At 49.2% G+C, this 219,279-nt stretch overlaps 12 protein-coding genes and 1 long non-coding RNA gene across 36 annotated transcripts; 5 read left to right on the top strand and 8 right to left on the bottom strand.

Annotated features, from left to right (window-relative positions):
- Positions 1-502: 502 nt before the first annotated feature.
- Positions 503-25,128, bottom strand: CDC27 (cell division cycle 27). 6 transcript variants are annotated; one of them, XM_058857711.1, is made up of 19 exons: positions 24,936-25,128; positions 19,643-19,718; positions 16,305-16,452; positions 15,210-15,335; positions 14,539-14,636; positions 13,866-14,020; positions 13,530-13,744; positions 12,943-13,057; positions 10,864-10,997; positions 10,645-10,744; positions 10,207-10,414; positions 9,114-9,286; positions 7,689-7,841; positions 6,209-6,417; positions 5,300-5,417; positions 4,945-5,073; positions 4,139-4,213; positions 3,076-3,256; positions 503-1,828 (listed from the first exon to the last, which is right to left on the bottom strand). In XM_058857711.1, the coding sequence occupies exons 1-19, from the start codon at positions 24,960-24,962 to the stop codon at positions 1,746-1,748; spliced, it is 2,523 nt and encodes an 840-aa protein (XP_058713694.1). In that variant the 5' UTR covers positions 24,963-25,128; the 3' UTR covers positions 503-1,745. The 6 variants fall into 6 exon arrangements, with proteins under 6 accessions (XP_058713694.1, XP_058713695.1, XP_058713696.1 ...); XM_058857712.1 differs by having other exon boundaries at positions 9,114-9,283; XM_058857713.1 differs by having other exon boundaries at positions 10,864-10,979; positions 24,936-25,127.
- A 436-nt stretch (positions 25,129-25,564) lies between these two features.
- On the top strand, positions 25,565-30,610 carry LOC131588801 (uncharacterized). Of its 2 annotated transcripts, XR_009279642.1 has the most exons (4): positions 25,565-25,701; positions 26,751-26,901; positions 29,221-29,444; positions 30,477-30,610. It is a non-coding gene; the product is annotated as an uncharacterized LOC131588801 (long non-coding RNA). The 2 variants fall into 2 exon arrangements; XR_009279643.1 differs by lacking the exon at positions 26,751-26,901 and having other exon boundaries at positions 25,572-25,701.
- On the bottom strand, positions 29,332-33,211 carry LOC131588798 (myosin light chain, embryonic). 3 transcript variants are annotated; one of them, XM_058857791.1, is made up of 6 exons: positions 33,082-33,211; positions 32,242-32,269; positions 31,546-31,695; positions 30,826-30,999; positions 30,328-30,405; positions 29,332-29,575 (listed from the first exon to the last, which is right to left on the bottom strand). In XM_058857791.1, exons 1-6 carry the CDS (start codon positions 33,166-33,168, stop codon positions 29,547-29,549), a joined length of 546 nt encoding a protein of 181 aa, XP_058713774.1. In that variant the 5' UTR covers positions 33,169-33,211; the 3' UTR covers positions 29,332-29,546. The 3 variants fall into 3 exon arrangements, with proteins under 3 accessions (XP_058713774.1, XP_058713773.1, XP_058713772.1); XM_058857790.1 differs by lacking the exon at positions 29,332-29,575 and having other exon boundaries at positions 29,900-30,405; XM_058857789.1 differs by lacking the exons at positions 29,332-29,575; positions 30,328-30,405 and having other exon boundaries at positions 30,670-30,999.
- A 2,760-nt stretch (positions 33,212-35,971) lies between these two features.
- On the top strand, positions 35,972-44,380 carry LOC131588779 (parathyroid hormone/parathyroid hormone-related peptide receptor-like). Its single transcript, XM_058857756.1, has 13 exons — positions 35,972-36,109; positions 37,143-37,248; positions 37,645-37,755; positions 37,873-37,997; positions 38,172-38,266; positions 38,617-38,794; positions 39,154-39,307; positions 39,458-39,518; positions 40,060-40,126; positions 40,414-40,508; positions 40,774-40,915; positions 41,008-41,049; positions 41,299-44,380. Exons 1-13 carry the CDS (start codon positions 36,035-36,037, stop codon positions 41,611-41,613), a joined length of 1,566 nt encoding a protein of 521 aa, XP_058713739.1. The 5' UTR covers positions 35,972-36,034; the 3' UTR covers positions 41,614-44,380.
- DDX42 (DEAD-box helicase 42) lies at positions 43,671-59,509 on the bottom strand. Of its 3 annotated transcripts, none has more exons than XM_058857705.1 (18): positions 59,371-59,509; positions 57,339-57,575; positions 56,582-56,732; positions 55,940-56,001; positions 54,882-54,918; positions 53,294-53,443; positions 52,963-53,067; positions 52,294-52,413; positions 51,721-51,897; positions 51,097-51,225; positions 50,778-50,877; positions 50,528-50,575; positions 49,958-50,055; positions 48,810-49,086; positions 48,107-48,333; positions 47,146-47,256; positions 46,567-46,668; positions 43,671-46,060 (listed from the first exon to the last, which is right to left on the bottom strand). In XM_058857705.1, the coding sequence occupies exons 2-18, from the start codon at positions 57,557-57,559 to the stop codon at positions 44,990-44,992; spliced, it is 3,186 nt and encodes a 1,061-aa protein (XP_058713688.1). In that variant the 5' UTR covers positions 57,560-57,575; positions 59,371-59,509; the 3' UTR covers positions 43,671-44,989. The 3 variants fall into 3 exon arrangements, with proteins under 3 accessions (XP_058713688.1, XP_058713687.1, XP_058713689.1); XM_058857704.1 differs by lacking the exon at positions 59,371-59,509 and adding an exon at positions 58,894-59,341; XM_058857706.1 differs by lacking the exons at positions 54,882-54,918; positions 57,339-57,575; positions 59,371-59,509 and having other exon boundaries at positions 56,582-56,655.
- On the top strand, positions 59,428-70,040 carry CCDC47 (coiled-coil domain containing 47). 3 transcript variants are annotated; one of them, XM_058857759.1, is made up of 13 exons: positions 59,428-59,585; positions 61,847-62,112; positions 62,230-62,337; positions 63,181-63,355; positions 63,538-63,659; positions 64,208-64,273; positions 65,019-65,120; positions 65,938-66,048; positions 66,354-66,439; positions 67,160-67,218; positions 67,730-67,839; positions 68,005-68,172; positions 68,451-70,040. In XM_058857759.1, the coding sequence occupies exons 1-13, from the start codon at positions 59,492-59,494 to the stop codon at positions 68,529-68,531; spliced, it is 1,548 nt and encodes a 515-aa protein (XP_058713742.1). In that variant the 5' UTR covers positions 59,428-59,491; the 3' UTR covers positions 68,532-70,040. The 3 variants fall into 3 exon arrangements, with proteins under 3 accessions (XP_058713742.1, XP_058713744.1, XP_058713743.1); XM_058857761.1 differs by lacking the exon at positions 59,428-59,585 and adding an exon at positions 59,822-60,115; XM_058857760.1 differs by lacking the exon at positions 59,428-59,585 and adding an exon at positions 60,964-61,139.
- Positions 70,041-71,091: 1,051 nt separating this feature from the next.
- On the top strand, positions 71,092-81,742 carry STRADA (STE20 related adaptor alpha). Of its 4 annotated transcripts, none has more exons than XM_058857769.1 (13): positions 71,092-71,140; positions 71,432-71,487; positions 72,724-72,781; positions 73,173-73,201; positions 76,333-76,435; positions 76,926-77,047; positions 77,164-77,272; positions 77,388-77,511; positions 77,958-78,129; positions 78,706-78,810; positions 78,957-79,198; positions 79,867-79,909; positions 80,305-81,742. In XM_058857769.1, the coding sequence occupies exons 2-13, from the start codon at positions 71,476-71,478 to the stop codon at positions 80,455-80,457; spliced, it is 1,272 nt and encodes a 423-aa protein (XP_058713752.1). In that variant the 5' UTR covers positions 71,092-71,140; positions 71,432-71,475; the 3' UTR covers positions 80,458-81,742. The 4 variants fall into 4 exon arrangements, with proteins under 4 accessions (XP_058713752.1, XP_058713750.1, XP_058713754.1 ...); XM_058857767.1 differs by having other exon boundaries at positions 71,432-71,511; XM_058857771.1 differs by lacking the exons at positions 71,092-71,140; positions 73,173-73,201 and having other exon boundaries at positions 71,426-71,487.
- A 126-nt stretch (positions 81,743-81,868) lies between these two features.
- On the bottom strand, positions 81,869-87,796 carry LOC131588791 (E3 ubiquitin-protein ligase RNF113A-like). Its single transcript, XM_058857782.1, has 10 exons — positions 87,675-87,796; positions 87,340-87,428; positions 87,115-87,219; positions 86,065-86,172; positions 85,679-85,788; positions 85,383-85,489; positions 84,771-84,860; positions 84,055-84,148; positions 83,135-83,241; positions 81,869-82,698 (listed from the first exon to the last, which is right to left on the bottom strand). Exons 1-10 carry the CDS (start codon positions 87,775-87,777, stop codon positions 82,619-82,621), a joined length of 993 nt encoding a protein of 330 aa, XP_058713765.1. The 5' UTR covers positions 87,778-87,796; the 3' UTR covers positions 81,869-82,618.
- Positions 87,797-88,943: 1,147 nt separating this feature from the next.
- LIMD2 (LIM domain containing 2) lies at positions 88,944-99,750 on the top strand. 7 transcript variants are annotated; one of them, XM_058857799.1, is made up of 5 exons: positions 88,944-89,127; positions 96,205-96,357; positions 97,026-97,123; positions 97,979-98,023; positions 98,445-98,537. In XM_058857799.1, the coding sequence occupies exons 1-5, from the start codon at positions 89,119-89,121 to the stop codon at positions 98,455-98,457; spliced, it is 318 nt and encodes a 105-aa protein (XP_058713782.1). In that variant the 5' UTR covers positions 88,944-89,118; the 3' UTR covers positions 98,458-98,537. The 7 variants fall into 7 exon arrangements, with proteins under 7 accessions (XP_058713782.1, XP_058713775.1, XP_058713778.1 ...); XM_058857792.1 differs by lacking the exon at positions 97,026-97,123 and adding an exon at positions 99,046-99,750 and having other exon boundaries at positions 88,992-89,127; positions 98,445-98,584; XM_058857795.1 differs by lacking the exon at positions 97,026-97,123 and adding an exon at positions 99,046-99,750 and having other exon boundaries at positions 88,994-89,127; positions 96,205-96,361; positions 98,445-98,584.
- A 1,694-nt stretch (positions 99,751-101,444) lies between these two features.
- MAP3K3 (mitogen-activated protein kinase kinase kinase 3) lies at positions 101,445-135,515 on the bottom strand. Of its 2 annotated transcripts, XR_009279639.1 has the most exons (18): positions 135,233-135,515; positions 128,728-128,849; positions 128,182-128,271; positions 126,274-126,314; positions 123,210-123,309; positions 122,495-122,608; positions 119,427-119,547; positions 116,006-116,139; positions 115,109-115,170; positions 114,624-114,691; positions 114,301-114,393; positions 113,255-113,446; positions 111,524-111,672; positions 109,640-109,771; positions 108,896-109,025; positions 108,018-108,195; positions 104,709-105,499; positions 101,445-103,495 (listed from the first exon to the last, which is right to left on the bottom strand). XR_009279639.1 is itself a non-coding variant. In XM_058857750.1 (17 exons), exons 1-17 carry the CDS (start codon positions 135,234-135,236, stop codon positions 105,271-105,273), a joined length of 1,959 nt encoding a protein of 652 aa, XP_058713733.1. In that variant the 5' UTR covers positions 135,237-135,515; the 3' UTR covers positions 101,445-105,270. The 2 variants fall into 2 exon arrangements, 1 of the variants encoding a protein (XP_058713733.1); XM_058857750.1 differs by having other exon boundaries at positions 101,445-105,499.
- A 4,840-nt stretch (positions 135,516-140,355) lies between these two features.
- DCAF7 (DDB1 and CUL4 associated factor 7) lies at positions 140,356-157,052 on the bottom strand. Its single transcript, XM_058857780.1, has 7 exons — positions 156,520-157,052; positions 150,078-150,236; positions 149,657-149,768; positions 148,509-148,627; positions 147,760-147,969; positions 147,066-147,183; positions 140,356-146,554 (listed from the first exon to the last, which is right to left on the bottom strand). Exons 1-7 carry the CDS (start codon positions 156,655-156,657, stop codon positions 146,382-146,384), a joined length of 1,029 nt encoding a protein of 342 aa, XP_058713763.1. The 5' UTR covers positions 156,658-157,052; the 3' UTR covers positions 140,356-146,381.
- Positions 157,053-157,462: 410 nt separating this feature from the next.
- Positions 157,463-190,369, bottom strand: KCNH6 (potassium voltage-gated channel subfamily H member 6). Of its 2 annotated transcripts, XM_058857697.1 has the most exons (16): positions 190,081-190,369; positions 186,725-186,955; positions 178,504-178,659; positions 175,764-175,873; positions 173,704-174,016; positions 171,988-172,199; positions 167,363-167,791; positions 166,238-166,637; positions 165,816-166,015; positions 163,532-163,784; positions 162,893-163,086; positions 162,059-162,158; positions 161,518-161,805; positions 161,062-161,242; positions 159,471-159,669; positions 157,463-159,113 (listed from the first exon to the last, which is right to left on the bottom strand). In XM_058857697.1, exons 1-16 carry the CDS (start codon positions 190,154-190,156, stop codon positions 158,826-158,828), a joined length of 3,630 nt encoding a protein of 1,209 aa, XP_058713680.1. In that variant the 5' UTR covers positions 190,157-190,369; the 3' UTR covers positions 157,463-158,825. The 2 variants fall into 2 exon arrangements, with proteins under 2 accessions (XP_058713680.1, XP_058713681.1); XM_058857698.1 differs by lacking the exons at positions 173,704-174,016; positions 175,764-175,873 and having other exon boundaries at positions 157,804-159,113.
- Positions 190,370-197,126: 6,757 nt separating this feature from the next.
- On the bottom strand, positions 197,127-214,464 carry ACE (angiotensin I converting enzyme). The gene is made up of 25 exons (XM_058858098.1): positions 213,805-214,464; positions 210,302-210,469; positions 208,925-209,012; positions 208,545-208,688; positions 208,113-208,304; positions 207,871-207,968; positions 207,174-207,346; positions 206,664-206,887; positions 205,114-205,258; positions 204,720-204,818; positions 204,411-204,533; positions 203,725-203,936; positions 203,125-203,261; positions 202,680-202,838; positions 202,184-202,271; positions 201,837-201,980; positions 201,415-201,606; positions 200,972-201,069; positions 200,519-200,691; positions 199,860-200,083; positions 199,482-199,626; positions 199,180-199,278; positions 198,665-198,787; positions 198,015-198,202; positions 197,127-197,755 (listed from the first exon to the last, which is right to left on the bottom strand). The coding sequence occupies exons 1-25, from the start codon at positions 214,375-214,377 to the stop codon at positions 197,568-197,570; spliced, it is 4,197 nt and encodes a 1,398-aa protein (XP_058714081.1). The 5' UTR covers positions 214,378-214,464; the 3' UTR covers positions 197,127-197,567.
- Positions 214,465-219,279: the final 4,815 nt, after the last annotated feature.

Below are 219,279 nucleotides of genomic sequence, written 5' to 3'. Positions count from 1 at the left end.
TGTCTTCCCCAGGGAAGGCTCTCCAGGAAGGGGGAATCACCCTGGAATCCCAGGAATCTGTGTGAGATCCTTGATCCAGCCCAGATGTGCCACCATCAGCCATCAGTAAATCCACCAGCCTTCCAGACCCAGCTGCTCAAAATGCAGGGCAGAGGCACAAAACCCATTTAACCTCTTTGGATTCCTCAGATTTCAGAGGGTTTTTTCACCCTATGAGGGGAATTGAAACCTATTTTTCACTGCCCATCCTCCTACTTCAAAAAACCCCACTGAACCACAGAATTCTGCTCTTGCTCAGAACTTGGGGATGATTTTTAAAAGATAAAGGTGTCCATGTGGCTCTTGACCAGAGAGAAACTGGGACAGAAGAGGTGCCAAGTAGACAAGACAAAATTCAAAAGAAATTGAAGTGTAAAGGAAACTAAGAGACACCTAAAAACCAATGGATTAAAAAAAAAAAAACCAACAAAAATAACAATTAAGACTGATCACAACAAATACATTGCTATGAAATTTGTATCATTCCCAATTTATTAGGCATAAATTGCTCTTTAAAACTGCTTGTATCATACACTTTCTTTATCATCACTGCACAAAGGGCACCAATTGCTGCTGCAGAATGCTACAGAGAGCAGTTTGGACTCACTAACGTGGCACAGCTTTCTCCTCTCAGAAACAGACCCTGGAGGAAAGGAAAGTGTTCCTAGAACGGGAAACTGAAAGAACAGCTTAAAAAAATAAGGAAAAAAGACAGATAATTGCACATTTTTGCATCCTGCTTGGACCACACTTTACAAAATGGTTTTCAAAGTGATACCAGACTGCAGATACTGATCTGAGACAATTATTCGATGCATTTGACTAAGGTTCTGATTGTATTAAGGCTTCCAGTCTTCCCACTCTCACAGGATTAAGGGTTTGATGTTTCACATTACACTTGTATCTACATTTCTCTCTTGATTTTTCCCTTTATTAATTTTTATTCTTCAAAGGGGAAGAACAAGTCAAGGGGTGCATGAAAAACAAAGCAAGGTGGTGCTGACAGAAATACAAAGTAAACACTGACCTTTCCAAAACCGGGTGAATAAATTAACTCATGGTTAGAACATGAAAGCATTTGATGAAAGCTCTGATCCTGCAATGCAATTCTCCTGCAGCTGCACTCTGGGCAGGGACAGGGGTGTTTCACGTGGCCTGACACACGCCCAGTCCTGGTTGCTCACTGGAGACACTGCAGCTTTAAGGTCATTGACACTCCCTGGCATTTAAGTTACACTACAATATGCAAAAGTCTTGAACAGCCTGTTTGTCAACACTGTCCTTGGAGAACTTGGAAATGAGGTTCAGCACTCTGCTTACCAAGAAAGACCCAAACTAAGACACATTTCTGGAGAAAGAACAAGACACCTCCTCATTAGTACTATCCCCACATCTACTGGCTTCCATACAGCAAACCACAAGTCTGTCTTCCATGATATTTTTTTCCAGCAAGGGGGAGTCCAAAACCAGCATTTTCTCCTCAGTCACTGCTGTAAGTGTGTAAGAGCCAACTAGTCAGACTCAGCAGCAGCTGGATACTGCAGTGCCATGAACTCTGCTAAGTTCAGGTCTGAGGTGCACTCGTGGTGTCAGTGGAGAACAACGACAGTGCTGGCTCAGAGATGTAGAACCCAGGATGCCAAGGAAGGGGAGAACACGACAGTACCAGTCACACACACTCAAGCTCAGACACTGGCTCTTGGAGGTTAAAATTCATCGCTTTCCACGGCGTGGAGCTGCGTGTCATCCGCATCTGTCATGCTGCTCTCCTGGGACTCGTCTGTGCCCACTGTGGAGGGAAAAGAGACCCTGGGCTCACGGGGCTGTCCCACTGCAAAGCCTCCCCCACTGCCCAGCCCAGCCAAGACAGGGCAGCCAAAGCATTAAAAAAATAATTCCATTCCCCCCACCAGGTTACCTTAAATTACTTTAATTTTTCCCATGTACCCTGAAAGGATCATTCAGCTGAGGCTGTGGAACCCTTCCACACTTTCTCTGCACAGCCAGGGAACCTGAACCGTGACACAGCCCAACACTTAATTTGTTTATGCTTATTGGACAGATTAAGCTGTTGGTTTATTTTTCTTTTTTCAATTTTTTTTTCTTGTTTGGTTGGTCTTTGGGGTTTTTTCTGTACTGCTCAAGTGTTGCTCAGCAGTTCCAGTCTCTGTCTCCATCTCCTGGTCAGAACAGGCTCAGCCCAAGGAGCCGGGGCTTGAAATTACCCCACTTACAACAGCAGGGAGAGAAAAACTCTGGATACCTCCAGAAGTGCAGTGCAGACTAAAGTTCCCATATTAAAAAGCACACAGGACCAATAAAAACCAATGTGATATACAGTTGTCACCACTTCCCTATTCTTCAGTTGAGAATCTGGAATTGCAGGACACAGCATTTGTCTAATAAGAATCCAAATCCTGCTGTATTTCCTTCTTTGCAGGAAGAGAATTAAATTGCTTATTAGCATTTATTTTCTATCTCCATTTCAGCCCGCAGATGGATCAATATTTATGACTATGCATGTTTTTATGGAATTTAAGATCATAATCAAAAGCTGAGAGAAGAAAAACCAGGGCTGTTCCTTTCTGTAATTTACTCCCCATAGTGTTTCATTTTCCCTTGATCCAAATCAAACTGCCTCCATGACCCCCATCAAAAGCCACCCTTTATGTTCAGCACACCAAGTACTTTAATCCAATATCCAGTTTAACTTCTGAGAAAGCATCTACAGACAACTTCAGTTGCCATTCATTTACCCTGAAATTATGATGGAATACTTACAGCAGCCCTGGGAATGTCTTGCTCTCCTGGGATACTCCTAAAGCCACCCATGATTTGCATAAATTTAGAGTTACCACGATCTCTGTCCTACTAAAGGAATCTAAAGGAATTTCACAACCCTTTATGCCATGCTTTCTGTAGGGAAAATGAATCAATTCTGAGTGAAGGGCCTCCAGAGTTATTACTCACTGGTCAGAAATGTTTCACTTCTTAAAGCTAGCACTGCTGCCCCAGCTGAGTGCCCGGAGCACAGACCTGACTCGTAGGGGTAACATTCACTGATCTGCTCCTCGCGCGTGATGGGCTCCTCATCGTCGGGCAGGTAACGCTTGTCAATGGCCTCCTTGATCTGGTTGTTGGCTCCTTTGGGATCCAGGTCCATTGCCCAGGAGAAATTCATTAGGGCCAGATGTGTCTGACCCAGCTTTTTATAAACCTAAAAAAGCAGAAAAGGCTATATTTACATGAAGCTGCTACTTGAAAAGGTTTGGGCAAGGAATGTTCCAAGTCACCGTTCAGTGATGCTTTAGGGAAAGCAACAGAGGGGGGATAAAAAAATTTATTATGTGAGCCCCAAGGGAAATAAATTTGTGTAGAAAGAGCAAATGTTCCTATTTAAAAATAAAAAATTAAACCAGCAGCTAAGAGATTCTTTATCATTAAGAGCAGATGAGGAAGTTACTGATCTGTGTGGAGCATTTGAACAGTGAAAATACTTCAGTTTGTCAAGACCTACCCACTCATGTCAGTTCAGAGGTCCAGCTACTCCTGGACAAATAACACATTTCAGCACGAATCCTTTTCTCTCTCTCCAGTTTAAACAAAATAAAGAAATCTCGCTGATAGAGAGCTCTCCTGCACTGTGGTAGAGGGAAGTGTCTTGATGCTTCCAAGTGACCAGACACCCCCCAGCAGAAAGTTGCAGAAGTTATTTAAAGCTCATCAGCAGAGGAGGTGGTGGGAAGGATTTCTGTCATCAGATCACTTCTCTGGCATTTCACACAAGAAAGGCTGGAATGTAGCTGCTTATTCAGTATTTCTGACACAATGCTTGAGAATGCGATTCAGTATTTTAATAGTTTTATGTGCAAATAACCAGCTCTGCTGAGGGATGGACCATCATCCCCAGCTCTTTAACTGTCCTTTCCATTTAAAAGCTGGCACATAATACAGCTGTGAGCACTAAGCCTTATTTAAAGCTTTGGGAATTTTTACAATACTGCTCCAAGTGGAAGCGTCTTGGTGACAGGCATCAAATTTTCTCATTAAGCAGCCAAGGAAGCCAAAGAACTTATGATCACAATGAAGTTTTACCTACCTTTCCTATTAAAAAGTAAACAAGAGACTCTTTGGGAACAATCTGTTTCAGTTCTTCAAGTTCTTGTAAAGCCGACTGAAAGGTTGGAAAGAGTGTTTATATTAGGCATTTGAAACCAAACACTTTTAGTGAAACTTCTACTTTACTTTTAAACTAGTTCTTGATGCTGGAGCTGTTTACTCTGCAGTGACAGTCACCTGGCATCATTAAGAAGTTCAACTGAAAAATATTTAGTCTGCAGTTTGAAATAAAAAAAACTTTTAAGTAAAATTTTCCCTCTCAGTGTGCACACACATTTCTGAGGCAAGTTTCAAAACAGCCTTGGCTTGTCCTCTGGAGCCAAAAAACACTGGCCAGAGGAAAAGCCTCTGGATAAACACTGTGGGAAGATCTTCTCTTATTCTAAACAGGGGTCAGATCAGAAGGGGATCAGCCCAAAACTGCTTCACTTCTGACTTTTCACTCCACAATACAACCTTGGAAACAGCTGGCTCTCATTGCTGTAATTGGATATGGGGCACTTGGCTGAGTTTTTTTAGTAATTTAATATAAACTCATGATAGTGGGTCAGACTAAAATAATAATTTTAAAAGCAACACCTTTTGGCCCCAGATTTTATTACAATCAAAACACTTAACACACCACCCTGGTGACGGTGGCACTTGCCAAAGCAAATGCTGCCCATGTCCCAGGCTCTTCCTGCAAGCCCTGGTGCTTCCCAGGGTGACCTGAAAACATTCAGCTCCCGAGGCATCCCCACTCCCAGCTACAGGAATGTCAAGGCTGCCACAAGCACCAAGACTGACCTTGTACTTCTCATTTGCAAATAACACCGAGGCTCTATGGAATTTGCATAGTGGGTTCTTGGGGTCAATGTTGATCGCTTTGTTCAAAGTGTCCAAAGCCTTCTCAGATTTTTTCAGTGCATGTTGGACCTGGCAGACAAAGAGAGAACAATTCCAAAAAGGGAAAAATAAAAGCTCATCTGCTGGGCAAGGACAAACCCTTTAGACTGTGTTTACTTACAATCTGCTCCTTTAGAAAAGGATTTGGCAATTCTAGACCAAGTCTGAACAAGCTTCTTCACAGGAAGAGGAATCCTCCTCACCTCCTCTCCACACCAGCCCCTTCTCCCCACCCAAGTTAAGTGTGTGTACTTACTACTCCGATGTGACACAGCAGGACTGAGCTCTGAGGGTTGATATCAAGTGCTTTCTGGAAATGCATTTCTGCCAGACTGAATTTCTCCTGTTTGTAATAAATCATTCCCAACCCGTACCTGCAGCAGAGAAACAATTCTGCTAAGCAGCACTGGATTTTAACCAAATTACTTTCTGTCAGTGAGCGTGACATGGAAGGAATGGTTTGAAGCTTTGCCAACCCCATCTAGGGTGGGAAGGGATTTCCTGGGGGACGAATCTGTCTAAAAGTTCTTTCTTTTCTTTATCCATTGGGTAGCTGAAGGACTGACGTGTGATACTCAGGAAGACTGGCTAAGTAACTGCTAAATAAAAAGCACACAAAAGTTATTAACACTGAGTGACTCACACTCACAGATCTAACTTCTACTGCTTTATATATTAGAAAGCTGTAAGAAACTAAGTGTGTTTTAAGGTATGAAGAAGCTGAGATCTCATCTCTGCAGCTGCAACTAAGGAAACATAATGCACAAAGAATGCTGCCCAGCAGAACAAAATAGCTGGGTTAATACAGCCTAAACAATCCATGAAAACAAAAAAAATATTCCATTTTTTTGCCTTCCTTGTGAAAGTAGCCACCCCATCTTCTGCAGGAATGGCTTTGCTCTCTTCTAGGATGGAAGAGGGGTAGGTAGATGGTGGCTGTCCCATCCCTGCAAGTGTCCCTGGCCAGGCTGGACAGGGCTTGGAGCAACCTGGGGTGGTGGAATGTGTCCCTGCCCATGGCAGGGGGTGGGGCTGGATGGGCTGTAAGGTCCCTTCCACACAAACTGTGACTTCATGAAATTATAGCAGTGGCAGCATCCAGGAGATGTTCCTCCAGAAGGAATTTTGCACCACATGGAGCAGCAGGGGACAGAGCCAAACTTACCAGGCATTGTAGTGCCGGGAATTGACTCTGATGGCGTTTCTAAAACAGGCCAAAGCTTTGTCCAGTTCTTCTGTCAACACAAACTCGTGGCCCAGCAGGGTGTAGGCATAGGCATAGTTTGGATCCACCTGGATGGCCCTCTGGAAGAACTTGATGGCAATGTCGTGCTCCCTTTGCAAGCTGAAGCAGTTTCCTGCAGCACACCAGGCCTGGAACAACAGCAGGGCAGGAGCAGAACCCCTTTTTACAGCTCTGAGTTTGACTAAGTTTGATCTGAACACATTTAGCTGTATTGCTTTAGATAACTATAAATAACTTACTCCTAGATTCAAAAGTAAAAACAGGAATAAATCAACAGTTAGTTGGGGCTCATTCCTGTGAGGCAAGCAGGGCTAAATACACCTTCCAAAATAAATAAACAAATAAGCAAGCTGAAATATAGAAATGGAGAATCCATGCACACCCAACAAGTCTGCACCAATTAGATCCTCTTATGACTTATGACTAAAGCTTTTGAAGCTGTTGAAAAGGCCAGAAATAAAACATCTTTGATATTTAAGAATGACAAAGGTGGGGATGGTACTTTATTTCTTCAGCTCCCTCTGACAAATCTGGAAATCTATAGAGGAAGAATTTTAGCAACAACCTCCTCTTTCCCTGCTGCTCAGCACCCACCACGACTGTAAATACCACAGCCCAGGGTTCCTCACTTCCCCAAATTTTTAGCATCACTGTCAAAGCACATAACTATTTTCCACTCCTTGGATTAGAATCTGCATTTCCCTTTATCCTGACTAATCTTACTACAAACACCAACTGCTTCACTGGGTTTGAGTCTTCCACTCTTAGACAAACTAACAGGACAATATGAATTGGATTTCCTCCTCCACCAAAAAGATTTCCAATATCCTCTATAGTTTTCTCAATTCTTAAGAGCACATTTATCAATTCACATCTTTTATTTTTACTGTGGCATTCATTGAAAGATTTCTGGGTTTTGGCACATCGTGACTACATTACCACACACCCTGCAGATTAATGGACTTTGGTACTAAAATGTGCAACATCATGTCTGCAAATAAATTCTAGAACAAATATTTTAAGTGCCAGTGAATTAACTACAGCAATTAAAAGGTACAGGAAAAAGATATTCCTTATCCCTGCACACTGGCAGCAGCAGAAGTGACTGACTAACCTATGATCTTCCTGGCTGAATCATGCCAAGGCAAATTTAAATAACCATTAACAGATAAAAGGTTTCAACTTGTTCCACATTAAGTTGATATTCAAAGTTTAAGGAGCCATTTCAGGCATCAGCAGTTCAACAGACAACCCTGCCACCTCCCTCTCCAGTTTTGCCATGTTCAGGTGTATTCCCACTGGAGAGTACACTGGATTAGAGCTCAAAGCTCTGTTCTGAATCATTGATTTTACCATGTACAGCTCCCCTCTTCTCATTCAAGCCCACAGCATTTTATACCTCTGGTGAGTTTTTATCCATGTCTGTCAAATCCTTAGAAAGAACTGAAAGGGCAACATCTTTCTGCAGGTGCCAGAGTGTGGTTGAATAGATTTCCATGCCTTCTACTCTGTAGTTTTCAATCCTCCTCACTTCTGAAAATATTCTTTCAGCCTGAGAACAGAAATGAAACTTAAAATAAAATTCCACCCACTAAGGCAGAGCACAGAGGCCAAGGTCCAAAGCTTCATGTCCAGCCTGAGCATCCTCTTTGCTTTTTAAGTGTTCCACAGAGCTGCAGGTCCTGGAACTTTCCTTTCAAGGGAAGGAAGTGACTGTATCCCAGGATACTTATGCCAGCAGGAATGCAGCCAGCTCTCCCTCCTGCTGACTCAGCTGCATTCCTGTTTCTATCCATGCTTGAGCAAGGCAAAAACATCCTCCACAAAATCAGAAAGAGTGCAACAGACTTTCATAGGCCTGTTATGATTGTGAACCATCCCAACAAAGAGTGCCAGGATAAGGGGCAGTGGTTTTACACTGCCAGAGGGCAGGGTTAGATGGGATATTGGGCAGGAATTGTTCCTGGCAGGGTGGGCAGGCCCTGGCACAGGGTGCCCAGAGCAGCTGGGGCTGTCCCTGGATCCCTGGCAGTGCCCAAGGCCAGGCTGGACATTGGGGCTGGAGCAGCCTGGGACAGTAGGAGGTGTCCCTGCCATGGAAGGGGTGGGAATGGGTGAGCTTTAAGGTCTCTTTCAACCCAAACCATCCTGGAATTCTGTGATTAAAATCTGTACCCTCACCTTTCTAAATAATCTGTGAAAGCACCCAGCATGTTCCATCTCAAAACAATCTTGTGCACAGCTCAAAACTCCTTTGTCTCCTGCACACATTCTGCCAAGGAGTATTTTAAAAACTTAGCAAACGGGCACATCAGGACAACAGTGCCAAGGAGAGGCAAACTGTGGGATTACCCTTAACTGCTCACTTCTGATTCTGGAGCAGTTTGGCAGGACCTCAGCTGTGCCAATGCTTCATTTGTGAGGCTGGAAGGGAAACTGGGTCACTGATGTGACCAGAATTAACTCCAATGGAGAGAAGGTTTTTGGTTTAGAGCTCAAACTATTGAGTGATCTATTCTAAAACAGTGCAGTGCAAATAATTCCATCAGCACAGCAGGAGGCAGAGACAGGACACACAAGGAGGAGACCCCAACAGTTGGATACAAGAGGAAATAACATGAAGAAAAAAGTTTGAGAAAAGCTCAATTAAAAAGCTCTAATGAACCAGATTCAAGATCTAAATCCATTCCAGGTGTAACTTTTATATTTACCCATTTACCCCAACTGCAGACTTCTCATAGATTTTTCAAGAGATCTGAAGGTTTTGTGTAAAACTGCCAAAGCAAAGAGAGAAGAAAGAGGAAGGCCTGGCCCCAGGTCCTACCTGCATGTATTCTGCCAGCTCAAAGTAAGCTCTCCCAATTTGGCACAGCACCCAGCCTGTGTTGTAGTGGTGGGATGGCAAATGGCTCAAAATATTGATGGCTTCTTTGCAGTTGTACGAGCACAAGGCTAAATAACCTTTCCCCATGTCCCGGAGAAGGCTCATCAAACCTTCTAGGAGAAAAACACAATAAATAAAAGTGGGGAACAAAAGGGAAAAAAGACAGCTGAGATTTATTTACTTGGAAGTGCTAATCCCAAAAGCTCTCCCTTGTGAACTGCTCCTGAATTCACCTATGGAAACCTTTCAGGAGTTTCCAAACAAAGTTTATACACTCTTAACATGATACACTTAATTAACATGAGCATGATATTCTGAATATCGGCCTCTGTAAGGTAAGCCAAAAAATAATGAGTCCTTAAACTCTGGGGCTCAGGACAAGTGGAGTTCTGCATTTCCAGCAGCTCTTCAAACATTTCTCTAGGTCTGAGCTGTTTCCACAAGCCTGGTAGCCATGGATACATCCTCTTGCTGCCTGGAAACATTACTGAGCCAAAAGAGGGGAATTCAGCATTTTGTCTGAATAAATACTTGTTTTTAAACAAATGGGAAATATCAAGGGAGAACAGACTACATAAAGCTCCTGTTTGAGGGGAGATGACTGGGTTATGAGTAACTCCTTTGAATCAGTTTCCAAGGAAAATAATACTGTCATAAATGACATACTTTAAAATTTTCAAGTTATACTTTATAACAACATAACGCTTATAATAACATTACTTGTTCTATTATCATAATTAATACATTGCATAATAATTTATAATACTTGATATATCAATACTTTGAAAATACTTTAATCATTAATAAGGACCAGAGCTTGCAAGATGTATCTGCTGATAATTACCACTCTCAATATTTCTTCACATGTTTCTAAGTTAACAAGAAGATGCTGAATTAAATCAGTTTTTATCTATTATACAAAGGTGAGAGCTGCAGGCTAAATGAAATGGGAAAGAAGGAAATACTGAAGCAACATTAAAACCCAGATAGATCAGATTTTACTCTATTACAGTCCAACAGTGCTCAAACAGACCTGCTGCTGCCTTCTGTAGTGTGAAAGCTTGGATTTGTGGTGCAACAGCGGAAATTTTCCCTTCTGAAATGATGGAAGAGTCCAGTTTGGTAATTTCCAAACTGTCATTTAAGTTTGGTTGAGTTATTCCTCCCTTATTTGTTTTACTTTTTGTTTTTCTGTTTGGAATCTTAGGTGGAAACTTCATTTTTAATTTTTTGCTATTTTCCTGTGAATAAGAAAAGTGAGAGTTACATATAAAAAGAGTATTTTAAATTCAGAAATCTAAACTTGAGAGTGAATTGTGTAAAACCATGTGTAGCAACCATGCCCAGCCACGCCCTGCTCACTGCAGGATCTGCTCTTAAACTGCTGAAACTGCTACGAATATGTGGAAAATAGCAATTGGCACAGTGGCATGGGTAAAGGCAGGGATTTGCAGCTCTGGGAGGTTTGTACCTTGGTTGTAGAACTATCACTGGTGAATAGGCGAGAGCTTCGTCGAGGCAGCGCGTTGGGTGGAGCAGCAATGGTTGGGCTCAATACCTGAGGTGTTGTACTGAAAACAGAAATTTAAGAGTTACACATTGGAAAGCAAGCTTCTTTGCTCCACTTTTAGTAGTAATAGCTTTTAGCTTTGTTTTAAACAAAAATGCTCCAGAACTATAATTTTTTTACCTTGTCTGTGGACCAGAGCTCTGTGTTTGTGCAACAAGAATTGGAGTGACTTCCCGGCTATTCCCACTCTGGGAGAAGACAGATTTTGTTCCAGCCTGGCTGATCCTGCTGACAGTCTGCACAACACAGAGTTTCTACAGGTTTGTTATTAAGTCACTCAGGAGTTTCCATCTCTGCTGCACCAAACCCAGCCCACTCCACCCACCAAACACTGCACAAGGAGAAACACAATTGTTTTAATGAAGGTGAAGGTTCCCCCATGCCAAGGGGAAGCCATCAAAAGTGTTTCTCCTTCTTCCTCTTAACAACACCAAGTCTACAAAGCTTATGCACATTATTTGAAGATATGGAATCTCCATCTAGTGGCAAGAAGAGATATATGTTAAAGTGCTTGTGCAAGAACAAAAGGGAATTAAAAGACATTGTATTTAAAGGCTTTTTCCTGCAGAAAGTTGTAAATATATATGTATAGAGAGAGAGAGAAAGAAAAAGATTCTTAAATTATCCTATTACAATCTCTTTCAGAAACCATTCACAAACTGCACAGCACCGCAGACTGTTTTCAGAACTGATCCTCCTCTTCCTATCTTTTTAAAAAAAGCTTCAAAAAATTATCTTCCTGCCCACTCCAGGGACACCAACGTTCAACTCAGTGACGGCAGTTTGGAAGAGACACTGGAAAGGGACAAGTGGATCAACACCAGCACAAGCAATGCCATTTTGTGCATTATCCAACCTTTAAAGCTCCGTCCTTCCCTTCCTTTCCCAGATTCTGTTACCAGAGGATGGTTCAGGTGGCCAGCAAGGAAACTTGCCCACTCAGACAGGAAGCCTTTGGATTCATCCTAGTGCTCCATTCACTTATGTAAGTGTTGCCTAGGAAACTGCCTCTGTTCAGCCACAGCTCCACCAAACCTTGTCTGACACAGAACTGGAAGAGCAAAGTGGAACTGGCACAGTCACTATTTGCACTGGACAAAGCATGAACCAGAATTTGTTTATTAAAATGTATTAAATATTTGTGTTTTGGTAGTGGCACAGCTCCATCTCAGCAGGGATTAAGTGTGGAGTAGTGAAATTTACACCTCAGTGCTGTTGTGTCACACTCAGCAAAGCAACAAAACAGCAGCAAATCCCACTTGATTTCCCAAAGCTTTTCAGCTCTCAGAAGAGCTGCACCTTACTAACTTCATTTCCATTTTCAGATTCATGGAAATTTACCTTCCTGTATGTGCAGAGTCCACCACAAGCCATTGTTTTCAATAGGTCCTGAGCAAGTACAGGATGGGAATTGGATCAGCCAAGCAAAGCACATTCCTAACTGACCACTTTAGTACAGTTCCCACCTTTCCCTTTCAGAATTTGCAAGGGGAGCATCAAGATTTGTCCAGAGCAAACGCGGCAGCTCAAGTTCTACTTTTTGAGGGATCCAACACTACTTCAAAATACTGCCCCCTACAAAACACCAACATCCCTCATGCAACTTGTAGATTTACTAAAAATACAGGGAAAAATCCTCAGGTTTTTGTTTTTAGAAAGGAACAAATAGTTCTTCAACTGTCACCAACATTCCACCTCTCATTTATCACTATGGTAACTACAGCAGTTTCTTCCTGAGTAAAACGGACAATTTTTAGTTTCCCCTACCCAAGCCTTTGCTGAGTAAAACAGCACCATTCTCTCAGTCCTTCACAAACCAGCAGCAGGATTTTTATTACTCTGGTCTGTAAACTACAATTCAAAAACTACTTGCGAAAGATCAGTAGCTTCAGCTCTCTTGGGGCTTCAGAAAATACATTAAATAAATAAAACAAGAAGTCCAAGTCTTCACACTCTACCCTGCAAACTGAAATGTTTGAATCTGCTGTTGTTTGGAAGCTCCACTGCTTGCACAAACTGTCTGTGATGGGAGGTGGACAGAACACAGATCTTCCCTCGGTTAGTCCAGCAACTACAGCCTGGGCATCTGGGGCGGAAAACTTAGCTCACGTTTTTTTCTCTGTATTATGGATTCTTCTTTAAAGTGCACTGCAGCGTCAGGCTCTCAGAAGAGCAGCTGAGCTCCAGAACACAAGGTACCTTCTTTGAAGGTGCTCCAGTGGATGGCACATCAATTACAGAGGAGGAATTGGTGTAGTTCTGTAAATAGGATCCATCTCCAGGGCTCGGGGTTTCTAGTGGCAAAATTCCAAAGCTGAGAACAAATCAGAGAGGAAGGGTCAGTGTCTGAATGTTAGGCCTGGAGAGCTGGTCTGATGCAGGGGTTAAAACAGAGAGCCAGGTCATGGAATATCCTGAGCTGGAAGGGACCCACAGGATCATCAGGAGTTGTACTTCAAGAAAAGCTCTTTACAGCAGCCTTTCATAATGAAATTTATTCCAGAGCAGTTGCATATTCCTTCAGAGATTTTTTTCAAGTGAGAACATGACAATAAGCAATATTGTCAATCAGCCATTCCTCTCCAAATAACTGCTTGTTTAAAAACCAGAAGAGATCAACAGTAGGAGCAAGAGCAGCTGCTGAAGCTGTCTGGGTTTCCCTGTAGAGCAGTGTTCACAAACTCCACCACCACATGTGTCAGAGTGCTGTGCAGCACCAGCCCTCCTGCTCCAAACACCCGCAGCGGCTCAGCCCTGGGCACAGCTTGGCCATCCCAAGGACTTACCTTGGAGTTAGTGGGCTCAAAGTTGCAGGTCCCCCCAGCAAACTCCGTCCAGTTTTTGGTTTATTTTGAGCCTGTTTGGACAATATGGCAGTTCCTGACCCCAGAGGGACAGAATCCGAGGAAATCACGGCCGAGTCAATGTAAGACATGGAAGAATCCGAATTCAAGGAGGAATACTTTGAATTGGAGGATTCTAGGTTGATTCTGTTCAACTCCTGAAGAATAAAAGGCAGCTCTTAGGTACTTAGGGTATAGTTTAATTAACACTTTTCAGTTAAGCTGGAAAAAAGAACCGATTTTAGCAAACGATTTTACAATGATTCGAGCAAAACTCACAATTGTGTCCTGGGGTGTCTCCATGAGGACACTCTCAGGCTGTCTGTGGGATATGTTATGATTAGACACCAACGTTGTGCAAGTGTTGGGCAGACAGCTGCTGAAGTTCTGTAAGGATGTTAATTTAAATGTTTGGTCAGGGTCTGGCTTTTCACCTGTAACAGTGGAAGGAGATTAAATAGTTATTCCTGAGTCTATACACTGAATATTCAGTCTGAATCAAGAACAAGGGACAGAGGATTTGGGAAGTGTTTTAAAACATTTCCTAGAATCATAGAACATTTGGGATGTGTTGGAAGGGACCTTAACGAACATCTCACTCCAGCCCTCTGCAATAAGCAGGGACACCCTTCACTAGACCAGGTCACTCTGAGCCCTTTGGACTAAAATGGAAGTGTTCTTCCATTCTTCACCTACAAAACCATGGACAATCAATATCTTTAATAATTTTAATTTATTGTTTGTTCAAGCTATTCTCAGAAACAGTTTCTAAGTGTCTACTAAATGTAGGCTGGAAAGCACATTTGGATTGTTAGATCTAAAAATGTATAAATAATAAGAACAGAAGAAAATAAGACAAATTTTAAACAATGGCAAAGTATTTTTAAGTTAATTGTTGCTCACAAAAATCTCTCCAATGAATTATGTGAGTAAAACAGCTCTGCAGACTCACCTATTTCACATAGTGATTCAAAAGGGGACCAGAGGAAAGGATTTAAACTAAGGCTCTTTTGGTAACATTCTGATCCTTTGGCAAGCCGGTCTGTCTTGCTGCAAAAAGAAACAGTTCACAGGGAAACTTCAGAACAGTACTTTTGTTCAAGAGACTTTTCCAGAAGAGGAGTTGAAAAACAAAAACACGTTGAGAGGCATAGAAACATTTCTCATTTTTCAAGCCTGAGAAAAATTTCGTTCTTTTGAAGTTACTTAACATATTTAGACACAGTTGTCAAAAAAAGTTACATAAGCACTACAATAGCTTGAGAATTTTCATTTCTAGGAAGATGCAGTTCTTTGCAACAGCTTGCTTCTTTTTTGCCAACAGTAACCTGATTGCCAGCCTTCCAGCCATCTTAAGTATTGATGGTTAATATTTTAATCAGACTCTTGGACTGCATTCTTATCCACCTGGGAAAGAGGAATTTGTGTTTTCAATCTCTGGGTGAAAACTAAACCATTCTTGCATTTCCAAATCAGACTGAGTCCACAACTATCTGCCGGAATAATGGTGTAACCCAGAGAGAAGCGTCTCCTGTAATGACCAAGGATATGTTTGGCTAAACCTGGGCTTGGTCAAGTAAAAACCTTCCAACTTTACTGGACAAAATGAAAAAGCAACCTTACCAGTAGACATGTCCCAGTAAGGAGAGTGTAAAGCATGCAGAGTCACCAAACTCCATAACAATGTCATCATGGCTTTTCTGTTTATTCAACACTCCACCAGACAAGATCTGCTCTCCTTCTGCAAGCCTTTTTAAAAAACAAGAGGTTTAAAGGGGTTACAAGGCTCACAGTACTGGAAGTCCAGTGTTTTCACCCTGCTGCAAACAAAAACAGAAATCCACTGTCAGTGTTCACAGGTTTTAAACCAAAAACCAGTTCCTGCAAATGAAGGTTAAGTAACCAATGGATTCCTCTACCACAGGGAGCTTCAGGACTCTGCAGTCAAACAGCTCTACTGGGAGGGAAGAGAAACAAAACAAACCCAGAGGCACAAAGTGGCATGACTTTTCCAAAAGTGATCAATCCTAGGATAAAGGACAAGATAATCTTCAAGATCTTTGAAGGTGCTTCACCTAAACTAAAGCAGTGCTTAATTTGGCTTTGTTTCCCAAAGAAATACAATCTGCAAGGCCGAGTTAAGAGCCAGTATCAGGATATGGCAGAGATTTTGGAGCCTTTCCTCCTTGCCAGAAGGGCTCAAAAGGAGAACAAAGGCTCAGTTTGTACCTTCTCCACCTGCAGGAGCAGCACTGCTCACACAGAATGAGCCACTGGCTGTCAGGCTTCAAAATTACTTTATACAACTGCTGGGGTGGGAGGCATTTTTCAGGCATCAGAGTCCAAACACCTGGTCTGAACAAACAAACCACCTTTTCTTGAGACCACTTGAAATTTTACTTGTAGGTGTATGCTTCTATCAGCACAGACCATCCTCACAAGAAAATAATAAGCAGAGCTGTATAAATGAGCTCACATTCTCTCTACACAGCTTGGCAATTCCTGTCTAAGTTACTCAACATCTTTTAGAGGTTTTTGTAACACGGGTTAATGCTCATTAGATCATATGTGAAAACAAAATAAATTGAACTTATAATCTTTTGTGCTGAGAGACCAATGAATTTTTAGTTTATACAAGATGACATGTCCCAGGGAGAAATCCAAGCAAAAACATAAATCCATTTGTAACCCTGGACAGAACACGAAGGATTTACTTACTTGCTGAGGTCCACACAACATTTTGCAAGCAGGTATTTACACTGTGGGGTGGTACAGCTGTGTCCCTTTAGGAGCCTGTAAGCTTTGTAGGCCTTTCCTGAGCGGTAGTAACACGTTGCCAGTAAAAACAGTGCTTCTTCTGAGTGTACTGGAAAACCAAATCATCAGTTAGATGTTAATCATCCTCGTACAAAGAATTCTGGGGCAGGGAGTAAAAGCCAACTATGGACAAGGTGGAAAAAAAATGGGTATGGTACTAGAAATTACTTCCTGAATGAAGTCTTCTTCATCTGTTGGTGATTACCAGAGTTCCAATACCATTCCCTTGGCTAGTCAGCTCAACTCTTAACATCTACAGGTGTAAAGGAACTTTGATCCTTCTGGCTACCCAACCTGAATAAGTGATGAGCCAGTTTGTACTTAGAACAGCAGCAAGCCGAGCAAAGCAGCCAGGCCAGAGCTACTTTAACAACGTGTCGGCCACACCAAGACTGACTTGGCTCAGTGTCACCACACCTGCCACCAACACTCTGCACCACTTTAAGGAGTGCATAAACACTGGCACAACAATGGCTGCTACAAGTACAACAGCCTCCAGAAGGAAGATCTATTCCAGCCCAAGTAGCCAGTTTTAATCCCAATTTCAAGTGGTCTTTTTCCATTTACAATTTTTTTTCTGTTCTTGTTCTAAAGCATTCAATGTTTTACCTTCACATCTCTCAGCAGAGATTTTCTGATTTTAATGACTATTAAAGTTGGTCAGTTACTGGTCTTCACCAACACTGAATCCTGATCTTTTTGCTGCCCACTCTCATTTCACTGGGAATGTGGCCTAACAGCATCATTCAGATGCTTTGGCTGCTTTATGTTGGGAACTAGCAATAGGGACAAGCTCTCCTACAGCCTGAACAGGGCTTGGGGCAGCCTGGGACACTGGCAGGTGTCACTGCCCATGGCAGGGGTGGAACTGGATGGGCTTCTTCCAACACAAACCACTCTGGGATTTTGTGATTCCATAAATCCTTTTCCCAAGCTGAGATCTCATAAGTTTCTAAATTCCGGGTGAAGTAGTCAAGCATCAGGAAAAGTCATCTCTATTTAAACAGAGAACAAGAGGGATCAGGGCAGAAACACTTCCTTATGGCACAGACTGGAACTATTTAGATTTGATGTTTGCTTCCACATTTTCTTCCACTGCAATGAATTACATACCACACTGAGGACGTTCTACTCAAAGACCTTGACTTGGCATCCAGGCTTGAGACTGAGGTCAGACCCTCTTGTGATTACACCATGAAGGACAGAATTAACCCCTGAAGCAACTTTAATCCTTTCTGTAAACTCACAGATTTTGTACATCCATGGTGACTTAACTCACTCTCTGTACTTCTCCAAATGCTACACTTGTATCACCCTCACACAATGATATTTTAAATCAAAAGCTGTGTATGAACATGAGCAACTTCAAACAATTAATAACCCACATTACCTTTTAACTTTTCAGAAGACATTATCCTGCAAATGGAATTCAGCATTAAACAAACAATTTTGATGTTTGTTCACCCACCCATAGGGAAATCTTTAGAAAAATCAATATGAGCACTATATAAAAACCTCTTTGGGAATCTGCCCAAATCCTCTGCTTCACTGAAAACTGACTATTTTAAGTTTTTGTCATCACCTGGACAGTGACAATGGAAACAGAAGACCCAAACAGAGGACATTTTATTAGCCTTATCCTAAAAACACCAGAAGACCTTTTGAAAATTCAAGTTAAATCAATTTTTATCCAGTACTTTAGCAGACTTTGAGAGCTCTGGGAAATGACCAAGCCACAGATGTCCCATCAAGGACAGGAACTGCAGGTAGACTTAAAAGAAGTTCTTCTCTGGGTGAAATCACTCCTGCCAACATGGAGCCACTGCATTCAAGTTCTGCAGCTTCCACTCTGCAGAGTAACCACTTATTTTAACCAGGAGCCAGATGTTTTGTTAGCAGTTAATTGCTTGCACCAAATGTCAGTATTCACGCTGCTTTCTCTCAGCACTGCTGGCCACTGAAAAAGGCTGTTTGAAGTACTCTTGCAGAGAATTATTCTGTAAAGATGTGCCTCTGTCAAGTCAGGTCTTTTTCTCCTGGCTGCTGCAAAAAGTGGATTCTCTTTGTTCCTAAATCCTTGGCAACTACCTTCAATCTACCATTTCCCTGCACCTCACAGTGTGTTGTGTTCAGGGGAGCTCTGTCATCCCTAAAATACTATTTTCTTCATGAACACCTGGATTACCAGGTTACATAACATTCTACACAACATTACTCATTTCAGCACCAGATCAAACACCTCAGATTCCATTTGTAACCCTGACACAAGGAAAAAGAAGCCTTTATTTCTCAAAACTTAGGTTTGTGCTTCCATTGTTAAGAACTGCATTGCGGGCATGGCAGGCAAAATACTTCATTACAAAACAGAGCGTGAAATAGCTTATACAGTTTAATTCAAACTATAAGCTCAGGTTGTTTAGCATGAGAAATGGTATGGTGCTTGTATTTTAGCATAAAGATTGAGGTGTTTTTTGTGTTAGTGATTAGAGAACAATACCTTTCAAAATAGAGAAGGAAAGCTGACCACAAGTAACAAGGAGAAAGAAGTACAGAAGAACAGAAAGCTTCTCTGAGGTGATGGAGAAAAGGTTAAAGAAATAAAAGGTGCTAGAACACACCAACAAAGTGTTTAAAGGACCCAGAGGAAGTACAGATTTGTGTTACTGCTGCCTGCTCACTATCCAAGATACCCCAGCCCTGACAGCTTTACAATGAAGTAACAATTAGCAGGGATTCAGCAGGAGATACCTCTTCCATATGTTCTGATTCTCATTGTCTCAATTTCACAGTGCTTTTCTCTCACCATCACAAGACTTTATTTGAGCCAATCAACATATCTGAGCAGCATTATTAGCAAAGACAGCTTTCAATGTCAAGCCAATTTGCAGAATTTGTGTGCTGCATCTATCCTCAAGTGCCCTTGGAAGACATGCAATGCTTGAGGGTTACTAAAAAACCCCAACATTCTCCTATTTGATACCATAAACCAGATCACTGTAAACACTACATTTAAACACACAAATCTGAGTTTAATTTTGAGGAGATTTTACCGTAAAATAACACTGCTGCTGTTACATGATTTGATTTTCCAACCTAATTGCAAGGCATTCCTCTGCTTTCCCCAAGCAGAAAGCTAAACATTATCAGAACAGCAGGAAAACAAAGCAGGAGCAGAGGCTCAAATATCCCAAATTAAAATTGAAAAAAAAGCATCAGCTTTATAATTCCAAAGTACACACCTTCTGCATATAACCTTTCTGCGAGGAACACGGCATCGCGGTACGCGTAGTGGTTCAGTGCTTGCCAGATAGCAGCCTGCAAAGCAAGAAAATCACCTTCATTTAGTGGGGATGCTTTCAAAATTAAAAAAGCCCATTACCTCTTACTGTCAAAAGGCAAAGTTCAGCTTGGTTTTATAGAGGGGAGGATGAACATGCCAGCCAAGTTGTATTTGTTTCAGCTATTAGTAATGAGGCTTAAAAAAACCCCACCAAACTCTGCACTGAAGTAATGAATCAACCTTAGAGTGTTTCTCACTCGTTACCAGACACATCCATCCAAACCCCTCAGAAATTACTGAGTTTTAGCCTGGTGCACAACTTAGCAGGAATTACTGCAAACTACCACCAAACGACAACACCTTCAGTAAAGATAAAAACAAAATCCAACCCCAACTGGTCAGAGGATCCCATTAAAGCATCTCCCCAAGATGCCAAAGCAAAACCCAACAGGCCCAGAAACCTCTCAGTGTTCAAGATGAGACTGGTGCTGATTAAACATCTCAGTAAAAATGATCTTCCCTGAAGAGGCATCAGTGTTCCCTTAAGGGCCAAGGTGAACAGGATCCACTGCTTTTTGTGCAGCTTTTTGTGGGGCCTTCAGGCACCTCTTCACTGCCACCAGCTGTGAAGCAGCACCCAAGAATAAATGCAATGCAACTGAAACGGACAACCTGTATTCTACAGCCTCAGATGAACACAACCTACTTCTGATTCTGCTCACACACACTTGGCCAAATCCTGCTCCTGGGTACTGTTTACTTTTTCATGAACACCAAGTCTGGGTTTGTGACAACCAATATTTGTGCAGACTGGAAGGATGGCACAACTCCAGAGGAATAAACATGCACACAGGAGTGCAACCTGCACACCACCAAAGCAGGTGTCATTTACTTGCACTGCTGTCACCAGTAGCTGACAAACAAGAGCTGTCCAGGGCTGGGATAAGAGGGTTTCACACACACTGCTCGGCCAACTTTCTTCAGATCACATTAAAAGTTGTCTGTTATCTGAAAAAGAAGGCTGGGATTTGAAAAATCATTTAAGACCTGTTCAGCCTTTCTTCCCCACCTACTCCAAGGGTGCTGTGCATGCTCATCAGACTGTGTGCTCCAAGGTGGGCAGGGCTGGGATCAGGACAGCAGTTCCTTCCCATCTAGGGTCTTTGTTTCAGTTCCAAAGTCCTTTTTCATCAGCAGCAAAGAGCCATTTTGCAGTAGTTTTGCTGTTACTGATCCCAAATGAGATCTGAATTTAGGAGTTCAAGGCACTGTGATCTAGAATTTCTCTAATACTCATCAGCAACTAAAGAAAAATAGAATTTGCATCTAAAGCCCATGAGACACACCAAAACTAAAAGAAATCTTCCACAGGAAAGCAATACTGCCCTGCAGAGCTATTCCCAGTGGAAAAGGCAAGCACCAGTTTAATCTAAAAAAAATAAAAAATCCTAACATCACCGAGTTACATGTACCATATGCTACTTCTTCCAACACAAACTTGACAAACACAGGGTGTGAAAACTGTGCAAGTTCTCTTCACGGGAAGCCCACACAGCCGTCATGAACAGAACACACCAGAGCTCCCAAGTACTACAGGGAATATTATACACAAATCTCTACAGAGAGCCTGTTTTCTCCTATCAGTAGATCCCAAGAACACACTTAAGAAGTCAACAGGTGCTTTTAAGCTTGTGTGAAAGTATTTGGATGTATTTAAAAGTGAATTCTCTTCATTTGATCATTGCAATACAAACACACTATTGTTTCTCTCTGGTTGTATTTCATATTTCAGATAACTGAGCGTCAGAGCCTCCTGAAGTGATTACTCCCTGCTGCCTTGAAAGGCTCCCAGGCTGAAGGTGGCTCCACACCCCACAGACAGAGCAGGACAAACAGGGAGATAGAAGGTCAGGGTTACAATCTTTTAAGCCATCCTGAAGCCAGAGCAACCCAAGGTCTCCCATTTTTCTTGCTCCCAAAAGCAGCTCTTCCTTCACCAAGTCACAAGTGACTTTTAGATGAATCCAGCCAAGTTGTGGCAGGTTAAAAAGCCTGGCTTTGCAGGGCTGTAACTCAGCCAGCTTGCAAAACAAAGGTGTGGGGGTGGGAGTGGGAAAATCAGGATCACCTGACTGCTCAAACAAGAGCAAGTTGCCAGGAACAATCCTGCCAAAGGCTAAGACGAGACACGAGGGATTTGGGGCTGTGTCACAGCCACTTTGTAAGAGTTACACTACACACTGGCTCAAATGACTATCTTTGTGGAGCAGAGTCCCAGTGAAAGCAAGAAACGGGCTAGTAGAATCTCTGTTCTGTAGCAATTATCAGATTGCAGCCCAAAACGTGCCTCCTGCCCTGAACTGACCCATGCTGGCAACTGGATCCTCACACACACTCTCCTAAAAGCAGGAAAAGGAAAAAAAGGTAGCAGGGAATCAGCCATACCTATGCAGCAACAATTTTCCATGAGAACAGATGTCTAAACCATGACTGTGCCTGACGAAAGAGGATTTCTTGCCCACCGTTTGGGACAGGAACGTTAATCTCAATATAGCACAGTAGTTCAGTTTGTTCTAGAAGAAGCACAATGCACGTGCACAGCACTAGTGGCACACAACTGCTTAACCACACCAGAAGAGTCTTCTCAGCCCTGTTCTCAGGGCTGCATCACAGGAAGGAGAAATGTTGGAAGTGTTTCCACATTTTATTCAAGTGTGCTTGTAGAGACAATGAACCTCCAGGTCCTAATCACCCTTTTGAAAAATAATTAATTTGAAATGCAAAATGAACAGGGAATTCCAAAACTACCATACACAGCCCTGCAGCAAGGCATCTTCAGAGAGGAGAGCAGGAAAATAAAATCAAGGTTCAGACAGGTCCATCTTCTACCCAGAAAATCCTGTGCATTGTCCAAGTGTCACTTCATATCTAAGCCAAACAGCTCTTAAGAGATGTTCTCTTCTGACAGTTATACAGCCTTGGAAATTATTTTCCAAGCTGTTTAGCCTATATTGCCATGCTAAGCAGATTCTGCCATGATTTCAGTCTTCAGGGTGGGCAGGGAGGAGGAGAGCTCTGGGATGGGCTGTGCTGCATTCCCCAGTTACACAAACTCTGCCCGCTGAACAAGCACACGTTGGTCCTGCAGTTTGCAGCCAAGTTCAAGCACCATTCCAGTGAGTCACAGCAGATGATCACCTTGAACAGCTGAATTCCAAGCAAAGTGCTCATTTTCTTTCCAAGATGTTTTTCAGAAGTATTTGGAAGGCATCCAGCCTGTTTCTCAGCACATGGGACTCGGAGTTTTATGTTGGAGCTGAAGGGTTTTAAATTGACCGTATCAGGAAGTATAGCACAGGGCTATAAACTCTGGCACTTTGTTCAACTTAAAAGAATTTTAAAAGTTAGCAAAAAACTAACCAGTGGCCAGGATGTCTTCTGGGACATGAATTTCATTTAAAGCACAAGACATATGAGACTACATACAAACACAAATTCTGTTATTTATCTGTCACACTGTGACAAATAAGTAACACTGAGCTGTGAGAATGTAAGGATGACAGTTTTTTTCCTGGAATGCTGAGCCCTGTAGGTATCTGAAAGATTGGGAGAGAACAGACAAACAGGAAAAATTCCTGCAATGACAAAAATGAGTACTGTCACCTTTCCCAATAATTTCATTTAAGAAAATGATAAAAACAGAGCTAAGTACGTAGACTTCAGCTAAACTGGGAATTCAAAAATGCAATGGACTTTACCCAGTCACAAAGAAGTCCTAAACTTACCAGCACTCCTGTAAGCAAGAACAGCAGTAAACTGAAAGCAGCAGAATTACTGCTAAAGGGATGATCTGTCATTTAAAAACAGACTCTAAATAGATATAGTCAATCTAAATAGATACATTCAACATAGCAAAGCCCCATCAAAACATCCAAGCCTGGAAGAGGTTAAGAACGGAGAACAGCATTAGAGAGATCTTTACCTTGCTGAAACTCTACACATTTCTCTCAGGGAGCTCTCAGAAGAGCAGATATTTCCACTTGGTCAGTCTAGTTAGCACAGCACAGGAAACATTTGGTATTGTTTCCTGTCAGCTTCACTCATTCACACTGCAGCAAGCATTCTTGCTTCCTTTTCTATTGTAATCCCATGTTTTCCTAGAATACCCAAGTGGTGCAAAACAACCAGCCCAGCTCCAAAGCTAACACCAATGCAGGATGGCCTCTGCAGGAGATGGACCAAGTGGCCAAAAGCATTTCCAGCACTGCGCTGACCCTTGCTCTCAGAGGCGATGAAGAGAGCGGTGACATCAAGGACACAAACCCTGGTCTACAAGAATGCCCTCACAGCCACCATCTTCCATAGACAGGGTCAAGTCAGCAGCATGGCTTTCCACAGGAGCCTCTCTTCCCCTTCCACCTTTTCATTAGAAAGAAAAGAGTCAAAAACAAGAATTCTCACTATGTTCATTACAGAACACAATCGTGCTCTAACAAGACACTTCTGCCAGGAACCTCTCACTGTAAGTAGAAAAAAAGCCAAAACATCCTGTTAAAATGATAGAAATACATTTTAAAAAAAGAATGGGAACATGAGTAAGACGACTGATTGATGAAGATGACGAGTAGTTAGAAAATGGGCATACAGGAACTGCAGAAAGAAAAAGCAGCTCTTAATTCCGTGAATCACGACTTTTGGATGGGAAGGCTGAGCACAAGAACAGGAAATCCATCAGAGCAACTGCAGTGAGACTGAAACACGAGAGAAAAACGAAAATTACATTATTTTCTCTCCTAGGTCTCCCATCAATCCGAAGGAAACAACTCTTTGGGAAGAAGGAACGTCCTTCACTCGCACCACACGGAAGGATCCGAGCACGCTGCGAGCATTTAAACACGACACGGCAACAAACGCAGAAAGGTGAGCGAAGTATCAACAGGTCTCCCGGGGGATCCGCGGGGGGACCTTTCCTGGGAGCCGGATCGGTTGAGGAGCTGCGGGGAGCCCGACACCCCTCAGGGGCCCGGGGAGCAGAGGGGCGAGCGCGGCCGGCCCGGGGATGGGGACGGCAGGCTGGAAGGGGAAGCCCGGCGGGCTCCGGCGGGAGGGAGGGCGGAGGAGCTGAAGGTCCTGTGGGCCCACCGGCTGAGGGGCGGCCGGGAGCGCCCCGGAGCCCCGGCCCCAGAGCGGGCGGGGCGGCCTAACCCGGGCCGGGCCGGGCTTTGGGGCCTGAGCCGCCCGGGGGTCGGTACCTGGACGGGTTCCTGCAGCACCGTCATCCTGCTTTCCCCGGCCTCCGCCTCCTGGTCGCCGAGCCCGAGCGGGGTGGCCCCGGTCCCGGCCCGGCTCAGAGCGAGTCACGGCGGGGCCCGGCCCGGCCGCGGCTCATTTGAACCCGCACCGACCGTTACCGGAGCGAGCGAGGCCGGCGGGCGCCGAATCCGCCCGAACCGGCGGCGGAAATACCCGAACCGTCCGCCGGAAATAGCCGAAGGCGCAGGCGGAAAGAGCCGAACGTCGACGGAAAACAGCTGGGAAAGCCGCGCTCGGAAGCCGGGAGGAAACTACTCGGCGCCGGAGGTGGCCGAACTGGGGCGGAGGTGGCCGAGCAGAAACGGAGATAACCGAGATGGAACGGAGCCGTACGAGCTAGGACGGAGATGTCCGAGCAGAGACGGAGATGGACGAATGTGAGGCGACTGGTGAACCTCCGTCAGGGCCTGTGGCTGGTCCCTCAGAGAGCCTTTGCTCTCGAAGTTCTACCCATGGAATGCAGAACTTGTACTTTGTGCCACAGAACGGACTCTGAGGATCCCCAGCTCTGTCGGGATCCGCCGCGTTTTTCGGGGTGCTGTTCCAAGGACTCCCTCCTGTCATCACCAGCGCATCCTGAGCCAGCCCGGCCGCCTGCGCTGCGTTTGGCTGGTGGTTCCCGTGTCCCCGTTCCCAGCATCGGGCTCAGCACGGCCCAGGTCCTGTCCCCGTCACTGAGGGGTCCATGCTGATGGTGCTCTCCAGGTAGGTTCAGCCACGATATCACAAAATCGCAGGATCATGTGGGTTGAAAAAGACCTCCCAGATCATCGAGTCATCAACCTGTGACTGATTGCTGCCTTGTCAATAGACAGAGCACTGAGTGCCACGTCCAGTTGTTCCTTGGACACCTCCAGGGACAGGGTCTCCACCAGCTCCCTGGGCAGCCCCTGCCAATGTTTAACAACCCATTCTGTGAAGAAACTCCTGGTGATGTCCTCATATCCAGGATTAAAACTGGCAGACCGGGGTATAAATACAAGGCAGGCCAATTAAAGCTTGGATGTGGTTGAAAGTGTGATATCTGGCACATATTTTGCTTTTTTTACAAAATAATGGAATAAAGATGCACAAGTAAACCTCAATTTATTAAAAATACTGACCTATCAATAGACACCTGCAGCTAGCAGAAGCCTTCCTTCTCCAAATCCTTCTGTGGGCTTGCTGAATCAGCCGTAGGAGCACCCCGCTGCACACACACCTACACACAGACTGTGCTCCATCCTGCTCTGTTCAGGGCTTTGCGCTTGCACTCAGGCCCAAAGGTCAGATCCTGATGTGCTGCTGAGCACACGTCAGCAGGGGCTGTATCTTTAGGTGAGAATCGAAGCTCTGTGTGGAGTGGGAGAGCTCAGCCTGCCTCCTTCCCCACTTCCTCTGCATTTCTGAAAAGTGTAGTTACAAATTTGTTATTGGCAGCAAATCTGCAGGTGTTTGCTTTCACGGTGTGAGCAGGCAAAGCTTTCTTCAATCCTTCACCTGACACAACCCCTGGGATGGATACCTGGCTTCCTAATCAGGTTGATCCAAGTCATTTTGCCAGATAGGAGGGTAACGTGGCAGTGAAGTGTGTCCTCCCCTGAAGGCCTTTGGCCTCGCTGATGTTGATGATGGTGGTGTGTATATATGGTGTGAGGCTCCAAGCAGCCTTTCAAGGAGCACAGTCCATGTTCACCCTCCTCCTGATCTCATGCACTGCAGATAACTCCTCCTGGGGATGAAAGCTGGCTCCTTCTGTCTCTCCCATTCCCCAGGGCACAGAACTCCTGACATCCAGACCTTCTTTGGTATGAGAGTCTGTCTTATCACAGCCCGAGGAGATACAGGCTCTCTGGAGCATGGGGGCTCCTTGTACCTCTTCTCAGAGTCTCCTGGAATTCATGTAAAACATCCAAACTGTAAAAGGTCAGTGTTTGCTGCTGTATTTGGAGATCTGGATTTACAGAGACTCAGTCCTATGGTGCAGTTCTGCCTGTGGGGTCGCTCACTGGCACCCACAGATGCTTTTATAAATGTCCATGGGACTAAAGCCGCTTTCTCTGTGGAATCCTCAACTTTCCCAGCGGAGAAGGGGAGCAGCCTTGCCAGGGGAAGAGGCATGGAAGCACAAGCAGAGGTACAGACAGACATACTGTGCCTGTTCAAGTGCTTCGTTCCAACCTGCTTTGCTACAAACCAGCTCTGCTTTATCCTAAAGAGACACTACAGATCCCCCAAAGTAAAGTGTGCCTGGTTCTTCCCCCAAGGGGCCTTCAAGAGCTGGACTTTTCACATAGAAAACTATTTTCCTGTACTTCTGTTGTTTCCCACTGCTTGCTTTCTGTCTGTCTCTTTGAAGGTCTCACTTTGGTTTTAATTTAGTGTTACTCCTTTCAGCATTGAAGATGGGGGCTCAAACAAAAGGCCTGTGTTCTGCACAGAGGAGTCAAAGTGCAGCCTCTTGGCTTGAAGGGCAGGGATATCACAGCTCTTGCAGGAATATCACAGCTAGCAGAGATATCAAGGCTAGTAGGGATATCATGGCTTCAGTAGGAGTGTCAAGGCTAGCAGGAATATCACGGCTGTAGCAGGAATGTCATGGCTAGAGCAGGGATATCATGGCTCCAGGGTCCCCAGTCCCTGCTGAGGATTTCCTCTGTGAGTTGAGGCAGGTCCCCACCTTTCCTCTGCTCCATTCCTCTCTGCTACAGCACGTTCTGCTGCAGGAGTTGGTGCCACATCAGTGACAAGGACAAACGTGACCCCAGAGCAAGTGTGCAGCAAGCAGGGTCCCTTCTGACCCTGTCGCCACAGCCCTCTAGGAGGTTAAAGCACAGATAGTACATTAAAAACACGAGGTGCTCAGATCCTGCCCAATGGAAGCTGTAGGAATAGCAGAGAGAGGAGCTCAAATCTAATCTTGCATCTATAAACAGCTTATGTTGCTTTTTATGAGCAGTTGAATCAAACAGTGGGGATTGAAAGCAGCTGTTACTCAGTCATTGCACAGGAACGAGCGAGTGGCAGCTGAAGTCAACACATCGGAGCAAAAATGCCTTCAATTTCTAGTCAAAGTCAGAGTGAGGACATTGGAAGAAGGAATAAATCAAAGGAAAGCGCTTTCTGCTCCCAGGTGTTCTGCTCATGGGAAGGCTGAGTTACATGTCATGAATTATTCACCGCTTGTAGTGATGCTCTGAAGATTGCTTTGCAGGTAGGAAGAGGGAGAGAGTCACCAGCTTGTATCACACAAGCTGGAACGCAGCATCTGCCTGGAGAAGAATGGCTCCATCCCAGGCAGGACACTGCCCACACCCCAGGGACACCCCACACCGTGAGGGTGGACCTGGCCCAGAACTACCGAGGGGTCTCCTCCACCCACCCCGTCAATAGGTAGTCCCCAGCCAAAGCAAACAAACAGTGTAAGGGAGGAAGGAATGAAATGTAGTTAGACAAATGTCACAGGGAAAAGCTGGAAAGAGTAATTAGGTGCAGGTATGTCATTGAACACCAGGCTCAGGTACACACACGTGGTGACCAACGCTTTGCGACAGCTTAGGCAAAACATGCCAGGGAAGGGACATGGATGGGGGAGTCTCGCTCTTCATGGTGCTCAGGTGGGTCCAAGCATTTCTGAGAGCCTTGGAGACAAGAGGGAGAGGACTGAATGCAAAGAATCTTTGGGATGAGAGTATTCAGAGTACTTCTCAGATGAACCCAAACTGTCAAGAGCTGTAATTCAACACCATTTTAAAGAGTTTTATATGCAAATAGTTATGTGAAGAATTAAATCTCCTGGCAGCTTTTGCCACCCAACCATCTATATTGCTGAGCTGATGAACAGGAACTGGAAAGAAATGGATTAAAAAGAAGATAAAAAGGATGCTGAACATTCAAAGTTCAGACTTCTGTCTGTCTGCATTTTAACCTTCTGATGTTTAAAGAGATTTTGGGAGGGGAGAGATTTTTAAATGTTTAATTTGTGTATTTAGCAATGTCTGAAGGTAATTTTTACTTTTTTTTTCCTGGCCTCCTGCCTTTTACATAGCTGAGGGGCAGTGAGGGGTAGGAGAAATATTTAAAAGAGTAAATAGATAATGAAGTCATAAGAAATTGACAGGGGAAGCTGGGGCCAGGCAGCAGTTTGGATTTTTTTTTTTTTTTTTCAATTGAATAGATTTTAGAGGAATAATTCACCTTCAAAGAAACCTCATCCCCTTAACAATGTTTCTCTGTTTTCCTCAGGCAGATCTCAAGGAACACAAAGAAGGTTAACAAATATCCGTGGAAAATTTTTCTTTCCGAGCAGAGACTCCACACAATTACTCAGACTACAAATGACCATCATAGGGGTGATGATGTCCTGATAAATTTTAATTGGCAGGAGTTACAAATGAAATTCCTTATCATCAACATAACTTTTGCGCCTTCAGAGCTGGGATTATTCCTGTGGCATTAATCCACTGCAGGTTTGTGTTTTGGCTTCTCTGCCCCTGGCTGTTACTTGCAGGATTTCCAATCTTGGAGTGAGCAGCAGGAGACGCCACTGAACTCACCTGAAGTTTCTCATTTTAGCCAGACATGATGTGCTTGACAAAAGCTGAGGAGAAATGAGAGTGTGAGGGATCAGGACATGCTGTGAACTGGGGAAGGCAGGGGCAGGTGGTGAGGCAGCAGGGGGGACCCCTAGCCTGGACACCCCAGGGATGAAGGGGATGCTCTGCCAGGACTAATGTTCCTCTTTCTGTTCCCATTTTTTGCATGCCATCCCCAACCTGGTCACAGTGATGCCAACCCTTGGAGATGAGCTGGTACCATTACCCCCATTTTTCTGAGACCAAGGGAAATGGGTCCCCTCTTTTCCTCACTGCTCTCCAATTTTAGGGGTTCCTGAATTTAATTTTAATTCCTCATATTCCAGATTTTCACCCTCTTGGAGCAGCGAGCGATCCAGGTCTCCAAATGTTCCCAATTAGCCTCTGCTGGGAAAGATGCTGGCTTTGTTTATTTTCAATAGCTTGCAACAAAACAGTGCCAAAACTGTAGATAAAACAGCCCTGAACTCCTTGGAAACATGCTGTCTTCAGCTGCTTTTCCTGGAAATCACTGGCACAACCACCTTGCTCCCACCCCAGCTGACATGTCTCAGTGCTTTTTTGGAAAGGCTTTGTTTTGGAGGGTGGTCCACACCTCCCTTCCAGTGATCGTGAATGTCACAGAATCATGGAATCATTAAGGTTAGAAAAGACCATTAAGATCATCAAGTTCAACCAGAGCCCTTGCGGAGGATGCATTTTGCGCTCTAAGACAGCTGTGTCTGAGATGGCCCCAATGGGAATCTCCTGCTCCTACCTTCATAGTTGATACAGCCATTGGCATCTTCCTGCCCTGCCATGAGCTGCTCCACCTCGCTTTCTGTCATCTTCTCTCCTGGAAGAGGAGGATAGAGAGGTGAGGGGAAGGGTTTTCAGCCTGCCAGGACCTTCCTGTTCTTCTTCCAGATAACCAAAGTCACCAGAGGGAGGAGAAGGGGATTAAAGAAGAGCTGTGTGCCGCTACTGAGGAATGCTGGTGGGAGATGGCAGGGAGAGGACCACACTGGAACTGTTGTCTGATAACTGAGGATGTTCTGGAGTCTCCATCTTGCCTGGGTCGTGCATGAAGCTGTGGCATGAGATGGAAATGACCACACATTCAGGACTACTGACTCCTAAAAGAGCGTGTGAGCAGCAGAGTGAAAAGGGCCTCTGCAATATGTGAGACCAGCCAGCCACCCGAGCCACTTGCCCAGAAAGAGCCCGGGGCCCATGCCTTGCTCCCCCCCGAGGCCAGGCCCAGGGCCAGCCGTACCCAGTGTGACCAGCACATGGCGCAGCTCTGCCCCCATCACCATCCCGTTGCCCTCCTTGTCGAACACACGCAGCCCTTCCACAAAGTCCTCAAAGGTGCCGTGCTCCTTGTTGCGGGTGAAGTGCTGCAGGATGGGGAGGAAGGTCTCAAAGTCCAGCATCTTTGTGTTCATTTCTGGAAGGGGAGGAGATGGGGTCAGAGATTAACCTCATGGGCTTGAATTCAGTCTCTGGGGGCCTCCTGATTAACTCTCTTGGTCTCTTTTCATTGGAGCGCCGGGGAGAAGCCCCACGAGGAGACAGAACTATTATATTAGACTTGAGATTGGAAGATCCATATGAGGAATATGAGCGAAGTATCAAACTGCACAGAGACCCCTGACATCAGCCCAAAACTAAACCATCGGGTGGGTTGTCTGTCACCACAATAATGTGGTTGCACTGGGACTGGTCTTGTTATACCAGTTTGCACCAGTTCAGGATAAAGTCTGCTGAGCATCACTTTCCACCATTCATAGTGTGAGGATTGCCTATCCATGTCATCCTCCATGGTATGGGGAAGGGGAGTGAAGGAATTACATGGGAATTAAGCCCTGTCTGCATAATTTCCTTCCCAGTTCCTTCACCTTGCAGGGTTCTTCCTACAGGGAATGTAACCCTCTACTTGCTGCCAGGGAGCACAGAAATTTCTTGTCCCACCCTGTCCCCAGTTTGCTGTCACCTTCTGGTTTGGGCTTGCCCAGCACCTTGAGGACCTCTGCGTTGGTGGGGTTGTGGCCGAGCGCTCGGAGGACGTCCCCGCACTGTCCGTAGCTGATCTGCATCGTCCCCGCAGGCGTCCGGTCAAACAGCCCGAAGGCTTCTCTGAACTCTGCAGGGAAGAAGAGCCCGGAGTGGTCCCATTCCCACCCCAGGGAAGCACATCATGCCTGGCAGCAGGGAAGGGATGGCCACGTGCATGTTGTGCCCTCTGAAGGCATTGCAGCCCTGAGTGAGCTTGTGCAATGCGGGCTGAGGTTTGCTGGACTCCTTGCATGAGTCACTTGGCTGCTTGAGCAGGTTTTGTCACCTCTGCAGAACTGGCTGGGTGACCTCCTGGATCCCTGCACTCTCAGCAGCTGGCTTTGCTGCAGGACATCCCTACTTATCCCCTTTTCCACTCTCTCCACTCTGGGGCTGTCCCTGTGTTGCCAGAGGCTATTCCTCCTACCAGAAGCCCTGACTTTGACCCCAGCTGCATCTTGCACTATGAATGAAAAATACCTTTTCCCTGACAGGCTCTGGATCCTGCTGGCCTTTCCCCCAAGAGGGGATTTGTGTGGTGCCTCGGCTCTTGTGTCCGTGGTGAAAAACTACCTGGTAAAAGGATTCCCCATTTCTAAAGCCGTCTCTGAGAGAAGCTGAACTCAGCACTTACCTTCAATCTGCTCTGCCGTGAATTCAATCTGTAAAGAGAAGGAGGCAGAGCTGGGCATGAGATGTGGGCTACTGCTGGGGGGAGCAAAGGAACTCTCCCCTCTGGACCTCTCCCTCCCCAGGCTTGGGGCAGGGGGCCATATCCATGCTGTGTCCCACGTCTATGCCATGTCTCCCACTGCTTCTGCCCTCGCTGTGGAGCTGAGGTCCCTGTGGAGAGCACAGCTGGCAGCAGCAGGGTGGGCAGGCAGGACGGATGCTCAGACCACAGTCAGGACTATTTTGGGTAGCAAGGATGTTATTTTAGGGTCTGATCCCAAGTTCAAGTGATTAAACAGCCTCCATGCTGAGCCTGCTCTTAATAACTCTCCTGCCACAGCTCTGGCTTAAAAATGTGAGTAACCTGAGGAATGATGGAAAAAGCGAGTTCCTGTTGTGGAGCCGCTGGATAAAGGATGCTCTTATGTGGAGGAGGCAATGCAGGCAACAAAATACTTTAGGATGGAGACAGTGGGTGGCAGAGAAGCTTTTTATTGCTGCTGGGGCCCCGACACGGGGTCTCAGCAGGAGCTGGGGTTCGACTCTGCAGCCGCAGCTCTGGGAGCGGCGTCCTGGTGCCTTCCAGTGAGTGCTGGGCAGGGCTGGGTGGGGAAGACCGAGGCATCTCCCCATCGAGGACAGCATCACTCCCAGCCTACTGCATCCACACAATCGGATAATTTTCCCCTCCCGAGGCTGGCTTCCAGCCTGACTAATGCCATTTGTAGAGCGCTTTGCATCGCCTGTGCCTGGCAGATGACAGGCACGGAGAAACACGGTGACATCCTCATTCCTCACTCACCTTCACGCTCTTGGGATCGAAGGCAGGCTCAGAGCCTGGAGCTGCTTTGGCTGCTTCCTTCTTCGGGTCGGGTTTCTTGAGCGGCATCGCGCTGGGATTTGCGGAGGTGCGGGATGAGTCCTGCCGCCCAGCGAGGGAAGCAAACGGAGGGATGAAAGGCAAAGGCTGCTCCTTCCCTTATATACGGAGCCCAGTGCTCACCCTGGAGGGGCAGGCCAGCTGCTGGAGCAACTGCTACTTACTATAAAAGGAAGAAAACTCAAACGAGAGGGGCCCCAATTTGACAATTGCCCATTGTCATCGGCTCCTGGCTCCACGGAGCCACCGGCCGCCCCCCCCCAGCTGCAAAAGGGGGGACATGTCCCCCTCCAGCACCTGCACCGGGTGGGCTGCATGGGGGCTGCTTGCTAAACGATCACTGAAACCTAAACATGAATGGCCACGGGGGCCAGGCAAGAAAATAGCAACAGCATGGCTGATAAACCTGCCCCAATACCCGTGGTGAAATGCGCCTGCTTGCAGGCAGGCTGCGAGGGCCAGCGCTGCAGAGCCCTTTTAAGACTAGGATTTATGAAGTGCTGCTTCAAAGGAGCTCAGAACTCCCTGAACATCCCCGCCTTCTGCTCAGGGTCTGCTTGCTCCCTGTCTCTCCCCAGGGGTGAGCTTGTGCCCTGGAAAAGACGAATGTAGGTGCTCACCTCCCTCTGTGTGGCTAATGAGGAAATGGAAATGATGGGCAAAGCCACAACTGAATTCATCAGCACAAATCTTTCCCAGCTTCGCACCATCCGTCCAAAGCACCTCCAAAATCTGCAGGGCAGATGGGATCTCCTTTTGGCTCCTTTCCAGGTGCTGGGCAGGTTCTGGTGGGAGATGCTCCGGCTCTCACCCTCCTCTCCCAACTGTTTGAAGACTCACAAAGGCACAGAACTCATTGAAGTTCAGCATCCCAGAGAATGGGGCTTGAGGGTTTTTCTGAGACATTCTAAACCATCAACTTAAACAAGATGTGTGGGGCACCAGGGCAAAGGAGGGGTTATGGAGGTCATTCAGGAGGAGGGAGCAGTCACAAACTGCTGGGAATTCTCTGTGTGCCATCATCTCATTGCTAGTGGGTACTGGGGAGCTGAGGGGGCTGGATGGGTGTCATTTGCAATCATTGCTTTCTGAAGCTCTCTAGAGTATAAAAAGTAATTTAGCAAAAAACCTCAACATGTTTTGCTAAGTGTGAACTCAGAGCCTGGGTCAGGTTTCACCTGGGAAATCAAGAGAATCAAATTGCCCCTGAGCTGCCTCCCCCTCAGCATCCATCTGACTTCAAAATAACCTCACCTTAACCCCATCTTCACTCCCCAGCAGCTTCTGGGTCAGAAATCAGACCCAGCAGAGCCTTCAGAAAACATTCGTGGTGCAGTTTGACTGTTTATCCCTTGGTTGTGCTCTGTGCCTGTGCAGCATCCCCAGGAGCCGCTGGCAGAGCTGGTGTCACACCCACACCACGGGCCGGGCAGTGGAGGCAGCTGCAGACTCCCCAGTCTCCTGATTTTCAGCTGATGGCCACTGTGGGGCTCGTTTTGCTGTCTGATTCCATCAGCAGGATCAGCAGCCCCTCCTGAGGCCTGTCCTTGAGATTTGTGGTGCTCCCTTGGCCTTCCCTCACTGCAGGAGCCCAGCAGGACTCTGACCCTTGTCACGCAGTTTCAGGGGCTCATGGCTGGGACCAGAATGAGCTGCCTTGCTGGGAAATCCCCAAGGAAGGCTCCGGGGGCTCTGCTGTTCTGTGCAGGAATGGGGCACTTACAGAGGCAACAAGGGCTGTGTCTGGACATGGATTATACGGGCCAAGGGAGGGGCCCAGGCTGGGAGCTGCTGTTCCAGGGATTTGGCACTGGGCTGTTGAATTCCAGCCTCATCCCACTAATCACAACCTGCCTGAGGAAAGAGGGCTCCCCTCTTGGTGCCCCATTTCCCAGGGGGATGTTCGGGCTGCTGGGGGTCACAAGGTGTTGGAACTGGCTGGGTGGTGGGAGCAAGCTCGGCATCAGCATGACCCTGAAAGGCAGGGGACAGCCCTGGGGCCATGCCAGGGGGATGCAGGTGACAAGGGATGGTGACAGCTGCAGTGGGACCAGTTCTGACCTGATGTCCAGTGGTGATGTGGGACCCCATCTGTGTGGCTGCTCCCTCCGCCCCCTGCCCCGGGATGGAGCCTCCAGCCCCTCTCCCGAGGAGACTGAATGCAGACGTGCCCTGAGGTCACTGTGGGTGCCTGGGAGAGCAGGACAGATCCCAGCCCCCAGAGAAGGAAGAGTTAAACTGGCATCTGCTGGAAAGACACCCCATCACAGGAGCATCAGCTCAAGGTGCTGCTCACGTGCTTGCACTCTCTGCCTCCCTGCCTCCACCTCACCAGGATTTTCCCCACCTTCCTCTGGCTCCTTGGGACCAGTCTGGGGCTAGAAGGGACTTAGGAGCATGGGGACAATGGGGGAATGCTGTCACAGCTGAAAAATGAGCCACCAGGCACTGAGAGAAGTTTCTGAAAAGAGAAGAGGAATCTGCCTTGAATGAAGAGGATTTTAGCACCTTGGGCTAAGCCAATAAACCTCTGCCATCCCCATCTGAACGGGAATTGTTTGCTCACGCTCCCGGAGCTGCTTAAAGCAGGCAAGACACAAAGAGAATAGGATCAAGCATGGTGGGGGGAGAAACCCCCCTGCCCGGAGAGCCTGTGAGGAGATCCCAATAGGGATCCCACAGGGACAGGGGACTCACCCAGCCCTGATCTCCCAGAGACGGGCTGTGCCCACTGCCACCTCACCTCAACGGGGTGAGCAGGAAGCCAGGAAGGTGCTCGCAGAAGATGATGTGTCCTGCTGAACACAGCAGCCCTCTCCAGCACTGGCAGCGGTTCTGGTCCCTGAAGACCCCATCCGAGTGACACAGTGGCACCATGGAGGCATCTGGCCCTGTGGCAGGTATCATGGTGACTCTCTGCTGCTGCCTCCTGAGCTCGGCGTGGGCTCTGGTAAGTCTGCGTGGCCCCGGGGCTGCTCCGGTCCCTCTCATGGCTTTAATGTTGTGCCACTGGCCCGGGCAGGGCTGCCTGTGCTCCCGACTCACGTCCTGCTCTGTGGAGCTGCTGGGCAGGAGAGAGCATCTCCACTCCTGCTAAAAGCTTTCCAACAGTCACTGAGGCACTGCAGTGTGATGGCTTTTCCATTTCTTGGACACATCCAGGGCGGGATTCAGTGCCTCAGAGGTGCTGGGGGAACAGAGCAGGCAGTGCAGAAGGGTTGGAGGGATGCGGTGAGGCAGAGCTGGGCACAGCCAGGGAGATTCCCACAGCCAGGCCCCCATCCTGCTGATGCACTCCCAGGATCCCACTCCTGCCCCACATCCCTGACCAGCCCCCCATTCACCCACCCAGATGCTGGTTTGGGGAGGAGTGTGGACAGGAGTTCTGGATCTCCTCTCTGGGGCCAGATTTGGCTGTGCTCACTGGAGGCAGTCTGGAGAGAGTGACCCCTCTGCATCCCAGCTCCTTTTCTCTTCCAAAGCTGTGTCCTCATCCTGGCTCTAAATTCCTTCAAGCACCTTACCCCAAAACACCATTTAGTGGTGTGATGGGGAGGCTGGAGGTGCCATGGGCTGCACTGTCTGCTCTGGGCACTGGGCAGTGGCTGCTTTGCTGAGCCCCAGCCAGGCACTTTACCCACGGGTTGCTGGACCTGGCCTGGAGAGCTCAGCATGGGCAACAGGGACACCCAGCACTGCTGGTGATGGGTGACAGGGAGCTGGGGCAGTAGCCCAACAGGCCACTGATTTCTGCACAAAACCATGAGCAGAAACGACCATGGAGAGGGTGGGAAGGGGCTTGGGGTCAGCATCAGCCTTGGGAGAGGGAAAAATGAGAACAGGAAGGCAGGAGATTTTTTCTTCCCTATGTTGTTGAATCTACCCAAAGCCACCCAAACCAGACTCTCCTGGAGAGGGCTGAGAGAGCACAGCCACACTATGACTTGAGCCAAGGGGTTGTCACCTGGGTTTTGTCTGGGCAGGTCGATCCCGATGATGTTCTCACAAAAGAAGAGCAGATCTATCTCCTGGTGGAGGCCAAGGAAAAGTGTCAGAGGGACATAAAGGCCCAGCTGGAGAAGATCAAAGGTGCTGTCCCTCCCCTGTGCTTGGGTCAGCCAGCCCTGGTTACACCATGGGGAATGCTGTCCTCTGTTGGGGCAGGATGGGGCTGAGGACACCCGGCTCCTGCGGGCTTCCAGAGCTTACGGCACCATCTGTGCCCTGGGTGCAGCCAGCACTGGCTCCAGCATTTTCCAGACAGCTCCATGTACACCACAAATGAGAGCTGTGGAGGGGTCTTGCCCAGCCTGGAAGAGGTGGGATGTGTCCCCTTCCCTGGTCCCCTGCAGCTTCTCCCTCTCTGCAGCCCCGGGGATCTGTGGCAGTGTTTTCCTCCCCCAGTCCAGCACACACCTGGGGAAGACAGAGATTATGCTGAGGGTTATGCTGGAGGTATGAGATGTGTCTTTGCTCTTTGGCCAGACCCCAGCTGCCCTCCGGAGTGGGACGGGATCATCTGCTGGCCAAGGGGCTCCCCCAGCCAGGAGGTGTCAGTGCCTTGCCCCGACTACATCTACGACTTCAACCACAAAGGCAAGTCTTGCACCTAGGCAGAAAGTGACCTCACCCTGGTGACAATCCATGGAGCAGGGACAGGTCTGGGCTTCCCGCAGCTCCTTCTGCTGCCACAGTGCTCGTTGCTGTTCCCAGGTCACGCCTACAGGTACTGCAGTGCCTATGGCACCTGGGCCATGGCTCTCAGCATCAACAAGACCTGGGCCAACTACACCGAGTGTGCCCTGCTCTTCTCCTCCGAGAGCCGGAGCCGCCAGAAGGTGACCCTGTTCGCCGAAGGTGCTGGGAAAGGGGTGTGGATGGGTCCAGGAGAGGATGAAGCAAAGGCTGGGAGAAGCGCTGGGGGCAGGGGGCTCTTCTCTCTCTGCTCCTCAAACCAGCCCTGCTCCCCCTGTGCTCTGGCAGGGTGGTGCAGCTCAGTCCTTCTCTTCCAGGAGGTGTTTGACCGCCTGCACCTCATGTACACCGTGGGCTATTCCATCTCCCTGGCCTCGCTCATTGTCGCTGTCTGCATCCTCTCCTACTTCAAGTAAGGAGAGGCCAAAGCCCCTCCTGTGTAGGAGAACCCTCCTCATCCCATTGCCCACACACATGAGCCCAGAGGACTCACACACATCGCCCCCAAAGGAATGGGAACAACCCCAGACCCAACACAAACATCAGCTGATTCCCCAAAGCCCCAAACACCCCCCCAGTGTGCCCAGTTCCTGATCTGCTCCACCTGATCTTGGCCAGTGTGGACACCCCGTTTGCTCTCAGATCTGGTTTCTGTGCCCAGACACCCCGGATCCCACTGAGACCCCTCCATTCCCTGAGCCCAAGTGTGATGAGCTGGTTGGGCAGCTGGGGCTTGGTTTGTGTCAAATCCCTTCTCCGCAGGCGCCTGCACTGCACACGGAACTACATCCACGTCCACCTCTTCACCTCCTTCATCTGCCGGGCCCTCAGCATCTTCGTGAAGGACATGGTGCTCTACTCAGGCACAGCACCCAGCGACACCAACAGGATGCGGGAGGACGATTTCAGGGGTCCCTTGCCAGGACAACAGGGCCACCTGGTGAGTGATGGATGGGGGGAAAGGGGCATTTAGGAGCCCTGATGCAATGGGATGTACCTGGGGTCCTCCCAGGCCAGGGCTGTGCTACCCAGGGGGAGGGGATGAAGGTCCACCTTTGGCTCTGCCTAGCTCCTCCCTGTCCTGCTGCCACACTAGAGACCAGAGCCACAGAATACCTTGGCCTGTGTACAGGGAATACCTGTCCTATGGGAAGGAAGATGCTGAAATATTCCAGGGAAGATGCAAGTCTCTACAAGAAGAACATGGGGCACAGCTGGGTTTTGGTGACCAGAAAGCAAAAGCCAACAGGTTTTGCTTTTGGGGACCAGCCTGACACGGGCCTCTCCCTGTACCCACAGGTTGGCTGCAAGGTGGTGGTGACTCTCTTCCTCTATTTTCTGGCCACCAACCACTACTGGATCCTGGTAGAAGGTCTCTACCTGCACAGCCTGATATTCATGGCCTTCCTCTCCAACAAGAACTACTTGTGGGTCCTCATCATCATCGGTTGGGGTGAGCACAGACCCCAGCCCCAGCTGGGAGCTGTGGCATTTGCCATGGCTGAGCCCAAGTGCCCAGGTCAGGGCAGTGGGATCCAGGAACTGGTTTGATCTGCAAAGGTGATGCTTCAGCCCTGCTCCTCACTCTGTCCCTGCCCTTCAGGTCTTCCTGCTGTGTTTGTGTCTGTCTGGGCCAGCGTCAGGGCCTCACTGGCGGATACACAGTATGTACACCCACCTTCACAGCGCCTGTGGGAGGGGAAGAGGGGCTGAAAATGCCAGCAAAGTATCTGTGGGCACCAGAGCTTTGTGGAAATGAGTTTTCCAAGAAGAACAACAGGAGGGAACACACATTCAAGGCTTGTTCATAGAATTATCAGTAATGCAGAGCAATAGTGGTTTTGTTCCACATTTGGGAGGACGGTGGATGCAGCATAAATTGATCAATAAACAGCACAGAGATGGATTCTAGAGGGCACATTCTGGAGTGAGGCATTTTAAAAGGAGAAAGCCACCATACAAACAGCACGAGTTTGGGATGAGGTGGCCAAGGAGCCCTCAGGAACATTAATGCTCCTTTAAACTTATGCTTTGCCCCACTGTGACAGTTACAAATGCTTGTAGCTACAGCTCAGGATTTACACAAAGCCCACCAAGGGGGTGAAGAGTGGGAGATGGGGGTGCTGGGGTGGTTGTGGGTACAGGGAACCATCTTTCCCAGTAGTGTCAGGTTTCTCCAAGGAGTTTCTTTACTGGTCTTCTCAGGTGCTGGGACCTCAGTGCAGGGAACATGAAGTGGATTTATCAGGTCCCCATCCTGGCTGCTGTTGTGGTAAGAATCCTGTGGATGAACCTCCCAATTCCCTTTGGGGGAAGAGGGTTGATAGAGACCAGAGCTGTTTGCTTGTGGTCACTGGAGTTTTGTCCCAGCCACTCTGACACCCAGGGAGAGCCCAGAGGGATCCAGGGGCTCTGGTCCCTCCTGCTCTGACCACAGCATCAACTGCCATGTCCCTGCCTGCACCTCACCCAGAAGTGCCTGTCTGTGTCCCCAAGGGCTCCTCGCGCAGACCCCAGGTGACAGTGGGCACCATCACCACCGTGGGTGTCTGTTGGCAGGTGAACTTCTTCCTCTTCCTCAACATCGTCCGGGTATTGGCCTCCAAGCTCTGGGAGACCACCACGGGCAAGCTGGATCTCCGGCAGCAGTACAGGCAAGTGCTGGCAGCCTCATGTCCTGCCTGCTCAGGCAGGATGGCTCTCAGAGGCTGTGGAGGAGGAGCAGAGGTGTGGGAAGGGCTGGAGGAGTGAGGAGGACTGACAGGACAGCGACAACCAGCTCTCCTGGCAGCTGTGCTGGATTGAAGCCTGGCTCTGGAGTTCCGAGCTCTTCCTGCTCCTGCCTCCAGCCTGGACACTGCAGGGGCCGGGGACTGCCCAACAGCTCCTGGGTGACGGCTCTGAGCTCTCTCCTTCCAGGAAGCTGCTCAAGTCCACGCTGGTGCTGATGCCGCTTTTTGGAGTCCACTACGTGGTGTTCATGGCCATGCCCTACACCGAGGTCTCCGGGCTCCTGTGGCAGATCCAGATGCATTATGAGATGCTCTTTAACTCCTCCCAGGTGTGTTGACATGGGACTGCTCCCAGCATGGAGGGATTTCCTTCAGGGAGGCTCAGTGACCTCAAACTCCACCTCTTTTGGTCTCTTGGCAGGGTTTCTTTGTGGCTTTTATCTACTGCTTTTGCAATGGGGAGGTAAGTGGGAAAAGTGAGGAGCTAAGCTCCCTGTTACAGCCCCTTTCAAGTCAGGGAACGCAAACTTGCAGCCCCAGGCTGTGATAACCAAAGCAAAAAGCTTGGATCCATTGCTCTCAAAAAGATTTGGAGGGAAAAAAGGGAAAGGAAAAAGGGAAAGGGAGGTAGGGGAAAAGGGAAGAGAAAAGGGCAAGGCGAGGCAAGGCTGGTTTGCTGTCTCTGGCACAGCAGCCCCCTCTGCTCTCTCAGGTGCAGGCCGAGATCAAGAAAGCTCATTTGCGGAGGCTCCAGGCGCTGGACTTGGGGCAGCGGGCGCGCCCCGGGAGCTCCCAGAGCTGCAGCACGAGCCTGGCGGGCCGGGGAGCGGGGGGCACCCGGGGGCTGCTGCTCCCGGCCCGGCCGCGCCTGCCCGGGTACATCCCCAGCTCCGGCACCTCGGACCAGCTCCTGCCCTGCCCCGCCCAGGAACTGAGCCAGAAACCCCGGGGGGAAAACGTGGTGGATCTGACAGGCCTGGCTCAGTGTCACCCCAAGCCCAACAAGGAGCTGGAGACGATGCTGTGAAGCGGAGGGTGGATTTCCCACCTGGGCACGCAGATGTGCTGGAACGATGCTGATCTCACGCTTCGGGCTCTGCTTACATTTTAATGGAGAGCCAGGGCTGGGACAGCAGCTGGAACAACCCGGCTCCCTTTCCGTCAGAGCCGGACCACTGCTCTCGCTCCTCCTCCCCCTGGCCCAAAAACAAGCCATAAAACCTCATTCTCCTCCACGTGCAAGCGACTGATGTGATCTCTGCTTGCAAAGCCTCCAGTCTTCACCAGGAAACACCTCCGTGCTCTCTCCTATCCGCCCAAGTAGGAGGTGACTTCTCCACAGTTAAAGCCCATCCCATGAGCCCCATCCTGCCTCGGGCTTCCCTACCCAGCACCAGCTCCGGTCCAGCCTGAGGAGCACAGAGTGCCCGTGGAGCTGCTCTGCAGATCGTGATGGAGTGAACACCAACACTCAACCACAAACTGGAGCGGGAGGCATTGGGACAGGGTGGGATGAAGGAGGCAGGACAAACTTTACGGCTGGGAAGGGTGCAGGAAATACCTGGATCCCCAACATTTCATCCATTAACACAAAGGCCCCTGCATGCAACAGTCGTGGCCCTGTCATCTCATTGCAGGCTAAGAAGTGAATAAAGAGAGTTTGTCTGGCTTGTTTCCATCCTTGTATTCCACCACGGACCCAGCAGCTGGTGGCTGGAGAGCAGCAGTGCAGGAAAGGCTGGAACCCTGTCCCTGCTCCAGCCAGGTCTGCTCTCCCTCTGCCCCCTGCCACAGACAGGAGCCCCAGCAGCCCCTGCCCTGCTCCTGCACTGCCCAGCTGCTCCTCGCCTGAGGGAGAAGGCATTCCCGAGGAGCTGTGGAGATGGCAGATAAATTAAACAGCATCTTGGTGGTAGCACAGAGCATCTTCTTCCTACACAACCCTCAAGGCAGCAATTTCATGCTAAAGACATGAAAGGACCAGGTAAATAATTGTGTGCATTCCTCTATCTTCCAGTGAAAAACTACAGTGCAAAGCGAGCCATAGGGAGCTGGAGGGACAGACAGCCAGGAGCCAGGAAGGGAAGAGCTCCAGAATTCACATTTTTAAAATCATCTTTGTCTCTTTGGAAGACAGCAGCACAGCTGCCACTCCAGGGCCAGATGCCCTCTCAGAGCAGCTGGAATGCTGCTCACACTGCTCCCTTGTTCCGAGGGGATGGAACCAAGCCTGCCACAGACCTCGCACAGGCCCGCAAGCTGACATTTGTGGCTCCCTGTCACTGATCAATATTTAATCACTCTCTTCCCAAGAGGCTCCTGGTAGATGGGAGAGGGGTGAGGAATTTCAATAATCCCACAAGGAGCAGAAAGAAGTGTTAACAAGAAGGGGAGAACCCCCAGCAGATGCCTCAGACGGGGCTGGTTCCCAGTGGCAGCAAGCTGGGACCCAGGAAGGGAGGGAGCAGATGGCAGCTCAGGCTATGGGGCTATTTTTACATTTTGTTTTGAAACTCCAATCTTTAATTGCAGTGATGAACCTTCAGGGTGAGAAAGGGAATACAACACTTGCAAAGCCCTGCCCTGAAACACCCTCGTCTTCACACCAAATGTGCAGAGCTCGAACCAGGGCAACGAGTCCTGCCCAGACTGTGGGGATGGAATTCTGGAAACCATTTTAAAAACACTCTAGCAGATCAGAGCTGGTTTCTGAGGGGGACCAATAATCACCTGGTGTCTGAACTGTAGCCACTTCAGGTGTCAGTCAGATCTTGGGACTATTGCCAAGTTCTCTTTCCAGGTCTGCCCATGACCCCACAAAAAACTGGGATGAGTCACCTGTCCTGGGCTGTATCCTTTCCTCTTACAAAGCAGAGGAAAATCTATTCCCCAGGAGGCCTTGAAGCTAAAGCAGGGTTTGTGAAACATTTTGGGGTGAAAGATGCTAAGAAGAACCACAAGAAGTATTTTATCAACTACAATCCACAACTTCTGGTGAGAGAGAGACAGATCTCCAGACCATCAGTTCTCCATTCACACATCAGGGCAGCCAGGATGTGGAGAATAAAAAGCACATGCTGTATATTTTTGTACCAGTAATAAAACATTTACTAGAGCAAGCAGAAAGTAAATGCACAGCTGATAAAGAAAACATCACAATGTCACAAAACCCTGACAGCTTCTGGTACATCTTCCAGTGGAAACGAGCCAGCGGTGGGTGCTGACATGTCCCAACTGAAAAGTTCTTCCCTACCTTGTGGCAAAAAAAAAATAAAAGTTAAAAAATGGGAATACACACAACGAGTTAAAAATGAGCAAGCAAGATTTTACAGATTTACTACATGTGTCCCAAACAGGGCCAGATTTGAGCTGTTTCTTTTCATTAATTGTTTCCTGGGTTCTCCCTAAAGGCTTCTGAGCAACAGATCCCTGAATTTCTGAATCTTCTTTTAGCCACACTTCCTGGGGGGCTCCAGCCTCTGATTGTTGTGTATCTACATTGTTTTCCCTTTTTTGTTTTTAATTTGAAAGCACTCAACCCTCTCAGAACAGAGGGTGCATAGGCACAGCAGAGACACAGGTTTGCTATGCAGGCTTCCACCAGAATGTGGGATGTTAGAAAACAGGAGGTTCTTCATAAGAAATAAAATATCTGGGCAATGGGATTGGAATTGAAGTACTGACCACAAACAAGCCAGGGAGTCCAACCTACACTACAACTGAATTTGTGGTTTGGTGGGATGGAGAAGAATCCCTTGAACAGCTACACACACACACACACATACACACACACACACACACACACACAAACAAAAACCAAAAAACAAAATAAAAAACCAAACCACCAAAAACCAACTTGCTCTGCCCCACCCTCACCAAAGCAAATTAATATATTCCTAGTTGATGGGGAAAGAGGTAAGGGGTAACCTGGAGGCCAAATTATTTGGGGACAGTATGTTAAAAGGAGGTGGGGGAAGAACTCACCATACTGACCAAACTGCTGCAAGATTAATGTCTAACAGGTCCTGAGCATCTCTAGGTGGACTGGACTGGTTTGTAAATGTGAACGCTGGTTAAGAAAAGACTAATTTATATTTCTATGGACAACAGTTTCTTAACGTTCCAAGGATGTGGAACAGCTTTTTTGTCAAGAAGATCTGTTTAAATCCAGCAGAGTCACTCAAGCACTGAATGTTTCAAAGCAGAACCCAGGGAGCTTTATCAAAATGATTTCTTTCACTAAGTGTTGTGTACATTTCATTTGGGTGCATCTGTCCGAGGATGAACTTGCTTGGGGGTTCTCATGGTTTCCTTCTCCGGCCCCAGCTGCTCAACCAGTTACTAAAATCCCTGGAAAAAGACAACACTATCTGCAGAGATTCCAGGCTGTGAACCCCCAGCTTTTAACTGTCCCACCGGCTCTTCTTCCGTTTTGGGGGCTCTGGGACAGCAAAACCATCTGTCTTGTTGTCTCGGCTGTTGGCCTCTCTCCTGTTCTCTCCGTTCCTGCTCTCGCTGTTCCTACCCTCGCTGTTCCTGCTGTCACCGTTGTTGCGGTTGCTGCCCGGCAGGTCACTGAAGTGCCGGCCCTCGCCGTGGCGCTGGACGTCACCGTGCCGGGAGGGGTCACTGTGCCGGCTGCCGCCGCCGCTGTCGCGCTGGGCATCACCGTAACGCTGGGGATCGTTGTAGCGCTGGGGATCACCATAACGCTGGGGATCACCATAACGCTGGGGATCGTTGTGGCGCTGGCCATCACCATAACGCTGGGCATCACCGTAACGCTGGGCATCACCGTAACGCTGGCCATCACCATAACGCTGCGTATCATTGTAGCGCTGCGTATCATTGTAACGCTGGGGATCATTGTAGCGCTGGGGATCATTGTAGCGCTGGGGATCATTGTAGCGCTGGGGATCGTTGTAACGCTGGGCATCGTTGTAACGCTGGGGATCACTGTGGCGCTGGGCATCGCCGTAACGCTGGGCATCGCCGTAACGCTGGGCATCGCCGTAACGCTGGGCATCGTTGTAGCGACCAGCGCCCTCCCCTCGGCCAGCGCCCTCCCCTCGGCCAGCGCCCTCCCCTCGGCCAGCGCCCTCCCCTCGGCCAGCGCCCTCCCCGCGCCGCGGGGCCTCGCTGTGCCGGCTGTTCCGGGTGTCGTTGTACCGTTCTCTGACGATGCCACCGCTGCCCTCGCGACTGCTGGTGCCGGCGTTTGCGCTGTTGAAGGCCGGCGCTCCCGCGCTGGGGAAGGTGGGGCTGCCGCTCAGGCTGCCCGTGCTGGGGAAACCCGGGACTCCCTTTGCTGCCGCTGCCGCGGGGCTCTCGGCACTGGCGGCGCTTTGCTGCGCTGAACTCGTCGGGACGGAGTTCAGGCTCCCGGCGCTGGTCCAGCCACTGGCACCAGCAGCAGAGCTCCCAGTCTTTTGGTTATTTAAACTTGCAGCAACAAAGTGACTCTTGTACTGGGACTGCAGGAAAGGAGAGACAAAAGAGAGCAGGTTTGGCTCTGTGCTGCCCCACAGAACACAGTCATCCTGCCTTCACAAGTCTGCCTCGGATTTTGGGGAGAGTTCCTAGAAAAAGTCAGTCTTGCAGTGATTACCTTCCTGCTGTGCTTATGGACACACAGTAACAGGCACCTCCCACCAGACAACACCGACAGGGGAATTTATACATTGTGGGGTTCATTTTTACACTGAAGAGAAAGAGCTTCTGTTTCCCCTTTTGACTGCAACTATACTACTGCTGCTATGCAACCTCAACAGAATCAAGCCCAGGTGCAGAATCCAAAAGGAAAAAGAGCAAAGAGGCAGCAAAATGTGTTCAGTCCAGCCTGCACCTAATTCCACCACTTGGGACCGCAATGCTGAGTGTGCTCCAAGTGACACGGCCACAACCACCACGCTCAACTTCCCTGAAATAACAGGGCTGCTGCATTTTCAGGGGAGAAAAGGAGTCCAAGCATGGAACCGACCTGGAAAGCTGCTTTCATTGCTGTCAGCCTGTCCCCCATGGCCCCTGTGGATGGCTTGTAGGCCTCGTAGTTGCTCATCACACTGTTGTTGTTTCCACGGTCCTGCGCAAAAATACAAAGAGCAACTGCGGAGGTTTATCCCACACAGACACACCCAGTTCAACCACTGCCCACATCTGTCCTGTCCCTGTACTCAGGAAATACATCCAGATTTCTGGAGGGTCCTGAGCAGTGGAGCAGTTTGCTCCATTTTTATTTCTGCCAGGAATCAGCCTGGAAATGGCTTTTGAAGCAATCTATTGGCATTTATTTTACAGTGACAGTGTATTTTATGAGGAATCTCCAAACCTTCTGGATCACTTTAGCTCTAAAAAAAAGCAGCTCTTGACAACAGCAGAACAGCACAGGAGACTTTCACCTGAGATAAACAATCCTAACTCTGAAAGATGCTGAGCTATGAGAACTTTTAAAGCAGATGCTGTAATCCAGTACCAAGATTTTTTTAAATGAAAGAGTAATCAATACTAAGTGAAAAAGTTCCAAGAATCTGTGAACAACCTCTTCAGCATCTCTACTTACAGTATTTTCTGAACCCAGCCCGGGGCGTTCACGGTATCCCAAGCCACCACCACCAATATTCAGCTTCTTGCCCTTCCCTCCTTTAAATCGGGATTTCCGGAACCACGGATTCTGTAACAGAAGGACAAATGTTTCTCAGCACAGGGAATAAAAAGCTTCACAAACACATGTAATGAGGCTGAGAAAAAAGGGATACTAAGCATTTCAAAAGACAAACATAAATACTGTTTTCCATTCAACCACACAGCTGCTGTAGGCCGTGGTGTCATGTGGGTCTGATGCTTTGGGTTACAAATGCTTTCTATGAAAAGTAATTTTACACCTTCAACTCTCATTCAAGTTAAGGTTTTGGGGGTTTGCATTCTAATAAACCCGAGCTGCTTGTTAATGTATCCACAGGCCTGCTAGTCCATCTCTGAATCTGGGAGTTGCCAAAAAGGCTGGACTCTCCTGCAGCTATACAGGCAGCAAAAGACAAGAAATTAAAGACTTGATAAGTTCAGTGGCACAAGTGCAATTGCTGCAGCTACCTGTCACACCTATATATAGCAAAGTGCCAGAGAGCACTGCCAACCAGATGGAATGATCAAGCAACAACCCCTTCACAGAGGAAATGTCCCTGTAATTGTTTTCTAGTTTAGCTTTCAAGTAAGCTGCATCTGCCAGGTGCCTGCTATAAATCTGACTGTAAAGAGACACTGGAATGCTCTGCTGGCATCAGCAGATTACAGCTCCTAATTTCCTAGGCAGTGCCTGGCCCCAAAATAGATCACATACTGTGTTCCAAAATCTTCATGGATTCTTTCAAAGGCCATTAAAAACACTAGGACACCTACTTTAAACCAGGACAGATCCCCAAAAGGTCACTGCTAACACATGATGGAGCCAGCAATGTGGGCTGGCTGATTTTGTGCTGAATCTGGAGTGAAACTTCCTTGTCTCAAGTTTTGCTGGTTCATACCTGCATTGCCAAATCCAGCAGCTCTTTGGAAACATGCTGGTTGGCACCCTCCAGGTTTCTGACAAGGTCCCCAGCGAAGTTGCTGTCCTTGGGGGTCAGCAGGGTGTAGGCCACTCCCTTCTCCCCCGCACGGCCGGTGCGGCCGATCCGATGCGTGTGGGTGTCTATGTCCCGAGCCACGTCGTAGTTGATGACAGTCTTGATGGAAGGGATATCCAACCCTCGAGCTGGAAGAAAGAGCAACGTGGTGGGAAGTGTCATTATCCCAATTCACTCAAAGCAATTCCTCTGGTAGCAGGGTATCACGCTGCTCTGAGCAAAAGGAATGTCAGCTGATGAATGAACAGCAACCACTTCCTTAAGACACAGCTTTCTGTATATTCTGTATATACTTTCTGTACATTAAAAAATGTCAGGCTGTAATTTAGGCATCATTAAGAGACTAAAAATAACCCCCTTTGCCAATGCCATATACTGCACAGGCACATAGTGTGACTCTTGGGGATGTCTGTGCAGGGTCAGGAGTCAGGGTCCATGATCCCTGTGGGTCCCTTCCAGCTCAGGATATTCCATGGTTCTGAAAAGCACCTGGAACAGTGTCCTGCAGGTGCAGATGTCAACCTGCTTGCCTTGCACTGAAACATGTTTGCCTTTCTGCTGATACCCACAGCTTGCCTGAGCTGCTTTCCAGAAGGTCACGTACCTGCCACATCAGTAGCTACCAGGATGGGGATCCCCTTTTTCTTAAATTCTGAAATGACTTTATTCCTCTCACTCTGGTCCATGTCTCCATGAAGCAGCCCCAGGTTATGATCCTCCTGCTTGAGGTTATTGGCCAGTTCCTCTGCGTTGGCTTTCTTGGTGACAAAGAGGAGGACGCTGCCGGAGGATGTGAACTCCACAAGGCGCCGCGTCAGCCAGTTCCACTTGCTGGGCCCAGAGGGGAAAATCTCCACAATCTGAGTGACATCTTCATTTGCCTAAGGGGAGAAATGTCCTCAAAGTCAGGCAGCTGGGAAGAATACACTGACTTCCCAAACATTCTGCTTCACAAGTAATACAGTGCAGGGCAGCTTACAGCATTACCTGCAAGCTTCTCTGAATGATTTAATTTTTACACATTTTAATAGTTTTTCAAGGATGATGCTCCCACCACACAGTAATAGTTCAGATCAATGAATAGAGGCCCTGTGATTGAGCTGGGAAAACTGGTGCTTTTCTTAAGGAAAATCAAGGAAAAATTTTTCCAGAAAGAAGGGGTTTCAGGCAGTCATTTTTTTGTTATTAAGGATGTAAACACAAAAAAATACAGAGAACTGGTTAAAAGAAGAATGTTCTGAAGGCATCTCGCGAAATTTCTCAACAGTTTCAATATATTATTAGCAAAGTTTCTTCCCAGCAACTTTACATCTGCCCACTTCATCAGCTTCCTACCAGATCCCCAGCCTACTGATAGCTCAGCTGTCACTGTCAAGCAAGTCCAGTGTCAACATTCCCATGTAAACCACAGGACAGAGATTTTAAGTTTCAAATTCTTCACTGCAGAAATTGCAATGGCTTTGTTTATGTTTTTGAGACAAAACTAAAACATACAACCATTGATTCAGCCTAATAACAAAAATCAACTACTGCTTTAATGTTCTACTGCTCAATGAAACCTCCCAGTCCAGGAATATTTGTTTGTGGAAAGGTCAGTAAGATAAAAATAGAAACCCACAAAACTTTCTATTTTTGCTAAGCACAAATTATTTAAAACAAACTATAAATGATGATTTTTGTAGTTTAACTTAAATTTCAGAGAACAGAAACAGAACAATTCCTGTCTCTGTCTCACAAGTATAATGGAATTACCTCTCCAATGTCTCCTTGCACAACCCGAATTGGGTCGATCAGAATATCCCGGGCCAATTTCTCAATCTTCTTACGGAACGTGGCACTGAACAAGAGAGCTGGAAGAGAAACAGGCTTCAAACTCCTTGAAGTAGAAACTTCCTTTCAGAACTGTGAAAACACTGCACAGATGTTGTGAAGGAGGCCCTGGATTTCTGAGTATCAGTGAACTGAAGCTGAGGTTTTATGGGTTCTAATGGAAATTACCAACCACTGTTAGAACACCACAAAGTGGAAACACATTTCCTGGCATCTGAAATATTGATAATACAGGGAACTGCTGTGACCTTTCTCTCATGGCAGCTTGGAACACTGAATTTCAAGGCACATGAACATGAATTCAGCTAATCATCTTTGCTCTGAGTGCAGTCAGTGGAGGGATTACGGAGAGATGAGCTGAATGCCCACATGTCACAACTGCTCCCTCCCAACAGCCCACACTGAGAATAACACCAGTGGACTTTGGCACAAGTCGTGGCTGTGTCCAGAACTGGAAATCCAAGCTCTGCTCCAGACTCACTGTTTACTCACTCTGTCTGTCAGGACGTACGTGGCTTGCAATTGATCTGACCTGATATTCTGCAAAGGAAAATAAATGCTCTAATCAACCCTGTAATCATTATTTAGAAAAATTCAGCCAAAATGCAGTTTCATTGCTTTATTTAACATATAACCATAGAAAGAATGAGTGCTTCTCACTCACTATTTAATTTTACAGACCCCCTAAACTGCGACTGGGCACCGCTGCTTTCCAAAATAGTGACTTGGTTTCAATACGTACCAAACCCCATATCAAACATTCTGTCAGCTTCATCAAACACAAGGTAAGTGACTCTCTGCAGGTTTGTAGCTTTCTTTTTCACATGATCAATCAAACGACCCTAGTAAGAAAAAACTCCAAGTTTTTAAAGCACCTTCAAAAACATGTTAATATATACAACCACCTAGTTGCTTTTAATCCCGACTTACCAGAGACTCACAACAGAAAACATCTCAATGCTTCAGTCTATTGTCCATATTCACATCATAGAACGCATTCTTACAATTTTTTTCAAGCTGAGCAGTGCAAAGCCCTGGTTTTGGTGCACACAGGTACTTACAGGTGTGCAGACCACGATCTCTGCCCCCTCCTGCAGGGCCTTGGCTTGCTCCCACATGCTCCCTCCTCCGTACACGGCCACGGAGCGCAGGTTATAGGCCTTGCCAAAGCGCTTGCACTCAGAGTGGATCTGAGGGTGTGACACAAACACAGCACAGCCTGCATCAGACAGCTCTGAGACAAAACACCTACACTGGAAATGCAGCACGGCTCCTCCAACACTCTTCAGCTACCAACTTCATGAAATCATTCTGAACTCCTCAGGGGTGAATACTTTGACACGTGTGGATAATTTCCAGTAACTTGAGAAACCTGTTTATGTATCCAACAATAATTTAACCTGGAGGCTCCATCCTTCTGCACATAGAATTTGTCATACTGCATCCACAGCATTCTTATATCTAAAAATAATATAGGAGCAGCATGCAAAAATTTGAAATTTTAGGTTTGTCATGATCCTTCAAGAAAACAATGGTAGGAAAGAGCTGTGAGCTGGAGCCAAGCTACTCATGCACAAAGTAGTTTTTTCAAATACTTTCCTGAGGTTCTCTGATAATTTTGCCAAGAATTTTGCCTTCTCCTCCACGCAGACTGTCTGGCACACACAGGGATGCTACACACCTACCTGCTGGCAGAGCTCCCTGGTCGGGCAGACGATCACTGCAATGGGACCATCCCCTGGCTCCAGCTCCTTCTGATCCATGATGTGGATCAGCATCGGCCAGATGAAGGCAGCTGTTTTCCCACTTCCAGTCTTGGCTATCCCAATCATGTCTCTGCCACTCAGTGCCACTGGAACACCCTAAAAACGAGGAGATTCTAAGCCCACGTTATGCCCACTGTGGCACATCCTTGTGCTAGACAGTACAGGAAAACTCAGGTAACAAGGAAAGCCCACAACAAAAAACCCTTGAACTTCTCATACATTTCTCCAGGCAAGAGACATCACTTATTTTTCATTCACCCAAAAAAAAGCCAATGAAAAAGGAATATGGATACATTTACATATATATTTACATATTTATTTTTCATTTAACAAGAAAAAAAAAGTGGGTAAACTTCTATTTAAAAAGCATAAAAGCTATTTTTGTAGAAAAAACCACTCTGTAGGCAACTAGAATTGAATTTTCCACATCCTCCTGTGGATGAGGGAGCTTTGTATGAGTTCTTTTCAAGACTAAGAAGTAACAATACTCACCTGACATTGTATTGGAGTGGGTTGGGTATATTCAGATTTCCTAATCTGGTGCATTAGTTGCTCATCAAACCCAAAATGAGCAAAACTACTGCCAGGCCTTGGAGGAGCAGCCCCGGAGACCTTGGAAAGAGAAAAAGATCTTTGCTCATGAACAGGGAGAGAAAAACAAAGAGCAATCTGTAAAAAGAGAAAAGGTCTCTCTGCCTCTGAAAAATAACTTTACTTTTTAACTGGACGTTCAATTTAATTGGGTGCAAATTCCAGATGTGTTGTGTAAATAAGACTTTTGAGTATAAAAACTTAATTATCTGTCAATCAACATGAGCTACTAAAAATTGTTTTTACCTCCTTGTGTCTAACTGGTGTACCACCCCAAATAATTCCCTTCACAGGAGATCACCCCACTAACATGTCACGAATGGCAAAGAACTAATTTCTGCATCTATTTCCAGTTTTGACTCCTAGCTCTGGAGGTCTTTAGCCCAAGCAGCATTCTGCACTGCCCACTTTCACAAATCCATAGCAGAATTCCAAGAAGTCAACGTCACTGCAGGTGTTTGAGAGGCTTGGATTCAAAAGCTGGAGTGAAAATCTTCATTCCAACTAAGACAGTCCACAAATGAAAGGGAGTTAAAAGCTGCTGGGAGGGCAGTTTTGTGCCCAGCTTACCCGGAGATTCAGCTTGTGCCGTAACTCCACCACTTGCTGAGGGGTCAGGCTGGTGATCTCCTCATGCTCGTCATAGAAGTTTTTCTCAAACGGTGGGTATTCAATCTGCGATGTAATTAATTAATTACTCAGTTAGTAATTATGAGTATGAACTCAAGATTCCTTTTTTTCTCAAGTTCTTAATTGTCTGCCAGAACACTTGCTTAAATGAAGTAATTTCAAGAGCTTTAATATGACTTGCCTAAGAAAGCACTGAAATATGACAGGAGCCTCCTCACAGGGGCACTCCTGCTTTCTGGAATGCCTCAAACAGAACAGAATTCCCTCCTACCTCTGAATGGTCAATAGGTGGAAGAGGATCAATGATTTTTTTGGACGGTGCAATCGGATTCCCATCACTATCATACTCCAGGTTATCCTCTTCCTCCTCTTGCACCACACCAGCAGTGGGGTTTTCAGCCATGTAGCGAAAATACGCTTCCTGCAGCAAAACAGATCAGCAAACTCACATACAATAGGAAGCAAAAGCACTACTGTTTGTTGATGTGACATGTGTGCTAAGTGGCTGCTTGCTTTCACACCCACCATTGAGGAAAAAGGTAACTGCATTCACTAGAATTGATTCTTCTAATAAACACCAGCAGATACATCCTGAAGGACAGGAAGTACAAATGAAAGAAACAACTCCAGTGCCAGCTACACCACAAAATGCTCCTGAAAATCAAACTTCTATTGTGTCTGCTTAACAGCTCCTTCTACAAAGTCTTGTTATATTTAACAACAGAAGGATCTATTCTTATTTCCACATGAACAAAGCACAAAACACTGTAGGTTTCTAACCAGAAAATGCATTGTTACTAAACCTATGATGTTGATTTTTTTAAACATGTTATGCCAAAGATAGTTCCTTTACTTCCCCTAACTAGACTTCAGGAAATGAAAATATATCTATTTCCATTGAGAGAGTCAACAACAAATGTGAAATAAAGTATTTCAGAAGAGTCCTTCAAGACAAGCCCAAGTTAAGACGTTGTCATCCTGTCATGTGCCACCTCACAGCTCACCAAGATGTTTGTGTCTCTCAATTCTCACTGGCATGCCAGTGTGAGACTTGCTCATAGAGAAAACACCAGTCTCACTTGACTTGAAACAAATATTTAAGAACAGATTTGTAAAGCAAGGCTCAGTTACAAATACACATATATACTCATCTGGCTTTTCCATCTTCCTGGCCAATTATCCCTCAGTCACAGAGCTATGCACACAATACACTTGAACAGCAGCTGCCCCCAAGCATAAAGCCACCTCTGCTCAAACTTTGGCACAGCTACACTCACCACACTGGAAGGAGAGGCCTCAAGGCCAGACAACCCTGCCAAGCTCTGCATTAATGCAAGTAACACAAGAGTTAGTAACTACAACTCAGTAGGAAGGTACATTTTGAAATTAAGTCTTTTCTCTTTATTATTTCTGCTACAGTGATGCTTATAAACCTCAATGAGAACTGGAGCTTCTCTGAAAATAGGGATCAAAAAAGCTTGATTCGTGCCCTGAACAGACCCCACAATCCACTGCAAAGGAGCCTCCACACTCCAACAGCCTCTCCCTGGTGTCCCTGGAGCTGACTGTGCTAATCACAATGTGTAAGATCCTCAAACACTGAACAACCTATACAGGAAGCTAAAGTTCAAACTGACTAAAAAAAATCTTCTTCAATGAATGCAATTGTCTAATATTCTTCTTAAAACACCTAGAAGGGTAGAGACAGCAGGGTAACCACTACAGCTTCCTGCTGAATTGTCCGGATACTGCACACAATACTGGAATTTTGTTTGTCCCTAGCAGTTATATTTGGAGAGGGAAAGTTAAAAAATACAAAACAACAAAAGAGAAGATAGAAAGACTGCATAGGAACTCACTTGGTCATCTTCCTCTTCAATGTCATCTCGAATACCCCTGGAAAAACAAGCGGAGAAAAAACTTCCCTGCAAGTGTTCCACAGACTCAGCTCCAGAGTTTCATTTGGTTAGTGCTGAGCTCCAGACTTTGTGGAAGACACAACACTATCAACTCGGCAACATTTATATTCCCAACCCACCGAGTTTTCATATCTGGTGCCAACCACTACAGTGACCCTGTAAAGACTTCTCTTTACTTCTAGAACTGAGACTGAAAGATTAGGATTCCATCGTCCCAGCAGAAGCCACATCAAAGATCATCCTGGTCTAAGCTCTCCATGCTACTGAAGTCCCATAACTGAAGAGGAATATGAGCCAGGAAGTGCAAATCCAGTTCAGAACTTCCCCAGGTGGTGATTTGGATCCGGTGTTCTGTGTCAGGACCATGTACAATCCGATCAACCCCATGCAATGTAACTTCTACCAATAAATCTGACATTTCTATCAAGAATCAACAGCATAATTATTTTCCTTGATCAAAGCAAATAGATAGGTTGCATGAATTTAAACTGTTTTAAACTCCACATTTACTATTACAAATTGTCATGTGCTACCTAATCTATCAGCTTTTAATGTCTAAAACCCTAGTCCAGGTTTAGAAGAGTCTCCAATACTCCAGATACAGCAGCACTGAGTTATTCTGCTCACATAAATGCAATTCTAAGCTAAACCATTCTAGTCTCTCCAAGGGTGTGGGAAGCAGAAAAACTATCCAGGCTGATCTGGAAAGTGGCAGGAGTGCAATGTGCTGCCCCCATTTCTGTGGCCTAGAAAGGCTCCTCACATAGGATAACTCTCAGTGTTGCAGTTTGCCACAGGATACTGCCATGGATTCTTCCCCATGATCCCATTTTTACAGCACAAATCATTACCCACAGGATCTCATGCACAGGTTAATGATGTTTATTAGGTATATATTATACTGTCCGATGAACAGCCATCATCAACAAAATGCACTGGAATTCTCTGAGCACCATACAAGACACAGGAAGGGATGGGAATGATAAAAGAGAACTTACTTAACGTTCTTTTTTTCTTTGTCTTTATCTTCAAGTCTCTTCATGTCTCGAGCAGCTTGATCCTAGCAGGTCATAAAATTGTCACATGTTAAAAGGACCAAGATGGTAAAACATGGAAGGGAAAAATGTTCCTGAATAATTAGATTATTATGTCACAGAGACAACACTTCTTGTCTTGTTCTGCATCTGATTATGCTAAATAAATTCTCCTACTAGTATCTTTGAATTTATATACTACTCTAAGTTTGTGACAATGTTATTGAAAAAATAAATTTCCCATATTCCTCCTGAATCCAACTAATAACAGAACTGTAGCTAAGAAACAGCTCATAATAAATACAAACAATTTCCATTTAGGTAGTGAAAAACTCACAAAACCTTAGTTTGATATTCAGAGACAAGCAGAGCTCTATGTTGTATTGTTCTGACATCCTCAAAGCAGTTAAATAGTTAAGTTATTGTAAGTCATATCCACTCTCTGTCTATCTAATCCACTTTTGAGGTCTAACTAACATCATCCTACATAAACCCCAAAGTGGCATTTTGACTGCAGCTGCCAAAGCCCTGAGTGACATTTGCTGGCCCTGACTGCACACAGGTACAGCCACAGCAATGAATAAACATTCCCTGAGCAGCTCTTGCCTCCACTTCAGCCATGAATGCCTCCAGAGGATCATCATCGCTGTCAGAGTCTGCAGACTTGGAATGGAACTGCTGCCGAGTGGGGGAATTCTCTGCGGGAATGTAGGGCAATTCCACATTGCTGGAATCTTCCTCCTCATCCTCAAAGTACCTGAAAAAAAAAACCCAGCCCAGTCAGCACATTTACAGCACTGTGCTGTCTTTGATGGTTTCTGGTTGAGCCAAGGTACCCACACGGACAACAGAACTCAATATGGACACAACAAAAGATACTGAGATTTATTTATTTACAATTATTCATGTTTAAAGTTCAAAGTGATGGCAGGGCAAATAGGTATATAACTGAATCTCGCTTCATCTTTCTTGTAGGCTCCCTTCAGGTACTGGAAGGCCACAATTAGGTCAGCCCCAGACTACCTCAGGCTGAACAATCCCAACTTTCTCAGCCTTATTTATACATTTATGCAGCCAAGAGAAGGATTAGTAAAGAACTGTGGAGATCAACATTTTCCTGTGCAAAAGGCACCCAAATTTATCCTGCTTGGCTCCAACTCTGAGAACACCACAGAGTGAATGAAGTATGTTCTCGGGAGGGGAAAGCTGGAGGAGGAAAGCTTCTGCAGGCTACTATAGTATCTCACAGTCTTCTAAATATATTATTATGCATTTATTTATATAAATGTCACAGATACTTCCCCGATCTCAGAAAAACATTCAAATCTAGAGCTGCATAAACACAAGAAGGAACTGTACTTACGCATTCTCCTCATCAAAATTGGCTCGCTTTGACCCAATTTTGTAGAAGGAAGGCAACTGAGGAGGCCCTGATTTTGCAAATGCTGCCGAGGACCCGGCAGTGCCAAAAGCACTGTGGGACTGCTGAGACAGCTTGGGCTCCTCTTTCTTGCCAGGTGTTATGGCAAATCCACCAAACCCAAAGCCTCTCTTTGTACCAGGTCCACCTTTATTCCAATTCATGATGTCCCCAATATACCTGTTAAAATGAGAGAAGACAAATTAATGCACTTTCTGCTTCAGGCAGTTATAGATAATTGTCATGATTTTTCTTGTTAGTTGATCACTTCAGTCATGACACAGGGACTTGTGGAACTCTGAGTGACAAGAGTTTAAACTGTTTCCCAGAAAGGATAGGGCTCTGCTCTTTTGTCAGTATGAACATATCCACAATTCCAAAGCAGAATAACAAGCAAGTGGTTGTCTTCCAGAACAGGTCATGTCCTCCAAGGATTACTTAAACACATTTAAGATGTCACCTGTCCTGTTTGCAGGACAAACAAACCCAGAAGACCAGAACTCTGAACATCAGGAGGAACAAGAGATGAAAAGGCAGCTCAGTTCACATTTTGCATGTCCACATTGTCCCATCTGTGTTTCATGGCTCATCAATACCTCACTCCTGCAGCCCAGCAAGCTCCAGAGAAACAGGAGCAGCACAAGGCTCCGTGTGAGCCCGGGCACATCTCTGCCAAAATCCAACTCCCTCTGCCTTTCAAGACAGCATCTTCAGCCATAGGATCTCTCTATATTATACATATTTATATGCTCTCAAATCTCTGTTTTGCAAACAGTATTTTAAACACTACACATAACAGTGTCTGCCCAGAACTTGATTTTCTAAGATGAAGACTGAACTGATATATTAAAATTTACAGTTTCCATTCTTGAGTCATTTAATTATCTGCATGGTCAAGCAAATCATACCTGTAAGGCAGAAAAGAGAGCAAGACACCCACTGCTTTCCAATGCATTATAATTAGCTCTCCAAAGGCTACAAGTCTTGTTAAACAAATCCTCACACTGAGAATCTTCAATGAGATCAGAACTCAATGGCAAAAAAACCAACTTCAAAACAACCTGAAGGTAAATAGTGCAACCAGTCCCTGTGCTGAACATTTACCAGCCTGGGCCTTGCTCAATCTCGAGTCGAGACCAAAGCTCAGCAGTGGATTTCGGGGGAAGCTGTTGTTCAGCTCTCCATGGCAGCAGCTGACCATGGAGTCCAGTTTTCCCTCCTGTCTTGACACACCCTGTAGCTTTTACACTTGAGGATCCGTGGCACTGGGAGATCCAAACGTGCAATAGAGGGGTGAGTAGGTGGAACTGCATTTCTGCCGTGACAACACAGTGGCAATCTTTGAAAACTGCTAAGTTAAAATCTCATTGTAAGAATTCCTCCTCAATGTACTTAACCACCTTTTTCCCCCTTCCCCTACCTCCAAAAATAAGGAGCACCACTTTTGTATGGTCCTACAGCAGCAAAAGTACAAAACACGGTCACTTCGCCCACTCACCAGCAGCGAGTGAAGAGGGAGAGGTTCCTACGGGACGTAGAGACCGTAGGAAAACTCCCGAGGCTTCGCTGCCCTGGGGCCGCCGCTCGGCGGGAGGGAACTGGCGGGGCTCGGCCCCTGCGTGCGGCGCCCGAGATCCGCGGGCACGGCCGCGATGCGCCTCAGCCGCTGCCGATCCACGAGGGAAGGGCGGAGGGACCCCCGCCCGCCGGGATCGCCCTCCCCAGGGCACGGCAGGGGCAGAACCGCGGGCAGGCGCTGTCCCGGAACACCGGGCCCTGCGCGGGGCCCTTCCCGCCCACGGAACCGCGGTGCGGGGCGGGCCCTTTGTGCGGGGCAGGCCCGGGCTTCCCGCGCCCGCTCCAGGCCGCGGCTACGGCGGGTCCCGCCCGCGAGAGGTGCCGTAGGCCGGCGGGGGAGGATCCGCCGCCTTGCCCAGCCCGACCCCGTCCGGTTCCCTCAGCCCCCCTCACTCACCCTCAGCCCCTCAGCCGCCGCCGCCACTTCCCCGGTTACCGGGGCGGGGGTGGAGCCGCGACGCACGGACGTGCCCTCGCACCGTGCGTGCGTGACGCGCGCGGCCGCGCGTGCCCCGCACATGCGCACCGCCCGGGCTGAAGCAGCGGGAGTGAGGGCGGCCAGAGCGGGCAAAGGCGGGAGCGGGAAACCTGGGAGCGAAAAACCGAGAGACGGTAACGGCACTGGCGGCCCCGGGACCGCGCTGGTTCCCGGGTGGTTTCTGGGTGGTTCCCGCACCGCAGGGCTGGGGTCGCTCGCCCCTGCCTACGCGTGTGTACCCGCACACCCCCGCACATGCGGCGGGCCCGCAGTGCGCAGGCGCCCCGGTGCGGCGGGCGCGGAGCGGAGCGCGGGGCAGGGCCCGTGACTCAGGTAACGCAGCCCCGCCGGACGGGACAGCCCGCGACAGCTCCCCGGGGCGGCCGGGCGGGGCTCGCTCCCTCCGGGGAGCGCGGTACCGGCAGGGTCCCCTGAGGGGAAGCCTGGCGCGGAGGGCACCGGGCGTGCGCGGCCTGCGCCGCTCCCCGCGGAGCGGGAGGAGCTGGCGGCGGGGCCGGGGGTCCGGGCACCGCCCCGGGGATGTGAGAGGGGCCGCGCTCAGGGGCGGCAGATCGCTGATTTTATTTTGTTAACCTTGGCTCGCGTTCCGGGAAGCAGCTGGGAGCGCCCCTGGAGCGGCGGGATAACGAACGCGGGGGTCACGGTGAGGCCCGACCTGCTGCGTTCGGGCATTTCTCCAAAATCTGCCACCGAGCCCGGGTCTAGGCTCCAGATCCCCCGAGCAAGCCCCGAGCTGGGCAATGTTCAGCACAGGGAGCAGCAGCAGTATTTGTCGGAAGTGTTTTTTCTTGCCGATGGGGTCTGGGCAGCCGGTGTGGGGATCGGAGAATGAATCGGTTCCTTTTGCAAGGGAAGGTCGGTGGCGTGTGGGCCTGCCGAGGATACTCTGCTTCCTGGAGTTTGTACTTGAAACCCATTCTGTCAGATTGCTGACCTGAGGGCGTGCTCCAGCTCTCATCCACCTCTGGCTCCACTGTATGCTCCGAATTGGCTGCAGAAGTTTATTTTACATGAAGCTCTTTGGAGCTGTCGGGTCTTCTGAAAGTGGATGTGCTCAAATAGTCTTGGAATATTTACTGTGAAATGTTAGAGTTTGGTCGAGCAGGTGGCTCTGTTGTCCTGTCGTTTTTAACAGACTGCAAATTCCGTCCTATCGAATTAGTATTTTGGGTTTTATTTCCTGCTTAAATTCACATAAAATTGTGAGGTTCCCACACAACATTCCAAATTCCTGGCCTTGGCGTTGCTGAACTTTCCATCCTATTAAGGTTCTGTGACCGTGTTCTGTGCGGGTTTTTGCTGGAGTGCGGAGTGTTTGACAAAGGTATTTATTTTAGTCATCCTTGTCATTCATAGCAGTGGGTTCCCTGTGTGAGGCACTCAGAGGAATGCTGGTCAAATTTAGAAACAAATCATTTCTATTCTAAGTTTACGAGAGAACACTCTGATTAACATTCAGGTTCCCACTTGGATCTGCTTGCGGGAGGAGGTAAAATGATCCTGACAGCAGAGCCTGATGCAGCTGATCCTCTGTGCCTGGTCGTGAAGTGCATCTGAGGGGTTGTTGCTGCCTTTTTTGGACCTTGGAGAAGGTGCCCCAACCTGAAGGGGAGGTTGGGACTCTTTTGAACTCAAGCAGAAAAGACTGGAAGCTGAGGGCAAAACAAGTGAGCTGCCAAACTCTGCAGGGTCCTGGCTGATGTAGGGAGAGCTCTGGGCTCGTGAGCTCCAGTTTATGTCTTTGTTCTGGGGAGCAGTGCAATAGCTGTCCTCTTCCTTTTGTTTTTTTGCACAACTTCCAGTAAATGGTCTTTGTGCAGAAATCATGATGGAGACTGTGTGACTTAGTTCTGAATGTGCAGCCTAGAAAATCATGGACGAGCACTTTTGGGCTAGCAGAGACTATCAGAGCAGTGATATTTAAACGTATCAAGTGCATTTTAGGATTTACTGCTGCTGTTACACATTCAAAGTTCCGACTGTGCCCAATTGCTAGCTAGTAACAACTGTAGATGCAGATTGTGAGGCTTGGAAGTGAGCAGGCAGCTCTGGCTGGGAGGTACTGTTGGAGAGTCAGTTTTGTAGCAGAACATCTCTGCTTTCCATCTCAGCTCCTTTGAACAGTGTGGCCAGATGTGAATTTGCTGCTGCCGCAAGCAGTGGAGTCCAGAACCTCTCCTTCAGAGTTATTTTCTTCTTGTTTCAGTAGTCAATTTCTTTATAGAGAAGATAGCAAGATCAGGCAGGGGTTTATTTCTCTGGTCTGACTCTAGTGTGTTCAAATTCTGCATTTTGTATTGGGGGTTACTGGAGGTGTGATGTAACAGAATTGATGAAGACTTTTTGCAGTGATTGATTTATTTTTTTTCCCCAGTGAAAATGAAGAATATATATATTTTTATCGCTGTCCTGTTCATCCCATGGAGCTTTTCTTTGGCAAAGTATGATGAATTTGAGGATGGAGATGACATTATGGAATATGATGATAATGACTTTGCTGAATTTGAAGATGTGAGTGAAGATACAGTCACAGAGTCTCCTCAGAGGATCATCACTACAGAAGATGATGAAGAAGAAGCTACTGTAGAGCTTGAAGGTCAGGATGAAAATCAGGAAGACTTTGATGACGCAGACACACAGGTAAGGCCTTGCCTCCTTCCTCAATGTGTTTCCTAACAGTGTCTCTGCACCTTTCTCTTTTTGGATTTTACTTGCTGGGCTTTGGATTTTCATGCTGTTTGTGATTTTGTCCTTTAGGAAAGTGACACCGAGAGTGAACCATACGATGATGAGGAGTTTGAGGGATATGAAGAGAAACCAGATGCATCTCATAGCAAAAATAAAGACCCCATAACAATAGTTAATGTAGGTATAAATGTTGATCCAGTATCTATTTGGAGTTTCATCACTTATTTTCTTAAGACAGTATGCCAGAGATATCACTGGGGTACTAAACAATGAACACAATGTGCTTTTAGCTTGTCTATGGCTTAAGTGTCAAATTAGAACTTGTTAACTCTGTTGGGTTTTGAAGCCAATCTCTGCCCATCCTGCATCACCTTTTTGCCTCCCAAAGCAGTCTTTCACAGAATGATCAGGCGCTCAAAGTCTGCATTTTTATTACCCCTGAGATCTTTTTAGGTATTATAGCTGACCTTGGCTGTGAAAATTAAGGTTTGGGTACTTTTATGACTCAAGGGTGATACAGTGATAGCAGAATGTCTAATTAGTCTCTGAGCTGGCGAGGTCAGGAAGACTTCCCTGCTGCCCCATGGAATCTGTGGCTCTTGCTGGCATCCTGAGAATGTTCCTGGCATTGGTTGTTGCTTTGGATTTGCAGAGAAGTTACACAACGATCAGATAATGCTGTGATGGGCAGGGTATCGAGCTCAAATGCTCAGTGAATTGAGGTGCTGGGCTGTTTACTCTGAGGGATCTGTGCTATCCCAGGCTCACTTGGAAGAGAGTACTTTTTTTGTATTAAGCAGGTATTTTGGGACTGCTGTTATCAGTTGTTTTCTGTGATTGATTACTGTGCCCCAGTAAGCCAAGTGCATTATGTAGGCTTAGTTCTCTTCTGTTGCCTTTGTGAAGCTTATTGCTGTGTTGGGGATGGAACTTCTCCACTGCTCCATGTTTCCCAAACTTTTGTGTGTATAAAATCTGCCTGTTTGGTATGTAAATCACAGTTTCTGTTCCCTTACACAGGTCCCTGCTCACCTTCAGAACAGCTGGGAGAGTTATTACATGGAGATCCTGATGGTAACAGGTCTCCTGGCTTACATCATGAACTACATCATTGGGAAGAACAAAAACAACCGCCTGGCTCATGCTTGGTTCAACACTCACAGGGAGCTGCTAGAAAGTAACTTTGCTCTTGTTGGTGAGTTTCATAATGACAAGGATCCAGTTTTACTATTTGAATAAAGCTGGGTTTAGACTGGCATTTAGGCTGTAGAGAATCCTTCTCTGTACTGTGGTATCATGAGCTGTAAGCCTTCTGTTGAACTATGGTGTCTCAATTTGTGAGTTTAGGTTGCAGTTCTCTTTCACTGTTTTCCTCAGGGGATGATGGCACTAATAAAGAAGCTACAAGCACTGGGAAACTAAATCAAGAAAATGAACACATATATAATTTGTGGTGCTCTGGAAGGGTGTGCTGTGAAGGAATGCTCATCCAGTTAAAGGTAAGAATGAGAGAGTTTGTGGTGCTATTTACGTGTCACCTGTTGTCAGATTCTAGAGGCTTTTCCATTCCTGTGTGAGCAACATGGAATCCCAGCCTGGCATTTGTGCTCACATTCAGACACAGAGTTCTGAGTACAGACACATGAGGGAAAACTGGTCATCTGAAGGTCTGTATTCTGCCCCTTAAAGGTGGCACCAAAGAGCAGGTGCTTGCAGGAAAAGTATAGAAACCAGAGGTGTAGTGTGAACTGACATAACTATAGGCTGAAGAGCCTATTTACCACTTAGAGAGATAAATGGCCCAGCAGGAATTCCAAGGAAGTTCAGCAAAGACAGATACAAAGCCCTGTACCTGGGATGGAACAGTCCCACAGTTCATCTTCTGACCTGAGGGAGCAAAGCCCTGAGAAACTCCTCCAATGCAGAAAGTGGGCCTGCTTTTGAGCTGTGTTGGTCATACAGGGAAAACTCAGGTTAGGTATTAGGAAGGAGTCTTTTGCTGTTGTCTATTCAGCTGTGTTCTGTGTTTGCCACCTTGTGTTTTTAGTTTCTCAAGAGACAGGACCTGCTGAATGTCCTGGCGCGCATGATGAGGCCGGCGTCAGACCAAGTGGTGCGTACTCAGCCCTTCAGCTTAGCTCTTATAAACTGTTGCATTCCTTTGGTTCTGCTCTGCTGCTTTTGATTGTTCCAGGTGATTTCTGTAGTATTCCATATCTTCCAGTTCAGTAACTGTTGAAACAACCTCAAAGAATTGTTTGCATTTCTTTCCTGCCTGTGAAATGCAAACTGCTGGTGACTGGAAATTGCTTTATCTGTGGATTTTATCATTCAAGTGATTTTGTGAGCAGTCCATCATGATTCAAGACATCATCTTGATAAAAAGTGGTTTTACAATCTGAAATACTTAGTGATTGTTCATCTGTCTGTTCAGTCTGCTTCAGCAGGAGTGCTTAAACCCATATGTTGGTCTGGATATTATATTCTTAATGTTACTTTTTGCCTTCCCACCTGCTCTTAGAGAGCATAAGTGCCAGGAGAAGCTACATTTGGAAGAACAGTGACTGTGTACACTGTGAATACTCTTCCCATGCATCTGTAATTCTATTTACTTAGAATATTTAATTGCAAATTATTTTTACAACTCTGCTGTTTTAGTCACTGTCATTACAGCACAATAGTGAATAGTGTGCTCAGTCCAATTAAAAAGCTTCCTTATTTTATGACACACTCAAAAGCTTTAAATCAACCACCTCATTCTTAGCTGTGTCTGTCCTCGCTTAGTCCTTCTTCTTAGGAATCAAAGTATCAGACAAACATTGAAATCTGACCAGGGCTAATAATACTCTGTTTCACAGCAAATAAAAGTGACAATGAATGATGAAGATATGGACACGTATGTGTTTGCTGTTGGAACCAGAAAAGCACTGGTGAGACTTCAGAAAGAGATGCAGGACCTGGTATGTACATGCACTTTGATAGCATATAAGAATCTAATCTGCATACTCATTGTTTTATTGGGAACAGCTGAAAACCTGTGATTGAACTGTTGGAATTTGTGAGTAAAAGACATTTCCATCTACAGGTAAAAGTCTAATGGAATCAAATATCAGAGTGCTCCCCCCTGTCAGGGCTGCAGGGGAAGAAGCACTGGAAGCAGCTTACACCTTTCTTTTGGGGTATAGTTAGTTTAAGAGAGGCTGTAGAATTTTGTCAGCATACATGAATGTCATTTCACCTCATTTGATTTGCACAAAAGACATCTTCAAGGATTGAAATGTAAACTTAATTAGTGATATGTGATGTGGAAAATGTGGGTATAATCATCTGTTTTTACATGAACTGAAATTAAAACTTTCCATATGTTCAAGCCGTGAAAAGAATTGCAGAGCTTGCAAAGAATCCAGTGATAACAAGCAATGCTTTGCAAATCTTTTCTTTCAAGTAACAGCATGAAGTGTGGTTGGTAGGATGCCAGTTTTTGTTCTGTTATCAAACAATGTAAGCAAAATGCCTTAATCCACTTTGAACATTCCAGTTTGTATGTATTAGAATAGTTTTATCTTCTTCCTTAAAGTGCTGACTTCTGAAGAATACTAGCTTAAAGACTGGTGATGCTGTGTGCTTTACTCTGTTTGAAATGTCCCCAGCCAGGATGAGTGAATGAGTGTATTTTCAGGTACTTTTAGAAGTCCCAGTGTTCCAGAACAGTTCAGTCTGATAAGATACTTACAGGCTTATATTTATTTTTCTTTTGCATTGTTCTCTTTGAAACAGAGTGAGTTCTGCAGTGATAAACCTAAGTCTGGTGCAAAATATGGGCTTCCAGATTCACTGGCTATCTTGTCAGAGATGGGAGAGGTCACGGAGGGAATGATGGACGCTAAGGTAAACTTGAATGAATTAATACAAATGCTCCTTGGTAATCCTGGCATTTACAACTTGTACGTTCTAAAAAAGTTAAAAGGTAAAGGGGAAAGTTCATGTCTTTTATCAGTGTCATTGTGGCAAGCTGGCACAGCAATTTACTGAGTGATGTATAGAACTGTAGCATAGTTTTGGTTGGAAGAGACCTTAAAAATCATCCAGTTCCAGCCCTGTGCCATGGGCAGGGAACCTGGCAAACCCCTATGGAGTGGGTAGGCTGCTGCTGGATTGGTGTTGGGAGAAACTAATCCCTGTTTCTCTTTCAGATGATCCATTTCCTCACACACTACGCTGACAAGATTGACTCTGTCCAATTCTCGGACCAGTTCTCCGGTCCAAAACTTATGCAAGAGTAGGTATAAAGGCCGAGCTCTCTTCAGGCTGGTTCTCAGCTGTGCCACAGCAATGCACAGCAATACACATCTCTGCTGCTTCCCTGAGCCTCCTAGTCCAGAGGTGCTTTCAGGGGCTGCTTCAGAATTGCCAAGTGGCAGGTGATGTGTCTTATCTGAATTACCACGTAGGTTTTGGCAAGGGTGTATTATCCTCACAGGTGTATAAGTAAATGAAGGAACATATTTTGACTTAATTATAAGACAGCATATGTGTATACCTTGTACTAAAATTGTGGAGGATCTGTGAAATGTAGGCCTGAGATTTTTCCATTAGAATACTGTGGGTTTTTGGGCAGTGAATACTTAAACTCTTGAGAAAATATTTTGTTCTAAAATATCGAGATATCTTTAATGGTATAAACAACAAGGGGGTGTGCGAAGCTGAATGTAATTCAAAATACACAGGCCTTCTTAGTCCTCACACGCCCTCCTGAGTCAGGGGAGCTGGTGATGTATATTTTCACACTCATGCCTTTTCTCTGCAGGCTTTTGGATAAAAAAACTTCAGGAATCTGATTCGTTTGAAACCTAACTTGGGGTTATAGCCAGGCTTTTAATGTTGATTTTATTCAAGTACTTCCCAAGTGCCTTTTGGTTCTTGATGAGATTTTTCTGACCAATGTTAGTTACTTTGTATTTTTCTTCACTCCTTCCAAACACTTGTTTCTTTCCTCCAGGGAGGGCCAGCTTACAAAACTGCCCGAAACTAAAAAGACACTTCTGTTTACATTTAATGGTAAGGGAACTGTTGTCTGTGTGTGTGTCTGGGGGAGCGTTGTAAGTCACGGGCTCACAGTATGTCACCTGTGGAAGATAATGTGTGATGAGTGACTCGAGTGCATGTAGCAGGATCACTGATAGATGAACAGAAAGCAGCAATACACTGGGGACTGAGCAGCACACTGTCATAACAGGACACTCAGTCTTGCTGTTTTTGAACTCAGCTCACACTCCTCTCTCTTGGGGTGGCTTGTATTTAAACCACAAGCCTTGCAGTTTGAACTTGCACAGGCTCACTTGGTTTACCCAGGTTTGAAATAAAAGTGGCCTGTTGGGAGAATTCTAGAAAAGAATAGATCTTCAAATCTCTTCAAAATTCAAGCCCATAGCTCCAAATGAAGCTTCCTAAAGAGCAGGATTAGAGCATCGTTATTTTATGAACAGTGTGAGCCATATGGGAAGAGCATCACAGCAAGCAGACAAGTACTGCCAGTCTATGTGAATGAACAAGGAACTCTTTATTTCAGTGCCTGGTTCAGGCAACACTTCCCCAAAGGACATGGAGTCTTTGCTGCCTCTGATGAGCATGGTTATCTACTCCATTGACAAAGCAAAGAAGTTCCGGCTGAACAGAGAAGTAAGTGCTTTTCTGTCTTCTGAACATCGAATGAAATTGGAACCATTGCCACTGGGTCCTTATGGATCCACTGGATCCTTATGTTTCTTGTATGACTGGTAGAGATCCTGCATCCTGCTTGTGGGAAAATCAGTACAAACTGCGTTTGCTTTTCTCTGTGCAAAGGGAAAGCAAAAAGCTGACAAGAACAGGGCTCGTGTGGAAGAGAACTTCCTCAAGCTGACTCATGTGCAGAGACAGGAGGCTGCCCAGTCCCGCCGGGAGGAGAAGAAACGGGCGGAGAAGGAGCGAATCATGAATGAAGAGGATCCTGAGAAACAGCGTCGGCTGGAGGTGAGGGGGATGTTCACACTGGTACAGGCTGCTGGCAGATCCCTGCCAGGAGAGCTCCAGGGCTGCCTGTAGGTAGAGTAGCAATGGCAACATTGATTTCTATTTGCTGGAGGGCAGACAACTGTCAGGGTACTTGCTGCTCCTTTCTGAAACACATGAAGGCTCCTGGTGAGATGTGAATCCAGTGCTGGGTGGCTTTGTTGTTTGTCTCTGAAATGATCTGCTTGTTCCTTGAAGAGATCTCCTGTGTTTATTCAGACCCCTGTCCTTGCCTACAGGAAGCTGCTCTGCGGCGTGAGCAGAAGAAGCTTGAGAAGAAGCAGATGAAGATGAAGCAAATCAAAGTGAAAGCCATGTGACTGTGTTGTGAGAAGTGTCTTGGTGCCACCTGTGGAATTGTAATTCACAGGGTACAAAGACCTATGTAACTCCATAATCCTCTGATTCCTTGAATACTAGTAACCATTAAGAGAAAAGTTCTTGCATTGGTGTTAAATACTTATTGAAGTATTACAGCAAAATGTGTGGAGAGCTTTGTCTCGGCAGTTCTGTTCCAGGTGGTACAAAGTTTTGCTATTTGTCTGTTAAAAAAAAAATGCAATATTCTTGAATGCTTTTTGTCATTTGTTCTTTAAAAACAGAAGATTGTAAATCTGTCCATGTGTGCTGGTAACATATTCATGCTTTGGTTTTAAACTTTGGTTTTAGTTATAGTGAGGGAAAGGGGAAAAACTTAGGGGGAGGAAAACTGCACAATAAACATTTACTGTGCATTTATTTGCATCAAGGCACAACACTTGGAGCCTTCCATACACAGTATGGATTCTTCAGGGACTTAAGCCCAGTAGAATAGATGTTCTAATAGAAGCAGAAGATTTTTTTATCTTCATTTTTTTTTACAAAGGTCCTGAAGCAGTATTAGGTCACCCTTGGGCATGATTGGCTTATGTGTAAAACAAAGAGATGGTGAGAACCAAGGGAATGGAATACATGGACAGTTTCCTACTTGTGTGTTTGGGTGCTGCAAACTTAAAACAATTTGGAATCTGTGATGTCAGCACAGTGTTCCTTCAGGAGTGAGTGCATGGTGAGTTAGCAATTCAACCAGCTTTCCTCCAATATTTTTAACTGTTCAAGTTTGCCTCAACCCCTTCTCTCCTGATCTCAGCAGCTGCTGCCCTGTTCAGCCAGGAACCAGATCTAGTGGAGTACCTGCAGTTCCCAATCTCCCCAAGGCAGTGGAAATGTTTTGGAGGATATTTGTCCTCTTCAGCCGGTCAGTGATCCCTTCAGGGTTTTGAATCTAAATGGGAAGAATGAAGTGAATGCCCTGTGCAAGCACTTCGCTGGGAGAGCTCTGCATTTTATAAATGCTTCCTGTCCAGAAGGCATTTTATTGTTGCTTGTAACAGACTTTTAACAGTTTTGTGGGGAAACAATGTCCTGCATTTTCTTGTTCAATACTTTGTGGAAACTTGGTTCTGAGGCAATAAGAATTAGCTGCTGTTGAAACAGCAATTGCTTAAACTCCTTGTTCCAGCATGGGATACTTCACCCTGATTGAAATGCAAATGTCTGTAACCTGATACATGCAAATACATTAATTTTATAATGGTTGGTAAAATTATTTAAAACCAAAATTAATGTAGATTATGTGAAATTTTAGCACTATTTAGCTTTAAGGATTAATATGTTATTGTTTCACAGAGTTCTTTGAAAGGAAATACTAATTTGTGCTCTTTTGAGTAAGTGGACAGCTTTCCTGAAGTCCCATCCAGTTGTGGGCCATGGCAGCTAATTTTGTAATACAAACATTCAAATGAACAATCTAATGAAGAGTAAAATATAATTGAAAGACTCCTGCTTTACTTGGCTTGTCGCAGTGTTCCTTTCATCTAGTAGAATCTCAAAGCCTGCTTTGTGCTGAGTGAGTTCTGGTGTAGGTTTTGGAGAGCTGGAGGTGCTGGAGCTGGTTCCTGCTGGGCAGGGCTGCAGGAAGGCGTCTCCCCCTTGTGCAGCCGGGGTGGGGGGAGATGGAGGATGTGCAGGGCAAGGGGGCACAGCTTTGGCCGCTCTGTGAGGGACCCACAGAATCACACAATCGATTGCTTTGGAGACCTCCCAGAAGGTCCAACCTGTGCCTGATCCCCACCTTGTCCCCAGCCCAGAGCACTGAGTGCCACGTCCAGTGGTTCCTTGGACACCTCCAGGGACAGGGTCTCCACCAGCTCCCCGGTAAGCCCCTGCCAATGTTTGAGAAGCCTTTATGTGAAGAAATTCCTGCCAATGTCCAACCTGAGCTTCCCCTGGCCCAGCCTGAGGCCGTTCCCTCTCCTCCTGTCCCTGTTCCCTGGGAGCAGAGCCCGGCCCCCCCGGCTGTCCCCTCCTGCCAGGGACTTGTGCAGAGCCACAAGGGCCCCCTGAGCCTCCTTTGCTCCAGGCTGAGCTTTCCCAGCTCCCTCAGGGATTCTCCAGCCCCTTCCCAGCTCCCTCAGCCGCTCCTGGGGCTCCAGACCCTTCCCCAGCTCTGTTCTGTTCTCCGGACACTCTCCAGCCCCTCAGCAGAATTTTAAAGTGAGGGGACTAGAACTGGACACAGCACTTGAGGTGTGGCCTCACCACTGCCTGGCACAGGGGGACAATCCCGACCCTGGTCCTGCTTCCCAGACGTTTTGACAAACAAGGTGCCATCTGCCTTGTTGCCCAGCTGGGCTCAGGTTCAGCTGCCTGTCAACCAGCACGCCCAGCTCTTTTCCACTGGGCGTCTTTCCAGTGCAGTGCTGCGCGGCTGCGTGTGGCCCAATGCATCGCCCCTCTGACGGACCCAACATGGCGCCCGCTCCTTCCCCGACGCTCGCGGGAGCGCCGGCCGTGACGTCACGCGAGCGCGACCGCACGTCACGTGTCAGCGCGCGCTGACGTCACGCGCAGCGTCTCCCGCCGGTGAGCGGCGGCCGCAGCCTGAGGGGTCCGTGAGGGGCCGGGGGGTGCAGCGGGGTCCTGCGGGGTCCTGAGGGCACGGGGGTGTTCGGGCTGGTCGCTGCTTTGGGGGAGCTCCGGGTAGTTCTTGCCGGAGTTACCGCTCCCCTGGGGCTGTCCTGGGACTGCCGGGCCCAGGGGGAGTTGGGGGGTGTCGGTGCTTTGTGGGGATACCGGCTGGTGCTTACCGGGGTTACCGCTGCCCTGGGCCCCTCCCGGGCCGCGGGGCTGAGGGCGGATCGGTGCTCGCTGAGGGGGTGACGTGCTCCCGTGTCCGCAGGTGTCCCGCCCTTTCTGCTGCGTGTGTCCCACAGCGGCGGATCCATGTCTTTCCTTGTAAGTAAACCCGAGCGCATTAGGGTGAGTGTTGAAGACCTTCCAGCTTCCCTCGTGTCTCGGTAGAACGAGCCTTGCGCTTGTGCAGGGTGGCCGGGCCTGGAGAGCACCATAAGGACACGGGAGAACTGCTTACAGGGATGATTACAGGAGATGTGCAACCAGCGCTGGTTAAAACCCTGCACTACAGCCTCGCACATACCCTGCATCTCCTTGGGGTGAGGTGCAGAGCGGCTGTAGTGAGCTTTGCAGTCAAGAAAAAGGGCCATAATGCTGGTTATTTTCAGTCGTTCTTTAAGTAGTCTCCTCACCTGAGTCACAATTTATGGGTTTCTTTCCTTCACTTTGCCTGCAAAGCTAAACACAGCAGCTTTGTTTGATTCTGCTTTTCTGAATGAGGAAGTTTCCTGCAGCAGAACCACTTCTAATGCTTTCAGATGCTATTCTTACTTACAAGTTTTGAGTCGTCATTACCTAAAGACTCATTGGTGCTTTCTAGGACCGGCTTCCCAGCTGAACTCAGCTGTTTATTATTTTGTTAAGTAGCAAATTCTACTATGGGGATGTTTGTGATTGATGTTTTAACTTCATGATCAGCACTCTGCAAGCTTAAAATCTCCTGTTCTATTGTATCCTATGTGTAAATATATGTATATTATCTCAACTGCAGTATTCAATAGTAGTAGAAACACTTCTCTGCACAACCTAATGCTTGCTGTGAATTTCAAGTATGACTTCTGGAGGAGAAAACAGCTTTAGGATATTTATGTTCTAATTGTGCATTCAGTCAATACGAATATTCAAATATTCAAAAATAATTGAATTCTCAAAGATACTCCCTCTTTGTAAATAGTGAAAGCGTTTTTTTAAAACCTATTACACAGAAAAACCCAACTTTTATTTGACTGTATGAGGGGGTTATGGCATGCTGATTATTTTTGCTGTATGTGCATGTATAAAAAACTTGTTTGAATGATTTAAAATTATATTAACTTTATTGCAAGTGCATGTTGGTTGGGAATAACAGCAGCACCTGTGTGGTTGCTGGGTGCACGTCATTGGCAGAAAAAGGGAATATCCTTGTCCAAAGTAAGGATGTCACTAGTGATGCAACAAATCAATTTCAGACCACAGTAGAATTATTGAAGTTTGGGGTTTTTTTCGTGTAAGGTAGGGAAAATAAATTTTTCTCTAGGTGGAATAACTGATTATGTGGAGAATTTTTATTTCTTTCAGCGGTGGGTGTCTGAGAAGTTTATTGTTGAGGGGTTAAGAGAGTTCGAGCTGTTCGGAGGTAAGTTTTCCTCTTGGTAAATGACATTGCTAGAAATGTTTCATTTTGTCTGTAGAGCTTGGTAATTTGGTAGTAAAGATGTATCTTATCACTAAAAGATATAATTAAATTTTATTGTAAATCCAAATACTCAAGCTGGCTAAGCCCAGAAGTTTAACATAGAAGTGTCTAAGATCTAGCAAGTTATTTGGAAATCATTTTTATACTGATAACAGTACTAAATTACTTCTGTGTTGCTTAGCATAACCACATTTTTTTTTCATATGCAAAAGGTGGATTTGGGGTTTGGGAAAGTTAATTATGGTTTTCTGAGTAAAAATGGATTTTGAAACTGCTGATGGCTCCCTAGGAGCAGGAGCTGACAGGTTTGTGCTCTGCTTCTTTACTCCAGAGCAGACTCCGGGTGACTCTCGGAGAAAAGTAAGTGATTTGTGCAGGCTGTGGTGCTGTGGTTCATTGCATGGAGATTATTCCTTGTGGAAGTTTGATTTTTCTTTTTATCTTAGTTATATATCTCATCTCTATATTTAGCTCTACAAGTGTGGAAACAGGTTTCACCCTGGAGTGGAGATTTTGGTGTGTGGTTTTCAAACTCTATGTGACAACTCAAAATTTTAAACTTAATCTCATGGATTTCTATTTGTCATTCTCCTCCCGCAGCCCCTCAAGGGTCTCTTTTTGATTTAGTTCTGATCCTTCAGAGAAGGAAAGAAGAGTTTAGTTTTATGGAAGTTCTGAAAAGCATTTGTTCTTCAGGCCCTGATTGCTCATTATCTGGTTCATAATGAGCATGTAACACATAAAATACCACAATTTACTGCAGAGGATCTTAATCTAAATGATTCCCCACACCGCAGGTGTGCAAGTGTTGCTCTAGTTTAAGCTAATCACAAACACAAATTAAGTGTGATTTGATCATAACTGTGTCAATTCAAGCTGCTTATAATTGATTTTTGTGCCAGTGTCTGTAATTTACTGGCACAAAGGAAGCTCAAAATAGGAGATGTATATGGAATGTTTTGTATAAAGTTGACTCAATTCACACCTTTTTTTAAATTGCTGAGTGTTAGACATGCTTGGCTGGAAGCAAATTGAGATTAGCATCTGGTTTGGTTTTTTCCAAGGGTTTTCTTGGGCAAAGACACTTATGCTGATTCTCATTTTGATCTTTTTATGTCTAGATAAAAGCCTGTTTTTTTCCACCAGGGCTGTAGAAAAGGGTACATAATTTGGGGAGGGGGGGTGGGAGGAAAATTTTTGTTGCTTATGCTGAAGTGAGGGAAAGGAGTGAGGAGGTGGAGGGGAAGACAGCAGAACAAAACTGATATTATCTCTTCCTAACTCAGATGAATGTCATTTGGCAAATGCAGATCCTTGCAAACATCACAACTGATTTTGTTATGGCATTTATACCAGTAGCTGCCTTTCAAAGATTAATTTCCTTTAAATCCATCTCCAGTTAAACTGGACTCCCAAGCCAAAAGCCAGCTCTGAATGAATGTCATGCCATAAAACTGGTCATATGGGACTTCATTTTGCAGCTGCTTTTGACCATACACCAAAAATTGTCCTGTGTGAAACCACTGAGGAGCTTTTTTGCAATATCTCATAAATGACATTTCAGTTTAACTTTATTTTTTTAAACTGTTGTATGATGTTGATAAATTTCTGGTTGAGCTCCTTTTGCATTAACTCTGTTATTGGTCACTGCTAACATGAGGAGAGGTGAGTGAAGACCTCATACTGGAAGACTTTTCAATAGGGAATTCACAGTATTTTTCCATTACTGCACAGCCTACACCATTAATAAGATTAAATTTGTTTAATTCTGTGCATCTGCTTTGTTGGCTTGTCCTCTACCTGGAGTGGACTTTAATAAACCACACCACTTACGTGTTGCTCAGTGTCTCACCTGCTGTCACCGCTCCATGACTGCTTCCCAGCCTCCTGCTTCCATCTCCTTGCTGGTGCCTTTCTGCTTCAGAGGTTTCTATCTGCCTGTGTGTCTCCTGGCCATCTTGCTGTTGACAGGACTGTGTGAAATTGCTGGAAGAAGTAATGAATGATACAGTTGAGATCAGAATGAACAGGCCTCTTTAGCAGAAGTTTGAAATCCTGATCTGAGCCAAGATACTGCACTGTAGTGTTCACTAAAAGAAAGGATCTGGAAATGCTGCTCCCAGGGGCTTTAGCTATGCTGAAATAGCCTGAGTTGTTTGAGCTGAAATTGTACCAAAGCACCACAAATCTTAATTTTTGCCTTTTCCCTTAATGTAAAATATTTTAAAAATATTAAAAAAATATTTAAAAATAGGCAATGTGCTGTTGAAAGCCAGTTGAAAAGGTGGAACTTGGGAAGCGTGGTGCTAATTTATTCCCAAAGTGCACTTCAGCATCCCGAGGTAATTTACAGCAAGCTCCTGTCTGTGCTCTTTGCACTCCATTTACCCTGGGCTGAGGGTAGAACAGCAAGTTCGTTGTTTTTCAGCTGTCACTGTGCTGTTTCCATCTTTCAGTGATGGAAATAAAAAACGCAGTCTGCTGTTAAGGTAGGAAAAGGCACAAACCTTTTCTGCTTCATCTGCCATGAGAAAGGTCTGATAAAGGGCATTTGCAGTTGATGAAGAATGAGGTGGAAAAATTGAGTTGGTGTTCCAAATGCCAGGAGGACTTAATGTGCTGGAAATTTGAGATAACTAAAGACGGTTTTAGATACCACATAAATTCTAATCCCTGTTAGGTTTCTCTTTTTGTGACTTTGGCCATTTGAAGGAGTTGGAAGGTATAAAAGAACTTGCAAGAGCATTGAGGTTTATCATCTGCAAAATCCCACCAGGGGAGATTTCAGTGTATGTAAATAAGGCAGAAAGCTTTATGTCAGATGGAGTGAGGGAAAGCTTGACAGGCTTGGGAATGCTGCTTCCCTGTATGGTGGGGGGGTGCTTTTTTCCCTTTTTGTTTTTGTTGTTTTTTTTTTTTTTTTTCCCAGAAGCACTTAAGCTTTTCAGTTTTTGCTTTCATTTGGAGCTTCTCTTTTCATGTGTGTCTGGTTTTCTTCATCATTTGTACCATTCAGCTAAGCAGCTTCTGCTGTGCTGGGCTTATCCCAGGTGAGCAGCTGAAAACCAGGAGCCACAGGAGCTGCAGCATCTGCCAGGAAAGCCAAATGCTACAGTGCAGAGAAGGGCTGTGAACAGCTTCCCTTTGCCTCTGGCTCAGGCAACAGGATGGTGGAACAGGAGTTATAAGAGAAAGGCAGTTACTGCAAAGCAGAGTTTACGCTGTCCTGGGGAATAATATTTGGCTTTATCCAAATATTCCTGAATAAATTCTCACAGTGATTAACAATCTACTTGTTACGTGATTTGTAACACAGATGTCTGGATCTTCTGAAATGAGGCATCTCCTGAGTTTCAATTGATAAATGACTATTTAAAATTATTTTGACAGCAGTTAAATCCTCTTCTGTATTCCTGTGATTTTAGTGCAGATAATTTTTCCAGCAGGTGATCTTTATTTCCTTTGACCTGACTTCATTCTTTTTTCCTCAGACAAATGAGGCGAGCTCCGAGTCGATAGCTTCTTCCCCTAAAAGGGACACCATGAGCAACTTCCTGCCAGACAGCAGCTGCTATGAGTTGCTCACTATCATAGGTAATTCTGGAGGGCTGAAGGATGAGAGTCTGCTTTGCAAAGAAAATAATTTCTGCAGATTTGTTTTCCTTTTCTTGATTGATTGCTTATTTTTGACATTGGATGTCTGCATCTTTGATTTTTAAAATAATCTGAATAAAAAATGAGAAGCCAGTCCTAAAGGTTTTCACCTGAGAGGGGCATGTTGTGGGTCAGTGGTGCTGGGGGTGCAGTACAGTCAGCAGAAACAGCCTGAAACATGTCCTTGGTGCTCCTAATCACGTTTCTGCCTCAGTCCTGAATTTGAAGAACAGGGTAGTTCTACTGGCTAGGAGGATTCCTCTCTGTGGGATACATGCCAAGGAAGGTGGTATCTGATGGAACAGTTACTCTTTTTTACAAAGCCAAAAGTAGTTTCAGTGAGTGAAGGTAAAGATTATTGAAGGCTCAGGAGGAGTTCCTCTCAGTGCTTCTAAAAGCATTACTGAAGCTTCAGTGCTTTCTCTTTCAGGCAGGGGCTTTGAAGACTTGATGGTTGTGAACCTGGCCAGGTATAAGCCCACGGGAGAGTATGTCACAGTCAGAAGAGTGAACTTGGAGGCCTGCACAAATGAAATGGTCACATTCTTGCAGGTAACACCATTCATCATGTAAGCTTAGAAGAGGACAGACAGCAAGAGCAGTGCCTGCCAATACTGCAGTCGTGTTTCTGCATTTACTAAATTTAATCAAAATATCTTTTATTTTAGGGGGAACTTCATGTTTCCAAGCTCTTCAACCACCCTAACATCGTGCCATACAAAGCAACTTTCATAGCTGACAATGAGCTGTGGGTAGTGACTTCTTTCATGGCCTATGGTGAGTGGAGAGGGGGGTACCTTTTTCTGTTCCTCATGTTCTATGAAAGGAAATTGAAGAGCTGACAGGTCCTTGGGGTTTTTGTTCTGACAGGTGGTGTTTCATTTCTTTCTAGGTTCTGCAAAAGATTTAATCTGTACCCATTTTACGGATGGGATGACTGAACTGGCCATTGCTTACATTCTCCAAGGCGTCTTGAAAGCACTTGACTACATCCACCATATGGGCTATGTACATAGGTATGGAAAAATACATTGGTCATTTTCCTTCTGGTGGAGGTTCTTGGAAATAAAACTCAGAGTAGAGCAGAGGATGAATCAGGAGACACAGAACACATTAAGTTTTGTATTACTTTGCTGTTAGAGCAACTCTGATACTCATGGGAAGTGACATCACTGATCTTAGTAAGCTGCATGAAAGTGGAGCAAACTTATCCCAAAGACCACTGTGTATCTAAAATCACAATCTATAACATTTAGTCCTGCATTTCTCCTCGCCACAGAAACATTCTTTGGGAACTTGCAAAGGTGATGAATAGAATCCTGTTAATTGATTTTGCCCAGCATCCAAAGATGGTTGTTAGGAGTCTCAGCTTCCTGGTATAAAGGTGATCAAGTATTGTCCTACGCATTGAGCTGTTTGGTAAGGCCCAGGGAAGCTGACTGTTTTTCCCTTTTTTCCCCAGGAGTGTTAAAGCCAGCCATATCCTGATCTCTGTAGATGGGAAGGTGTACCTTTCTGGCCTGCGGAGTAACCTGAGTATGATCAACCATGGGCAGCGACTCAAAGTTGTTCATGACTTCCCCAAATACAGCATCAAAGTGCTACCTTGGCTCAGTCCTGAGGTTTTGCAGCAGGTGTGTTTAAAAGAAGCTGCTTGTGTCTAGTGATGTGTTGTATCTGTATAATTTTGTGAGCTCTTGGGGCAAGTTGAAGGCGTGTAGGGTGGGAGACATGAGAGAACCTGCAGAGTTGCTTTCTTGTGATGAGTTCTAGTCCTTTCTTTTTCTTCTTATCTTAAAACCAGTGACCCCTAGCAAGGGGAAGGGTACATGAATACAAGGAAAGAAGAGAAGCTAAAGGAAGCAGATTTGGGGTGGATGCAGAGCAAGTGGGTAGAATTTGATCTAGTTGACTCAAAAGTTAAATTGTAGGCACTTCTAAAGGTTGTCTCATTAACAAAGTGTTACATCAGATGCAAGTTACCCAGGGCAGATGCCATCCCTACAGGCTGGCTGATTTCACTTATGTAAATGCTGACCTTAACTGTGTGTTTTAACATACCGAAAAACCCTCACCACAATAAAGTAGTCTATCTGTGGCTGGTACTGTCCTGTTCTAATCATCTGGGTTTGTTGGCTTGCAGTTGAATCATGGGTATTGCCCATTCAGTCACATCCGAGTCCCTGAAGCTACTTTTTCTTTTCATGTAGAATCTGCAGGGTTATGATGCAAAATCTGACATTTACAGTGTGGGGATAACGGCCTGTGAACTGGCAAATGGACATGTCCCATTTAAAGACATGCCTTCTACTCAGGTAAGATTTGCAAGCTCCTTACTCATCCTTCATCCTGGCACCTGGAACTGCTTTCCTGCTCTGGGGTGTGAACACAGAAAGGTCCTGCTTGCGTGAGTGGGAAACCTGAACTGTGTGTGATGTTGCTTGTGCCCCTGCTCTTCCAGATGCTCTTAGAAAAGCTGAATGGAACTGTTCCCTGCCTGCTAGACACCACCACAATTCCTGCTGACGAGCTGACCATGAAGACGTCCCGCTCCAGCGCAAACTACGGGATGGGGGAGAGCACAGCCATGAGCAACGTGCGTGCGGCCAACGGGGAGCCAGCCCTGCACCCCTACCTGCGCACCTTCTCCACCTACTTCCATAACTTCGTGGAGCAGTGCCTCCAGAGGAACCCCGATTTCAGGTAAAGCCTGCTGAAAGCTGCTCTCCTCACCAGGGCTGTTCTAGGGCTGGTTAAACTGTGGGAGTTAGTAGATATTTACAGTTTTCTTTCTGAAAGCGTAGTGGAGTGAGGATGTGCCCCGTCTGTTGAGGAGAGCAGTCCAGGTGTGTAGAACAAGCAGTGTTAACACTTGGAGCACTTTCTTTCCTTTTTTGAGGAATTGTTTGGCAGCCTTCCTTGGGGGATAAGTGGTGCTGCACATCAAGAAAATAAACAGCTTGTGTTTCTGGCCCCTGTGAGACCGTGTTTACCCAGTTCCCATCACTGCAAGTGGCTGCTCTTCAGCCAGCCGAGAGCAATGATGGGAAGTGATCAAAGCTGCATTTCTCTTTGTAGCGAGGGCAATCTGTAGCCATGACAGACTTTTCAGAGGTGCCCTGAAAACTGACTGCTCAGACACTGTCCTTGGGCAGATGTAGGGGGTGTATGTAACTTGAAGGTTAGAAGGAGGTTGAACTCCTTGCGTAAAATATTACATGATTGTAAATGCTTAATAAGCAGTGCTACTGCTGAAAAAAGGGAGATACCCAATAGCTGAGAAATAGGACAGGCAGGAAGGACCCTGGTCTTGTCTTAATCCCACTGCCTGACTTCAAGCACTGGCTGATTTTCTTACCTCCCTTCCACAGGCCAAGCGCAGGCACTCTGCTAAGTCACCCCTTTTTTAAGCAGGTAAGGAATTAATTTATCTACAAGTAAAGCACAGTGCTTTGCTTTGTCTTGCTGTGAGGGTGGGGATGTTGAATTGCTGAATTCGCTGTGATCAGAGAGATTAAGTCAGTTTTTTGACTATTTGTAGTGCAGAGTGGTGATCGTCACATCCTCCGGGGGAGGTGCTTGGGCTGTTCTTGAAGCATCTCTTATCTGAGGTTTTAAATCTGCCTGTCCTGGGAGCCAGAGCAGCTCTTCCCCTGCAGGCTGCTGAGTTCTGGGCGAGGCACTTCTAACTTGCTCCTTAAGGAGACCAGAGGGTGCCCCGTGCGTTTCCTGCCTGTTTCTGCCTGCAGTGCTGGGTGTGGAGCAGCACCTGAGCAGCCCTGTGTGCTCAATCTGTCCTTCCTCTGCAGATCAAGCGCCGTGCTTCCGAAGCACTCCCTGAACTTCTGCGCCCTGTCACCCCCATCACCAATTTGGAAGGGACACTGCCCCAGGACCCCAGTGGCATTTTTGGGTTGGTGTCAAATCTGGAGCAGCTGGATGTGGATGACTGGGAATTCTAGAAAAATAGGGACTACACTGAGGAGGAGCTTTCTGGACATTGTAATTTATTGATCCTGTTCATAAAAGCTGATGAATGTTACACACAGAAGAGTTTACAGGTCCTTGGGAAGGAACTTCAACTGCCTGTTTACTTAAGAAGTAGCCTGGATACAAATAGACAGACCTAAGCTGGAAAAGGATCAACCCAAGGAGCTGTGGAGTATTCCAGAAGGTGCAGTGCCTGGAGCCCCCATTCTTCCAGCTGAGCACTGGTAGACCACCTAAGGGGGTTGAGTGAGTCTGTGTAGTTATGGTCTCTATTTATGTGTTTCTAAAAATCACTGGCTTCCTCACAGTTGAGGCTGCATGTCCCTGCCCTTCTTGGTTCTTTCTCTTTTAAGGGTGCCTTAGAGTTGAGGGGAGGTGGGCAGGTTTTAGTTTTGGGCATTCTCTTAGAACTAGTCAAGTTCCTGTAACAGTGTTGTCATAGGGAAAGTTTTAATGGGGGGGAAAAATGGATTATATTCTTAGTTACTGCTTTGTGATGAAAAAATGGGAGATCAAAGATAAGCTGATGCCATTCCAGGCACTCCTGCTGCACTGGGCATTCCTCTGCAACACTGGATTCTTCCAGTGTGGAGAGGGTTTTTGAAGACTTCTCACTCGATGCTGACCACTCTGAACTCCAGGTCAGACAGGGCCTTCCAGCCTCCCCTTCCAGCTTCCTGGGTCACCAGAGCAGTGTGGATGCCTGTACAATGTACCAGCTTTTTTATCCCCTTCCAGTTGAACTTCATGTTAGCTGGGCTGGTTTCACAGCATGAAACACTCTTACCTGCCTGTTCTCAGTGACTTACCCTGACACAGAGGAAAAGTAAATTGATTTTCATGCTGATCCTCTTGCTCACAACTCCTGTATAGAACTGAACTTTAACCTTTCCATTACCATTGCTCTTCTGCCTTCCTTCACTGACAGGTAAAAGCTGCTCACGTGGCTGCCTGTGGTTCATGGCTGTGTGACTCTGCCCTGCTGCTGTGGCAGCTCTCCCCATTCCGTGCTGTTTGGTTTTTTTGGAGGTGTATTTAAGACATTTAGTTTGACTTTTTTTCCAAGGACCATGGGTGCTGGAGGTCATCTGCTCTTTACTGAAGCACTGAGTATCCTTGTGTAGGTGCAATTGATGGGAGTAGTGGTGCTGGCAACAGGTCCTTCTTGTGTTTATAAACTATACTTGAACCCAGATAAAGTTTGTTACTCTAGTTTTTTTCCAAAACAAATAAAATATTTCTGAAGTTGTTTTTTAAGTCTGCTGTTTGTGCAGGATGATGGAGTGAATCACAGAGGGTGACAGGCTGGCTATGTATGCTTGCTTTTACCTCCTTAGTTTCATACAGCTCACCAGTTTATGGCAGCTGCCTTCGTGCTGCAGAAACATACTTCAACTAAAGCAACAAGCTGCAAACACCTGCACTTGCTCTTTTCTGAAAGTTTCAGTCAAATTCTCCTAGTTGCAGAGGTGTTTGTTAAGGCCAGGACAAGCTCTACTTCCTCCCTTTGATCAGGTTTGGCTCCTGATTTAATCTTACTGTTAGTAAGAAGATTATTGATTGCCTCGCTTGTTACGAAGTCTTACAAACAGGGCAGATTTGAGAGGTGTGTAACTGAAGTTCTGTCCCTACCTTGAAGGTTGGTTCCTAGGAACCAAGACAGGAGGGAATAAATGTGCAGTAACTGCAGTGCTCCAGCCTGCTTTCCCATGAATTAGCCTTTTTAGGGTTAAGAATGAACTTAATGCAAGCTCCTGTTTCTAATCCCTGCCAATGCCTGCAGCTTGCTCCATGCTCTAAGCTTAGGGCCTTAAATTAACTTTGTTCCATGCATGCAGCAGGATTCATGCAGCGTTAGGAGTGAAACAGCAGCACCGTGGTCAGAAGCAGCAATTAGGAGTAACTGAACATTGACCCTGCTTTCCCAGCTCGGGGGCTCTGGGGGTAGCAGATGGCTCCCTCAGCCCTTGGAGTCTTACCTGCCCTGCCCTGTGCCCCTGCAGGGCAGCAGAGACCAGCACAGGTGCACACAGTTCAGGAGCTGCTGGTTGGATACACAACCCCTGGCTACAGCTGTGAGCTTTCTTTTTCTCCTACAAAAGCTTTATTCAGTTATGTACAAAATGTGTTCTGCTACTGTGGATCCTCTTCATGGTCTGACTGTTGCACCTCTTCCTCCTCCCCTTTGTGTTTTTCCAGTTTTGCCATGAGCTCTGAAAAACAGGAACAGGCATGCTGAGACTCCAGGTACAGGGGCTGCCCCACCCCAGAGCCAGAGGCCCAGGTCCTGTGAACACCCAGGACCAGGGCAGCTACCAAAAATCCCTTGCCTACAGAGGCTCAGCTTGGAGCCACCCCCGTTTGCCAAGGCCAGGCAGGAGCTGTTGCAGTCCTTCCCTCAGTGCATTACTGACCACACAGGCTGCTGCCTCTGCTGCCATGGCACAACCCCCTTCCCTCTCCAGTCATTGCCCAGGTTCCCCACCTGGGCAAGCACAGGTGCTCATGTTGCATCTGTGATTTAGTATTTCCTGACACTTGAGCTCTGCTGGCAGCCAGGAACTGTGAACTTTAGCTCATGGCCAGGCCCAACAGCAGGAAGATGCAGCAGGAGCTGATGTCTTTGCTGCTCCCACAGGTGCCTGTTACCTTTTGCAGGGTTGAAGACCCCGTTGGTTTGCTTGTCGCAGACGTAGCAGCGCTGGGATTTGCGATAGTGCTGGAGGGCACAGCCCTCACAGAAGTAGTGCCGACACCTGTATGGAGACACAGAGGTCACTGCAGGGCACCAGACACAATGACTGTGTCCTAGAGTTAGAAACTACTGACTGCTGCTCACAGGAACAGCAAGGCTGGAAATTACCTCCACGATGGAGTCCAACCTCTGCCTGACCCCCACCTTGTCACCCAGCCCAGAGCACTGAGTGCCATGTCCACTTGTTCCTTGAACACCTCCAGGGATGGGGACTCCACCAGCTCCCTGGGAAGCCTCTTCCACTGCCTGACAATTCTCTCCATAGTCCCCAAGGGAGGCAAAAGTGAGCTGCAGACAGAGCTTCCTCTGCATCGCTGTCCCCACGGAAGGTGTTTCAGCATTGCTTCACTGATGTGCAGTGACAGCACAAAGCCACCAGCGTGCTCTTCCAGACCCAAGTACCAGCAGGACAGCATTCAGAGGGAGAAAGTGCTCTCCTCAGCCTCCTCATCCCTGCCAAGCTTCCCCATGCTCACATTTCTCTACTCGGGCAGTGCAGCTGGCATTAAGTGTCCAGGAGGAATGATGCCACGAAAACAAAATCTCAACATTAAGAGGGAAAGGTAAGGTAATAAGGCAGCATTTGTGGAAATCTAAAAAGTGTTTGAGAGCCCTTCCAAGGGGATGCTCCAGATGCAGCTATGAGACTCTGTCTCACAGGATTCCCTCACCCACCAAAAAGCCAGAGCAGACAACAGGCAGGTTCCACCCACAGCCTGTGGGCTGGGTTTGTCTTTGCCTCAATAGTGAAAGAATGACTCGTGAGCTGGATTGACAGCACACATGTGGCTCCTCATGCCAAACAACCACTTACTTGGTGACCACGGGGTTCTTGAAGGAACCTCTGCAGATGAAACATTTGAAAGGCATGTCCTCCTCATCACTGCTCACCTCGTAGTTTTCATCGTCTGCAGAAGAGAAAGCGAACCAGAGTGGAGTGAGAAGAGAGGCCAGCCCACATGTGGGGCATGAAATAACAAGGGGAGAGTGCAGCAGGTGGGATTCAATCTCTGCTGGAAACAATGGAGCTCTGGCATCTGGGTGTTTCAGTAACATGTGTGGGACTGTGCTATAATTAGGGCTAATGAGCCAGCAGGTCTGTTGCTCATCTCAGGAGAAAATTCTTTTCTACTTCACCCACTCACTGCTATAAAGAGAAACATCCTCCAGCCCCTCCTGTTTTTTAGACTTTCCTCCAAACCAGCTGCCTCCAAGCTCTGGTTCCAACTGAGCAGAGAACAGCCCCCATTTGCACAGCAGCTCTCATGAGCCTCGGGCCACAGCTACGTTCACTAAGTGACAAGTGATGTCCCACCTCCTGGGCATCCAGGGGACACAGTCCCATCTCCCCAGCTGCACACAGCTCGCTGCTGGGACCCACACAGCAGTGCTCTCCTTCACAGAGAGCCAGGGCTTTTCTGTAAGCAGCAGCTCTGCTCAGCACTGTCAGTGGTTCCTGGCCCTCAGCTAATCCTGCAGCAGGGGCTGCACAGCTTGGAGCAGAGAGCTGTGAGGGCAGAGGGGCCGTACCATTGACGCCGTAGCGGCCTTCGTCCAGCTCCCGTTCGATCTGCCAGCCATGCTTGTAGTCCGAGCGGTCATGCAGGAATTTGCAGCTGTCTGAACAGCACAGGGAAAGAGGAAATAAGAGACAGGCTGCAAGAGCAGAGTGTTTCCAGGACACCTCATTCCAGGGCAAATTTTGGCAAATTCCTTTGCCCAGCAGGAGAAATCTGATTGCTCCTTCTCCAGGGCAGCACCAAGCTCCTGGAGCAGGTACAGGATCCCTCAGTGCTGACAGGCTGTGAGCATCATCCTCTCTGTGCCACAGGGACAGTTCCAGCAGTTATGCACATGGCAAGTGGGGTAAGGAACAGGAAAACCCATCCCTCACATGGCAGACACCATACCTGTAAGAATGTGGATTACTGGAACATCCCAGGGATCCCTCCCAGGACTCCTATAACTGCTAATGAGAGGCCTTGGGCTTTCAGAAGGGCCAGCACAAATGACAACCTTACATAAACAGCTCTGCAAAGAAGGGTCTATGACTCAGCCTCAGCACCCCAAACACAGCTGGGTCACAGCTGGACTGGATCCCTCTGCAAGCCTGGTGCTCAGCTGCAGACACAAGGCACTCACCCCCGAAGCCGCAGAAGCCGGTCTCTTTGTAGTCCTTGCAGATGTCGGGCTGGTAGTCCCAGCGCACGGTGGCCCGCAGGTGCTCTGGAGCACGGATGGGGCCTTTCCTGAAAGAGGGGCAGAGGGCTCAGCCTGGCTGCAAAGTGGCCCTGGAGCAGAGCCCTGGCCAGAACCAGACACCACACTGGGCAGGCAAAAGCTGGCAGTGACAGCAGAGTTCCAGCCCCAAACACCACCTTGGGATGGTGCCTGAGCTCCTCTGTGATTGCAGACCCCCAAGGCTCATCCCAACCGACCTGACCATTCCTGAAGAGGCATTTCCCATCGATGTGTCTTTGGGCTTCACGTACTTCTGGTAGTTGTTAATGCCACGGTAAATTTTATCATCTTCCTTTCCTCTCAGCTCCTAGGAAAGCAAGAAGAGATGATTAAGGATCAGGAGAGCTTCATGACATGGATTAATTGTCACCACTCTGACACCAGTCTTCCTTCTCACCCTGCTTTAACACCAAGATGCCAATAAAGTCACAAAACTTCCCTATTTGCAAGGGTTACACTCCTGGCTTCTTGAACTTCTAGGGAGGACAAGACTCTAACTCTTCTTGGTGTGCAGAAGGAGATGAGTAAAGCACAGGCTCTCAGACTGCACAGCATGAGCTCCTAAGGAGCAAGGCTGACTCACCTCCTGGATTTTCTGGCTGCGCTCAAAGATGGCCTGGGCATCCTTCTCCTTCTCCGTGTCCAGTTCATACACTGCTGTGGCTCCCATGTCTTCTGGGCCAACAGGTTTCTGAAAAGCAAGGAAAACTTGTGGCAAGAGTGAAGGGAACACTTGGACAAGACAGAGCTTGGCTGCCTGAAGGGTTGTCACAGACAAGGACTGGATGCACCTGTTTTATCCCTTGGCATTTGCTAGGGAGAATTCACCACAGGCTCCTAGTGTGTACAGAGGCCAGAATGCTAGTTCCCCATTGCTCCCAAATTTTAGCCTGCTGTCAGGGAACACTTCACACTCAGCCCTAGCTCAGCTGGAAGCCCCACTCAGTTCACCCATGTCCTACACTTCAATCACGGGGCCCTCCTGCCCACACACAGGATGTTACTGAGTTTCTGAACCAGCTGGGGGTGGCCAAAATTCAGTTTCAACCCAGTGATCTGGTTTAGATTCCTCTTTAATGGACTGAACAGATACTTATTCTTAGCTTTTATCACCTCTTCACGCTGCACAGAAGCCAGAGAATAATTACAGGCAGCCTCAATTAAAGACAAATCCAACTTGGGTGCCAAAAGCTTGCAGACTCCCAAAGCTCTCACCTCCTCCCATCCCTTCCCATTCTCTCCAGAAGGTTGGGAAAACCAAACACTGCCTCCCTTGGGAGCAGACAAAGATGGTCTAATAATGAAAACAGAAACCCAACAGCTGAGCAAACCTGATCCAACTGCTCCCTCTCCTGAAAAATCTGTGCAGTGTTGGGCAAGTCCAGTGGCATCCTAGAGTTTTAACTCTCACCTCTAAGAGGGAAAAACCAACCTTTAAGGGCCTCCCGTGGAGGGAGGTACGATCAGAATAAACCCAGCACAAGGTGCTCGGCTATTAAGAGGGGACAGCGAGGTGCATTAATAAGAAAGAACATCCAATCCCATGTTTAGAGTGGCAAATTCTGTCTGTGAGGAGCAGCATCCCCAGTCCCACCTGAGTTGACATGCCAGGCCCCCTGCTGCCCGTCCTTACCGCCGACCTGGTGGATTTGTAGGTGACACCGATGTCCTTGGCAGGATCCTCATCCTCACTGCTGCTCAGGGCGTACTCCGGCCTCTCCCTCGTGCAGCGCCTGGTCTGGGGGGAGACGGCAGGGATGGGAGAGAGAGGAAGGGCTCCAGCACTCCAGCCTGGCTGAGCCTGGCTGCACCGCAGGCAGCCCCGGCTGGAGCAGGGGCTCCCTCGGAGCTCCTTTACCTTCTGGATCATGGGGTTGGGGGTGTCCCTTCGCCGCTCCTTCCGCACCACGCTGCTGCTGCTGCTGCTGCCCTCCTCCCCGCTGCTCTCTGCGGGGAAAGCCCGGCGTGAGGGCCATGGGCCCGGCCCGAGGAGAGACCAAACAATCCCACCCTGGCAGCGCTGTCCAAGCGCTCCTGGAGCTCCTGGGGCCGTGACCGTTCCCGAGAAGCCTGCTCAGTGTCCGGCCACCCTCCAGGGCAAGAACCTTCTCCTAATATCCACCCTAAATCCGCTCTGCCACAGCTGCAGGGCCGCCCCGGCTCCCCGCACCTCCCGGGGCCCGCAGCCCTCACCCCGCTCCTGGTCGCTGCCGGGCCGTTTTCGGCGGCCGCTGCCCGCGGCTCGGACCCGCTTCTTGAACACAAAGCTGCAAACGCCGCTCTCCTCCGCCATCATGTGCCACCGACACTGCGGCGCTGGCTGGAGCGGCGGCCGAGCGGCCGGAGCGGGCAGCGCCCCCTGCGGGCAGGGAGGCTCAGCGCCCCGGGCCGTGCCCCCATCCTCGGTTCCGCTCCCTCCCCCGGGCCCGGCGCGTTCCAAAGGCAACGGGAACGCTCCTGGGCCCTGAAACCCCGGCCCCGGGTGGGCACAGGGGGCACGGCCTGTGTGTGTCAACATGTGTGTGTACAGCTGTACACGTGTGTGTCAACATGTGTGTGTACAGCTGTGTACACGCGTGTGTCAACATGTGTGTGTACAGCTGTGTACAGCTGTGTACACGTGTGTGTCAACATGTGTGTGTACAGCTGTGTACACGTGTGTGTCAACATGTGTGTGTACAGCTGTGTACAGCTGTGTACACGTGTGTGTCAACATGTGTGTGTACAGCTGTGTACACGTGTGGGTCAACATGTGTCTGTACAGGTGTGTACAGCTGTGTACACGTGTGGGTCAACATGTGTGTGTACAGCTGTACATGTGTGGGTCAACATGTGTGTGTACAGCTGTGTACACGTGTGTGTCAACATGTGTGTGTACAGCTGTGTACAGCTGTGTACACGTGTGGGTCAACATGTGTGTGTACAGCTGTACATGTGTGGGTCAACATGTGTGTGTACAGCTGTGTACACGTGTGTGTCAACATGTGTGTGTACAGCTGTGTACACGTGTGTGTCAGCATGTGTGTGTACAGCTGTGTACACGTGTGTGTCAACATGTGTGTGTACAGCTGTGTACACGTGTGTGTGAACGTGTGTGTACAGCTGTGTACACGTGTGTGTGAACGTGTGTGTGTACAGGTGTGTACACGTGTGTGTCAACATGTGTGTGTACAGCTGTGTACACGTGTGTGTCAACATGTGTGTGTACAGCTGTGTACACGTGTGTGTCAACATGTGTGTGTACAGCTGTACACGTGTGTGTCAACATGTGTGTGTACAGCTGTGTACACGTGTGTGTCAACATGTGTGTGTACAGCTGTGTACAGCTGTGTACACGTGTGTGTCGACATGTGTGTGTACAGGTGTGCACAGGTCTGAGCCCAGGCACAAGGGACAGTGAAGTCCCAGTTCTCCGAACACCAGGGGAAGCTGCCTTTATAGTCCAGGCCGTGCTTAGCCCATGGGACCCTGCTCTGGCAGATCCACCTTTTGCAGCCCCGCTCCCACGCTTGGCTCATCAGCTCTCCATGGAACAAATCCTGGATTTCTGAAACCATCACAGCTCAGTTTTGTCCTTCTGGAGGGTGAGGAGCACTGGAATCCTCCTTTCCTGCTGCTGCCTGATAAGATCCTTCCCATGCAAACAGTGAGTTGAGGCGCATGTGTGGGAAATTTGGCTTTTGCAGACGCTGAAGGGATGGATTCTTTTGGGATGCTACAGGATCCCTTACCGGGGTGGGTCAGTGCCATGCGGAGAGAGTCCAAGGCCGTGTCCAAAGCCTGGAGCAAGGCCAACCCGCACACGCAATCTCACCCGGGGGAGACGCTGGAAAAGCTAATTACCGGGGGGTAATTGCACCCTGGGCCACAAAGCGGAAGGGTCGCTCCCGGGCCGGCGCTGTCGGATCGGGGGAGCTGCGGGAGCCCAGGGACAGAGAGCGGGAGCTGAGGGGAGCGGGGAAGGTTTGGGGTTAGAGGTTGGCTCCACACAAAGGAGCGAGCGGCTGGAAGCCGGTTCGACGCCGGGAGCCAATCGCTGCTGCGGCCCCGCGATAAAAGGGCTCGGAGCCGGCGCTGGCAGCGCAGGAAGCGGCTCCGCTCCACGGCCGCGGCCTCTGCGGCGGGACACGGGCACCGAGCCCCGGCCCCGAGCCCCGGCACGGCCCCGAGCCCCGGCACGGCCCCGCCCTGCCCCGCGGATCCTCCTGCTCGGTGAGCTCGGCTCGTGGGCAGCGAGGGCGGCGGGAGGCGGCTGCGAGACAATGACGGCCCCGCTGTGGGGAGCGAGGGGTTCGCTCTCCCCGGGGATTTCCGACCGCGCGGGGCTGGCAGAGCTGGGGAGCCACCAGCGGGGAGGGAGAGAGACGGGCGGCCAGCGAGAAGGGATAGAGGGGAGCCGGGAACGCTCGGGGCGCCCCGGGCACGGCAGCGCTGCTCCGGGGCTCGTCCCCGCGGCACCGGCTGAGGGAGGGGGCTCGGCCCGGGGGTCGCGGGAGGCAGACCGGAGGTCTGGAACGGGGCCGCTGGGAGCCGGGGCAGGCGCTGCCGGAGCCCCGGGGTGAGCTCCCGGAGCCGGCTGGGGAGCGGGGTGAGCTCCCGGAGCCGGCTGGGGAGCGGGGTGAGCTCCCGGAGCCGGCTGGGGAGCGGGGTGAGCTCCCGGAGCCCGCTGAGCCCGGCGGGGACTGGCACCCGCTGCGGCCGCGGGCCTGCGCTGCCCGGCTCTGCCCCGGGGGTGCCGATTGGGGCGCGGATTTCGGGGCTCCCGCTCCCCGTTTGGGCTGTAATACCCTTTGTTGTGTGCTGCAGTACATGCTGGAGGAGGGCTGGACACATCCATTTTATTAAGCTGATCAGAAGGAGCAGAGATGGAAGAAAAAACCTGTTAGATCCCGACTCCCTTATCCCCCGTCGTTAATGCCTGCCAATTCCCGATGGTGTGTCTCCTACCGCTCATCCAGCCTGCACTGAAACCTTTCCAGCGACAGGTCTTTCATCACTTCCCTGGGGAGGCTGTTGCATGACTGTGAGATTTAATAACAACACAAATGCCCTGGGCTCCGACATAACCCTTAACAGCCAGGGATCTCCCTGGGCTTCACAATGGAGAGCAGCTCTGTTTTCATCAAGGGGAGGGGCAGAAAAGGGAACAGAAAAAATGAAATTATTTATCCACTGACACCCAAAATTAGCAGCAGACTTAAGAATCAAGCCCAGGTCTCCCGAGTCCCAGTCTGGTGCTGTATCTAATGTGTTTTGAGCCAGCCTGATCTGTCTAATTCCCTTGGGTCACTTCAAACAAGCTAAGATACCTTGTAGATCATATTTATGACCAATTTTCTGCTGATTTTTTTCATGGTGTGGGTATCAGTTTTGAAAAAAAACTGATAATCCAGCCTTGAAAATTGGGCTTTGTCCACCAAAGACATCGTGTGAGGGCTCTCACAGGGAGGGCATCTGGTGCCTCAGCTGAGCTGTTGTGTGTTTAAGGCCAGGAGCAGCACATCTGTAGCATTATTGATGTAGATTACAAAATAAATTGTAGGGCAATTGACCAAGCTTAGTCTGAAACAACCCCAGTATTAATGTCCTTTTTAAATGGGAGCCCTGCAAAAAGCAAATTCCCAGTTGCAAGGTGAGGGTCTGTCAGAAGCAACCTCTTGGGCTTTGCAAAGTGTCTGAATGCATCTTCATTCTTATACAGCTCAGAAACAGGTTCCTGACTGTTTTTGGACAGCAAAATTCCTATGAGACTTATCATTAGGGAAGGGAATTCCTCCTCTGGTTTCCTTCAGTGAGTAACTCCTGTGTATCCCTCTGGTCCTGGAGGGTGATGGAGTTTTTCTTTTCCTTTTCTCCCACCCTGAGCGCTTGCAGGGTTTTGCCAGGCAGCTGCCATGTCCCCCCCCCAAGACATGTCTGCTTTCCCCTCCCACTTAAGTAATTTTTATCTGCCAGCTGGGGGTGTTGCAGCGTTTACCTCACTCTTAGCAAAAGCCCTGGGATGGAAAACATTAAACCTGGACAAAAGGATTATTGCAATATCAATGTTAAGCACACTTAATCTAACAACAGGGCCTCGTAATAGAGCCCAAGGAAATGATTAGTTTAGGTGGAGACAGGAAAAAGGACAGGGAAAAGAGAGCAAAATGGAAGGAAGACACACTTGGATTCTTCTGCAAGGAGGGATGTAAGGCCAGAGGCTTTCAGGACTGCTGGAGTTTTGTATCAGAGTAGCAAGGACTGAGATCTCCCAGGTGTGGAGCTGCCAGAGCAGCTCACCTGTTTGCATCAGGTCAGCACGGTGGCTGTGGCAGGACACCCCACCACACGAGAGTTAAAAAGGAATTTCTTCTCCTGAATGTGGTCACTCTTTATGAAAGGAAAACGTGATGGGAGAAGAGCTAATGTCTAATGGTAAATGGCTGTACATTTGTGTAGGAAACCAGGAGGTGATGTTTCCAGGTGGAGTATGGTTTATGGAAGAGATTAGGGAAGAGCTTACAAGGGGAGGGAAGGGACATGAGCTGCTCTTTGCCTGTTTTCACCGGGTTTATATTACATCTTATTAGCCTGTTCTGCTTCCAAGCTTTCTCCCAGCGAAGCACTTTTGTCTAATGTCCAGCCTGAACCTCTCAACCTGCAATTTTTGTCTGGCACTACTGAGAATTTGACTCTGCTTGGAAAAGTTTCTCCTCATCCTCCTGTCAGGATTTCTGCTGTGCTTCTCTGCTCTCTCTGAACTCTCAGCAAGACAGGAGATCCCAGGGGGCAGAGAATCCCTTCAGATCATGATTTTTAATGGATTGCCATTAAACACCACAGTCTCAGGAATGGGCCGCCTCAGTTTGTACTTCTGGAAAGCAGGTGAATCCCAGTAGCATCCTGCTGGCCCATGGGCCCCCTCACTGAGAGGCAGGGGCAGGGACCAGCCCAGTCCCCAGGCCCTGGTGCTTCTGGAGCTGTACCCCTCCTCAGGGGAGGCAGGTACGAAACTGGGAGAGGGGAGTAGGTGGGCAGGGGCTTCCCTTGGGCTCCCCCCGACTCCTGTGGGTCCCCCATTGTTGCCCTGACAAAGGCAGCCCTATTCCTCCCCACAACTGTTCCTTGTCAGCATCCCTCAGCATTTCAGCTGCAGATTTCCTGCCTACTGGCAGCCTTTCAGGAGGCAGAACGTGGATGGAAAGGGGATTAGTGGAGCAGGCTGGTGGAAGGTGGTTCCTGGCCATGGTGTGGGGCAGGGTCAGGTCCACTCCCCAGGAATCTCACCAGCAGGGTGGAGATGTCCCCAGAAATGTCCAGATTCTGCTCCCTGAAGTCCTCCACCCTGTGCTGAGCCAGCAGGGAGCTGCCCTGGGTCCCCAGTGCCAGTGTGGCTCAAAGCCACACAGGAGCCAAGACCTGAAGCTGAAGTAAGGGATTCCATGCCTAATGTAGGAGCTGTGGCCCCACTCCATCGTCCCTTCCCTGGCTCTGTGGTGTGTGGCTCTGGACTGGCCTGTTTGATGCTGGTTTTGCACCACACTTTGTTTCATGGTGTGGGTCAACTGTGAGACCCCAAGACTGCAGAAACTGACTCTTGGGAGCTGGGTGATTCCCAGGATCAGGAGACAGGCTCTTCCAGCTCCTGCTCACCTCCTGCCCACACTGGCCAGCTCTGAGGGATGATGGCCATGGAGCTGGAGGATCAGCACTGTCCTGTGTGTGATCCTGCACAGGATCTTGGGGACATCCATCCCCACAGCCATCAGCTCAGCCCAAGATTTCCTGGAGGAAAGGCCCGACAGCCTGAGGTGCCTGGTCCTGCTCTGGGGATACTCCATGTGCTGCAAGGATGGAGGAGGAAGGGGGCCCAGATCCCCCACACCATGCTTTGCCTTTGGGAAAGCCTCCTGCAATGGAGCAGTGATCCCTGCAGTAAACAAACCCTTCCCAGGGCTGCTAATGGGAGCCATATGGCAGAGAGGGGCCTCTGGGCCTCCGTGGTCACGCTCCTTCCCTGTGCTGGAGCCCCTCGAACAGCGCCGGGCTGAGCCCCACGGGGGACGGGCCGGATCAGCCCTGGAGAGCGGGGAAAGGCTCCGTGCACCCGTCCCGGCTGTGGGAAACGTGATCCTTCGGCAGCAGCTTGAGAGCCGAGACTGCCTTGGGGGCCACCCCAGCTTCCCTCTGCCTCCATCTGCCCCAGGGTCAGGCAGAAAGCTGGGAGGGGATGCAGGAGGCTGTTGTGGAAAAGCTCTCTGACCGAGCAGCGTTGCCCTCCTCCCCTCACACTCCTCCTGCTTGGAGCCATCAGGCGCTGCAAGGGGCAGGACAAGAGAGGCTGGAAGGCAAAGGGGCTCTCGCTTTGTCCTGAGCCAAAAACCCGAAACTGCTGGCACCACCTGGAGAGGAGGACAGTCCTTGCTGCTGCTTTTCCCAGGCTGTGTGAGTGGCTGAGGGCTCTGGTGCCAGTCTCCGCTGTGGGCCGTGCGGGCTCTGGGGCTTTGTCACACCTGCCCACCGCACCCCTCAAAGCCAGCGAGCCCCGAGGCTTCCTGAGCTGTCCTGAAGGCTTTGTAACATCGCTAACAGCAGTCCTTAGGCACTGCCGTGTCACCACCTTCCCCCCTCATGGTGGTGGCTGCCTTGGGCTCCGGTGCCAGCCTGTGCTCCTGGGAAGAGCAATGACAACAGCCGAGAGCCTCCAAGAAAACCTCGTGTAGTTCCTCACTTGTTCTGTTCCCTTATCGCCTCAGCACACCCTTCCCCTCTGAGATCTCTGCTCCTGCCCTCGGCAGGAAGGAGGTTTAGCAGCTCCCCCAAGGGCTCTCGCTGCAATCGGGCCGGGCCAGCGCGGGCTCCGGGCTGTGAGAGGTACGAGCACGGGGGGCTTGGGCCTGCAGGGCTGGGGGAGAACAGGCAGCTGTGGGGTGCGACAAGAGCGGGGAATTGAGGGGAAACGGCCTTGGGGGCATGAGGAGTGAAGGGACAAATAGTAGCTGGAAGTAATCATGTGTTTATCAGAGAACCCCTGAAAGGTTTGAGTTAAAGATCATCTGGTTCCAGCCCCCTGCCATGGGCAGGGACACCTTCCCCTATCCCAGGTTCTGGGGAAGGGCAAGAGGAGGGTGATGAAGAGTCCGGAAAAACCGAGGGAAAGAAGGCGGCAGGGGTAGGGGGGGAAGATGAGCTGTGAGGGAAGTTGGGGGAGGACAAACATTTGTAACAAAGGCTGGGGTGAAGGTGAAAAGGGGGGTGAAAAGCAGGTGAAAAGGGGAGGGTTGTGCATCTGTGTTAGAGGTGTGTGTGGAGTGGGGGGCACAAGGTTTTCTGGGTCCCTCGTGTTCCTCTGTGCTGGGCTGTAGGACCCGACAGACCCCAGAGGGATGAAGAGAAGGTCCTGTCCCAGGGAACGGGGGGCAGGGAGGGGCTGTGGGGTTGGGCCCTGGCCCCCAGCAGATGCTGGGTTCAGCAGCAGCTGCCTGCGAGCAAGCTCAGAGAGCAGGAAATAGCAACAAACCGCAGAGAGACGGGAAATGATTTTGATAGAACAGGGCTGGGCCTCAGCTGAGGCTGGGAAATGTTTGCAACCAGGGCTGTGCAGCAGCAGGGCTGTGAGGGGCACCCACCAGTGCCCAGGACCTGGGGTAAGGCTCTTTCAACTCTGAAAGCAGCCATGAATTTTAGGTGCTTTGCTGGGTGTAATGCAAGGCTGATGTCAGCTGCTGGGGGTTTGGCAGCCAAAGAACCCCCCAAAACTCAGGACATGTTTGCACATGTCCCTGAGAGATGCCATGCATTGAAGAGATGCCCAGGCCCTCCACACTTACATTTCTCTGCCCTGGGGCTTTCTCAGTGTCTAGTCCAGCCCTTGGGCAGCAGGAAGGTTTTTGGGGTGGCAATATGAGGCTGAGGGGGTTCAGTAGGACAGGAAGGCAGCCCCAGGCAGAGGGAGGTGCTGGTTTTCCAGCCTCCAGCTCATCCCCATCATTGCAGAGCCACCCCTTCACCATCCTTTTTGCTGCTGTGCTCCTCCCTTGGCAGCGTTCACTCAACCCCACAGCTCTGTCCTGTGTATTCAAAGCAAGGCTCATCTTTCACGGTGTTTTGAAGGTAAAGTGTGGTGGGGAAAACCCCTGAGGAGCTGTCAGTGCCCTTTCAGCTCGTTTTTACCAAAAGAGATGATTTGCAGTGCTGGTGGTTTTTTCCTGTGCTGGTCCCAGCCCTGTCAGCCTCATCCTCCCAGGCACTCAGCACATCACACGGGGCTCAGCCGACGTGGGCTCCTCGAGGAGACAAAATCCCCATCACTTGCTCTGCTGAGCTGTGATCAGCAAGACTTTTCTGGGCTAAAATTAGACTAAAATCACAGTCCTTCCTCCAGCAACACCAGTCCTTTAGTGGCTGCATTAGTGAAACACAGGTGCTGGTTTTGCTGCTTTGGCTTGGGGTCAGCCTTGCTAGCAGTGGCATGGTCATTGCCTGGTGCTTCCATGTGTGGGTTTGGGGTAGAAACCATCACATCACCTTCCAGGTGTTCAGAGCCCCAAACTCTCCAGCTGCTATCTCAGTATCCCAGACCTGCATCTCCTGTCTGTCAGTCCAGTGCCTCGGGTCCCTCAGGAAGCCCCAGCCCAGCTGATCTGACCCCACGGAGGAAGCTTTGAGCACACACCAGCTCCTGCAGAGCTGCTGGGCTTGGGTGATGAAACCAGCCCCACTCCTGATGACATTTCCTTTCCAGGTCTTGCAAGAGTCTGTCTTAGACAGCTCCGCAGGGAACATCGACCCACAGGCTTCAAGCTCAGGATTAAACAGAAGGACAAGGGAAAGGAACCATGTTCCAGGCCACGGGAGCCGCCAGCCCACCCCCAACTCATGTACGAGGCATCCTGTGGTTTGTATGGGAATTTCAGCTGGCTTTGGGCTCTCAGGGAGGGAGGGTTGTACACAGGAGCTGTGTTCCTGACCTGACATTTTAGGGTGATCAAAGGCACAGTCACTGCTACTCAAACAACAGAACTGGGGGCAGGAACGTTCCAGCAGAAGGTGCTGTTTGCTGAGCATGCTGAACATCGGCCTCAGGCTCTGGCCCCTCCAGAGCTCTCACCCCTTTGCTGTCTGGAGTCGCTGTCTGTTTGTTTGTGTTTCCATGGCTTTCCGTGATCACAATTGAGGACTTTGGAGCTGCTTAGGACTGGAGTGATTGGAGATGGAAAAACATAAAGGTTCAGGAACATCTCCTGCTGGGACAGGATACGGCCCTTCCCCGAGGGAAGATCTATCAGATACGGAGTAGAGAGCGTGCCTGATGGGGCCAGGAGGCTGCCGAGAAGTGACGAGCAGCCGTGGATTGCTGTAGCCTTGGGAACGGATGTCTCAGCTCCAGAGAGGCAGCATTTTCCTTAGCTCTGGTCAGCTGAGCCTGGAAACAGCATATTAAATCCTAACCCCAGGAGAGCACCTGCGGTTGTTCTACCAGTGCCAAGGGATGCAACTGGTTTTACACAGCCAGAGCCTCCTCGCTGCCCGTGTCCCACTGTTGACTTTGGCTCCTGCTTCCAGCCTCGTGGGAGAGAGAGGAAAATCACATCCCTGACCTCAGTCAGTGAGAGCAGCTGGGAAACGTCTGAGGAGGCAGCTCGGCCAGGGGAGAGTTTCCTGTGCGTCTCTTAAACAATCTGTTTCCAAAAATACAAAGGAGAAACGATGGGGAAGGGCAAGGCAGGAGGAACAGGGGGTGGGGGTAGAGAGTGGCAGCGCTGGGCAGGCAGAGGAAGGACAAGGACAGCAGGGTGACATCCTGGGGTGACATCCTGGGGTCACACTGCCTCACTCAACCTTGGGAACAAGGAGTGGGGGATGAGCCAACCCTGACTGGTCACCCTGCTGGAGTGCAACTGCCCCTTAGATCCCGAGTTTGGGAAGGAGGGAGCACTTCCATCAGTGCCAAGGCCGGTAAAACTCCTTGGGGTGGCTGTCAGGGACCCCACGGGTGCCCTGGGGAGGGTGCAGGATGTGGAGCAGGTGAGGATTTGGAAGGGATGAGCTGTTGCAGCTGCAGATGGACACGGTGCTGAGACACCCTGCCCTGAAACCTGGGGCACAGGTAGAGGCTGCTCAGTGTTTGGGTCTGTGTCCTGGTGCTGCAGGGCTGAGCAGCCTCTGTCCCCAAACACAGGAGCCCCAGAGCTCTGTGAGCTCTGCCCGTGCCCTCCCACAGCCCCAGCACGAGGGGCTGCGAGGGGCAGAGCAGCTGCAGGAAAAACATCTGCCTCGAGCAGCCCCGGGACAGCGAGGGGCACCCAGCTATGCCTGGGGGAACGGGCCACTGCCCCCTGAGCTGGGGCAAGGAGCCACCGGCATCAAGAGGAGCTAATTATCCCGCTCTGAGGGAGCAGCATCTCCGTGCAGAGCTGCTGTGTGTAGGTGCATGAGCCTCAGGTGATGATTTACAGGTGCAGGTCACAGAGGGGTTTGTGCCAAGCTCTCATTTTGCTTTCTCCTTCCCTTTTTAGGAGGCCAAGAACAGCTCAGGAGGCAGCACAGTGCAGCGCTCCAAGGTACCTTTGTTTTTTCTACATCATAGAATCATCCCAGAATAGCCTGGCTTGGAATGGGCCTTAAAGCTCATCCAGTCCCACCCCTGCCATGTCAGGGACACCTTCCACTGTCCTAGGCTGCTCCAAGTCCTGTCCAGCCTGGCCTGGGATACTGCCAGGGATGGGGCAGCCACAGCTTCCCTGGGCACCCTGTGCCAGGGCCTTATCCTGCTGATTCTTGGCAAGGGTGGAAGGGCCAAAAGCTCAAGGACCAAGCTCCAATCCAGCCCAGCATCAGTGGAGTGGCCCAGGGAGGGTGAGGGAGATGGAGCTGCTTCCTGCTCCCCAGTGAATAGAGGGCAGGGAGAGGGTGGTGGAGGGATCCAGGGTATCCCAAACTCTGTCCTCATCCTCTCTCTCCCTTTGTTCTGCCCTTGGCCAGTCTTTCAGCCTGAAGGCACAGGTGAAGGAGATGTGCACTGCCTGCCAGAAAACCGTGTATCCCATGGAGCGGCTGGTGGCTGATAAATTTGTCTTCCACAACTCCTGCTTCTGCTGCAAGCACTGCCACACCAAGCTCAGGTGAGCCAGGCTGTCCCCATGGTGTCTGCAGCTCTGCCGAGACCCTCCCAAATAGTGCCCCCCCATCACAGCCCCTTGCTTGGCCAGTAGCCAAAGACCCCCAGCCCACCCACCACTGCAAAACAAAGGTTTATCTGCACACCTTGGCCCAAGTCTCAGCTAAATCCCACCTGGTATGGAAGCAGAGATGCTTCCCCTTGAGAGCAGTCCCAGGGGAACACAGAGCTGAGCCAGAGCCTCCTTCCAGAGGACACACAGCCGAGGCTGAGCTCCCCTGGGACCTCCCCATCTCTACTCACAGCAGCCCCCAACAGCCTCTGCTGGTGGGAAGGAGCTGTTGGCCCTAAGGGTCCCCTCCTGCATGTTCCCCTCGTGCTGTCCCGGTGTCCCCAAGCCCCCCTCACTTTCCCCAGGCTGCAGCTCCATCTCCATGCCTGGCTAACCATGCCCTCCCTCCCCAGCCTGGGCAGCTATGCTGCACTCCACGGGGAATTCTACTGCAAGCCCCACTTCCAACAGCTCTTCAAGAGTAAAGGCAACTATGACGAAGGCTTCGGGCGCAAGCAGCACAAGGAGCTGTGGGTGCACAAGGAGGTGGAGAGTGGGACCAAGTCAGCGTGAGTGGGGCCAGCCCCGCTCCTGGAGCCCAGCAGAGCCGGAGGAGCTGAGCCAGGGCTAACTGAGCTGATGTAAAGCAGGACCTGTGGGAGGGGAGGGGGCTCACAGGGGTCCTGCAGGCCTGAAGGACAGGGCAGAGGTGACCAGGGTGCAGCCCCCAGACCTGAAGCCCCCTCTCTGCAGGCCCCTCTCCCCACTGAGATCAGAGCAGAAGCAATTGCACCCGTGGGACTCCCAGCCCTGTTGATCCACTTCAGGCTTGTCTCCATGGAAAAGGAGAAGAGCTGGGCACTTACCCAGCTTGTGAGTGACTGCAGAGCTCCCAGCTCCACCACCAACCCTGCACTGCTGGGGCTCTGGATGAGGAGGGTCCTCGATTTACATCAGCTCAGTTCAGCTGGGATGGTTCAGCCTTAAGGATGTTGCCCTGCCACGGTTTAAGTGTCTCTTTTTTATATTTGCCTTTGACTGGTACGTTCTGCGCTGGAGCCTCGCGGCAGCTTCACATGCGCTCCTTTATTTTTGTAATACAAGGTTTCTGAGCCTTCCCTGTCTTGTCCTGTGTTCTCAGGGGCCTGGGGAGGTGGGACTAGTGGTCAGGTCTGCCTCTTACTGCCCTGGGGAAAGAGCTTGTGCCTGTGCAGGATCAAGGATACCTGGATACCTGTGTGTGTGTGAGGCTGGGAGGGAAGGAAGGGAGGGGGTGGGAAAGAGGCAGCCCACCCTTCTCTGGGGAGTGCTCAGAGGGGTCCTGCAGACCATGAGGGCTGGGCAGAGGTGACCAGGGTGCAGGACCCTGACCAGAAACCCCCCCTGGGGCCCCCAAGCTTTTGGGAATCAAACCAGGATATTAAATTCCACATGAATTGCCTTGCAAGCTGCACAGCCCAGCTGGAACCTTCCACCAGCTTCCAAATGGAGTCCAGACCACCCTCAAAAGGCATTCACCAGCCCATGGATCCCCCAGGATTAGAGTCACCCCTTTGCCCTGATGTCTCACACCCTCCCCTCCACATCAGTGCCCTGTCCCTGCCTCAGTGGCTCTGCTGGGGGCTGAAGGGGCATCGTTTGCTGGCTGGTGCCACACAGGTCTGGCTTGGATCCACCCCCATCCAACCCCTGGCCTTGGATAGCACAGTCCATACAAATGAGTGAGCCCAAGAAGCCCTGCCAGGCTGGACACACAAATGCAGGAAAACCAGGGAAAATGGGTGAGTCTGGTTTTAATTATTTACCTCTTTTCTCCAAGCACACTTTGTACAACTGCTCAGGAACCCCATGTCTTTCAAATTCTACAGGAGCTGGGCTGTTCAGGGCCCCCATATCAGCCTGTGATAGCAACAGCAAGAGCCCCTGTTCCATCCTGACCGATCCCATCAGCTCTGCTGAGCGTGTCCTGCCTGGGAGAATCCAGACACAGCCATGGAAACAGGAGATAAGGATAAAAGAGGGAGAAAGATGGGGATGGGTAGTCCAGAGGAGGAAGAGAAGGCACAAACAGACCCCAGTCTCTGGTGCTCAGCACAGCCCTTCTGGGGCTCAGGGTGTGCACCCCCAGGCAGGCAGCAGCTCCACACTGGAGACGTCACAGGGTCACAGTGGGGATGGCTCATGGTCACAGTCACATCTGGTTTTGGGGACAGCACAAGCTGGATAACCAGAGGACCCTGATGTTGGACAAGTTATTTCTCCTTTTCACAGAACTTTTGAAAGCGCTGCTGGGTGGGCATGGCCTGGGGACACACGACCACCACAGGGACTGTGCACATAGACCCTGGCACGGCTCTCAGGGGGGTTCAGCTAAGAACTAAGAGCTTTGACTGTCCCCACAGGGACAGTGGTGGCAGATTTACACCCCAAAAAGCCACCCCTGAGCAGCCCTGCCCAGGGGCTGTGAGGCTGCAGACCTGGGGCCCCTTTCCCCACCCCTTCCTTCTGCAGAAGGCTCAGAAATGAGTGTGGAGCCCTCGGTGCTGCTTCTGCCTCTGCCCGGCCTCACTTCCCCTTTCCCTCCGGCACAGCCGCACCAGCAGCGTTTCAACAGCAGCAGGTGATTTTAAGGGGGTAGGGAAGCATGAAACCCAGGTTTTTAAGGCTGGGTTTTCAGTCAGAAAAAGAACATTAAACCAGCTGGGAAGCTCCATTTCTGGCAGGGAGCTCCTGGTATCTTCCACTTGTCTGAAAACCAGAGGCTTTCCTTCTCTGAATTTTTGTTTTTTAAAGGGCCAGTCACCAAAACAGATTTTCATATAAATGATAATTTTATTGTAAATAAAATGATACATTGGCCTGGCTTTGCACTGCAAGCCCCCGGTCGGTAAATAGAGACTACTGGGTCAAGGTCTTCTGCACAATTCAGGTTAAAGCCCCTTCTCCCTGCTTTGCCTCATTTGTGGTGATAACAAAGTCCTTTTCTTCCTTTTTGAACTGCTCCTGGCACACCTACCTTTCCTTCCTTCAGTTTATGTTGGTAACTGGTGTCAATGGGAACTCTTTGGAGCAGCTTCAAATCCTTTGGAGTATTATTCCAAATTAGGCAAAAAAAACACCCCAAAAAACCCATCCAAACTGATGCAACTGAACTGCCACTAGAATGGGCAAAGATGGGATTTTCTGGAGAACAAGCAAGTAACCTGGAATGCACAGAATCGTCACACCAAGACCAAAATGTCACTACTTTGTTTCCTAACTACCTCAGGGACAGCCAGATCCTCCCCAGGTTCCTCTCCAATGGGAATCTCGGACACTTTTCTGATTAGTTTTAACCATTTCAGGTGACTGATAAGAAATTATTTGTCAAACAGAGTATTCTTCATTTCTGCAGCACCTTCCATCAGGGATCCCAATACTCAATATTCCCTATATATCCCTCCCTGAAAGGAACAGCAGGAAGTCCAACGTGACATTTGGAATTCACACAATAGCTTATTGTCAGCCTGGCACGCCTCCTCCACTCTCCCCTAAATGAGTTTATTCCCAGTTTTTTTCTTGTGTGCCAGGCTAAAGAGGCCAGATACAATTCAATTCTGAGGTATAATTACATTTCTGTCCACTTGAAACTCTTCTGCTGCCAGGGCTGTTAAAAGCCCATGGTATCAATGTCAGCCCCAAGTTATTCATTGGAGCAGTGGACTCAGGATTCCACATCTTCCTTTTCCATCATCAAGAGGGCTGTGAGGAAACAAAGAGGCATTTTGGCTTGGCTCTACTCATTATAAACCATCAGCAAATTCTCTGCAAAACCAGCTGCTCTTTTTCCTTTTTAAATTCATAAAGGCGTCAAATTTATTTCCCCACCTCCCCCCACCCCATAACAGTCGATATATATAAAAATCACCAAATATGATCTTTTACGATATAAATTAAAAAAAAAAATATGAGGCATCACCGTTTACATGATGTAAAAAGAGCTAAAAAAGAGCGATATAAACTACATTCATAAAAGTGCATCTCCAAACATACAGGTAATGCTTTGGCTTGTTCCTGTGCCGAACGCGTGGCGCCGGGGCGGCTGCTGGACGCGCCAGTCCGAGCTGGCCCCGTGTTCTCTGTCGCTGCACGAGTGCAGTTCAGTCCCATTCCAGCCTGGAGCGCAGGGCTTTGCACAGAGGAGGCGCCTCCAGCACGGCCAAGGGCCGGGAGCTCGGGACAGCGCCGAGCCCTTCGCTCCCGGCTGCTCTTGCTCCGCTTGGGAGGCGCCTCCCGTGATGCGGGTGAGGTAAAAGCCACAACAGGTCCTGAGGATTGAGCTGCTTTGACAGAAGTTCTGCTGTTTCCTCACGCCCTGTTCTCCCCCAGATCACAGCATATGGGACAGGAAGAGAAAAACCATGGGAGAAGGTCTGGATTTGGTGAGGACGAGCCAAGGACAGGGAAAGCCCCGCAGATCTCACTGTGCTCCTGATCCCTGCAAGGGACGGGCGCTGGATGAAGACTCCAATCTTTGGTATCTTTAGGCTGCGAGGTGTGAAGAGCTGGGTCCCCCAGCGGTGCTGACCCCCCTTACGTTTGTCATGCAGGCTGCAGGGATAATCCACAGTGCCAGCCAAGTGGTGTGAGCAGCTCCCTGATCTGAGCAGGAGCATCACACCCTCCCCTCATGGCAACAGTGAAGTGCAGGCCAGAAGTCAGGCCAAGGGTCTGGACAATCTGGAGTCGAGTTCCTGGCTGGGGAAAGATCAACTGAAGTGCTCTCACTATAATTAAATAAATTATGGAACAAGGGCTTTAATAAAAGGGATCCCCTAAGTGCCCACAAGTGGGACAGTGCATCCTTGGAGTAGTGCAGGGAGCCTGGAAAAGACAACACCACCAGCTTTTATTGGTTACAATTTGCTCTGGGTTTGGCACAGAAAAAACATTTCATATTGTTAAAGCTTTTCAGGACTTTTGGTTGGCTGGGGCTTTTAGGGTATTTTTTTTTTTCCTCTTTTAATTCAACACAGTATTTTTCATGTGTTGAAAGAGCTTACTTTCATTAAAACTTGCCTTATTCACTTTAAAAGTTAAATTGCTTCATAATGCATTAAAATTTCAATTTTTTATGGGGGAGAAGAGTGGAGGTGTGTGGAACCTTAATATGGTTTCCAATACAAGAGCAGAACACCTTCAGTGTTGCCCTATAAAGCAATATTTTAGTTAATTAACATTTGCTTTTCTTTCATTTCTCAGAGATAATTTATAATCACTCCATGAATCCCCAGCACTTAAAAACTGCTGGTCTTTCATGAGTGAAACAAAGATTATTGGTCCCCAAATCAGGAGAAGAGGATCTGAGGTCATCAGGACCTCAGTCCTCTGACTTGTGACATCTTTCAAGTGCACAATCACCTGGATATGTTTTGCTGGTACCTGCATGGGGATCTCCAGGTAATTTTAGATATTTGCCACCATTTTAAATGTTTTCTCAGGTTCCCTGTTTGACTTGACTCCTACAAAAGCTTATTTAAGTTAGGCCTTAACATTTTTATGGAACTCTTAAATGATCACTTGCACAGCTGTAATTCAAACAACACACAGCAAAGGGTTGAGCTCGATTCCAGCTTCCTGTGCACAACAAGAACGAGTGTCCAGGTAATTCTCCCCAGGAAACCCTCAATTTTCCACTAGGCCATGTGCTGAAGTAAATTCCTGGGCACCAGATGGACTATCTTTGGTTAAAAGGATGGTAAAAAGTTACCAGTGAAAGAGACAGATGCAGGAGGAAGCTGAATTCCACTGAATTCCCTTCCAGGGGTTTTGTTTGGATCCAGCAGCCCCAGAGAGAGAAGGAGCAGCACAGATTTGTCTGGTACAACACAAACTAACTGGCACTGTCCTAATGCTGGGACAGGTCAAACCTTGGCAATTAGCTCTGGATTTTCCAACGTGAGCGGGAGAGCCCTTCCCTCAGGCCCTGGAGTGATTGCATTCTGCTGAAAAGTCTGATTATCCCAACATTTAGCTGGAAAGACCTCCCTCACCCCCAAATCCATGGGTTCATTATAAAATAACACAATTCACATACTTTTGAACCAATATTTTCTCAACACCTTCAGATGCTGAATACTCAGGAAGAAAAATACACCATCCTGTAGCAAGCACAGGCTCCATGACACGTGGCTTTTTGCTGGATTCAGGTACTGGAGATGCCTCTGGAGCCCCAGCAGGGGAAAACCAGGGACTCCCACAGACAGAGCTGGTCTGGAGGTTGGTGCAAGTTTCTCTTTTGCTGAAGAACGGAGCTCTTGCAGTTCCCACCCGGGTTCAGATTTCTCCTCTGTTCAGCAAGTGAAGACACTTGTCAGATTCCCATTCCTGTGCCGGCAGAAAACGCAGCCAGCTGCAACGTCACCTCCAGGCAACGGGAAAACGCAGCGTGGCTTGGACAGCTGTCGGCAGGATGAACATTAGTCCAGCAAATGAAGGATCAGGCACGAGAGCAGACCCCAAGTTCCTTGGCAGAACTTCCCAAAGGACTAGGCCTAGCTGAGTTGGCATTTTGAAGATGCAGCACCACAACGGGCAGTTGCAACTAGACAAGACAGGGCACAGAAAGCCCAGCAGGAGCTGTGAGCAAGGGAGGTAATTCAGTACTGGAGCTGTGCAAACTGGTGTCTGAGCAGCTCTTCAGCAGAGGGTCTGTGCCTGGCTTCCACAAAGATCTGCTTTAGGAAGTCCCGGCAATGTTCTGATATGTGGGAGGGGAGCTGGGGGTTGGTGGGCTGGGTGGCAATTTTGAAGATTGCTGCCATGGCTTCGTACTCTGCCCAGGGGGGCTTCTCTGTCAGCATCTCCACCACGGTGCAGCCGAGGCTCCTGGAAAGCAGACAGGAAAAAAACAAATGAGAATTCACTCAATAATGCCCAGTGTTCAGGGAGGGCTCCCCAGCAGCCAACAGTGAGGTCCCGCTCTGGAAACGGCTCCTGGGGGAGTTTGTGCTTGGCAAACCCCACATGTGCCCCGACTCAGCTGCTCTTCCTGCGGCCAGGAGAGCAGGGAGCTGCCTGCAAAGTTGTCCTGTTGAGTATCTCCTGCTCCCCTTTGCTCGAATCCTCCTCTCAGGAAACATTTGTGTTAGCAGGGAACAAGAGGTGCCCATGGGACATCCCTGAAGGCACCGTTTGATGCCGGTGGTGCTTCAGGTGCTGCTGCTTCTGTTCTAACTCAAAGGCACATAGAGAATCACAGAGTCACAACAGCTTGGGTTGGAAGGGACCCACAGGTTCCAACCCCCTTCCATGTGCAGGGACACCTTCCACTAGACCACATTGCTCAGAGGCTCAACTTGCTGAGCTGCAAGGTAGAAAACACTTTTTAACACTCAAGGTTCAGAGAATCAGAGCTCGTTGACCCCACAAAGCCATTTCAGCAAAATCCTTTTTCAGTCACAGCCTCAAAATGCCCACGTTGGGAAAAAAACAACCTAATAATATCTCCACATCACAAGAAACCAAGCATCACTCAAAAAATAATTGAAATCGTAACAGTTCCAAACTGGGAAGGCAGTAAGTTAAATCCCTGTGGGACAGATGCATCATTACCTTAAGAAAAAATTCCTTGTAAAGTTAATGGGGCTCTGCAGGCTACTTCAGGGCAAGGACGTGATTCTGGGGACGTGGCTGAGCCACCTTTCTGAAGCGACGTGACTCCAACACCTTCCCAAGGAAGACAGTTGCTGTAGCACTGCACTGATTGGCGTTTATTCAAAAATAATTAATTGCTTCTTCCATGCCACAGATTAAGTAAAAGCCATTAGTGATTTTTTAATATCCAATCCTGTGTTTTTATCACATCTTTCCATTAAAAAGACAAAACTGCCTCCTCCACCTTAAAACTACACTTTCTTTTGAGGTGAAATGCAAGGAAAAGGAAAAGACATGCTGAGAAGCAGACTTGCATCAACTGCCAAGATAAGGAAGGAAAAGAATTAAATGCAGTGAATATGCAAGAACTGATTTCTTGACAAGGTTTAAAATCTAACGTGAAAATTTTACAGTTTTCCAGCCATTTCAGACTTACTAGAAGAGAGTACAGAAAATGCAAACCATGTGTGCTGAAGTGCTGGGGGTTTGCTCAAAAGCAAGCAGGGATATATTATTGTTTAGACTGATTTATACTGTTTAAGCAGATCCGGTTTCTTTAAGATATTCAGCAAACAGCAGGAATGTTTTTCATGTCAAGTCACTCCAGCAATAACAAATAGCTCACATATTCTGCTATTTAGGAAAAAGAAAACTGGAGAGGGGCCTGCAGCAGTGGCACAGAGCCAGGTGGATGGATTTGTTACGTTTCTGAGCCCCTGGGCCATACACATCTACCCTGGGACCAGCACTGCACTGGAAAATTCTGACCCCCCAAATAATGATTTGGATTGTAGGAACTGGAGTCTGGCCAATGGCAGCGACTCTTTGATGGGAATGGACCAATGTCAGCACCAAGAGGAAATCCACAACTGCACCAACCCAGGGGGAAGGGCACGTGCTTCACTCTCTCCCCAAGCATCACAACTGGGAGAGGCTGCAGGACTTAACCCTTTGCAGACCAGACATGCTTCAGATGTGACTCCACTCTGCCCGTACAGGAAACGGGCCCTGCTTTACTCTGGAGGCACAACCAGACCTTTTGTCCCTGTTGTTTATTTAAGTTTGATAATCTCATCTTTTCAAGACCCCCAAAGTTAACATTTTGGCACAGGACCATTTTTCTCTTTTGACAGAGGCTGTTCCTGAGCTCTACCAATAATAGCACAGCAACAGTTTCCATTCATGCAGATCATCTCTGATCTGACATGGATCTTTTCTGTTATTCCAGGTTTGAGCATCTTTCCTTCAAGGCTAAAATTATATTAATTTCCAGTACACTGTAAGCATAACTCTCATTTTATATCTAAATGAATGGGCTCTCCCTAAACAACCTTCAGTTGCTCTTCTAAGGGGTATCACAGAATCACAGAATGTCCTGCGTTGGAAGGGATCCACAAGGATCATCATCCCAGTTCCTGGCCCTGCACAGGACACCCCAAGAATTCCACCAAGTGCCTGAGAGTACGAGAAGGATGAAAACATTACACCAGCCAGAAAGCAAAAAAACAGCTATCAGTTTGAGGGAGGAATGAGTGGAAACTGTTCCTGAAAAGCTAAATGAGTTCTTGGGTGTTAACACTGAAAGCACAGCCTGCAGAAGATCACGTCTTGAGCTCAAACCAGTGACTTCAATTCTCCTTAAACCTTTAATCTAGACAAGGTGTGAATTTGGATACTTAGATGGCAGAAGGTGTCTGTGTTATCTGCAGAGAGCTGTGGAGTGATCTATGGACACAAGTGCAAGGCTCACCACACGTCTGCCTTCCTGCCGTAGCCTTCCCCACTGATCACCTCGGGGCTCATCCAGTACGGGGTGCCCGTGACGGAGCGGATGCCTGTCCCTGACATGCAGATTGTCTGCAGACGTTTGCTGGCCCCAAAGTCCCCCAGCTTCACATTCCCAGCAGAGTCACGGAGAATATTGGCACCTGGACAGAAGCAAAAAACAAAGACAGCTGTTTTCATGCAATCCAGCTGTTGGATATGCAGGCTACAGAACGATATCCAACCCCAAATACCCGTGTTCATGGTATGGCTCTTTCCCCATTAAGCCTCAGGTGACCTGCTAAACATAATTTCTTTAATTCAGGCTGTAACAAGCCAATTGCTAATGGCTGTAAATGGGAAAAACTTCAGGGAAAAACACAAGGAAGTGAAGGGGCGGAGGGAAATGAGAGCTGAGTCAGCACCAGCATTGTTACAGTGTCTGTAAACAGCTCAGCTAGCCTAGCAGGGCCCCCAGGCTGAGAGAGAACAGAGCTGTGTAGAGAAGGATTTTATTGGGATGCTGCTTTGGTAAGCGCAAGCATGGCTTTCTGGTCAGCTGGGTAACAGATGTAGCTAATTAAAACCACTTTGAACTCCTACAATAAACAAGTCAATCTCCACTTTACTTGGTCAGAGGTCCTGAACACGAAGCTCCAGGGAAAAAACAAACTTTAGAGCTTAGCTTTTATGTGGACACAAATTGAAGTTTAGACACTAAAAACAGTTCTTCCTCCAAAGCTGCAATGAGATCAAGAACCCCATTGTTGCTGTTATCTGGGATGTGCCCACGTGAAACCCTTCTGCTCTCAAACTGAGTGCACATGTGCTGGGAGAGTCCTTTCCCCTTGCCCCTGCTCTCACCCTTGATGTCCCTGTGCACGATCATGTTGCTGTGAAGGTACGAGACGCCCTCGAGGATCTGCCGCGTGTATTTCCGGGTGACGTTTTCCGTCAGGGCCCCGTACGCCTTCAGCTGGTCTTTCACTGACCCCTGCCAAAATGCAAAGACAAGGAATTGGCAAAGAGGTGACAAAGCACAAATCCTGCAGTGCCCATTCAACTCCCACAAGCCCTGGGTGTTATACTCTGGCCTCTGCTGAAGCCCTTCTGGGAGGCTCTCTGAGCATCTTGTCCCAAGAAGTCCTTTTTAAGAACAGCAAGGACAGGCTTCATGGCAAAAATAGCTTAAGGAGGTTCTGTCTGCTGATACAACTGGTTGTGAAGCATTAAAACAGTTCAGCAGACTGATCTGGGTCAAAAACCTCCCTTTTTGGAGGGTCAGTTTTAGCCTCACTTGTACCATGATTCTGGTAATTCAGTTACATGTTGGCCCAAGTCCTTTGAGGTACTTTGGTAGAACAAATTTAGACTGAAGGAAAGAACTGGCTTTAGTGACTGCTACAGAGAATGTATTTCAAGTACAAGACACTTTAGGAAAAAAACCAAAGAGGTTATTTGGGCATAAATAAAATAGAAATGGTGGCATTATGAGCCAGCGTGAGAAGAGGGTCTGAGGCAGATGACACAGGGTGATCACAGCAACTAATAAACCAGCTAACAAACCCAGACCCCTCCCTTTCTGATCCCTGATTCTGCTGCTCTTACTCCTGGCATGTACTCCATGAAGATGGTCAAGGTCTTCTCTGCTCGGTCCCTTAAGCAGCCGTAATACTGCACAATACGGTCATGCTGGAGGTTCTTCAGCAGCTGAATTTCACACTCCAGGGCACTCACTTCCTATGGACATTGAAGGATAAAATAAGATTGCAGCCCCAGGAAATATATAATAAATCTATAAAATAAATTTGTCATGTCACTGGGAGGATGAGACCACTGCTACACTGAGAAGTGTAATCCATGACATGGCTTTATCTGCTTCTTGGAAAAGGCAAACATTACCAGGGCTTCCTGATCATTTTTTATCTGCATTATCTGCAGCTAAGTGTTGGTGTGGAAGCTTTGATAGAAAACAGACAGTATCATATATGGATTTAGTACCAGAAAAACAGTTTCTTGCCTTGATTCTGTCAGCTGCATAGCTTTACCCCAGGTGGCTGAAAGGATTCTCCACCCACAACACAGGTATAACCTCACTTATCTCACTAAGCTGAGGGCAGGGAGTGTAATAATGAAACAGCTCTGAATACAGGTACAGAACTTGAACTTCAACCCACTGGAGAGCAAAACAACAGGTGCTGAGAGTTGCTAAGTTTCTGTCACCCAGTTCTGTTCTGATTCACACTGATGATTTACTGGAACAGCTTCCTCTCCTATTTACTTCAAAAAATCTGCAGCTCTGCACATGAAACTGATCCTTTGCTTTGCTCTTGCCACAGACAGCAGGGTATCACAGTGCAAAGGCAAAGAGGTTATCCAACAATTTCAGATAGAATCACAGATGTTTGTTGCTCAGAAAAAGTATCAGGTTCTTGCTGAATCCAGGGATTGAGCAGGAGGAACATCAAAGGTCCTGAAGCATGAGGGTTTATGGAAAAAAGAATAATGTTTTCTCCCAATTTAACTCTTTCTAGCCCTGCCATGGGAAGGTATCAGGTTCAGCTGTCTCACTCTGGGAGAGGATGCAGAACCTTAGAACAAGAATCTGGATGTGGTAGGGACACGTGCAAACAGAGGAAGCTACTTAATCAGACCAAATAATAGTTTAAGGTTTGGAGTTTCAGTGCTTTCAAAATGTATTTCAGACTGTTCCTCCTTGGCTCAGAGTTACTGTCTGATTTACAACACAGACATAGTAGAACTTCCTGATTTAGGACATATCTTGGCACCAATATGCCATATAAAATCCGAATAATTAAATCTTCATGGATCAGTTATTCTAGCTCAAAGTGAATTTGTTCAATATTGGGAAACTGGTACATTGTTAAAACTCTAGCAAAGAACCCAAAAGCCATTCCTGCTGTATCCCCTGTGCAGGGAGTTGAGTGTTGTCCCGTAATTTCAAGGTGTCTGTCCCATCTCCACTGTCTCTAAAGTGTTGTCACATCACTTTTCTTGATTAATTTACACCCCACAGCTCAATGTTTTTAAGGAAACAGAGAATTTAGAAGTGAAAATTGGTAATTAGTGCACTTCATACAGAGTGTACCATATAAACCCAGAACTGGGTTTTGCACGTGTAAGCAGCTTTTTCTGTTCAAAAAAGAAAAAAAAAAAGCCCTACTCTTGCTGGGTTTAGTTTCATTCACATCCATGTCTAACCAGGAACACAGGGCAGTCTAGTATTCCTCAAGTAACCTGGCAAAGACCCAAAAAGCTGAGAAAGGACAGCCAAGAATGAAGGCAGAAAATGGATTTTAGTTTCAGGCTGAAGTTACTAACACAGAAAAGTAATTTTTAAGTGACTTCTATTCTTCTCCACATGACTTGAAACCTTAGTACAAACTAAGTAAGATGCCAGCTTTCAAGGACAGACAGAGAGAGATATTGTAAAGGACCTTACAGGGTTTTAGAAGCTGGGATGAGAATTACCTTGCTTGTTTCAGGGCTCTCTGGATCAAACTGGACCTGCTTAGCTGCAAGCTCTCTGCCCGTGTCCACGTCGTAGCACAAATAGACGCGACCAAAGGCTCCCTGGCCCAGCAGCTTTCCTCGGCGCCAGTTTATTGGAGCACTTGGAGCTAAAAGAGAACAGCAATTCATTTCTTCTCATTATACCATTTAAAAACAAAGGTGGGATTTTCCAGGACTAACCTCCATCATAGTAGGACTGAACCAGGTATTCTGTAGTTGAATAAACATGGGGTGCTTTCCCAGAGTAAAGAGTTAGTGGCAGAGCTCTGAACAGAATCCAGCCATCCAGACTCTCAGCATCTGCTGACTGGTGTCCCATTAGAATGACACCCCAAAACATTTTGCAAATGTGTTTTACAGACAAGTTATTCAATGGAGCTGGTGAAATTTCATTCCACCAGCAGGTGGATTCTACAAAATCACCACCTTAAGAGATGATGCTGCAACTAAAGAGCAGTTTCCAACCCTTGATCTGTCATTATCACATGCATCAGATGAAGAGCTGGATTAGCCTTGCTAAACCAATCCCAGCACCTGGGAATGACTTAAGCTTCTGGGACAATTTGAAGGACATTATCCTGAGTTTTCCTTGCCAAGTTAGCTTGGGGTTACCTCTGTGGGAAGGATTTCACTGCAAGGCTGTCTCTAACCAGAAAGACTAGGAGTCCTAATTCCCTACTAGACATTGATAAAGTAGGCACCATGTTAGTACAGTGTGGGTATCTTCTCCACCTGCTGAGCAGTCAGTCTTAATAAAAATACCCATGAGACCCAGGTAAAGGAGCATCTCCAACACCCCAGCAGCAGGTTCCATCCCCAGGGCATTAGGAGCCCTCACATTCCATAAGCAGCAGTCTCCTGAGCCAGAGATTAATACCTGAGCCCAGTTTTTCAGACTGCCCTTAATCCTAAAGCATGTCACCCCAAGACCAGTGCTTTAGCTCCAACTTGGAAAGCAACACTACCAGACTCCTGCAGTGCAATGCATCCAATTACGTTGGATCTAACAAGAAACTTTAAAAACAAAGACAAGAACCAGCCATCTTACCAGTGTGAAAATACAGAAGAGCTGAGAGATTAGCTTTACCATGTCTAATTTAATCAGATTTACTGCCAGTCAGTATTCTAGTGTGTTCCTTACTCTGCTACAAGCATACTCTTCATTTTTATCCTTAAATTACTATGGGATATCTGAAGTTCATCAATAATGACTTATGTTCCATTTCTTTTTTGTTTTTATAATAGAAAGTTGTCCAGCAAAACAACTCAAGGATGTCATCAATACAGAAGTAAATCCTTCTAATTTAGGAACAAGTGAAATACATAGGCTTCTCAACGAGCAGAATAACTGCAACCCAAAAGCCTGACTGAAAATGTTAATGTAGCAAGAAAATAAACAAGCCTGTCTGCCTGTTTTAAGGACCCTGTAGATCACCTAGATCAAGCAAGGCTTTTCACTTCTTAGTTGAATTCGCAATGCTTTCTAAAGGAAAGGCCAGCTCCCAGCAGAAATCTGAGAGGAAAAGACTTGTCTTGTGGGTGCGATAAATGAGTCTCAAAGCACAGCCAGAGAACGACACGGTTTTACTGGCTTGTTAAAGCCAGATTATGGCAAGGTATTGGGTCTGGAGTTCACCCTCAGAGCCCTCCTTGCCCACAGCTGGGTGAGGTTTCCCAGGGAGTGCCTACATTTGGTGGCGATGTTCCTCTCCTGCACTCCCAGCGCGTTCTCGCTGTCGGCGCTCCGGAGCCGGCCCCGCGGGTCCAGGTACTGCAGAGCCAGGCCCAGGTTTTCTCCATTGGTGCTCAGTGAACGACTGGAAGGCACCAAGGTGAAGAGATTCCCTTGGTGACGTCGTATCCGGGGAAAAGTCCTCCGGCCTGGGGGAAAACGTAACCTTTTTAAATAAATGCTTGTGAGTGAGTGGAAGGTAATAGCTGGGGGCTGAGCAGCAGCGAGAAGGGAGAGAAATCCCACGTTCTGCTCTGTTCCCATGGAGCAGAATCTGCTGCCAAACAGACGAGATGCAAAAATATAACAGCTCTGGGCTGGTGCTGCCTGAGTTCAGTATAGCTCTGGATCATTCCCAAAGCAGAAGGCAGAGAACACTTTGTAATGCCCTCAGTGCTGTAAGATCTAAACTTACCTTCCAAAGGAAAAATCTGGTTTACAGGCTCTGAGCACAAGCTCTGAGTTTTGTTAACAACTACATACAAAATGACTTTCTAGATAATGTGCCTGGAGGAGCAAATAAAAACCATGAACAAAGATTGTGCCAACTTGTACCTCAAAAAATTTTAAGATATTAATTTACATAAAACCATCTGATGAGCAGAGATGTAATTCTTTAAGTGCCTGCTATATTTAAAAGATCCAGAAGCAAGTCTACAATGCAAATTAGCAAAGTATAAGGAATCTCTGTGGTAGGAAACTACTTTTATAGGGCCAAGCTTAATATATAGGGCCAAGTCTAACAACTTAGCCCTATGTATGTCCACAATCCCCTTCTCAGCCTGGATAACCCCAGAAAGGACAAAGTAAATAAAGAATTACAAACAACAACCATTGGTTTCCATCAAATTGTGGCATCATGCACAGTAGCATCAACCTCAGCACTAATTGCAAGGACCAAGCCACTTCCAGGCTCTCCAAACAGGAGTTACACTCGTGCAGAGGTTGCCATTGCCTCACCCTTTTTTTCCAGCCTGGCATGGGAGCTCTGAGACCAACTCACCCTCGTTGTAGTCCTTGTGCTGCATGGAGACGTTGTAGCGCCGAGGGTAGGTCCCACCTTTGCCTGCTTTGTCGTAGATCTGATTCTCACGGTCTGGCAGGAGAAGCAAAGACAAAAGGTGAGGCTCCTTCAAAAAACTTAACTTCTAATGACAGAATTTTCCTGTAACAGCAAGTTTTTAGGAAGAGGCAATAAATAACTTCATAGCTTTTCCATCAGCATATCCCCAGTTCTTCTATTTATACAATCCGAACAAGCAGAGAGGACGGCCAGCCAAGAGCAGAAAATGTCAGGATCAAATAACCTTTGCACCAAAGACATACCTGAGAACTCCTGTCTATTATCAGGAAAGCTCTGTGCCCTTGACATCCGTGACTTCCGAAAAGAAGGACTATTAGAGAAAGAAGGCATGAATCAGTTTTGCTCTTGTTTGGGGTATTTCTTTGCTGTTTTATTTTTTAAATGAACAAGTAGAGCCTTGTCTAAAAGAGATTTAAATACCCTGCAGCCAGATGTTCTCAGAGGGGTGGCTCCACACACGCTGCTTGCTTTAGAACTTTGTATTTATAACATAAAGCTACTGAAGCACCAGTTTGTTGGTCTGTGGTTGTGCCAGAAAACAACACAGCCTTAAGACACAGTTAATGGTTTTTAAGAAATACAGTGGGTTATAGGTAGGAAGTAAGTTCTTGTTTCTCTCCTAGAAAATGTATGAGATAGGAAACAGGATTTTATGTAAGTACAATTGGTATTTCCATCTGAGCACACACGTTCTCACCAGTCTGTACATTTGTACCTGGCTCCTCACCTGTCCAAGGACTGGCAGCTTCCTGACACTGAGTTTTCAGCACTGCTTAGAGGGTCCAGCATCTGCAACACAGAAAAAACCACACAGCAACATCAGTGCAGTCCAGGGCCCAGGAGAGGCTGTGCCAGAGGAATAGAGCCCACAACTGCTTGCCTGCAGGATGTCCAGCTGAAGAAGGGTGTCTAAGCCTATCTAAATGTACAGTTTTCTTTTATCTCCCACAGAAATTAGGTTCATATAAAATCTGAGGCACTGCTTTAGTTGTTGAAGGACTCTGCTGTGAAAGATGCAAGCTTTAGCAGCCTTGTGCTGCGTTTTGATCCCGACCGGCTCCAGGAACAGTCTCTGCTGGTGCTGCTGCCTCCACCTGCAAGGTGCCCTTTGGCCTCACTTCCCACTTTGTTGAATGGAGAGCAGAGTTTCAAAAGCAAGAGGGTCACACAAACCTGCTAATAGGAAACCCAGTCACATGTGTGACAGCACCAAAACTGCTCAGTCAGAGGTGGAGGGGCAATGGAACAGGGAACTGCTTCTGGAAGCCCAACAAAGGCTTTGAACTTACATAGCTACAATCTGAAGCTGTTCAAATGCACAAAGCAGCACTTTCAGGATCCCAGAATGGTTTGGGTTGGACAGGACTTTAAGGGTCATCCAACTCCACTTCCTGCCATGGGCAGGGACACCTTCCACTAGATCAGGCTGCTCTAGGGTTGCCCTTGGACACTTCCAGGGATGGGGCAGCCATAACTTTCTGGACAACCTGTGCCTCACCACTTACAGGTGTTGATGCAACCCCAGCCAGTGAGTATTTTCCACTGGGGGAAGAGAAGAGAAGAGGGCCCCGCTCCCGGCAGAATGCCCTCCCAGCAGCTGTGACGGTTCCCTGCCGGTACTCACGCACTGCTCGCTGGTCTCGGGGATGAACTCGCCCTCGCTGTGGATGCTGGTGTAGGAGCCCTGGCGGGCGATGCGCTGCTGCCGCTCGGGCACGTACCCGGGCGGGGGAGAGCTGCGGCCCGTGTTCTGGGAGCCTGTGACAGGGACAGTGTCACACTGCTGCACACAGCAACCCCCAAACCGCCCCAGCACCACCGTGACTCCACAGTGAGCCCTACAGTCTGCACAGACACGGAACAGCAGAACCCAACTGGTGATGTGCACCTGGACTGATGTTTTCGATGCTACGTGATTGCTGCTGAAGTTCCTGGCAAAGCAGTCACCTATTTCTAACCTCTTCTCAACCTTCTGAGCATAATTCCAGTTTAATCATCTGTTAGTGGCACTACCTAAAGAGCTTCTCTTGTGCTATCTACAGAGAGAAACTTTACCCTTAGGGTTTATTTTTCCTTTGCAGATCTCAAAGAAGATGAAACTTTAGACACAGGAAAAAAAAAAATCCCCATTTTGCAGTGACCTATCCACCTGCAGCTGCCACCAATTCCCACTGTGAGCTCCAAAAACTGCTGTGGTCCAACCAATCTGCTCAAGGTCACACATGAAGCCAGAGGCAGCAGGTGAAGATCAGCTCTCAAGCTGCGCTCCTTACAACACTGTCTTTAATTAACTGTGTGTATTCAGGTGCTAGGAAAGATGGGTAAAGATCAGCAAATATTCTCCCAAGGAAAATATTTTCTATAGAAGTTGTAATAAAGAGTGAAGGCAAAGAGCTGGGAGAAGTGAACTGAAAAGCAGAGCACACACCTTTCAGGGGGCTGCAGAAGGAAAACAAAGAACGCTGACATGGCTTAGAGTGCAAGGGGAGTGAACTACACATTAAAAAGAAGGGATTAATAAAATCATTAAGATCGTAAGTCTGGAGAAGAACCCCAAGATCATGAAGCCCAAGACTGTCAAGTCCACAGTCTATTGCTCAGAGCTACCAGCTGATTTCCCAAGCAGGTCACAGGGCTCATGTGCCCTCAGGAGGGGTGGAAAGCCCCGGGTGCACGTGGGCTGCCCCAGGAGCACTTTCACTCCTTCCGACAGATGCCATGGCCACAGCGAGCCCAGGCCCGCTGGCACCGGCCCAGCTGCTGCTGGGGAAAGGCCCCATCCCTGGGCAGGAAAAGGAAGTCGGCACTAAATCCATGTATATCAAAGGAAGTGAGTGGAAAAAACACAAGCCCTGCCAGAATGCTTAGCAACTTTTTTATTTTTTTTTTTTTTTTTAGTTTTAAATGAAAGTTATCTTTACTTCCAAAGCTCTGAAGTGCTGACAACAGGCTCGAGGTCATTTGGAGCTCAGGAACCACACCGGACCCTCTCCTGCTTGCAAAAAGCTTTAGTGAACACTGCTTTGGACTTTATTTCATGAGCTGGTATGAGTTGGAGAGTGTTTATGCCTGAAGCACCAGGAAACAGGGCACATTCCTTTTCCAAACCAAAGACAGGAAAAGAGAAGGAAGAAGAAACTGATGCAAGACCAAGCCATTGCCAAATTACCAGCAGACCTCTGACAAAACTGGAACTCTTCTGGACCTCTTCATAATGTAACAGTCTGGTACTCTGACGTTCAGAAAATAAAACCAATGGTTTCTTGACTGATGAATGACAAACTATCCAGAAAGCATCCATAAGCTGGGACAAGAGTGTCCCAGTATGTAACTGGGACACAGAAGAGGCTCCTGAGTGCTGCACGGTTTACCCATGACAGACACTGGCTACAGTCTGTTGGCTTTGGCACCATTATCTGGATACCTCAGAATGTCAGTAAGGAGAAAGATACATATTTTAAATAAAATAATTTTGGCATTCAATTTGTCTGTTATAGAAGAAAAGTGGTGTTCAGACACGCATGGATACCACTTCTCACGACCAAGGAATGTTGCTCTTTTTATGCATATTAATTTCAAACTAGGAAGGAAGGGAAAAGTCTTTTTGTCCCCATTTCAGTCACGTACTTCACAAGCTTTCAGTACTTCTTTGTTGGTTTGCTGCCTCATAAAAGCAAACTGTACAGAAGGGGAACAGCAAACTCCCAACAGGATACAAGCAGGTTTGTTAGACATGTCCCACACTGAGAATTACTGCTCTAGTTCCCAAGTCCTTCCCTCTGAGCTCATTCTCCCAGTTACCTCTGGTTAGAACAGTGTGGATACAACTCTGGTTTGGATGCCCCAGAATGGAGACTGTTGTGGTTTAAGCTGATTTATTATTTGATACTTTGCACTGCAAATATTGATCTAAAATCATGTCATAATTCTGCCTCAAGTTCACACAGTTAATGAAACTGAAGCACTCTTTTGCCACAGTGAAGAACTTGCAAACAAAACAACTCTGACATTCCCAGCTCCTGGTACTGCCCTTTGTGACTTGCCTCACTTGTCCTCAGGCACTAGTTCTGACAAGCCCCAAAATAGCTGTTGTAACAAACAGAGTCATCCTCTGCTTGTGTTTCTCTCATTTCTGAAGGAGAAATAGTTTACACAGAGCAGCATTTCAGGCTCTGGCCTTCACACTCTCCCCTTCGTCCTGCACTGTCACTGCTCACTGAGATTCACAGCAAGGAGTCAAATCCTAAACCACAGGCTACTTCGGGTTTTTTTGGGCCCATAAATCCTTGAAGGTGTTTTACATGTTTTAGTTTTTCATATAAAGGTTATCAGCTTTGAGCATTGTTGAAGAACAGATCTGAATTGTGCTGCATGGTTATACAGAAGGTTGTAACATAGAAACTGGGAGAAATCAGACAAATCTGTCAGAGATGGAAGTCATAAAAACTACAGAAGTCTTACATGAACCTTTCCCCTAAATGGAGTTCACTGAGCTAACAGAAACCCAAAGAAATGAGACAAAGTTACATACTACTCTGATCTTTTTCATTATCTTTGTGCACCTCTGATTTTGTCTTGTACTCTACTCACCCGATAATTCCGAGTGGAAGTTTAGGCTACTCAGAATGTAGGATACTAGGTGGATATGCCATAGTAATTCCTAGTAAAATGCTTGATTACAGGAGTCAGGACAGATTCCAAAGCCCAACATAAAAAAAAATAATCAAATCTAGGTTTCATGAACTGAAATTGCCAATCTAAATAAAAAGCTTAATAGACTCACATCAGCTTTCCAAATTTCTAACCACAATGGCTCTGGCTTTAGGACATCCCCTTTAGCAGCTCCTTAGCTGCTCCACAACTTAGCAAGGAACTCTGAAACATTCTATTGTAAACATATTGAGAGCTTTTGAAAATGAACTGCCTTGTCCCAGAATAACCTTTCAATTTCTCATGGCTCTCCTAAATACTAATACCATGAACACTAGTGCCCAAAAGATACATTTCAACAAACAAAAACACCCAGAAGTAGCAAAAATACTCACTGACAGACAGATGCCTACTTCTGGGTTCTGGCTGCTGATAGGGTGTGCTCACATCCCCCACAGATTGGGAAGTTTTAATCCTGACTTGCTTGGGCAGTCCAGAATGGGGTGAAGAACTGGTCTGTTGGGTAAAATGAAAAGAATAAAACGAAGTGAGATGAAGGAGCTCAAGCAGCCTGGCCACAGTTTCAAAAATATTATGCTTAGTATCAAGAAAGTGCTGAGCAACAGTTCTAGAACCTGAAATCTTTTTAATTCAGAAAACACAAAGAAAAAGGCAGCAAAAGAGCCAGGTTTACAATTATGGTGTAAAACAGGAGTCAGAGCACTGGAACAAGTGCAGCTCAACTCAAGTGCATGATCTGCAGTGTCAGGGTCTGACACTACCAATGAAACACAAGGGGCTCCTGTCACCTCCTGAGACCAGAACACAGAAGCACCTACAATTTCCATCAGCCACCTTGGCCAGCAGAGATAAATTCTGAGTCTTGCACTATTTCGGAAGCAAACTGACTCCCCACAGCCTTTAAAAAGTAAATTCATAATTCAGACTAAGTAAAAATAAATTCTGGAGAGTTTAATAGCACCAACAGTCTGGAGATGCCAAGATGAATTTATTCATCCTTCCCTGAACTTACATAGATATTATCTAATTAAAGATAATTTTTCCACAGAGCCCTCATCTCATTCAAAGCAGGAAGAGGAATGAGACACGTGAAATCTCCCCCAAGCCAATGAGATTCTATGTTAAAGCAGGGGATCAATACCTACAGACACTAACAATTTTCACCTCAACCCAACACACCTAGTTTTACAAGAAGGTGTAATATTCCCTTCCTCCTGAGTTACAGAATTTATCTTATTTGAGAAGAACATAATAAAAGACACTTCAGGGAAATAAATTCTCACTTCTGAAAATTATTTGGACATGACAGGCAAATAAGGTGTGACAATTCAAATTCTTTAATTCAATATTAAAGTACAGATGGTTGCTCATTTAATGAGTACATACACTTGAAAGGAATCTGATTTAAGTCACATAAACTCTACCATGGGCAGGTTCATGGGAGCTGGATAAAGGGTGCAGAGGTCACCCTGCTGATGGACAGTCTGGCTTTGGTAATACACTGCTCCAGCTTCACCAGTTCTCCTCACTAGTTTCTAAACATAAAGAAGAGACTGGCAGCAGGGTGACCTGACTGAGAAAAGAAATGAGTCGCAGAAAGAGGCATAAGAAAATGAATCTGAGTGCTGCTCACAGACACAGACTCCTGGTACAAGGGGCCCGGCTACTTCTGTAAAGTTCATTTGCTTTCTGTACATATTTGTGCCAAAGTCACCTTTCCATCCCCAGAAAAAGAAAAGAACACAACCAAAACAAAATCTGCATCCTGTACTTCAGGAAAAATAATGCTTCCCGCTCCTTCAGTGGGATGAGATCATGCAGCCAAGAAACCTCCTTCAGGCTAGTGGGCTTTATCCCACGGAGGGCTCTCCTGTCAGGCAACTCGGAGCAGCAGAGGAAGTTGGAGGAGAGGGGGGGAAACACTGGCACTTACTGAAGGCTTTGCTGTTTGTTTCTGCTTTGAGTAAAAGAGGAAAAAACAGCTCATAAAAAGACATCAACAGTGGCTACTGGTTGGCACAGGGTGAGATTTACCAAGTGTTTGCTGGTTATGCAAAGTTAGATGGCATCACTTGACATGTGGCTGCAGCCTGAAGGCACTGACACGAACACAGGGCTGGCAAAGAGCATTGCCTGACTGTGTTGTACCAAAAGTTGAGGCCACCTTTTACAGGACGTTTCCTGACAACACAGAACTTTGGTCTGACTCCACCAGGTCAGACCAAAGACCTTCTTGCCAAGTATTGTCTACAGAACAGGCAGCAACAATTGCTAAGGGAAAGGGCACAGGACAAGGAACAGCATCATCCCCTCCTACACCTTCCCACTCATTTGGGAAAGGGCTGTTAACACTCCTGAAGTTCTTTGTATTTCCATTACCACAGATTATCAAATGAAAAAAACAGCAAGAAATACATTTAAGATATCATGACAGTTCCAAGAATTACAGGTGTGATTATTTCAAGAGTTGAGCTCCCAGCCTGCAGAACCTGAATAGGGATGAACATTCCAGAATGACAAGCTGCTACCAACAGAGCAGCTTTTTGTGTCACACTCTTTAGGAGAATGTGGTAATTTGCAAATCAAATATCTAAGCTATTGAGGTTTTTGGTTTGAAAAGCTGCATGACCTTAATTCTGAAGAAAAAAAAAATAGAGATATTGGTTGAGTGAACTGTGTTATCCAGTCACACAGATCAGGAATAAGGGAAAATTCTGTTTCTTTTTGCCTTCTCCAGCCTGCAGTTCAATCACTGCCCAAAATGGGCATCTTTGGGAGCTTGACTTAAAAGATGTATTTCCCATATTATGATCTTGTCTGCTGAAAAAAGCAAACTACATTGACACTCACTGCCACAGCCACCTGTGGTAGAGGAGAGTAAACCAAGAGACAACCCAATTTATCTTAGGTCTGAATACACCACTATTAGCAAAGGCAACTCTGTGTTTCCAGAGTCGGGCTGGACTGAATGCATTAGGGCTACAGAGCTGAAAAACAACTGGAAGCTCTCCCTGGGCTTCTCACCCGGGGAAAAAAGTGCTGAGAGCTTTTCCTCAGGACAGCCTGTACTGTAAAGGCAAAATAATTCCACACATTTTCAACACTGTGATATTAATCAAAGCTAATAAAACTTCCCTGTAAACCAAACTCATCAAGTGTTTTCTGCCTACAGCCACGGGGTATTTGATATAAAATGGTCTTCATGTGACAGATCAAAAAGCTGCAATGTTTTAGCCCCCAAACAGCTGCTGAAGTCAGGGAAAAAAAAACAACACAAAGACACCTAGAGCTGAGCCAATGCAAAGAGGATAAACACATGCACTTGTGCCTGGGAAGAGTGATTTTATAATCCCTGTCACACTCAGTTAATGCAGCCATCGTGTTTTAGAGTCTTAAGGGTAAGCCCCTTGATTTTGCTGCAGTCCCAGAAGTTGTTACTTACATGGTTTCTGTCCTGGGACAGCAATAGTATCCTCAGGCTTTTCACATTCGAGCTCCGGTCTAAGAGATCTACAGCTTTATCCAGGTCATCTTGGTTTTTCAAAGGAATAGAGAGCTGCAAAATAAAGAGCAGGGAGAAAAATCATCAGAAAAGACAGAAAAAAAAGTCTACTTCTACAACAGGTATTTAAACAAACATTAGAAAAGTACCACACTATAAAACAGGATTCTGACTGCTCAAATATTCCACAAATTTTCATTCCAATGCTGTCTTACTGTTCTTTTTAATGAGGTTTTCCTCTCATGTCAGAGAAATGGCTGACCCTAATGCAAACTCCTCTAAAGCATCACCCACAAAAGTATTAATTGCTACCTGGATTTGCCATTTGCAAAGAACTGAGACTTGTCAGCCCCAGACTCTCTGATGAGCAAGTGGTCTCAGAATACTTACAAATCCAGAACTAATGATCAAGTGAAAACTGCGTTTCAGGTAGAAAGAGAATGTCCTAAGTAACACCAGAACAAGGGAACAAGATGGTGATGTTTGTACAACACACACATCAGTGAGATGCTTTATCAGGATCAGCACATTTGCCTCTGGTCCAGGGATTCAACAATGGTTTGTATTAAAGGAAGACCTGAAAATGAAATTTCTGGGTACAGAATTTGTGATGGGGAAAGGAGGTGTCATGCAGAGAGCTCTGACAGCTCAGTACCTCGTTGTTCATGTAGTGGAGGTCCAGGGGCTGCCCAAAGGCTGTTTTCACTTTCTGTTGCACGTCTTCGTAGCGCACGGGACGGACAAACGGGATAATCCTGGGAAGAAAGAGAATCACTGACTCAGTTCAGAGATATACTTGATAATGCAATCAAATCACATGGCTGAACCATTAAAACCACATTTGAATGGTCTCCTTTCATCCTGAAGCAAGTAGTGAACTTTTCAAATTTAAATTTGTATGTATAATTTCAATAAGTAATAATCTCTGGCCCATTTCCATACAGTTTGTCAAAATGCAATATTCAGCTGGAGATTTCAAATAGAATCCCTTAGTCCCTGGGCAGAAAAGTACCCTTTTTTGAATGAATGTCTTTCACATAACAGGATACAAATGCCATGTGCACCTTGGCTTAAAAATACCACCTGCTCTGGCACAGATGAGATACTGCCATAAAAAGCTGGATTGTGAGCACCAACTAACAAACTTGTCACGAGGCAGAAATAACAGGATACAACAAGGTCTCCCCTGAGCCTCCTCTTCTCCAGGCTAAACAATCCAAGATCCTCTTCACACATGAACTATTCTAATATCTGGTAATACTTTTTGTCCTCAATTGGACAAAGTGTTCTTTCCGATGCAATTTTTGCTAGTTAACTTTCTGAAAAAAGATCGGTTCCAACCAAAGAACTTCCAGATTTTTTTTATATCTATCTTCCTCCTATTTCTTTTGCTACATCAGCACACAACAAATGATCAAGGGACTCTTTGGACTTCCAAATTACTGAGTGGGCCATGGAAACTCAAGACCGGTTCTTGCTCATAGAGGCAACTCAGTGAGACCCTGAATTATCTCCCAAGGGTTTGTGGGGACAGGAGGGAGAGAGGTTTTCTGTAGGGGCCACAGACAGAAGCTGTGGCTGCCCCTGGATCCCTGGCAGTGTCCCAGGCCAGGCTGGACAGGGCTTGGAGCAGCCAGGGACAGTGGGAGGTGTCCCTGCCATGGCAGGGGGTGGCACTGGGTGTTTGAGGTCCCTTCCAACCCAAACCATCCTGGGATTCTATGACTCTGATGAACCTGTGCTTTGGAGAGAAGACTTGGTTTTCCAGTCATCCATCCACACAGTTTCATCAGCCCTGGATATCCTTTCAAGAGATGCAACTTTTGTTTTAAATAACCCTTGTGTTAGTTGGCTTCCTCAGCCTCTTCCCATGAAGGGTTATCTTGCTACCAGACCTACAACATTCAGCTATTTGGAAATAATTGTCCTTGTTAAAAAGCAGCCCACAATAACATTTTCTACATTTTCCTAGGAAACCCATACATGAAATCACAGTACTCTGGCACCACACAAATGCAGTGTGGCTCTCAGGCCCTTATAAAGGCTCCCATTCTACACTCAGTGCTTTCAAAAGCACTGCTGTTCTCAGGTGCCACAAATTTTATTAGTTTAAAAACTCTGTGCACTCTTCTAGCACAAAATCCTGGACTGCAGGGTTTAAGGAGCCCATTCCTGCCTGACCACCTTAAATATTTGTGGTTAGATCTGGCAGCTCCTGTGAAACTGAGCACACACACTGACATTCTGGTGCAAGCTCCCTGTCTGGAACTGCACACAGTGCTGGGAGCAGGGAACTCAGGCCAGCACAACTGCATAATTAGACTGGCACACAATCAACCTTTTCATTTTAGAAAAAAAACCCAGGAGGAAACCCTTCTGCCCCCCAAAATGCACCCAGCAGACAGGCGAGATGATCAGGACAGGATTTTGTTGCTGAGCTCCCCTGCCCTGACACAGTGTGACAACTCCCACTGTGGCTCTGTTGTTGTTCCCACAAAGCCCCTGACACAGGAGAGTGCTGAGCACACCTGGCTGAAAAAGGAGGAAGCAAATCCCAATGATGATTACCTGTAAAATTCCTCCCACAGAACAAATGTCACTGACAGAATTCATCACAGAGGATTGCAGTGAAGAAACAGTTCAAGTTTTGAGGAAGAGTAGAAATTATTCTCCACAGCCTGCTTTGCCAACAAAGAACACTTCTGCTTTTCTAACAGAAATCCCAAAATCTGACAAAGGAGAAGCTTCAACAACTTGGCCAATAACCTGTGCTAGAACAGGCTGTGAGGATCACTACACACAACTGGTCCTCCTGTACCATGGACATTAAATTTGCAATTTATCACGAAATAGTGAACCACTTCAATGTTAGAAGTACTGCCTGGCCTGGGAGAAACCAAAGGATTCCCACAAGGTGGCTGTGAAGATGGCACATACATTCATGCTTACAACCCAATCAATATCTTCCAAAATATGGCCACTATAACCAGCATCAAGATCACATTTTCCCTCAGTGAGACCAGACCCAGAGACCACAGACAAACCTGGAGCCTTCCTGAGCGTTCACACAGCCACCAGCCATTAAATGTTTCAAGAGTTCCTCTCAACTTGATAGCAAATAAGAGACTTTTTGGAATCTACTTTGAAATATTTCAGCAATTTTATCCATTGCAAACATTGCTGTAAAAACCGAAACTGCTATTTCAGTTAATTCTGTTTTTTTCTTCTAAAAGAATGTCTCTCGAAACCAAATATCAGAGGAAATAACAAAGAAGCTTTTACACCAATGAAAAAAAATCTTTCCTTGTTGTATCTATTGCTCAATCACAGCAGGGCAGTGATAATGACAGGACATCAGGAAGTGAGAAACTAGAAAAGAATGACGCTGATTTGATCAGCTTCATTTGGTTTCAGTTAAATGAAACAAAATGGGAATGTATCTCAAATAAGATTTTCAGGCTGAACTTGTTTCAGGCTGGACAGCTTTTAAAACTGCTGCACTTCACTTACAAATAAATATTATGGAAATAAATCAGTGTTTTATGACACACTGATCTCTAAAAATAACCAAGTTGTGTGTGACCTGTTTGCTATTGCCTTCACTGTGTGATTTCCATTCAGGAAAAAGGAAAGCAAAGCCAACAAAATATTTAAGCTAAATTACTGATGACTAAATTACTCTCCTAAGCAAAGAATCAAAGCAGCGAAGGCCAACTTACCGTCTCTCCCCATTATGCTCAAACTTTATCCTGACATCATTCTGCAGGAGAAAAAACAAAAGGTGAGTTCACAATAAAACTCTGGCACACAACAGCACACAAATGCACTGCATTATGATTTTAGTATTTTAACTTTCTCCATGGAAGCTGAAGCAGGCTGTGGAAACAAGTGGCTGATACATGAACACAGCAAACTGCTGAAGGAGAAAGAGAAGGAAAGCGAAAAAACTAAGCTGTAATTTTTGTAAAATGACACTTAAACAGAGGACACTGAAATAAACTTTAAAAAATATTAATTTATTTTTAACACTGCATAGGAAAAATCTGAAATTCAGTCCTAACTGCTTATTGATGTGAAGTTAAATTTCTTTAAGCATGCTCAAAGCATATATGGCAAAAAAGAGAGAGGGAATGTGCTACGTTTTTTATTCCTACTCCTATTTTAAAATTTTTATTCCTATTTATTATTCCTTATTCTCAAGACATGGACTAAATCTCTCCTTTTGCAAAAATGCAGTCCCTGAAACTCAAGAGTCACAAACAGGCTGATTCTGTCTCATCTTTTAAAATTCTGAGGTTTTAGCAAAAGGCCTCAGCACCATCTGGAGAGTTAAAAGCACTGACTGTGCAACCTGTGCAGTCACTGTAAACTCAGAAGATGCTGAGTGGCATGGAAGAGTCAACAAGCTGAACTTTCAACTCTGGACATCACAGTTCAAATCCCAATTTAGGTCAGAAAGATAAAAATAGAAGGGAAAATTCTGCTCTGATAAGACTCCATCATTTCTGCTGCACAATTTATGTGATTGGAATAGATTAAACCATCTGTGAAAGTCTCAGACAATAGGCAATCATACATCTAGGAACTTCAAAAAAACATGGCCAGGAAATGCTCTTTAGCTGGAGGAAGTTTCTGGCAGGCCCAGTGGTCGAGAATGCAGTTCAAAAGGATCCATGGAGTCCCTGGGAGCACATGGAATTCCTGCAGCAGTGCTGGAGGGACAGCACTGGGAAATGACCTTCCCAATCCCAGCAACGACCAGCTGCACGTGGGTCATTCACACATAATTTTAAAGAGTGTTTTTTCAGATATGGGAAGAGAAAGAACTCAGTCTAGAATTACTCCAAAATGAAACAAATTCCAGAGAACCCATTTGAACTGAGCAGTAAAGGAACAATGCAGCAAAAAGCACAGGAATAACATCCTATAAAAGATGTCTACCAGCCAACTCCTGATCAAAGAGTTGTTCTTAGACACATTGCATGAAGGAATGATTGCTTTATATCAGGATTTTCAGGAAAGTAAGGCTTTGAAGCATTTCATTTAAATGACATTCAGCACCTCCAGACAAAGCTGCATTATTCTGCCCTTCCTTCTTACCAAAGCATTGATACCATTGTTTTCTCCATGAAAAAGTCTGGAGGAATGAGGAATGAACCTTAAAAGACTTAAAAGCATTGACTCCACTACTCATTACCTTGGAAGTCACGGACTGGTTTGGGTGGGAAGGCACCTTAAAGCCCACCCAGAGCCACCCAGTCATGGCAGGGACACCTCCCACTGTCCCAGCTGCTCCAAACCCCATCCAGCCTGGCCTTGGGCACTGCCAGGGATCCAGGGACAGCCCCAGCTGCTCTGGGCACCCTGTGCCAGGGCCTGCCCACCCTCCCAGGGAACAATTCCTGCCCAAGATCCCATCCAGCCCTGCCCTCCTTCAGCTTAAGGCCTTTCCCCCTTGTCCTGACCCTACAAGAAATGTGCACACACTGCTACACCAGGACAGAGTCAGGGAAGAAAAGCTTTCCCTGCCTCCCACCTGCTTAAAGAAATTCCATAAAGTCACTGCACACAACTTGAAGACTCCTAATTCATAATTGCTAAGATGGAAATGGAGCCAGTTTTCTCACCGGAATTTTTTTTTCTTCCACTGCAGAGGCACACCGGTTCATTATTGCAGGGCTGCCCAAGAGTGGGGGACTGCTGGCATTGTGTTTTTTCTTTAAAAAAGAATAAAATCACTTTAAAAAAATGGAAATATGACTGTGAAATCAGAAAGCCACTTGCTCAATTTTTTAGCTAGGCAGACCAAACCCCATAAAAAATACATATGGGGAGAATCCAGTATACAAAGATGTTGCAAATGATCAAACACACATATATACATACATATATAACATAATGCATATTAAATATTTTATTAAACCATATAGCATATTCAATATATAATATATACAGCTTATATGATATATTAATTAATCTCACATAAAAATATAAAAAATAGAAAAACAACCATATTTGCCACAGCCTGAGCAGGGGCAAGGAGCTAATTCCCAACTGATGCTTTGGCTGTTGGAGGCACAGGACAGAGCCAAGGCAGCAGATCCTCTGTCCACCCGCTCTGTCCCGTCTGCCCCCGTGTCACCAGTTGAGGTGCTCACCAGCTGGCCCATTACCTGTTTGTTGGAGTGAGCAGTGTCTTTGTTCTTCATGGTGTCATACCCCGGCAGCCGGTGACGCCTGCCCATCTGGAGCGCCACCAGGTCCTTCATGATGGACTTCAAGGCCTCTTGTTCATCTGTGATGCACAAGAATTTTAGGAGTAAATTGTCTGTGTGAGCACCAACCATGACATTTCTGCACCTGACACCTCTGCACTGCTTCTCTGCCAGCTCATTGAAGAACAATCCTTTTTAGGATCTTGGCAAATACACTATGATTTAATTTAGTCATAAAAAAGCCGAAACTGGACTGAATATCACGACATAATAAACTGACAGATAAATGTTAAGTCCCTTGTCCAATGTCATAGAAAGATCAGGCCAGAGTACAGACAAAAATGAACATCCCCAGGCCCTAATTCTTTCCAAAAGGCCTCACAACAAACAGTAAAACCTGGAGAGATTTGCTAGACCACCACAGGTCATTTAGGAAGGGCAAACCAACGGGCTTCTGCCAAGGAAAACCTGGTCAAAGTCTGCTCTTTCCCATTTTATGTCCTGTTAACTGAATTCTTGCTTGCTAGTGGAATAAACCATGGCCAGTAGAAAGAGAAATGAAAATGTGGACAAAGATTAATCTTGGAGTACCTGTGAACACAAATCCACTTGCACTGATTGCCCCAACACGTTCCTCTCTTCCCTCAGAACAAGCTGATGGAATAAAATTCAAACCATTTTATGAGATTTCAAGAGCTGCTGAACAGGTTCAAGTTATCCAGCACTAAGAACACTGTCTGCTGGCAAAGTACAATGCAGCAGGTTCAATTCAAGGCTTCTTGCTTTGCAGCAATATAAAAACACACATTGATTTTTTTCTTGTATGTTCCACTAGGAATTACTTTATGAAGATTCCTGGTGTAACCAATTTAAAGTATTCTCTCCCACAGGCTGTTTTGAGAAGTGACATTTAGCAGAACTTTGTGTTTAGAGAAAAAAACAAAGATGTGAAAGGAGAGAAATGCACAGTAGCTGGGCCATGATGGATGGTAAATAAAGGTCTAAAAGCTATGAAAATGAATCCTTTACTCCAGCAAGGATAACGACCCTAAATTCCTTGATATTGCAAAAGGTGAAGGAAGCTGCCAAGTGAAGTTTTGTCTAAAATGGGGCTGCACTGGGCACTTGGCTCCCAGGCACTGTGCCACAGCTAACAAAGCAGCACCTCATGCTGGCACTCTGATCCTGGCACACTCCTGCCCTCTGGATTGCCTGCTGGCTCACATAGCATGACTCAAAAAGGTTTTAGGGATAAAGTGTTTTTTCCTTGGCAAATAATACACTCAGTTAAATCCTTCTTGATATTAAGGCATTCCTTAGGCATGGAATTTGAAGCAATGATTTGATCAGCTCTGGACATGCTCAGGGGAATCTGCCCTTTCTGAAAGAGTCTGGGAGGATCTGAACCCTAGTTTCGAATGTAAAGCTTTGTTTTTGATAATTGGGACTTTTGGAAGTGATGTGAACCAGATGAGGTTATCACAGCCCTGCTCACATGATGGGGTGTCTGGTGTGCAGTGCCTGATTGGCACAGCTCCTCCTTTCTTCCCTCACTATGTCACTTTGAAGAGTTTGAATTGAAATGAACATTTTTGAAGCTGATTTAATTTTAAGAATCTACCATGGCTACACACTTGTCCCTGATTCATGGCACTGGTCTGATGGGTAGTCCCTTGCATTTGGGAACAGCTGCTGAACATCAAATGATGGACTGACTCACATCTATACTTCTCTACAGAAGGGACTCAGTGGGACTATTTGTTTCTGCAATTTCATGTCGTGCATTTGTTCATGAGTCTCTCCAAAGCAGTTAGCTTATGTTTTATGCAGAAGACTGGCTTCATAATTAATCACTGTCTGAATAACAAACTAGATTTTCGCAATGCTTAAGGATGACAGATGTTGGACACATACGGCTTGTAAAGAATGCAGGGAGCCAATCCTGCTAAAAGTTAAAAGCAAAATGGGAAAAATACACCTCTTTGTAAGGAGGAAACATCTGAAGAAGTCCTAGTCAGAACAGAAGTCACGCTAGGATTATCTTTGCTAAAACCAATAGTTTCTGCCCAAGTCTGTTTTAGCTTTCACAGGATCCCCAAATGGTTTGGATTGGAAGGGACCTTAAAGGCCACCCATTCCCACCCCAGCCATGGCAGGGACACCTCCCACTGTCCCAGGAGCTCCCAGCCCTGTCCAGCCTGGCCTTGGGCACTGCCAGGGATCCAGGGACAGCCCCAGCTGCTCTGGGCACCTGTGCCAGGGCCTGCCCACCCTCACAGGGAAGAATTTCTTCCAATATCCCATCTATCCCTGCCCTCTGCCAGCGGGAAGCCATTCCCTGCCCGTTCAGGCCCTTGTAAAGTGTCTCTCTTTCTTGCAGGCTCTCTTCAGGTGAGTCCTAACTCGGTCCTGAGAGCACTCAACACCTGAGATACATCCACTGTGGATGCATCAGAATGTTAGAGATGTTTCAGAATGTTGTAGCAAAAACCAGAAACATCAAGCCTAGACCAGATCATGGAAGGGAATGAAAAGAAATCTCCTAATGCATCTGCAGAAGGTGTTAATTACAAAAAAAAAAAAAAAAAAAAAAATTAAAAAAGGAACGCAGAGCAGAGAATATAAAAAAAATCCAGATCAAAACCCACCAAATCTCTGCTGTCCAAGACAAGCCAAATGAGACAATAACCACATTGTGGTAGTGGAGAAGGGAGAGCACTCCTTGACGTTCCAACTGCATGTAAAAGAAGCAAGGGGTATAAGTAACACAACCAAAGCAAGAGGCTGCTTTTTGAGAAGCACATCAGCCAAAAGAAATAACTGCTGGGATCTATCTCAACACTAAGTAACCCCTTGTGGGACGAAAATGTGAAGAAATAGCTGTGACTGAACGTGAAGTTCCAGGTAGGCAACGGCACAACGTTTTTTTTTTTGTTTTTTTAAAGTTTCCAACTTTACAGTTGAACATTTAACCTTTACTGGAGTGTCTCCAATTTACTGATATTCTTTCAGCTTGATAGTATTAAGAACAGCTTTGGAGTCACCTGGCAAACAACAGCTGAAACCGTGCATAACAAAACACTACAACCTATGGCCTGGAACATCCCCGAGGTTCCTACCACCCAAAACACTCAGGGAAGAGCTGGGATACAAATTTTCCACGACAGTGCAGTTTGGGTTTGGCCAGACACCAGGATGAAGAGCTTGTCCTAGCACAGTTCCTCTAGGCAAGAAGCAAACGAGCTATGAAAGCAGTTTATAACTGAGGGCTCATGACAAGAAATCAAGTCCGTCAAAGAATTATGTCTGGGAGTAGGAATTCTCCTCCAAACAGTATCATCACTGGAAAACAAAGATCAGTGCTTGCAATGGTTGGCTACAGGTGTTTGGTCCCAGGCTCCAGGCTGTGTGCAGTCTGCAGTCACTCATTTGTGGCATAGAGGACACATCCAAACAACTACGAGTCCCTTACTACAGACCATGGTTGGCTGGGAAGATAATTTATTTATTAGCTTTATTAGCTAAATAAATTAGCTTTATTTATAGGCAATTTGTGAATTTACAAAAAAACTCTGAAAGGCTGCATCTAAACTAGAGCTCAACACTCTCAGGCACAGGGTGGGACTGTTGGGGTGTCTGAGCAGGACCAGGAGTTGGACTCCACGATCCCTGTGGGTCCCTTCCAGCTCGGGATATTCTATAAACCCCACTTAGTGCCCTGCAAGGTCTGTACCTCACTCACTGCAGTCATTCTAACACTGAAATATTATTTATCTTCCTAAAACTGGAACAGTTATTGCTGTAACAAAGGGGATGGAACCACTTCAGGCAAGTTTGAATCTTATTGTACAATTTTAGTAGTCTTACATTGAACTATTGGCTCACTACTACTAAACAATACATCCTGTAATTCACCCCTATCTTGATGAGGTAGGACATGACTATTTATCTCTTAAAAGTATAAGATTAAGTCAAATATTGATCTGAGTTTGTGTAGGGAAAAATTGTGCCTGGTGAGGACAGCACAGTGATGGATTTAATGCTGAAAACATGAACACTTCTTTATTTCCATCCAAACAGAGGATTTCCATGAAGTGACTTGGAGAAGCACGTGGAGCAGCATTACATTAATCACAATGCAGAAGCTGCTATAAATGAGAATGAAGCAATTTTTGGAGCACTGAGAGACCCTGTTTTGCCTGGTCTCCAGCAGGTCTGGGAAACACTGTTCTGCTTTGTGCGGGAAAGATGTTGTCCAGGAAATGCTTTTCATGTTTTAAAAACTACACTCAAGGATTTTTATAACTTCGATAAAAGCAAACTGCTGCTCACAGAGAAAGTTATTCCTCTCCACAACGCATTTACTTCAACCAATCTGTGGTTTGTTACACAGGTCTGAATAAGTCAGAAATGGAAACAGTTTTGAAAAAAAATAAATCCCAAAGTCAGAACAGTGAAAGTATCTGCAGATGGATAAAAACAGGAAGCCTGTGAACCCCCTAAGCCAGGATCATGTTTTATCTGGTGTCATAGTGGGACACATGATGCCAAATTGGTTTAAAAGAGAAAGAAGTGAATATATATGTGTATTTGTTATCTACCACCGCAATAGCAAATCTGGTCGGGGCGAGTGATTGCCAGATCCAGGGGCGAGGAGGAAATTTTAGACAAATTGTGTCTGTGTTAAAGGTCCCAAAAAAGTCTTGCAAAGAGTTTCATTGTGAGTCCTTTGCTGTGGGTAGTTAAAGCTGCTGTGTGCAAGCTTTAGGAAATCACAGATGACCTGGTTTGTAGAATGAGAGGAAAAATCAGAGAGCTCTACGAGGCTTATCCTTGTGGGATATATTCAGGGTGATTCACAAGTTAAAGCCTGGGATCTGAGCCGATCCTAAGCTGCAGGCTGAGCTCTGCTCCCTCCCCACGGGTGTCCCTGGGTGCGTGTGAGCCAGGGGAAGGAAGTGACACAGGCAGGAAAAGCAGCGGATCGAGGGAAGGCCGGAGGCAGCAGGGACTGCACACCCCAAAGGCAGCACAGCCCCGGGCTGGGATCCCTCTTCATCCTGCCAAGGAGTGTCTGGAGGGAAATAAACCTCAGGAATTGTCCTGGCTCTGCAGGGCTCAGCCCACTCCAGGTGAGCCCCTGCAAACTCTGACATCAACCACTCCACGTGTCCTTCAGGTGGGTTATGAAACATCAGGTTAAAGAAAATCAGAGCGTGATATATAGCCCATCATCCATTATTAATCAGTTTATTTGGTTACAGCTGCTGAACGAATTTAGGTTTTTCCTACTACAAAGGGATCTGCTTGCATCTGTGCCATGATACACATAATGCTATGGTGGAGTGGTCCATGAAATTGTATTTTTTCATTCTGCACTCACATGTTTACAAACATAGGTCCATCTGCCATTGGAAAATGCTTTCATGGAAATCCAACTTTGTACTTCTAAACCACTTTAAGTTTATGAACCACCCTGCTGCTCTAAACAGAGTGGACTACACTATTCCTCTCTTTGTAAGAGAAATCTAGCAATGGATTTGCATGAATTTGTTGTATTTACCATATCAAAACAGAGTAAAGAGAAATTGAAGTAGTTGTAGAATAACATTTGCAATGCTTTTTGAATTTAAAAAAAAAAAAACCTAATTATGCATAGAGACTAAATGAAGGAGAGTCTTAGAAAACTAAACTTGGTTGTAGAGAAGAAATATTAAAGTTGTAGCCCATGAAGCCATGAAACTCCAGAACAGCAGGAATTTCCTTGCCAATACGCAAATATGAGGAAGTTCTGGTTTAGAGCAATTAAAAGTTTAATTCTAGCACCTCTCTTTAAGCTAAAAAAGGAATTAGTTAACACAAGACTCCATAAGCAGCTCTTTATACAGGTCATGCAGCCCAAATTCAAATTAATTTGAATTAATCAATTAAATTCAGTCATGGAAACTCTTCATAACAACGTTTTCCACTTGCAAAAGAGTTCTTACAACTCCTTTGCTTTTTTTTATATGGTACTGTCTGGGCTAAGGATGGCAAATGAGAACTCAGGGGGAACTCCAAAAAGGAAAATCTATTTTGATGGACTCCCAAGCTTCACTTAATACCAAAAACTTCTCCAATTAAGCTGGAGCACAACAATTCCCATCTCCAGAAGAGCCAAGTTCTCCTGGAGGCTGAAAGAGCCCCCCGAGCCCAGCCCGACCCGCTGATCCCCGCCGGCTCTGTCCGGCCAAGGTCAGTAAAGGCCCGGGGCTCCGCACGTTTCCCGTTAAGCAGTTTTTACCATTTTAACCAAACCCGTGCAAGTTCGCCGCTTCCCGGGGCCCGCCCGTGGAGCCCCCGGGCCGCGCAGCCCCAGCGCCCTCAGCAGCGGCCCGGCCGAGCTCCCGCCGCCCCCTGCCCGCCCGGCGCCCCCGGCCCATGACACGGCCCCGCTCCGCGGGGTTTCTCCGCCGCTCCTCACCCATGGCTGCGGGCGGCGGCCCCGCTCACGGCGGGCGCTGCGGGACGGCGCTGTCACCGCCGCGGCTCCATGGCGGCCGGGCCGAGGGGGAGGGCTCAGAGCCGCCGCCGCCACATTCCCAGGCCCCGCGCCGCCGCCTCCTCCCGGCGGCCGCGCTCCGGGAGCCCGGGCGGGGGTGGGAGCGGCGCGGGCGCTGCGGGCGCGTCCCGGTGCCCCCGGTCCGTGCGGGCCGGCCCCGCCGCCGCCGCCCGCAAAACAAACCGCTCGGCGGCCGCCGCGCACCCGCCGCCTGCTGCCAATCACAGCGGCGGCCGCCGCCGCCCGCCAATCAGCGCCGCCGGGGCGCCCACCCGACGGCGCTGCCGGCCAATGGGAGCGCGAGCAGCCGCGCCGCTCGCCCCGCCTCCCCGCGGAGCCGGCTGTCAATCACGGGGGCCCCTTGCGGAACAGCCACGCCCCCTCGCCCCGCAGGAGGCGGGGAACAGCAGAGCGCCCCGCCCCCGCCCTGTCAATCAAAGTGACGGATGGCGGCCGGCCCCGCCCACCGGCCGGGAGCCGGAGCGGGTCTGGGAAGAACAGAAAGGGAAAATGGAATTTTGTCCGTCTGTCTGTGCTGTACCTGCACTAAAACACCTCTGGGAGACAATACACAGGGCTCATAAGAAGAAATGTTCCCGTAAAATTAACTAATCATAACAAAAAATCATGCTGGGCTGTGTCTGATGCAACTGATGGGTAACTCCGTTCACACCCCACCGTGTGCCGCTGAGATCATCCAATCCTCACCAGGAACTCTGCTCTGAATCGGGATTGCCTTGGGTTGGGAGGGACCTTAAAGATCATCTCATTCCATGCTCTGCCACGGGGTGTGTTTAGATCAGATCAAACCTTTAAAAGCAACATCGAGCCTGCTCTTTCCCAGCTTCTGTCCATTGCCTCTGCAGGATGGTATTTTCATCGTGTCTTTTCCACACAAGGAACAGCAGAAGGGGTTTGTTATTTTAAAAAGGAGCCCATCTCCCATTCCCTGTTGTGGCCAGGGCTGCCCTGCTGCTGGGAAACCCACCTGGAGCAGATTTTCAGCTTCTCCATCTGGCCGATGTCCGGCAGCAAGTTGGGTGTTCCGGGAGCGGCTTTTTACTGATTTTGGAACCACTTTTTGACAGACTTTTCACAGCCTCACGATGGCTCATCACTATCCTTTATCAACCACTAAATCTCAGTTTCCTCACTAATTTCCAATAAAACACTCTGGGTATCCTCCACAGATTTCTCCTTGTCCATAAATTTACATCCTTGTACTCTGCCTGCTGCATTTCATCTCATCTCTATTTCTCACTCTTCAGTCATCCAATCTCCAAGATACTCCAGCTCCCTCATATTATTGAAGCCTCCCACTTTTGTTCATCACCAAATTTGATTTTAACGCTCGCTGTTTTTGCCAGGATCGTCATAGAAAGGCTTTTCTAGGAGAGGGAAGAGCCCATGCCATGCCCTGGCAGAAATTTAGCATCAATTCCCCCCTGCACCAGCCTTGATTTCAAACCATTCCATCATCACCTCACCATTTGTTATTTTTGCCTATCTTGCAGTTCCTACATGTTTGCATACAAAATTCTCAGTTGAAATCCTGCTAAATGAGAATGATTCCACATCCTTTGTGTAGAAACTCGGTTTACTGAGTCCCAAAGATATTAGACCAGTGAGTGGCAGCTTGTGACAGGAGCCAGGAGCTCCTGGCAGATGGTAGGAGACACCCACCCTGGTGGAACTCGCTCTTCCCATCCCCAACTGCCCAGGGTGTCTGGATTTCACTGAAGCTTTCCCCCACCCCTTTCCCAAATTGAAAATAGAATGATTTGTCCTTAACAGCTCATCACTTCACCCACCTGTCAAGTCTAATGTGTAAACCAACAGTTTTATCTCTTGATTTGTGGTTTCCCCATTTTACAGACATTCTCACATCACTATCTACATGTAAGTGCCATCAGGACTTTTTTGGACCACTACAGACCCTTGCACCTTTTTTTTTTTACAAGTTGGTAAATCCTTCCTGAACTGGAATCCAATTGCTACCAAAATAAGTGCCCCATTTTTGTGTAACTTGAGAAAAAAAAAAAAAAGAATTCCTTTCTGACTTTTACTGTGTACTTAATACTGTACTGGTATTGTGCATAAACACAGAATCTCAGAATTATTTGGGTTGGAAGGGACCTTAAAGCCCACTCAGTGCCATCCCCTGCCATGGCAGGGACACCTCCCACTGTCCCAGGAGCTCCCAGCCCTGTCCAGCCTGGCCTTGGGCTCTGCCAGGGATCCAGGGACAGCCCCAGCTGCTCTGGGCACCTGTGCCAGGGCCTGCCCACCCTCACAGGAAGGAATTTCTTCCCAATATCCCATCTAATCCTTCTCTCTATCAGCCTGAACCCAGTTCTCCTTGTCCTGCCATTCCAGTTCCTGATGATGATCAGGTTATTTGTTTTATGCCAGCTGATACTCCGTGGTTTTCCACCCCGATTGCCAACATCCTTCCAAAGCTGCAGCTTCCCAGCAGAGAAACTTCACTCCTGTAAACAGCAACTGCAGAACATACTTAATTCTTGAATTTATTCAGATTGTCTGATGCCATTTAATGTAAAATGATCAGTAGAGACACTGATAGAGACTCTCCAGGAGCTACTGTTTCCAGTCAAGCCATTTGTTTTAAAGGAACGTTATAGGGCCTGTCACGCAGCTTCAAATAAGAAAAGGAAGTGTAATCCCTATTTTAGGGACTTCAGGGCATCGCACAGAGAGATAGTGACTTGTTAAAAGTTACACAGGAAGTCTGGAGTAGACTTCTGGGATTTAACTCCTGGCATCTTTTCCTAGTATCTTAATCACTATGCCATCATCTTGTTTTCTATTTTGGTAGTATTTCCATTTTCTGAAGCATACCTGACTCAAAGAGCCCCTTTTCCTTGCTATCAGATGTACTATTTCTTCTTTCCTTCCTGCTTCCCTTCTTGTTTAGGTAGACACATCCTCCCTGGGGAGCAGAGCAGGCTCCAGGCTGAGCCTTGTCCCATGCCAAAACTTCCTTATTCTACATCTTGGACTTCACAGCCACAGAAGGGTGTGAGGAGGAGAAACCCTGTAAATAGAAGCAGAGAATCCTTGAATGGTTTGGGTTGGAAGGACCTTGAAGCTCGGATGTGCCATGAGCAGGGACGCCTCCCACTCTCCCAGGCTGCTCCAAGCCCTGTCCAGCCTGGCCTTGGGCACTGCCAAGAATGGGGAATCCAATCTTCACAGGATGCACTGAAAGGGTTCTGCTCTGTCTTCTGCAGATCTAAGAGTAATCTCACTAATTGCACTAATCTAAAAATTTCTTGTTGCGTTCTCAGCTTTGAAAACAAAGTGAATTCAACACTGTCATTATTATCCAACTCTGGGACAGCATGGCAGGATACATAAAGGCCCAAACGTATCTCTCCCCCAGCAGAAGGATGAATGATGTGAAACTCCTGCAAACACGCCTGGAACAGCCGTTCCCAGCTGGGAGGAGCAGCTGTGCCCCTGTGCCCGTCCTGCTGCCAGCAGCAACCCAGCAGAGGGAGCTCCGAAGCCGGTTAAAAACCAGATCTGCTCTGCCTCTGGAATGGCAAAATTAGAGAAGGAAGGGGAGGAAGAACGTTAAAAATATGATGTGCTTTTAGATCATTACTTCCTCTGAGCTGACAGTCTGGACAGTTTCTGGAACAGCGTGAATGAGAAAGCTCAAAATTAGATGCTTCTTCCAGTCACAGGTCCCAGAATTAATCTCAGAGACCACTTTTTCTCTACAGCTATTGCTGTGCATTGTGTCACCATGGAGGTTTTCTCTCAAGTATTTTCAAGCCATTTACTGATTGCTGATTAATTATGTGCTTTTCATTTACAGCTGGTCACAGAGCACAACAGCTGTGCCAGATGTTGACTGTTCCATAATATTTACGAAAGGCAGAATCCCTCTCGTCTTTTTTTCTACCTATGTTCCTCTACATCATTTTATGGCACTTGTTTTGCCACACTGACAGGCAACCTGCTTTGCCCATTATCCACCAGTCCACCCATTATCCACCAGTCCACCACTTTTTGCACCGCTCCAATTTGCACAAGCTGCCTCCTTCCACTGTAGAGGTACCTCAGAAAGTTTCTCTGGGGCAAAGCACAGATCCAGGGGGAAAAATAATCCATAAGGATGCAAATACATTTCAAGGGTAAAAGACAAACAATTCTTAGAAAACAGGTATTTTTTCTGAGCAGGGGTTACTAACACAAACTCCATATATAGCTTAAAAACCACTGCAGCATCTTTGCAGGCAACTCCACTGTGTCACGAAGCTTAATAAGCTTTCATTTCAAAGCCAGTACACAAAGACTTAGAAAGAAATCCAGCTGTTTAGTTGAAATAGATTTAATCTAAATACTTAAGAAGTCATCGGTCCTGCTTGCCAAGGCCTAAGGTACAAATTTCCAAGCTCTTCCACTCTATTCCTGTCTTGGTCCCAGTTCCAGACACAACAGCAGTGACCAAGTGTGTGGAAAAAACACCCTTTAAGAGAGGTTACCCTACCCAGGAGAGAATTAAAGCTACAGAAGTGCCTGATTGCTTTATTTTCACTTTGCCTGTATTCAAAAACCCTCAGAGACTAATTATTTGAATTCTAAAAAAAAAAAAAAAAAATCCCTCTTCCCCTCATTTTAAAAACAAAACCACAGAGCAGATAATTCCCATTTGTTGCAGGGGACAAGCAAAGCATTGGAAAACATGAACAGAAACAACACTGGAATACAGGGACCCCACAGCAGACTTTTTAAGAAACCAAATATTTAATGTACAGCTGCTTTAACCATTCTGTTGGAGTTCTGTCATGACTGGGCTCCTAATAATGTAATTATCTGGGGAAACTTGAGTAGGTGGAATTATTAAGTTTGTTTGGGTATTTGTAGGATGACAGATCAATATACTTCACCAACTTTGAAGAGACAAGGCAAAGCAATCTTCTCTTACAGCAACAAACTCCACACAGAAGAAATGAAGCTCATTTGTAGCTCCCTGCTCCCCCCCAGGTTTCCACTCATCACACAGTGAACTGCAGTCAATCTACAAATGTTCCGTTTTTATTACAAAGTATGAAAGGCAGAAAATACTGTACCTAATACACAGGAGGCTGAAACTTAGAAAGAAGGTTAAAAAATCTGAATAAAACTACATAGGAAGCAGGAAATAGCATAAAAGGATGCAACATTCCACTTTTAAGCAAGTTCAGAAAATTGCCTTAAAATTTACAGAGTTTCAATAATATGGTTCCATGACTCAGGTGTTAAAATCCATTGTAACAAACCCTTTTAAATTTTCTCCATAAAAATAAAGGAATATAGGGACACTGCAGTTATCCATGTCAACAATATATGTCTGTTGAATAGCAGGATACTGGGATTCCTCTAGGACAGAAGTTGCAGGTGGAGAAAAGGACAGAAGTAAAATTACTATTGCTTTAACATACTCTAGTGAGAACAAGAAGTCAGGAATCTCATATGGATGTTTGTACAATCATGCTACAAAGATCACACCTTCAGAAAATTACCACAATGGGACTGTGAATGGGAAGAGCAGAAGGGAAAACACACCTAAAAGTAGTATCTCCTACTTGGCTACTGGTAACAAAAATGCTTCGGCGCAACAGATTTAAATTACACTTTACACTGCTAGCAACCCAAGGGTTAAAAAAAGTTCTTTTTAAATAGTAGATTTCATAATTCCTATTTCCCAAGTTGTCAAAAAAAGCAACATACCTTTTTCCAGCTGCACTGGGGCTCTGTCCTGCCCTGGTTCTTGCCTTTCTGCCTTGCTAAGATCCCACAGACCCATCCTCAGGACTAAGAGGGGGCTGGAGTTGCACGTGTTGGACATGGAAAGCAAACTCCAAAGGATGGGAGCTGGACCACGGGTTTATAGCTGTACATGGCCACAATATTTTGTCAGGAAATAGCTTTTTTTCTTATCTTTGTTAGATTTCCTGAAAAGAAACAAATTCGATGGAAGCCACCAAGATAATTTTAATTATTTTTATGACTATGGAAATTCTTGCTTGATGCTGAGTATCAGAGGCTGCACAAAAGGCTACCGAGGTCCTTGGCAGACACACTTGTCACTTGAAACAGGCAGCAGCAACTCTCACAAGTGCCTTTGCATCCTGGTGTCTGCCATGAATCACCAGATGAGCCTTCAGTGACTGGCATTTATCTGCATTTTTAATTACTGTTCTTTTTACTGCTGGTGAAAGGTGCTGATTGGAAGTTCTGGAGAGCTTTTCTTCCAGAAAACAAACTGAGTCAGGGGCATTCTAAACTCTCCTCAATACCCTCAAGAATGAAACATTCCTGACTCTTCTTGGGTAAGCAGGGGAAGTACAGCTGCATCACAAAGTGCTCTTTAAGTGCCACATACAATTAATTCCCTGGATTCTCTGCAAAGATCAAGAGAAACTGGGACAGAGTTGACAGTACCTTGCTCATTGCTTTCCATGTCCACAGAACAGTAAGTACAGGCTTGCTCTGGAATATTGGTCAGAGCAGAAAGCAGGAAACACGTGTTAGAGAGACTTTGTGTTACCTGACAGGGTAGCAGCAAGCACTTGAGGTGGTGGAAGCACTTTGCTATGAGCAGTGGGAAAACTCAGCCCTTCAGTACTTTGATGGGACTGAAACTGCGCAGTGCTGAGCCCAGAGCTTGCCTGTGCTGCTGTCCCTTCCTTCCAGTGGCTCTGGACAGTGTTAAACACCACAAGCTGGCCAGTTCAGTGCTTCAGGCTGTGTGAATTTACAGGCAGCACCTGCAGTTTTTCTCACACAAAATTCAAGTTATCCAAAGAATCCAGGCACATCCCTACACAACCAACCCAGCACTGCCACCATCATGTTCCGATGGTAAAGAAGAGGATTCCCAAACACCACCAAGATGCTAAACAAAAAGGACCCTGTGTGGAACATGCAGCACTGCATCCCTCGGGCTGGCCTTCCAGACAGCGTCAGTTTCAGAACATGAACCTTCAGTGCATCGTTTACAGCCTTGTCAAGTGCTCGTATTTTTGGCTTTCAGTAAAAACAGGTGAGGGTCCACTATGTCTCCAGTTTAGGATTTTGGTGATGGTCATTCTTTAACATTTTCTACACAACACGGACAAATGCCTACCCTACAAGGGCTGAGGAAAAGATGACTTATCAAAGATCTTACCAAAAATATACTTGTTAAAGTGCCATCTGCAAGAAAACAAAACTGACACACTCAGCTCCTCATTTCCACGGACAACAAGCACGAGAACATCTGTGAATTCCGTACATCAGACTCCTCCCCTCACCTGCTCTCTGCCAGGCTGTGATCTTCACTTTAGACTGAGGCAGCTTCTCATTGCACTATGTGGCAAAAATAGAGCTTTTTACTATTATCCAGAACATTCAGTCGAGTAATTACCACTATGTTTTGAAAGGCTCATTAACTTTGACTTATGAGAGGCAATGCCTCCCCTGTTAAATACATTTCAAGGTTCCATAAGAAACAACCTGTCTTAGCAGTCTCCCTCCATATTATTTGAAACCACTGTGGTTTTTTTCCTAAATAGATTGTCAAAGCACTCAAATCCTTGCCTTTTATACCCCTGCACACACAAGTACAATTCCCACAGGTGCAAGCTACCATAGCCCCCCTCATTGAGACAATTCATGGAGTTGGCACACTACACACTAATTCAACATTCAACTTGGTAACTGCAGGTTTTCACCTCACTAACAAGTTTTACATCATCATCATCTCCTGGCTTAGTCAGCACGTTGTCTGCTGATAGTAGGAATCTGTGGAAAGTTTGGTTTAAACAGAACGTAACAACCAAACAATAGTTTAGTCTCCTGAATTAATCAAATGGAGAAGTGATACAGAACTACCTAGCTCAGAAGTATTTCTGTCCCAGAATCATGCTGGCCTGTACCAACAACACATGCTTTTCTGCTTTGCTTATCTCACCTGTGTTTGCTCTTCCCTTAATGTTACTTTCCACTCAAAAAACATGCAAGCAGTTGCTCTGCATCTTCTGCTTGTGCAGTAAGCACCAAATAATGGAAATTGAATATCAAAGTATTTTCATGAACTTTGGGAAAAAATAATGCTTATGGGGGCTTTACACCAAACAAAATTGAATGTCAAGCAGGGGAAATGTCATAAGCTGTATATTTCAATTCACAGGCTCCAGTGACAAGTGTCAGGGTTTATCTTGCAGATGAACCTGGCCCACCAAGCAGAGCATTCCCTCCCTGTCACTGGGTGAACAGCTGCTGGCAAAAGGGCACCAAAGTATTTCCCTTCCTTGTCTACACAGAAGTGCCATTTGCACTACAGAACATCTCACCCATGAGGATTTTCATGTCTTTTCACTCATTAACCTTTCAAGTGACATCTTTGAAGTTATTTTAAGTATCATTTCCCTGCACCAAAACACTCTCTAGTGATTTATAATGTAATTTCATGTGAAGAATGACAATGGATTATGCCCAAAGCAATATGCTGTAGATCCAGAAGGTATCCCAACTGGCTAAAAAACAGGATATAGGCTTTATTTAGAATCCACTGGAGCCTCCAAGATTCCTTCACTTGCTTCTGATGCGTTTGGAATAAGTACACAAATAATTCCACAAATAGACTTCAAGCAGTTTCATGGATGAAAGAACTGGCACTGGATCTTCTTCAGGTCTCTAACAGGAGTGTTTTCTAGCAGAAGCAGAATCTACCTGGCTCTTCAGACTGTGAGTCCCTTCATACAAGCTCTCTTCTCATCATCTTAGCATTCATCTTTGACTCATGCAATTCGTACAGGAATTAACTTTGAAGCAAAAAGGGGGCATGGAAAGTACTGACACTGCAGGTAGTTCCCTCTTAGTAACAGCACGTTTTTGCCTGCCATTTGTAATTAAACAGAGCATGACAAGCCTGTGAATGCATTTCAGATGACTCCTAAAGCAGTAAATGGCATTAGCTGCTCCTGCTCAGAAAACACCAATTTTCACTTCATTCTATGTAAGTTTTTTCCAGTTTCAGATGAAGTGCTATTGTAAAAAGTGGTAACAAATTGTTTGGCTAACACTGCTGACACCTAGCTAAAGCCTGTCTGTGGAACACACTACGCTCAGTACTGCTGCTAATAAGAAAAATTTACCTTCCAGTCAAATCAAGTCAAGCTTTGTCAGAAATCCCACAACAGAACACAGTGTCATTGACAAAACATCAGCTAAACAGTCTCTTGGTTCTCTGCTGTCAAAAGGAGTGATGGAATACAGCTGTCCCTAATGAATTCCTATCAAATTCCTGAGGCAATGCTTTTCTGAGCTCCACGGTGAGAAGCAGCCTGCAGAAGAGCACTTCTCTATGTCCAGAATGACAAAACTTCTGTTCTGTATTTGACAGTGTTCCCAGTGTCAGCTTCACTGTTCCACAGCAATTGCTTTCCTAACTTGCCTTTCCTGCACAAACTGACAAGATGCAAGTTTGCCAGTGTCCTACTATTTATAATCTGCCTCCAGTTGCAGGTGAATACTCACTAAGTGGAAAGAATTTTGATGGTTTCTGACATTTATATGGAAACTGGGCTGCACACCCTTCCAGACCAGCTCTGGCTGTCATGTCTTCACCAGAGAGCACTGCAGAGCTTTCAGTACAGGACCTGCCTTACAGTAAGACCTCAACAAATATTTTTATCTTGCCTATTCCACTCAGCCTCCATTGAACAGTATTATTTTAGAGTGATCCACTATTCCAAACAGAAACCCTCTGGCACATCCCCCAAAGTCAGTAGGACGACAAATGCCAAACCCTGGCCTCAATGGCAGTTTCTTTCCTTCTAAATCCTCCTTTGTGCATTGCATCAGGGAGTGATTTCTTTCAAAAAAAACAGCTTTCTTTTGGATAGCAGACCAGCTTTTCTGACTTGTCTTGTTCATCAACAAGATCTGGCAGTACAAAGCAAATATACTTCACAAAAAGACTACTTTGCACTCCCTTCAAGACCTCCCAGAAACACAAGCCAAACACAACCTCCGAAGCAAAGCCTAACCATAAAATCTTGCTCATATGATTTGCCAATCAAGCAAGTTACAAAGTGTGACACCATTTTATTTTGATTTAGATAAGGTAAGTCTTCCGAGGGGAAATCATTTGATTGGAAGTGTCAATCCCAAGCCCATTACAGATACATTTTTTCAGGAGCTGTTTACCTCCTGGGAGCTCACATCATGCACGGATCTTCTTTCTCAACTGGTCACCGCTCTGCTTGCTAACACGACTGCAGGATACATACAAACTCAGATAGAATTTAAAAATAATACCTACCATAGTAACAACTGCCTTGAGCATCAGAAAAGTGTAAAGAAATTGTGCAACAAGTACTTGTACTTCACAGCACCAGAAAATTCTGCCCGGGTCACCAGATACAGGGAGCCAAGGCAACAGTTAATTCTGGCAGGCCTTTACTGCCAGGGAGCCTGCAGTGTTACTGTGGTTTGTATCCATGAACAGGTCCTGCTTTGGACATATGGAAGTGGATCACATATCAAAAGTAAGAATTAGGGAGAAAAACCTTACTCAATAGAAAGTTAGCCCAATATATAAAAAACATACAAACGTTTAAACAGTTTAGAGACAGCAACAACAGGAATGATAAAGATTCCTGCCAAGGTGGCTGTTAACATCGTCTTTTTCCCCCCACCTTGTTTTGCACCTGCATCTATTAAACTAGTGGATGTGCTGCCTCAGCTGGCTGACAAACACATGGACATATGCAGCAACTTAAAAGCCTGCAAGCGTATTAATACAGTCAACAAACAAATATACAGAACTTTTACTGAGAGAAAAAGAATTTCACAAGAAAACCAGAACCCAGAAGGTCCAAGAGGCTCAGCACATCTCTGCATTTTAGAGTCTTGAGAGACAGGAGACCCCTGCCATCCATTCTTGTAACAGTTTCTTGTAACAGTAGATGCAAAGCAACAACAGATACTGGCCACTTGACTGGTGGTGTTCTTACTTTAGAGGGGAGGGGGAATGACACAGCACTGCCTCACTGTGCATGAAGCAGCAAAGTTAGACTCTGAGGATCTCCAGGCAGTTGTTGTAGCAGATGGCTATCCAGTCTGGCTGGGTGGATGCCCACTGTACATTGTTGATCTCTCCCTCGGCTGTGTAGGCCAGGATCGGGTCCTCAATGGCACGAGGCATTTGCTGGATGTCCCAGATGAGAGCCTGGTGATCATCCGCTGCACACAGACAAGAAAGGCAAGAACAGAGTGTAACAGGATCTCCATATGTGCCTACTGCAGGCCTGTAGCCTAATGAGCCAGGTAAGAGATGGCTGTTCCAGTCCTGATCCATATTCAAGCCAGATACAACAACACAACTGTGCTCCAACAAAAGAAACTTGGATCATTATACATTATCCAAGACAGAGCTGATAAACAAATGACCAGTGGAACCCATAACAGTAAAAAATTATTTAAGAACTGGATTGCAAAAAGGCTAAGGAGCATTAAAATTACAGGAGCTTAGCCAGAGCCAATGCACAGTTTGGGTACTGGGCTCACCACTTCCACACAATAAACTCTAGTAGGTGTGTATTTCTGTAACATTTTAGGAAAGTCACTAAGAAAGGGCTTCTAAATTGCAAATATTCTTTAGCAAGGCAGGCAGAGAACTGCATAAAGTTTAGGATGAGGAGGATTTTGCAAATGCAGTGGAAGACCGTGAGATTCCCCTGTAGATCACACTCACCCGCTGTACAGATGTGGCAGGAAGAGTGAGGTGCCCAGGCAATTCCATTTACACACGCTCTGTGGTTGTTTAACCTGGCAACAGGGGTGCAGGGAACTCTGACATCCAGAATTACAACCTACAGAAATAAAAAACAGCTGCATTAATAAACTGAATTAAAAAAAATTAATCTATTCAAAATACAAAATATTTTGAGGTAAGGCTATAAACATGGCTCTTTCCTTAAGGATGTGGTTGGCAAGCAAGCCCTGTTCCTGAAGAACAGCTTCCAGCTGGTCAGTGTGTCCTGTGTCTCAAAAGAAGTCAGACCTCACAGGGGGCTCCTGAGTTAAGCCACAGTGGCAAACAAATTGTGCTTCCTTGAAGCAGCCTTGGTAACAAACTAAAACTGGCCTGGGAAAGAACAAGGCGACTAGAACACCTGCAATTAAGATTTCATGTGAAAATTATGTGAGCCCAACTGTTCACAGGCTCCTCTTAAAAATCAGCTGAAATATATACAAGCCATAAAGCTCAAGTTTATAATGCCAAAGTCACGTATTTAACTCCTTAGTGCACTGAGAACTAGCCCTTAATCATACTTCAGGTCCTGCCACTGCCCCCTTACCTTAAATACCTGGGTATAAATTAGTATCAAGCCACCTCCCCCAGGAAATCCCCATCAGCACCCCGGGCAGAGGAGCTGCTGCCCTACCTCCATGCCATCCATGGCCATTGTGGCCAGGTAGTTGGGGTCCTGCTTGTTCCAGCAGAGCCGCAGCAGGGGGTGGTGCTGGGGGTCCTCGTAGATGATGGTGCTGTGCTCCAGGTGGCGCAGGTCGAACATCCTCACCGAGCCGTCCGCACCCACCGAGGCAAACATGTCCCTGCCGCCGCCCGCGCGGCTGAAGGCGATGTCGTACACCTGTCCAGGGACAGCACAGGGACAGCACAGCGCGTGTCACACGGCCTCTCAGGCCTCCACGCTCCCCTCTGCTCCGTTATTACACTTCCCAAAAGCAGGAAAGACGTGCTCATGTAATTACAGTGTCACTCACTGAAACTAAAACGATTTCCCAGACTTGGGGTTTTTTACACTAGTTGTTGAAAAGTAAAAGGCTAAAATGAAAGAATTTTGCAAGCTGTTTAATGCCTTTGATATGAAGTTGATTTCAAGTCTAATTTGATGTTTTACCTCATTTTTCTACAATATTCTGGAGCACAATCTGTTAAAACATGTTCTTAAGTCAAGAGTCTATGATGAGTAAAAAAAATTGTTTCAATAGCCAACAATATTTAAGTATTCAAAACTGCATATAATCTTCAAAAACTCTATACAAAATACATAAATTATCTTTTTGAATCATTAAATTGTTCAAGAAAAAAAGGAGAAAAATGGAGAAGTTCTGTTCCTTTTCTACTGTTTTAAAAAGATGCAATGCAAACAATCAAAACCCCCATCACCTCTTTGTCATGTGCAATAAGCTGGGTCTTCACGTGGCCAGACACCAAATTAACTCTTCCCAGAACCTGTCCTGTCTCCAGACCCCAAATAGTGCAGGTTGTGTCAATGCTAGAGGTACCTGAAACAAAACCACTTCTATTAGCAAAATTAATACTGTCACAAATGATTTAATCACTTCCTGGGTTAATGTAACATCCCCCAACACCTACAGATCAAAACAGCCATAAGAACAGCATAGAAGTAAAATTAAGAATGTCGAACAGCCAGCAGTCTCCCATGCATTTAAATGACCCAAACCTTTAGGCTGCAGAAATAGCCTTCCACATAGGAATAAAGTGCAAATAGCTCATGTCTGCTTCAATCTATTCAGAAACCTGATGTAACTCTGAGATCAACTTTCCCATCCTGTACATCTCTCAAGCATGCCAAACCCCAAATTCAATCCGTGTTTTGATGGTGTGTTATTATTAATTGATTGCTGCTGTGGGCTGAAGGTGGGGTTAGCAGTAAAGCTCTTAAGAGATAAGACATGTAACACACAAAAAATAAATCATGTAGTAAATAATTACTATGACATATTATCACTGTTAATCTCTGGGCAAATCCCTCTGACATAAATGGCTGTTCTCTTCTGGGAGACAAACCTCTGCATCAGCCATCCTGGATTCACAATTTGTCCTGTTGGTTATAATTAAACCTTAAGCCTTCAGCCCCCTCCTCCAACTGAATTAAGCACTCTTGGCTCTCCTCCTGCTGCTGAAATGGCTTCACAAAACACACAGCTCAGTGCACAGTTTTATATCCACTCCAGAACATTCTGAAGTCACAGAGCTGATGCACATCCTTACTCAGCACTGCCAAAACAGCTCACCACGCCTGAAAGCCAAGACTCCCTATCCCCAAATGTCCCTAGTCCAACCTGAGTGACTCATTCTGCACTGGACAGGGCACCTCTCAATGAAAAAAAAAAGGCCCCATGAGATGATTGTTTTTATTCTTTAATGTTAAACAACAGCAGTTTCTACGATGCACCAGTCTGTGGTTAATTATCAGATTAACCAGTGGACATGCAGCAGCAGTTACAGCCTAGACTTCATTAGACAAAATTCAAAAATGTGCCAAAAACATAACATTTTGTCAGTCTCACCTAACAGGTAAGGATCCACTTCATTCCAGTCAAATGATGTCAGTGGAGCACAGAAATCTGAGTTCTTGTTGTTGTTCAGCAAACACTCCAACCGGGTCTCGGTTTCACCCACCTTTAGGGAAAATTAAATATCTGACTTGAAAAACAACATCACCTGACTTGTTCCACTGGCACAAAACATTAGGAGCTAATCCCAGGTTTCTTTCCTCTCAGCTTTACATCCTAAAGCTCTGAAAAACACAGCCACCAACTCCATTTTCAATAAGCTGATTAAAACAGCAATTGCCATGATAATTCTGCTTCTCTTATAGTCCTCATATAGTCATATTATTGAAGAAAATCTTGTCTGGAGTGGAAAAGAGATCAATATATAACAAAATTCATGTCGTGCTTCCTCTTTTCCTAGGGAGGATTTACTCACTCTCCACACTCGCAGGTAGTCACCACTAGTGGCCAACAGGTCTGGGTAAACTCCCTTGGTGTCTGGGATCCACATCAGCTTTGTGGTGGGGTAGGGGTGATCAAAGGTGTTCCTGCAAATGAATTCTGAGCTCTCTTCATCCAAACCAACAAGCTGCACCTATGAGAAACCATATTTAAAAGAAAGCATTTTATCAAAGTACTGATTTCTAATGACAGCATTAATACTGTGTTTCAGGACATTTTCTGTCACCTCAAGGACAACATAAAAGGATCATCACGTCAGTGAAATGAGAAATCATTAAAGCACTGCTGTGGCGTATAAGAGAAGTATCCATAATCACCACATTGATTTGAAGAGATGATCCCAAATGAACTGAAATCCAATCCTAAAGGATTAAAGACCACCCATCCCTTTTCCACACTGCAAAACCCAGTTTAAATCACAGGCCTAAACTGCACAAGCATTATTCTAATTCATCCTTAACTGAACTGATGCTGACAATGTCATCTTCAGAGAGCAAAACAAGCTGTAGTTTGCACAAGTAAAGTGCATATTATGGAATTTTATGCCATAACCCTGCAGACTGTGATGGATCATGTCAGGTAGTTGGCAAGCTTTTTCAGCTCCACATGACTCAGTATCTTCTGTCACAAGTACATGAAAAACTTATAAATTAATCACATCAGAGGAGAAGAAAGTAAAACAGAATTCAAACTTTAAATAAAAATAAATATTGGGGAGCTAAAATGGTTACACAATTATTCAAGTGTTTTGTGTGAACAGACTAAGAAAGCAGGTCTGCTGAAAGATTCTAGGTAAGTGAGTTCCAAATTAGAATTTTTGCATGGTGATGTGTCAGGGGGAAAGGCTAAACTTGCCTCATTGTGAGAATGATGCAAAACAGAGCAAACAAGAAACTATCTCCACACAGCCTGGTCATGACAACACCTGAAGTAATGCTTTAAGTCCCAGACATGATCTTTTTAGAAAAATATTGACATGTCAGAAAGCGTGAAGAGAACAAAAGGTGCTGGGAGGACTTGTTTAACCTGCAGTAACCACAGGACCTAAACAGGATGAAAGTCCCACTGTGAAATGCTGCTCAAACACAAACATTATGGGGACAGCTCACTACAATTAGATTGTAAGCTGCTCACAGTAGGAACTTCCTAGTACTTTCCACACAACAACTTCCTCCTGGGAATAGTGGCTTAATGGACATTTTCTAAATGTTTATCTGAAATCCTAGATTTATGCTTACCCAGAGATAAGCAATTTGTCTAATAAACTATACATTTTGACTAGATGTGGAATCTATCATATTTTTCCCCCATAACAGAAAGCAAACAAATACTTCAGTGGATCTTAAAATCAAATTGATTTGCAGTTTTATTAACTCCTTTAGAGATTCTCTTAAATGCAAACCTTGCCCCCCCACAATGAGAAGTTCCATCCTTTCCATCCCATAACAAACACTAAAAGATGCAGCCAAGTATGCTTCCAAAAACTGAAATACAGCCTGTCTTGCTCTCTCTTTATTACAACTACTCCTTATTATCCTTTACACTCTAGTATAAATCAGTCAAAAATCTCCCAGACTTCTGAAGTGATTGACAGATAGTTTTCTAACTCCTTTAGGGATCAGAAATACTAAGCAGATTTTACAAAGGAAGCAAATTGTCCCTGGTGAGAGAAAATCATGTGGCAAGGTTAGGATCAGAAGACAAATGAACTCTAATCATTTCTCCTTTGCTTATGTTGTTTTCTACTCAACATGAGTGTATTAATCCTACACAAAGCAATTAACACCCTCATCACCAGAAGAAATCTCAAACAGCAAAGGATCCCCTTTTACTGGTGCTAATATAAATACTCCTGCACTGCATACTCACATCTAACCCCTCCTCAGACCTTAAGATGAAGCAATTCAGCAATCCAGTATCTCTGATCTTTGACATGTTTAGGTGCAGGCCGTGTTAGAGAACAGAAATGAATGATGATCAGCTGGCAGGAACTGCGGGAGGAGGCCCTGGGAGGCTGGAGCAATGCTGGGGAAGCTCTCCTCTTCCCAAATTCTGCATATTCAGAGCTGGGACTCTTCAGACCCCATCACACACAGACATTACAGAACCCCTCTGCTCATCCTTCTGTGCAAGCTGAACACGAGGGGCTGGAACATGAAATTATTTCTAGGATGCTGATTATACCAGAGCCCTGTCTCTCCCCTCTGCAAGTGAGGCAAGAACGCTGCTGCACAAAGGAGTGCCTGAGGTACACCCCACATAACACAGAGGTAATGCCTGTGGGAAAGTACCTGTCAGCCTGGGTACAGTTGGAATCATTCTACATCTGCCTGGAAGTTTTCCAGTGAGAAAACGAGGATCAGTATGTTCAGTCTCAACTAGTTTTGTGATTATGCTATGACAGTAGCTAGGAATGCTAAATATTTGTTTCTCCTACACTTCAAGATAGGAAAATCCACATCTAATTTTAGCATATTATAATCCAAGCACTTATTAACATAAAGCATAATTGCAACAGTGCATGTCAGTAAAGAAGTGCCTTTAATCAGCATTCCTTAACTTCTAAAAAAATCCCATCTCCAACTTGATCCAAAAGAATCAGACAGAACTAAATGATACAGAATTTGGTAACATCTTATTTTTCTTACATGGTTGGAGGAACATGAAGTAAGTTCACAGTAGTTTGAAAACCCCCAAAACGACAACCCTTTAATCTAATTAGTAACTACCCAAAATGACATTTCACAATTATTTTAGGGTCATGTACAATCAGAAAGATGTCACTGCACCAATTAATCTCTAGCATTCAATCAATTTTTCTTTGCAGTGCTAGATCTCACAGAACAAATGACTTTCTGGCAGAAGAACTGCCCTGAACGTTCCCCAGCTGAGGCACTCCTTGGGAGGAGGTGGAAATATAGCAAACAGCTGGTCAGAACCTGTCCAATCTGCTCCAGTGATGGGAGCGAGCTGTGTACAGCACAGCCTCTACTGTCTCCTAAACTGGATTCCACTTTTGTCTTGTAGATAGATCCCAAAAATCAGCCTTTCCTACTGTTCTCCACAGATCACTCCTGGTCCATGAAGCTACAGCCAGGAGCACTTGCAGCGTTTTAAATAGTAAGACCTATGAACACTGTTCCCTCCCATCATGACACTGACCCATGAGGGATTACAATGGCTGACTGCAGTTTCCCAATCCAAGAAGTTTAGGAAACACCACAAATAATTTAATTCCTCTAACCAGAGCAAAGCTTCTGTCTTCTTGTACCAGTGATTTGATCAGTGAGGGTGTAAAAGGTGAAACAAAACTCACTGGGGTTCAAACAGGTCTTGGCAAGCAGCTTCAGACTGTGCCACAGAGCCCATCAATGTGATGGCTGACAGGGTTAGAGGTCATTGGGAATTGGGGATCACAGTTAATTAGGGTTTGGCAACCAAGAGGTTTGAGTTCCCCACAAAAGAGAGGTGTAAACAGACAGTTCATGTAACCTGTAGTACTTCAAATGCCGTTAATTTCTACAGAAACAGAAAATCAGAGACAAATGAAACAAAAATCTCTCACTCTTTCCCCTTATTCCCTCCCAGTGAACACTTCTGCAACAAACACTTGGGCATTGAGTCTTTTTAAAGAAATTCTGAACGAGTAATAAGGAAAAGGCATAGTCACTTATTTGGTTGGACCTTAAGCAAGCTACACTGTTTCAGACCGTTTTTGTTACTACGGAAGAAAGACAGTTATTTGGAAGAAACCACTGCAATATGAGTGACAGAAATGTTACTGGGACCTTATCAGAAACATCCGAAGAAGAGAGAGCAAAGAGAAAGCCAAAATGAAAATCAGTTTTCATTATCCTTTTAATTAGTGCCAACTGTACCTATAAGCATGTTTTGATGACAGAAGCTGCAATATAAAACATCTCAAACATGAAGGACAAATTATATGCAGAAGGACAAAACTTCACACATACTCTGTAAAAAATCTTACATTTCTGTTAATTTCACAAGTCAGGCTACAAACCCCACTGCTCCAGGCCCTTTGCTGGACAATATCAATATTCATTGGGAGCTTCTGTTTTTTCCCTTTGTTCCTTTGGTTATACTACGTACAGGGACAGGAACTGGAAGAGTTTACAACTAGTGTGCAGGTCGCACAGTTTTACAGAACCTGTCCAAGAGTTTCCAATTTGAAGCATGGAACTATGCCCTGAATGTTTCACCACCCTCTAAAGGGCTCAGCACAGCTGAGAGGGTCATAGTAAGGCACCATTAAAACAGCGCAGACAAAACACCACTCCCAAGAGTATTCTGGTCCCCAAAGGAAAGGAGAAAACAATAAGCAATAAGCTTATTGCTAAGCAATAGCAACACTTGCAATTAGCCAAGACAGCTCTCTGTTAACCATATTCCTACAAAAAGCACCAAACAAGAAAACAAAAATAGAAAAAAAATCACTCTGAAATATCAGAGACATCTTCAGCAAATTAAGGTTACATTTCACTGCATTGATTGTGCAGGTTTAATTTTTAATCAAACATCACCTTTATTTCTATAGCAGCAGTATCATCCAGACTTTTCTCATTCTCACACAATTAGTTTCCAGCTCTTTACACCACACAGATCTCATAGCATGTGGTGCTTACGTGGACTGAAGTCGACAGAATCGTTATTCCTGGAGCTCACAGGTCAAGAGAAGCCCTGGGTAATACTTACAGACTGTGGTAATTTACAGAGTCCTACATGATTTCTGTCTGCAGCAACTCTGAGTGTAAAGCATAGAAGAGAAGAGTTGGCTCAGTGGCTTTACACTGGAAGCTTGAACTAGAAACAGATCTGACCATACTGTAATGGAGAGCAACCCCAGGGAATGCTCCAGAATTAAAGAGGTATAGGCAACATAAATGTATAGCCCGTTATTAACCAACTGTGCCACCTCTAAACAACAACTGTTAGCAGATTTGCTATTTTACCTTCTCAGAGTACAGACTACAGAAATGTTTCCAAGTTGGTCTTGAAACAAATTGGAAGTTTTCAAGCTCAGGCCCTGCCTGTCCCCAGCAGCATTCCTGGAAGCACAACACTCTCCAGGAAAAGGAGACAACTCTCACACAGCTGGCTGAACTACAAGGTGCTCAGCAAAGCCCATGTCTAGGACTGCTGCAATGGCAGTGATCTAACCACTCTAAGAGATGTCACCCCTGCCACTTCCTGTCACCGCACCCTTGCACACAGCCCCATCCCCAACACCAACTTTCTGACAGTATTTTCCACAATCTCCATTAAACACCTTGACAAGGCTACAAAACTATATCCTATAAACCATGCTCTACTGGCAAACAGTTTCAGTTTCACAGAAATTTCAGGATGCTCTATAACTTCATTCATCTCCTCATCTCTCTTCTATTTCTATGTAATTCATTATACCAGACCAGCACCTTGAAGGCTGTTCAGAAGCGACTGCACGTGTATTCTGAGATGAACACATAGTCTCTATTACCAGTACGACATTCTTCACTTACACTCTGCAGGGAAACACTGGAGATACAATCTCATGCCTCATTACACATTTTTTCCCAGGGAAAAGTACTGAGGAATCACTGAGAGTGGTTTATATACTTATGAAAAAAGTTATCATACAGAAGTCCTCCACAGCAAGAAAGTACAATGAGAACAGCACATTTCCAACACAGTCTCAGACACCCTGTATATCACAGAATTGCTAGGGTTGGAAGGGAACTCTCCAGATCACCCAGTCCAATCCCCCTTTCCAGGCAGGGTCACCTGGAGTAGGTGACACAGGAACATGTCCAGGTGGGTTTGGAATGTCACCAGAAAGGGAGACTCCACAAGTTGCTTGACCAGCCTGTTACACTGCTCTGCCACCCTCCATGGAAAGAAGTTCTTACTCAGATTGAAGTGGAACTTCTTTATATCTATATGCATATACATGTACAAACTTCAGTCCTGGCCACGAACTTTCCTTTGTATTGACCAACAAGCCAGATATGCTCAAGCCGGGGGCATTTGTTTTATTTCTATAATTTGTTTTATTTCTATAGCAGCAGCATCCAGACTCACACTCATTCCTTTGGTTTCCAGCTCCTTACCCCATGGAGAACTCACTGCACGTGGTGCTTACGTGACTGAAGTCAACACAATCGTTTTTTCCAAAGCTCAGAGGTCACGAGAAGCCCTGCAGCAGCGGTATCCCAAAGCCAGGATAGAGGTTAGAGAGCACGCAGGGTTCTTCTCCTCAGCCCCGGGCTCTCTAGAAGGAGAGCAGCTGGAACGGGGGGCACCTGATGGCTTTGCACAGCTCCGGGACAGGCAGGCAGGCGCCCCTCGCCCACCCCAAGCCCAGGATGAGGCGGGCCAACCCTTGTTCTGCCCCAGTCCCTGTGCCCACCGCTGCCCACCTTGTTGTTGTACTCCTCTACGAAGCTCCCCAGCGCCAGGCGGAACCGCTTGTCGGGCCGGACGCTCCAGTTCATGGCGTACACGGTCCAGGGCGCCTCATATTTATAGATCTCCTTCCGCTTCCCGTGCAGCGACATGGCTAGGCCGGGGGGCCGCGGAGCTGGCCCAGGGAGCCTGCGGCGGGGAGGCGAAGCGGGCCCCGGGACGGGGAGCGGAGGAGGCACGGCACGGCCCCCTGTGTGTCGGCGAGCGGGGAAGGCTCAGCTCGGCTCTCGGGGAGGCGGGGGAGGTTCGGCTCGGGCCCCGGGGCGGCGGCAGGGGGGCGGGGAACGGGGAGGCCCCGGCTCGGCCCCCGGTCCCAGCCCAGTCCCGGCGGCGGCAGCGGCGCTGAGGCCGTTTGGGACTCGGCCTCTCACACAACGGGAACGGAAGCCACGCGGGAGGCCCCGCCCAGTGTGCGCGGGTTGGGTGCCGTGGCTGTCATTTAGAGCGCGGGCTGCCTGTTGGTTCCTCTGCCCGTGCGCTCCGCCCGCTTCGCTTTCCCATTGCTCCTTCTGCCCTTCACTCCGAGCGGCCGCCCGCGCTCCGGGGCAACCTCGGGCTGCGCTCGGCCCCGCCCAGCAGGGCGCAGGGCTCTGATTGGCTACCTGGGGTCGCAGTGACGGGAGGCGGGACCTTGGGCCCTTCCCGCTGATCCATTGGCCAGGAGCGATGTCAGTCACGGCACCAGGCGGGTGGGGACACTTCGGGCTCATGGGGTGCTTCCGGTTCCAATCCCGCCTCGGCCGAGTGGCGGGTGGGCCGGGCTTGTCTCTAATTAACGGGTTAATTATGGTGTTTATTTTTGGAAGCAGCACTGGGGAGCGCTCAGCGCCTTACGGGGGAAGGGGTGCAGCTGGCTCCCTAGGGAGCTCCCTGCTGTGTCCGGCGGTGCGCGCTCCCGGCTCCAGCCCAGCGCCGTGGCCGCTCCGCGGGGATGCAGGGGCGCTTTGGCAGCGCTGTGCTCTTTCGAGTCCCGCTCGCCGCAAGGACTCTGGGCCTGAGCTCTGCCTGAGTTGTGTTTGTGAGATCATTGCTCATACGCAGCTGCCTGGGCTTGTAGAAGAGCTTTTCCAAAACACCGCAGAGCCTCGAGTGCATCCTTTCGGGAAGGGACTGCTTGGCAAAGCCCCCGCAGGCTGCACCCTTGGCCTGGCTGCACACGGGCTGGGGCAGCCGGGGTTTGACCACGGCCTTTTTGGGGTGAAGATCCCCAGGGTGAATTCATGGATGCTCCCAACGAACACAGCTGTACTTCACATTAGGTGCCAAAACCATCTTTATTAGCAAAGTGTACACTAAAACTCCAGAGAAAGATGCTGACAGTTTGACTACTCTCAAAGGGAGCTCGATACATTGAGCTGGCGGCCTAGGACTATGGCAGCATCTACCCGAGCAGCAAGGCAGCAGTGCGACGTGGGCTTCTCCTACGGGAACGCTGCCAGGAGAAGGGTGGGCAGGAGGAAGCACCTATTGAACCTTTATCAAAAGAGAGAAGCTGGGAGGGAGGACTGGACACGGGGTGTCTGGGGCTTTTCAGCTTTATGGGATTGTGCTTTTGAATTTTGTGCTTTATGCCCAGGCCAGTGACGAGTTGGATTTACCTGGGGAGCTGTGGGATGCGTATTGGGGTGTGATCAACCTTGCTGGAGAAGTCAGTGCCCTGGGACTCGTGCTGAAGCGGGCTGAGGTGGCAGGGGCTGTTGGCCCTTCACTTCTCAGTGGCAATCAAGTAGGAAAAGCTTCTGTCCCCTGTCTTTGGCCTGGGCTTGCCAGCTGCAGTTGCCCCTGTACCACACCATGGAGGTCTCCCACTCCTCCTCTGGTGGCCACCCTTTCTGTAATACCTGCAGGCTCTCAGGGGCTGAGCCTTGTACCAACACTGTGGTCCCTGCTCCAGAGTTTTCCAGCACAGTGGCCTTGCAGCCCAGAGCCGTGGATTTGCTTGGCTCTCTCGAGAGGAAGCCTTGGCAAGGAGGAGGTGGTGGGAACCATGCGGCCTAACCAGCTCGATGGTGGCTAAGAACTGTTCTAGGTTCACTCTAATGTGCAAATGAATTCTACTTTCTATGGGAAATTCTGGAAAACGTTGACGTTGGAAGCCAGCCACTCTATGTTTCCTGTCACGGTGGCAGAAGATAGCTACAAATTATACCCCTGAGCCAATGGCATTGTCCAATGTCTTATCCTTGCAGTCAAAATCAACATCAACTGACTGGGCTTGCAGTTGAGGTTCCTCTTGACTTGCCCCACAGCCCCCATGTCTCTAACTTCCAGGAAGCACGGGGTCGGAGAGGTGTCTCTGAATGTCCTGGTGCTCGGAAGATGCCTCCAAGTGCTCAGGGAGGGAAGGGAAACGAGAGCCCCGCAAGAGTCCCTGGGTATTTGCTGCCCTTTGGTGGGGAGGCTCTGGATTCAGGAGAGGTGGGGAGTGGTGTTTCTGCTCGGAGTAGACCGTCATGGTTTTGTCAGATGACACAGACAGCTGCATCCTGCTTGACAAGGAGTCCCTGGATTTCAAGTGGAACTTTTCTACCTCTGTGTAGCTCGGGCTCTAGTGGGAAATGAAGAATCACACGGGTTACGGTAAAAGCAAAAAAAGTAGCCACACTCTCTCCTCATCAGCCTTGGAGTCTCATCAGACTCCAAGCCCCAACATGTTATTTTTCACTTGAGGAAGCCTCAGAGCAGAGGAACCCACTTCCTTCCCTACTGATGGGGCAGCCTGGCAGTGCTGGGGATGGCAGCATGCCCAAAACCAGAGCCCCCAAACCAGTGACACACTGGTCCAAATTAAGACCCCGTGGCTTTGCTAGGACCCATGAGTGTTTGGCTGTGCCTTGCCTGGAGAAAAGCCAGCATTGGGGCAGAAGGACCCTGGCGGGTGCTGAGCCAGGAGGGGTGACCTTACCTGCTCCTGGGTGGGTAGTTCCTGGTCCTGCAGAGGTGCACAGGGGGCGAGCGGCTCCAGGCTCCGGGGGACGATGCCGTACATGGCCAGGCTGTGGGAGCTTGGTGAGATGGGGCTGTACGCAGGCGGCACTTGGGACAGCTGGCGCTGCAGGAGCTGGAGGATTATATTAATATCTGACGACATCCTGGACTCCAGCCTGGGGACAGAGCAGCCCGGCGTTAGCGCAGAGAACCCTTTTGCATCCCACAGCTGGGCAGGGGAGGCACTGGGAGGAGGTGCTGATCCCGCTGCCCCAGGGCAGTGATGCTTTGCCTGCTGCTTGTTGAGGCTTTTAGAGAGCTTCAAACCAGCACTGCCAGAGAGAGATCAATCCTGCCATCTCTCTCCTGCCACACTCAATCATCCTCTGCCCAATTTTATGTGGAGCCAAACTGGGATCTGGAGCGGGGATTTGAAAAAAGCTAAAATTACCCTGGAGGGGGGAAAAAATTGCAATGGTTAGTTTTAATCTGGATCAATTCTCCAGGCCAGCTGCCTGTGCTGACAGATGGAGCAAGGCAGGTTAGTGCCAACCACTTTTAACTCAGGAACAGAAGGAAACAGAAAAGTAGAAGTCTCTTCCTTCTGCCTTGTCCTTGACTGAAGTGAACAGCTCTGGCAGGAGTGGGCACAGCCCTGCTTGCAGGACACAGCCACAGCATCCCTTACAGAATGAACATCCCAGTGCTTGGATGGTGCACTGGAGAGACACCTAAACGCAAGGGTGTGGTGAAATGAGCTCAACAAGGGCAGCAGAGCTCACAGTGCCAGCCCCTTATGTGGCTGCTGCCTGGGGACCTCAAACCTGCACCTCCTCTGTGGGCTCTTCCTTCTCCTGCAAAAATCACGGAATAGTTGGTGTTGAAAGAGATCTTAAAGCTCATCCAGTTCCCTCTCCAGCCAGGGGGATGTCCCAGGTGCAGGGACACCTTCCATTAGAGCAGGTTGCTGCAAGCTCTGTCCAACCTGGCCTGGAACACTTCAGGGATGGAGCAGCCACAGCTGCTCTGGGCAACCTGTGCCAGGGCTCACCACCCTCACAGGGAAGGATTTTTTCCTAGTATCCAAAGTAAAACTACTCTTTGTCAGTTTGAAAAATCATGTGTTTTTTCTTATTTAGAGGGCAATGATGGTCACAAGGCTCATTTGCTCACACAAGAAGATGCTTGTAGGTCTTTGCAGCAGGAGGAGGGGACCTGCAAAGGGCTCCAATCATGCCTGTGGACAGTTTAATATCTGCAGTTGCACTGAGTTTGGAAGCCATGGCGAAGTGACAGATCTCAGGTGGCACTGGGGGAGATCCTGGGGGTGGTGACAGATGCCAAGGGTGGTGGCACAGCAGCAAATGAGGGGCTGGGCTGCAGTCAGGGTCAGGACTTGCCCTTTGAGAAGCTGCTGCATTTGCAAAGCACTCCCACCCCCTCCTCAGGAATGCAGTGTCCCGGGGATCAGGATGTGGCATTGCTGCACACAGAGCCCACTGCAGCCACCTCTAGAAAGCAGAAGGCGACAGCCCAGATTCCCCCAGGTCCTCTCCAACCCTGCCCACCTGCTGAGCTGGGCCTGCAGGAGCTCCAGCCTGGACTCGATCTGCCCTGGCCTGTAGTCACTGTGCAGGGGCACATCCTGTGAGCTGTGCACCAGCGAGATGTGCTGCAAAGGCTCTGCAGGGTGGGTCGGCTGCCGATCTTCCCAGAAGGTGAACATGCTGGGAATATCCAGGGGAGTGGCTGGAAGGAGAGGAGACATCTCAGCACTGCTGTTTTGTATCCTCCAGCCTCACTGGGATGGAGGTGCTGCAGATTCTGTCACCTGACATACATGGAGTGGCACAGGAGGGACATAGCAGTTCCAGCTGGGGACAAAAGACAGCTAAGACACTTGGCCTTGGAGTGTGGCTCCCCTCAAATGCACATGAGCAGCTTGGACCTACTCCAAGATAAGGGCACCATACCCAAGCATCTCTCAGCACCCTCCTGCCAGCTCTACCTGCAGCACTGGGTACCTGTGTAGGACTGGCTGCTCTCCGCCGCCTGCTTGCTGACCTCCGTGTTGCCAGCGCTGGTGGTGATGAGGCTGAGCGAGGGCAGGGCAAAGTCATCCTTTTGGGGTGTGGGGAAGGGCTCAGCTTTCACAGGGCTGCCGGTCTTGGCCTCATCGTCACTGGCCTGGGAGCAGGGAGAGGTGCTGCTGCCCAGGTCATCCCACCGGTCCTTACTCGGTGGGTCCTGCGGGTTGGTGAGCTCGGAGTAGGTGTGATACTGCTCTGCATCAGAGATGCCTGTGTCTGGGTCTGTGGGACAGCACAACAGGTCAGTTTGGGGACTACTACACTTGAAAAAAACAGCCCCCATTCCCTCAGCATGCCTTTAGGGCTGGGGCACCCCAAGGGGAGGGAGGGAAGGCAGTTTGGGTGCCTGCAGGATGGTTTGCAGGGGCAGAGGCACCATTAACCTCTGCTTTGGGGCACCCGCCAGGGTAGTAATTAATAATGGTCCCACTCTCCCTCCCTGCAGGGTGGGCTCTGCCAGTGCAGTAGGACTCACCAGGTTTGTTGGGCTGGCAAATGGAGTGCTTGTGTCGGCGAGCCTGGCGGTAGGTGCAGTCATACTCCTCGCTGAGGGGTGAGCGGGGAACGCTGTCTGCCTGAGGAATGAGAGGGGCTGGTCACCAGGGAAGGGGTGCCATGTCCCGTCCATACAGCCCTTCCCATGTCCTCTGAAGGTGAAGCTACCTCTGTCTCTTCACCGCTGCCCTGTCCCACCCAGTGCCTCCTGGACTGGTTCAGAGCTCACGGGATTCCTGAGGCCGTCCTTGCTGCTCTGAGACTGAGGTAAGGGTGTCAGGCCATGGGGAGGGAAGGAGCACCCTGAGAAATTGCAGGACATCCCAGAGTGGGACAGGACATAGAGGGAATTTGCCTTTTTTTTATCTCTATTTCAGGTCTCTCAAAAAAAATGTCAGGAAAGGACAAAGTTCACACACTGTAAAAGAGTCAAACAGCACTGGCAAAAATGCTCCAAGCCTTTCAGGGATTGCAATTGTTTAAAAAGGAATTTTCAGAGGAAGCTGATACCCAATTCAATGAAGCATGAGACTATTTCTGCTCATTTCTTTTAGCAGCCTCAAAACTTGTGTAACCCATTTTCCCAGGCTGGAGCAGCCCTAATAATAATTTACAAGTGCTGCAGAGCAGAGTACCACTGGCATGGCTTCTTGTGCCAGCTTTTCCAAAGAGCAGACGTGTCCTGCTGTGGAGGAATCGTAACTCCCTGGAGAATGCCCTGGGAAATGTGGCTGTTACCACATTGCTTCAGCCCTCCCACTTGCCAAATTTAAGCATTGACCGCACCGCTCCCTGGGGCAGCCCTGGCACTCACATCTCGTAGGTTGAAGGTGATCTCTAAGTTGCTCCAGAAGTTGTCAGAGAAGGCTGGGTACATGTCCAAGACCTCCAGCAGGTCCTCGCGCTGGATCTTGTGCAAGTCGCAGTAGGTCAGGGCCCTCACGTCGGCATTGGACTTCCCCGGGCGGGCATAGAGGCTGATGGGCTCCCCGAAGATGTCGTTCTTCCCTGTGTCAAGAGACAGCTCATCATGGAGAGGTGGGCACCCACTACTGCTCCATATACTCTGGTCCAGCACCCCTTACTTTGGGTCTCATGAACAAGGGGATGCCCAGCCAGCCCGACCCTGACTGTGTGTGCTGGGGATGACACTGAGAAAGCCATCACTGATGGTGACACCAAGCCAGGGCACTGGGTCATCAGTGATGGCTGGTGATGCCCTGTTCTCCTCATTCCCTTGTGGCTTCATGGCTTCTCCCTGGCATCTTCCAGGGATCCTTCTTTTCCCTGCCCACTGGCATGGGGACCCATCAGATGCTGAGGAACAACCTTTCCTTCCCCTATATGCGAGGAAGTTCTTTACCTTCACCTGCCACCCTTCGTCCACTAGCTCACTGCCCATTACCCTTTGCCCCTCGCCCATCACCCCTTGCAAAAGGAAGGACTTTTTCACCTAAGATGGCCACCACAATGTCTTCCCGGAGGATCTCAATGGAACCCCTGGAGATGAAGTAGAGCGTGGTGAGGACATCTCCATAGTGCACCAGGGTGTCTCCAGGTGGTGCATGAGTCGTCTTGAACTTCATGGCCAGGGCGCGCAGGCAGCCTTTGCTGGCTCCCCGGAAGGCTTTGCAGTTCTGCAGCAGCGTGCGGTTCAGGTGCAGGCAGATGTCGGCTTGCAGGCAGTCGGGGAAGCCCTTCAGCACCTGTGGAGAGCCAGGGAGAGATGCCATCATGTCACTGTCCCTGGGAGGGAATGCTGTGACACAATGGAGAGGTTGTGTGACACTCAGCATGAAACACTGGGGCCAAATGGGGGGACCATGCACCCAGAAAGCCAAAGGTGGGGACATTTTCCCATCCCTGGAAGTGTTCAAGGCCAGACTGGATGGGGCTTGGAGCAACCTGGTCTAGTGGAAGATGTTCTTGTCCATAGCAGGGAGTGGAACAGTTTGAGGTCTATTCCAACCTCAAACCATTCTGTGATTCTGTGATTTCAATTATCTTTTGATCTTTCCTTGATGGATCCCTGCCTGCCTGTTGCTGGCTTTTACTGCTTGTGGCTGGGGACAACAGCACTCCCAAGCAATAAATAAAAGTAACCAGTTCAATCTATTTATACCCACCCTTTTTCATCTTTACACCCAGTAATCTTGGATGAATGAGAGCAGAAACTGGCACAAAGAGCACAAAAACCTTAATTAAACAGCGCTTGCCTGAATGCCAAGAAGCAACAGCACGGGACAGTTGTGTGCACTGACAGCTAAATATACCTGTGCAAATACCTCATGTTGAACAAAAGCTGAATCTGAAGGTGACATCAAGGTAAAACTCACAATATGGAGAAAGCTGCTGCCACCAATGACTCATGGTGCCAAGGTGAAAACCACCTGGGTTTGGGTTTTTTTGGAGAGCAGCATATGGCCCTGGGGTCCTCCTTGCTGTCCTCTTTGCTTACATCCTGCTGGTGGCTAAATCTGGAACAGCCATGCTGGGGCTGGTGAGCACGACTTGTTCCTGGCTTCATCATGATCTTCCATGCTAGCAGGAGAGTTTCCCTACTGGGAAATCAGGGTGGACGAATTGATCAGGCTGTGGGGTGATTGATGAGATCACGCTGTGTCTGTGCAGCACCCAGCAGGAACTGGTGTGCGCAGCAGCATGGCTGAGCCACAAGCTCAGCTCTCACAGGGGATTTGTGACCCGGGTTTGTACCAAGCCAAGAGCACCTGTGCTTGGTAGGGTGCTTGGTAGGGTGCCACAGCACTGCTCCTCATTGTTGCCACTGATGTCCAGCCCAGGGCATCTCCTCCACCTGAGCCGTTTAACCCAAAGCTCTCCCAGCAGCAAACCCCCAAATGCTGCCCAGTTGTTTCACGTGGCAGCAGCAACTCTAGAGGGAGATGCTGAATTCATCCAAATCTGTGTCCTGATGCTGCTCAGGATCAAATCTTAAGGAAAAGAAGGAGCATAAGCTGGGAATGAGTGGGCTGATAACTTGCCCAGGGCCAAGAGACCAGGAATATGAGGTCTCATGTCTCTCCTTGCCTTATCCTTTCTCATTGCTCTGCCTTGCTGCTGGCTGAGCCACCATGTCTGTGCACTGAATCCTGGGGTCATGAGTCCAGTTCCCAGCCCAGAACACCTCGGCTGAGCCATGTCCTCATCCCTATGGAGCCACGGCGCCGTCAGCACAAGCCCTCCTGCCAGGCTCCGAGGCACGGCGCCTCTCCAGCACAGCTCCGCCATTGATCCCCTCTTTGCTAACAAACAGCTGCCTCTCTGGGCTCTAATTAAAATGGATCGAGGTTTATTTAAATGCCCTCCTTTCCCTGCTGCGAGAGCAGGATGCACTTTGCTTAGCAACCGGTGGTGTGGAGAAGAGCTGGATCGATACCTGCTCCACTCCTGTGACACCAACAGACACCAGCCTGAAAGTGCTCAGTGCCAATAGGAACCCTGAGCTCCCCACCAAGCCTGCTCTCTGGCAAAGAAATGTGCTCATGACCCTGGAAAACCTCTGGGTATATGTAAAGCAATGGGCAGAAAAAGGAGAGAAGGAGAAGGGGGGATGCAGGAGGTGGAAATGCAGGAGGCGTACGGATAGAGTCTGTCTCCAGTCTCCTGCCTCTATCCTGATCAAAAGGATGGAAGTGTCTGGGTGGAGCCAGGTCTAGATGCCGTGTTGTTCAGGACAAAGAGCTGTGAGGACACAGGGCCTGCCTGCCCATACTCACTGCGTTCATGTCGATGCCATTGGTGTAGGACCAGGCGTGCTGGAAATACTCCTCCAGGCGCTGGCGCAGGGGGTTGGGGATCTGGTGGAAGCGGATGAACTCCTTGACCCGCAGCATCTGCGTGTGGTAGCGTGCTGTGCCCGAGTAGAGGCGCTGGATGATGGCTGAGACATTGCCGAAGATACTGGCATACATCAAAGCTGAAACGAGAGCGCAAGACTCAGCAGGAAATGGGGAGATGCATGTCCAGCTACACTGGACCTGGAACCAGCAGATTCCCAAAACCCATATCCTACCAGGACCTGAAAACACGTATTTCTATCACCCCATCTATTTGTCTGTGTGGAACAGGCACAGGCAGAGGGAGATGCTCCAACCTCCAAAGCAAGGATGGGGACAGTGGGACGTGCGCAGGCACTCACAGCCAATGAGCATGACGCAGATGGAGAAGATCTTCTCGGAGTTGGTGTTGGGTGAGACGTTGCCAAAACCCACACTGGTGAGGCTGCTGAAGGTGAAGTACAGGGCAGTGACGTACTTATCCTTGATGGACGGGCCAGAGGAGAGGTCACTGTCATTGTAGCGCTTGCCGATCTGGTCACCCAGGTTGTCGAGCCAGCCAATCTTGTGCTCCATGTAGGGCCGCTCCACGTTGCCGATGGCGTACCAGATGCAGGCCAGCCAGTGGGCAATGAGGGCAAAGGTGCACATGAGCAGGAAGAGCACAGCTGCTCCATATTCTGAGTACCGGTCCAGCTTCCGGGCCACGCGCACCAGGCGCAGCAACCGGGCAGTCTTCAGGAGGCCGATGAGGGTGGTGGTCTGCAGGGGAGAGGTGAGAGACCTCAGGGACAAGCAAAGGATAAACAGGGCATATTCCAAAGGCACATTACCAGCTGAGCCGTTCTTCCTTTGAAGGATAAAAATGCATTCCTAGAGCGTGAATCACCTTGTCCTGGAGGTGATCTCTGAACTAGGTCAGATGAGTCCCAGCACGGGAAGGGCAGTTTCCCTCTGCTGACCATAAAGGCAACAAGGTCTGGGATTAGAGGTGAGCAAGTGAGAACAGCCGAGGCCAAGCCCATGTTTCCTGATGGGTCCTCACCTTGCCAGCCATTTCTCCCAAAAGAGCTGCCTTCCACTCCCAGGTGTGGAGCCTTCAGGCAGTACAGTAACTACAGGGTTATCCCATTGCCAACATTTTGAGTCTGGCTGGCAATGCACCCCGAAATTCACCCACCCTGGAGTGTGGGGCCAGCCCTTAAACTGACCCCCTGCCTGCTTTGCTGGGTCAGCCTCAGCAAGGGGAATGGATCCACTCTTAACAATTACAGTAGGGATTGCCTGACCCTAAAAAATGAATTCCCATGTCCCAGCTGCTTAAAAGCCTGTAAAGATACCGTTCACCCTGTGACCAGCTACCCCTCTCCCTATGGATTTAGCCATCCACCACTTACGTCAAACCATCCACATCCCTTTCTGTCTCATACATCTCTCCCTGTCCAGCCATGAGGCCCCTCCTGTCCTGACAGACTCTCTGCTCTTACCTCATCAGAGCCAGAGCGGAAGATGAGCAGGTCAAAGGGGATGGCAGCCACCATGTCAATGAGGAACCACCCCTTGAAGTAATGAATGGCAATCTTGCCAGGGTGGCTCACCACCTCGTCGTTGATGTTGACATAGGTGGTGCGGAAGTTGATGACAATGTCCACGATGAACATGATGTCCACGATGAGGTCAATGATGTTGAGTGGGTCGCAGGAGTAGCTGCAGTCCCAGCGCTTCTCCTCCACCTGCTCCTCGTTGAGTAGGAAGGCAGCTGAGTAGGGGGTGAAGACGGCTGTGTAGATGACCAGCAGGAGGATGAGCCAGTCCCACACGGCCTTGAAGGGACTGTAATGCAGGATGGTCCATCGGTGGATGCGTGGCGCCTGCAGCTTGTACTCAGGAAGGACATCAGCACCCAGGGACAACACCTGCCAGGAGAGGGGTGTGAGAAGGATGGGAGACCAGGAGAGAGGCTGGAATTAATTCCAGGAACCAGGAAGGGACTTCCATGTGCTGGTAGAGCATCAAGGAGCACACAATGGTTTCCTACAGCTTTTTCACCTTTGTTGGCTGCATATGTGTTTGCCCAGTTGCCCACTGTGGCTGACACCAAGGTCCTTGTCTGTCTCTGATGGTTACAGAACCCTTGGGGCAGCTTCTCACCTGTTTTATGTCCTTCTGACCCAGCAGAGAGAAAAGTGTCTGCTGCTGTGCCTTCTTGTGCCCTCAGCTCTGTGCCACCTGCTCGGGAGCTGCTGGGTGTCCCTGGCACAGGGCTATGGGATGGGCAGCTTGGAGATGTCATCCCATGGCTGTGTCACCCGAGGGTGACAGCACATGAGGCATCCTGCAAACCTTGCACCATGCCTTTCTTGGCCATAGCAAATATCTTCCCCTGGATGTCCTTCTGGCACAGTTGTCCTCCAAGCAGAGGGACAGCTTAGGCCACCTGCAGCAAAGCCTCTGGCAATGCCCATTTCCCATCTCACCTGTGGCCATCAATGTGCAAACACCATCTCAAGTGGTGAGATGGTATAAGCACCCTCCCATGCTGTCGTGTGTCCCCATGGCTCTCTGCTTTCATGGGGACACTCCACAGCACCAGTGAGTTCCCCACACATCCAAGCCTGGCCCAGCTCCCCCTCCAGGACCAATGCCAGCTCCTGACAGAGCTAAAGCCACTGTGGGGACACAACACGAGGCGCTGGGTACGGGAGGGGTGGGGCTGCCCTGCTTTGGGTGCTGAGGGGTGGTGGCATGAAGGGGCTTATTTGGAGCTGGGGGCAGCTGGATCTCCTTCCTGCCCCTGCTGCTCTGTTGTCCCCCAGTGCCCCTGTGGCACAGAGACCAGTTCCAGTTGCAGAGTAGGATGAGGGGCACCTCAATTCTCTCTCCTGGCACTGAGCTAAAAGGGAGCTTTTTGCTGGGCTGCGAAGGAAAGGAGAGGAGAAAGGAAGACCCACATATCCCAAGAAAACACTGATAAGCATCACCATGGCTCTGGCAACAGATCTGGAAGAAGGGCCTGATCCTTCCTGCCCTGACAGCTGTCTTGCTCAAGAGTATCTCAAGGGCTCCTGATGCTGCGACCCGAAGCAGATCCATCCCTGTGGCCCCATCCCATAACAAGCAGCCGCTCCCACATCCCAGAGCCCCGGACACTGGGGGATCCCGTGCACCAGAGGTGCCCCCTGCTCCTACCTGCCTGCAGCTCGCCCGGCGCCCCAGGCGGCAGCTGACCCTCGAGGTCCGGGTGTCCACCATGGGGGCCCCCAGCCCCACACGCCCCGGCAGCGTCCGGCACGGCGGGCGCAGCGCTCGGGCCGTGGCATTGCCCACGCAGGCACGCAGGCACTCGGCCAGGCGGGTGGGAGACATGCGGCTGCGAAGGGCATTCAGGAGCCCAGCGTGGATTAATCAAACCAAATCGATGCCGGGGCCCCCGTGGGGACAAGAGCGCCAATGGAGCAGCGGGAGCCGTCGACGTCGTTGGTGCATGGAGAGGGGAGGGATTGGAAAAAGTGACCCAAACGCAATCGTTGTGGAGGGAATGAGGCACCAGCTGGGCTTGGGGACTGGCTTCTGTGGGGACGGCAGGCAACACTGATAAAATGCTTGATCCCAAAGCTAAGTTGTATCCAGAAGACCTGAGATGGACTTCTTCACCTTGTGTCTGGGAAAACCAGCAGTGCTCCCACCCTCAGCAGCTGAATGCTTGTTCTGCCTGGCTGGAGGCAGCTCTGTGGGACTGGTCCTGAATTCGAGCCACCAAATACTGTTCTCTGTGCTGGGGCACCTGCTCTGCCCTTCGTCCTTGTTCCTGGCACCTAGCTCTTGTGGCAGAAGCAAGAACAGGTTAAGCCCTCTTGCTTTTCAGGCAGGAATAAATAAAAAACCACATCCCCAAAGATCTGAGGCAGGAAAGGGTAAAGATACAACCCCCAGAAGAGCGTTCAAACCAACATAGAGCTAGGGAGCAGCTGCAGCCTTGTTCCTCTCTGTCCCTAAGGGATGGGAAGCTCATCCTTGGGTGGCTTGGGTGGCCCTGGGAGTCTCTGAAGGTGGCAGTCCCAGTGTTCCCCGTGGTGATCCTCCTGGATGCCATTTCCCTTTGTCCCCTTCCTCCTGCACTTACCGGCTTTAGCCACAGCTGCAGGCCCGTGGTGTGAGGTACGGGGTGCTGGCAGTGAGTGAGGGAGTGCAGAAGGGAGAAGGAGAAGGAGGAGGAGGAGGAGGAGGAGGAGGGAGCAGGGTATGTGTGGGCTGTGGGTGACAGAGGGAGGAGGCTCCTGTGACCCTGGCTAACCCAGGCCATTGCTCACACCCCGTGGTGCCAGACACCCATCACCTTCCCAGCTGTCCCCTCATGTCCCTCGCTGGGTGCTGGGGATAAGGGGACTGAGCTGAGGTGGGGGTCACTCCAGAATCACCAGGAGAGCCTCAAGCACAAGTGGCTGGGCAGGATCAAGCCCATGGTGCTGGCTGCAGGCTGGCAGTGACCCGGTACGTATCTCCCAGCATGGATCCTGACACAGCTCAGCCCCCCCATCCCTGTCCCCAGCACCCAGCATGGCAGATGGGGGGGACTGGGACACATGCCACCTGCAGACAGGACCCCAGCCTGGGGACACCAACCCCACGGCACCCCCACATGCCCCCAGCTGTGCTCCAGAGCCACAGACCTGTGAAGCTGAGCCTGGGACCTTCATTGCACTTGTGGCCTGCCCTCCCTGCCAGCCCACTGCAGGGCCAGACCATCCCAAACAGCCTCTGTCTCCACTCCCTGACCACCCACCGGTATTTTTAGACGATGTCTCGCCGCTGTCTCTGCCGCCCTTGAATTATTTAACAGCCAGGAGCGGGGAGCTGTGGCTTGGGCAGGAGGTGTGGGGGACACTGGGGTGAGGACAGGCAGGTCCTCCCTGGGAGGGGGAATCCGGCAGGGAGGAGAGGTCCATCCTATCCCATCTCATCCCGTCCCACCTGGAGGTTGGAAGTGAAGATTGAGCTCTGTGGGTGCTGCACTGCACGGTCCTGCAGCCACCACCCACCAGCTCTGATCCCATCACTCCACAACCAGCTACTGACCCCACACTGAGTGGCCACCACCACTGTGACAGTAACCCCACTGTGACCAGTGATCCCTGGTGTGTTCCTCGTGATGGGGACCAGGGCATGGAGGCTGCTCACCGTCCCACAGGGCACTTCAGGGGCTAATCCTGGGTCACTGCAGTCATCCCCAGATTAGAGGGACTAATGAAGGAGACAAGAACTGCTCCGTGATGTGTGAAGTGGGGAGCCCAGCACCTGTGCATGCAGGCTGTGAAGTTAAAGGTTTGCTGACACCGAGTGAGAAGGAGAATCCTGCCCAGCACTCCAGTCTGATGGAGCAAACTCCCAAGCCTGGAGGCTTTTCTGGGGTCAGATGGCTGCATTTTCATTAAATTTGGCCTTGGCTACTGCTGGCAACAATGGGAGCTGCCCTTAGATATATCTTCCCGTGCCTCAGTTTCCCCACAGCTAGAAGAGCTCCTTACTCAGGATACATCAGCATCTTTCACGCACTCTGGTATTCCCGTGGGATGTGCTATTCCATGCGCGTCCCTGTAGGAGACAGCGCCTAAGTGTCCCCTGCAGTGACAGGCGGTGCCACGCGTGTTGGTGACAGTACAGTGCCACCTGCTGTCTCCCAAGGGATCCCGTGGCCCTCGGCGCGCTGACACCAGGCCGGGTCCTGGCCGGGCACCCCATGGCCAGCGGTGCCCCAAGGGCTCCATTCCCAGAACTGAGGGGCAGGAACAGTGCCCAGAGCTCTCTCCAAAAGAAGCCACACGCACACACAAACATGCAAACGCTTGTCCCGTTCAAGGCCACCCTCACGAGCAGTTCGTGCTGTGTTTCCCCAGCCACAAATTACCAGAAATAATAATTTAGGGGACTAAAATGAGAATTTCAGCCATTCAGAGGAAGGCATAACCAAACACAGGGATACTGGCATTTCCTGGGATGGAATCTCCAGGTGTCACTTCTCTCCTCCCAAAACCACTGGAGTGCTTGTGACTGTCCCCCAGCAGCAACACCAGCACCCCATCACTGCCTTGGTGGAATCTCACTGCCCACATACCTGTGTGACCTTCTCAGTGACGTTCTGGGTGCGTTCCATCACCTTGTGGGGAGCAATTATCTCAATCTCTGTGGTGGAACCTGAGCGGTGCTTCTCCAGGTTGAACTCCACAAAGTTGAGTGTGAACTGGGGGATCTGGCTGATGGTCCGGTACTTCATGAGGTCCGAGTCCGAGGTGGAGTTCGGGGGGTTGGGTTTGACATGGGAAGCCTCTGAAAGAGGATGGAGAGGAGCACTGAGAAGGGCAGTGTGAGCAGGAACAGATCCCTAGAGCTCTGACCTTGTGTAGGACCTCCAGGAGCTGGGGACCACCACAAGGTGCCACCAAAAGGCGCCAAAGTCTGCTTGGCCATAAAGGCTTAACTTCTTCAGGCTGGGTCAGACGTGGGATGCCCAGTCTGGGATGCCTGAGAAAGGGCTGTTTTACCCACATATCACCCATCTTTTCACCATTAAACCTCCTTCAGGGGGCTCAGACCAGCTGCCAAAACAGAGACACTCAGTGTCCTTTGCTACCCCTGATGATTCACCACAGAGAGAGATACCAAAACTGGCATGAAAACAGACAAAGGAGGACATCATTCTCCTCCACCCTTGCATGCTTTAGCCTGACAAACAGCTCTTGAGCTTCTGTCTTGGTTTTTGGCCACCAAACTGAACCAGGAGTTGGATGATATTCCCACTCAGATGTATCCTCCACCCCCCAGCTCCAGGTAGGGAGGTCAGAGCTTTCTCCAGAAGAAGAGCTGTAGTGGGGGTGGATCCTGATATTTCTCCCTGGGGACCTGTCTCTGGGTCACCCCAATGCAGGACCAGGGAGGAAGCTGTGTAGGTGGTCATTTCATGGCTGGGCTTCTGGCAACGTTTTGTCGTGAGTGGGAGCCTGTACTCAGGCCCAGGGCTTCAGGAAGATCCCCAGGCAATGTACTCAGTGTGTACCAACCTTTCCATCTCCTACAGGCAAGGCAGGGTTGTATTTTCAATTTTTTATCCCTTCTAACCCTTGCACTCTGACATTGACCCCAGTGGTGGTGTGGGCAGGAGGTGTCTGAAGACATTGTGAAGGTGCCCAGTTAGCACTAGCCATTCTGCTGCCACCCTTCTCCCTGCTCATTCCCCTTCCCTCCCTCTACACTGTCTCCTCCTGAGGGTCCATACCCATGATTATAGGAGGATCATGGACCTCTAGCCCATTTTTTACAGCCACATTCCACAGACTGATCTCTCTCATCCCCAGTTGACAGGCTTCTCTTTCCTGACCTCCATCTAATTTGTCACCATCACTCATGACAACCAGAGGTCTGGATGTGGATAGCATGGTGAAGGATCATTCCCTTCAGCCCTTCAGGGTGGCCTGGCCGGTGTCTCACCCACCTCCAACACATGGACACAGCTCACACTGCACATGCCTGCAGACCCCTTCCCTCCCTCCTGGGAAGGTGGGACGGCATTGGGATGCCCCTTGTGTGGGGCAGCTGAATGCAACCTCACACGGTCTCACATCTCACACACAAATCATGGGTGGCTCTACCTACAGAGCAGGACCTGCCTGTGCAGGGAATCACATGGAGACCAGTGGGTTTTGGGGAGAAGACCCAGGTAATCTCCACCTTGCAGAGGGAAAAGAGACCGAGACCTCCCCCCCGAGATGTGCTGAGGCCATCACCAGAACCCTGACTCCCGCAATAGAACCGACAGCTCCGGGGTTTTCCCTACCTGAGTTTGCCCTCCTTTCCCTGAATTTTCTCTGGAACTCAGACCTCGCAGCCTCAAAGTTGTCCAAGGAGGAGACCCTGCGGAGGCTGTGGAAGCTGCCCCCAGGGCGAGACCGAAAGAAACCCCACGCAGGGTACGACCCTCGAGGGCCCAGCACGGGAGGCTCTTGTTTCGGGGACGAGTGTTGTAGGGTGGGGTCGGCCTCCAGGCTTGGCCTCCGCTCCTTTTCCAGGAGGGATTCGGTCTCTGACTGCATACAGTTTTCCTTGGGCGATGTCTTCAAGTCCCTCAAAATCAGGGAGTCACCACCAGGCTTTAAGACAGCCAGGAGAAAGCGTTGTATTAGAAGGAGTCCCCGCGTGCTGGGGGGGAAGGTGAGGGAGCCAGGGTAGGTAAGAGGAGAGGCAGAGGGCTGGGAAGCACTGCAGTTCCTGAGGTCATCTCCAGCCTGGACCAGGACCTGCTTTGGAGTGGGGCGACCGAGTCCCTGGGGACTTGGCAGCTCCTACCTCCTATCAGCTCCCGCCATGGGCGGCTGCGGGGAGGTTTGCAAGGTGATGGTGCACAGCTGGGAAGCAGGTGAGAGCAAGAGGAGACCTAGGGACAGCAGGAGTACCTGCTGTGCCATGCGTTTTTCTGAGATGTCCCTGTGTCCCACCACTGGGGCTGCCCTTCCCTCACCTGCTGCAAGAGCTCAGGCCACCACCACGGGCCAGTGCCCTATGCTGGTGTTTATGGAAGAGGATGTGCTCTGCACCAGGAAGCACTGGAGGAGCTGCTGGGTTTGTAAATTTGGCCATATTTATCCTCCTTCTCCTAGAGCCACTGTTAACCATGGCTAAACCTTTTTCCCTGAAGACTTGATGAGTTTCCAGACTTTAATTTCTGCAATGGAGTGTGGAAAGCCAGTTAGCAGTTAGCCAGTTCCACCTTCTGGAGCAGAAACCCATGAGACTGTGCCCCTCCAGCAGTACCCACAGGAGGGACTGTGGCACTTCTCACCATCCCTAAGGCTCTCAGGGCAGGATGGGGTGCCTGGAGAGGCTGGCTGCTGGCTGGCCCTGCACCTGCAGGGCTGTGCCCACTTGACCAAGCTCCAGAAAAACAGTAGATCACCAGGTTCTCCTCAATGCACATTTTCCATGTGTGTGCCCTGAAACACTGCAGTGCCCCATGCAGCTCCAGCCTGGGGGTACCCAGAGCTTTTAGCAGTGCTGGTGCCTATAGGAATGATGTACCCAAAGCATCTGATAACCCTACACACATATTCAATCTACCATAAGCACAACCTCTGAGAAGACAGGCACATAGATATCTCACTATATCTATGATTTGGGGAAGCAGATTTATCCAGGCTGCCTGGATACACCCAGCACAGCCAGACCGTGGCACCTGGGGATGCCTTAGCAGAGGAGCCTCCTTGCTCACATCCTTGAACTCCAGCATTTCAGAAAACAGCAGATCTTTGACTGGAGGTACCCTGAGCACTACTGACAGTCAGGAAGCCACCAAGAACAGCAATCTCTGAACAGACCCCACCAACAATTTTTCAAGGTTGGTGACAGATCATCCTCCACCATGGGAAGAACAATCTTTGCTGGAGGGCTGAGAAGCTGGACCAGCCTGTGCTGCCTGATCCCTGCCAGGAAAACACGAGGAAATGAGCCTGCCAGTCCCTGCTCAGAGCACAGCTGCTCCATGCTCCTACAGCTACCAGCACATCCCCTCCTTGAGGTGGGGACAACTCCCTGGAGCTCCACCATCCTGGACAACCTGCAGTATGGAGCAGACCTTCCTCCCCACCTTGGCACCTCTCCCACTCCCCCCACGAGCCACGGAATGTGCGGAGCAGCACCGTCGAGCTCCAGCCCACGCCGCCAAAGCACCGCAGTCGCTGCCAGCCCCAGCAGGGCCAGCCTCAGCACCGGCCCCGTGCCGGCCCTACCGCCGGAGATGGCCCGAGCCACAGCAGCCAGGGGGGACTGGGATGGGGACAACGAGGAAGAGCGCTGGGACCTGGCCTGAGGCGTGGGCTTATATCAGACAAAGGCTACGGTTACCTTTCCATAGTCAATGGCTACTCCATCAAACTCACTGGTGGGCAGAGATTTCCGCTGGATTTTGAGTCGCCGCAGGGACGGGAGACTAAACTTCAAACTCCTACCTTCACCTTGTTAAAAAGAGAAACAAAACACAAGAGAGAAAGATGTGACCTAGCTGCATGTGATGGCTGGAGTGAGGTGAGACAGGGGAGACGCTACGGAGAATTTTGGGTGGCTTTGGGGGACGCACATGCCGTGTGGCCCTTCCTCCTCCAAAGCACTTGCTGTTCCCAGGCCATCACATCACCATGTGCTCAAGGCAGACCCTGACCTGGCAGCAAGCTCCTCTGAGCTGGAGAAGAGTTCCCTACAACTGTGGATGTGATCGGGAAAGGTGCAGAGCATCCCTAAGCCAATTAAAGAAGTTAAAGCCACTTAAGGGATTTGGACCTGGAGGAAATCGAGCCTCTAAATCTCCTTGGTGGAACTTTACTGAAAAAAACATCCACACAATAGAGATGGTAATTTAGAAAGGCATCAAAAGAAAAGTAGTTCTATCAGTTTTGTTCCTGGATTTGTTTTGAATTTTAAGTGAGGGAATTTGGACCACACAGGTCTCTTCCTGCCATCACAGGGGACAAGGAGACCACCTTATTGGGGACTGGGGCTGGGACAAGGGCAGCCAGGGCTGCTAGGAGCTGTGAGAGAGATGCAGGAGAGGAAGAGCCCAGATGTGGAGAAGGCCCAATGCCCCTGGTTGTGACACTCAATGCAAAGTCACTTGTCCTCTTCTAGAGGAGACCATGGTCATTTGCACTGCAGAGTTCATGTGAGCAGCTACGTTCACACCCTTGGGGCCTGGGTCAGCCCCAAAGCTCATCCAGCAGCACCAGCTGTGCTCCCTAACTGCACGAAAGTTGGCCTAAATCCTGGGGTGCGTGGGATGTGGCACGAGCTCCACAGAGACATTGTCGTCTGGGAAAAAGCAGCACACTGAGGAGCCCTTTGGTTTTGGCAAGATTAGCTTCCCTCATCCAGCCCCAAAACACCACCAAGCTGCTTGGGCAGGGCCCCAGACTGCCCAGCAACGTCTGTGCCCCTGGGGTACCACACGGGCTCCCTCTGCTCACCCCATCCCCACTGCCCAGAGCAGCTTTTCAGCTGGAAGAAGCAAAGCATCCAACTTTCCCTGCACACCAATGAGCTGGCAACCAGCAACACAGGCACCTGTGGCTGTGCAATTAAAGACTGAGTCAGAAAACCTGTGCATGAGATCTCGATCTTGGGGCTCCAGCAGCTGCAGCAGCAGCTCCGGCCTTTCCACACTCCCTGCCACCAGAAAGACCCCTTGGGATGCACAACACAACATCCAACATGCGAGGAAGTGACAGGTACTCTGGATTTGAGTGCCTTCTGCCAAAGGGAGGGGTGAGATGGGGTATGGGTGCTTCATATGTTGAGATACTTTGAGAGCTGGTGGGGCTGCAAAGCAATGCTGGTGCTGGAATTTAGGATTTCCTCAGCAGGTCATGCATAGAGGGTAGCTGATACTAAAGCAGTCCATCAAAAATATGAATCTCATCACTTCACAGACCTATGAAGACATGCACAGTGATCTGTCCATCCACACAGACACCCCCATGAGCTCCCTGTGTGCATGTCTGGCCTGAGCACAAATAAACCCATATAAAACTCTGCTGGTACCTGCTGCCATACACAGACACCTGAATGGCTCCAGGATATAGTTATGCACTGAGTGGGAATGCACTGACACACACACTCCAGTTCAATGGGCAGCTCTCAAATTGTTCCCTGATGTGGCCCTGGCTCTGATCCTGGTCCTGCTGTGCCACCCCATGTGCCATGGTGGGACAGACCCATGTTGTTCTCACAGCCTTATTTTGAGGCCTGCCCAAAGCCTCCCAACAACACCCCTCGGGAATGTTGTCATGAAGGCAGACGTGGGATTATTTCCCTGGCTCAAGCAGAGGTGACCAGCACTGAGGGCTGTATAGAAGGAAGAGATTTAGAAGTTACAGCTCTTTGTCAGGTCTAACATCTGCATCCCTGAATATCCACATCCCCTCGAGAGCCTCACCACAGCTTCCCTTTGATCCAGTCTTCTTCAAAAGGGAATTTGAATTTTCCACTGTCTCCAAAACCCTGGAGTGAGCCTAAGAGAGCAGGGAATAGCCTGAAGCTGGGGCAGGCTGAACCATCGCAGTGCAGCCATCCTCGTGCCATTCACCTGCAGTGACATTCTGATAGCACAGCCATGCTCTTGGTGACACCAAATGTCCCCTGGCCCTCCTGGTGAGCCCACACACGGGTCCTGCCCCACACCAGCACCTCCAGCCCAAGCCAGTGTTAAATATGGAAAAGATCCAGCAGTGCAGGGGGTTCATGGAGGGGACTCCATGGCTCCACTCACAGCGAGACCTCCTCTCAAAAATGCACCATCCCATGCAAGGAATCAGTCCCCATCCTGTTCCCCAGGTCTCTGGGATTTCGGGAAGTGTGCAGCTGTGGACGCAAGGGAAGCACAGCTGACTCAAACAGCCTTTTCCCATCCAGCTGGGGTTTGGCTGCACCAGTCCCTGAGCAGTCAGAGCTGCGGCTGTGAAAAATACAAACCTCTTCCCATGCAAGGTCCTGCCCAGACACAGGTGCAGCCTTCAGTCCCCACGTGCTCCCAAGCAAACCATGGGGTGAGGGTGCTGCGCTGCCCTCCCAGGTCCCCGTGCCCCTGGACACCCACCTTTGCTCCAGCTCTGGGACAGGCGCTGGTGCAGGCTCCGCCCGGTGCTCTTGGCGATGAGCTGTGCCAGATCCTCGAAGTTGAGGATGAACATGATGACGACACCTTCCTCGTTCTTGACAGGCACCACATCCACCAGGCAGCGGAAACACGATGCTGCCGAGCAGAGACGGGCTTAGGGGGGCTGCACAGGACACTCTGACCTCCCCCCGCAGCACCAAACGCTTTTGGCAGGGAAGTGGGTTTTTGAGAACTCTGATGGGTGTAATCCCTGCTGGTGGGTAGTGGATGATGTGGAACATGATCTGAGCTCTGGGAAAGGGCCATATCCCTGAAGCATCCCAATCACACCGATCACATCTCTTTTTTCTGTCCCAGACAGTCATTTATATTAATGTACTTGAGAACAGCAATTAAAGAGTGAGTAATTAAGAACTCAGGAAGTCCCAGGTAGTGGTTTAACCTCATTAAGCATCCTGCTTGTAATCATGCTGCAGTTAATTGCCCTGCAATCACCAGGCAGTTTTTGGGGACTGGATGCAGGTAATGGGGGTGAGCCCGACCACGTGGGCAGCAGGACTGGGGAGGATCGGTGTGACAGTCCCCAAGGACATTCCCTAAAGGCATGGTCAGGCATGGCCTTGTCTTGTCCTGCCATGGGGACACTGAGGCACAAAAGTGGCACAAGGACTGGCTCGGTGTCCTGGGAGTGATGGAGGCTGTGAGGAGGATCCCAAATATGTCCAGAGGGATTTTCCTGTTGGATGTCAGCTTAACCCTGTGGCTCTTCTTGTGCAGCAGCCAGGCACCAGTCTTCAATTAAAGGCAACTGAAAACACCTGAAGGTCTTTTCCAAAGCACCAAGTAAAGGATACAGGTGTTTTCCCACCTCCTTTGACAGCTTTATTCCCACCAATCCTCCAAAAACCCTACCTTAGGGAATAAGCACTGAGTCCCTTCCTTGAGCTAACTGCTGTTGCTTTGGCACTGGTGGGAGTGGGACCCTCTGAGCCACAGCCACTGTCATGATCCCTCTGGTGAAACCCCCTGAACATGCCCAGGCTCCTATCCCAAAACTCCTAGAGATGATGGAGCACCCAGGTACCGCTCCAGCCAATATGGAGCCAGGCCACCTCCTTGCATGGCAGCTTCTGCCCTGTGCAGATCCCTGATCTTGCCTTGGCCCCAGGCTCTGATCACAGGGATTAGCAGATTGGGCAGGGATGTGCTGCCGGCCCGATCCACTGCTCTCCTGCTCTGGCTGTGGCCACGCTCCAGCCGGGAGGGGCATGTCAGCCTTTCTGCGTATAATTTTAAGGAGCTCAGGGCCTCCCGTAATCAGGAGCAGATGGCCAGCATCGGGCAACTTCAAAATCTGCCGTGACGTCAGGGATGTACACATACACAGACACAAGAACAGGAAAGAAATGGATATGGTGAAATCTGTTTAAAGACCCCAGCAGATATGATTTTCTTTCTTTCTTTCTTTCTCTCTCTCTCTCTCCACTCTTCACCAAAGGGAGAGGAAATCCACTTAAATGTGTGAGCTGGGGAGAAGGGAGTGGATTTTTGGCAGATAAAGCTGTTTGGGGGCTGCATGGCACACCACAGGTTACCTCTCTGTGTAGCAGTACGAAGTGAGATCTTTCCCTCTCTTTCTCAGGATTTTTAGGGATCTTTAGATCAAGAGATAGCCTGGAAGGGATGCTGAGTGAGCGAGGTGCTCTGGGTGATGCTGAGGGGGCACATGTCTGGTGGGATGGCACGGTGCCATCCCCAGGATGCCGCAGCTCTGGTGTGTGCACAGGCACACGCTGGTGCATGCAGGGGCTGTGCACAGGGGAGCCTGCTCATGAATGTTTTCTCCTTTGGTGTTTGAAAATGAGGAGTTTTTTTCCCCCAGGAGTGATTTTGAAGCATCACTAACTTCCTGGAACCCACATGGTTCATTGGCATGGGCAGCCATCAGCTCCATGCTTCCCCCTGGACTGGGAATTCTCACCCAGATAGCCCAATCCTGGCTCAGGTGCTCTGCCCTCCTGCATTCCTTCACCACCTCACATTTCCTTCCTAAGTTCCTCATGGCAGTGGGAGGGGATGGGCTCTGAGCTGTTCTCAGGGGGGCTAGATCCCTATGTGGCATGGGAAAGAGTTAATCCCATGGCCAGTGCAGGACAGCTGAAAACTGGGCCCAGTTACATCTAGTTGGATTGATATAAAGAGCAGCTGGGAGGTGGCTGGGGGTGGGTTTGGGTGGCAGCTGGTGCCTGGTTTGATCCTGAAAATCTGGGAGGTGCTGAGCTTGAGCGGCCCTGGCCAATGTCACAGTGAGCCCCTCGCTGATCCCTTCTTAAATTAAATAAAAGAGACTATTTCTGTTGGGAGGGAACTATAGCAATAATCTAGTCCAACTGCCTGGCCAATTCAGTGTGGGCCAATGTTAATCCCCTCCAAAACCAGGGGAATCACCCCAAAAGTAGCCTCAGCAGGCTCAGCCCTGCGTGCCAGGAACTCAGAGCCGTGTTCAGACCCACATGACACAGCATGGAGGTGTCAAGGGGTATCAGGGCCTGGGATGGGAGCAGCAGGTTCCCTTAAGCCTGGCTCAAAGGCAGGGCATTCCCCAGGATTTGGGGTCTCTGTGCAGCTGGGATTTGGGGTACCCCCAGCTCTGTGGAGAGGCTGCAGCTGGGAGAGCTGTGGTACCCTTTGTCCCGATTCAGTTTCACCATAGTGAGCCAGCCTCGGCTCTGCTGAACACTGAGCCTCCCTGTCCTTCTTCCCAAGAACCAGGCCCCCAAACCTGCTATAGCACCAGTGGGCTGAGCCAGCCCCGGGAGGGACCTCAGGCCTCCCCTCCCTTCCTTGGTCCTCGATTGACTGTCCCCATCCATCTGACTGTCTCTTCCCTTCAGCTGTTCAGCTAATCTGTCTCCATCCATCTAATTTTATCCAGCCACCAAATGATCTCTTGGAGGAGCCCTGGGGGCATTCCCAACCTGCCTGTGCTTTGTGGCCACCAGCATGAGGGTACCTGTGCCCATCTGGGCTGAGACCCAGCCTGGGGGCTGCAGAAGGGGCTTGGCAGGTGGGGTACAATATGGATGCTGGTTTGAAGGGTCCTACAGCCAATGTGGTGGGTTGTATGGGCTGGGAAATCCAGCTCATTCCCTTAACTCCTGGGTTTGATCTTCCAGCACCCAGCCCAGCTCCCCCAAGCTGAGTGAGTGCCTGGAGGTTTGTGCTTTCTGACCCACCGTGTCTTCTGACCTTGATAAAAGCCAACACTTAATAACATTAAAAATGTCATTGTTGGGGGCCCTCCCCCCTGTCCCTCTTATCCCCTGCAGCCACTGGTGGTTAATGCATTTGTCAGTATCATCAGTATTAAACTAATCAACAGGACACGGGGGTTTCCGAGAGCCGGACACAAGCCAGTATTGTTATGAATATTAAAAAAGCGAGCTATTAATCTGTGCTTGGAGCTCTTACCCAGGCCTGCCCTCCCCCCGGCCAGGAGATTTAATCTGCAGGGTCTCATGGCAGAGTGGCTAAATCTATAGTGGTGTTACATAAAGGAGCAGAAGAGAGGGGCTGGGAAGGGCACGGAGGGGACGGGGACAGCGATGGGAACAGAGCTGTGCTCCGGGGATGGCTGGCATGCCCAGAGAGAAGCTTGGAGGACCAAGCTGAGCATCCATCCTGGGATAAATCAGTGTCAGGGCTGAATAGAACTTCAAAGGGAAGCAGGAATTGCTGGGAGGCCCTAAAGCAAATCCCTGATGTGTGATGGAAAAAAAAACGGAGATAGAGTCTGAGCTAGTGGGACATTCGTCACTCTTGAGACCTGGGGTAAGCCCTTGCAGGTCTGCATCCCCCTGCACAGGGAGGGAATGTGCAACACTGGGCTTGCCCTGGTCCCTCTCCCCACACCCAGACAGGCATCAGGAGGCTGAAACCCAACAGGACACCAGGCCAGCAAGAATGACCTTATTAAGTAACATCAGCGGGATGGAGGTTTCCCTGTGCAGTGAGGAAGGGCAGGGATTTCTGTGCTTGCCTCTTCTTAAATTCCAGGCCTTACAGCCAGGCTGGAAGCAGCAGTGGAGAAGGAAAACCAGGAGTGTCAGGTGGCTGAGGGTACCCACCAAAATGTGGCCACAAGAAATATCCAAGCCTAGCAGGGTGGTTTTGGGTGCAGCTAGAAGGATGCTCTGATCCCCAGGAGCCAAAAGGGGTCCTGGATCAATACAGTGGGTTGGTGAAATGCATCTTAACCTCCTCTGCAAGCAAAGTGAGTGCCATGTCTAGGCCCTCAGCCCTTGTCTTGCTAAATCCTGCTAGCTGCAGAAATTAGTCCATCTGAGAGGGGGCTGAGTGGCCAAAGCTGCAGAGATGACAGAGTTTCCTGGGGCTATCCGGCCATCCCGGGGACCTGTTCCCATGGCACGTGGGGACACCTCCTACTGGGGGTGCAACAGTCATCGAGGATGAGGATGGAGAGCTTGGGGTCAGAATCAGTGACTCTGCCAGGGCAGGGATTTCAGGAAAAAAACTGCTCCAGGCAGCATTCTTGGAGGTGCTGGGGATGATCTGAGCCTGTCCTTTTGTTCATGGGACATCAGGTCCAAGCAAAAAGCATCTGTGGAGAAGCAGAAGATGAAAAATGTGTCCCTTGCAGCTCTCTGCCCTAGTCACACTGGCCTTGGGGCACAGCCAGGGCAACGGGGGTGCCTGGAGCTGCAGCACAGCCATGCCAAGGATGGCAGAATTGGCTCTGCAGCACAGGATCTCTGGGAGCAGAGCTTTTGTCCTTGTGAGGCGGGATGTTTATAAGTTCCCATCTGGAGCTGGGCCATGGTGTCCATCCCTTTCCCGAGGTCACAGACTGACCCTTAAAGCAAACAGCCCTAGCTTGGCATAAGCCCCATGGGTTTGTACAAGCCAAGATCTCAACTTGGGGTTGGGCTTTGTCAGCTGGCTGTGCCTTCCTACTCCTCCAACACCCAAGAAGTCCCCTTAGTCCTGCCTTGACCCCCGCCATGGGGCAGGAGCAGAGGCTCCCTGGGGCTGCTGACACCAAATCCCTGACAGTGTCAGGATTCAGCAGCTGCTGGTGGGATTTGCCCTCCTGCTCCCAGTGCACCCATTGGGCATGTCACATGTTGCTGTTTGCAAAGCTGTATGGAGAAACCCTGGTTGGATGCATCCCCCTGCCTTGGCCAGGCTTCCTGGCAGCAGCTGCTGGAGAGGTGCAGTGCCATGGGTGTGTGTGGGCTGGGGACAGAGGGGACAGGTCACAGGAGTGTCTCTGCCCCCTTTGGGTGTGGTGACACTTCCAACCCAGCCTGCCTGGCTGCTTGCTCGGGCCCCCCGTGAGGACTTGTTGTGGGGATATGCTGAGTGGCACAGGGCACCCCAATCGCTCTCTCACCCTCCCACTCCTGGAGCCCCCAGGGGCAAATCCTGGCTTCCACACCAGTTTTATGAGTTTGCCAGCCTGATCCCAGTTCCTAATTCGAGTTCCGAGGGGACTGACACGAACTGCTGCTGGAGGGGACAAGCTGTGGGCTCTGCCCAGGAGAGGACAGGATGGAGGGGCTGGGGCGGCCCCACCAGCTGCTCCAGCTGTCACAGCCACATCTCCCCTTTCATATTCAGCAGCATCACATTCATGCAGATTAAGCAGAGCGGGTGCCAGCAGCTGCTGCTGCTCAGGCCATGCTCGCACTGGTGGCACTCAGCACCTGCGGCCCTGGCCAGTGGCTTCGCTGCAAAGCACATCACCCTTGGAGAGGGAAAAATCCCAACCCTGGGTGCAGCTCAGCTCCACCAGCTCCTCAGTGTTGTCCTCAGGGGATGCTGGAGGATTTGAGCTCACCCTGGCCACAGTGGACAGTGTGTCCCCAGGGCTGGAGGCCATGGCTGCTCCTCGCTGCAGCAGGAGCTGATCCCGTGCTGACCCCCCTGTCTGGGCCAGTTCCAGCTGTGTAGCATCTTGTAAGGAAATTAACTTTTCACTGATCTCCCAGCTTTGAGCTGGGGATTAGAGCCCACACGCGCTGTGAATGGGCTCTTCCTTCTTTCCAAGGCCTTTTTGGGGCTGGTGTGGCAGGAAGGGACAACTGCCCTGGCTGGGCTGACCCCACCTTTCCCCACAGGTACTTGGTTCTTGGTTTGGAGCTGGGCTCAGTGTTGGCACTCCTGGCTCGTTTGGCTCTGTTTATAATTAGGTGATGACAGCATGGGCATCCGGTGGGGACTGAGCTGCCGGGCTGTCCTCAGGGACACTCATCCTCCCATCACTCAGCATCCTGCCAGACCCCAGAACCCACTGGCCCAGACACCCTTGGGTGGCCCCTTCCTACCTGTCTTCATCCATCCCACCCTGGCCCTGCTTGGGTGGCTCCAACGGGCAGATTTTGGGTGTAATATTGCCTCTGTCAGCCAGAACAGCGAGGAAGCAGCCCCGCGAGCTGCAGAGCCGGGAGTACCGCAGTAATAAACAGCAGGTCGAGGCTGGAGATTGGTGCTGCTGGTATGAAAAAGAGGACAGGCAGGTTCGGAGCTCTGCCGGCTAATTAAGCAGCAGCTCCCTATAATGCAAAAGCCTTTTCTTTGCCGATAAGACCCATTTATAATGGGCCGAGCGGTCGCAGGCTGAGTGCTGGGGGGAAACAATTGGAAAGCATACTGCTGGTGGGGTTGGGTTTTAAAAATAGACATGAAGGGTTTGCTTCTGGGCTTTTTTCTTTTTTTTTCCCCCTCTTTTTTATTAAAAAAGAGAAGAAAGCAGCTCAGACCTGCAATGAGAGTTCCCCATGGCCTAGAGGAAGAGCAGGGTTCTGAGGACAGTACTGAGCATCCCGTGAGCCCAGCAGGAATGCTTCAAAGCAGGGAGCATGGAGATGGATCAGGCTCGCAAGCCAAGTAGTCCCCAGGGATGGAATGGGAAACTATCCTGAGGGAGGGAGGAAACGGAACAGGGTTGCACACACTGTCCTTGCCACAGCCTGGGCATGGCCACGCACTGGCACTGCGATGGGAGCAGGGGGACAGCGTGTGCCGCTCCTCCGTGTGGCTCCCGCGCTGCACTGGGCTCCAGCCAGGCCCTGCAGCTGCTCAAGGGGGGGACTTGCACCCAGACCTGGCACCGCTCATGGCCCCTCTCCACCCAGGAGTGGCCCCACAGGAAGAGCCTCGACTGAGTGGCCTGATGCTGCCACCACACAGGGTCAGGTCCCGCTGGGATAACACGGAGAGGTGCTGCCAGTGAATAACTCCAGGGGCCGATACGCTGGCACCTGGATGCCAGCCCGGGAGATAGGGTCTGGGAGTGAAGCCAGGACACCCGGGTGCCAGCCCTCAAGATAGGGTGGCTGGGTTGGGAGCCAGAGTTCCTGCCTGCTCCTTCCTTCTGCTTCCAGTGGTTCTCCTCTAACTGGCTGTCCAGGAGCTGCCAGCAGTGGGGTGCAGCTCTTGTGCTCAGGACAAGCCCCCATCAAATACAATCTGAAGTAATGGGAAAGCTCCACAGGTTAAAAAAAGGAAACAATTTCATATTTTTAACCTTCTATGAGCACTGGACCTGCATTTCCCTGCTGCTGGGAACCCTGGCCATTGCTGTTTTGCAGCATCAAGCACTAAATATTTATTTAACTTCCTGCCGTATTAGAACTAATCACTCGTATTTTCCATCAAAGCTTCATTTTCATCTTAACGTAATTCCATCTGTGCACGCACAGCCGCATCCTGCTCACTGGAAAGGCAGCTCTGAGGCCGTTGGCTGCACCCACTCTCAGCAGATATGGGGTCTCTGTCTCATCTCATCTTGGAGCACAGATTGGAAGATCTGTGTCCCAGCCTGGCTCCTCCATGGGCTTCCCACTCATTCCTGGTGCAGGGGTCCCACAAGCAATGACATAGCTTGTCCCAGGAGCTTGGAGCCATCCCCAAGGGCTCACAAATGACCTGATTCCCAAATAATCTGGCAACATCCTCTATTCCTGAAGGTCCCAATGTGCTCCATGACAGCAGAGATGTCTCCATCCCAGCAGGAGCCACTATGGATCTGCTCTCAGCAAAGCCCTGAGCCTGCATGCAATCCTGATGCCCTGGTAGCATCAGATCCTGTTTGCCTCCCACCACTGACTTCTCACAGCCCAAATCCAGGGCAGGTCACACCACCCACCACTGGATCACCCCACAAAGCCACTCTTACTGTCTTTGCGGTAGTAGAGGATCTCGAGCTTGCACTCCTCGGAGCCAAGCAGGGCCTGGGTGAGCTGGGCGATGGAGCTCTTGGTGGTGTCGGGGCCAGTGAGGAAGTCGCAGGTGCAGGGCTGTTGCATCACCTCCACGCGGGAGTAGCCGAACATCTCGCAGAAGCCGTCGTTGCAGTAGATGATGGCACAGTTCTCCATCTGGGCGTTGGCAATGAGGAACTTGCGGTCTGCAGGGAGGCAGGAGAGCACAAGGCTTAGGGGGTGATGGGGACCCACAGGGACTGGGGACAGCCTGGGTGCAGGGGGTGAGCTTGTTATTTTTGATGTCACCTGCTGTGGGGCTTGTGCAGAGACAGGCTGCCAGGGGACACTGGTGACAGGTTTGGGAGCAGAGTGGCTGACCTCAGCCCCACACCATTCCAGGTACCGCTCTGCTCTTCAGGGAGAGAAAGTTTCCCCAGGTTCATGTGAATTTGTGACTGTGGGGACAGGGAGACCCAAAGTGGGGTTTCTCAGTAGAGGCAGTTTTACTGGGATTGGCCAATTTCTGCAGCCTTGACATCTCACCACTGGCATGTGAGGACTCTGCTGTCTAATGGGCAATCTGTCCCTGACCAGCAGTGCAGGCAGGGGGGAGATTTCAGCCTCTGTCCCTTCCCAGGAGCTTATCAGGGGCCTGAGTTATCTCAGAGACTTTCCACCCTTGCTCAGATTTGACTGAAGTCAGGCAAGGGGCAAGAGGAGGAGGGAGTGTGAGGCTTTGCTTCATGGGAAGTGGGGTGAAACCCATTCACATTAATGATTCTCTTAATGTTTTGTAGGATAATTCTGCCTTTGGGCTGAAGGCGAAATCCAGACCCCACTTGACTTTTCTCCTGTGTCCACTGCTAAGGACAGTGTCCACTGAGGGGCTTTCTATGTGGCCCCTTTTGTGGCCCCTGTGCTCAAAAAGTAGTGTTCATGTGAAGGAAAGGGGAAACTGAGGCAGGGAGTGATGCTGCCCCATTCCCACCTGGCACTGCAGCCACCTAGGTTGGGCTGGGGCCAGACTTGCTGCCTTGCCAGGGTGTGTGGCAGTGCTGTGCAGCCCACGTAATCCATCCCACATGGAGCCACTTCCATCCTTGTCTTGGGGTGAGCTCTGATTTGGTTTGATTTTGGTTTTCTTTTTAAGGAAAAACTGGGGAGTGCTGGGCTCTGGGACAGGTTTGCTGGGAAGTGACAGGGAGCTGGATGCTTATGTGGTAGATGCCGTGTCCCCCCAGCACCATCTCCCTCAGCATTTGGCATCAGCTCCAGGCTGGAGTTGAAGGCAAGACTGAGCAGAGGGTCCATTTGGAGGCTGCCTCCCAGCCCAGACCCCAATTAATCTCCTGGATTACCCAGGAATGGCATCTGCAGCTTGCGTGCTCCAGAACCCTGCTGCACTCCAGCCTCACCGGGAATTTTACTCAAATGCAAGAGAAACCTCTGCACAGCTGTGGCACCAAGTGCTGGACCTAGTGGGGTGGGGGGACCCCTCCCAGGCATATCAGGGCTCTCCCCAATGGCACCTGCAGAGTCCCAGCTCTGCAGGATGCCTCCCAGTAAAACCAGCGTCCCCAGGGATGCTGTACAAGTCTCCTGCTTCATTCCACCCTCTGACAGCCCCTTGGTGGCCCTTTGTGGGGGTCTTCCACTCTGGTACCTTTCCCTTTCACACACAGGGCTGATGCTAGTGCTGATGCTGCAAACAGCACAAACCACCACATACAAATGTTTCCCAGTTCCTTCTTCCTGATCCTTCTATATCCAAATTGCTTTGTCAGCTGGAAGACAACACAAGGAGGGGACCTTCTCCCAAAGCCCTACTCCTGGGGCACACTCCCCACTTGTGATGAACAGTTTCCCCATCCAGTGTCAGCTCCGTGGACTGGATCCAGTCTGGATCCTGGCTGGGCTGGCGCAGGACAGGATTTACAGGACTGGCAGGGTGCCGGAGCGAGCTGTGCTGAGCACAGGGATGTGACCAAGACTAGGATGGGAAGGAGCTGCAGACCCAGGTCTCCTTGGGGTATTTTTCACACCCAATTTTCTTTCTGCCTTGTCCTCACCTGCAGATTTTCCTTTGGGTCCCACAGTACCAGGGCTCTGCACCAACCCTGGAAGGGAAGAGTTGGGTCCCTCTGTCTGCAACGGGGACTCCCCAGGAGCAGCTACACCCATAGGAGCTGCGGTGTTGGGGGTGAAGGCACCCACAGGCACGGAAGAACTCACTGCCTGTAGCAAAGATGTATTAGGTGTGCTGGTTTGGTGTCTCCCAACACCTGTCACAGCACGAAACTGCCGCGGGGGAGCGTGGGGTGATGTTTCGGCAGAATGCAGCTGGTGCCCGACATGGCTGGCAGAGGCAGGGAGCGGGCAGGGCAGGGAGCAGGGCAGGGAACAGGGGACCTGGCTGCGTCCTCACTGTCACACCTCACTGCGTGGCCCTGCTGCTCCTCAGCCGCTGCTTCCCAGGGGGAACTGATAGGAACCAGGGAGAGTTTTTCTCACTTTCCATCCCCAGGGTCACGTCAGTCACTGCCAGGCCAAGCAGCGCAGATCCGGCAGGGATGGCAGCGTCAGGGAATTTGCCCACTCGGGAAACTTGGACACCAGAGAAAACCCACAGTGAGCCGCGACAGTGGGGGGGTGGGGGAGAGGGGACAGCCCCGGCACACCACAGCAGCCCCCCGAGCTCAGTTTTTGGGGGACCCCACTCCCGTGGTCCCCCCGCCGTCATCCCCAGCATTGTAGAGGGGACCCAGTCCCGTTGGGGTGCCCAGAGCGGGAGCGGAGCTCCCACAAACCCCAGTGCTCCCCGATGTGCACGGACTCTTCGCTGTATTTGACAAGAAACCAGCCCAAAAATTCATATAAAGGCATTACTCGGAGCAACAGCAAATGGCAACATTTCACCAGGGACGGCGGCCGCCGAGAGCGCAGAGTTGAAGGCAAACAGGCAGCGAGCCCGACTGCACTGGGCTACCCCGGTCCCCCAGCCCCGCCGGCCGGGACCCCCCCGCCAGCCCGAGCACACCGGCCCGGCACCGGGACCGGGACCGGGGGGGTGCCCGGTGTCCCCGGGCCCCGGGGAAACACCGAGGCTGGGATGGCTCGTCCCCCTGTGTCGCCCTGTCTATAAATACCCGCGGGGACACTGACCGGCTGTCGCCCACCCCTCTCCCCCCTCGGGAGGTCACAGGGGCTCCTCCGCGCCCCCGGGGACCCCCGCCCGCCTCCCCCCCTCCTCTCCCCGCTGTGCTTCGAAGTTGGGGGGCCGCCCCGGCCGCGGGGGGAGCGGAGCGGGACCGGAGGGTGCGGTACTCACTTTGTCCTTCAAATTTGCGAATGATGGTGTCCAGATAGGTGTTTTGGGGGGCCACATGGCCCCGGCGCACCGGCATTGCTCCGCTGCGCTCTGCGCGCCCCGGGAGCAGCGGAACTTGCCGCGGGCGCGGCGGGGAGGGCGGCCCGACCCCGGAGCGGCGCGGCACGGCCCGGCACGGCGCGGCCCCGCTCCGCCTCACCCCAGGGCTGACCGAGCTCTGGAGCCCAGCCGGCCCGGGGCTCCCATGCTCCCGGTGGCCGGAAGGGGGAACCCCTCAGCCCGCCCTGCCGCGCCCGGCCCCGGGCGGGGGCGGCCGGGTAGGATGAGGATGGGAGGGGGAAGCGGGGGAGAGAGGGGGGAGGACCCGCTTGAAAGCGGGAGAAAATAATAGAATAAAATAATAAGAGTAGAAATCCCCAAAGTGCTTAGTCACCGCTGCCCCGGCCAGCCCGAGGGGGAGCCGTCAGCTGCAACAGCTGCCGGCCGGGGAGCTCGCACCCCCGGGGCTCCCCCGGACCCCCGGCACCCGCACGGCCCCGTCTGGCACCGGCCCCGCGGGCGGGGGCTCCGGGCGGGGCGCGGGGCGGGGCAGGGGAGCAGGGGGGCGCTGGGGTCCTTGAGGGGCTGGAGGTGCCGAGAGGTGAAGGCGGCCGGGGGGCACTGGCACGGGGAATGATTACAGGGTGGAGGGAGAGACCCTCTGGGGCTGGGATGGGGGGTGCTTGGAGGAGCGGAGATGGGGTCCTTGGGGTGCTGGCAAAAGATGTCCTGGAGGGCTGGGGTGTTGGAACTGGAGGTTGTGCTGGGGATGTGGAGATTTGGTGGGAGTGCAGCTGGAGGGTGCTGGGGGCGCTGGAGGAAGGGGTGGTGAAGGAAGGGGTGCTGGAGAGGGGTGCTGGAGGAGGAGGCGCTGGGGGTGCCGGGAGCTGACGGGAGGGGATGGTGAAGGAGGATGGTGGAGGAGGGAGTGATGAAGAGCGCTGGGGTGCGGAGGGTGGTGGGTGGAGGGGGGCGTGCAGGTGGTGCTGAGGTGCGGGGGAGGAGGAGATGCAGAGGTGCAGGGGCAGAAGAGGGGGTGCTGCTGGGGGAAAGTGTCTGTGGGTGCAAGGGCGCAGGAGCAGAGGAGAGTGTGCTGAGGAGGGGGCGCAGGGGTGCAGCAAGGGAGAGGGTGCCGGTCTGCGCAAGGGGCCCGAGTAGGGAGTGTCGGGGGGTGAAAATGGGGTGCAAGGGAAGGAGGGCGGGGGTTTTGTCGGGATGTTGGGAATGCCGGGGAGGAGGTCAAGGTGTTCCTGCGGGGTCGGGGGGGCCGGGGGGGGCCGGGCCCCGCACCTGGCGCTGTCCAGCTGCGCTGGTGCTGAAGGGGCGGGCGGGAGGGGGGACCGGCTGCTCCTTTGGGTGGGGGGGGGCTTGGCGTGGGGCGACCCGGCCTGGCGCAGGGCTCCGTGGGCACGGAGAATCCTTGAGCAACATGGAGCGTTCCGAGTCCTGAGAACTCTGAGGAAGAGTCGGGGGTGTTCTGGGAGCTCTGGTGCTCATGGAGAATACAGGAGGTTCCAGGGTTAGACCCAGTTCAGTTCTTCTGCTGCCCACCTCAGGGGTGGAGGCCAAGGGGATCAGCTCCCTTTCTTTCCTGAGAAATCCACTCTGGCCAACCCTTCTCTCCTGTGTCCACTGCTAAGGACAGTGTCCACTGAGGGGCTTTCTATTATTATTTTGTTATGCATGATTTTTCAGGCATGAAATTGGTCTAAGAGGATTATGGTCCATTATCATCAGCAGAAGTGTTTTGCTGGGATTTTCAATTACTATTCCAGTGCACCTCAGTAATGCCCATGTGGACCAGGCCACGCCAGTGGGGCATTTGACCCACAGCATGGTTTGCCTGGGTTGCCTCCTGTCCTAGGGCCAACAATGCAAGTGGGTGAGGCAGGTTCCCCTTCAGGCCCATTTCAGAGCCTCAGTGCTGTTTTTATCTCCACCTCTCAGAGAAGTCAGCCTTCCCTAACACAGAAAAACTTGTTCTATTGTTGAAGAGGGTGAAAAACCCATTATCTCCCCCCATCCACTCTGCACACTGCCTCTGCCGTGATTTACTGCGAGTCGTGGAGGATGTTTTGCTCTGTATTACACAGATGCAGCTTAATAGCATGGGGGAGGGAGAGGGACACAGAGTCCAGACTCCTGCCTTTTCTGTTTTCTTGTTGATATACTGTGTGACTCAAGGGAGACAGCTCTGTGCCGCAATTTCCTTTAGAAAATAGGGACATTGGTCACTTGGCCTGGTAAAACCTCTCTGAGATTCCTGGATGACCAGTTCTACAGAGGAAAGCAAACTATTACTACTACAGCTAATATGATAGTAATTATGATTATTAATCACCAGGCAGTCAGGATTTAAGGCTGGCCTCCTGCCCTCCTCTCATCCCATAAATCAGTCCAGGATGTTCATGGACACATCACGTGGAAAAGGATGTGTCTGACAGAAAGGGCACGTGCTGGCTCAGAGCCCTTCTGATGGGGTCCCCAGAGTGGAGTGTGGGGACACCAACACGGCTCTGGGCATGGGGCAGGGCACAGCCCTGGTCCCCCCAGACCTTCTGCCAGGGCTGGGGCTGTGCAATGACCCCAGAAAGGCTTTTCCTGCTCCAGGCATAGCAGTGAGACCCCTTAGATCCTACTTTCTCCAACCAGGGTGTCTTGTTGCAGCACGTGGCTGGTGGAAGAGCCTCTCTTCCCAGCCCTCTTCCCCACACCACCCTTGCATATGGAGTTGAGTCATGTCATTCGCTTTCAGGTTATTATTCACTAAGCTCCAGGAGCTTCCCAGGGTACCCCTGGTTCTTCCAGTCCCCTCACAGCTCCCCAGTCCCCTCAGTGCATCCCTGTAGAGCCAGGTCATCTGTGCAATTGCCAGTCCATGCCCTGCCTCTCTGCCCTCTTTGGAGCACTTTTGCCCAGACTTCTTTCAATTCCCTGGGTTTTAAGCATATGCTCGTAGTTAATCCTGTGCTTACATTTTATTCCAAATTGGAAAAATTGGGGTCTTTGGGCAAATTCTCCTGCTGTTCAAGTCAGCTGAAGGGCTCCCTGTAATTTAACTGAACAGTAATCCTCTCTCTTTCTGCCCTGCTCTCCTCCTCCTCCCTCCCTCAGTTCTACTTCTCCCCCTTCCTCCTCCTCCTCTTCCTCCTCATTGAATATTTTGGAGGTTTTACTCCTTTCCCCCTCTTTTTTTTCTTCCTTCCCACACCCTGGGGAACCAGTGGGAAACTACCTGGTTTCCAAGGGCAAAGAAGACCTGGGTGCTTCCCAAGGGTTTCCTCCCCCTCCCTGCTCCTGGGAGTGCAGGAATTCATAATCTGTGTGGGAAATTATCACCTGCTCGGTGAGGGGCTTCCCTGGGCAGGCACAGGCACATTGGGAAAGGAGGCACAGCCTTAATGGGGTGTGGATTTGGGGTGGGAGGTGTGGGATGGAGGGGATGGGAGCCCACTTGGATCCCAGCATGGCAGCTGTTGGCTGGCGCTTGCCAGGAGAAATGTTTGCCAACCGGGACGTGACATTTCTCCACATTTCTGTAATTAGAGCCACACTGCAAACACAGCTGGGAAGGGAGAGACAGGGCTTTCATGGTCCCCAAAGTTGCTTCCAGCTGCCAGGACTGTCCCCAAACACTCTCGGGTGTCCTTCTGCCTGGCATGGCTTTGCCCTTCACTTTTGGAAGATGCTCCACAGATGTGACACAGGAAGGGAGGAATTTGGGCTGTAAATTTATTTTGCAGGTGGAAGGATGCTTCTTGTTCTGGCTCCTTTCTCTGCCTCATCAGTCCAAATACTGGCATATTTTTTCAGGATCTCACCTCCACACTGTTTGTTTGTTAAGTATAAAACAAAAACCCAAAACAAGGTTAAAATGTGCAGCCAAATTAAACCCTTCTCAGCCTGGGCCTTCCCAGCCTTGGGAGACTGCAAATTTGGAAAGGACTCAGTGACATTAAACCAAGTCACAGACATTGTTTCCTGACAAAGCTACTTCCCACTTGTGGCAGGAAAAGCCACGGAGACTCTGCTCTGGGACGTGGCCCACTCAGTTCATGACATCTCTCTTGGCATCCAGCCTGTCCTCACTGCACAGCAGGGGAAACTGAGGCATGGGGTAGGCTCGTGACTCACCTGCCAGGAGGATGGATGGGGCCTGCAGGCTGCAGTAACTCGTGATGCTGCAGGGAAGAGCAGGGAAAGGCAGGATGCAGCTGTGGGAAGGGGGTGCTGGCAGTGGCTGCAGTGGCTCTGTCTGACTGGAAACTCCTGGGCAAGGGGGGATAGGAGCCAAGTGCCAAGTTCCCAGCACTTTCTCTCCCTGTCACCTGAGATGCCTCCCTGTCCCACTTGGTAGGGAATTCTAGCTAAACCATGGGGCTGGGGGGAGTCTGAACTTGCTTAAGACGGGAATATGGGGTCTTGTCTCTCGCCCCCAAATTCACCTTTACACCACTCAGCCCTGCTTGAACACCGGGGAGGGAAGAATGATGCTGACCAGAGCTCGCAGGGGCTGAAGCCAAGGGCAGGGAGCTGAAGGGATGCAGCTTTCCCAGTCCCTCCTGCAGCTCACTACATTCCTTCCACAATTCTGCTGTTCCCTGAGACTCCCCCAGTGCCACCTCGCCCCTCTCTTTTGCCCACGGTGGCCCCTTCTGATGGCCCCCAGCTGCTGCCAAGCTGTGGCTGCGTATTTCCAGGCGCTCCTTGTCCCCGGGGAAGGGGAATGTGAGGAACGCAGCCCTGTGCACCCTGTCTGCTCCTGCCTGGCCACCCCTTGGCTAAGAATAGACCTGGCTTGGCCAGGCCCCACCAGCACCAAGGGACCGTGGGGTGTGGGACCCCCAGTCACCTTCCTGTGTGGGGTAATGGACCTAAAATATGAAAAATGGGTTTCTGATGCCCAAAGGCTCCTTGTGCTGGAGAAGGGAACCCAGAGTGTTTCTTGCTTTGAATTCATGTGATTTTAAAGCAAATTTCTCTGGAAGCTCCCATGTACAGGCATGGGGGTGCAAAGCAGCCCCCCAAGCCTCTGTACCCACTTCTCTTGAGCTCCCCTCTAGGAGTTCTGTGAATTGAGGGGGAATCTCCTCCTTTTTTCTGCTTTTACATTTCTTTTTACTCCTTAGGGAGTGATTTTGCTGAGCCTCCTAATTTCAGCTGCAAGCATGATGCAGAAGCCAGAAGGCAGCAAAATCTCTCCAGATGTTATCACAACGGGGAAGGGAAATCATCCTTGGTTTAAAGCTATCTTGTAAAACACTGCCGCTGGCTTGGCAGAGCCCTTGGGGCACCAGCCGGCCCTCACTGCTCTCAGAAGTTTCAGCCAGACCCCCCATGTCAGCCAAGAAGCTCCAGCTGAGCTCAAGGTGGGACCTACAGCCTCCCCTTGGGCTGGACTGGGCATAACCTTGTGTCCAGCCCAAACTCCTGGGTGGACTTTGCACCTGTGTTGAAGGTAGCCTGGTGTCCAACCCCATCCCATCTGCTGTGTGGACCTTGGCCCCGTGTGAAAGGTTGGCTGGTGTCCAATCCCACCTGCTGCACAGAGCTTGGACCTGTGCTGAAGGAGCCTGATGTCTGCCTCTGTCTTCTGCACGGCTGGTGGGCCTGGGCTGTCTGTCTGCCTCTGGACACAGCTCAGTGCACCCTTCATTCACCCTCGTGTCCATGGTAGGACAAACTCAGCTCCTCTGTGGGTTCTCTGGTGTCTCGCTGAGTGTATGTTGCAGTTCCTGAGTGACAGTGTTCAGCGTGGCTCTTTTTTATTTATTTTTTTTTAATCCTCTTCTCCAGAAAGCAATTTTCATGAAACTTGCAGGATCTTGATGATCTTGGAGACCTCTTTTCCTCCTCTAATGGGGCAGAAAGGAGCCAAGGAGCTCAAATTTACCAGTGAGGAACTGAGCTGGATGCAGGGCACCTGCACCAGCCTGCTTTCCCAGGCTGAAAATACACTTGGCTTCCAACTCGGCTCTCACCGTGCCAGGTCTCTGCTCCATGAGCAACGCACTGCCGGGAAGGGGGGAGAGGAGGGAGCCTGGTGTGCCGGGATATAAAGCAGATGCAGCAGGATGTGGCGAGGGCAGGACACCGAGTCTGGGGCCGCTGCTCCTGGGCTCTGGGCACCGCCGCAGGACGAGGGCGGCCGGGCTGCTCCCCGTGGGCGTCCTGTGCTCGAGGAGGAGGAAAAGCAAACAAAGAGCCGAGCGTGGGCGGGCAGACACCTGCCTTCTGCTCGTCTGCCAGGTGCAATAAGCCGCTCCCAAGCTTCAGCTCCCCGGAGCGAGACATGACCGAGGGCACGGGCCATGGGATGGGAGAAGGACGGGTCATCCAGATCCCCTCATTTCCCCTGCTGCTTCGGGCTGCAGCAGATCACAGCTCTTTAAGGCTGCAATAATCCCCAGCCTGGGATTAGTTTTGCACCTAATCACTGCAGAACAAATACGAAGTTTTATTTACAGAAGCAGAAGAAAGACGAGGCCGGAGATGGGGAGGACGGGGCGGGGGGGGCGGGGGGCTCAGGCACAGCTGATCCCAAGATAATCAGGAGCTGGAGGGCAGGAGGCGATCGCTGACCTTGGACCCCCCTCCCCGGCTCTTACGTAAATGTGTCATTGAGTGCTGGAGTCACAGCACTCGTGAGCTCCAGCCTTGTCCCATCCTGGGCTTGGTGACCCCTCAGCCCTTTAAACAGTTCACGTCTGGACTTTGGGGATTCCTGCCCTGATTCAGCCCCTCCCTTAGGCGTGTGCTGCACTGAACCCACGAGCTGTCAGCTCTGATGGGAGCTGCAATTCAGGGGAGGATGGAGATGCTGCAAAGGGATGTTGATCTTTCAGATGGGGAGGGGAGGAAGCTGGATGCTGCAGTTATGTTGCCCCAGAGCCAGGCTGTTCCCCAGGGATTTGTGTTTGCACTGGCTTGGGGTGGCAGCTCTCCTGCTTGAGAGCCTTGTTCCACTGAGCCTCCAGCCCACATGCAAGAAGAAGCTGAGCTGCTGCTCAAAGGATGACAAGACATAGGTTTATTTTTCATCCATGCAAGCAAACAGCGGGGCAGAAGGCAAACCAGGATGTGCTCCATCCCTCCCGAAACTGCCCTCTGTCACTCAAGTCTCCGTGGCTTTGCCCACAGATCAGAATTGGCTGGTGGGTGACCAGGCTGGACTAGCTCCAGCCCTGGGGACAGGGGCAGCTTCTGATGGCTCCGTGCCTGCCGGAGCCTGAACTTCTCTTTCCCCTGATTCAGACATTGACAAATAAATAGCTCTTCTCTGCTCTGGCTCTTGCATAGTGGAAAGGAATGTCTGACCTGATAGGAGAGAGGAATCCTGGGTTGTGGAAACTCATGGCTTCCTTGGCAAGTGTGCCCATGGCATGGCTGCCAGCTTGGCCAAGTGCCCATGCTTGCACCCTGTCTCTGTTGCCCTGCTGGTGGCTGCCTTATTTCAGTTCCATTTCTGAGCTGGATTTGAAGGCCTTTCTCCTGGCTGAGAAGAACTTGACACCCAAGAAGATGGTGGTGATCAGGAAGATGAGTGCCAGGGCGAGCAGGACCCAGCCACCTGCTGTGGCTTGACTTTTGGTCAGGAACATTCCCAGGAAATCAGTTTTGCTGGAGTCATCTTGGGCTGGAAAGGAGAGAAGTGAGAGACGTGGTTGTTGCTGGGGGCTCTGGGCTGTGGTATATTGGGTCACCTTTGCTGGTCTCTTGGATGCCCTTTGGCCTCAGCTCCCCAAGGAATCAAGGAGAATCATCCAAAGACCTTGTGGTTTTTGTGATGGCCAAGGGGAACCAAGAGAGCTCCATTTCGTTCTGACCCTAGTGAGGGCAGAGCCCTGGTGAATCATGGACCTGCTGTGCTTCGTGCTTGGCTGGGCCCTGCATACCTGTGTAAGGAGTCCAGCTGTACTCGGGCCAGCCCAGGACCTCCCCGTTCTTCTCGTTCTCTTTCTCCAGCCACGTCATGAGTGGCTCGAAGTAGCTCATAAGGGCCTCTGCTGACATGTTGGGCTGCCCTGTGATGAGCTGCATGGCTTCGGGCCACGGCTTGCTGAAACCCAGCTTCAGGGCGTCCCTGTGGCAGGAGAAATCAGCTCCAATGTATTCCCCATCACTCTCTTGGCTGCCAGCCCCTCCCTTTCCCTTGGGACTCTTAGTATCAGCATCCCTGGAGCACAGGGAGGGATGGTTGTCTTGGAGGGAAGAGGGGTTTGCATGGATTAAAACCCTCCAGTGAATCCAGCCTGATGCAGAGCAGTCCCTGGGTGGAAGGGTTAATTTTGCAGGTGCTTTTCTTGAAGCAAAGGGGTTGCTTTCCCAAAGGAACTGGGGGCTGGGAGGAGGAGGAGGGAGTCTTCCCCCTGCCAGGGGCCCAGCTACCATCTAGTGGCTGCTTTTGCAATCACAGCGCCCAGCCCAAGGTGTCCCTGCCCCAGGTATGGGATGGGAGGGATGACCAGGGGCTGCGTTGCCTCCTGTCATGTTGGGCTGGCTTTAAGGTATTTGGGGATTGGCTTTACCCTGCCCACACACCTACCCCAAGATCTTCCCAGCCTCCTGGGACTGGTAGATGTCACAGGTGTGTAGGGGACCCTTGTGCCCAGCTGCATCACAGAGTGCCTGGTGGAACTGGAACTGGATCACAAAGCTGACAAAGTACCTGGTAGAGAGGGATGAAGAGATGGGAATGGACCTTACTAGTGCCTATGCAAGAGAGGATGTGGCTCCCCTCATTCTCTGGTTGCACCCGTCCCAGTCTGGGGGGGCATCACTGGCTACACCTGCTTCAGCTCAGTTCAACCTGCTGAAGGCATTTCTGCCACAATGATTATATGTTTCTTGGAGTGGATGAGCTCATCTTCCTTGGATAGGGAGAAATTCCCCTAAATCCAGGCTTCTTCTCTGAAGCTCTGTCAGGGTCTCTGGAGCTGCCCAGCCCTCGAAGGATGGTACCACTAGCCATGGAAAAAGGTGTCATCACTAGCCTCTGACCTGGGGATCCTGCTTCTATGTCCAAATGGTGTCACTCGTGCCCCAGCCCTGCTGGCTCACCTAATGTAAGGGACGTTGGCAGGGATATGAAACTTTGCCCCAGGGTCAAAGTCGTCTTCAGACCTCAGTGCTGGTGGGCACAAGCCCTGGTACTTCATCCTGGGTGAGAGAGGGAGAGTCAGGCCAGCTTGGGGAGGAGGAGGTGGGGTAGAGTGGGAAGGAACACAGTGGGGTGTGAGGACAGAGGGAAGGGTTGTGTATCTCATCGTTCCATTGCAGCCAACGGGGCCACAAGGAGAAAACACCCAGAGGGATGACGGCCAAGGCCCTTGTCCCAAACAAGGGTCTGAATTCAGTCCTACCTGAGGTTCCACCACTCCTTGTTGTACTCATCATCCTTGATCCGCCCATCAAACACCTTCCACCGCCACTGGTCCATGAGGTACCCAAAGGGCAGGAAGGCGATTTTATCCAGGGCGATGCTCATCAGGTAGTTAATATCACTTTCTGCTTGGGGTGTGAAGATGTGAGCAGGACAGTGCTGTATCCACCTCTCCTCCCTCTGTGGGTCATTCTGCCCCAGAACTGTGTGTCCCTAGCAGGTCCTGTCCCCTCCATTCATGCAAAGCCACCATGTATAACCCTGAGCCCTTCAATGTTGTCCAGCCCCTCCTGACCATTTGCATTTCCAGCTGCTCCCATTAGCATCCCCACATTTGCTCTTTGGCTCTGCAGCTCACCTTCATTTTCCATGACTTGGTCCAGCAGATTGATGCTATGCAGGTGTTTGGGGGTGGAGACAGACAAGGCCATGACATCCCCAACAGCCTCATGGAAGCCAGGGTTGGCCCCGTCACGGAAGGGGACAGGCTGGTCCTTGTACTGCAGGAAGTACTGCACGTGGCCCATCTCATGATGAACTGTGATGAGGTCGTCCATGTTCACCACAGTGCACTGCTTGATCCTGGACCAGGACACAAGGGTTGAGGGAGAAGGAAGTGGTGGTGTGAAAACCTCCAGGAACCATCACATCCCCTTGACCTCTTTGTCCTTTTTATGTGCCCCCTCCCCACATCTGGCCCTTCTCCACTGGGTTGGTCTCTTCCTCCTCCTGCATCTCCTGCTGACCCTGTCCATTCCCTGTCCTTGTTCATCAGTTTTTCCATCCTCCAGGGCAGGGCAGAGCAGAGCAGGGCAGGGCAGCCATGTGTTGCCCTCCATCCACCATGATGACTCCTGCCAGCATCTTGGGTACTAAGGGAAGTGCCACAGTTGGGGTGCCACAGCCACAGAGCAAGAAACACTGTGGTGGCATCAACCCATGTGCCCTTATTCTACAAAGACACTTTCTGCCCCAGCACCACATCAGTGGTGGCCACCATCTGCTCCCCATGGGCACCTGAAGTCCTTGCGATTGTAGAAATCCCAGGCCGAGGCATGACACACCACCTCCCGCCCATCTGATGGCTTCTCAATCATGGACTTGTCCCAGAACTCCTGTGGCATGGGGATGAGGCCCAGAGAGGTGAAGAAACGGTCTGACTCTTCAAACATTTTTTTGGGTGTCCAGCCCTGGGGAGAGAGCAGAGAGCTGGTGAGAGGCAGATGGGGTGCTGGGGGCTGTGGAATGATGGGAGGACAGGGGTAGCCTTGTTCTGGGCAGGGGGAATCTCCTGGAGTCAGATAGACCTGGATCCAGGTCTTGGCATATAAAGGTAGGGAGAATACAGATGAGGCATGGATTTTTTTTTTTGCAACATTAGAGCATTTGGCTCTAACATGGGTGGTGGCAAGAGCCAACAGTTGCCGAGTCCCAAGGGGTTTCCCCAGAGCAGAATAGAAAAGCACTGACCTGTTTTTTCATGGCTGGGGTGGCATCCACCTTGGTGGCATCTGGGAAAGGTATCACCAGGTCGAAAATGTTGGACCATGACTGAGCCCACATGTTGCCTGGGAAGCACAGAAGGATGCCACATGTCAGGAGGGAGACAGGGAGAGGAGAGCAACCAGTTACTCCATCCTCCTGCACAGGTGGATCACCCTGCCTGGTCCCGGCCTTGCCTGGTCCTGCCATCTGCATAAAGGCAATGTTGGCAGGAGCCCGTCCATGCAAGAGAGGTCAAATCATGCTGAGCGTGCTGCCCTTCCCTGGGGCAGATTGGCCTCTACAGACCCATCCCAGGGGACCTTTTCCCATCATCCAGAGCTGAACAGAGACCAGTTTTAACTCTTGGCATGGCACAGAGACAACCACACCTCATGGGAGACACAGCTTAGCTCAGACAGAGCTCTTACCTAGCAGATGGGCAGGGATGGGACCCTTCAGGTTTATGTGCTCTGCACCATACTTTTTGTAGAGGGCTCGGCGTACATAAGCATGTAGGTTGAGGTACAGGGGCTGCAGCTGCAGATACAGCCTCTCCAGATCTTCCTCAAAGGTGGATGTCTCATACAGGGATCTCCAGTAGGCCCCGTTGTCTTTGTAGCCTGTGGTAGAGCAAGAGCAGAAGTTGTCAGACACTGTCCTTCTTGGACAAAACTCTGTCTTGCTGCTCAGACATTCCAGGTCCCTCCATATCTGTGAGACAGTAGATCTCCTGGGAGTTAGTGAGACCTCCACACCCTTAGGATTTTGACCCCCACCTGGATGAAGAGCCCAATCCTCTGCTCACAGGGGCTTAGGGTCGTGGTGGGCTCAAGGGGAGAAGGGCACTGACCATTGAGCATGGCTGCCTTGTTGCTCAGTTCCACGTATCGCTTGTAGTTGTTCCTCATCTTCTTCCCAGAAGCATCCCGCCAGCCCTTCCAGGCAAAGAGGAGCTCATCATAGTCCCGAGAGGTGGCCATAATGTCTGTGAGGTCTAAGAGAGAGTAATGAAGCCGCTGTGATGCTGTTGGATGGGCTGAACAGGTGCAATGGTTCTATACCCAATGTGTTGCTAGGGGACCATCACAGAGAAGCTGGAAGAGCCCTTCATGGCCATTCTTCATGCCCCAATTAAAAAAAAATCCCTTCCTTCTGGGCCAGTGCCAATGCCCTGTGGGACACCCTGCTAGATCTTACCAGGATCCAATGGGTGACAGGTTTTGTTCTCTCTGCAGACCTTGGCCACGCTGTATGTGGTCTCCATATCTGAGAGAAGGGTGTTATACTGCAAAGGAAATCAGAGTATATAAACTGGTTATCCTTGTTCCTGATATTGGAGGATGTCCCAGCCCATCGAGGTTTTTGTGTGTTTTACTCTGGTCCCTTCCAAGATCAAGTGTCACTCCAACAGAGGCAACATGGAGTCAATACAAGAGGGCCTGGGGCCAGCAAGCATTGTGCCATTGTCACCCAAACATCCAGGCCCCTCTGCAGCCTGGGATAGGCAGTGTTTGGGTGGGAAACCCTGAAGACAAGGATTTTGACTTTGTGTAGAAGGTACCAATCTATCACCTTTTTCAAGGCAGATGGTGGCTGCCCAGTGGCATTTCTTAAATTTTGAGAGAAACTTGTGTCTCTCACATAGAGTGATGGCAAGGGACACCCTCTCTTGCTCTGTCCCCTTGCCACTCACCTCCTTCAGCTCATTCTCAGGTAGGGCTGCCCTCTCAATGACACTCAGCTTCTTGAGGATGCGGGTGACACTTTGGTCCTGGAAATCTGAGGTGTCAAACTGCCTGGCCCTCATGCCGTACTCCAGGGTGTGCTTGGACATGGCCAAGTTCTTCTCCAGCTACAATGAGAGAAGAGGAATTACTTCAGGGAGAAGACACAGGCCACCACTAGAAACACCACCTGGCATCCCAGGACTGACAGCTTCCCCATAGCTGCCTTTGTGGGTACCTCATTGGATGATGAGGGTTTTCAAGGAAAACACACCTCGTGGGTGAGAATGTTATCCCTTTATGAGGGGCAGAGGCTGCCCTAGTTTTCAGGGCTTCTGTGAAATGTGCTCTGGGTACCAGCTGCCTTCTCTGGCTGTTAGCTCTCCCAGCACAGCCCCAGGGTCATTCCCATACCATGATCTCCTTGTTGTGGTCGGTGATGTTGGTGTTGTAGGCCCAGGATGCCTCGGTGTAGGCATTCCACACTTCCTCAGCTGTGGTGTTGTACTCAGACAAGAACTCTTTAGCTTGTGCCTCGTCTGCTATTTTGTCTAGAGGAGGAAATAAATGGGGGAAGAGACAAGAAAGAGCACTATCCCACGGAGAAGCCATAGTTAAGCTTTTCCCAGAACTGCAGGTCCATTGAAGGATGCCACAGCTTGGGAGCAGGCTGAGTTAAGAAATTAGGGAAGAGGTGCCCTGCTGGGGTGTCCCTTCAGACAGAGGAAGGGACAACAGGACAAGCTGCATGCACTAGACTCTCCCACGTGAGCACAAAGGACACAGCTGAGAAGAGAAACTCTTCACACCACGACTGATGACATCATTACACAGCTTCAGACAGTGGCACCTGCCTCCTGGGACACAACACCCTGCAGAACTTCACTGGAGCTGGCTATTTCTCTTTCCTGGTATGGGGACCACCCCACCCACAGCCTGCCTGTGGATTAATGATGTCCCTTGGGGGACCTCTTCCTGTCCCTTCCCGGACCTGGGATGGAGCTGCAGCCTTACCAATGCCTTCAGGGTAGCCTTCAGGGACAGGGGGACGCCAGTCAAACTCAGGCCAGCCCAGGACCTCGTTGGTCTTGTTGTTCTGCTCCTGAAGCCATTTGGTGACAGGGCTGAAATACTCCAGAAGGGGAGCAGCGTCCATCTGACCCATGCCAGTGAGATTGAAGAGGATATCCTGCCATGACTTCGAGGACCCAGCTTTCAACACTTCCCTGTGGAGGAGCAGAAGAGTCAGCATGAAGCCAGGGGATGGATGGGAGAGAAGCAGTGACAGTATCTATCTCAGCTTCTTAAGGGATGAAGATGCTGTTCCTGGGTGGGACATGAACCTGGGAACTGCCTTGGAAGCCACCACCTGTCCTGCATGTGGGAACTGAGGATTCCCTGTCACACATTCATGCATTTAACACCCAATCAACAGGAGTCAGCTGTGCTTTAGTGACCTCTTGTCTGGGTGGGAGCTCATGATTAGGACAATAGCAATACTCTGGTGAGGACCACTCACCCCACCCCAGCGCTTCCATGTAGTCCTCCCTCCCTCCCTCCCTCCCTCCCTCCCTCCCTCCCTCCCTTTTTCTCCAGTTCACTTTTCCTTCCTTCCTTTTTTCTTTCCTTCCTTTGCACACCATCAGCTTCCATGCACTCATCTACCCATGATGATTTTCCTCACCCTCCTCTGTCCCCACCTGAGTTTTGCTCCAGCCTCTTTGGACCTGTAGATGTCACAGGTGTGCAAGGAACCGTTGTGGTTGGCTGCCTCGCACAGTGCCTTGTGAAACTGGAACTGGAGGATGAAGCTCACAAAGTACCTGCCAAGGAAGTCCAGGAAGGTTAGAACTGGGGACAAGGGGAAGCAGACAAGTCCAAGAGCTCAACCTCACCATTTGTGGTCCCAAGTGTTGGGAGATCTCGATGTCTATGAGTCCCTGCCCACAGAGGTGATCCCCCACCCACTGCATCCCAAACCTTGGTCCCCTTGCCAGCACTTCCTCTACCTGATGTAAGGAGTGTTCCCCGGGATGTGGTACTTTGCTCCAGGGTCAAAGTTGCTTTCATTCCTTGGAACTGGAGCACAGATACCCTGGTATTTGGTTCTGTGGACAACAGAGAACAACAGCCTGAGCATAGGAATAATAAGGGATCAGAAGAATCTAGTCAAAGGATGGGAAGGCTTGGCACAGTGTTGAAGAAATACACACAATTAGAGCATGATTCCATATATATCCATCCATCCATCCTATTCTACACACCCACCCATCTATCCATTGTTCTTGCAACCATCTCCGTGACTACTTTTACAGTTTTTCTTTCCTTTCTGCTTTCTTGCCTCCCTTCCTTGCACATCCCCAGCTTCCACACCCCCACACACCGTTGGTGACTGTCCCCTACCTCAGATACCACCAGTCGTAGTTGTAACGGCTTGGCGGCGTGTGGCCACTGAACACATTCCAGCGCCACTGGTCGATGAGGTAGCCAAAGGGCAGGAAGGCAATCTTCTCCAGGGCCATCTTCAGCAGATAGTTGATATTGCTCTCTGCATGAAACAGAGCCTGAACCAGGCTGGAAAGGAGTCTGCATAGACAGCACTACAGGCACTGGAATTTTAGTGGGCAAGAGGGTGGGCAGATCCGGATGAGAAATGGGGACAGCATTTCAACATGCAACCTTGCTTCTAGAGAAGGCTGTGTGGGACACAGGAGGTTTCTGTAGATACAGTTACTACCTGGGGCAACATGTGCCTTTTACTGAGTGGGGACAATGGTAGTGAAAAGTGTGGTGTCCCCTTACCCTTAGCCCAGCTCTTAAAGTTAAAAGGTCCCTGGTGAGTGCAATTCTTCACACTTCCAACCTGGGGCCTCAAGGTGAGGGGGTTTGGGGGAGTTTAGTCTGCAGTCACACCGTTGCAAAGGCTCTGATGGTTTAGACTCAGAACCAGAGTAAACTCTAGGACAGTCACCACTGCATCATGAGTAGCAAAGGGGATGGTGACACCTGTTTTTTCCCTCAAGGAAATTTGGGGAAGGCAGTTTGGAGAAAGACCTGCTGGAGATGCAGCTGAAGCTGTGGGGTCAGAGAGCAGTTGGCAGCACTGCCCTGATGGGCTATTGGCTGCCATCACTATGATGATGGGCTATTGGCTGCCAAGGGCTGGCAAGTCAGGTAGCAATGGCTTGAGGCAGAGACCATCTGCTTCATTGTATTTATGCAGCACTGGCCCAGTGCTCTTGGCTGTTGTGATGTCTTTCTTGTCATAAAACGTATTTAATGACACAGCAGGAGGCTCCCAGGACTGTCCCTCCTCTGCCAAGCAGCCGCCTGGGGCAGGTCTGGGAGTGCTCAATTTCCTTTGCTACCATCTGCTTTGGTGTGTTGGCTGAGGGACGTCAGGTGGGAGGATGAGGCTCTTGACAAGCTGGGCAGTGCCTACAGCGACAAGTCCTGCCCTGCTGTGCCAGCTGGCAGCCGGACATGTCACCCACTAACAACCCTCGTGACTGTGCATGGAAGTGCTTGGTGCCACCTCCACAGAGCCACATCAGGAGCTCCAGTGGTGGATGCTTCTTGGAGAGGGAGGGAGGAATGCTGGAAAGGTCAAAGCCAATGAAGTACAAAAATGTTATTTTCCAGTTTGGGCTCTGTTGGTGAAGGGAAAGGGACAGACAAGCTCTAGAGAACATCCCTCCTGCCTGAGGAGTGAAGAGAATAGAGCCAAGAAGGGCTCTACATGGACCCATGGAAACAAGAAAGGGCTGTGCATGGACCCATGGAGACAAAAAGTCCTACCTGAACCATGGAGACAAGAGGGACCCATGGAGATGAGAAGGGATTGTGGCAGCTCTGGGCTGTATTGCCAGACTGCAGCCCACCCTGGCATGTCTCAAACCCTTCCCAGTGCCACAGGCAGTGTCAGTGCCCTCCAGGTCACCCAGCTGTCATACCTTCATCCTCAGCAGCACTGCTGAGGAGACCAATTTTCTTGAGGTGGCTGGGAGTGGAGACAGAGAGGGACAGGACATCGCCGATGGCCTCATGGAAGCCAGGATTGGCCCCACTGCGGAAGGACACGGGCTGGTCCTTGTATTGCAGGTAGTACTGGATGTGGCCCATCTCATGGTGCACTGTGAACAGCTGCTCCATGGTCACTGATGTGCATTGCTTGATCCTGCCGTGTGAAAACAGCATTGCCTGAGCCCAGTGAGGGACCCTGGCTGCCTGTACACTCCCTTGACAGGAAGGACTCCCCACAGTCCCAGAGAGGTTGGCAACACCCCACAGGGTAAGGGAAAGTGGAGGGGAAGACAGGGTAGCATTGCCAGTCCAGATCTCACCTCAGAAAGTGCCATATTTGGCTGCATGGCCAGGCTAGGGGTATCCAAAAGGGTGATCCTCAAGGGGGATAGGGGAGGGTCTTTCCCTGTAGCCCTGAGTCCTTGCATATCCCCACAGACCTGAAGTCCTTGCGGTTGTAGAAGTCCCAGGCTGAGGCATGACACACCACCTCCCGCCCATCTGTTGGCTTTTCCAGCATGGACTTCTTCCAGAATTCAGTGGGCATCTCCAGAAGCCCCAGGGAGGTGAAGAACTCCTCCGAGACTCGGAACATGTGGGTGGCATTCCAACCCTGGTGGGCAGCAGGCAGTGGGTTATGGCTGAGGAAGGGGCTGCCTGTGCCCTGGGCATTGCCTCCAGTGCTCCCCCAGGACTGTGGGAAGGAGGCGAGTTGCTCCCAGGGACTGACCTCCTGCCCCTCTCTCTGTGATGGGGAGGCCCAGCCCCAGAACTGGTGTGAACATCCTTAAAAAGCACCAAGCAGTGGTGCTGGAGCTCAGCAAGGGCAGAAGGGAGCAGGACTGATACCCAAGACGTGCTTGGAGCTGTGTGATGGTGTGAATGCGGTCCCCAGCCTGGGGACTGGCAGCAGTCCCAGTGCACTGCCCACTTTTGTCCACCTGCTGCCTCTTTGGTCATTGCCAGAGATGGACTAAGATAATTTCTTTTTCCCTTCCCCTCCCAAACATGGGTTTTCTGCTGTCCCCTATACAAGTATGAGAAATGACTCCCATGAGGTCAATGTCATGGGCCAGCCTTGGCAATACCCTCTGCTTTTTCTCCCTGGTCCCCTCAATGAGTCCCTCAGCCCATCACCTGCTGCACCATGCTGCTCGTGACATCAAGGTTAGGCTTCTCAGGGTAGGGGATCATCAGGTCATAGATGTTGTTCCACTGCTGAGCCCACATATTCCCTGAGAAGAGAAAATAGCTAGAGTAGAGCTGGTGGCAGGTCAGAAGAGAAACACAGAGATTTCTGGGACCTCTCTGGCTTTGTGTGTGCCCCTCTGACACCATCAGCACCCCTGGGCACAGGCTGGGGGAGTCTCATCTCTTACCCAGGAGGTGAGCAGGGATGGGACCCTTCAGGTTGATGTATTTGGGCCCATAGTGATCATACAGCTTCCTCCGGACAAAGGCATGCAGGTTGAGGTAGAGTGGCTCCAGCTGGGTGTAGATGCGCTCCAGGTCCTTCTCAAAGGAGTCTGAGTCATACCAGGAGCGCCAGTAGCTGCCTGTGTCATTGAATCCTGCCAGGGACACAGGGAAGACCTCTGTCTCCAGACCCCGATGGCTGCCCCCACTACCCATCCCCAAAAGGTGGGAGCAGGGACTAGCAGCAGGACTTTTCCCCCTTCCCCAGAGTGCTGGTACTTGGGAAATAGAAGTTGGATGCCTGGCTGCATGTGGGGTGGGGAGAGCAGTAGGGCATCCCAGAGTCCCAGTCCCGATTTCCACCCCTGTTCCCCGGGGATCTGCCCGATTTGTACCATCCATCATATAGGCGTCATTGCTCAGCTTCACGAACTCCTCGTACTTGGGGCGCAGCGGGTTCCCCGCAGCGTTGTGCCACCCCTCCCAGGCGTACAGCAGCTTCTTGTAGCTGCGAGAGGTGGCCATGACATCCGAGAGGTCTGGGACAAAGGGGACAGGTAGAACATAAGAAAGCAGCCGGGGAGGGAGGCATATGCCACAGCTCTGCTGAGGTGCCACCACCACCACACCAGACCCAAGTGCCCATCCTCACACTGGGACAATCCTGATTAGTTAGAGTAGCATATGCCAACCCCCGCCCACTAAGGATGTGGGGACAAAGTCGTGGCTATGGGATGCTCAGCAGATGGCAGGATCAAGGGGACAGGGACCATACCTGGCTCCAGATCCCAGCAGGTGCCATTGGGCAGGCACACCTTGGCCGTGGAGTAGATTTTGTCCATGTCACTCAGGATGGTGTTATACTGTAGGAAAGGAAAGGATGTTGAGGCTGCAAGGGGACAGGAACAGCCCTTCACGAAGGATCTACAGGCTTCCCAGCTCTGGAGTGTGTGTGTCCAGATGGATGTGGGGAAGGATTTGTGTGTTTATACAGCACAGTTTTGGTGAGACAAGTGTGTTATCACTCAGGGTTTTGGCATGGTGGGAGCAGGGAGGCTCTTTGGGACAGACTATCCTTGCACGGCCAGGCTGCAGAGAGGGGCTGTTTATAGAGCTGTTTGTCAGTGGGGCCACAGCACAGGCTGTTTATCTAAATGGCTTAAAAAAATAGGAAAAGAAAAGCAGGAGGACGAGTGGGATTTATTTCTGTGAACTTCAACAACAGCAAACAATAGCAACAGGAGGTTTCCTGGAGCATGCCTGGGAAGCCCATTCCCAGGGAAGGAAATTCCTCTGCTCCGTCTCTCTCTCCACTCCCATTCCTCTGCTCCAGCTGTGCAGAGGGGATGGAGATGGGGACGATGGTGGCTGTGGGATAGAGCTGCCCAGAGATGGACGAGACATGAGTGATGTGCAGGGAGGAGACATGATGTTGTCTGTTATTTGGGAGAAGGCAGGGATGGGTTTCCTGGAAGGAACCAGGGCCGACAGTTCTCCGGAAGGGATTGCATCACTAGACTTTGCCAGGGTTTTGCTGAGAATGGCTGTCAGGGAGCTGTGGTTCAGGATGGAAGGGTCTGTCCCTGTGCTCATGTAGAGCAGAGTGGCTGCCAGCCTCAGTCTGGGCAATATTTTCATGCATGGAAATCAAAATTCAGGTAAACTGCCTTAAAAGCTCAAGAGTGTGATGGGGAAGGCTCGGGATGTCCTGATGTCCCTAGTATAGAATGTGTCACCAAGGCACAGCATTCCTTGTCTTACAGGGGGCCCAGGAGCCAGGCAGCTGCATCAGCCCTTCTTTTCAGCGGGCTGCATACCTGATGAGCCCGGAGGGGTTGAGACAGCTGGCTCCAGCCATGGGCACAGCCTGGCTGGTCTCCAGGTGATGCCCAAGACTGCTCTGTGTAAGCAGGAAATCTCCAGTTCCTACTGGGATAGCTCCAAGATAAGGTTAGGGCTGGCTAATAGGGCCAGAAGGCACCCCACATCCCCTGAAGATAGCACCCCATCTTCTCAATTATTGTGTAGAGGCCAGTGACACCCTCCAAAACACAGCAGGTCAGCAGCAGAGTCTGGATGCTTGCGAAAAATCCCTCTAAGGCATTTCACAGCACCCCAGACATACTCAGGGCTTTGCCATCACCTTGCCTACCTGCTCTCTCATCTCCAGGGGCAGGTTGGAGGGTCCCAAGGTCTGGATGGATCCAATGATTTTCCTCAGCTGGGGGTCACTGAAGTTATTCCACTTGTCACCATAGAGTTCCTTGGCTTTCTTCCCCCATAACTCTGTGAAGTTCTGCTCCTCCAGTGATGCCTTGACCTGCATGGTGAGAGGGGACATGGGGGCTCAGGACCAGCCCTCGGACATGCCACCACCCAGGCAATGGTTTGGGGGCCAGAGGCAAAGTCAGGAGGGTTTGTGGGAGTCAGAGGTGACAGGACATGGGGTGACAGGCAGGGCTGTCCCCAGTCCATGGCACCTATGGATAGAAATGGCAGCTTCCATCTGGCACAGCAGTGTCTGCAGCCCCTGCTCACCTGTGGAGCTCCTGATGAGCACCCACTAGGATGGTCTGTGAGAGTGTCTTGGAGGGAGCTCCAGGGTCTCATATGGGATGGGAATGCTGGGATTGGGTGTCCAGGCCATGTGGTCAGGGTGTCTGGGTGCTCCTAGGTTGACTTTGACATCTGCTGGTCCCTGGTTTTGGAAGGAGCTCTGAGATCTGGCTTAATTTTATTTCTATTCCTGCTGCTTCTCACTTTCACAGAACCTCAAGAGATAACTATAGAAGTGCCACATTCACCTTTCTCCTTCCTGTATGTCCTCACTGTGTCTGTACACTTCTGTTTCTATGTTTCTCAATCAGCTACCTTCACCCTGTGACCTGTAAATGACACATCTGGGGTTCCCCCATTTGCTCTGAGTCCCCAGTCTGGGGTGTCTCACTGCCACCCAACTCCAGCCAGCCTGTCTCCCTTCCTGGGCCCATGAGCTGGCAGTAAGCTGCTGGCACTATGGGGTGTTATTTAGGCAGCTGGAGCTGTGGCTGCAGTTTTGGGGTGGGGTGCATTGCAGGTGGTTGTATCCCAGCCTGATACAGTGTCAGCTGTATTTTTGGGAAGCTCTGATCTTTTAAGAATGTCCTGGCCCAGTACAGGTGGAGTGAGATGGTGCAGAGTGCCTGGTGTGTGTCCATGTGCCATCCTGGTGTGATTTATGGAGCTCATTAGCTGTGACTTGTGGCATTTTTAGCCTGGCTCCAACACGCCTGGTTTGTTTTATTTTAATCTTCACATTCCCTCAGCAGGCAGTAGGGAAGGAAGGGAGTTGTGGTGTGGCAGAGTTGGAGGCTGCCCAGGGCAGATACCCATGCAGCTGTGGGACACGGGGGTGGGAATGACAAAAGTGCCAGGTGCCCCTGGCTACCCATCACTGCTCCCACCGCCTCCCTTGGACATCCCAGTGCCCACAGAATCACTGGTATCATCTGGCCCCAGTCCCTCAACATGCCAGGATGTGCCAGCTCCACAGACACCCTGCTCTTGCACTACCCCTCTAAACAGGAGATGCCTTTACCCATTCCCAGACCCCATGCAGAGCTGGAGGAAGTAGAGTTCAGCTGTGTTTTGTCTTCTCCTTGAACAGGCATCTGTGCTTAGTCAGGCAAATTGTACCCTAAACTCTCCTGACAGCTCCAGTGGAGTGAGTTGAGGCCAGTGGTGCTGCCTGAGACCCCCTTGCCGTGGCCATGCCCACCAGTCCTGGCCCTTCACCCCCACGTCTGGGATCTCTCTCCGGAGGGGATGCCCCTGCAGGGGGCTCAGATGCCCCTTGACACCCACAGCCTCAAAGCCTCCCTACCAAAACCTCCACCCCCGTCCCTCCCGCGTGTGGGTGCGCAGTGAAGACTCAGGATGCAGCTCAGGACACTGGGACTGTCTTGGCCTAGGCATCTGCAGTAGTTCTGCACCCAAACATGAGCGGTCCCCAAGCCCCACTGCCAGCCTCTTGCCCAGAATCCCAGCTTGCGAAAGATGGTACATCTGTCTGTCCAGCTTCCCTCTGTACATCCCTGCCCCTGCCTTTGACTTCCTGTCTTCATGTCCCTTTATCCCAGGGTTCCCTTTTGTCCCAGGCCCCAGAGCTGCCCATGCACTGGTGGCCTGACTCAGCCCCTCTTGTGTTACGGATGCATAGGGCTCACCTGGCCCAATGCTCTCCCAGATTCCCCAAATGCAGCCTTTAGGGTCCTGCTGTTCATTGTTATTCCTTTAGCAGTCAGTGACTCCCCATCCCACCACACCTCCCTGCTGCCCCATCATAGGCTGAGCTCAGGGGTTCAGGTCCCCTCCTCTACCTGGGCTGGCCGAGGAGCCTTGACATTGCAGGGAGCTCCTGGACATGATCTTTATACATTTAATAGCACAGAAAAGAGGGGGAAAGCTGGTCTGGAAATGCCTTTTGAGAAAAGTCCATGCAAGGTGCTCTCCTGGCCCTAATTTTGGACTCAGTATAGCTGGCATGTTCCTGCCCTGCTCCAAGGTCCCCAGCCCCACCACATCTGCAGCTGGAGCTGGGTGCCTGCCCAGACATCACATCAGCTCGACAAAAAGGGCTGGAGGGGCACCTAGGGCCTCTTCAGTGTCCTGCCAAATTGGCAGTGGCCAGACCTGGCAGTGATCTTTCCCCTGTGCAGGAAGATGCATTTCCTTCCTGCACAGGGCACACTGTGCTCCCATCCTGGCAGGATCTGTAGGGTTCAGGGCAACGTGTGGCAACTCCTGTGCAATTCTGGGATTGCCAAACACACCGTGGTCACATAGGGGCTGCACTGCCCCTTGTGCACCCTCAGCCATTGGACTGGCAGATGTACCCCAAGCTGCGTGCAGCAACTTGTCCATGACACCACACTGGGGCCACTGGCAGCTCCTCGAGCACTGCTGGGGCCAGGGAACCACCGCAGCCTGCCCAGCACTACCATCCCCTGGCCTAGGCTGTGCTGCAGCTCACCCGACCGAGAGCAGACCCGGGGTTGCTCCAGCTCCCTGCTCCACTAAATACAACCCGGACACTAGCAAACCCCTGGGAAGACACACACGTGCCTGTGCGATGCACACAGCGCTGCTCCCCGCGTATGCCTGGGCTGATGTCTCTTCCCTATAGCCTGGGGTGCTTTCCCACCACTGACCCAGTCCCCCTGGGCTGGGGACACAGGGACAAGAGGTGGCAGCCTCAGTCCTAATGCCACCCAGCTGCTTGTGCACTTTGGGCTCCTGCTGCCTGCCCCAAACTAAAACCCTCAGCAGTGGGATGTGGTGACACCAGGCAGGGACGGGTACAATTGACACCTGGCCCAGTTCTGCAAAGGGGGAAAGTGGAAGGTGCTGGGAGGAGGGAATCACCCCTAAAAATAACCTTGACTCTGCTCTGGGACTAGAGCTGTCATTCTTGGGCAGAGTCTCCCTGAAAACCAATTTGGGGCAAAACCCTGCTGGACTACAAGTCCCAGCCCTGGTTTGCCACTCCGAGATGCTGAGACAGGAGCCCGCAGGGAGAAAGGGAACCACACCAAGTGTCTCCACCGTGACCCAGCCCCCCAGTCCCCATTGCTGGGGACGCCCCCGTGGTGGCATCGCCCCTGTCCCGCCACCCACCTGCAGAGCAGCATTTTCCGCCGTCAGGTTGGTGGTGTAATTCCAGCTGGCCGAGACGCTCTCGAAGAGGACGAGCTCGGCCGTGTTGTTGTAGTCTCTGGCGAAGCGGGTGGCCCCTTCCTCGGTGGGCTCATGCTGGGGGGGCTCGAGGCCGGGCTGAAGGGCACCTGCCAGGCTCAGCCCGAGCAGCAGCCCCAGCGCCGCGGGCATCGCGGCGGGAGCGCTGCACGGAGGGGGCCCCGCTCGGTGCCTTCCGAGACAGCTTTGCCTCCGCTGCCGGCTGCTTATAAGCCAGCAGCTTTCGCGCAAACCCTGCCCACCGAGCCTGCCTTCCCTCGCAGATAAGACCGGAGTATTCAGTTCTCCCTTCGGTGGCTCCAAGGCTCGCGGGAAGGAGCGGGGAGCGAGCGCTGCCTTGGTGTGCAAAGTCCTTTCGGCTCCTGGCACTGCCGGGAGGGAAAGGGAAGGGAAGGGGCTGACACAGGAGGGAGGGAAGGAGATGGAGGAGAATCCAGGGAAAGGCAGAAAAAAGAGAAGGCTAGGGTGGATGGGGTGGGCGATGTGCAGCTCCATTCCTGCAGGGTCCCAGACCCCTCCCGACTTGGCGCAGGTGCCTCCAGCTCAGCTGGTCCTTAGCAGGACATCTCCAACGTGCTGCCCCTCGGCAACACCCCGGCCACCTGCGCTGGGCCACAAGGGCAAGCACAGCAGGGAAACTGCTCCTGTGGGACACAGCCAAGGTCTGTCTCACGCTGCTTCCTGCCAAAGTGACCCCCTTCCCGGCATAACCTCATTTTTCAAGAAAACAGTATTTCTCCTGGCTGTGAAGGAAATAACATCACATTACACCAAGTGTTTTGGACTTGGAGGAATTAGGCTGATGACAAATGAGTAACAAAAAGTTCCTTCAAAATGAAAACAAGACCCATGTTGGTGGGCTTGATAATTCCTTTGTTTTGTTTTGTTTTCTGTTTAATCAATTAAATCCCTTTTCCCCAGGGCCTGGCCTCAGCCCTGGGAATGGTGCCTGGGCTGAACTTAGGCCCTGGGCTGACTGACCTCATTACTCCTTGTTGGAGCAGCCACCCCATAGGCACACAGTGAACACGTGCCAAGAAAGAGCTTTTTTGGGGGGGGTAGAGAGGGAAATCCTCTGGACACCATCAGACACCATCATGGCCACTTGGAGTGATTCAGTGGGGTGACTCTATGGGGACAGTGTGGCCACTCAAAAAGGGACAAGTTGTCCTGTCAGCGCTGGGGACCCTATGGGGTGTGCACAGCCATTTCAAAAAAAAAAAAAAAAAAAAAAGACTTAGAAGACTGCAATCCTCTGATGTCTATTAAACCTCACTCCAAAAATCCCAGCTTCACACCCTGTTCTTGCACCCTCCACCTGCCAGGCTGATGTGGGCACATGAAAACCCTTCATCCCCCTGACCCCAAGCCCATGGGGGGAGTCCCCATGGGGGTAGTGCAACAGCACCACTGAGCCTGGACATCATAGAGCTGGAGGCAAAGTCAGCATCTGCCTTCAGGCCCCCTTGCTGACCCCTTTCCCTACCAGCCACAGTTCTCTGAGAAGTCCAGTTTACTGGGAACATGGAAAAAAATGGTTGGTTTGGGTCCAGTTTGGCTGGAGACCAAGCGCCAGTGAATGGAGATTTCCTGCCCCCCTCCAGTCTCTGTTCCCAGCTGCGCCAGGGAGGGGTTTTCCCAGCTCCAGGTCATGGTGCAGCCTCTGGCACCAGTGGGAGTTTCAGGAGAGCAACGAGGCTGAAACAGTCTGTGCAATTTCTGGTATACAGAAATCTCAGCATATGAGGCCATTAATAATAATGATGATAATAATACATATAAATAATAATAATAATGAGGCCTTTTCCAAGGCTGATGTGCCCAATGGATGATCCTGCAGGACAAGAGTAGTGCTCCATCTTTTAACACAAGAGCATCTGCTGGGGTTGGTGCAAGAGGGGCTGCTGCTGCTGCTGGACTTTGTGCAGGAAAAGAAGTTCCTCTCGAAGGCTGCATCTCCAAAGATGCCTATGGCTCTGTCACCCTATCCTACAAAACTCCAGCTGCATCAGGCAGAAAAATATCCCACATGAAGGAGAGCACAGGCAGGTTGTGTGGCTGTTGGACCAGGAAGGCAGGTGAGATGTTTGCAGGCTGTCAGATGTTTGTTGCTACTTTTGTGCTGCCCCAAAACCATGCCATGCTCCAGCACCCACCAAGGATGGGTTCAGAGTCACCTGTGGGCATTCTGTGGAGCAGCAGGACCAGTCCCTACTCCCCTTGCCCCTCTCAGGGGTGCTGCGGTGGGTGATGGACATCCATCTGCTTCCAGCCTGCAGGCTACCCGGCGCTGCCAGCACCACAGACCAGAGGGGCAGGAGATACTGAAGAATGTGGAAAATGCGTTGCCACGGAGACGGATGCGGAATTGCTCACAGGGGATGTGGGTTGGGGGACGCTGGGCGAGACGTGATGTGCCCGGCAGCTGCCCTGGGCCAGAGGATGCTTCCCATCGGTTTGCATTGTCATCACCACTCCGTGGAGACTTTGTCCTCCCCCTCCCTGGGGCACGTGGGAGTGGACACGTGTGCAGTGGCCGGGCTGTCACCACAGTGCATCGGTGGTGACCCCGTGCTGGGGCCTCACACGTGAAGGAGCATGACTTCTTCTCAGCATTTTGGGTCAGTTCCTTGGCTTGCCAGACCTACAAAATCTCTCTGCCCACAGTCAGCAGTGCTGGAAGGGGCACTCACTGGCACAGCCCAGAATTCCCAAAGGAGTTTTGACAGTAAATATTTCTTAGGGGAGCTGCAAGGTGGCTGTGATGGTGGTGTGATGGGAGAGGGTGAACAGGTGTGGTGGAGCAAAGGAGCAGGAATTTGGGGATGACCCTGGTGCTGGCTGGAAATATTTGGTGATTTATGTGGGTATATCCCAGCCCTAAGGCCCCTAAAGCTTAGGGATGTTCAAGCTTATTTTCCTCTCCCTTTATTATAAACCACATTTTTGGCTTCTCCATCCCACAGTTTCTCAAAAGGTTCAAGGTTGCTTCATAACTTCTATCTGATCCATCTCTCTAAAGAACCAAGGAGCTTCTGGAGGTGAGAGAGAGGATTCCCTTTTGAAGAGAAATCATTCCTTCCTTATTTAAACCCCAAAAGAGCTTTTTTTTAGTCCAGAATGCAGACCTGTGTGTCACTTTTCCTGGTGGCTGTGGTTTCATGGGCATGATGACTCCTGCACCTATTGGTACAAACCACTGCATTGAGAATTTTTACTCCCTCTCCAGACCCTGAGTTTAAAGCTGGCTGCTTTATTTACTGATGAATTCAATCAATTATCATAGTGTATAATTCTCTAAGCTGCTTTCCCAGCTGTGGTGATGCTGTCATGAGGGAAAGGGGAAAAAGCACCCCCTCCAGTCTAAATTTTTCATCTAAACAAACAGTATTTTTTCCTCATCCTTCCAAAAAAAAAATAAAAGAAACACCCCAAGCAATCAGGCTATTTACCATTTATTTCAGACCTCTGATTGCTAAAATAATTTTCAGCAGTTCCAGTGAGTGTTGAGGCTGGTAGAGCCCCTCAATGTCACCTGGATTTGGGGACGTAATGGTAAGAGGGACACAGAAATCCTTGCTCCTGCTGTCTGATTGCAAAAGGTCTCTGCTGAGCAGTTTTGGCAACACTGTGAGGCTCTTTCCAGCTTTTTCCTGGGTTTAAAGTGTGTTGAAAGACTGGTGTGGCCCCTCTGAGTGGGGATAGGGGGCAGTGGGCTGTGGGGGAGCTCACCCTGGCCCCATGACAGCAAGTCCTGCTTTATCACTCGAAGTTCACACTCAGTGGAACGCAGCAGAAAGCTCCTTATCATCACAATTTCCACCCCACCCCATAAAAACTCTTTGTAGCACATACCTGCCCTAGGACAAGGGTGTATTGTCCCGGGAAGACTGGACCTGGTGCAGGTGTGGGCACTCGTGATTCGGGCTGGCTACACGGGGCAGCCTGAGAGGGACCATGTGTTTTCCCCAGCTGGGTGGCTCAGTGGGGCCCAGGGTTAGTGGGAAGGGCATGGACATGTGGTTTTCACCATCAAATCTCCTCAGCCTCATTCCCAGACTGCCACCAGTGCCAGCAGCCCAGGGACGTGCCCATCGCAAAGAGAGCCCCGAGGATGAGCTGTGACACTGCAAGGCCCTGGATATGCAGCGTGCTGAAGGCACTGGTGGGCTCAGGGCTCCTAAATGATTCCCATGTTTTGAAAGGGTCCTAAATAAATGTAAGGCCCCAGTAGTCCAGCTCTTGGGGAGACCTCAGCCACAGTGCAGGATACGTGCACAATCAGGAACATCGCAGGGCAAGAAATAAAAACATGACCAGAAATCACTGCTAGTTCTTCATCCTTCATCTGTCCTCCTTCATCTCCTCCCTTCACCTTAATTTCTCATCTTCTGTCTCTCATCCTTCATTCTTTGTCCTTCATCCTTCATCACTCCATCCCCCATCTTTGCCACTCAGCAAGAGCTGAACATGATACAGGGTGAGCAAAGAGGCCAACGTGTTCCCTCTGCACCCATCAACCCAATAAAACACGGCAAAGTCCATTATTCCCTTTCCTCCCCCCACTCCTTTAATAAAAGAAAACAATCCCAGCCCTGAGGCGAGCGAGCGTGACTGTTCCGGGAGCATTAATCATCCTCTGGGAGCCCGGCACGGGTTATCGCCGCTGTTTATCCAAGCTGCTATTAAAAAATCGCCATAAACGCGCCTGAGCCTCTTCTGAAGGAGATGAAGTGTTTGCAGGGCTGCGCTGGGCTGATTGGATCACCCACCCCACGCAGCAAAGTTGCGTTCCTGGCGAGGAGGAGGACAGGGTGGCTTAATTGCTGTCAGGAGGAGAACCAGAGTCTTTTCCAGCTGATTTGCAGCCTGGGAAGGGTCCAGGTCCTTGAGGAAGCTTTGGCCCAGCTGGGAATTACCTGTTTTTCAGCCCTCACAGCATCCCAGGGAACCAGAGATCAACCCTTTTGATGTGTGTTTAATCCCAAGCCATCCCTCAGCCACCCTCTTGGCAGCCACTGAACCTTCCAACATGACTGTTATTTTTCCTCTTATATTTAGTGAAAAATGGTTAATTTAGACCCAGGTTTGGGGTTTCACATGGAACAGCAGCAGCTGAGGTTGCTTCAGGCAGCACCTTGGCTCTTCTGAGGGAGCTGGGCTCTTGAATTGCAATCCTCCAGGGAGGCATCTTTTAAATTAGCATTTCTTAGCAATAAAAATTTGATTTAGACAGGAGAAGAAAGAATCCAACCAAAAGAAGTTAGATCAGCAAAATGGTAATTTAATAATCTGTGGTGGAGAGAGGGAAGATGCCCATGCCAAGGTGGGAGGCACAGTTGGGCAAGGACAAGAACTGCTGGTTTTTTCATGAATTATCAGTTGATGCTCTTATTG

Source organism: Poecile atricapillus, chromosome 27 (genome assembly GCF_030490865.1).
Source record: "Poecile atricapillus isolate bPoeAtr1 chromosome 27, bPoeAtr1.hap1, whole genome shotgun sequence".
In the NCBI taxonomy this organism is placed as follows: domain Eukaryota; kingdom Metazoa; phylum Chordata; class Aves; order Passeriformes; family Paridae; genus Poecile; species Poecile atricapillus.
The sequence above is the reverse complement of the archived record's forward strand: the minus strand, read 5'-3'. Positions and strand labels throughout refer to the sequence as shown.

Coding starts and splice junctions, on each gene's coding strand:
- CDC27 (XM_058857711.1), bottom strand. CDS start 24,962: ATGACGGTGCTGCAGGAACCCGTCCAG. Junction 9,287..10,206: donor ACTACAGAAGGCAGCAGCAG/GTCTGTTTGAGC, acceptor TTTTTCTCCTAG/AAGGTTTGATGAGCCTTCTC. Junction 5,418..6,208: donor TCCCGGCACTACAATGCCTG/GTAAGTTTGGCT, acceptor TCTCTGCTGCAG/GTACGGGTTGGGAATGATTT.
- LOC131588798 (XM_058857789.1), bottom strand. CDS start 33,168: ATGCCGCTCAAGAAACCCGACCCGAAGAAGGAAGCAGCCAAAGCAGCT. Junction 31,696..32,241: donor CACGGCAGAGCAGATTGAAG/GTAAGTGCTGAG, acceptor TCTTCCCTGCAG/AGTTCAGAGAAGCCTTCGGG. Junction 31,000..31,545: donor GGGCAAGCCCAAACCAGAAG/GTGACAGCAAAC, acceptor CTCCCCTTCCAG/AAATGAACACAAAGATGCTG.
- LOC131588779 (XM_058857756.1), top strand. CDS start 36,035: ATGGAGGCATCTGGCCCTGTGGCAGGTATCATGGTGACTCTCTGCTGC. Junction 37,756..37,872: donor CTACGACTTCAACCACAAAG/GCAAGTCTTGCA, acceptor TGCTGTTCCCAG/GTCACGCCTACAGGTACTGC. Junction 41,050..41,298: donor ACTGCTTTTGCAATGGGGAG/GTAAGTGGGAAA, acceptor CTGCTCTCTCAG/GTGCAGGCCGAGATCAAGAA.
- DDX42 (XM_058857705.1), bottom strand. CDS start 57,559: ATGAATTGGAATAAAGGTGGACCTGGTACAAAGAGAGGCTTTGGGTTT. Junction 56,002..56,581: donor CATTCATGGCTGAAGTGGAG/GCAAGAGCTGCT, acceptor ATGACCTGCTAG/GATCAAGCTGCTCGAGACAT. Junction 53,068..53,293: donor CACCTATTGACCATTCAGAG/GTAGGAGGGAAT, acceptor ATTACATCGCAG/ATTGAATACCCACCGTTTGA.
- CCDC47 (XM_058857759.1), top strand. CDS start 59,492: ATGCGCACCGCCCGGGCTGAAGCAGCGGGAGTGAGGGCGGCCAGAGCG. Junction 64,274..65,018: donor GGCCGGCGTCAGACCAAGTG/GTGCGTACTCAG, acceptor TCTGTTTCACAG/CAAATAAAAGTGACAATGAA. Junction 67,219..67,729: donor ACTTCTGTTTACATTTAATG/GTAAGGGAACTG, acceptor TCTTTATTTCAG/TGCCTGGTTCAGGCAACACT.
- STRADA (XM_058857767.1), top strand. CDS start 71,476: ATGTCTTTCCTTGTAAGTAAACCCGAGCGCATTAGG. Junction 77,048..77,163: donor AAATGGTCACATTCTTGCAG/GTAACACCATTC, acceptor CTTTTATTTTAG/GGGGAACTTCATGTTTCCAA. Junction 77,512..77,957: donor CATATGGGCTATGTACATAG/GTATGGAAAAAT, acceptor TTTTTTCCCCAG/GAGTGTTAAAGCCAGCCATA.
- LOC131588791 (XM_058857782.1), bottom strand. CDS start 87,777: ATGATGGCGGAGGAGAGCGGCGTTTGCAGCTTTGTGTTCAAGAAGCGG. Junction 84,149..84,770: donor AGGCCGCTACGGCGTCAATG/GTACGGCCCCTC, acceptor TCTCTTCTGCAG/ACGATGAAAACTACGAGGTG. Junction 83,242..84,054: donor AAGAACCCCGTGGTCACCAA/GTAAGTGGTTGT, acceptor GTCTCCATACAG/GTGTCGGCACTACTTCTGTG.
- LIMD2 (XM_058857792.1), top strand. Junction 98,024..98,444: donor GCACAGTGCAGCGCTCCAAG/GTACCTTTGTTT, acceptor GCCCTTGGCCAG/TCTTTCAGCCTGAAGGCACA. Junction 98,585..99,045: donor CACTGCCACACCAAGCTCAG/GTGAGCCAGGCT, acceptor CTCCCTCCCCAG/CCTGGGCAGCTATGCTGCAC.
- MAP3K3 (XM_058857750.1), bottom strand. Junction 114,692..115,108: donor AGCTGCCAGTCCTTGGACAG/GTGAGGAGCCAG, acceptor TTTCTCTAATAG/TCCTTCTTTTCGGAAGTCAC. Junction 114,394..114,623: donor TAATAGACAGGAGTTCTCAG/GTATGTCTTTGG, acceptor TTCTCCTGCCAG/ACCGTGAGAATCAGATCTAC.
- DCAF7 (XM_058857780.1), bottom strand. CDS start 156,657: ATGTCGCTGCACGGGAAGCGGAAGGAGATCTATAAATATGAGGCGCCC. Junction 148,628..149,656: donor AGTGGATCCTTACCTGTTAG/GTGAGACTGACA, acceptor GTTTTGTTTCAG/GTACCTCTAGCATTGACACA. Junction 146,555..147,065: donor CTGCCACATCTGTACAGCGG/GTGAGTGTGATC, acceptor GTCTGTGTGCAG/CGGATGATCACCAGGCTCTC.
- KCNH6 (XM_058857697.1), bottom strand. CDS start 190,156: ATGCCGGTGCGCCGGGGCCATGTGGCCCCCCAAAACACCTATCTGGAC. Junction 163,785..165,815: donor ATGGCATCGACATGAACGCA/GTGAGTATGGGC, acceptor GGCTCTCCACAG/GTGCTGAAGGGCTTCCCCGA. Junction 159,670..161,061: donor CTGCAGGCCCAGCTCAGCAG/GTGGGCAGGGTT, acceptor CTCTGTCCCCAG/GCTGGAGTCCAGGATGTCGT.
- ACE (XM_058858098.1), bottom strand. CDS start 214,377: ATGGAGCTGCACATCGCCCACCCCATCCACCCTAGCCTTCTCTTTTTT. Junction 209,013..210,301: donor CCCTGGAGATGAGAGAGCAG/GTAGGCAAGGTG, acceptor CCTTTCCTACAG/TATAACACCATCCTGAGTGA. Junction 202,272..202,679: donor CTGAGAATGAGCTGAAGGAG/GTGAGTGGCAAG, acceptor TTTCCTTTGCAG/TATAACACCCTTCTCTCAGA.